Raw genomic sequence first — 288,358 nt, 5'->3', positions numbered from 1 at the left:
CAAGCAGATGACTTTCCCAAACTTCCCTCAGCTCAACTGGACAGACACAGGCAGGAGCCAGTTTCAGAATGCTCCATCTTCCTTCTGGTGGATCAGCCCTGTGGGGGTGCTTCCCTACATACTGCCCCATCCAACCAATGTGGCACAACAGCAGCCCACATTTGCTGACTGTCAGACAGAGGATAGATGGCACTTTCATGGTGCTTGGCCCTCCCTCAGCCCAACTGGTCAGGTGCGTGTGGGAGCCAGCCCCAAAACTCTTCAATTCCTTCAATGGTGGCTGTCTTGCCAGTGGGTATCATTCACAGACAAGTTCACTATGGATTCAATGAGACCGAAGAATGACAATGGAACATTCTTGGGGTGAAAGGGTTTATACCCCAATTTATTCCCACGGTGGCAGGTCAATCACTGGAATCCCATCCACTCAGACTGAGTCTTCATGCAGCAAACTGGTGTCTGCCTCTGGGCCTTTCTGCCCCCACAGCCTTCTCAGTCTCTGTTCTTGCCACTGCTACCACACCAGTCTCTGCTGCCTTGTAGCCCTTCAGCCATGCAACAGCCTAGAGCACTGGGCAGAGCTCTTTATATAGAGTCAATAACAACTTATTGCCCACACATGTGTAGTGAGCTAGCCAACCAGGGCCAGGTGGAATCCTGGCCATAAGAGCCTTCATTTTATCCACAGTGGCTCAGCCTCACAGAAGCACTCTCCCACACATCCACACATCCTGGCACACTCATTTCAGCAGTGGCCTGATTTTCCTTATTGGTGGGTTACATTTTCTCAGCTCTCCCAGACATTCCTCAGCTCATCTGGCCAGACTCTTGCAGGAGACAGCTCTAAACTCTCCACCTGCCCAACTGATTCAACACCAGTGCCCCAGAGTAAGCCCGCCCTGCCTGGCACACCTGACTCTGCAGCAGTCAGCCATTGATGACCAGAAGGCAGAGGACAGCCCTGCCCAGAACAAATCCTAGCAAAGATACCTCATGTCCCATAAAGAGCACATGGAAGCTAGCTGCGGGGATCAGACATTGCTGGAAGACAGGCAGAAAGGCATGCTGTGGGGAATACTGAAGTTCCTATGGCCAGGAACCTCACCTGTACCTAAACTACTTGATGATGTAACTGGCCTGGTCTACTGCTAGGCTACTGCTTCCACACCTGTAGGCAGTAAGCTATTATTGACTGAGACACCATATAAAGAGTTCTGCCTAGGGCTGTGGGCAGAGGCAGAGACAAAGGAGGATTACAGACCTGCAGGCTGTTGGATGCAGAATCAATTCTATTGCTTGACCTATCATTGGGAGAAAAAGCCGTGTAATAAACCCTTTTACCTCAAGAAGGTTCCACTGTCATCCCTTCGTCTCACTGAATACACAGTGAACTTGCCCGGGGAAGAAACCCATTGGCAAGATACAGGCTGCACTTACATCCAACAACAACTGTAGCCTAGCCACAAAAGAAAATTAGTCACTGTTGAGCAAAAAGTCTTGAGGCTTCTGGGCTCTACAGGATGCCCACTTCATAAAGCCAGGGTATTCAAGACCAGAAGGCATAGCTGATCTATCTAATACAAAGGAAGAAACATAGTAACCCAGACAAAATGAGGAGGGAGAGGAATGTGTTCCAAACAAAAGAATAAGATAAAAGACCAGAAAAAAGGGCTAAATGAAACAGATAATAGAAATCATGTTGATAAAGAATTCAAAGTAACAGTAATAAAGATGTTCACTGAACTGGGGAAAATTTGATTATCTCAGTAAGAAATTCAACAACAACAACAAAAAACAAAATATAAAAAAGCACTCAGAGATGAGTAATACAATCATTGAAATGAAAAATACAATTCAGGAGATGAATAGTCAACTTCTGGAAATTGAGAAAGAATCAGTGAGATGGAAGATAAAGAACAGAGACAAAGCTGAGGAACAGAGAGAAAACAGAATTTTTAAAAATGAGAAGATTCTAAGGGAGCTATGTGACAACTCCAAATGAACAACATCCTCATAAAAGGGATCCAAGCAGGAGAGACAAAGGAGAAGAAACTCTGTTTGAAAAAATAATAGCTGAAAAATTCCCCAGTCTGGGGAAGGAAATAGATATCCAGGACTTAGAAGCACAGACAGCCCCTAACAAGAGGAAATCCAGAAAGACAAAAAAAAAAAAAAAAAAAAAAGTAATTAAAATGAAAAAAAATTAAAGATAAAGAGAGAATCTTAAAATCAGCAAGAAGGAAGAAGAAAAGATGATGGCTTGAGAAATGAGCCATAAACCTCCCAAAACCTCATATAACATGAAAATACAGCAAATACAACTAATCCTGAAAGAGCTACTGGAAAAAAGACTATGACACACTGCCTACATCCAGGGAAAAGAAAAGACCTCAAAGAAAAGGGTAAAGTAGCAAATCTGTGATCTCGCAGGACACCAGCCCTCCCCCCATCCCAGCTCACCAGCAGAAGGAAGAGAAACAGAAATGGAGCAAGGACATGTAGACAAAATTTTCATGACACACTCAGGCAGCAGGCAGGGAAATTTCAGGAGCCTCACAGGAACCATTCCCCTGGCTGACAACAGCACAGAGGCCCCTGACTGCAATATGCAGCCTGCTGCTCCTCCCTCCTGGAAGGCATCAGTTCTCAAACCTGCTGGCTGAGCCATCGTATCAGGCCAGCTGGAGGATAGCCCTGCCAATGGCAGCTATAGGGGCATAATGCAGAGGCTCCTCCCTGCATGCTTGGCCCACTAACCCTCACAGTGGAGGCAAGCACTGCTGCCAGAAAGCAGGAAAGAGCTCTTGCCTCCCCGCAAGCACTGGCACCTCTTGCCTTTGACCTCTGCCATTGCTCCAGGTGCTGGGTAGCTCCAGAGAATAGATATTCTGAGCACTAGAGGGTGTCACCTACACAAAGTTTTGTTCCATAGTAAACATTAGAAATATGAAATGGCAAATGAATCTGTTACAAACCAAAATCCCTCAAACAGCAGAGAGAGGGCTAAGTGAAACAGAAATCACCAATCTTCTTTATAAAGATTTCAAAATAAAAATCACAAATTCAAGATCTCAGGGAGGACAAGAAAAAGATAGAAACTGAAAAATACAGTATCTGAAATGACACATACAATGGAGGGATTTAAAAGAAGATTAAATGAGGTAGAGGAGATGGTAAATTAAATAGAAATTAGAGAAGAGAAATATACAGAAGCTAGGCACAGAGAGTAAAAATCTTCTCTGGTAATGAAAGAATAATAAAAGAACTCTTCTACCAATCCAAATAAAACAATATTCACATAATAGGTGTACCAGGAGAAGAAAAAGAGAGAAAAAGGGATAGAAAGTATCTTTGAGGAAATAATTGCTGAAACCTTAACCAATCTGGGGAAGGAAGTAGTCTCTTAACATGGAAGTGCACAGATCTCTCAACACAAGGGACCAAAGAAAGATAACACCAAGACATATAAGAATTAAGAATTAAAATTACAAAGAACAAGTACAAGGAGAGAGAATTAAAAGCAGCCAGGGAGAGAAAAAAAATCACATACAAAGGGAAACCCATCAGGCTATCATCAGACTTCTCAACAGAAACATTACAGGACAGAGGGAATGGGATGATATATTTAATGCAATGAAATAAAAGGGCCTCCAACCAAGAATACTCTACCTGACAAGATTATCATTTAAATTTGAAGCAGGGATTAAACAATTTTCAGAAATGCAAAAGTTGAGGGAACTTACCTCCCACAAACTGTCTCTACAGTATATTTTGCAGTGACCTCTGTATGTGAAAGTACTTCTAAGGCTGAATAGCTGTCACCAGAAAAAAAAACACAGTAAAGGAAGTAGACCATTCAATTACTAGCAAATGCAAATTAAATCCACTATCCACAAAGTCAATAAAGGGATACACAAAGAGTACAGAATAACACATCTAATATATAAAGAGTGAAAGAGGAAGAAGAAAAAGAAGGGAAAAAGAGTATTTATGTTTGAAATAGCATACTAAGTGGGTTAAGTTAGACTGTTAGATAGTAAAGAGGCTACCTTTGAGCCTTGGTAACCATGAGTCTAAAGTGTGAAATGGCAGTAAGTACACATCTGTTGATAATCACCATAAATATAAATGTACTGAAAAGCACCAATCAAAAGACACAGAGATACAGAATGGATACAAAAAAAAAAAAACAAGACCTACCTATATGCTGCCTACAAGAGACTCACTTCAAACCCAAAGACATACACAGACTAAAAGTGAAAGGATGGAAAAAATAGGGAGAGAAAAGTAGGAGTTGTACTACTTGTATCAGACAAAATAGACTTCAAAAAAAAAAGAAAGTAGCAAGAGACAAAGAAGGACATTATATAATGATAAAGGGGCAGTCTAACAAGAAGATATAACTATTATAAATATTTATGCACCCAATATAGGAGCACCTAAATAAGTGAAACAAATACTAACAAAATCAAAAGGGGAAATAGAATGCAATGCATTCATTTTAGGAAATGTCAACACACCACACACTCCAAAGGACAAATCAACCAGTCAGAAAATAAGTAATGAGAAAGAGGCACAGAACAATACATTAGAACAGATGGACCTAACAGACATCTACAGAACACTCCACGCAAAAGCAGCAGGACACACATTCTTCTCAAGTGCACATGGAACATTGTGCAGAATAGATCACATACTACGACACAAAAAGAGCATCAGTAAATTAAAAAAGATTGAAATTGTAACAACCAGCTTCTCAGACCACAAAGGTATGAAACTAGAAATAAATTATGCAAAGAAAAAAAAACACAAACACATGAAGGCTTAACAACATGCTCCTAAATAACAGATCAATGACCAAATAAAAACAGAGAAGAAGCAATATATGGAGACAAATGAAAACAGTAGCTCAACATCACAAAATCTGTGGCAGCAAAGGCTGTGCAAAGAGGGAAGTATATTGCAATACAGGCCTACCTCAGGAAAGAACAATCCACATGAACATTCTAAACTCATAACTAATAAAACTAGAAAAAGAACAAATGAGGCCCAAAGTCAGTAGAAGTAGGGACGTGAAATATTCAGAGCAGAAAGAAACAAAATTGAGAAGAATAAAACAATAGAAAGAATCAATAAAACCAGCAGCTGGTTCTTGAAGAAAATAAACAAAATAGATAAACCCCTAGCAGACTTAAAAAGAAACAGAGTATGCACACATAAACAGAATCAGAAATGAGAAAGGAAAGATCACTACAAACACCACAGCAATACAAAGAATTAGTAGAGAATACTACAAAAAATTATATGCTAACAAATTGGATAATCTAGAAGAACTGGACATCTTTCTAGAAAAATACAACTTTTCAAGACTGACCCAGGAAGAAACAGAAAATTTGAACAGACTGATTGCCAGCAATGGAATTGAAATGATAATCAAAAAACTACCTAAGAACATAACTCCTGGACCAGATGGCTTCACTGCCAAAATTTATCAAACATTTAGGGATGACCTAATACCCATCCTCTTAAAGTTTTCCAAAAAGTAAAAGAAGAACTCATTTTGTGAGGCCAGCATGACTCTAATACCAAAACCAAGCAAAGACACCACAAAAAAAGAAAATTACAGACCAATATCCTTGATGACCATTGATGCATAAAAATTCAATGAAATATTAGCAAACTGAATTCAAAAATACATCAAGATGGGTGGGGAGGGAAGGATAAGGGGGAAAATGGGGAATGAAAATTAGCATACCTAATGTAGCAGGTGGGGGGACATGGGAAAGGCAGAATATACAGAGAAGACAAGTAATGATTTATAGCATCTTACTACGCTGATGGACAGTGACTGTAATAGGGTAAGTGGGGGTTATTCGATAATAGGGGCAGTCTAGTAACCATAATGTTGTTCAAGTAATTGTACATTAATGATACCAAAAATAAATAAATAAATAATTTAAAAAAATAATAATACACATCAATAAAGACCATCCATCATGATCAAGTAGGATGCAAGGATGGTACAATATTTGAAAATCCACCAACATCACATACCACATAAAAAAAGGACAAAAATCACATGATCATATCCATAGATGCTGAAAAAACATTTGACAAAATTCAACATGTATTTATGATAAAACTTTCAATAAAATGGGTATAGAGGGCAAGTACCTCAACACAATAAGGGCCATATATGACAAACCAACAGCCAATATCATTCTTAACAGTGAAAAGTTGAAAAATTTTTCCTTAAGATGGGGAACAATACAAGAATGCCCAGTATCCCCACTTTTATTCAATATAATACTGGATATCCTGGCCATGGCAATCAGATAACTCAAAGAAATAAAAGACATTCAGATTGTTAAGATAGAAGTTAAACTGTTGCTGTTTGTTATTATGTTTGACATGATAGTGTACTTAAAATATCCTAAGGAATCTCCCCCAAAACTGCTAGTGCCAATAACTGAATTTAGCAAAGTTGCAGTATACAAAACTAATACACAGAAATCTGTTGCATTCCTATATAGTAAAGATGAACTAGCAGAAAGAGAAATGTGGAAAACAACTGCACTCCACTTATAATAACATCAAAAAGAATAAAATACTTAGGAATACATCCAACCGAGGAAGTGAAAGACCTATACCCTGAAAACTACAAGACACTCATGAGAGAAATTAAAGAAGACAACAATAAATGGAAATACATCCTGTGCTCATGGAAAAGAAGAATTAATAATGTCAAATGGCCATCCTGCCTAAAGTAATCTACAGATTCAATGCAATTTGTATCAAAATACTAACAGCATTCTTTAAGGAACTAGAAAAAATAGTTCAAAAATTCATATGGAACCATGAAAGACATGAAACAGTCAAAGCAATCCTGAGAAGGAAGAATAAAGTTGGCAGGATTATGGTCCCCAACTTTAAGCTCTACTACAAAGCCATAGGAATCAAGAAAATTTGGTACAAGCACATGTACAGATCCATAGATCAATGGAACAGATAAGAGAGCCCAGAAATAAATCCACACATATATGGTCAATTAATAAATGTTAGAGGAGCCATGGATAAACAATGGGGAAATGACAGCCTCTTCAACAACTAGTGTTGACAAAACTGGACAGCTACATGCAAAAGAATGAAACTAGATTATTGTCTAACTCCATACACAAAAGTATACTCAAAATGGATAACTGAGCTCAAGTAAATTATAAAACCATAAAACTCCTAAAAGAAAACACAGGCACACAGGCAAAATCTCTTCAATATAAACATGAGCAACTTTCTTCTGAACACATCTCCTTGGGCAAGGGTAACAAAAGCAAAAATGAACAAATGGGACTACATTAAACTAAAAAGCTTCTGTACAGCAAGGAACATCATCAGAAGAACAGAAAAGCATCCTAGAGTATGGGAGAATATATTCATTAATGACATATCCAACAAGGGGTTAACATCTAAAATATATAGGAACTCACACGCCTCAACACCCAAAAAGCAGATAACCTGATTAAAACATGGGAGGAAGATCTGAACAGACACTTACCCAAAGAAGAAATTCAGATGGCCAACAGGCATGAAAAGATGCTCCACATTGCTAATCATTAGGTAAATGCAAATTTAAATCCCAATAAGATGTTACCTCACACCAGTTAGGATGGCCAACATCCAAAAGCAAGGAAAAACAAATGCTGGCGAGGATGTGGACAAAAGGGAACCCTCCTACACTGCTGGTGGGAAGGTGAATTAGTTCATCCATTGTGGAAAGCAATATGGAGGCTCCTCAAAAAACTAAAAGTTTGAATTCATTTGACCCAGGAATTCCACTCCTAGGAATTCAACCTAAGAAAACATGATCCCAGATTCAAAAAGACATATGCACCCCTCTGTTTATTGCAGCACTATTTACAATAGCCAAAATATGGAAGCAACCTAAATGTGCATCAGTAGATGAATGGACAAAGATCTCATACATATACACAATGGAATATTATTCAGCCATAAGAAAAAAAACAAATCCTACCCTTTACAACATGGATTGAGCTGAATGGAGGGCATTACATTCAGTGAAATAAGCCAGGCAGAGAAAGACAAGTACCAAATGATTTCACTCCTTTGTGGAGTATAACAAGCAAAACTGAAGGAACAAAACAGCAGCTGACTTGTGGACTCCAAGGGACTAGCAGTTACCAAAGACAAGGGGATGGGTAGGGTAGGTGAGGAGAGAAGGAGAAGGGGATTATGGAGCACTATGATTTGCACACATAATGTAGGGTGGTCACGGGGAAGGCAGTATAGCACAGAGAAGACAAGTAGTGACTGTATCACACCTTACTACACTGATGGACAGTGACTGCAATGGGGTGTGACAGGAGACCCAGTAAAAGGGGGGAATGTAGTAATCACAATGTTACTCATGTGAAACCTTCATAAGTTTATATATCAATGATATCTTAATAAAAATATCAGCACAAAAAAAAGGCAGAGTTACCTAAAAGGGAAACTCTTCCATAAAGCTATGAAGAGATTTCTTAGCAGAAACTTGACAAGCCAGAAGGGAGTGGCATATGTCTAAGGTATTAAAAGAGAAGGACCCAACTGATAATCCTCTACCCAGCAAGGTTATCATTCAGAATGGAAAGAGAGTTTAAAATTTTACCAGATAAATAAAAGTTAAAAGAATTCATTACCACTAAATTGTTCTTACAGGATATGTTAAAGGAACTTCTGTAGATGGAACTGTTATTAAGCCTAATATTTTTCATCAGTGAGAATAAACCCACATTAAGGTAATAGAACAATTACTTACTAAGCAAGTATGAAGTTAAAAAAAAGGTAGTAAAATCAACTATATACAAAATCAGTCAAAGGATACACAAACAATTCAGATTATGACATCTTAAACAAAATGTGGAGGAGGAAGAAGAATAAAAAAGTACTTTTAGACTGTGTTGTAAGAGAATGACTAAATATAGACAGTTACGTATTTAGGAAACTGTCTAGGAATCTTATGGTAATAACAAGCCTAAAGCCTACAATAGCTACTCAAAGATTTATAAAAAAGAAATCCAAGCATAAAAATAAAGAAAAACATCAAATAACAAGAGAAGAGCACAAGAGAGAAATAAAGGAACAAAAAAGAACCGCAGAAACTACCAGAAAACAATTAATAAAATGGCAATAAGTTTGTATATACCAATCAATAACTACTTTCAATGCAAATGGACTGAATGCACCAATCAAAAGACACAGAATTACAGAATGGACATAAAACAAGACCCATCTATATGCTGCCTACAAGAGACTCACTTCAAACCTGAAGACATACACAGACTAAAAGTAAAGGGATGGAAAATGATATTTCATGCATTTATAGGGAGAAAACGGCAGGAGTTTCAGTGCTTGTGTCAGACGAAACATTTCAAAACAAAGAAAGTAATAAGTAGCAAAGAAGGACATCATGTAATGATAAAGGGGTCAGTTCAACAAGAGGATATAGCATTATAAATATATATGCACCCAACACAGGAGCAGCTACATATGTTAAACAAATACTAACACAATTAAAGGGTGAAATTGAATACAATGCATTCATTTTAGGAGACTTCAACACACCACTCAACCAGACAGAAAATAAGTAAGGGGACAGAGGCACTGAACAACACATTAGAACAGATGGACCTAACAGACATCTACAGAAAATCCACCCAAAAGCAGCAGGATACACATTCTTCTCAAGTGCACAGGGAATGTTCTCCAGAATATATTACATATTAGGATACAAAAAGAGCCTTAGTAAATTAAAAAAGACTGAAAATGTATCACCATCTTTTGAGACCACATTGGTATGAAACTAAAATAAATCCCGTGAAGAAAACCAAAAACAAAAGGAACAACACAACTTCTTTTTACACAATTTAATCAGTTTTTGCTTACTTACCATTTTCCTTTCCCACACTGCCTCTAACTTCAATAGTTGTACATACTCATGATTAAGCTATTTGAAGTTCTATGCGTTTTAACAACAAGTATATGTTAAAAATACAAATGCCTTTTCTTTTAAAGACAGGAAAGATAAGGAAAAGGAGGAGTAGGGGTAGAGGCAGAGAAGTACCAGGTTATTGAGATCTACCCTATCCTCAGTGTTCTTCTAAGTACTCCATTAAATTTAACTGATTTATTTTTCAAAATAATTTACAACCAGATAGTATTATAATTTCCCATTTGAGGAAATAAAAAACTGTGACACAAAGTGGAATAGCTTGGCCATGATCACATAGAGAATAAAGTAATAAAATCATTCTATGGATCTATGGAGTCTATAACTATAGCCTATTTCCTTTAGTTATACCTAATTAAATCACATAAGGAGTTGTCTTATAAAAGACCTAGGCATTTTTATCTTGAGGTCATTTCTTAAAAAATCATACTTTATTTTATATCTAGAAAATCAATTATTCAATTAATCATATATGCCACTGTAGAACATTTTCCAATTTATCAATAATTTATATAATTTCTTTTTCACAACCACCTTGTAAAAGTGGCACATTGAACTTTATTTTTTGCAAAAGAGAAACTATAGCAATAAACTGAAATATATATGTCATACATAGCACTTTTAGACAGACACGAGCATTAGTATTCTAATTCTGGGTATTAAACTGGAAGTGTTTTTTATTTTGATCATTTGCCAAAGAATTTGAATTATGTGCAATATTGAAAAAAATCAAATGTAACACAAAAGCACAAAAAGAGGTAACTTTTTTTTTAAATGCTCCATTCTCCAGAGAATTTCAATAGTGGGAAGGCAGTAGAATAGATGTAGAAGTTTCTGTTCTTTTTAATCTACTGTCTTTCAGCATGGCCTTACTGACCCTACTGAAGAGAAAGCTGAATGTGGCAGGGAAATTCTGTTATTTAGTTCTTTCTGACCAGTTGTTCCACTAAAAATAAATACTCTCCCCTAACTTAATAAGCAGACCCTTTATTTTATTGTGTAATTCAGTTGCAAAATCATTAATCATTACAGATCCAGTGTGATCACATATGGAGCATTATTTACTATATCATCTTGGATGAAGTCCTCCCAAATACACAGTAAAAAATGAATAAAATTAAAACACCTACCACACCCTGTCCCATTATGCCATCATTATTCACCTTTGAAAATTCTCTTCATCCCTTATATCTTATCTTGTTGTCCTTCCCATATGAGCCTTATTTCTCTTACCCATAGGGATATTTTTTTTATTTTTGCACTCATATGATCCTACATGTACCTTTATTTTTGAAAACATTATTCTAGTTATATGTATATATCTGTCTACTAAACTTGACAGAAAAATAGTTTTTGGAGGCAGAAAAATGTCTAATACTTTTTACAAATAAATATTTATTGAATTCATTCATATCTATGCCCATCAAACAAATACATAATTAACAGATGCCCTCTTCATTACAAATAATATTCTCAAGATAATTTTCCACACACATTGAAAGGAAGAGAACACTGGTAGGACAAGAGAAAAAGCTGATACATAAAAGGAATATGTATTTGCACAGATACACACACACGCCTGCATACCAAGGAAAACACTTGGCGCACCTTGGCTCTTTTCCCGTTTCTGCTTGATTATACCGTAGTTCTTTGATTGAGACCTGTCTCCATTTCTTCTTCTGGGTTCTCACATTAACATATCTGGGTAGTGGTGGTAACTATGGCAGTGATTCTCCTTCTCCTCCTTCTTCCCCTTCTTTTTCTTGTTTTGTTTTGGTTGTTGCTCTTTTTCATGCTCATGATTGTCGCTCAATTGATTTTGTTACTTTGTGTATCGGTATCAAGTAATGTTTTACAATGACAAACACATTGCCTGCTCCAATCTTTTGCTACTTGACTCTGGAAATACTAGGTTAGTACCACAGCAACACTCTAAGAGGTAATTTTTAATCAAAATGGCAATGTGCCATTATGTTCCCAAACTGAATGAACACACGAACACACGAACACACGTAAGTAGCAGCTCAAGCAAATACTTGAGTTGCCATAGGATTTCAGACAGCTGCAGTAGACTGTGATTTACTGCAAATTGGTCCCAAGGCCCAGTAAAACTTTTTAGCTTTCTTTTATATCCGAGGCTTTTTCAGAAGGTTGGACATTATGTGAATTGACAAAAAGGTCATTTCTATAGCTTTAATACCCATATACATCAGCTCTCTAGTAATGTATTTTAAAATTAACTTCCTGAACAGATTAATAACTCATAGAATTCCCCTTCTTTGATATGTTTTATGCATCTCATGGATACCATGACATATTTTTAATATTGATGCATCAGAAAAGTAGAGGAAGAAACTGAACTATATTTAACACTTCTGATTCCAGTAGAAATATATTTTTACAAGTGGTAGCTCTCTGTCTTTTGATTTAGTTGGTTTCTCTTATTTCCATGTGACCATAAGATATTAAAAGAATCAATAATTTTAATATTTTTTCATTTTAACTTACATGCTCTGCAGCGCTACACACCTATGGTATATGAGAATGTAAGTAGAACTCATTTTCTAATAAATACAAACATTTTGAAAGGGCACAACTTAACCACTGTGGGTAAGATCTGGCATTCTTCAGACTCTACCTAATATCATAAAATAAATAATATATGGCATTCCAAATAACAGTAACAGTGCATGCCCAGCTTTGCACCAGCTTTCAGGGATTCTGTTCTAGACCAAACACCTAGGTATCCTCGGGCAAGCGAAACAAGTGTCCAGCATTTCCCTTTCTTTAAATCTATAGTAAGAAAATTTGTTCAGATAATATTTAGCATGACCTGTGGAGGCCCACCACTCCTGAATTTGAAATAACTCACTTTAAAACGTAATCTGTTAGGCTGAGTCTTTAACTAAATTAATACTTGGTATATCAAGTTTAAGAAATTGAGTTTGATGACAATAATTAAAAATAGTTTTTTTTCAGGTCATTTTGTCCCTACATGTATGCAGTTTAACCACTTTATAGAAACCTATGTAAGCTTTACTTTATCAGCCATTCAGCTTCTGAGTGAGTATATGACTTCAAACTGAAATCTTAGAACATGAAAAATATGTTGAAGTATATGACTTCAAGCTGAATTCTTGTCATAGTTCCAGGCACTCAAGCCCCTGAATGTTTTAGAGGTACAGAAGGAACTCTATCCCTCTATTTTGGAAGATAATTACAGAGCACCAACAAGAAAATGAGGTTACACAATAAATAAATTTCAGGAACACAGTAAATAAATGGATCATAATGATTCTGAAAAGTTAAGTGAAGCAAAGAAGAGGAAGTAACAAGGTGGCTTCAGGGGAGATCTGTGGCTCTCTGTACACACACATAGAAACACTGAATGCTAAAATATCAGTCAGACATCACAGGTGATCAGCTGGTGAATAAAAGTCATGTTAATCAACAGGAATGACCTAGTCAGTCTTTCCCTCTCCCTCTCCCACCCTCTCTCACTCTGTCACTTTCATTCTCTTGTTCTCTCTCTCTTATCTGCAGGCATGCCTACTTATACCCATACTAATAACTAGAAAATAAATAATTCAGACAAAAGAACATTAAAATCTGAAAACCCAAAGTTTGATGAATTACTCAAGTGGTTTCTCAGAAACCTATGAAATGTATAAAATCAGAAATACCCAGAATTTTTTTAAATGAACTTAATGATCTTATATGAGAAATATGATTTCTGTTTTTGTATTGTTTAATCTAAGATATGAGAAGAAAAAAATCAAGGAAGGAGCTAAAAATGGCTAAAGAAAATAAGCACAAGAGAGCAAGTACCTAAGGCATAGGTGTTCACTGGGATTTTAACATCTGCCTGCTAGAAGCACCAGAAAGAAGTTCAATAAGCAGAGCTCCATGTGGACTGAAAGGGCACACTAGTGCTAACCATGCAAAAATGACTCCCATTTGTGTTCTTCTTTAGTATATGATGTGTTAATGTATAAATTTATGACTTTAATAATATTAAATTTAACTAAATAAATAATTAAATACATCAGGCTACACTTCAAAAAGCAACATAAAGCAATCTCCCAAGTTATATATACCTCAATTAATTAGGTATATATTGTCAGATAGGTGTCAAGGATTTATCTGAAGTAGTAGAGAAATATAAAAACAAATCTTGTCCCCAACCTTCAGACTTCTGCTTTTTATTATGTAACTTTTAAAGTATTAATTTATCAGAAAAGAGGAAAAGGACAGGAGCCTGTACACAAGGAAGAATGAAGGATACATTTTAGAAAGCTAAACCACCCTTTGAAAAATTATGCAAAAATGTCATAATTTAATTATTCTAGTCATACCATAAAAAGATAATTCTGATACTATTTACATTGTTGAAAAGCCAGCAGTCAATTAAAAAGAAAAACTCTAGTATCTATAATTAATATTAACATGATCATTATAAACGAAGAAGAAAAGAAGATACAATTGTAACTTGGAAGAACCTTGTACCTTGACAAAACTGGTTTTGTTTCATAAAGGAAAGATGGTACTATAATTCATTATTTTAATAGGTCAGTGGGTAAAATTCATACAGTTGTCTTAATTGTTGAAGTTAAAAAAATCAAAAAGTACTATACCTTAAAACTACTCATAAAAATCCCAAAATTATTAGGAAAAATATGAATATACATTACTATATAAAAGTAAAAATAGGAAGACAAATGACTTCATAAATAAAAATGAAAGGTGAGTAATATCCAGGCAGAAAATATGTGCCATGTGTAAATACAGATATCATTAATATCCAGTGTTTTAAAAGATCCTATACATTAGTAAGAAAAAGAAAAAGATGTTAGAAAAATGGAGAATGAAATGAAAATGGAGATAAATAGTTCATTGCAGAGAAAATGCAACTGTTCCATAGATATATGAATATATTCTCTACAAAGAGTCAAAGAAAAAGGAAATTGAAGCAGGGAAGTAGTAAGAGCTGACTAGAGGATGTACTTATCAAGCTGGTCTCTGGGCAAAGCAATTAAGTACTAGATCCCTTGGAATGAATTCTTGTGACACTATATACACTGTATCTTTATAGGGAAAAATAAGGGAACTAATACTCCTAATCTAATACTCTTCATCTTCCACTGGTCAAAGGTTTACCACATGGGCAACTAACTCCCCTGCACTTCCAACTTGTGAATGCATGAGCACGTAGCAGAGCCCAAGATGTACCACACCTTTCTATGAACAGGGTCATCTTGGGACAGGAGGCAAGATTCACTTTTGATATATCTGTAGGCAACTCTGTTCCCAAGATGGGAGCAGCAGCTACTCTGGAAACCTTGGCCTGCAGCTGTGGAAGTTGTCATGATGTGACTTTGCAAAGACTTGACTTGATCAGGTCAAACTGCAAAAGCACAGATTAGAAAGGTAGGTCATTGGGGAATATTTAGGAGATCTAGCTCAAAAGAAAAAGAAAACAAACAAAAAAAGAAACTGAGATGAAACTTTTCCATCAATAATAATAGACAGAGTAGTAGTATTCAAATAATGCACATTTTTATACAGTAATTAATCTATGCTCTATGAGAATTTTGCATTTAATCTTCACAAAAGCCAATAAATAGGTAGAATCACTACCTCCACTTTAAAGATGAAGCTACTAAGGTATAAAGAAATTAAGCAATTCAAGTAGGGTCATATATCTAATAAAAAGTAGAACATGGATTATACTGCAAGCAGTCTGGCTTCAGATTCTACGCACTTATTCACTGTTATTCTGACTTCAAAATATACTTATCCATACACAAACACCAAAAACTTATATTTAGAAATACATAGAAAATTTCTGGAAGGGCACACAGAAAGTTTTTATATGTCACACCAAAGAGTATAACTGGGGTAGCAATGAGACTATTTTGTTTTTAAATATTTTTAAACATTTTAAGCACTTTCAAGACTGTAATGTAAATCCTATTATTTGGCTTTTCCCTTGTAGCATAAGTATCCAATTTAAACTCTGATTGCCCAGGCATCCACTTTAAGTGTGGCTATCTAGAATCAACACATTGCCAGCCACATGACAACATAAAGAGCCAGACCACCTGCCACTCCCCACTCTCCAGTCACCTTTGTTTGGGAGATATTAGTTGATTTCTATAACTGAGCAGTTCAGTCACTGTTCTGTTTTTTGTTTCTTCTCTTCCCTGCTGTGAATTTTCAGGAGTGAGCCCAAGGAACTCAAGGGACCCCACCCTCAATGGCAATAAAAACAGAACCCCAGGTCAGTATGTTCTCTCTCTACCCACAATCTGTCTACTATGCCATGCTGTGTAGCCTCAGGTGTGCTATGTAATTTCCAGGTCCTGTGCATAATTAATCTTTATTTTTTCAACTTCTTGATAGTTATTGCTGAAGGGCATCTTGCAACCATAATAGGGTCTGTCTAACCACAAGGTGCCATCCAACTACAAGGACTGGACAACCATAAAGTCAGATCACCACAACCTCCAACCACAACTGTCTGGAACTGGTACAAAGCAAAGGCACATACATTTTTCTTAGGATTTAAAACAATAAATGTAATTCCCTCAGCCAAATAAATCATTTCCTGTGTAATTGCATTCCTTAGGCAAAAAAGCTCCAGTCTCTTGACTTCATTCTTCACCAAGCACCTTATCTAGCTCCCATCCTACTTTCACTGCTACACGTGCTAAAATGAATAGTCTGTTCATTAGTTCCTCATTCACCCTTCCTGTGGGTAAAATTGCACTATTTCCAGAATCTCTAGCTGTTTCCAAGGGGTGGAGAGAAGTAGTCCACATCTGTATCAATAAGTGATTACAAGGGGAAGCGAGGGCGTATCTGGACTGGAGAGGTTGGTGGGGTCCCTTCTTCTGCAGCCCGGTTGTGAAAGACAAGGGCAAGCAGAAGTAGATGACTACTTATAATCAATAAACAGATTTCTCCCACTTTATTTCTCCCTTTGACTGATTTTTGGTTACAAAGTTAATTTGCCCCAGGCTGGGAACAAACTTCTACCCCTCTTACCTCCTGGAATTACACCACTTCTCTAACTTCTCAATTATCAGCCACCTTCTTTTTTGTTCCATTATTCAACTGAATCTTCTCTCTCAAATGTCACCAACCAAAATTTATGCCTCTATTAGACTATCTACATTAATGAATTCTTAAAGAATTAGTCTTCATGGATATAAAAGAAAAATATTTAAATTATATAGACTAAGACAATCCCTTGGGAAATTAAACTCTCAAATATTTTGCTAATATTGTCATCCTGAAAACAATCAAATCCAAGGTGATGAAAATGATGTAAGATGTTATCAGAGCATTTTGTTAGGAAATTCTGTTTAAACTTAATTTTCTTGGAGCAATCTACTCTGACTCTCTCAGATCAGATCTCCTTTACATTTACTCTCAACATATTAATATGGTTCATTTGTTAAATAAATAAACCAATATTTATATATTATTAGCAAAGTCCATAGCTTACTTCAATATTTTACCTTTTTCTGTTCCAAGATTTCACTGTGAATACCACATTACATTTCCATATTGTGTCTCCTTTGGTTGACTGTGACAGTTTCTGAGACTTACTTTGTGATGACCCTGCCAGTATTTATGAACTTAACTGGTCAAATATTTTGTAGAATGTTCCTGTAGGTAAAATTGCAATATTTCCAGAATCTCTCACATTGCTTTAGTCCATATGGCTCCATATCAATAGGTGTTTATAAGGTGTGGAGAGAAGTTGTTCTCTCCTAAGTCTGTCGCCATATTAATAGGTGTTTACAAGCAGCGGGGCAGGGGAAGGGGGAGGAAGGGAGGGAAGGGGAAAAGAAGGTCCATGGCCAGGACAGGTTTTTGGCCTCCACAGCTGACGTAAGAAAGAAATGCAGGGAGCAAGAGAAGTTCCAGAGGAATGGACGAGGTGGAGTAGACAAATGGAGCCAGGTTTCTTGTAAGCAATAAAACGCCTTCTCCCCATCTAGATTTTTCACTTTGACTGATTTCGGCTTCACAGGTTTTCCTAGTTTATTTGCCCCACGGAACACATTTTCACCCTGCAGTTACAGTCCCTCTATTAGAATTTGTCTGTTTCTGATGATAAGACTGAGGTTGAGAATTTTTCAAAGGAAAACCACGAAGTGTCATTCTCATCACATATCAAGGGTCTATACTATGAGTATGACATCAATATTGATATTGACCATGATCACCTAGCTGAAATAGTAGTGTTTATCAGGTTTCTCTACCATAAAGTTCTCTACTATAAAGGAATGGTGGGTGGAAAGATAGACATGAGCATCTGGAAAGTGGAAGATAAGGCTTAAAGAAGAAGCCGCCCAGGTAGGGGGTCCCATGTGAAGACAACAAAGTCTTTGCAGGGAGATAACTTCTTCCCCAACCAGATCCCAATGCATGCAACAAAGAACTGCCCAAATCACACCTCGGCATGGGGAAAGACAAGCTCACTGAGAGGGATGACTATATAGAAAGACCTGTAAGTCAGATAACCCGCACATTGTCAGTCAAAGAGTTGCCTTCTAACAAGAATGCAATACATAAGCCTCCCACCTAACAGACTGAGGCCTTTGTCTCCCTTTGTTAGGCAGGAAAATAGATAGGAGAGGGGTAGAGGAAGAATTAAGGCCAGTAAGGCTCACTCCAAGAGACTCAAAAAGTTAACCAGTTAAAACTCAAAACCCAGAGAGACTCAGAGTTAATGAGTTAATCAGTTAAAGCTCAAAAGACCAGGAGCAACTTGGTCTGGAATGTTTGAATATTCCCCAGATAAGGAAAAACATCTGAGCACAGCCCATGTCTTCATTGTGTCAATTAGATCATGCCATTGTAATATTTACTTGGCCTGCTAAAAGGCCCAGCTATAAACTGCATAATAAAGACAGGAAAAATTCCTTCTTAAAGCTAAAATTGCATTTTAAAATCCAAGAAGTTCTTAACTTCTCCTTAGCAAACAGACAATAACTTAGCTCACCTTGGGGATCAGGCAGGCGGTCTTGTTTGGTATGTTCCCAGACCAAGAAGCCACTATCTCAGGGAAAAATCAGAGCAGTAAATTTCTTGTGTTAAAGTTAATTTTAAATATTTGCGGACCACTTAACAAGTCTGCACCCCCAGCCCTTTATCACATTCCCGAAAAATCCTTAAAAGGGGGAACCCTCAACCTTTCAGGGCACTCCTCTCTCTGAGGTCGCCCACACTGTATAAGTGCATAACTTCAATTTTTCCCAATCTTTCAGCACACCTCTCTCTCGGGTTACCAGTACTTTTTAAGTGCATAGACTTTCTCCCAAACCTTTCAGGATGCCTCTCCTCCCTGAGGTTGCCTGTACTTTTTCTCTCCTTAAGTAACTTTAAATAAAACTTTTCCTTTGCCTCAGTGTGTCTCTGCCCTTCAATTCTTTGTTGATGTGGGGACAAGAACCGAGGAAAATACAATATACTCCTCTAACACCTTGGCCCTGGCCTGCTCCTCCCTTGCAGTGGATTCAAATAAAACTTTCCCTCTGCTTTTCTATTCTCTGCCTTTCAATTCTTTGTTGTGGTGGAGAGAAGGACCAACGAGAATGAACTCAATCCATAACAAAGTTAATCATTCCACAGTCCTCATTTATGAGAACTAATAATTCCCTTTTGGGATGGTGGAGTACTACATAAATTATTCAGAATTCTTCTGTAAGGGAGATTTAACTCTTGTTATGCCATCAGTCATTTATTCAACTATTAATGTAAGTCAGTATGGACTCATGGATTTTTCTTTTATATTTGGGTTACAATCTAATACTACTTCATTACTTTTGTTGCTAACATTGTTCCTGCTTTGGCCATTGGGAGGTCCTTAATTTGCCCTGTGTCCCTTTGGCATACTTCCTCAATGAAGATTTTGTTTGTTTTTTGACCACTTCCTTATTTTCTTGACTACAAAATGCCCCAGCTCATATTTATATTTTCTGCAGCAGCCCCAGAATCAATTTCTTAAAGGGACCCTCCTTCCTTTATTGGAAATTAATATTAGAAATGAAGGCTTAGGAGCTAATGTGTTCATTTCTGGTATTAGTAATGTGTGTCTTCTTTTATTCCTGGTTATCCTGGCTAGAGGTTTACCTAATTTTAGTAATCTGTTCAAAGAACCAGTTTTAGATTTACTGATTTTCTGTTTTTAATTTAATTGATTTAGTCTCGTTTGTGTTACATCCTTTCCATCTCTTTGCCTGAGTCTTAAATTGTACTTCTTTCTCTAGTTTCCTAAGGTGAATGGTTAGGTTGTTGAGTTTATATGTTTTTTCTTTTCTGATCTCTGAATTAATTTTATACATTTCCCTTTAAACATTCCTCCTATTGCATTATACACATTTTATGCTGTATTTTCAATGTTATTTAGTTCAAAATATTTTTTTTCTATTTCTCTTGAGCCCTCTTCTTTGACTATGTGTTACTTAGAAGCATGCAGTTCAACCTCCATATATTTGGAGATTTTCCAGATGCCATTCTGTTATTAACTCCCAGTTAAATTCAACTGTAGCTTGAGAACTTATTTTGCATAATTTATATTTGTTTTCAAATTTGTTAATGTGTATTTTATGGCTCATAATTTTGTTTATCTTTATGACTGTCTCAAGTGATCTTGAGAAATAAGTATATTTGCTGTTTTTGAATAGAGTATCTTAGAAATGTTGATTAAAATCAAGTTGATTGGTAACATTATTGAAGTAAACTATCTACAACTTTTCTGGCTTCACTTTTTAATAGAGTATTGAAGTTTGTACATATAATAATGGGTTTGAATATGTGAATCTCCTTTCTATTTTTTTTCATTTTTTGATGTACACATTTTGATGATCTATTGTTAGGGAGATATATGTTAAAGATTATTAACTGTTCTTGGATTCTCCATGAAGACCCATTATATGAAGATCCTCACAGAATGCCCATCTTTATCTCAAGTTCTCATTTTCTGAATCCTTTCTCTGAAATTAATACAGCTACTTCAGTTTTCTTTTTATTAGCATGGTATAATTTTCTCTGCCGTTTTACTATGAAACTTTGTGTCATTACACATAAAGTAGGTTTCTCAGAGTATTGCTGAGCTTTGTATATTTATCCACTATTACAAAGTCTGTTTTTTAATTAATGTACTTAGATCACTTATGGCAAGTGACTATTGATATAGTTGGATCAATGTCTACCATTTTTGCACTATTTTCTATTGACTGCACTTGTTATTTTTCTCTATTTCTTTCTCTTTTTTTTTTTGCTTCTCAGGGTCTAGTTGAACATTTTATATAATTCATTCATATCTCTTCTATTAGTATATCAGTTATACTTTAATTTTAGTGTTAGTAATATATATATTTACAGTTACTCTAAACTAAGTCTATTTTCAAATAATACTATCCCACTTCATGTGTAGTCCAAGTACCTTATAACAGGTTGTTTCCTATTCTCTCTTGGACCTTAAATATTACTCTCATTTATTTTAAATATCAATATGCTATGTTCGCACAATACATTCTTATCTATATTACCTATTTTGAACATTGCCTATTCAGGTAAATTCAGAATGAGAAAAAAATTATTTACCTGCATTCTTATGCAATATTTTTTTCATTTTTCCTTTAGGCCAGATTTTTCTGAATTTTATTACTTTTTCATCAGTGAAGAAAATTTTAATATTTCTTGCATGATATGTGATGAATGTGCTCAGTTTTTGATATACAATAATACAAAAGGATGATATCTTTGTAAAGACACATACATTGTAAATTATGTGTAAGAAGTTATTCAAAATGGTTGAACTCTGAAATTGAGGAATATCTTAGGCAGTCTATTTCACTTAATTTTTTGTTTGTGCAAAGAATGATATTTGTAAAAAATTTCATGTGTTAAGCCAACATGATTTGTATTTATAAATAAAATTTTAAATGAAAAAACAATGTACTTATATCTTGATTGACAGCATTTTTATGGTAATATGCAAAATAATGAGTTGCTAACAGTTGATGGAGTCATAAAGTGATAAAAATTGAGAAGATTAGGATGATTATTTTATTTTATATAGCTGAATTAATGAGTTTTATGTTGACTGATTCTATCGTTACTTACTTTTAAATTATCTGTAGTGACAAGTGGAGCTGTGTCTAGTTACACTTTGTGTAACATTTCTAATAGTTATAATTTCAGTAATAGCAAAGATCTAATTATAAAATGGTCCTCCACTGTAACCAGCCAGAATGTTGTTTTTTTCCAGGATCATGTCTCAGAGTCAACAAAGAATAAAGCCAGCAGACAAAAGTATGGAACAACCAGCAGAGCACTTTTAATGAGTGAAAAGAGAAAGCAAGAATTCCTGCTCGCCAGGAGGGGCTCCAAGAGAGGCTGCCAGCCAGGGATGTGGTGTCTGGGATTCATATTGCATCCTGAAAAGAGAAAGTCCCACCGCCCCATCAGATCTAATGGATAACTGAACTAATGACATCACAATTCACTCTTGGCTGAAGGTACAATGTTTCATTTGTATAGGGCATACCCATTCAGAGCAACTGAGGTCTACCTAACCAAGTGGCTAAGTTTGGATTGGGGCTTTTTGAAACATGCAGGGGTCCTGAACTTTATCTGCCTGTGTCCTACTATTACCTGTCTCACCATCTGCCTAACTTAAAAACAAAACAGCTATACATAATCCTTTAACCCATAACAAAGTGCACACTGAATGGCATTCATTATATAAACTTTGAAGATAAGAACACTAGAAAAAAAAAGAAATGAAATAATGTAGTAGTCACAAAGGTGGATATTAGTAAAATAACTTTAAAGAGCAAGAGTCAAAATATGTGCATTTACTAGCTAGGTGGTCTTCACTAAATCACCACAACATCATTAAACTATCTTATAAAAATAAATAAATATATATATAAAGGAGTAAAAAAATACCAATATTAGAAAGGGAGTGAAAAAGGAAGGAGGGAATATAAGCTGGTTCAAACAATGTGGAAAGCAATATGGAGGTTCCTCAGAAAACTAAAATTAGAAATACCATTTGACCCAGGAATCCCACTCCTTGAATTTACCCAAAGAATACAACTTCTCAGATTGAAAAAGACATATGCACCCCTTTGTTTATCGCAGCACTATTTACAATAGCCAAGATATGGAAGCAACCTAAGTGTCCATCAGTAGATGAATGGATAAAGAAGATGTGGTACATGTGGTACATATACACAATGGAATACTATTCAGCCATAAGAAAGAAACAAATCCTACCATTTGCAACAACATGGATGGTGCTGAAGGATACTATGCTTAGTGAAATAAGCCAGACGGAGAAAGACAAGTGCCAAATGATTTGCCTCATTTGTGGAGTGTAACAACAAAGCAAAACTGAAGGAACAAAATAGCAGCAGACTCACCAACTCCAAGAAAGGACTAACGGTTACCAAAGGGGAGGAGTGTGGGAGGGCAGGTGGGGAGGGAGGGAGATGGGAATTGAGGGGTATTATGTTTAGCATACATTTTATGAGGGATCATGGGGAAAACAGTGTAGCACAGAGAAGCCAAACTGAATCTGTGGCATCTTATTACACTGACTGACAGTGACTGCAATGGGGTATGGGTGGGGACTTGATAATATGGGTAAATGTAGTAATTACATTGTTTTTTTTTATGTGAAACCTTCATAAGAGTATATATCAATAATAATTTAATAAAAAATTAAAAAAAAAAGAAAACAAGACCAATACATAGCAATGATGTAATCTAACTGTAATTTAATTTAATTTAGTTTAGATTCCATTATAAATTCATCCTGGGTGATTACCTTTCTGACACAAGTGTTATGAGACATTCAAATAAAAGATTGGATGAGCCATTAAAACACATAAAAAGAAAAAAGAAAAAGGAAGGAATAGTGGGAGGAGGGAAGCAAGTAAGCAAAAAAGGAAGGAAAAAGAAAATAAAGGAAGAATATTCTATAACATTGTTATGGAATAAATGTATGTGTGAATCAAATTCACATGCTGAGGTTTAACCTCCAAGGTAGCTGTAATGGGAGTAAGGAAAATATTAAGGTTAAATGTTTGAGGTAAGGAAGATATTAAGGTTAAATGAACTCATAAGAGTGGGTCTCTGATCCAATAGGATTATAAGACGAGACACCAGAGAGCTTGCCCACTCTCTGCTATATGAAGACACAGCTAAAAAGCAGCTGTCTGCAAACAGAATAGAGTCCTCACCGTAAATCAAATGGTCTAGAACCTTTATCTTAGACTTTCCAGTCTGCAGAATCATGAGAAAATGCATTTCTGTTGTTTAAGACAAACAATATATGGTATTTTGTTCTGGCAGTCTGAACTGATTTAGAAATACACTGAAAACAATTAATTTAGAGGGTTTTTTGAAGGATTAAACAAGAGAAAAGAAAAAACAATAACAAAAAAATGCCTACACTATAATAGGCACATAGAATAGTAACTATTATTTAATCTACAGACATTTATAAAGTATAATGTCTATAAATATCAAAGCAGTAAAACACTATTGAAAATTTTAGTATTTATTTACATTCTCAGTAATCCTAACATAGGAGACTAAAAACACCCATACTCTCAGCTACATACATTAAAATCAACCATCTTTACTCACATCTACAGATAAAAATTTAATTTACAGCACCTACAATCAAGATAACTTGAGCCACATCTAATTGTACAGTCAGGATGCACTGACACTAAAGAATTGAAAATCACAGTGACTTAATGCAAGAAAAGTTGACTTCTCTCTCATACTATATGCTTTATCTGGATTAGCAAAGGAGCTCTATTCATCTTAATGACTAGGGGATTCAAAATGACAAAGGCAACTATTCATACTCTCCCACCATCACTGGAACAAGGGAAAGAGAACATAGAAAATCATAAATAAACTCTTAAATATTCTTCCAGAAAGCATAAGAATCCCTTCCAGTCATAATGCATGGCCCAAAGTTGCATGGCCATATCTAAGTTCAAGGAGGAAGGAAAGTTCAGTCCTATCACATGCCTTAAAGACAAACTATTTTGAATAGATATATGAGTACCACTGACATTGCATTTTCCCATACTCATGTTGCACCTGCATGAACATTCAACAAAACTGAACATATTGATATTTTTTTCTTTCTTAAATTACACTTGAGAAAATGTATTAAGACATTTCACTATGCATACAGATATTAACTGCTAAGAAAATACATGTACATTATTTTTAAAAACAGCTAGTTTTAATCTGTCACTTATAATAGCAAGTTGATGAAAGATGTAATATAGCAATTTCTCATCCTGTTTAAAATTCATGAAACCATATCCAGACAGACAAATGCTTATTAATTTCTAAATTGCTTTATTGACACTAATGACAAAAATGCAGCTTTGTAGGCTACAATAAAATTACAATTAAAGTGAATTTTCTATTGCCTATTAGGTGGACAGATAGTTTTAGATAGTTTTACATCTCATAGATTTTTTTAAAATATTACATTGATTATTGAAAATAGTAAGCATTTCTCAAATAAACATATTTCCCAAGAAAAGATGTTTTCAGTTTATTACAATACCACATTATATCAGATAGATGGGCCTCTATATATTGTACTAAGATAACTGGTATCTGAACAATTGGAGTAAAAGTGCTATCACTTTTCATACAGAATTGTACAAACTTCCCTACACACACACACACACACACACACACACACACACACACACACTCCTTTATGTATGTACATGCACAGATATGTATATCTGTATTTTTTATACATTATATATATATATGAATATATATCACACCCTTTGCTAAGTGACTTTGAGCCCCTCAAATCACATGATAGAGTCTGTTTCCTCTCTTCTTAAATCTGGTTTGGAAATACGACTTGGGTTACAAATGCAGCACAATTGAAACAGTGCTATATAGAACCTTAAAAGGCTAAGAAGCCTTTTATGCTTCAGCTCTTTCTCTTTCAGTATTCTGCCCTGATGTGCAAATAAACCTAGGCTGTTCTGCTAGTGGATGAGGGACCAAACAGAACAGAGATGAGTTAATCCAACTAAACTCCCTAAACCGGCCAGTCTATATTGCCAGGCTATAGCCAACCCACAAGCTGACCACAAGTACAAGGTCAAGCCAAGCTGAGATAAGCTGATACTTGTCTGCATTAGAAAAATCATCCATCTAATGCTTAAACTCCTAGGCTAAATGAATAAATTAATAAACACTCATTGTGAAATGCCACTGACGTTTTGTGATTGCTTGATATACAGCATTAATTGTGGCTATAAATAATTCGAACAACTTTACATGTTTGTGAGAATTTGGATTTTGGAAGTATTTAGTGTTAGCTAATGCATACACGCAGGGACATTTCAGTTTTATGCACTTCCCTTCCAGTGAATTATTTTGATTGAAATATTTGTTTAAATAGCTCAAACTTCATAGCTTGACAATATGTAAGGCTTTAAGAACAACACAGAAGTACTGATTTTATTTTATTTTGAGCATATATTTGTGTCTTTATTACCTGAATCTTTATTTTGCTTTCCAGCATAATTTTTTGCATTATTTAAAAATGAAACTCTTGATTTACATTAAACCATTTAACTTATTCAATTGGATAAAGCATGACTTAATTCTATGGTGTTTTTGTTAGCTCTTGCATGTTATTTAAATTTTTGTTTTTTACAGTTTATTTCTGTTTGTAAAGGACTGAATATAATTATAGAGAAACATAAATGGGAAGATGAGAGAAAGAAGTGTTTACTTTCCAGGCTCAATATATTTTAGGACCAGTACATATTTTTAACCCTAAAATTTATTGGAGTTCTTAGCTCCACTAATGGATCAAGAGGTACATGTGGAATGACTGACTTAATAGAGAATGAATGAATTTCAGGGATGTCCATATCTTACAATGGAGCAAATAAATCTTTGGAATGATTTCAACCCCCTTGTTATTTAGTTAGCTGCAATTACTACATGAGTAATTATATCTGACATTGATTAAATACTTAGTATATGACAGCACATTCAAAAGGCTTTACAGACATATATTAGGAGTTGCCTATTTAAAAAAAGGAGAGAAAATCAAACCCTGATAAAATAATATAGGAGATTTATTGATTCATGAAGTTGAAAAGTTCGAAGTTAAAAAGAGACCTTAATTAAAAGTGGATTCCAGGATAATTTGATAGTTCAAATTGAGTAAACTGCTCCCAACCCTGCACCATTACATAGAGGAGAGGAACTTCTAAAAGTAAAATATTGTAATAAGAAAAATAAATATATTTACTATAGTGAATTTCTTATTTAATCCTTTTTGTAACCTTATACATTAAACACTTTTTGATTTTTCAGTTTACAGATTAGAAGACTCAGTGAGAAAGGATTAGAACACTGGTCCATCTGTTTATAGAAATGGTCCTAAATATTACAGTCAATGAAGTTTTAAGCTGTTATGAACTAATTTTTTATTTTTATTGTTACTGTTATTTCATTGGAATAATATGGAAAGATTAGGAATCAATTTATTAACAGAATTGACATTTATTTTAATTAGATTTGATATAAAATATCTATATAAAGTATATTTGGGTATATGACTATTTTAAAATTTTCTTCATATTTATAAAATGAAGTATAAGCCTTTTTTGTTTGTTTACCTTTTTTCCCTTTGTTTTCTTTTGATCATTTATCTTCCTGTTTCCTACATTATCTCCTTCAGGTAATATAGAGTATCTCTGTTACTTTAAGAGGAGAAAAATGAAAAATCCTAATCAAGACCAGAATAAGCACTAACCACAAAGGAAAGCAAAATAAATAAATTAAAATAAGTAAAAATTTAGAATTTTCTTTCACCAGTGATATAAAGAAAATGACGTCAAAACACCTTTGCAGTACATAAGATTGACAACTGGCTTGTTCAAGCAGGAAAATCCACAAAGAACCACGAAGGAGATGTTCAAAACATGATCCTTTTTTTTCTCTCCAATACACTAGTCTGTGAAGATTATTTGAGGTGTCTTAAATCATCCAGTATTAAGGTAAGTACCTCCATATTGAAATGTTAAGAGTAAAGGAAAGCAGTTTCACTTATTAATTTCATATATATATATATATATGTTTTGTGCATATGTAAATACATATATATGCATATACTTATGTTTATAAATTTCTCTTATTCCACTGAGCTCACTCATTGTTCAAGAATATTAATAATATATAAGGGATGTCTACTTTTCATTTGCATGAAACAATACCTTTGGATAGCCTCTTGGGATCTCTGCTGAGCAATTTGGATCTTTCTCATAGAAGGCTCAGACATGTTTTGGAAGAGTCTCTTTTTTAATTTAAGTTTACACTATCTAAAATAAAAATAACCCTATTCTCCTATTAAATATTTAAAAGTAAATTATGCTATATATACATGTCATATATATTAGAGGATTTTCAATGAACTAAATTAATAACAGTTATTCTAGCAAATAAAGACAAGCAGGGAAGAAATCAGATCAGAAAAAAAGATATATCAGCAAAACACTAAATAATTTATTTAAGCCCAAAATATACAAAATGATGAACAGAATCATAATTTACTATGCAAGCAAAAATGTTCTGAATTTTAATGAATGTTAATTTGTAAATTAATATAATAAGCCATATTCAAAGTGTAAACTCAGCAATAGAAAAATGAGTGATCAATAAAATTTACAATAAAAATATAGAGCGATTAATAAAATGTAATTTAAAATATCATTCTGAATATTGGTATGGTCTTAAAAATTTTTGCTTACATCTACCTAATAAGAATTTATGAAAAATCATCTAACTTAAAATTTTAAATATTTTAAGTTACCATCTTGATATTTCCTACAAGTTAAGATAAATTTAACTCTTGTTAATGAGATATACAAATTATTACAAATTTTGTAGTCAGATAAGAGGATTTATATTTGTAACAAATATTTTATGATATAATATTAGTAGCTTTAAGCACTTTTTGAGATAAGTAGGAAGAATTAGAAGTGACTTGTGTAAACATTATTCATGGGCTTTATCCAGTGTGTTTGGAGAATCTGGTAATCCCACAGAATATTCCAAGTATATTTAAAAAAACTGTATCAGGTGGTTGATGTGTTTATCTAAATTCACAGCATCTCTGTGAGTACCACAGTACTCTGATGCTAATACTGCCTTACGCTTTAGATGAATACTTTTAAATCAGATAATCCAGAAAACTTTATGAATTCATAAATAATAAGTGTCTATAATAATAGCTATCATAATAACTGTATCCAAAACTTAACTCTAATTACATCTCAAGTTTTTGAACAAAGTGAACAAGGTAAACAATGTGATGTGTGTGAAGAGTGAGATAAAATCTGTATCTTTATTTTCATTCCCTCTTTATTCGCCTCTTCTTTCTTTCCCTACCTTCTTCCTTCTTTAACAAATGTTCAGTGTGGTTGAGCCATTGTGGTTATGTAATACAAGCAAGAGCCATCCTATCACATATCTTAGCATCTAATGTTGGATAAATATATTTAAAAGGCTAATACAAAACTGACAGAACATAGGAAGTGCAGATAATATTGGTAGAACAAATAACACTCAAAATATTCTTTGATAATATAGTGCTTATTTGTCATCTAAAATTGTAGAAAAAATTAACTCCAAGAAGCAGGGGATGAAGCTGTGTGAGGACAATACAGGGAAACAGCCCAGGCAGAAAGCACAAATAAAAGCCTGGAACAAGACACGCATGATGGTTATTTTTTTTAATTTTTTAATTTTGTTATAATTAATCTACAATTACATGAATATTATGTTTACTAGGCTCTCCCTTACCCCAAGTCCCCCCAACAAACCCCTTTACAGTCACTGTCCATCAGCATAGTAAGATGTTGAACAATAATTACTTGTCTTCTCTGTGTTGCACAGCCCTCCCCTTTCCCCACCCCCAACATTATACATGCTATTCATAATACCCACTTTCTTCTTCCCTTCCCTTATCCCTCCCTACCCTCCCATTCTCCCCAGTCTCTTTCCCTTTGGTAACTGTTACTCCATTCTTGGGTTCTGTGAGTCTGCTACTGTTCTGTTCCTTCAGTTTTTCTTTTGTTCTTATACTCCACAGATGAGTGAAATCATTTGGTATTTGTCTTTCTCCACTTGGCTTATTTCACTGAGCATAATACCCTCTAGCTCTAACCATGTTGTTGCAAATTGTAGGATTTGTTTTCTTCTTATAGCTGAATAATATTCCATTGTGTATATGTACCTCATCATCTTTATCCATTCATCTACTGATGGACACTAAGGCTGCTTCTATTTCTTGGCCATTGTAAAATAGTGCTGCGATAAACATAGGGGTGCATCTGTCTTTTTCAAACTGGGCTGCTGCATTCTTAGGGTAAATTCCTGGTATTGGAATTCCTGGGTCAAATGGTAAGTCTATTTGAGCATTTTGAGGAACCTCCATATTGCTTTCCACAATGGTTGAACTAATTTACATTCCCACCAGCAGTGTAGGAGGGTTCCCCTTTCCCCACAACCTTGCCAACATTTGTTGTCATTTGTCTTTTGGATAGTAGCCATCCTTACTGGTCTGAGGTGATATCTCATTGTGATTTTAATTTGCATTTCTCTGATAATTAGCCATGTGGAGCATCTTTTCATGTGTCTGTTGGCCATCTGAATTTCTTCTTTGGAGAACTGTCTGTTCAGCTCCTCTCCCCATTTTTTAATTGTATTATTTGCTTTCTGTTTGTTGAGGTGCATGAGCTCTTTATGTATTTTGGATGCCAAGCCTTTATCAGATCTGTCATTTATGAATATATTCTCCCATACTGTAGGGTACCTTTTTGTTCTATTGATGGTGTCCTTGGCTGTACAGAAGCTTTTCAGCTTGATATAGTCCCACTTGTTCATTTTTGCTTTTGTTTTCCTTGCCCAGGGAGATACGTTCATGAAGAAGTCGCTAATGTTTTTGTCCAAGAGATTTTTGCCTATGTTTTTTTCTAAGAGTTTTATGGTTTCATGACTTACATTCAAGTCTTTGATCCATTTTGAATTTACTTTTGTGTATGGGGTTAGACAGTGATCCAGTTTCATCCTCTTACATGTAGCTGTCCAGTTTTGCCAGCACCATCTGTTGAAGAGACTGTTATTTCCCTATTAAATGTCCAAATGTCCATTGCTCCTTTATGGTATATTAATTGACCATATATGTTTGGGTTAATGTCTGGAGTCTCTAATCTGTTCCACTGGTCTGTGGCTCTGTTCTTGTGCCAGTACCAAATTGTCTTGATTACTTTGGCTTTGTAGTAGAGCTTGAAGTTGAGGAGCGAGATCCCCCCACCACTTTATTCTTTCTCAGAATTGCTTTGGCTATTCGGGGTTTTGGTGTTTCCATATGAATTTTTGAACTATTCGTTCCAGTTCATCGAAGAATGTTGTTGGTAATTTGATAGGGATTGCATCAAATCTGAATATTGCTTTGGGCAAGATGGCCATTTTGACGATATTAATTCTTCCTAGCCAAGAGCATGGGATGAGGTTCCATTTGTTAGTGTCCTCTTTAATTTCTCTTAAGAGTGTCTTACAGTTTTCAGGGTATAGGTCTTTCACTTCTTTGGTTAGGTTTATTCCTAGGTATTTTATTCTTTTTGATGCAATTGTGAATGGAATGGTTTTCCTGATTTCTCTTTCTATTGGTTCATTGTTAGTGTATAGGAAAGCCACAGATTTCTGTGTGTTAACTTTGTATCCTGCAACTTTGCTGTATTCTGATATCAGTTCTAGTAGTTTCAGAGTGGAGTCTTTAGGGTTTTTTATGTACAATATCATGTCATCTGCAAATAGTGACAGTTTAACTTCTTCATTACCAATCTGGATTCCTTGTATTTCTTTGTTTTGTCTAGTTGCCATGGCTAGGACCTCCAGTACTATGTTAAATAGCAGTGGGGAGAGTGGGCATCCCTGTCTTGTTCCTGATCTCAGAGGAAAAGCTTTCAGCTTCTTGCTGTTCAGTATGATGTTAGCTGTGGGTTTATCATATATGGCCTTTATTATGTTGAGGTATTTGCTCTCTATACCCATTTTGCTGATAGCTTTTATCATGAATGTATGTTGAATTTTGTCAAATGCTTTTTCAGCATCTATGGAGATGATCACGTGGTTTTTGTCTTTCTTTTTGTTTATGTGGTAGATGATGTTGATGGATTTTCAAATGTTGTACCATCCTTGCATCCCTGGGATGAATCCCACTTGGTTGTGGTGTATGAACCTTTGGATATATTTTTGAATTCAGTTTGCTAATATTTTATTGAATATTTTTCCATCTACGTTCATCAGAGATATTGGTCCGTAATTTTCTTTTTTGGTGGGGTCTTTGCCTGGTTTTGGTATTAGTGTGATGTTGGCTTCAAAGAATAAGTTTGGGAGTATTCCTTACTCTTCTATTTTTTGGAAAACTTTAAGGAGAATGGGTTTTATATCTTCTCTGTATGTCTGATAAAATTCCGAGGTAAATCCATCTGGCCATGGGTTTTTTTTCTTGGGTGTTTTTTTATTACTGCTTCAATTTCTTTGCTGGTAATTGGTTTGTTCAGATTTTGTGTTTCTTCCTTGGTCAGTCTTGGAAGGTTGTATTTTTCCAGGAAGTTGTCCATTTCTTTAAGGTTTTCCAGCTTCTTAGCATATAGGTTTTCATAGTAGTCTCTAATAATTCTTTGTATTTCTGTGGGATGCGTCGTGATGTTTCCTTTGTCGTTTCTGATTCTGTTGATGTGTGTTGATTCTCTTTTTCTCTTAACAAGTTTGGCTAGAGGCTTATCTATTTTACTTATTTTGTCAAAGAACCAGCTCTTGGTTTCATTGATTTTTTTCTATTGTTTTATTCTTCTCAATTTTGTTTATTCTCTGATCTTAATTATGTCCCTCCCTTTGCTGACTTTAGTCCTCATTTGTTCTTTTTTCAAATTTTGATAATTGTGACATTAGACTATTCATTTCGGTTTGTTTTTCCTTCTTTTAATATGCCTGGATTGTTGTACACTTTCCTCTTAAGACTGCTTTCGCTGCGTTCCCCAGAAGTTGGGACTTTGTGTTGTTGTCATTTGTTTCCATATATTGCCTGATATCTATTTTACTTTGGTCGTTGACCCATTGATTATTTAGGAGCATGTTGTTAAGCCTCCATATGTTTGTGAGCCTTTTTGTTGCTTTCTTTGTACAATTTAGTTCTAGTTTTATAGCTCTGTGGGCTGAGAATTTGGTTGGTAGAATTTCAATCTTTTTGAATTTACTCAGGCTCTTTTTGTGACCTAGTATGTGGTCTATTCTGAAGAATGTTTCATGTGCACTTGAGAAGAATGTCTATCTTGTTGCTTTTGGGTGTAGAGTTCTATAGATGTCTATTAGGTCCATCTTTTCTAGTGTGTTGTTCAGTGCCTCTGTGTCCTTACTTATTTTCTGTGATGGTTAATTTTATATGTTGACTTGACTGGACTAAGGCATGCACAGTTTTGTGAAGTGGTGTATAGTTTTACTACATTTATATAGCTGTGAAAACTTTTTGCATGTGCATGTCAGTGAGGGTATTTCTGAAAGACGTTAGCATTTAATTCAGTAGACTAAGTAAGGAGATCTGGTGTCACCAACAAGGGCAGGCATCATCTAATCTATTGAGGGCTCCAAATGGGAAAAAAAGGTGAAGGAAGGGCAAATTAATGCTCTCTCGCTCTGGTTGAGCTGGGATGTCAATCTTTTCCTCCCTCAGACACTGGAGCTTGGTTCTTCAGCCTTTGGACTTGTATTGGAGTTAATGCTATTGGTGCCTCTAATTCATAGGAGTTTGGACTTGGAATGAATTACACCACCAGCTTTCCACATTCTCCAACTTGAGGATGGCAGACCAAGTGACGTTTTAGCATCTATAACCAGTTCCTTGAATTAATTCCCTCTATCTATCCATATCTATTTATCTATCTATCTATCTATCTATCTATCTATCTATCTATCTATCTATCTATCATATCTTTGGCAAATCCTGACTAATACAACTCTGGAATATCAAAGTGGGAAACTATGACTGAGAAGGGAAGGATGGCTAGTGTAAGTAGAGAAGGAACAGAGCTCTATTTATGACAAATTAGAAAATCAATGAGTGGCCACACTTATAGACTTTTAAAAATGCTCATTACTATTATCATCACTTTTAATACTTTATTTTAACAAGGGATGTAATTGAAAAATTCTATCCAAGGAAATAAAAGTCATATCTCAAATTATATATAAATAAGATATTGATTAGAGTGGGTAAGCAAAGACTAATAGGGGAACTGGGTATGTGGGTTTATGGGATCCTTCTTTACTATCTTTTTAGCTTTTCTGTAAACCTAAATCTGCTTTAAAATAAATAATTTAAAAATGTGCTGACTAAAAAAAAGTTAACACTGCCATTTACTGTAGCCCATAACACATTTAAACACATTACTTTGCCTCTATCTTTCCTCTTCTCACAATACTGTGAGAAGCCTTAATTTATGCACGCATTGCTCACATCTGTTGCTCTCCCAACTTTAGAATAATTCTCCAAACTGAATTAGTTTGGATCCCCACAGAAGAGGCCAAGTTGGGATGATGCATGTAAGAGATATATTAGTAAAATGCTATTAAGAAGCAGGGGTCAGAGCCGGAGGAGGTGAGGAAAACTTTTAGAACATGATGCTGGCTTCAACCTTATGAAAGATAAGAATGAAGAATTACTGGACAATAAGATTCTCAGACTACAAAAGATTTATGTAAAAATTGTAGCCAGGCCAATGAGAGCCCTCAAGTCATTCTTCAGAGGAATTAGGCAATTTTTAAGAATGATAATAATTGGTAATATACTTGGTTCAATTCACAGTAGTCCTTTGCATCCACTAAAATCCATATGATTATTGAAGGGTCAGACTAGTTGAATTATAAAGTACCATGATGGGAAAGATCACCTCTCAGTTATTTAAGTTTTTGAAAGTGGCCTTAATCTCTCTCATTTCACCTAAACTGTAATATTGCTTCTGATTTTCTACCTCAGGCAAAGGTGAGGAAGTTTCAGGAGTCTCCATTTGAAGTTTTCTGCTGTAGTGAGTCCTCATTATGACAGAGAACAAACTAAAGAGTTCAGCAAACTATTAAATATATCCATTCTGATTAAGGCCTCATGCCAATGAATGACCATAGTGTGAGGTCATGGACTAATCACTGAAAAATGAATTTGGGCCACTCCATTTTTCTCCTGACTTCAATGTGTCCCCATCCTTACTGGGCTGCTATAAAAGTATTTCTGTTCTTCTATTGTCTTCATCAGGTTTGTCCTCTATGCAGAAACCTTTGAAAATGCTGGGCCTTATTTTTCCCCAGTGAGTAGTTACTCTGCCTGACGGCTGTGGGTACATTTAGAGAATAATTGGGGAAATTGATATTTTGGTGATCTTCCTCACTGTGACTTAAGCTTCTGTTCAACTCATGTTCTCCAGTCCTGAGAATTGGAAATTGAATGAGAGCTCATAATTTTTGAAGGAGCTGAAAGTAGACTTGGGCTCATTACCTCTTGAATAGTTTTTGTTATATAGATTAAGCAATACCCTCACTGGTAGTTTATATATCTAATCCCCAGGAATTCCATGGTCTATTAGCCATCCCCTATAGATCTCTGTGAGTCATTCCAGCTTTCTTGTTGCAGTAACTGTATTCATCTTGTCTCTAACAGTTAAATATTGCCCCCAGGCTTCTGCTCTCTGGAATCTTATTGCTACTATTGACACTTGGGAAACCAGTTGCATAACAACCTAGTCTACAAAGGACAGAAAATACTAGTTTTCTAAAATGATGCCAGCACACTGCTTATTTCTTTTAGAGAGAGAAATGTCCTCTGGGTCCTCCAAAGGAACAGAGCTAACCACTAGGTCTTCTAGTTTTATGAAATAAATCTCCACTAGCATGGGACCAAATGAGATTTGACCTTATCCTCCTCAGTATTGTGCCAAGACATATTTTGCATTTCTACCTCATTTATTGTAGAACATCAGTTTTGTTTATGGAATTTCTTTTGTTTTGTTTTTTGCCCAAGATTTAAGAAACCATCCAACCAGCATAAGTAAGACCAGCTCAACGATGTGAAATCCTATGTTACAAGAAGGTGATGAGCATTAGTGTATTCCTTATATTTAGATAGATATTACCCCTGTACTCCAGTAACCCCAAATACATTTTCAGTCATACTTTCCCTGTCTTACCTGAATATACTCTGATCTTGCATCACTTTGATGGCTAATATACCTCTTCCTCAGACTGGTGGACCACGTGAAACATAACGATTACTGAGCAGGTGATGCTTTGATCCTAGCTACTGTCCTAGAATAGCTTGCTAAATATGAGGGCAAACTTTTAAGACAAGTATCATTGTTTGAGGTATCACATCAGTTAAATCTTCTTCATGTTGTCCAGACATGGGTAGGCATTAGAGTTTAGAGGTGGAGGTTTCCAAACACAGCGAAGCAGATGTCACCATACTTGCTGTCAGGGTCTAAACAGGACCTACTAAAGCTGTGGCTTTAGTAAAGGAGAATCTTCAGAGGCTTGAAGTCTTTACAGTTCTGCCCTCTGATGTCAGGTCCTGTGCCCTGCTTCAGTCAAGGATATGGGGTATCTTTAAATCCTCTCCCAGAGAACTTGTGGGTTTCATAGATCTTCTGATTTCCACATAATTTACTGATGTGATGGTTGGCTAGCTTGTCTCTATTCTTTTCATTTTTAAATACATCAGTGGCACTTAACAAAAACTAAGCAACCAGCACAAGCATCCTCAGAATTACCATTTCCATCATCTTCTCAAATGCAAGAAAAGTTGCATATGTCAGCACAACTTTTCACCTATACCCCATCCTAATTTCACACATGTAGTAGTCTTAATGATTGCAGTGCGATAGCATACCAGCATTTCTAAACAAATCACTTAGCACCAGAATTTTTTTTTTATCATCTTGTTGTCAAGTAATCCAATTCCATAATACCCCCATATGTATTTGTGTCCTTGGCCCCAAAGAAGTATGAAAACCCCTAGAAGCAGATTCTAAGTCAACTATGCAAGACTAGATTCTTTATTTGGGAGATGCAGAAAAAATTATCGGAAGAATAGAGAAGTAATATAGAGAAGGGAAGGCAGATGAAAACAGATGAATTATTAAATCACCTACCATAGTTGCTGATGCATTTAATCCTGGGGAAGGGAGAAGATGCTGATAATTATTTTTATTATAATCAAATAAAACAGAAAACATCATCAATGTATCTAGTAAGAAAGCTCTGAAAATTTTTAAATACTTTTACTAGTGTATTTGGAAATGAATAAGAGCCCTGATAATACTGATTGACTTATTATTGTTTTGTCTCATAAAGACTGTTATAATGCCCACTTGTCCTTTACAAAATGAAATACTGTCAGCTGAATAAAAATTTCATTCCAAGGCTTAATGAACCTGAAAGATAATAGCCTGTGTTAAAGAGTAACAATGCACCCTCCAGTCTAGCCCCTTTTAAAGCCAAAAGAAAGAACTTAACTTTGACTTTTAGGTCAAAAGAGGTTGGCATGTAGGAGATAATCATATTTGCTACTTTAATCAGATCCAGCTTTGTTTCAGGACCATTAAGATCATTCAGTTCATATGTGTGTATTTACATTCACTCGTAATATGTTAGCATAAATAATTTTAAACACTTTATTGTAAATACTTGTTTAACTTCTTAAAGAGGATAATATATAACAGTATACTTAGTATAATTGTTTTATTTTGATAAATATCTAGAATTCTCTAATGTTGAAATTCATTTTCTACTTGAACTAAGTGTGGCCTTCTGATCTCTGCTTTCTCTTTCTTTCTCACTTTTTCTCTATTGCTTTCTCTCCCTTCATTTTTCACTCTCTTCTAGTTTACTTGTTTTCCCACATAAATGCAAAAAGAAAAGGACATGTAGACTGGAACAAAAGTTCAAATAATTATTTATATGCATTTTTTATGTTGTGCATATTTTAAAAATAGTATAATTCCCTTCCTAAATGATCATTATTCACTTTTCTCATGTAGAATATCTGAAATTTTCCTTTTTAATTTCTCAAGTAATTTTAATATAGTGATAGAACTTAGAGTTGTTTTTTTACATATTGTTAAAGAATCACATCTACATCATATTTATTATTGTATTTCCATTAATCACATCTTAAAAGAAGAATATAAACTTAGCTATAAAAAGTTAAGAACAAGTAAGGTATATTTAGTCATAAGAAGTTACTTGTAAGTATCTTTTTTTGGCATATTTGCACAATGCATCTTTATTTTCTGTGTTAGAAAGAAATACAAATCTGATAAACCCACTCCATTGCTCTAAAACCTTTTTGTGACTCCCCAAGGCTCTAAGAACTTGTTCTAACATCCCTAACATCTCCTGTGCTACCCAGTAAAATGTGGCACTGGTTTACTGCAGCCCCACATCCCACCACTCACCATGATTCTGTCTCACTGGGTCCTGAGGGGTCTTTTAAAAAGCAAAATAAATTCAGTTTAGAAGCTTTTAAAGGGTTCCCAACACACATAGAAAAGAAAATCCCAATGCCTTGCCATGAAGTTAAATGCCTTATATGTCCTGGCTTCTATCTAATTCTTCCTTTATTTCTGCTCCACATTTTCTCCCATTCATTCTATAACAATCACACTCAATTTCTTCCAGTTTCTCAAACCAATTGAGCTTCTTTTTTCACAAGACCCTTGCATTTTTCTGTTCTAATCTCCCAAGCTCTTGGCATGGATACTTCTCAAAGGTCTCGTAGAGCTCAAAAGTCATTTTTTCAAAAGAAATCTTTACTGATCATTCTGTTTAACATAGAAACCCCTTAACCACTCTTATTTCCTTCATAGAAATACCATAAATAGTATTTATGTATTATGTGTGTACGTATAAGTGTGTGCATGTGCACACATGCATGAGTATATGTGTACACACACACACATACAGACAGATACACATACACATACACCTTATCTCCTCCCTTTAACATGTAAGGTGTGTGAGGCCATAAGGTAGTTATTGTGTCTGTATTTTTCAATGTCATATATCCCAGACCTAACAGAGAAAGACACTTAATATAATATCAGATGGATAAAAAATTGGAAGTTAAGCGTGTATTTAGATGTGTCTCTCCCCACATCTATTCTAATGCCATGTATAGAGAATTATTTCAGTTAAAGCATGAGTATAAAAAATAAAATGGTCACACACTGAGAGTTTATATTTTATATTTCTGATGAATTTTCAGCTAAATTATTATGATTTTAAATCAATGAGGAGCTTTATGAGGTCAAAAATTGATTTAAATTTTAAACTGTATAATCAGATTTAGTGCAACTGAGAGTTTATTCATTTGAATTAATTTAGCATTACTTAGTTGTTTATAGGAAGAGAAAAATGCATGCCAAGCATATGATTACTCATTAGTTTTAAAAGTTAGTGGAATGAATTTTATTAAAAGAAAAAAGTCTTTGTTAATAAGGGGTAGATGGCTCTTTTGACAATGAAGATCAAAATACCCGGTCAATAGAACAGATGTTTCAGTTACTCCCCAAAAAGTTTCCCTAATCAAAAATGCATCTTTAAACTATTAATGTGAATTTTGCCCCAATTCAGTGAAAGTTGTATCAATCCTCAGATTGTAATAAATTGGCAAGATATGCATTCAGAAGTCTTAGGCAGACTTCAGAAAGCCACATCTGTTGGTGCTCTCATGATCTTATTTAGAAAGATTATCTCACAACAGATGTTTATGAGTATTTTTGGAAACAAAATACTATGATAGCATAATGTGTACTTATACTAAAAATTTAGGCCAAAGAAACCTGTAGTAGATTGCTTATATGTCTGAAATGTCAACACAATGTGTTACTACCTCCAAATATTTTAGAATGTATCTCTTACAAATCAGGTTATTTTTCCTACATAACTACAGTGCAATTGTCAAAATCAAGAAGTTTATAACATATGACTACCATCTAATCCTCAGATACAACTCATCTTCTGTCAAATTTTCTAATAAGGTTTCATAGGAGAATATTCCAAACCAGAGTTTTGTGTTAGTTTTAATCATTTCTATTCAGCATTCTTCAACCTAAACAACTTTCTGTCTTTGACTTTTATGACCTTGACACTTTGAAGATTACAGGCCAATTAACTTTAGAAAGACCTTCTATTTGGTTTGCCTAATATTTCCTCATAATTGCTTTCAGGTTATGCATAGTTAGCAGGAAAATCAGAGAAGTGAGGATTTTTTTTCTCGTTGCATCCTACTTGGTGGGACACATTTGTATTAGTCACATTATTAGTGATGTAACTTTGACTAAGGAACATCTTCCAGTCTCCTCCATTGTGAAGTTAATATTTCCCCTTTGGCATTAATAAATAATTTTAAAATTGTGTAATATATTGGTTGTTACCAAAACTTTAATTCATTTATTTATAGACACAGAGTATCCTATTATTTGTAACAGACTATGATCTGTTACTATTATTTATTTTCCTGATGAACGTGTTCTGATTTTGCCAGTGGAAGTCCCTCAGAGCTGGCTTCCGTATCTTTACTGGACTACCCTCATCATTCTTTGAATACTGCCTTGATTTCTTGCACAAAGGCTATCAAGGGCAACATACTTTCTCTGTCACATCCTTCATATCATACAATTCACTTAAACGTCCTGATTACTGCAAGTGGAAAATGACATAAACCAAGATCTAAATCCTCTGTATGCTCATTTTTATTAGCTTGTCACCGTTGCCAGACCTCTCAGTGAACAAAGCTACAGAAAATAAATTTGAGTGCATGTGCACACAAACACTGTTTGTATCAGTAATGTCCAACAGAACTTTCTCTTGGTTATTGAGAATATGGATATATGTAAATACAGAAAATATAGCAATAAATAGAGATGGAATAAATCGGCACAAAAATAACTGTATGTGATTATGTATGTAGATATGTTCATGAGGTAGACAAATGTTCCAGTTACCATTAATCATCTCTTGCATCTAACTCAACCTTCATCGTAATGAAACACCCCCCTTTTGTCAGCTGGCACAGTGATAAGATCTGCTATTAGAGAATAGTGGAGATACACTGTAATACTATATGCTTCTCATATGGGTTCCTGTGTCTCCTTTTCTTGCTTTTGTAGTGCTGGATAGCCTGTGAGATTCATCCCCAGTAGTTTCAATGGCACCTCCAATGGTAGTTTCCTAAAGGTGAACTGAAAGACAACCTTATGGTAAGCTCCCAGTATGTGGTCATTCCACTTGGCTTCCTGGGAGTGAGTTTCAAGGTCTCCCTAGCTGTCTTCTAGAACAGTTTCAAGTATGAGCTTCTGGGTAAGTTCTGTCAGTGCCTAGCCAGCTTCTCAGAGTTCAACAGCATCCCTCGTGGGAAGCTTGCCAGTAGATTTGTGGCAAATCCAACCAGTGCTTCAGCTCGATTTCCAGAAAATACAACACTGTTGTGTTTTTCAATACTTGCATTCCCTTGCTCCCAATATCCTTATATATTTACTTATTTTACCAATCCCCTGCCCACGCCCAGATTTCCAGAAAAAGTCATCAGCAGTCCAGCAGATTCTCTGCCGATTAGCCTCAGACCAAAGCCTGTGTCAGCTTTTGCAAAAGGGCAACGGAACAGACTTATGCACCGTCAAGGGAAGGACAATCACCCTTTCTGACAAGATCTGAATTTCAGCCTTGGAGAGCCCCTATTCCCTTTCCAGGTTTATTTATCGGGTACTCTCCTCCATCCCAGAGCGTTATTTATAATTTTCTTTACTACTTTTACATTAAGTCTTCCTTGTTCAAGTTACCAGGTGGCTCATATATCCTGACTGAACCCTAACTGAAAAAATACAGAAATAAACATAGGTCAGATTCATTGTATTTATAGGTGTGTGTGTGTGTACATACATAAACACACTATATAGTATATATGTACATATATGTGTGTGTATGCATACATAAACACACTATATAATATATATGTACATATATGTGTGTGTATGTATTCTTTGCTATCCAGTATGCCACTAACCACATGAAACTATTGAATACTTGAAATATGGCTACCATGACAGAATTGGACATTTAATTTTATTTAACTTTAATTTATTTAAAATTAAATAATCATATGTTGCTAGTGTCTACTGTACCAATGGGTGCATATACATACATACACATACCCACAAGCATACCAATGTGAACCCATATTTATTTCTATATCTATCTCTCTATCTGTATCTATCCGTCAGGTCAGTGCAATAAGGTTTATTCTAAAGAACATGCTTTCCATACTTGCATTCCCTTGCTCCCAATATCCTTGCATATAAACTTATTTTACCAATCCCCTTGTATACATTCAGATTTCTATCCCCTCCTTACCTCAGCGGTGCTTGGGAATCCTGCACTGGTTGCCCTACTCCTGTTCCACAACCGATGATGCTACCTTTTTACGCAGGTGAGCTTCTGACTGCTCTGACCACCCATGCATGCTGGCATACCCTTCTCCCCCTTTGTAACCCAATGTACTGCATTTGGAAGCCTTCCTCTGCAGAGGTGCTCCTCCTCCTTCACAGGCTCTACTATTTCACTCCAGGTGGCCTTCCACATGGCACCCTCTTCACTTGGAATCCATCACCGTACCAGGCTAGATCTTCTCAGGGACATCATTGTTACATCACCCATATTCTGTGTGCCAGGCCATGGTCCTTTCCAGATGTCCTCCTCACTCTGGGCTTTGATACCTTATGCCAAACTGCTTGTCATGGGTACTTACTCACCCTGGTAAGGATTTGACACATTGTTCAGGGCTATAATGTCTCTTCCATAATTAATATGGATCCCCCCTTACTCCATCCCAAATAATGGCTTTGGACTTACTTTCTCAGAAGAAAATGACAGGGAATAAAAAAGAAGGGAGTTCTATTCTAGCTTTTGTGTGTGTGCGCAGAAGGGAGGTCTTTTGATCTATCACTAATTGATATATTAATATTGAAATTTCAAACCATGATGATGGGTTCATCAGTTCACTCTGTCCTTTTATTATTTGCATCTAGGTGAAAACATCACAATATATATTTTTAAAAACTAATTATTCTCATTATGTAGTGGTGGTCTCCATCTTGAATAATACTTTTTTTTGCAAAGTCTGTTTTTTTATTATATTATTTATCTGTTGTAATTTTATTATTGATAACTAAATATACACTCTCTCCTCCATGCATAGGAGGGTTATGCTTTCCTACACTATTGAGGCTGATCTTCGCTATATAATAATGCTTTGGCCACTGGTATTCTGTGGAAGTGACAGTGTGTCCCTTTAAGCAGTCTTTAAGAAGCCTAACAAGTTTTTACCTACCATCTTCTCTCTAGCATTAGAACATACCCTATATAGAAGCTGGTTCTTCAATTTACATGCCGTAAAGAGACGGTCTGTGGACAATCTGAACCCTGTGTAACACCTGTAGCAGAGCTTCACCTGTCAGCATACAGGCCAGTGAGATAATAATATTGTTATGGATATTTTTGGATTTTTTAAAATAATTACTAATGCACTAAAAACTTGCTAATATATTATTTGGTAGAGAGATAACAAAAGAGAATCCAAAAGAATGGAATTTGATTCTTGAATGATTCTTCTCAATGAAAACATCCAGAAATTCTGAGACTTGAAAGTTAAAGTCTCAGGAAAATACTGTCACAGATAGTATTAAGATTTGTTCTATAAAACACTCTCATTGGATTGATGCTGCTCCCAGTGAAATGTATTAATACAAAAAAATAAGAAAAAAGGCTTATATAAAAGGGATTGATTGAAGTCATGTATCACTGAAGTCTTCCATGTCCAAAGATTATATATTTAACTTAAGAAAGAAAGAAACATTTCTTAAAAAGAATTGTGGGTGTGGTGTGACTGGAATCAAGTAAAAAATTATAATAATTAGGAAAAAACTAATGACATTTTGTGAGAGATTGATAGCCAAAATTGCCATCTTGGATGAAGAGAAACTTTGACAACTTGAAATGGAAATTTATTCTAAATTTTTATGGACGGAAATCTTATTGAGAAAGCTACTCATCCACCAAGGAGGAAATGTTTTCTAATGCTTTTTTCAAATGTGTTTGAGTAATATAATGAAATAGAAACACTCAGACCCTGCAGACAAAACCCATAAAGAACAAAGCTACCCTCAGGCAGCAGCAGTACTGGGGCCAAATCAAGGGGGGTAAGAATTTCTGCAGATGTTTGCAGCGTGATTCAGTTCTTCCCCTTTTGGGTAGGACCCTGGTCTACAACCTTGTATAGAATCCTCTTCTCTCTTCTCTTCCCCCTGCCATCCTTACTCCCACCTTCCTTTTCTTCTTTCCTTCCTTTCTTTCTCCCTCCCTCTCTCTTTTTCCTTTCTTTTTTGTTCTTAAATTTCCAGTCCAAGAAGTACCTCATCTAGATGTGATATATAAATTATTGAAATATAAAGGACTTTAAACCACATGAACCACATTTTATTTGGTTGAAAATTTTTGGATATATTCTTTGAGTTTCAGTAATTTGTTTTAGAAAGGGTCATTCTCCCCTCCTGTAACCTCCACGAGTCATATATTTTCTTGCCTTACTGATGTGGATAGGGCACGTAAATGGCATTGAGAAGTAGAATATGGAAGAAGTCAACAATATGCCAGTTCTAAGACGGCTTATCGAGAGACATTATGTCAATCACCTTGTCTGCCCAGACAGGAGATGCTATCTTAAACTAGGACCAGAAATGAGTTACATATAGAGCAGACCCAAACCCACCAGTATCCTGAAATAGAGCCACTGCAGCCAATCTGCAAACTTTTGGGTGAAAAATAAAAGTTTAAATCACTGAGAATTTTTACACAAATTTATATATAATTTACATAAGATTTGTTTGCCGTTTTTAATTTTTCATCCATTTTATCATTTTTTAATTGATAACCTGTATCTCCTTAAAAAGAAAACTGCATTGATAGAATTAACTTGAATTCAACTGTTTTATAGCATTAGTTATATATATATTGATAAAGTTTGATAATGCAGCATATAATAATAATGTGAGGGTTAGGGGTGCTGATCCACTATGTAGTCAAAAATCCATGTATAACTTTTGATTCCCCAAAAACTTAACTACTAATATCCTGCTGTTAATAGGAAGCCTTGCCAATGACATAAACAGTTGATTAACACATATTTTGTGTATTATGTACTTCATTCTTACAATGAAGAGGCTAGAGAAAACAAAATGTCCAGAAAAATCAGAAGGCAGAGAAAATATGTCTACAGTATGTGCTGTTGATACCATAAGTTTGCATCATCTGTTTAAAAGATGAATCATCTATCAGTACCTACATCAACATTGTCTTTTATGATACAAAACAATGTAGATACAAGTATTACTAACATGAGACATCAAAAGTGAAAAGATAATGTGAGGAAGAGATTTATTTACAGGTATAATGATTCATGCATTGATAGTGAGGGAGCAGCAAAATTATTGTTTTGTGGTACCTAGTATAATCAATACAATTGCATCATATTAGCCTAGCCTACAGATTAATGAATGACTCACTTAAAAAAATTTATGGCACACAGTATTACAGTCATATTCATTATACACTATTGGAAATATTGCTACATTAAAAATATATATACTTACCTATAATGATAAGCTGATATGCAGTTTCTCCAAAAATAAGACAGAGAAACTTACTGTATGGCAATGTAATTCTCCAAAAACAGTTACAAAAGAGTAAGAAAACTAACACATTATTCATTTTATATTAAATATCACTCATCTTACACCTATGTGTGAGGTAAATGACAGAATTTATAGAATCTCCTGCCTAGCTTTAGTTCATTTACATATCAGTAGGTATTTACCACTGCAGAGCCTCCCATCAATCTGAGTCAAGTGGTAGAGAGAAAATGTCCATTCTCTCCTCCCCTCTGTTCCTGGTACATAACCTGTTTGGCATCTGCCAGTCACCAAAGACCCACCAATAGAGTTCCTCCCAGAAGGGGTGGATGGGAAGTAGAGACCATGCTGTGGCTGCAGAGCACGAGCCATGGCCAGAGGAGATGAATGGGGCCGAGCCTGGCCCGCAAATTCAAGCAAGCTCTGAGCAATAAAAACAGTTTCTCCCAACCTACCCTTTCCCTTGAAGTATTTTGGTTTCACCAGTTTCATAGGGGATTCACCCCGGGCCAGGACCACCCCTCTCCCAGGAGCTACTCTATATAAGGATAAGCTATCCACTTCCATACAAGTTTTTCACTTGATGTTCTATACAATGAATAATTAGACCAAGATGATGATGATGACACAAAAAAATCTCATATAATTCCTGCCATACAATTATTAGATTTTCACACAAAGACCTATATATACAACACATCAGTTATTAGCTTTGGCATGACAACTATATATTATTCATTACACGGAAGTGGATCTTCATAAAGGTCTTCACCACATAATCTTCACATTAAGTAGCCTGAGGAGGAGGAATAACAGGAGGGCTTGGTCTTGCTGTCTCAGGTTTTGCAGAGGCCAAAGAGGTGGCAGAGGAGGAAGGGAATGCAGTAGAAGCAGGCACTTTATGGTGTAATTATATGTATATACAATGTAATTTCTGTCTGACATTTTTGCGTTTTCAGTTCTCTAAAAATGTTTCTGTATGGTACCAATCCTTCAGTTTGCTTTAGTTTCAGTGCCCCTATCAGAGAAGGGTCCACGTCACAAAAGAAGTTAAAAGCAGTCTTGAATAATCAGAATCCTTCTGCCAGATTACTTACTGTCAGTTTGTTTTCTTACATTGCTCTTTTATGTCTTCTTCCTCATCATGCAGCACTGGTTCAGAAGTACTCATCTCCATCAAGTTGTCTTAATTCCTCTGGTGTGGTGTCTATTAGCTCTTGAATTTCTCCAAGATCCATATCTTGAAACCCCTCTGACCCTTTTTTTCCATCTCTACAATCTATTTCATGATTTCCTTGGTTTGCTCTGTTCTAAATCCTTTGAAGTCTTGCACAACGTCTGGATAGTTTTCTCTAGCTAGAATTTAGTGTTTTGGGTCTGATTGTTTTCAGAGCTTTTTCTGTAACAGCAATGCTCCTCAATGGTGTTTTCCTTTCAGACTTTCATGATGTTCTATAAGGCTTGTCTTCTGTAGCATTTACAATTCTTTCCGTAGAGTACAGTGAGTAACTAGACTTAAAGGTCCTTATGATTCCCTGATCTGGAGGCTGACTGAGAAACGATGTGTTTGGGGGCAAGTAGCTTTTGGTGTTGAGCTCATGGGGTCCTGGGTGGCCAAGGTTATGGTCCAATATCAAAAGCACTTTAAAAATCAGTCCTTTACTTCCTCATTTCAGGGACAAAGCACCAATGGAACCAATTCAAAAAAGGGTTCTCATTATCCGGGCCTTCCTTTACTACAACCAACAAACTGGCAGCTGGTGTTTATCTTTTCTTTTCAAGGCTCATATTAGCATCTTTATTGATAAGGGCAGTCATGATCATAAACCCCATTGCATTTGCACAAAATAGTAGAGTTAATCTATATCTTCCTGCCTTAAATCCTGGTGCTTGCTTCTCTTCCTTAGGTACAAATGTCCTTTGTGGCATTTTTTTTCCAGGATAGGGCACTTATGTTCAGACATATATCCTTTCTTCTCAATGATTTGCTTAATGGTGTCTGGGAATTCACTTGCTGACTAGGTGGGCAGAAGCTGCTTCTCCAACTATCTTAACATTTTTTAAGCCAAATTCTAAAATTGTCAAACCATCTTTGCTGGCATTAATTCTTAAACTTTAGATCCTTTACCTTCCTTTGCTTTTGTTTTTATATGACTTTGTTTTTTCCTGAAACAGAGGGGATAGGTTTGCCTTTCTTACAGCAATCGTGTACCCATTTAAAGCTGCATTGTCAATACCAGATAAAAAGATATCTTACAAAAAGTGCAAGGTTTTTGTCCTGCTGGCATAACTGCAGCAAAGTCTCATGAATATCTTTTTTTTTAACAGTGGTCCTTATGCTGGATTCATTTATCTTGAAATGGCAGACAACCACAGCTGCAGACCTCAATCTATGGTACATATCTGGCAATTCAACTTTTTCCTGGTAATGTCATGACTTTTCTCTGCTTCTTGGGAGCACTTACAGCATCACTAATGACACTTCATTTGGGTCCTGTAGTATTATTCAAGATTTATGTTGTTGCACTAAACACAATAAAAAATGTGCAGTAACTGCAAAAGATCCCTTTTCAATGTGACACTCAGCTTACCAGAGAGACTGCTCACATGGAGAAGATTACTGTCACTCTGTGCTTTAAGTAGATATATGCCAACTCTTGAGCTCACTGTAATGATACAGGAGGTGGCTTTGAAATTATTACAGTAGCACAGTATAAAGTACAGTTAATTTTAGGCCGTTATGATTAATATGGCATCTTTATGTTTGTCTACATTTCTCTCTACTGTGAATAATTCCACATATGATCTGTCAGTGTTTGTATGTGTTGTTTTGATAAATATTAACTTTTACAATAGATTGGTGTATATTTTATGGTAGTAAGTATAAAATAGAATTGTATCTACATATACCTTATACATTCATAATGTAACTTTTTGTTAATTTTTTTATTTCTAGGTTATGCAGTTTTTCTGCAAATTTTAAAAAATTGCTGTAAATCTCCAAAAAAGTTTCCAATACATTCATTGAAGAAAAAATCCACATGTAAGTGGACCCATGTGGTTCAAACACATGTTATTCAAAGGCCAACTGTATATGTTATTTTATATAATATAATTTACTTACTAATTAATAAAAATAAAATTAGAATAGTATAATGGAATGTGAAATGTTTGCATTCATAATTAATACTCATATTTCTAATAGGCTATGTTATCATTGCTTAAGTGATAGCTTACCCATTGTTTAACTATTGTCTAACTTTCATTTTGATATTATATATATGTCTCAGTGATTAACATGCTTAATTCTAGATTTGCTGCAAAACTGTCTAGAAATTATGTCACCTTTTGTAAGTAGTTAAAATATTTCCATAGCCATTCAGTAGTATTTTCAACCTGGAAACCCATCCTGAAAAATAAAAAAAAAGCTATTACAGATATGAAAACATTTCAATATTACCAATTACTTATTACTTACAATGTCATACAGGCTCTGATTTTGAACATCTATACTTTAGTATAATTAATTCCATTTATATCTTCCTTCCTTTCATTTAGAATAATACAAGAAGTTGATTCTCATTTTCTTAGTTTTCACACTTGGACATCTTTAGCCAAAGGGTAACACTTAATATTAATTTATCTATTTTATACTACAACTTCAAAAGGGACAATAATAATCTTTAGAACAATTAGTGCTTTCTGCAATATTATAATGAGTGAAACCAATAAATCTATCAAGTATATTTTGCTTATAGTCCATTTTAGTTCATGAATTTCAGAATCTACAATTATTGATTTTTCATCTGCTTAATACAGCTGGTTTCTTCTTTTTTTTTTTATTAAGGTATCATTGATACACACTCTTACGAAGGTTTCACAAGAAAAACAATGTGATTATTACATTCACCTTTATTATCGCCTCCCTCCCCATACCTCATTGCAGTCACTGTCCATCAGTGTAGTAAGATGCCACAGAGTCCCTATTTGTCTTCTCTGAGCTACATTGTCGTCCCTGTGATCCCACACACACCATGTGCACCAATTATGGTACCCCACAATCCCCTTCTCTCTCCCTCCCCACCTGCCCTTCCCACCCCTCCCCTTTGGTAACCACTAGTCCCTTCTTGGAGTCTGTGAGTCAGCTGCTGTTTTGTTTCTTTAGTTTTGCTTCATTGTTATACTCCACAAATGAGGGAAATAATTTGGTACTTGTCTTTCTCCCCCTGGCTTATTTCACTGATCATAAATACCCTTCAGCTCCATCCATGTTGTTACAAATGGCAGGATTTGTTTCTTTCTTATGGCTGAATAGTATTCCATTGTGTATATGTACCACCAGTTCTTTATCCATTCATCTAATGATGAACACTTGGCTTGCTTTCATATCTCAGCTATTGTAAACAGTGCTGCAATAAACATAGGGGTGCATATGCCTTTTTGAAACTGTGAAGTTGTTTTCTTTGGATAAATTCCTAGGAATGGAATTCCCAGGTCAATGGTATTTCTATTTTTAATTTATTGAGGAACCTCCATATTGCTTTCCACAATGGTTGAACTAGTTTATATTCCCACCAACAGTGTAGGAGGGTTCCCCTTTCTCCTCATCCCCGCCAGCATTTGTTGTTCCTAGTCTTTTCTATGTTAGCCGTCCTAACTGGTGTGAGGTGATATCTCATTGTGGATTTAATCTGCATTTCCCTTATAATTAGTGATGTGGAACATCTTTTCATGTGCCTGTTGGCCATCTAAATTTCTTCTTTGGAGAAGTATCTGTTCATATCCTTTGCCAATTTTTTAATCGGGTTATTTGCTTTTTGGATATAATCAATTATGCTTGTTTCCTTATCTTGTTGGATATTTTATTTACAAATATATTCTCCCATACTGTAGGAGCTTTTTTGCTCTGCTGGTGGTGTCCTTTGCTGTACAGAAGCTTTTTAGCATAGTGTAGTCCCATTTGTTCATTTTTTATTTTGTTCCCCTTACCCGAGGAGATGCGTTCAGAAAAATACAGCTAGTTTCTTTGAAAGAAATAAAGATACCATTACTGTAAAGAAAATCTGATAATATATTTTTATATTTTATTTGTTTTTTATTGTGGAATTTTAATCTATATACAGAGTTTTAAGAACTAAACGTGTTTAATTTCTAAACCAGAAATAATTCTTTTGACTACTGAGTCTACAGTCCCTATTCAGTCATCTTCATATTTATATTTATGAGGTAAATGGTTTATGAGAGTGGACTTTCTCTTGTGGAGGCTGTGATTCTGCCAAACTAATGTATAGGAACTGTATCTTCTTTTCTGTTCTGTGTAAAAAAAGCTGACAAAATTTCAAAAGTGTCAGTTAAGAGGCAATTGCAAAACACAAGGCAGTGGCATTCCTGACAAGCTGACAATACCTACAGATCATGATAGAAATCATTTTGTGTTTGGGTGACTACTACGGGTAGTCTGACAGCTGATTCATACAAGTTACTAAAGAAGTCAGAAAGAATGTGAACATATTAAAGAATTAAAGACCATAAGGAAAGGTGATGGATCTACTTTTCCTTGCAACTGCTATTATAACACCCACCTACACTTTCACTGAAACTTTTTTCTTGCATTATCTAAAACAAATAAGCCTGAGACAAAGGAAGAATAATATGATTTACTGTGTAATATTTTTTTGTTTATCACTTATGTCCTTCCAGTAGAATGTAATGGCCCAAAGTATTTTTGTTTGATTCATTGAGCCCCATAAACTCAGGCAGAATAGAATTTTGTACTTAGTAGACATTCAATAAACTTTTTTGATTGTATTAATGAGGTAAACCAAAGATGCAAGTGTGTTGAATTGTCAAATTTTTTAACAGAATCCATACCAGCGGTTTCATTTCAATTTTTAAGATGAAATGAAAAAGTGAATGAAAACTCAGTTTCTGTCGGAGTTATTGAAGATTTTATAATTAAGGTGTTAGGATAAACCACGTATCACTTTTCATTCTACAAATATGTCCTATTCAATCAGTTAATGATCTTTCTGCTACTGTATTTGTAATTATTATTATGGGAAGAACACTGAACATGAAATCTACCTTTTTAACAGATTTTTAGGTATATAATACAGTATTGTAAACTATAGGCATATGTTGTATAGCAAATATCTACAACTTATTCATCTTGTATAGTTTAAAATTTATACTCTGAACATCTCTTCATTTCTGTTTCCCCTCAGTCTCTAGCAACCAGTCTACTCTCTACTTCTAGGATTTTGACTATTTTGGGTATCTCACACAAATGGAATCATATAGTATTTTTCCTTATGTCACTGACTTATTTCACTTAGCAAAATGTGCCCCATGTTCATACACTTTGCATTTGTCAGGCTATCCTTCTTTTCTAAGGCTGAATAATATTCTGTTGTCTGCATATACCACATTTCATTAGTGATCAATCCATTGATCACATTTACGTTGCTTCCATATCTTGGCTGTTGTGAATAATGCTGCAATGAACTTGGAGGTGCAAATATCTCTGAATAAAAATTCAGATCCAGGAATGCTGAGTCACATGTTATCAGAGCTTACATACAGAGCAATGCAACAGAATAGAGGCCCATGAATAAACTCACACATATAGTCAACTAGATCTTCAACAAGAGTGCCAAGAATTCACATGGAGAAAGGATAGTCTCTTCAACAGACTGTGAGAAAACTAGATATTTACATACAAAAAAAATGAAAGTGATCTTTATCTTATACTATACCCCAAAACAAACTCAAAATGGATTAAAAACTTAAGTGTAATACTTTAATCTCTGTTTTTTCTAGATGAAATATAAGACAGATGATTCTTAATATTGATTTGCAATGTTTTCTTGGATATGATACCAAAAGCATAAGAAGCAGAAGCAAAAATAGATCAGTGGGACTACATCAAACTAAAAAGCTCTTGGACGGCAAGAGAAACAGTCTACATAAAGGAGAGGCAGCCTATGGAGTGGAAAAAATTAGCAAACCATGTATTTCTGATTGTGATTAATATCTAAAACGTTTAAAGAATTTCTATAACTCAATATAAACAAAAAAACACATAAATGAGTGAAGGACTTGAATAGACATTTCTTCAAAGAAGCCATACAAATAGTTAATAGGTATATGAAAAGGTGCTCAAAACTTTTAATCATCAAGGAAATGCAAATCAAAACCACATTAGATATATACCTGTTAGGAGTGTCTTTATTTAAAAGTAAAATAAAATGAATTAAACAAAATCAAGAAAACAAGGGTTGGTAAAATGTAGAAAAATCTGAACCCTTTTACACTGTTGGTGGGAATGCAAAATATTACAGTGGATATGGAAAACAGTATGGCGTTTCCTCAAAAAATTAAAAATAGACCTACCAAATTGTCATGGTATTTACTTGGAGGCATGGCACAAACTTTCATTCTTTTTTTTTTATTATTAAGGTATTTTTGATTTACACTCTTATGAAGGCTTCACATGAAAAAACAATGTGGTTACTACATTTACCCACATAATCAAGACCCCACCCATACCCCAACACAGTCACTGTCCAACAGTGTAGTTTAGATGCCACAGATTCACTGTTTGCCTTCTCTGTGCTACAAAGTTTTCCGTGTGACCCCCCACACCATGTATACTAAACATAATAACCCCAAAATCCCCATCTCCTTCCCTCACCACCCGCTGTCCCACACCCCTCCCCTTTGGTACCGCTAGTCCCTTCTTGGAGTCAGTGAGTCTGCTGCTGTTTTATCCCTTCAGTTTTGCTTTGTTGTTATACTCCACAAATGAAGGAAATAATTTGGTATTTGTCTTTCTCCACCTCACTAATTTCACTGAGCATAATATCCTCCAGCTCCATGCATGTTGTTGCAAATGGTAGGATTTGTTTCATTCTTATGGCTGAATAGTATTTCATTGTGCATAGGTACCACCACTTCTTTATCCATTTATCTACTGATGGACACTTAGGTTGCTTCCTTATCTTGACTATTGTAAATAGTGCTACAATAAACATAGGGGTGCATATGTCTTTTTGATCTGAGAACTCGTATTCTTTGGGTAAATTCCAAGGAGTGGGATTCCTGGATCAAATGGTAATCCTTTTTTTAGTGTTTTGAGGAACCTCCATATTGCCTTCCACAATGGTTGAACTAGCTTATATTACCACCAGCAGTGTAGGATTGTTCCCCTTTCTCCGCATCCTTGCCAGCATTTTTTGTTCCTAGTCTTTTCAATGCTGGCCATCCTTACTGGTATGAGGTGATATCTCATTGTGGTTTTCATTTGCATTTCCCGGATGATTAGGGATGTGGAGCATCTTTTCATGTGTCTGTTGGTGATCTGAATTTCTTCTTTGGAGAATTGTCTCTTCATATCCACTGCCCATTTTTTAATTGGGCTTTTGAATTTTGGGTGTGCAAGTGTGTGAGTTCTTTGTATATTTTGGATGTTAACCCCTTGTTGGAGATGTCATTTACAAATATACTCTCCCATACTATAGGATGCCTTTTTGTTCTGTTATGGTGTCCTTTGCCATACAGAAACATTTCAGTTTGATGTCGTCCTATGTGTTCATTTTTGCTTTTGTTTCCCTTGCTCGAGGAGTTGCATTCAGGAAGAAGTTGCTAATGCTTATATTCAGGAGATTTTTGCCTATGTTGTCTTCTAAGAGTTTTATGGTGTCATGACCTACATTCAGGTCTTTCATCCATTTCAAGTTTACTTTTGTAGATGGGGTTAAACAATAATCTAGTTTCTTTCTTTTGCATGTAGATGTTCAGTTTTGCCAACACCAGTTGTTGAAGAGGCTGTCATTTCCCCATTGTATGTCCATGGCTCCTTTATTGTATATTAATTGACCATAAATGGTTGGGTATATATCAGGGCTCTCCAGTCTGTTCCATTGCTCTATGGGTCTGTTCTTGTGCCAGTACCAAATTGTCTTGATTACTGTGACTTTGTAGTAGAGCTTGAAGTTGGAGAGCATAGTCCCCCCAGCTTTATTCTTCCTTCTCAGGATTGCTTTGGCTATTTTTGGTCTTTTGTGGTTCCATATGAATGTTAGAATAATTTGCTCTAGTTCATTGAAGAATGCTGTTGTTATTTTGATAGGAAATGCATTGAATCTGTACATTGCTTTAGGTAGGGCGGCCATTTTGACAATATTAATTCTTCCTATCCATGATCATGGGATATGTTCCCATTTATTGGTATCTTCTTTAATTTCTCTCATGAGTGTCTTGTAGTTTACAGAATGTAGGTCTTTCACTTCCTTGGTTAGGTTTATTCCTAGGTATTTTAATCTTTTTGATGCAACTATGAATGACATTGATTTCCCGATTTCTCTCTCTGGTAGTTCATTATTAATGTATAGGAATGAAACAGATTTCAGTGTATTAATTTTGCATCCCACAACATTGCTGAATTCAGATACTGATCTAGTAGTTTTGGAGTAGATTCTTTAGGGTTTTTTATGTACAATATCATGTCATCTGCAAAGAGGGAGAGTTTAACTTCTTCCTTGCCAATCTGGATGCCTTTTATTTCTTCATGTTGTCTGATTGCCATGGCTCGTTCCTCCAGAACTATGTTGAATACAAGTGAGAAGAGTTGGCATCATTGTCTTGTTCCCGATCTTCATGGAAAAGGATTCAGCAACTTGCTGTTAAGTATAATGTTGACTGTGGGTTTGTCATGCATGGTCTTTACTATCTTGAGTTACTTGCCCGCTACACCCATTTTCTTGACAGTTTTTAATATGAATGGATGTTGAATTTTGTCAAATACTTTTTCAACATCTATGGAGATGATGATCATGTGGTCTTTGTCCTTCTTTCTGTTGATGTGGTGGATGATGTTGATGGATTTTCGAATGTTGTGTCATCCTTTCATCCCTGGAATAAATCCTACTTAATCATGGTAGATGATGTTTTTGATTCATTTTTGAATTTGGTTTGCTAATATTTTGTTGAGTATTTTTGCATCCATGTTCATCAGGGATATTGGTCGGTAATTTTTTCTTTTTGTGGTGTCTTTGCCTGCTTTGGTATTAGAGTGATGTTGGCCTCATAGAATGAGTATTCCATCTTCATCCACTCTTTGGAAAACTTTAAGGAGGATGGGTATTAGGTCTTCACTCAATGTTTGATAAAATTCAGTGGTAAAGCCATCTGTTCCAGGGGTTTTGTTCTTAGGTAGTTTTTTTATTAGCAATTCAATTTCACTGCTGGTAATTGGTCTGTTCATATTTTCGGTTTCTTTCTGAATCAGCCTTGGAAGATTGTATTTTTCTAGAAAGTTGCCCATTTCTTCTAGGTTTTACAGTTGGTTGGCATATAATTTTTCAAAGTATTCTCTAATAATTCTTTGTATTTCTGTGGCATCTGTAGTGATTTTTCCTTTCTCATTTCTGATTCTGTTTATGTGTGTAGACTCTCTTTTTTTTCTTGATAAGTCTGACTAATGGTTTATCTATTTTGTTTATATTCTCAAAGATCCAGTTCTTTGTTTCATTGATTCTTTCTATTGTTTCATTCTTCTCAATTTTATTTATTTCTTCTCTAATCTTTATTATATTCCTCTTTCTATTGACTTTGGGCCTCACTTGTTGTTCTTTTTCTAATTTTGTTAATTGTGAGTTTAGAGTGTTCATATGTGATTGTTCTTCTTTCCTAATGTAGGCCTATATCGCAATATACTTTCCTCTTAGCATGGCCTTCACTGTGTCCCACAGATTTTGCAGTGTTGAATTATTATTGCCATTTGTCTCCATATATTGCTTGATCTCTGTTTTTATTTGGTCATTGATCCATTGCTTATTTAGGAGCATGTTGTGAAGCCTCCATGTGTTTGTGGGATTTTTCATTTTCTTTGCATAATTTATTTCTAGTTTCATACCTTTATGGTCTGAGAAACTGTATGGTACAATTTCAATCTTTTTTAATTTATTGAGGCTCTTTTTGTGGCCTAGTATATGATCTATTCTTGAAAATGTTCCATGTGCACTTGAGAAGAATGCATATTCGCTGCTTTTGGGTGTAGAGTTCTGTAGATGTGTGTTAGGTCCATCTGTTCTAATGTGTTTTCAGTGCCTCTGTCTCCTTACTTATTTTCTGTCTGGTTTATTGGTCCTTCAGAGTGAGTGGAGTGTTGAAGTCTCCTAGAATGAATGCATTGCATTCTATTTCCACTTTTAATTCAGTTATTATTTGTTTCACATATGTAGGTGCTCCTCTGTTGGGTGCATATTTATAACAGTTATATTTTCTTGTTGGATTGACCCCTTAATTGTTATATAATATCCTTCTTTGTCTCCTGTGACTTTCTTTTCTTTGAAGTCTATTTTGTCATATACAAGTACTGCAACTCCTGCTTTTTTCTCCCTATTAGTTGCATGAAATATCTTTTTCCATCCCTTCACCTTCAGTCTGTGTATGTCTTTGGGTTTACAGTGAGTCTATTGTAGGTAGCAAATAGATGGGCCTTGTCTTTTTATCCATTCAGTGACTCTATGTCCTTTGATTTGTGCATTCAGTCCATTTACATTTAGGATGATTATTGATAGGTATGTACTTATTGCCATTGCAGGCTTTAGATCTTGGTTACCAAAGGTTTAAGGTTAACTGTCTTACTATCTAAGAGTCTAACTTAACTCACTTAATATGCTATTACAAACACAATCTAAAGGTTTTTTTTTTTCTCCTCCTTTTTCTTCATCCTCCATTTTATATATTAGGTATCATATTCTGTACTCTTTGTCTATTCCTTGATTGACTTTGGGGATAGTCAATTTAATTTTGCATTTGCTTAGTAATTAACTGTTCTACTTTCTTTATTGTGGTTTTATTACCTCTGGTAATAACCAGTTTAAAACAGTTATTAAACCTTAGGAACACTTCCATCTATAGTAGTCCCTACAAAATACACTGTAGAGACAGTTTGTGGGAGGTAAATTCTCTCAGCTTTTGCTTATCTGGAAATTGCTTAATCACTCCTTCAAATTTAAATGATAACCTTGCCAGATAAAGAATTCTTGGTTTCAGGCCCTTCTACTTCATTGCATTAAATACATGATGTCACTTCCCTCTGGCCTGTAAAGTTTCTGCTGAGAAATCTGATAGCCTAATGGGTTTTCCTTTGTATGTGATCTTATTTCTCTCTCTGGCTGATTTTAACAGTCTGTCCTTATCCTTGATCTTTGCCATTATAATTACTATATGTCTTAGTGTTTTCTTCCTTGGGACCCTGTGTTGGGAGATCTGTGCACCTCCATAGCCTGAGAGACTATTTCTTTCCCCAGATTGGAGAAAGCAGATCAATTTCCTTCTCAAAGACACTTTATATCCCTTTTTCTCTCCCTTCTCCTTCTGGTATCCCTATAATGCAAATATTGTTCTGTTTGGATTGGTCACACAGTTCTCTCAATATTCTTTCATTCTTAGAGATCCTTTTAACTCTCTATGCCTCAGCTTCTTTGTATTACTCTTCTCTAGTTTCTATTTCATTTATTGTCCCCTCCACCGTATCTAATCTGCTTTTAATACCTTCCATCATGCTCTTCAATGATTGGATCTCCAACCAGGATTCATTCCTGAATTCTTGAATATTTTTCTGTACCTCCATGAGCATGTTAATGATTTTTATTTTGAAATACATTTCAGGAATATTCATGAGTTCTAATTAATTTAAATCTTTCTCATGTGTTGTATTCATAATTTTACTTTGAACCAGTTTTCTTTGGTGTGTCATATTTGTATATGGCGCCCTCTAGTGCCAGGAAGCTCTTCTCTCTGGAGCTGCTCAGCCCCTGAAGCAATGTCAGGGGTCACAGGGGAGTGGTATTGGTGCTTGGGTGGGAGGGGAAGAACTGCTTCCTGCTTTCCAGCTGCTATGACTGCCTGCACTGCCAGAACCAGTGCTCCGAGCACACTGGTATAAGCCTCTATGCTTTGCATTTGTAGTTGCTGTAGACAGGGCTTCTTTCTGGCTGGCCTAATGCCAGGGTAGGGTTTGCCGGTTTGAGAGTTAGGTGGGGCTGACCGGGAGAAAGGCACAGTAGGCTGCGTATCATGGAGGGGATCCTTCAAGCTGTGTAGCCAGCCAGGGAGCTGGAGCACCTGAAGATCAAGAAAGTTCCCAATGTATGGGGAAGAATGCACCAGAACAATTTTGTCTACCTGTCCTTTGTCTTGAGCAGTAAGCTCTGTGCAATCCTTGCCCCTTTAGCAGCCGTCCTGCTGTTAGAAAGTTTCTCAGACTTTCCACCTTTCTCTTGTCCCAGAGAAGCCATATATGGATCCCTGCTTTCCACAAGCAGCTGGAATCTCAGTCTCTCCAGGTATTCTTCCCTTTTTACCTTCCAACTGCCTTATCACAAGAATAACATGAAAGCACCATGAAATGTAGGTTTGTGCTTCCAGAGCAGATCTCTGGACTTAGGGATTCAGCAGTCCCAGGTATCCACTCCCTCCCAGTTCCATTTCTCTTCCTCCAGCTGGTGAGCTGTAGTAGGGGAAGGGCTTGGGTCCAGCTGGGCCATGGTGGTATGTTACCCTGTTACATGAGGTTTATTCTTTTCTCCAGGTGTATGCAATTTGGCACAGCCCTCTCTCCTGTTGCTCTTTCTGGATTAGTCATAGTAATTATATTTTCCTATTATATGCAGTTTTAGGAGGAAGCCTCTTTCTCACCTCTCACGCCTCCATCTTTAATCCTCTCCTTCCAAACTTTCATTCTTCATGGAGCTAAACTATTAATCATTTTCCTTAAATTAAAATCATCCTGTTGTAGCTTTCCATTAACTTTAATCACAGGGCATGGTAATATTAAAAGATGCCCTAAGTGGTCTTATGTATTCCAAACATATTCTTTCACCTTCATTCTGCAGTGGTAGTACAATTGTCCCTTGGAAACATGGACCAATGCCCCAGCCAGGACAACTGGAATTATCTTTTCCAATTTTACATTCCAGAACTGAGGAAATAATCACAGGATGTGTTCATGGATCCACAAACTGACGTGATCTAAATTAAAACTCAATTGATCACCTGATTTCCATAAATCCCTATTCTGACTGGTGGACCAGGACCACAGTGATGTTTTGTGACTCTTGGAATCATTGTCAATCAAAACCAGTGTCTGGTAATCCTGAAAAGTTTGTTCAATTTTTTCCATAATGCACACTCTGTGAAAGTCCATAGATCCCTTTGGGGAAGGCTAGCAGTAAGATTAAGAGTATATATTTTGGCAGAGGAGGAGAGTCCTTCCTATAAAGACTCACCTTTCCCTTCATTCAAGAACTTCTGGGTTTGTAAACTGGCTCAATACAGGGAACTGAATGAGGGCCTATGATTCTGTTTTTATGATTCAGGTTAGCCTTTTTCACTTGACTTAGGATTCCTCCACTTACACAAATAAAGTAAAAATTTGGTAGACTGGCCATCTATTTCACTTTAGGGGCACCATAATCTACTAGCCAACACTGGTTTGCAAGTCAACACATTTTGCAAATAAGAATATTCTGATTACTGATTTGACTCTGTCATCCATTCTGGTAGCCATACTCACCTTGCCTTTGAAAATTAAGTGCGGCTACTTGGCTCCTGAAACTCTGGGATCCAATTATCCCTATTACATTTAGGTTTCTAATTCAGGGTCAGTAGTAAGCCCTGTATGACCTATAGAAAAGAGTGAGTAACAATGAAAACTGTACAACTAAGAGCTCCTTTCAGTAAAAGATAATTTAAAACAATAATATCCATTATGTTGTATTTTTATATTTAATAAAACATCAAAACTGAAATTATATTTTATATGCTACTATTTTGTGATAATCAACAATTCCTATAATAACATAACATTTGGTATTTAAATATTTTGTGTTCTTTTTTTCTTGAAATTTTGAAATTAAAATTTGGTTACAAATCAAATACAGAAAATTGATGTCATTTACAATGGTTCTGCTATATTAATGCAAAAATTTTAAGGACATTAAATATGTAGAATTCATGTAAGCAGAAAACTATAATTAGGATTTATTTTATTAAATATCTCCCTGTGATTCTATACCAACACTGAAGAATTTACAAGTATCACCATCATTTAAAAAATAGCAAAATGTTTTAAAATAAAAAAAATTTAACTTTTTTTCTTAAGAATGCCTTTTTGGTTTTGAATCATTAATCCTGTGTCAAAATAATTAAATAACCAATAGACATCACTAATACCTATGCAAAATATTCATAAATGTGTCAAAATAATTAAATAACCAATAGACATCACTAATAACTATGCAAAATATTCATAAATGTGTATATATATGTATGTATGCATATGCAATTCATATTTACATACAGTAATATTATAGATATAATTGTGTAAAAATTATAGATTCTATGGATGAATCCTTTATAACCTGGTTTCTTTGGATTTGTGCCTGTGCTTCAGGAATTCTGTAAAAATCTTTAAACTTCTGTACAAATTTAAAATTTAAATACTTGCATCCATTTTTTTTCCTTAGGAAAGGTCATAAATTTCATGAACTTGCTATATGTCCATTACCAAATAAGGCTCTAAACTATTATATATTTCATAGAAATACTAATTTTTCATATTGCATACTGGAAAATTAGATTAATAAAATCAGTTTGCATTTATCTTTATTACCTAGTGCCATAAGGTACTTTTTTTAATTCTAAACAGTTTTCTTACCAAAGAGCCATAGACTTGTTTAGGGTGTCATATTTAGTGTATGTATTTATGTGCACAGTTTTAAGCCATGTAAAAAGACAACAGATCATGAGTGTTAAAGGGCAGATAAAGAAAGAGTTTCACACTGGAGCACATAAAATTCCTGTTGAAAAGTAGGATCCTATCTCCTCCAAGTCTACATTTTTATAACTCATAATTACTTCATATTGTCAGTAATAATGGTTTATAGTTTGCTAGAATACCATTATTTACAGCTGGGAAAAGTGTCTCAAACATTACATAATAACTTAAAGTAGCATATATTTAATGCATGTAAATAGTAGCATTGTTCATTAAAAGTAAACAAAATTTTTCTGCTTATAGTTGTTGTTTGAAACTACCCTAATTCTCATGCATACTGGCAGTGAGATATGTCTATCCTTACACAGGGCAGAGACCTTTTCAGTACTTATAAATCTAGGAGAGCTAATGCCAGAGTGATATTTCAAGAAAAGTGCCACCGCAGAGGAGTCCGACCATATTTCATTTTCAGTAGCAGCACTGAGTGTCCAAATTACCAGCACTCCCAAACCATTGTGAAGGTATCCTGTCATCCATTCACTAGCAATTTGCCTGCCCTATTCCTTGTCCTTCACATGTTCCTCCAATCTTTCTTTTTCTCTCTCTCCTCACAAACACTAGCAGATTTTAGCTTACTTACAAGTTTCATAAAAATCCACCTATAATATCCCTAATCCAAACACTTTCAGCTGAGATTGAGATCATTAATATTTAAGCAATTTATACCTTTGTAAATATAGTGATAACAACACAGTTATTTTTCTAAAATGGTTGTTTTTTCATATCTAACAATATGTTAATGTTTATCCTGCTTTGCCTGATAAAATAGTGAATTTTACAGTAAGGGAAATTAGATGTATTGAATGATGAATTGTTAAAACTGGCAAGTGCATTTGACAATGCTAAAGAGAATATTCCTTTAGGTATATATTTTTTGACATAGGTGATAATCATAAATATGATTTAGTTATAAATAACAATATATTAGTACTCTCTTCTGAGCTTGATGAAGTTTATATATATATCTCCTTTCTGTTTAATGTAAAAAAACCAATTCTCCTTTACTATTGAGAATTTCTCTTTCTTCTATAAATATTTTAGAGAAACTTTCCTTTAGGTGTTCCATTTGCTTGATATCATGAATTTGTATACATAAGACTATGATTTTTATTTAGTTTTGAATCTCTTGTAACTATTATTTAAAGTCTCCTTTGAATCTTTAGATATTTAGAATTTACATATTTAAAATGTTTTTTTTTAATTCAGCAAGACTTGCTTTATGAAACTTAGGTCAGTTTTCATAAACATTCCTTAGATGTTGAATTTAATCAGTACATCTTGCCGTTGTTAGGTGTAGTGATCTACAGGTATTAACTATGGCAAGTTTGCTTATTGTGTGATTGACATCCCCTATAATTTACCAATTTGTATGGGGGCTATATGGTATTTGCATTTTGTTTTTCAGTTCCCCTTAGTATATTTAATTTGTGACTTTAATAAAATATATTTCCATAAAAGAGTGAAAATAGAAACCAAGTTATATTGGATTGAGTAGGGAAATAAACAAAGAAACAGAAAATTTAGATTAAAGTTTAAGATATTTAAGAAGGAAAAAGAATAGATACATTTGTTTATTTTTCAGATAAAAAGTTTGTACTTTTTTGCTCATAATTTCCAAAGATATCATAAATATTCAACATACATTAGCTGTATTAAAAATTTTGTGACCTCCCAAATTCAAATTGATATGTACAAAATGAGAAATATGTATGTTTTGTATTGCTTCTCTGAATATACACCAATGACTATAGTTTGCTAATTAATGGACTGCAAGTAATATATGAAGAAATTTTACAAAAAGATGTAGCTCCTTCCTTAAGGAAGCAAAATCATGATTTAAAATAGGTCACACCCTCATTTTTGAATTTTGCATAATCACACATATAAATCTTTATATTGCATTCTCCATTGTAAGTGTAATCTTACAGAGCAAATATTGTACTTTATCAGAATATAAGACAGTAATTGAGTAAAGTTCATAAAGTTATTGAAAATAAAAGATCTATATACTTTTCATGAGCTACTTTCAGAGGTATCTGTTACAGTGATTCTGTTTTGAGACAGTGCATATTTTTTTAGTATTTATTACCAACATGGGTAATATTTGTAAGTTATTTTTAATTGAGTATGTTTTCCTGGGGTCAAATTTATATCTGAGCCATAAGAACATTTGATGGTCCTGGTCTAAATAATAAATTGCAAGGTTGAAAATAAATGTGAATAATACAAATTACAAATATTAACCAGAGTGGCTATATGAAATGTTAGATCTTCTGCTTTAAGGAATATTTTAAAAACCTAGGATTAACAAAAATAGAGTCTAATATACTTTGTTTTCTCCTTTTTTGGTAAGGTTACCACTCTACTATGAATGTACATATAATTATTGCTTCATAGAAATTATCTCTTTTTCTTAATCAAAATATTATTTCCTTCCTTAATGTTAAATTCTGACCTGTTGATATTTGCAGAATATTTCTATGTGTTGACTTTTTCCATCCCAGCAGTTCAGCTCGAATTTATCTGAAGATTTAAAAAGAAACAAGTAAACAAAACTCCGGCTTTTTTTCTTCAATTGAAAATTAATGGCTAAAGTATCTCTAAGGACTGGAAAAATACTGATTTGAAAGAAAGTGTTCTGTCAGCTAAACTGCATAAATGCTCTCCTTAAAGGAGTTCAATGGTCTCGATGACAAGTTTGAAAAAAATATGCTGCCATGTGGTCCATCTTTCTGAGGACACATATCTAGAAACTTAAGTCAATTTACTGAAAAATTAATTCTATGTTTCTTTAGCTATCATACATTTAAGTGTATATTTTAGTTTCTACATTTTGTGTTTAAGGTTAGAGCTCTTTTTAAAATATTAACTTATGAAATTATAATAAAAGCTTTTAGCATAATTGCCTCAATCCCTTACTGAAACTGTAGAACATCTTTACTAAGATCTGATTTGAAATAAAGTGTTCTACCTTTTTAGTTTAATGGGATGTTTCAAACTCTGGCTTAGGCACTTACTAGGTGTGTGACATTAAGGATATTATCATATTATCTTACTTCTCAGTGCCTGAATCTTTCAATCTGCAAAATAAGATTACTTATTTTACCTCAAAATGTAAATTTATAGGTTTAAGTTACAGAGATTTGTGAGGTAATCACTTGTAAATCACTAGAATAATCCCTAGCACTTTATAAACTACTAATAATCAGGAGCTATTTTACTATAATTCCAAGGGTTTGGTTCCTCCTTTACTGATATATGGACATTAATTATCCACTTCTGAAATAAAATAATGAAAATAAAAGAGATGAAATACAAAGTGTAATAGCACTTTTCTTTTATGTGAAATGATATTCAGGAATTTCTTTGCTTCTCTCTCTAAATTGCAATAGCTTAACATCAGCATGTAGATGTTAAATTGTTATGCATCTAACTTACCAAGATACCCAAATGTTTTAATCTTTTAATGCAATTTCATTGTAATTAATATATCATGAGAAAATATATTTCTAAACCACTTGAAAGAAAAAAAACAGTATCTAAAGTTTCATTAATTCATGAGTTTATTAACAAACACTTAATATGAGTTTGCTATTTTCTAGGTAGTATGTCAGGTACTAAAGATACCCACTTGACTAAAATATAATTACTCCCTTAAATAGCAATAGCACTCCATCCCAAAGTTCAAAAAATACTCTAACAATAATAAAGGGAAAATGAAAGTATGGCCAGGATCTTCACCTGACCCTAAACTACTTGATAATGTAATTGGCCTATTGCTAGGCTAATGCTTACACACTCACTAGCAATGAGTCATTATGTCAGTGTCACTATATAAAGAGCTTAGTCCAGTGCTGGCCCTGGAGGCAGAGACAGATTGCAAACACCCCAGAGGCAAACATGATTCTAGCACTTGACCTGCCACCATGAGAATAAAGCTTGCTATAAACACTTTTATCCTAACTTCTGTGTTGTTATTCAGTCTCACCAATCCAGAGTGAACTTGCCTTGGAGCAGTTCCCCTCAGGTGAGACAAAGAGGAAAAAAAGCAATAGTTCTTTACATAACTGCTGTTTTACTTATTTCTTTTCTCAAAATTGTGCTGAGTGATTTGGGATTTTGGATAGTGATGTTAGGCATGGTAGGACTAATGTTGCCAATAAAATCTTGTTCAATCTTCAGCATTTGATATCTGTCTTTGAACACTCCTGAACATACCTTTATATCCCAAGAAGAAAACCAGGATCTCTCTCTGTCTGCTTCACTAATATGTTTGTGTTTTTTACCTTTATCAGAATGTATCATATTCTATTACTTGTTTGTCACTTTTCATACATTAGGAGCAACTTGGCAGCAAGTACTTTGTATTTTTGTCTTGTTGATCCTAGTTTACAAAGGGTCCCTGGATCACTGTGGGTAATTTGATTCAAATATATATATATATATATATATATATATATATATATATACACATACATGAAAACAACATGACTATTCAATGGTGAAGCCAAAACGTATAGGAGGGTATGAAAGAAGTGACCAGAGTACCATAACATTTTAAATGCATTCATTTGGAAATGTGAAACAGTGTTTGAAATGAAATCATTTGCTACTAAAATCAGCAAACTGAGCTTGATAAGAAAAAAATCCTCTATATCAATCTTAAGGGAAAAATTTAGAGCGTTGTCTCAACCATTACACACTTTAAAACACAATGACTGGGTAAGATGACATGAGACCTGACCACTAACTGAAATTTTCTACACAAACTTACACACATGGTCAATAATATAAAAGCAGTGCAAGTCATCAAATAATACTGATGACTAAGAATGGTGTTACTCCTTTTGTAGAAACTTTAGGGATTTCTCTTTAATATACTGCATGTATGTGAAAAATTTAATGGTTTCATTGCTAACTTGTCACTGAGCTTCATACCTGTCTTCTGACTTAATACTGGCTATCCCAAGCCATAAGGGTTTGGGGAAATGTATATTGCACCACATAGGCTAAGATCAATGCTTATATTGTTTAACCTTAAAGATATGCAGGTGACAGTTTACCAAATATTTTACTACTGCTTAAAATGTGATTTTTTTCAATATCCAATATTGTTCATAACACCAGCTCTCTAGGACAACCCATATTTTCACAGTTTAGATGATTTATAACATCACTATCTCATTTCTGGAAATCATTTTTACATCAATCAGTTTAGACCACATCATAATGTGGTAGATCCCTAAAATATTAATGGTTTGTAAAAACATAGATTTATATATCTCACCTGTTTAATATTTGCTAAACACAACAAGCAAAAATACAAATAAAATTCATACCCAAAACCTTCCTCTAGAGATAGAGATTCAGTATGTTTGTGATAATAATGACATTCAGAGTCAATATATTTGTACCAATTATTTTTTGCCACTTTATCACATAGTTCTAGCTCTTGAGCTTTCAGTATCAGTTTTCTAGTTGCTAAAAATCCAACTGCTAAGCAAGTATCAAGTATTTTAGCATACTTTATACAGCATAAGACAAATTCTGGCACCAATTTTGGTTTTAGTTAAAATAATGATGGCTTCTACCAAAATATTTATTAACAGAGCAGATCAGAACTATATGGCTCTCACAGAAATGGTATGGTGGGCATCCTTCCACATTGATGAGGGACAAGACTATTTTCAACCTGTAGCTCTACTGTTTTTGACACATGGCTTCTAAGGATGCTATGGAAGTGAAAAGTACACCCATTTTTTCACTATGATACCTAATAAATGACACATTATGTTCACTGACATTACATTGCAGAAATCTACTGCTATGCCATACCAAATGCAAAGGTGAAAGACCAAATGTGGTTTTTGCTAACAATAAATTTACATTAAGGAACAAAAACTAGATATTTGTGAATTTTTGATGGACTGACAATATCAAATTCTGACACAGAAAATAAAAATATATGCCAGTTGATCTATTGATTATATTCATGTTTATTTTGTTGACTGATTAGATCCATTTCAAGGTACTATAAATTCATATAGCATATCCCATATCCAGAAATATATTTCTTCTTTCATGGAATATAAGGAGGATCACATTTTGATTTACTTGCCCTCCAATGGACCATATTTCCTTTTTTGCTTGGATTTGAGCATAATATTCCATTTATTTGATTATCTGAATCCTTCCATACCTAAAATTCTCTTATGCCTCCAATCATACCAACTACTCCTCTTCCAAGAACACAGACTGTTAACTCATTTGTCTTAGTTCTAATCTATTTTTGATAATCAGATTAGAATTTCATTTTTTTTCAGGATGCTTATCCTTAATACCAAAATTTCATTAGGGGGTCCTACCATACATAACTATAAATATATATAATATGTCCAATGTTAATAAATCATGCTCAATTATAATGGTTTGTTCTCTTGTTTCATTCTCCCACTAGAACATAAGTTACTTAAGGGGAAAGGCAGTGTAAGTTTATCTTTGTAGATTTCACAGAGCATAAGCTACATTAGTTAAAAATGCAAGTACAGAGGAAGGGGAAAATATGTAAGCATGAGAAGTGAGGCAGAAACCTCTTCCCAAAACCACATAAAACACGAAAATACAACAAATACAACTAATCTTGAAAGACTGACCAGAAGACTGCAGAACAGACTGCCTACATCTTGGAAAAAGAGAAGAATTCACAGAAAAGGGTAAATTAGCAAAGCCTCAGTCCAGCAGTATCCAAGCCCTCTTTCCACCCCAGCTCACAGGCTGGAGAAAGAGAAACAGAGCAGGGAGGAAGTAGAAACCCAGGCTGCTAAACAATAAGCCCTGGAGATCTGCTCCTGGACCATAAACCCACATTACATGGTGCTCTGGAGATTAGTGGGGTTGGAAAGCAAAGACAGGAAGAACTCACAGAGAGACTGAAATTCCAGATGCTTGTGGAGAACAAATACACACAACCAGCTGATCTAGGACAAAACAAAGGCAGGCATGTTGAAAGACTTCTCAATAGCATAAAAGGTGCTCAGGGGATAAAGATCACACAGAGCTTACTGCTGAAAGGAAAGGACAGGTAGACAAAATTGTCCTGGCACACTCAGCCCAGCAGGTTGGGAATTATTAGGAGGTTCAGGTGATCCATCCCCATGGCTGGCAACACAGCCTCAAGGTCCCCCACTAGATTGGCAGCCTCCTGCTCCTCCCTCCCGGCAGGCACTGGTCCGCACAACTGCTGTCCTATCCAACATGCAAGGCCAGCTGGCAAATGGTCACACCTATGGCAGCTATAGGAGCATAATGAGGATGCTTCTCCATGCCCATACAGTCCACTGGACCTGGCAGTGAAGGCAGGCACTGCAGCCAGTAAACAGGAAAGAGCTCTTTCCTACTGGCAGGTACTGGTACCTCTCAACTGCAGTCTTCACCATTGCTTCAAGTGCTTTGCAGCTCCAGAGAGTAGAGCTTCTGGGCACTAGAGGGTAACACTTGCACAAAGTTATTACTCTATAGGAATCATTGGAAATATGAAATGGCAAAAAAAAAAAATTATACAAACAAATATTCAGCAAACACCAGAAGAGGGCTAAGTGAAACCAAAATCACCAATCTTCTTGATAAAGATTTCAAAATAAAAATCATAAGTATGTTCACAGAGCTACAGAAAAATATTCAAGATCTCAGAGAGGATTTCAAGAAAGAGATAAAAACTTAAAAAATACAGTATCTGAAATCAAGCACACAATAGAGGGATTTAAAAGTAGATTAGATGATAAATGAAACAGAAATTCGAGAACAGGAAAACAAAGAAGCTGAGTCACAGAGAATAAAAGGATCTCTAGGAATGAAAGAATAATAAAAGAACTGTGTTACCAATCCAAATAGAACAGTATTCTCATTATAGGGGTAACAAAAGAAGAGAAAAAGGAACAGAAAGTATCTTTGAGGAAATAAAGGCCAAAAACATCCCCAGTCTGGGGAAGGAAATAGTCACTCAGGCCATGGAAGTGCACAGATCTCCCAACACAAGGAACCCAAGAAAAACATCAAGATATACAATAATTAAAATAACAAAGATCAAGGACAAGGAGAGAGTATTGCAAGCAGCCAGAGACAGATAAAAGGTCATGTATAAAGAAAAGCCCATCAGGCAATCAGCAGATTTCTCAGCAGAAACCTTACAATCTTACAAGAAGGGAGTGGCACAGTGTATTTAATGCAATGAAACAGAAGAGTCTCCAACCAAGAATAGTCTACTCAGAAAGGTTATCATTTAAATTTGAAGCCGGGATTAAACAAATTCCAGATAAGCAAAAGTTGATAGAATTTACAACCCACGAACTATCTCTACAGTGTATTTTAAAGGGACTGCTCTATATGGAAGTTTTCCTAAGGCTAAATAGCAGTCTCCAGAGAAAATAAAACCACAGTAAAGGAAGTAGATCAATTAATTGCTAAACAAATGCAAAATTAAATCCACTACCCACAAAGTCAGTCAAGGGATACACAAAGAGTACAGAATATGACACTTAATATATAACAAGTTGAGGAGGAAGAAGAAAAAGAAGAGAGAAAAAAAAGAGCCTTTAGATTGTGTTTGAAATAGTGTAAAAAGAGAATTAAGACAGACTGTTAGATAGAAAAAAACTGCCCTTGAAACTTTTATAAACACATACCTAAAGGCTCTAATGGCAATAAGTACAAATGTAAGTGGACTGAATGCAACACTCAAAAGACACAGAGTTACAGAATGAATAAAAAAATAAGACCCATCTCTATTTGGCCTACAAGAGACTCACTTCAAACCCAAGATATACATAGACTAAAAGTGAATGGATGAGAAAAGATATTTCATGCAAATAATAGGGAGAAAAAAGCAGGAGTTGCACTAGGTGTTTCAGACAAAATAGACTTCTAAACAAAGAAAATCACAAGAGACAAAGAAGGACATTATATAATGATAAAGGGGTCAGTCCAATAAGAGGATATAACCATTATAAATATCTATGCACCCAATATAGGAGCACCTAAATATGAGAAACAAACACTAACAGAATTAAAGAGGGAAACAGAATGCAATCTATTCATTTTAGGAGACTTCAACACACCACTCACTTCAAAAGACAGATCAATCAGGCAGAAAATAAGTAAGGAGACAGAGGCACTGAACAATGCATTAGAACAGATGGACCCAGGGACATCTACAGAACACTCCACTCCAAAGCAACAGAATACACATTCTTCTCAAGTGTACATGGAACATTTTCAAGAATGGATCATATACAAGGCCACAAAAAGAGCCTCAGTAAATTCAAAAAGATTGAAATTGTACCAACCAGCTTCTCAGACCACAAAGGTATAAAACAAGAAATAAATTATTCAAAGAAAACAAAAAATCCCACAAACACATGGAGGCTTAATTTGTTCATAAATAATTAATGGGTCAATAGACAAATAATAACAGAGATCAAGCAATATATGAAGAAGAATGAAAACAATAAATCAACACCACAAAATCTGTGGGATGCATTGAAGGGCATTCTAAGAGGGAAGTATATTGCAATACAGTCTAACTTCAAGAAGGCAGAGTAATCTCAAATGAACAGTCTACCGTCACAATTAATGAAACTAGAAATAGAAGAACAAATGAGGACAAAAGTCAGTAGATAGAGGGACATAATAAAGATTAGAGCATAAATACATAAAATTGAGAAGAATAAAATAATAGAAACAATCAATGAAAGCAGGAGCTGGTTCTTTGAGAAAATAATAAAATAGATAAACCTCTAGCCAGATTTATCAAGAAAAAAGAGAATCTACCACATGGACAGAATCAGAAATAAGAAAGGAAAAATCACTATGGACACAAAAGAAATACAAATAATTCTTAGAGAATACTATGAAAAATTATATGCTAACAAATTGGATGACCTAGAAGAAATGGACAACTTTCAGGAAAAGTACAACCTTGCAAGACTGGCCTAGGAAGAAACAGAAATTTTATCAGACCAATTATTAGCAATGAAATTGAACTGATAATCAAAAAAGTCACCTAAGAACAAAACATCTGGACCAGATTGCTTTACTGAAGTTTATCAAACATTTAGAGAAGACCTACTACCAATCCTCCTTAAAGTTTCCAAAAGTAGAATAGGAGTATATATGTCTAAACTCATTCTATGAAGCCAGCAACACTCTAATACCAAAACAAGGCAAAAACAGCAAACAAAAAAGAAAGAGACCAATAATCCCTGATGAACATAGATGTAAAAATCCTCAACAAAATACTAGCAAACCAAATTCAAAAATATCATCCATCATGATCAAGTGGGATTTATTCCAGGGATGCAAGGATGGTACAATATTTTTAAATCCATCAACATCATACCCCACAGCAACAAAAAGAAGGACCAAAATCACAAGATTATCACAATACATGCTGAAAAAACATTTGACAAAAGTTAACATTCATTCATGATAAAAACTCTCAAGATAATGGGTATAGAGCCCAAGATTCTCAATATAACAAATGCCATACACAACATTCCCACAGCCAACATCATACTTCACAGCACAAAGCTGAAAGCCTTTCATCTAAGATGGAGAACAATACAAGGACAACCACTCTCACCACTTTTATTCAACATAGTACTGGAGGTCCTAGTCAAGGCAATCAGACAAAACAAAGAAATAAAAGGCATCCAGATTGCTAAGGAAGAAGTTAAACTGTCCCTGTTTGCAGATGATATGATATTGAATATAAAATACATAAAGAATCCATCCCAAAACTACTAGAACTAATAACTGAATTCAGCAATGTTTCAGGATACAAAGTTAATACACAGAAATCTGTTGCATTCCTATATACTAATGATGATTTGGAAGAAACAGAAATCAGGAAAACAACTCCATTTACAATTGCATATAAAAAATAATATAATACCTACAAATAAACCTAACCAAGGAGGTGAAAGACCTATACTCTGAAAACTACAAGACACTCATGAGAGAATTCAAAGAAGTCACCAATAAATGGAAGTACACCCTGTGCTCATGGGTAGGAAGAATTGTTAAAATAGCCATTCTACATAATGCAATTACAGATTCAATGCAATCCCTATCAAAATACCAATAGCATTCGTCAAAAAACTAGAAAAAATAGTTCAAAACTTCATATGGAATGACAAAATGCCCCAGATAGCCAAAGCAATCCTGAGTATGAAGAACAAAGCTGGAGAGATTATGCTCCATAAAATCAAGCTCTACTACAAAGTCATAGTAATCAAGACAATTTGGTACTGGCAGAAGAACAGACTCATAGATCAATGGAATAGCATAGATAGCCCAGATATAAACCAACACATATATGATAAATTAACATATGATAAAGGACCCATGGATATACAATGGGGAAATAAAACCTCTTTAACAACCATTGTTGCAAAACTGAACAGCTACATGTAAAAGAATGAAACTGGATTATTGTCTAACTCCATACACAAAAATAAACTTGAAGTGGATCAAAGACCTGAATGTAAGTCATGAAACCATAAAACTTGTAGAAGAAAACATAGGCAAAAATCTCTTGAGCAACTTTTTCCTGAACACATCTCCTCGAGCAAGAGAAACAAAAGCAAAAATGAACAAATGGGACTACATCAAACTAAAACAAAGGACACCATCAGCAGAACTGAAAGGCATCCTACAGTATGGGAGAAATATTTTTAAATGATTTATCCAATAAGGGGTTAATATCCAAACTATGTAAAGAGCTCACATGCCTCAACACTCAAAAAACAAATAACCAATTAAAAAATGGGCAGAGGATCTGAACATATATCTCTTCAAAGAGAAAATTCAGATGGCCAACCTGTACATAAAAAGATGCTCCACATTGCTAATCATTAGGGAAATGTAAATTAAAACCACAATGAGACATCACCTCACAATAGTTAGGATGGTCAATATCCAAAAGACTAGGAACAACAAATGCTGGTGAGGATTTGGAGAAAGGGGAACCCTCCTATATTGTTGGTGTGGATGTGAATTAGTTTAACCATTGTGGGAAGCAATATGGATGATGTTCCTCAAAAAACTAAAAATAGAAATACCACTTGACTCAGGAATTTGACTCCTAGGAATTTACCCAAAGAAAACATGATCCCAGATTCAAAAAGACATTTGCACCCCTATGTTTATCACAGCACTATTTACAATAGCCAAGATATGAAAACAACCTAAGTGTGCATCAGTAGATGAATAGATAAAGAAGATGTTGTACATATACACAATGGAATATTATTCAGCCTCAAGGAAAAAAACCAAATCCTACCATTTACAACAATATGGATGGAGCTAGAGAATATTATGCTAAGTGAAATAAGATAGGTGGAGAAAGACAAGTGCCAAATGACTTCACTCATTTGTAGACTATAACAACAAAGCAAAACTGAAGGAAGAAAACAGCAGCAGATTCACAGACTCCAAGATGGGACTAGTGGTTATCAAAGGAAGGGGTTGGAGAGGAAGAAGGGGATTAAGTGGCATTATAATCATAGCACACAATATGGTAGGTCACTGCTGAAGGCAGTATAGCATGGACAAGACAAGTAACGACTCTATAGCATTTTACTACACTGATGGACAGTGATTACAATGGCATGAGGGGGAGTTGATAATATGGGTGTTATGTTGAAACCACAATGTTGCTCATGAGAAATCTTCTTATGATTGTATATCAATGATACCTTAATTTAAAAAAATCCTTGAACTTAAAGAAAAAGAGAGCAAGTACAATTTAAGGTGTACTTTAAAAACAGTGAAAATGCGGAGTTGAAAAGAATGCTTTAACATAATTGCTTACAGAGGTAGTACTGTATAAGTGTTTCAAAGAAATATGATAACACTATATTTGGTTGTATAGAAAGATACAATGACCATGGTCAAAAACCAGCACCTAGTTTTCCTACAAGGGGATTATATAATATGAATTTTGTTTTCTGTGTATCTGAATGGAGTTAACAAGAGGTTAGTTCTATGGAGGAGAAAATGAGGGATGACACCTCCTTTCCTAATTGTGCTTTATCAAATTTTTGTGAAAAAAATGTATGTAAATGACCCTGAGATGAAGACACCAATATTCCAACTCACAGTGCTCACATGTCTAATCACTATTATGTTTCTAATATGAATCTTACGAAGTTCTAAAACTTTTAAAAACCGTTGAACCTGTTAATTCCATCTTGAAAACTAAATTTAATTGCTTATAAAGAGAAATGATATAATCTCCCACATCCACAGAGATACAGATCCTGGCAGCACATAATTTCTGAAAATTTTCAAGGAGATATATCAGATTCAGTGGGAGTGGGTGTGAAAAATAAATTTTTATTGACATTCAGTGTTCATAAACTCCATTCATTTGCTATCCAAATAACTAGAAAGACCAATAAACAATTCTAGCCATATAATGCCATTTTAATTATTCCAATATAAATCAGAACAAAAATTTCACTGAGATCAAAACTTTTTAAAATGATATCAAAAAAGTTGAGGGGTAATGCATCTTCACCTTAGTCTCTATCAAAAATGCTGGACAATAATAATGTTTATCTTAGTCTCTATCAGAAATAAATTTTAGTAGTAAAATTAAAAATACTTTATAATTTTTACCCATTAGCTTAGTAAAGTTAACCTAAAAAATTATTAGAGCTTCCTTCTTTTATTGAACACTTTATGACCAATTACTTTTTATAATACTTGTTTTCTGTCGCTTATGGAAATAAAGAAATTTAGGCTGAGACAAAAGCAAATGCATAGGATAATTCAGCTAGTAAGTAGCAGAGCCTGAATTATTATAAAGATCTTCCTAACACTAATATATTATTTTTCTCACTATATCATGTATCAGTATAAAATACATTTAATTAAATTACAATTGCATAAGAAATTACAATTTGGAAGTATAATAAATGTCCTCAATAAATTTTATGATAGCATGACATTTATAATCATAAAATTTTTCAATAGATTTTTTCATATATTATTACAGTATACTTAGTATTCTCAGAAAAACTATAAATTGTTCAGATATCTGTCATATAAATTGGCAATTATCAGGTGCTTCACTTATCAAAAAAATTACAAAGAAATACTAAAATAGCTCAACATCTTCTAAACTTCAAGAGATTTATCATTTTTAATTTTCTCATTGGCAACATATTTAAAACATAATAAGAGCAGTAAGTCTCAATTAGCTTCGGGAAAGTAAAGAATCTTTATGTTCTATTCGGGTTCATTGTTGCACTACATATACTTAATGAAATAAGAGGCAGAGTTACTTTATTAAATATGAACAGAGCAAATGAAGTACATTAAGTACTGCACACAGAAACAAAAGGCTTGATTTGAGAAATTTAAATGTAGTTTTAACTCGACACATGAAATGCAAATATAAAGCTGCATGTGATTAAAAACTTCAACGAGAGGTCTTTCAAGTTTTATTCCTCCCTTGAATTAAGAATAGACTCTTGCTCTGAGGCTGCCTCAAAATTAAATCAAAATTGTTTGAATCAATCAATACCTCTGCTCTTCCAAAGGTTTTATAGCTTAGTCATGGACAAATATGCATTAGCCAGGAATCGTTAGTAAGTATCAGTAAGGGCTAATCTGCATACTCATTTTAAAAGTTCTGCCACACATTTGCTTCAGAACACTTATCTTTGAATCTACAAGGATATAACTACTGTTCATTCTTACATTTTGCATTCTCTCTCCCTTCTAAATTTTCCAAGTCTTATTATTATCTCTGTATCATAAATTTTATTCAGTCCTGCATGGATAAATTAACCTACACCCAACTTACATGATTTTATGCATATGAATTATATATTTCTTCAACCTAGAGCTTATTCATATATCTTCAAATCCATATATCTGACAGCCTATACTGCAATTTCTATTCTGATATTCTATAAGCTCCACAAGCTCATTGTTTTAAAAGTTGAACTCTTCATCCTCCTCCCTCAAATCCCCTTTCTTCAGGATCCCTATTGTCAGTTAATGAAATCATAATCCAGAGTCCTTCAAACCTAAAGTTGGTTTCATATTTCAATTTCTTTTTTAGAAGTTCTTTTATTCAGTTTGCAAACAAGTTTTATTGAATATTAGCAGTGATCCCTTGTTTTAGTCATTTTCTTCCTCTCTCTTTCCCTCCTTCCTTCCTCCTTTCTTTCTTTCTCAGGATCAAATAATACTTATCACAGATCCCTGAATACTCCTCAAATATGTACATTATCAAATTCTAAATCTCATTCAAAAGTTTGTTTCCTAGGACTATTCCGAGTACCAATTACTCAATTAGTTGGGGTACTGCAATGAAACTAATGGCATATTCTAGTTGGGTGATTTTAGGAGATTTTAATAATGAGACCATTCACAAAGGTGTAGGTAGTAGGTAGATGTAGGGAAACAAATAAACAAAAAGTGAATAGTGTAGTCACCCAAAAACCGGAAAGAGCAGGATGTCATTATTCCTCCTTGGCCTGAAAAGAAGAGTGGAGTAAGGAAGAATCAGAACTTGGGCAATAAGAGTTCTGTGTTAAAGCTTTGTGACAGGAGCTATGACTTTTGGTTGAGGGATGTAGCCAAGGCCACTGAGTCTTCCCAGGGAGGAAATCTAAGAAATAAATCTTTGCTTTTGCTTCCCATTGGCTAAAGCAGAAACTAGAAAATAAAGGAGACCATTAATCATAATCAGACTCGCAGGCCATACAAAATGATAAAGAAGGATGAGAAGTTATCCGAAGTGATACATAGAGGACAGACCATACAGTTTTCTATCCCCGTGGGAGGTAGAGTCTTCATCATGCTTCACTGGCAGGATTTCAAAGCTGTTACATCAGACTCCACTCCTTCCCTTTCTTACAAAAACGGGAACTTCATTGTGATTCTGTTGTTTTCGACTTTGCCGTTGTTTATTACGTGTTACTGGGGGTGAGGAAAAGTCTTTGGTTGCCAGAGTACCAAGATGTAGAGTAATGAAAAGACAGAATATCACTAAGCATTCTTGGATGCTAACTGAAACTGCTTATATGATATTGATTAATTAAACTATGAAATTAAGCAATGTAATTTGAGCTGAACAAAAATATTCAGGGTTGATTTAAAAAAATTGATTATGTTTTTCTTTTGAGATACTTTGCAAGAAGAAAAGGTTTCATAGTTCTCTTTTCTGTACTAGTCTCAATTCCAGCAATCCATGAAATTTAACAGGAACAGAACAATATGAAAACTGCACAAAAAAATAATGTTTTAGAGAAAAAGAAAAAAACTTTGAAGTTATGTGGATAAATGCACTATATTTCTCTAGTACTTTCCATCTTCTGTATATTTACTTATAATGTTCTATACACAGACTGTTTAGTAAATCTCACTTTCAAAACACAGCCATATTCTCCGTGTAATTATCAGCTCCTTGTAGAAAAAGGACCTGCCAACAATAAAGACTGCAGACTAACCAGAGGAGAAATAAATCAATTTTAGCTATATTTTCAAAAGCAGCAGGTACAATCTTTTATAAATTACTATGACCCAAAACAATAAACCATGTAATAAAAGGGACAGCTAGCAATTTTGGTCAGGGAATATCTTTTAAAATATTTCATCATTCATAGAAATTCACTGTGTGAATTTCATCAGTATTTTTATTTGATGGCCAATAAATTTCTATTTCTTTCACTTATGTTTTGTTTCTCCATTATTCATTGTCTATTTTAGAAGTGGCATGCCAGTTAATGTTCTATGTATTTGGGGATTATTCTTTCATGAATGCATTTTTATGAAACTGACATATGTTGTGACAAACATGTGCTACTTATTTCAACAAACATTTTCCTGAACTTTGGTGGACTTATGAATGAAAAAATACACTTTTTATGGCTTAATGGTTTTGGATAATACTAAAAATCTTCTTTACACATTTTATGAAAATGTAGACATTCCTGACATCTACAGGAGAATATTGGCTAGAATTTCTTTTTCCTACTCAACTTGAAAACCAGGCTTACCATTAATCCCATAATGCCACTATTAAAAGAGAGATTTTTTAATATTACTATTTTATTGCCCTTATATGTCAGGATGTTCAATACTCATCACAAAAGACAAATGTCAGATTCATTTAATTATTAAGCACAACTATATTATATGGTAGTTGCTGCCCATGTCCTTTGCATTTGATTCAACTCAGTTCTATGAGGCAGTCATGGAGAAAACCCGCATCAGCCTTACTGGAAAAATAATTAAAGTTTACTTCATTCTATCAGTTGGACAACTAATAGAATCCATATGTTTCCAGATATCTTTCAATGGAACTGATGCATTTTCAACACTCTTGTATTGAAGAGAAAGTTACTAATGTTAGGCCTTCACTTTATATACATACATCAAGTAGAAAACACATTAAGTTGTAATCCTGACCACCTTGCTATATATTCATTTTTGATTTCCTCTGAACAGCTAACTGGGTATAAAGTACTAAAATTTAGGAGTTATACTTCAAATTTAGGCAATAATTTACTATTTTCAAAGCATTGTAACAAATTGGTATCTTTAGAAAATTACATCACATGTTAAGCTCATCTTCCAATAAATACATTTCCCTTGCCTAATACAACACTTGATTACTAATGACAAGCTTAGTGATAGTTGTAATGCTACTCTCTAACTCTAAGATGGGTTATGTTCTGAGATACATGCAACCTACTAGAAATGCTGGTACAGAGGAAATTGTGAGATAACTTTTCTTAGAACCTTCAGCTTTAATAAAGCAACTATGATTAAAAGCAATATTTGCAATTTGCATCAGTAAGTAATAATGAGAGCACCAAGTGCCTGAGATTAAGTAAAGTAAGTACTTTCTTAGAGAACCTTTTATTGATTATCTTCAGGCCTAATTTCAAGAATGGACCACCCTTTTTCTTATTATTCTCATAACTCCCTATTTCTGCCTCATTGCAATTATCTTTCATAAAATTCTATATTTGCACTGATAGTTGGTCAAGGTTTTCCTAACCAAGAAGATTTCAAACTTGAGGACAAAGATAATCACTGTTTCATTGACCATTTTATTCCAGGCATATTTTTTTATGCATATTAGATAAATATCAAAACAAGTTGAATGAATGAATCAATAATAACCGAATACATACTATAAGGTTGCTAATAACCTTTTATTTTTATTTCTACCATAAAATATACTCTAATTTCAAAAACTACCAAAGAACCTAAACTTTTCTTAGAACACACAGTGTTACATCAACTGCAGAGTACAGCACACCAACATTACCTAAATGAATCTAAATTTAGAACTAACAATAACTCTGATTTTAGCCCCAAATTCTATTTTAAATTTTTAGATAACTGGAAACTTTTCCTCCTGTTTATCTATGTCTGCTTTCCATAATCTTACCTTCTCCTCAACTATCACTTCCAACTATCTGTACATTTTCAACTTAGTTAATTATTTACTTAAAGGATGGATATTAAATACCTTGATACAATGTTCTGTTTACCCTAATAAAAATTGTATGTTCAACAGTTTTTGTATATTGTGTCTCAGAGTGAACCCCTATCTGACAACTGTATTGTCTTTTAAATTTTTATTGCTCCTGTAACAAAGTACCACAAATTTAGTGAATTAAAACAATTAATGTTTTAATTTACGGTTCTTTAGATCGAAAGTCCTACATGACTGTCATTGAGCTAAAATCAAAGTTTCACCAGGACGTATTTTTTTTCTTTCCCTGGAGGCACTAGGGGATAAATCATGCCCTTGACTTTTCCAGCTTCTAGAAACCATCATCATTCTTTGACTCATGGTTCCTTTTCTCCATCTTCAAAACAGCAAAAGAAGGTGAAGTCGTTTTCAAGTTACATCTTGATGATCTACACTTCTACCATATTCTTCTCCTTTTAAGAATTTATGTGATTAGGTTAGGCCTATTCTAATAATCTATCATAATATTCCCATCTTAATGCCCTCAATTTAATAATAAGGACATAATCTCTTTTCTTATATAAGGCAAGGTCACATATTCACAGGTCTGGAATTAGGAAGGGGACAACTTTGAGGGGGAATAATTTTACTCCCCACACTGCATTAGTTTTCAAGGGTACTCTTCCAAGTATCGGGTGTCTGAGGTATTTTTTTTTTCCTTGCACAGCCAATCACATCTGGACCACATATCTTGATATTAGAATCAGCTGAGATTTTCCTCTTTTTTAAAAAAATTCCAACTACCTATACCCCAATTATTGCTTACTGAGTCATTTTCTGAAGATAGTGTCTTAAGTGATGGAAAATTTACCAATTTCATTAAGTCCAGTAATTAGACATTCTTGAAATTACTTCTGAGACTCGAATCCATTATTTCCCATGTGTTCACTGACACCCATGTTAAACTCTTGCCACAGGTAACCCTGTCATTCGTCACTTTCATCAAGCTCTTGCCTTTGGCCTTTATTCTTCTCACTGTTTACATTCTAACCTTTCTTTTCATGCTTTTATCTAATTTGCCTTGAATATCATAACCTTTGATTTTAAATTAGTTGTTTTACTTCCAAAATAGTTTTTAAGCAAAATCAGGAAGAAGTTAAGAGTACAGATTCTGGAGTAGATTTCTTGAGTTTTAGTCTAGGCTCAACTACTTGTACTGTCATTTTAAAAAAGCAAATTTACTGAATATTACCTCTATACAATTCTTCTTATTATTTGCTATTATTTTCATTATCTTGAATATTAACCCCTATAAACTTAGTAGTAGTTGTCCAACAAAATTTTTTAGAAGATTAAATTGATACATATAAAGAAGTATCTAAGAAGGGTACAGAGGGCATAGTTAGTATAAAATAATTATTAAACAAAGGTATAAGATTTCTCATTACTTGAAATTTTTTACCAGCTAGAAGATTATTTGATCAATGTGATTGAATTACTCATAAATTTTACAGGTTTTTTTAAGTTTATCATAACTACATTCATACATTTGCTTATATAAACCTAAAAGTCCCTCAAATTCTCCAAATTACTGAATTCAATATAATGTTTAGGGCAAATTGGATCTAATCTAATCTAAAATTATTTATATAGGGCAGGGATAGAAAGGTAGATGGGACTCCTAAGAAGATACATAACACCAATATATTATACATAATATATAAATATACATATAATACAACAATCCCCTTTATGTAAAGCAAAAACTGACAGAATTGAAGAAATAGTTCTACAATAAAGAGATGGAGAGTACAATACTTCACTTTAAATAATGATTGAACCAGACAGAAGATAGTGAGGAAATAGAAGACTTAACAACAATATAATCCAATTAGACCTAACAGACATACAGAACACTTAGTCCAATAACAGCAGAATAAACATTCCTCTCAATTTCATGTGGAAATTCTCCAGAATAGACCATATGTTGTCACAAAGTAAGTATTTTATAAATTTATAAGATTGAAATCATGCAATGTATTTTTTTTTATCACACTGGAATAGAAATAGAAATCAACAGAAGAATGAAAACTGGAAAATTCACAAATACGTGAAAATTTAGCAACACATTCTTAAAATACCAGTGGGTCAAAAAAAAAGCATGCCAAATCTGATGGCATGAAGTAAAAACAATGCATACAGGAAAAATTATAGCTATAAATGTCCACATTAAAAAGAAGAAGACATCAAATAAAAAACTTATCTGTACAACTTAAGAAACTAGGAAAAGAGCAAACTAAATCCAAAGCTAGCAGGATGGGAATAATACAGATTACAGAGTAGATAAATGAAATAGAGAATACAAAAACAATAATCAATGAAATCAGTTATTTCTTTGAAAATATCAACAAAATTGACAATTCACTAGCTAGATTTAGTAAGAAAAAAGGAATAAAGATTGAAATTCCTAAAATCAGAAATGAACTTGGTAGCATTATTAGGATTTTTTATAAATAAAAAGGACATAAGTGAAAGCTATGAAAAACTGTATAACAATAAATTGGATAAACTGAATGAAATGGACAAATTCCTAGGAACCATCAAACTACCAAAACAAGCTTAAGAAAAAGTAGAAAATATTAGTAGACCTATAACAATTAAGGGGATTGAAATAGTATTTAAAAAATTCCCCTCAAAATAAAAGTTCAGGACCAGATACTTTCAATATTCTACAAAACACTTCAAGGAGAATGAACACCAGTGCTTCTTAAATTCTTGCAAAAACTGAGTAGTTTAAAATTAACTCGTTTTATGAAGCTAGCATTATCCTGATACCAAAGTCAGACAATTACACTATAGAAAAAAAAAACTATGCCAATACAAATGCAAAAATCCTCAACAAAATACCAGAAAGCCAAATTAATCAGCGTATTAAAGGAATTATTGATTATAATGCATGACCATATGGCATAAATGCATGGAATGCATTAGTAGGTGTTTAACATGTGAAAATCAATGTAATATAGCATAGTAATAGAAAGAAGAAAAGGTTATGTCTATTGATGCAGAAAAACGTTTGAGTATAATTCCCTTTTATGATGAAATATCAATGAACTTAGAAAGGAACTTTCTCAACATGACAAGGAAGAATGATGAATAAACAGCTAACGTCATATTAAATGGTAAAAGACTGAAAGCATTTTTTTCCCAAAGATCAGCATACCCACAAGATAAGGATACCCACTATCACCATATACATTCAACATAGTAATAAATATTCTAGGTACAGCAATTAAGCAAGAAAAATAAGTAAAATACATCCAAGTAGAAAGGAAGAAGTAAAATAATGTCTGTTCACCGATGCCATGATCATAGATGTAGAGACCATAAATAATACACACATACACACAACTGCTGGAGTTAATAAACTCAGCAACCTTGTAGCATACAAAATCAACATGCAAAAAATCAGTTGTATTTTGCACAGTAGCAATGAATAATCCAAAAGGAAATTAAAAAATCAAGAAATCCACTCCATATGCAAAATCATGAAAAATAATGAAATACTAACAAAATTAATTTAACCAAGGAGGCAAAAAGCTTATTAAACTGAAAGCTTAAAAAACACTGCTCAAAGAAATCTAAATAATTAGACAGAAATTCCATGTTCATGAATGGGAAGGCAATATTGTTAGGATGACAATAGCACTCAAATGCAGTGTATAGATTCACAGATTCAATGTGTTCTTTAAAAATCCCATTGGCATTTTTATGCAGAAATATGAAAACCCAAAATAAAATTCATACATCATTTCAAAGGACTCTGAAAAACCAAAACAATCTTGAAAGGAAAGAATCAAGTTGATGAACTCATATACTTCCTGATTTCAAAACTTACTAGAAAGTAATATTAATCAAAAAGATGTGGAACTGGCATAAGGATATATGTATCTATACACACACACTAATGGAATAGAGTAGAGACGTCAGAAACAAACTCTTAAGTATATGACTAGTTGTTTTTCAACATGGCAGTGAAGAACATTCAGTGGGGAAAGAACAGTTTCTTCAACAAATGGTGTGGGGAACACTGGATATCTACATAAAGAAGAATGAAGTTAGATATCTATCTCACATCATATACAGAAATGAAATGAACAACAGTCAAAGGCAAATTTAAGAACTAAAATTATAACATTCTTAGAAGAAAACATACGGAGAATCTTCTTGACCTTGAATTTGGCAATGGTCTCTTATGTATTACCTCAAAGCAGCATTACTCATAATAGAAAAAGGGAGAAACAAATATTTTGGGATGTATAAACAGATAAAATGTGGTTCACACATACAATTAAATATTATTTAGCCATAAAAAGAATGAATTCTTTTTTTAATTGAAGTATCATTGATAAACAATCTTATATTGGTTTCAAATGTACAACATAGTGGTTCAACAGTTACCCATATTATTAAATCCTCACCCCCTTTAATGTGGTTACTATCTATCAACATAAAAAGATGTTACAGAATTACTGACATATTCTCCATGATGTGCTACCATCTCTATGACCAAGAAGTAAAATTCTTATACATCTTACTCCTTTCATTAACTTTGGAAACTGTTAATTTTTATGAGCAAGACACAAAAGGACAAATGTATGATTCCACCTATGTAAGATAACTAGACCAGGCAAAGTAATGGACAAAAATCAGGATAGAGGTTAACAAGGACTGGGGAAGGCAAAACAGAAGTTTACTGCTTACTGGGCATACATACCGTTTCTGTATATTTGTCCAAACCCCTAGAATGGACATCACTGAAAGTTAACTGCAATGTAAACTGCTGGAGTTAATAAACTCAGCAACCTTGTAGCATACAAAATCAACATGCAAAAAATCTGTTGTATTTTACACAGTAGCAATGAATAATCCAAAAGGAAATTAAAAAATCAAGAAATCCACTCCATATGCAAAACCATGGTGGCTTTGAATAAGTAATTGTGTCGATGTATCTTCATCAGCTCTAACAAAAGTACCATTCTGGTGGGGAATATCAATAATAGGGAAAGCTATGGAGGTGTAAGGGAAGAGAATAATACTTGAATTTCTTTGTATGTTGACAGATGGTAACTATAATTATTGTGGTATTTATTAATGTATGTAATTGTTGAATAACTATGTTGTACATTTTAAACAATAATGCATATTAACTATATTTCATAAAAAAAGAATAAAGTGAATAAAATATATGCATATACACATTTATATGTATACATATATATACATATATGGGAAATTTCTGTACCTTCAACTCAGCTTTGCTGTGAATCTAAAACTGGTTGAAAAGTCTTAAAGTATCTGAGCACATTAATGAAATAATTTTGCCCATGAAATGATATATAAATTATAGTTCTGAGAAATTAACTTTTAACATTTTAATTTTTCTTTCTAAATTAAAAATGCAGAAATTAATCACATTGCTTTTTATGATAATTTAGAAATTTTATAATGACATAAGTCCATACAAAAAATAAATGGTAATTTTTTAAAACAGTTTACTGAGCAGAATGTACATGTATTCCTTGTGCATAAATATCAATCTGTGAAAAGGGATTACAATAATGGTTAAATTTATATAATATAAAAATACATAAGGAGAATTGAATTCCCAGTGTGTGAATTTTGCGTACCATTTTAGTGATATATGGGACAAACTGAATAATACTGACATTTATAATGGGACTTTTTCCCTGCTGTTTAATATGAAATGGAAATGAAATGATTTTACTTCTCGACCAAAGGGAAAATAGGTACTTATTTTAAGCATTTGGTTTTAAAGCCTATAATTCATGTTGTAATTAAAATGAAAGTTGTGTAAGACTCATATTATTCATTAATAGAAATCATCTTTTAGAAAATATAATGTTTTATGGTATAAATATGAAGAAGTTCTTAAGATGCATGTCTTACATTTCATTATTTTGAACTATGGCTTTTTGTTGAGATCTCATTAAGTGCCTAATAGCTCCTAATGTAATACTCACTTAACAATGTGTCAGTCTCCATGGAAACCAAAGAGCAAGATATGGATGTAGTAACATAGGTTAATGTACTGTAATTTAATAGTGTAGGAGTTCCCCAAATCACCAAAGTACTCTTTTTTAGAAATGTGTGTGCTGATAAATCAATGTGATATTTAAATAAGAAAATCAAATAACTTCTTTTATAAGGGCTATTACTATTAAATATGAAATAATTCATGTCAGTCATTACACTGAGTACCTCCTATCTATCACTATAAGGAAGCTAATTTGGAGAAATAAAGCTACACAGTTATATTATCCATCTATAATAAAAAAAGTCAAGAATGAGAGAGCCACAAGCACAAATTCTCATGCAAACACAAATTGTGATGTAATGTAATGCTAATGCTGAGGATGGTGATGGCAATAATGTGCTATTTACCAGGAAATCTGCTGAGGATTTTTCATACTATAAATGTACGACATACTAGATATATACAAAGATATTCCTTTTTTACTAATGAGGAAATCAAGCTACAGAGGACTCAAGTTAAAAAGAAAAGTGAAGGACCTGGATAATTGGGTTCCTAACTATTTCAGGGTCCACTTAATAATTGCAGAGTAGAGGGGTGGAGCCAACATGGTGGTGTGAGTAGGACAGTGGGAATCTCCTCACAAAAACATATATATTTTTGAAAATACAACAAATACAACTATCCCTAAAAGAGAGACCAGAGACACAGGACAACAGCCAGACTACATCCACACCTGCGAGAACCCAGCACCTGGTGAAAGGGGTAAGATACAAGCCGCAGCCCAGCGGGACATGAGCACCCCTCACCCAAGCTCCCACCGGGAGGAGAGGACTCAGAGCGGGGAGGGAGAGAGAGCCAAAGACTGCTAAACACCCAGCCAAAGCCATCTGCACCAGAGTGCAGACACACAGTGCATGCATGGGGTGCTGGAAACTAGAGAAGCAAACAGCAAGACCTGTGAGTAGGTGCTGAAGCTGGTGCCCCTGGGACAAAGAAAAGCGAGTGCATTTTGAAAGTCTTAAAGGGACAGGGACCCCAAAGTTAGATGGAAGCATCCTGGGTCACAGTCCAGCAGCTGGAAATTCCAGGGAACTCCAGGTGCACTAACACCCTGGGCAACAACTCTGAGACCCCTCACAGAGGTAAAAAGCCAAACAGCCCCCTGTCCATTACCCCTCCAGGGCCCCACCATAGCAGAGAAGCAGCCTGAGGCTGGCCACGCCCAGAGAAAGGGAGCTTCCTCCATACCAGCTGGGCAAGATATAGAGAACCAGTCTACACGCAATTGCCCAAAACAAGCCACTAGGTTTCAAAGTTGTCCCAGTAAAGAAAGGCCAGGAGCCAAGACTCTTGACTCTGCCAGATGACAGATGAATCAATAGCACACCACTGTACGTATCAACATGAAAAGGCAAAAAAATTTGATCCAGACCAGACTAACCCAGACAGCTTCATCATCTACATCTTCCCCTGAAAAGGAAATGGGGATATAGACTTAACCAATCTTCCTGAAAAAGAATTCAAAACAAAAGTCATAACCATGCAGACGGACTTGCAGAGAAATATGCAAGAACTAAGGAGGGAGAATACAGAAATAAAACAACCTCTGGAAGGACTTCAAAGCAGAATGGATGAGATGCAAGAGACCATTAATGGACTAGAAAACAGAGAACAGGAATGCAGAGAAGATGATACAGGGAGAGATAAAAGGATCTCCAGGAATGAAAAAATTTTAAGACAACTGTGTGACCAACGAAATGGAACAATATCCACATTATAGGGGTAACAGAAGAAGAAGAGAGAGAAAAAGGGATAGAAAGTGTCTTTGAAGAAATAATTGCTGAAAACTTCCCCGAACTAGGGGAGGAAATGGCCTCACAGACCACAGAGGTACACAGAACTCCCATGACAAGGGATCCAAGGAGGGCAACACCAAGAAAAATAATAATTAAAATGGAAAAGATCAAAGACAAGGACAGAGTATTAAAGGAAGCCAGAGAGAAATAAAAGGTCACCTACAAAGGAAAACCCATCAGGCTATCATCAGACTTCTCAACAGAAACCCTACAGGCCAGAAGAGAATGGCATGATATACTTAATGCAATGAAACAGAAGGGCCTCAAACCAAGAATACTGTATCCAGAACGATTATCATTTAAATATGAAGGAGGGAGTAAACAATTCCCAGACAAGCAAAAGTTGAGGGAATTTGCTTCCCACAAACCACCTCTACAGGGCATCTTACAGGGACTGCTCTAGATGGGAGTCCTCCTAAAAAGAACACAGAAAAAAACACCCAACATATGAAGAAGGAAGGAGGAGGAATAAGAATGGAGAGAAATAAAGAATCATCAGACCATGTTTATAATAGCTCAATAAATGAGTTAAGTTAGACAGTAAGATAATAAAGAACCTAACCTTGAACCTTTGGTAACCACAAACTTAAAGCCTGCAATGGCAATAAGTAGATACCTTTCAATAATCACCCTAAATGTAAATGGACTGAATGCACCAATAAAAAGACACAGAGTAACAGAATGGATTAAAAAGGAGGACCCATCCATATGCTGCTTACAAGAGACTCACCTCAAACCCAAAGACATGCACAGACTTAAAGTCAAGGGATGGAAAAAGATATTTCATGCAAACAACAGAGAGAAAAAAGCAGGTGTTGCAATACTGGTATCAGACAAAAAAGACTTCAAAATAAAGAAAGTAACAAAAGATAAAGAAGGACATTACATGATTGTAAAGGGTTCAGTAAAAGAGGAGGATATAACCATTGTAAATATATATGCACCCAATACAGAAGCACCAACATAGGTGAAACAAATACTAACAGAACTAAAGGAGGAAATAGAATGCAATGCATTCATTTCGGGAGACTTCAACACACCACTCATTCCAAAGGACAGATCCACCAAACAGAAAATAAGTAAGGACACAGAGGCACTGAACAACACACTAGAACAGAGGGACCTAATAGACATCTACAGAACTCTACATCCAAAAGCAACAGGACACACATTCTTCTCAAGTGCACATGGAACATTCTCCAGAATAGACCACATACTAGGCCACAAAAGAGCCTCAGTAAATTCAAAAAGATTGAAATCCTACCAACCAACTTTTCAGACCACAAAGGCATAAAACTAGAAATGAACTGTACAAAGAAAGCAAAAAGGCTCACAAACACATGGAGGCTTAACAACATGCTCCTAAATAATCAATGGATCAATGACCAAATAAAAATGGAGATCCAGCAATATATGGAAACAAATGACAACAGCAGAAAGCCCCAACCACTGTGGGATACAGCAAAAGCAGTCTTAAGAGGAAAGTATATAGCAATCCAGGCATATTTAAAGAAGGAAGAACAATCCCAAATGAATGGTCTAATGTCACAATTACCAAAATTGGAAAAAGAAGAACAAATGAGGCCTAAGGTCAGCAGAAGGAGTGACATAATAAAGATCAGAGAAGAAATAAATAAAATTGAGAAGAATAAAACAATAGCAAAAATCAATGAAACCAAGAGCTGGTTCTTCAAGAAAATAAAGAAAATAGATAAGCTTCTAGCCAGACTTATTAAGAGGAAAAGAGAATCAACACACATCAACAGAATCAGAAATGAGATAGGAAAAATCACGATGGGCTCCACAGAAATACAAAGAATTATAAGAGAGTACTATGAAAACCTATATATTAACAAGCTGGGAAACCTAGGAGAAATGGACAACTTCCTAGAAAAATACAACCTTCCAAGACTGACCCAAAAGAAACAGAAAATCTAAACAGACCAATTACCAGCAACAAAATTGAAGCGGTAATCAAAAAACTACCAAAGAACAAAACCCCCGGGCCAGATGTATTCACCACGGAATTTTATCAGACACACAGGGAAGACATAACACCCATTCTCCTTAAAGTTTTCCAAAAAATAGAAGAGGAGTGATTACTCCCAAACTCATTCTATGAAGCCTACATCACCCTAGTACCAAAACCAGGCAAAGACCCCACGAAAAAAGAAAACTACAGACCAAATATCCCTGATGAACGTAGATACAAAAATACTCAACAAAATATTAGCAAACCTAATTAAAAAATATATCAAGAGGATGATACACCATGACCAAGTGGGTTTCATTCCAGGGATGCAAAAATGGTACAGCATTTGAAAACCCATCAACATCATCCACCACATCAACAAAAAGAAAGACAAAAACCACATGATCATCTCCATAGATGTTGAAAAAGCATTCGACAAAATTCAACATCCATTCATGATAAAAACTCTCAACAAAATGGGTATAGAGGCAAGTACCTCAACATAATGAAGGCCATATATGATAAACCCACAGCCAACATCATACTGAACAGCGAAAGGCTGAAAGTTGTTCCTCTGTGATTGGGAACAAGACAGGGATGCCCACACTCCCACTGTCATTCAACATAGTACTGGAGGTTCTAGCCACAGCAATTAGACAAAACAAAGAAATACAAGGAATCCAGATTGGTAAAGAAGAAGTTAAACTGTCACTATTTGCAGATGACATGATATTGTACATAAAAAAACCCTAAAGACTCCACTCTGAAACTACTAGAGCTAATATCGGCATTCAGCAAAGTTGCAGGATACAAAATTAACACAGAAATCTGTGGCTTTCCTATACACTAACATTAAACTAATAGAAAGAGAAATCAGGAAGACAATTCCGTTCACAATAGCATCAAAAAGAATAAAATACTTAGGAATAAACCTAACCAAGGAAGTGAAAGACCTATACCCTGAAAACTATAAGACACTCTTAAGAGAAATTAAAGAGGTCCCTAGCAAATGGAAACTCATCCCATGCTCCTGCCTAGGAAGAATTAATATCATCAAAATGGCCATCCTGCCCAAAGCAATGTATAGATTCGATGCAATCTCTATCAAACTACCAACAGCATTCTTCAATGAACTGGAACAAATAGTTCAAAAATTCATATGGAAACACCAAAGACCCCGAATAGCCAACACAATCCTGAGAAGGAAGAATAAAGTGGGGGGGGGGATCTCACTCCCCAACTTCAAGCTCTACTACAAAGCCACAGTAATCAAGACAATTTAGTACTGGCACAAGAACAGAGCCACAGACCAATGGAACGGAATAGATACTCCAAACATTAACCCAAACATATATGATCAACTAATATTCAATAAAGGGGCCATGGACATACAATTGGGAAATGACAGTCTCTTCAACAGATGGTGCTGGCAAAACTGGACAGCTACATGTAAGAGAATGAAAGTGGATCACTGTCTAACCCCATACACAAAAGTAAATTCGAAATGGATCAAAGACTGGAATATAAGTTATGAAACCATAAAACTCTTAGGAAAAAACATAGGCAAAAATCTCTTAGACATAAATATGAGTGATCTCTTCTTGAACATATCTCCCCGGGCAAGGGAAACAAAAGCAAAAATGAACAAATGGAACTGTATCAAGCTGAAAAGCTTCTGTTCAGCAAAGGACACCATCAATAGAACAAAAAGGTATCCTATAGTATGGGAGAATATATTCATAAATGACAGATCTGATAAAGGGTTGACATCCAAAATATATGAAGAGCTCACACACCTCAACAAAGAAAAAGCAAATAATCCAATTAAAAAATGGGCAGAGGAGCTGAATAGACAGTTCTCTAAGGAAGAAATTCAGATGGCCAACAGACACATGAAAAGATGCTCCACATTGCTTGTCATCAGAGAAATGCAAATTAAAACCACAATGAGATATCATCTCACATCAGTAAGGATGGCTACCATCCAAAAGACAAACAACAACAAATGTTGGTGAGGTTGTGGAGAAAGGGGAACCCTCCTACACTGCTGGTGGGAATAAATTAGTTCAACCATTGTGAAAGCAGTAAGGAGGTTCCTCAAAATGCTCAGAATAGAAATACTATTTGACCCAGGAATTCCACTTCTTGGAATATACCCCAAGATTGCAGCACTCCAGTTTGTAAAAGACAAATGTACCCCTATGTTTATTGCTGCACTATTTACAATAGCCAAGATATGGAAGCAACCTAAATGTCCACCAGTAGATGAATGGATAAAGAAGAGGTGGTAGATATACACAATGGAATATTATTCAGGTATAAGAAAAAAACATATCCTACCATTTGCAACAACATGGATGGAGCTAGAGGGTATTATTCTCAGTGAAATAAGCCAGGCAGAGAAAGATAAGTACCAAATGATTTCACTCATATGTGGAGTATAAGAACAAAAGAAAACTGAAGGAACAAAACAGCAGTAGAAGCACAGAACCCAAGAATGGACTAACAGTTACCAAAGGGAAAGGGACTGGGGAGGATGGTTGGGAAGCGAGGGATAAGGGCAGGAAAAAAGAAAGGGGGCATTACGATTAACATGTATAGTGTGGCGGGGTCATGTGGAGGGCTGTGCAACACAGAGAAGACAAGTAGTGATTTTACAGCATCATACTATGTTGATGGACAGTGACTGTGAACGGGTATGTGTGGGGGACTTGGTGAATGGGGCAGCCTAGTAAACATAATATCCTCCATGTAATTGTAGATTAATGATACCAAAATAAAACTAATAAAAAATAATAATAATTGTTGAGTTAATTGAATAGTGATATGGCAGGTACATTTTGTGAATATTAACCAGCACATATTTGATATATAGTATGAATGATTATGTGTTAATTTAGTATTACTCATCAACAGGGAAAAAAATTCTTAAATACTGAAAAACCAGGCATGATCTAATCAAGTGAGGATGATTGCTGTCTGAAATTCAATCACCTCCTGAAAGTAATTTCAGCAACACAATTAAAGATGGTCTTCTTGTCAATTAATGATGCTTGACTTACATTCCATTATGCTTTCACTCCAAGGGAAATACATTTACTATTATGTTCTCACTTATAAAAACTGAATTTTTTTCCTTTTGATTTTGCTTGCTTATCTAGCAAAGCTGTACCTCCACAACTGGCCTTGACTTCTGTTTCATGGTCTCTCAATGCTCTTCATATCCCATGTTTTTTTGGGTATTATTTCTGAATTAATTTATACAGCAATTATTTGTTTTTATTTTTAAAAGAGCAATGCTTATATTTCACTATATCATCTTATCTGAATTGGTATAACATAGTAATTGAGCTGAAGCCCAGATTTTTTCCAGAAGTGTAGGGAAAGTTTATATGTTTTATATGAAATATATAATAAACTTAAAAATACATACTTTATACATTTACATAGATATCATATATGTATTTCATACCTAATATATTTCACACCTAAACTGAGGCTAATAATTTTTATTTCACAGTTTTATTGTGTGTATATGTGTCAAGTAAGATAATACACATAAAATTATCAGGAAAACTTTAGACAACTGTTCTAAAAGTTGACTTTAAAAACAGTATATTGAGGATAACAATAAATCATGTCATTCAATTTTATGAATACTCCAACAGTTAGAATCCCTGTGAGTGAGACAAGTAGATTTCTGAGTAGTTAAAAATGAAATTAGAAAAGAAAGAAAATAGGAAATTTTTCAAAAAAAGTTAAGGTATGTACTGACTATAAGATCTTTAATATCCTCAAAAAATTAAGATGATGACATCTAGAAATCCTTAGAGAACTTTCTTATCTGTGATGAACAGTCCTCTTCACATCCTAAACCTTTTATTTGCAAATATTAGGAAAAGCCAAATAATTACACAATAAACAAACATATCTTCACCACTCAGATTCTCACAGTAATTGTGCTACAATTTCTTTATCACATATATATCAATCTTCCTATCAAACCCATAATGTGTTACATATATTGATGAATTTCAAAATTATAGATAGTTATACTTTATACCTGAAATTTTCAGATTAACTGGAGATAAATCATTAAGTAGACAAATATTGTTTTTAAGTAGAGTTCAGTGTTTTTTGAGGTAAAATTCACACTATTCTTAAATGTATCATTGAGTCTTACAAATACATACACCTGTGTAGCTCAGTCCCCTATTAAGCTACAGAATCACCATCACCCCACAAAGCTCCCTCATGCCTCTTTCTGGTCTATCTTTATCTCCACTCCCAAAGACAGCAATTCCTCAATATGTTTTTTGGCTCTTTATAGATTAGTTCTGTCTGCCTGTTCTAGATCTTTTATAAATGTGATTATAGAATATGCACTCCTTTGCATAGGCTCTTTTATTTAACATAATATTTTTGAAATTCATCCACCCATGAAATTCATCCATATGGTTATATATCCTCTTTATTTCTGAGCAATATTCTATTGATGAATATGCCATTAAGAAGTTCAATCTCTCATAAACAGAAATGTGAGCCATTTCCAAGCTTTGTCTATTATAAATAAAGCTGTTGTGAACATTCCTGTGTAGTCTTTTTGGATACATAATTTCATTTCACTTGATTAAATAAGTAATTGTGAAATGGAAAGATCATCTGGGATGTGTATTGTAAATTAAATTAGAAACTGCCACACTTCTCCCATGGTGATGGTACTATATTTTTCTTCTACAACAATGTACAAGAGTCTCTATTCTCTGTTTACCTTTTCACTGGAGGTGTATTTTAGCTTAGTCTGATTTTAATTTGCGTATCTTTAATGGATAATGATGTTCAACACTTTTGTTATGTGCTTATTGATCTTTTGTATACCACCCTTCTGTTGTATTCAGTGCCTTCCATCTTTTACAGAACTGTTTGTCTTCATGTTAAATTGTCAGAGTATTTTGCACATTCAGGACACAAGTCTTTTATATATTTAAGATTTATCTTTTGCAATTTGTTCCCACAGCTTGTAGTACCTTATTCATTTTCTTAACGAATGAGATAAAAATGTGGGACATATTATTTTACTATATTTTCATGAAAAAGTATTCATAATGAAGTCTAGCTTTTTATTTTTATAGTCATTTTATGCTTGGCTTGGTTGTAGAACTTAGGTCTACACTCAGTTGCAACTATGTTTTGCTATATCTTCTAGAAACTAGGATTTTAGCTTTTTACATTTAAGTTCATTTTAAATTAATTTTTGTGTATGGTGTCTGCTGTTTTTATGTTTTATAAACAGATCAACACAGAGGGCATCTTGGGTAAGTCACAAGTGAAGTAATGAGGAGAATCAAATAGTTTTTATGGGAAACAATTTCAATTATTAAGATCCCTTTTCTCTATGAGAGAAACCATAATGTAGATCCTAAAACAATGACCTCATTTGACTCACATTTCAACCCAGATAGCAGACTGAGGTTGAGAAAAATCAGGCAAATTGTCTTATGATACATACTTACTAAAGAAGACTAGATTCAAGATCTAATTTCACAATAGTGAACAACAGAATAATTTGTTAATAAACATATTATTTATAGTAATGGCTTATATGCCAGTACTTTATATGCATTGGCTTTGTGTTTTACAGTAAATAAAGCAAATTAAAACTTAAAAAAAGAAAGAATCATGCAACTGAATAAAAGAAAGCTCACTTAAAATAGAATTCGGAAGTCAGAAAGGGAGCTCTGACATCCTACTGAGGCAGGTGTTAGTCAGACACAGGCAGAGAGAACTCAAGGCCCCAGATACAGGCAGACAGAACTCAAGGTCCCAGTTAGGTGCAGGGAGAAGGAAACTAGGGTCAAGGCTTTGCAGTAAACAAGAAGCCTCATCCTGGACATCTGTGAAAATTCTACCTGAGAAAAAAGGAGTCTTCCTTTTCGTTTGATACTTGCTTGGCTATAGCAACAGGCCCTAGGAACAACTCCCAGCCACTTGTGTGGTTTACCTGTTTTTGTGCTTATAAACTCTAAACACTGCAGTTCTAACAGTGTCCTCCATTGGCCCCTTCCCGATAAACTTTTCTTTCTTTTTTCACTTTTGTGTAAACTTTGTTGTTTGCTCCATACTCTTGTCTGCTGGCTTCATTATTCATTGCCTCCAAGACACAATCTTGGGAAAAACAGCATCTCAGCTGGAAACATTTTTGGGAGTTCATCCGAGTTCTCCCCCTGTTCTCAGCCACTTGGAGAGCAACTGACATTCCCTTCTACTCTTGCTTTAATGAACTCCTTTCTTACCTATACTCGTCCGACCTGTTTGAGAATTATTTCTTGCCCAGAGTCAAGAACCCTCCCCCATCTATGTTGAGGTTTCTCCTAGTGCTTCACCTAGTGTGCAGGGAGAGATCTCCCAGATGAAGCTGCTCAGCAACACTACCAACTAGTGGTCAATTGAGAACCTAACAGGAATAAGTGTACCTTTCATTTTCCAACAGGAAGAAGTCTGCTTTACTATCCCAGCAGGAGAAAGGAAGATTTTTCTCCTAGCATGGTATAACTCTGGGGGGAAATCCTAGGGCAAAATACAGTCAAAGGGAGAAATAAAATGGGAGAAACCCATTAATTGCTTACAAGCAGTTATTCACTTCTGCTCACCCATGTCTCTCCTAACTCAGCTGCAGAAGAGACCCCAACCAACCTCTCTGGTCCAGATATGCCCCAGTGCACCCTTGTAATTACCTATTGATATGGAGATAGACTACTCTCCACCCCTTGGAAACACCTGTTCATATGAAGATACTCTAAGGCCAGGGGAAAGATTCTGGAAATGTTTCAACTTTACCCACACTTGGCAATAGCTGAGCTAAGGAGAAACTGTAGCATCCTGAACTCTCACTTTCCTCCAAAAGACTCTTGTTCAGAACAGCCTCTCCCAACTTTCTCCTCTTTCTCTATAAAGCTCCTCTTCTTTGTTCTCCAGAGTTGGCTATAGTTTTGTCACACCTTGCATGTCCCAAATTGCTATTCTGCTATTCCTGAATAAACCCATTTTGCTTGTAAAATAAATGACTGTTTTATTTTCATGGTTGACAGAATATTTTACGAAGTATAAGATGGGTTATACTTCTCTTTATTTAAACACCATAAATGTACTACTGCATAAACTTTAATATAAAAAGCGTCCTAGATATTTATTGATGTGTACCATACCACTCCATATTGAGGCAAATAAAAGCACTATTCCCTTATTTTTATCACCTATTAATAGTTCTCAGGATTGACTGGACTCAGCTACTCAGTCATTGGTCAGAATTTCTCATGCAGTCAGTGGCTGGGACTGGAGTCATCTAGAAAATACTTCCTTCATATGCCTGTGCCTGGGTTAGGAAGACTCAAACTGTTGAAAATAGCTGAGACTCTTAGGGAGTCTTACTCTACATGGTCTCCCTTAGACCAGCGGCCTCAGTGTAACTGAACTTCTTACATGGCATCTAAAGGATCCCAAAGATGTGTTACAAGAGAAACCAGCAGAAACTACAAGCCCTTTTCTAACTCAGAAATCATGCAGCAAAACTTTCACCACATTCTAATCATTGAGGTACTCATAAAAAAAAGTATAGGTTCAAAGAAGGGGCACACTTATGCCAACTCTTCATCAGAGGGATATCAAAATATCTACAGATTTGTTTAAACCCAAAGAATGCATGATATGGGCTATGCTTTTCTTCATTCAAAATAAAAATGTTTCTTACTTAAATCCTGGCCTCAAGAATTCACCATGAGGACTTTGTTCTCCTAAGTCTTAAGTATATTTGGGAATATTATTTAGAGGGTATTTTAAGTTTTCCATCCCTCAGATGTTAAAGTGGCATCAAGACTGCTCATTTGTATTCTGGTTTGTAATTATGGAATCTTAGTTTACAGAATTATTTCTACCATTTGTAAGCAACCATGTATAAATGCAAGTAAATAACAAGCTGAATCCATTTCTACCACTTTCATTCCTGCACTATATATTCACCAGGCAATAAAACTCACCATGATTTTACACAAAGTGAGAGAACTTCAGGAAATGTTATTGTGATACTACAATATTCCATGGTGTTTCATTTTTTTTCACATTTTGCATGATGGAAAATAATAATTATAAAGTCATTATCTCTTTCCAGAACAATAGTTCAGAGGAACAGGTGCATGTCATCTAGGTCTCAGTCTGGAGCTCATTTCAATAAGCTGAGACTGGTTGCATTTTTAAAGACAGCACTATTAGTTGTCTCATTTGTGACAAACATCCTTTGCAGTTCTCACATCTGTCAAAGTCCATACAGATGGCCCCCTAGAGGAAGCAGATGTTACAAAGTTATAATTTAGATGTTTGTTTTGACTTTTAGAGGAAATCTGGACAACAAACATCCTGCTCTGTTAAACAGCATTATCAAATGCAAATGGATTATGAATTTTTTTTATTAGTTTGACACTGCTTTTGAAATGCTTATCTTAACAATTAGTACTGAGGAAAACAATGCTGTCAGAATGTTTAGCTGTTAAATAGGTAGGTATGAAGGAAGGAATGGAAGGAAATAGATAGAAATAGGTGGGACAAATTTAGATAAATATTGATGTATCTGAAAGGCAAGTGTGATTTTGTAATGGTAATTATGATAAAAGCTAAACTATCTTAACAATATCCAGAAATACTTGATTTATCCAGAAAATATTACACCCTGCATAACATTTTACTCAAAATTAAACCTTTATTTAGTAAGTTAATGAGAACCAATTGATAGAGTTTCTACTTGGGATAAATAAGAAACATCTCCTTAAAGGTAATTACTATTTATTATTTATCTTTTTATTTTTGGTACCAAATATTGGCCTCTTGGAAAAATGCTATGACCCACACTGTTAAAAATATTAAACTTAATAAGCTTTAAAGTTACATTTTGCATTTCCATAAGAAAAGTCAATATAGAAATTTGAGGAATCATTTATATCTCTCTGCATACATCAATCCGATTAAAGGTATGCATAATGCATGTAGGAAGAGAAGTAACATTCTGCAGTGTCATCGATTTTTCTACTGAAATACTATGTATATTTGTACTTTCTGACAGCATTGTATCATGTAAGGTATTTAATATCAGTGAAAAAACAGAAGTAAAAAAAAATAACCCTTGCCTACTTTTTTTCCAAATATTAAAAAAAAATTGAACTTCTAAAACAAAAGAACAAAAGTCATCTCTTGTTCTTTGGCAAGTATCTTATAGCAAAGGAAAAATGCATTTTTGTTTTAGTGTAATTGTCCTGCATGTCAATGGGGAAGGCTTTTGTCCCTGAGCATGTATCCTACCAAAATGGCATAACAGTTAATAATAAAAATGCAAGGTGAATGGACATCATAAAAGTTGCAAAAACTTTGATTCCTCTGCCACTTATACTTTCTCTTACATAGTCTCTTCATGTACTTTATACATTGTTAATGCAGAAAACTTATTTCATTCATAAATATTTTAGGATACACAAAATGGATTATGGTAAGTTGAGAAAAGAAATGTTAAGTTGTATAGAGAACGAATACAACTGTTACTTTCACAATTTGTTGAATAGATTCCTTTGTAGATTTTGATGCTACTCCATGATTAAGCAAATTGACGAAAGCCCTGGCTTCCCTGCTTAGGAGGGTTTAAATTTTGTTTTTCTTCTCTGAGTTTTCCTGTCACATAAATTAACTTCTATGACAGAGTGAATAGCATGTAACTGTTTTAAGAATGGTTCTTAACAGTGGAGCACAGAGAAGGCAAAGAGTGACTCTATGGCATCTTACTACACTGATGGGCAGTGACTGCAATGGGGTATGGAGGGGACATCATAATACGGGTGAATATAATAAACACATTGTGTTTTCATGTGCAACCTTCATAAGAGTGTATATCAGTAATACCTCAATATATATATATATATATAAAAGGAATGGTTCTTAAGAACAAGGTTGATTTACATTCATAAATATCATAACAACTTAGAATATATTACTAAAGAGCTTTCTTAATTTTTCAATTGTTTTGTTAATGTGTGTTGCATAAAGATGATATATGTGAGAGATGTCTGTTGATACTCTCTAATTTATACCTAAGTCTTAGTGTATTTGGTCTAGGTTAAGTAGTTGGCTAATTTAATGTATGGTTCAAGACAAAGGTGGGTAAAACCATTAAAATGTCTTTCACATAAATAATAATGCTTTCCTTTTTTGTGACTCTTATAAAAAGGGGTATTATATGATTAAAAATATGTTTTTCTAATTTATTATTTAATCAGCTTTAATAAATTTTAATGAAATTTACTTATATTGATGTTATAAAAACATCCATGTTATGAAAATTAAATTGATTGTGTTAACAGCAGGCTAGTGCTTAAACTCAACCTCTCTGCTAAGGTCAGCAAAAATAAGAATAAAATAAAATAAAAGAATAATTATAATACTAACATCATAGTGTTAACAACATAGTAAGAAGTTAACGGACCAGATGCTAGGAAAAGGAAGGTAAGAAGCCATAGGCATATGTCTATTATGTGAAGCAGTTTTTGTATTGAAGATATTCTTCATTTCAGAAAATACCCATGTAGAAAATTGAGCTTCAGATTTTGTAGTAGTGAGAAATGGAAACAACATTAGAGGGCTTGCTAAAGAGGAAATCTAATATATTTGTGTTAAATTGGGATCACATTTGGATTTAGCTTCAGACTGAGAGAGGATGAAATAGGTAAAACTGGGACCTTCAATTTTGTTCTACCTCAAGCCTAGACCTTGGATTAAGATTGTCCTTGTCTCTTAATGTCCCTTGCTTTTTGGGTGTCTGACACAGAAGTAAAGAAAGTATATTTACAGGAATTAATGGTATCCTAAGTCTAAAACTGTTTCTACAAATAAAGTTTTAAATTTGATATCAAGTATAAACAATGAAAAGCAGGGACACAAGATTTTAAACACTATCACTAGGGAACACAGACACAAGACAATAGAAGCAGATTCAGGAAGGGATGAGATTTTGAGATGATTTGGTACTGACTAATTAGGTTAAAGAAAAAAAAGACAAACTTGAAAATATCTCTGGGAAAAAGATTATAAAGTCACATACTAGATATGAAAAGAACCAAAGAGAATTTCTAGTATTAAAAAAATAACAAAAATGAAATACTGTACTTAATTCTTGAGTTTGATGACAGATTTGAAGAAAGTGAGCAGAGACAGTTAATTAATTTGAGGTCAAAATAAATTTTCCAGAATTTTATGTTGTGCTATAAAAAAGGACAGCAAATACAGAGGAGGAAGTAAAATATATGTAGTAGGAACATCTAATAAATGTTTAATCCAAGTCCCAGCAGATGGAGAGAACAGAAGAAAAGCAGTGTTTGAAGAGTTAATGAATGAGATATTTTTTCCCAAAAGGATGAAAAATACCAAAGGAAAAATTCTACAATCCCAAAGAGTCCTAAGCAGATAAATGAAGAGAACTCACCACTAGGTAATTCATAGTGAAACTGCAGAAACCAAAAATACAGGAAATATTAAAGACTCTAAGATGAAATGCAAGATCCCCTTCAAATGATTGAAATACTATGACTAATTTCCTCCAAACAAAAATATCTGCCTAAATAATGGAATCAGCAATGCATGACAGAAATTGCATTCCGTTATTCTATAATTCATATGCAGAAAATAAAAGACACAGAGAGAAAATCATGGTCAATTCTGAGTCAATAAATCTGATAATTGTTATGACTACAGAAATTTCCAGGAAAAATATAAATTACTAAACCTAAACAAATAATAATTACCAATATATTTATCCTTTACTTTACCTTCCTTGTCTTCCCGTACTTCTATTATTTCATTTTGGATTACTTTTCATTTGAAGAATGTGTTATAATACTTTTTAGTAGCCTTTTGAGTGAAATAATTCTAAAGACAAATTCAAGTTTGGTATGAATGTGTTTATATTTAACCTACATTTTGAAGGACAACTTCATTGAATATAGGTACTACTGGTTGGCAATTGTTGGTGTTGTTTTGCTGTTGTTATTTTTAAAGATATAATGGTTAATATCTATTCGTTCATTTTTCTCTTGTTGAAAATGTCATTTTTATTTTAGCTTCTTTGGAATAAATGTATGTTTTAACAAAAGACCCTTTGTTATGTAATTATTCATTTTTAGGTAAATATTCACTGAAGTATAATATTTATTTTTTTATTTATCCAAATGCTTACCATCCTTTAAACTTAAAACGCTTAAAAAAGTTTTATTTCTAAGGGAATCACGGGAAGATTGTGGTGTGAGTAGTTCAGAGGAAATCTCCTCCCAAAAACATATATTTATGAAAATACAATAAATACAACTATTCCTAAAAGAGACACCAGTGGATGCAATACAACAGCCAGGATACAACTTCATCTGCAAGAACTCAGCATCACATGAAGAGGGTAAGATACAAGCCGAGGCCAGGAGGGACTCGAATGCCCCCCAACCCCAAAACCCGGTGGGAAGAAAGAAGTCAGAACCAGGAGGGAGTGAAAGCCCAGGACTGCTAGACAACAAGCTCTAGAAATCCGTACCCGGAACACAGACACAAAGTGCACAGGGTGCTGGATATTAGAGAAAAGGAAAAGAAAACCTGTTGGCAGGACCTGAAACTGGCGCCCCCGAGACAAAAGAAAAGCGAGTGCTTTCTGCAAGTCTTAAATAGACAGGGACCCCATAGCTGGATGAAGTTGTCCTGAAAGCTGGGAATACCAGGGAAACAGGTGCCCTAAACAGAGGCAGTGCAGCTCTGAAGCCCCTCACAGGACTAGGCAGCCTGCCAGTCATTCCTCCAACTGGCGCAGACCCTGAAACACGGACCCAGTAGCAGGAGAGTGGAAGCGCATGCCGGGGGTGGGTGGAAGTGCTAGAAGGAACCAAGAGCAGAACCATGTGCCACAGGGCTAGCCCACAGCGGTGCAACTGAATAGCCCAGGCACAGCTCGTGCAGACCGGTGGAAGTGAAGCCAGAGCCCAGTAGAAGCCTGCGCAGAAAAGTCCCATGCATACTGGCAGCAGAGCCAGAGGGTGCAGGCACACTCCCAGAAGCAGACCAGAATCCCAGCCCAACGCACAGCAGCCTGGGCCAGGCCCAAAGGCCACTGCTTCCACACAGATGCCTGGCAGGTTTGCCACTAGCATGGAGGAACACTCCTGGTGTGCCTGCCACACCCCACAGGGCTCTGCGCTGCTCTGATGGACACCCTGCCCACAGCAGCTTAGGAGATTAACCTGGTGGCTGCTCCAGGAGTGCAGGTAGCTGTCACAGGCAGTGGAAAAGGGAAAGGAATCCAGCAAGCAAGAAAGGACTTTCTTCTCCCAGCTGACACACCTGTAACATGCCTACAGCCACTACAATCACCATGAAAAGGCAAAAAAATCTGGTCCAGACCAAGATAGTGACACCTGAGAAAGTATCTGCAGAGGCAGACCTAAGAAGTCTCCCTGAAAAAGAATACAAAATAAAATCATAAACATGCTGACAGAGCTGCAGAGAAATATGCAAGAGCTAAGGGATGAAGTCTGAAGGGAGATTACAGATGTCCAGAGGGAGATCACAGATGTCCGGAGGGAGATTACAGAAGTGAAACAAACTCTGGAAGGATTTATAAGCAGAATGGATAAGATGCAAGAGGCCATTGATGGAATATAAATCAGAGAACAGGAATGCATAGAAGCTGATGCAGAGAGAGATAAAAGTATCTACAGGAATGAAACAATATTAAGAGAACTGTGTGACCAATCCAAAAGGAACAACATCCGCATAATAGGGGTACAAGAGGAAGAAGAGAGAGAAAAAGGGATAGAAAGTGTCTCTGAAGAAATAATTGCTGAGAACTTCCCCAAACTGGGAGAGAAAATAGTTGCTCAGACTATGGAGGCACACAGAAATCCCGAGAGATGAGACCCAAAGACATCAACACCAAGACACATAATAATTAAAATGGCAAAGATCAAGGAGAGGGACAGAGTATAAAAGGCAGCCAGAGAGAGTAAAAGGGTCACCTACAAAGGAAAACCCATCAGGCTATCATCAGACTTCTCAACAGAAACCTTAGAGGCCAGAAGAGAATGGCATGATATGTTTAATGCAATGAAAGAGAAGGGCCTCGAACCAAGACTACTGTATCCAGCACGATTATAATTCAAATATGAAAGAGGTATTACAGAATTCCCAGAAAAGCAAAAGTTGAGGGAATTTGCTCCCACAAACCTCCTCTACAGGGTATTGTAGAGGGACTGCTCTAGATGGGAGCACTCCTAAAAGGAGCACAGAACAAAGCACCCAACATATGAAGAATGGAGGATGAGGAAAAAGAAGGGAAAGAAATAATCATCAGACTGTGTTTACAACAGATCAATAAGAGAGTGAGGCCAGACAGTAAGGTAGTAAACAAGCTAACCTTGAACCTTTGGTAACCACAAACCTAAGGACTGCAATGACAATAAGTACATACCTTTAAAAAATCACCCTAAATGTAAAAGGACTGAAAACACCAATCAAAAGACACAGAGTAATAGAATGGATAAAAAAGCAAGACCCATCTATATGCTGCTTACAAAAGACTCACCTCTAACCCAAAGACATGAACAGATTAAAAGTCAAGGGTTGGAGAAAGATATTTCATGCAAATAACGGAGAGAAAAAAGCAGGTGTTGCAATACTAGTATCAGACAAAAGAGACCTCAAAATAAAGAAAGTAACAAGAGATAAAGGACATTACATAATGAAAAAGGGTTCAGTCCAACAAGGGGATATAACCATTATAAACATATATGCACCCAATACAGGAGCACCAATATATGTGAAACAAATACTAAAAGAATTAAAAGAGGAATGAAAAAAATGCAATGCATTCATTTTGGGAGACTTTAACACACCACTCACTCCAAAGGACAGATCCATCAGACAGAAAATAAGTAAGGACACAGAGGCACTGAACAACACACTAGAAGAGATGAACCTAATAGACATCTATAGAACTCTACATCCAAAAGCAACAGGATACACATTCTTCTCAAGTGCACATGGAACATTCTCCAGAATAGACCACATACTAGGCCACAAAAAGAACCTCAGTAAATTCCAAAAGAATAAAATCCTACCAAACAACTTTTCAGACCACAAAAGTATAAAACTAGAAATAAATTTTAAAAAGAAAGCAAAAAGGCTCACAAACACATGGAGGCTTAACAACATGATCCTAAATAATCAATGGATCAATGACAAAATTAAAATGGAGATCCAGCAATATATGGAAACAAATGACAAGAATAACACTAAGCCCCAACTTCTGTGGGAGGCAGAAAAAGCAGTCTTAAGAGGAAAGTATATAGCAATCCAGGCATATTTAAAGAAGGAAGAACCATCCCACATGAATAGTCTAATGTCACAGATATCGAAATTGGAAAAAGAAGAACAAAAGAGGCCCAAGGTCAGCAGAAGGGTGTACATAATAAAGATCAGAGAAGAAATAAATAAAATTGAGAAGAATAAATCAATAGCAAAAATCAATGAAACCAAGAGCTGGATCTTTGAGAAAATAAACAAAATAGATAAGCCTCTAGCCAGACTTATTAAGAAGAAAAGAGAGTCAACACACATCAACAGAATCAGAAATGAGAAAGGAAAAATCAGGATGAACCCCACAGAAATACAAAGAATTATTAGAGAGTACTATGAAAACCTATATGCTAACAAGCTGGAAAACCTAGGAGAAATGGACAACTTTTTAGAAAAATACAACCTTCCAAGACTGACCCAGAAAGAAACAGAAAACCTAAACAGACCAATTACCAGCAACAAAATTGAAGCGGTAATCAAAAAACTACCAAAGAACAAATCTCCAGGGCCAGATGGATTTACCTTGGAATTTTATCAGACACACAGAGGAGACATAACACCCGTTTCCTTAAAGTTTTCCAAAAAATAGAAGAGGAGGGATTACTCCCAAACTCATTCTATGAAGCCAACATCACCCTACTACCAAAACCAGGCAAAGACCCCAGCAAAAAAGAAAACTACAGACCAATATCCCTGATGAATGTAGATGCAAAAATACTCAACAAAATATTAGCAAACCTAATTGAAAAATATATCAAGAGGATGATACACCATGACCAAGTGGGATTCATCCCAGGGATGCAAGGATGGTACAACATTCGAAAATCCATCAACATCATCCACCACATCAACAAAAAGAAAGACAAAAACCACATGAGCATCTCCATAGATGCTGAAAAAGCATTCGACAAAATTCAACATCCATTCATGATACAAACTTTCAACAAAATGGGTATAGAGGGCAAGTACCTCAACATAATAAAGGCCATATATGATAAACCCACATCCAACATCATACTGAACAGCAAGAGGCTGAAAGACTTTCCTCTAAGATCGGAAACAAGACAGAGATGCCCACTCTCCCCACTGTTGTTCCATGTGATACTGGAGGTCCTAGCCACAGCAATCAGACAAAACAAAGAAATACAAGGAATCCAGATTGGTGAAAAAGAAGTTAAACTGTGACTATTTGGAGATGACATGATACTGTACCTAAAAAACCCTAAAGACTCCACTGCAAAACTACTAGAACCAATATTGTAATTCAGCAAAGTTGCAGGATACAAAATTAACACACAGAAATCTGTAGCTTTCCTATACACTAACAATGAACTAATAGAAAGAGAAATCAGGAAAACAATTCCATCCACAATAGCATCAAAAACAATAAACTACCTATGAATAAACCTAACGAAGGAAGTGAAAGTCCTATACCCTGAAAACTATAAGACACTCTTAAGAGAAATTAAAGAGGTAGCTAACAAATGGAAACTCATCCCATGATCCTGGCTATGAAGAATTAATATTGTCAAAATGGTCATCCTGCCCAAAGCAATATACAGATTCGATGCAATCCCTATCAAATTACCAACAGCATTCTTCAATGAACTGGAACAAATAGTTCAAAAAATCATATGGAAATACCAAAGACCCCGAATATCCAACGCAATCCTGAGAAAGAAGAATAACATGGGGGGGGATCTCACTCCTCAACTTCAAGATCTTCTACAAAGACACAGTAATCAAGACAATTTGGTACTGGCACAAGAACAGAACCACAGACAAGTGGATCATAATAGAGACTCCAGACATTAACCCAAACATATATGGCCAATTAATATTTGATAAAGGAGCCATGGACATACAATGGGGAAATGACAGTCTCTTCAATAGATGGTGCTGGCAAAATTGGACAGCTACATGTAAGAGAATAAAACTGGACCACTGTCTAAACCCATACACAAAAGTAAACTCCAAATGGATCAAAGACCTGAATGTAAGTCATGAAACCATAAAACTCTTAGAAAAAAAACATAGTAAAAAATCTCATGGACATAAACATGAGTGACTTCTTCATGAACATATATTCCCGGGCAAGGGAAACCAAGGCAAAAATGAAGAAGTGGGACTGTATCAAGCTAAAAAGTTTCTGTACAGCAAAGGACACCATCAATAGAACAAAAAGGTATCCTACAGTATGGGAGAACATATTCATAAATGACAGATCCGATAAAGGATTGACATCCAAAATATATAAAGAGCTCACATGCTTCAACCAACAAAAAGCAAATAATCCAATTAAAAAATGGGCAGAGGAGCTGAATAGACAGTTCTCTAAAGAAGACATACAGATGGCCAATAGGCACATGAAAAGATGCTCCACATCACTAATCGTCAGAGTAATGCAAATTAAACCACAATGAGATATCACCTCACACCAGTAAGGATAGCCATCATCGAAAAGACAAACAACAGCAAATATTGGTGAGGTTGTGGAGAAAGGTGAAACCTCCTACACTGCTGGTGGGAATGTAAACTATTTCAACCATTGTGGAAAGCAGTATGGAGTTTTCTCAGAATGCTCAAAATAGAAATACCATTTGACCCAGGAATTCCAATTCTAGGAATTTACCCTAAGAATACAGCACTCCAGTTTGAAAAAGACAGATGCACCCCTATCTTTATCACTGTACTGTTTACAATAGCCAAGATATGGAAGCAACCTAAATGTCCATCAGTAGATGAATGGATAAAGAAGAGGTGGTACATATATACAATGGAATATTACACAGCCATAAGAAAAAAACAGATCCTGTCATTCGAAACAACATGGATGGAGCTAGAGGGTATTATGCTCAGTGAAATAAGCCAAGAGGAGAAGGAAAAGTGCAAAATGATTTCACTCATATGTGGATTACAAGAACAAAATAAAACTGAAGGAACAAAACAGCAGCAGAATCACAGAACCCAAGAATGGACTAATAGTTACCAAAGGGAAAGGGACTGGGGAGGACGTTTGGGAAGCGAGGGATAAGGATGGGGAAAAGAAAAGAGGGCATTATGATTAGCATGTATTGTGCGTAGGGGGCACGGGGAGGGCTATGCAACACAGAGAAGACAAGTAGTGGTTTTACAGCATCTTACTACACAGATGGACAGTGACTGTGAAGGGGTATGTGGGGGGGACTTGGTGAAGGGGGGAACTTAGTAAACATAATGTTATTTCTGTAATTGTAGATTAATGATACCAAAATAAAAAAAATTTATTTCTTCCTCCAGACCTTCATTTTCATCTGATGCATTTTCCCTTCCTTCAGTTGAAAACGGAAAAACATGTAAAACATGTAAAACATGTACTTCCATTTTTCCTGTAAAACACATTTTAATTTATGTCTACTGATGAGTGACCTATAAAACTTAAAAAGCTTTTCTTTTTTTCTTCATTTTTGAAGAAAAAAAATTTCTGGATTCGAGTCATTGCAGTATATTTCAAGGTGTTTTTGTACATCATTCTAGTGGTTTCTGGTCTCATGATTTGTACTCAGAAGTCATTCATTAATCACACTGTTTTTTCTTATTAAGAAATGGATAAATGTTTTTTTCTTGTTTTTTGTTTTCGTTTTTTTTTCTTCCTCTTGCTCCTTTCAGAGCTTTCTCTATTTTTATATTTTCAAAAGTATCAGGGTGATCTGAGTATGTGTGGTTTTCTTTGTAATTATCCTGCTTAGTATTTAAAAATCACTCCTCTTAGATCTGTAAGTTAATCTTTTTCATCATATTTTGGAAGAAAAATTTGGCCAATATCACTTATTCATGCTCAGTGTTAACTCTTTTCTTTTGTGGAGACTTCAATTTCAAATGTTTTGGAACACATTTTTTCCCCACAAGTTTCTGAGCATTCTGAGTTTTCTTTATTTTTTCCCATTTGTTCTTTATAATTTCATTGATTTAACTGCATAGTGAACGGTTATTTAGTCTGCCATCTTCTGAAGATGGAATGACATTCCATGAATTTATCATTCAGGATTATAATATCTATTTGGATTTTATTTTTGATAGTAAGACAAGGAAAGACAGGGTGTACGGGGTAGCCTCTGTCTAGTTATAGAAGGATAGGACCTCAGGAAAGGGAAAAACAGCGCAGTGAAACATCCTTGATCTTTTGCTGTGGTAGAACGTCCTTAGTTTTTTTGCTAGCAGTTTGAGTCTCATGAGCATGCCAAATTTAGGAATAAAGACAATTTTGAATGAGATTAGTCGAAACAATGAACGGTATACCAGTGGAAACCAATAGAAATTAGACAACTCAGCTAAGCAACTCAGCTAAGTTTGATATACAGACCCCTGCTGGCACCCTGTACTTCCATTTTCTCTGAATAAAAAGTCCTTTTTCTCCTGCTTGCCTACCTTGAGCATTTGTAAGTTCATTCTTTGACTCTGTGAACACAAACCCAGTGTCAATAGCTTCCAAATTTATTGGAACAAGTTATCTGCTCATTAAGACCACTTTCTCTTTTAATCCATTGAACACATTTTCCTTCAATCTTTTGCACATATTTATAACCACTCCTCTGAAATGCTAAATTCAATATCTAGGGTCACATGGAATCAGTGTAGGTCAACTGTCTTTGTGTCTGATCTGAACCACACTTACTGATTCTTGAAAATAGATGAGTTAATTGTTGGTATTCCATGTTCAGTCTTTTAATGGAAGCAGACTGGGGAAAGCATGACATACATTTGAGTACAGTGTGGATCCTAGGGATCTGCACTTGGGGGTTCTGAAGGATGTCCCTGTTGAGATGCCATACTGTAGGGATTCCATGCTTATAGATCACCCCAACCTCTTTGTGTTTGTGGTGCAGACTAAGACTCTATGGGTAAGAAACACATATTTGTACCTAGAATTGGTATGGATTTTTGTGAGACTAATCTGCTGGTCTTTCCAGACTAATGGGGCAGAACACAGTATATTCGTCATCAAGTGATCAGGTAATTCAATTAAAATAATGCTATATCAGGTCCATAGTATTGGTCTCTATTTTTATACATGTTCAGATGTGAAGTTGGTCCTGGTTAAATAGGAGTCTATGTTGTTGGGAAAAATTCATCATCTGTGTTACCATGGCAACTGTATTCACTTAATCATTATGCCAGTGTGTACTCAAGTAAAGAAACTGAGTGAGCAAAGCTTTCTTACTCTTTATCTTTGGCTTCCACACCGCAATTCTTGCCTTTTTCTGGTAATATATTTTAAGCAATACTCATAATGGCTGCTTCTCTATTTTCCTCCTAGGGGTACAATGTTCCATTAACTATTGCCACAACTACTTTAAATCAAGTCCCCTTGATTACCTCACTGATTTTGTTGCTTCCTACAATAATTAAGAATTTGTGTTTTATGGTGGTTAAGCCTTGGAACCTGGCCATTCCTTTGATTATACATTATTTCATTATTTTATTAATAAGCTCAGCTCCATGACTGACTCTTTTATTATCTCTGGTCTGCAAAAGGAAGCCAACACTGAAATTCTTAGTGATGCTGGTTCTCTTCTTACTAGCATACTCCTGATAGGTTTGGTAAATTGTGTGCCTCTTGAGACTGCCTATAAACATATGTCAGGGAATCAGCTGAGGAAGGAAAGAGAGATTAGGGGCCAGGTATCATGGTAGCTGATTAAAGCAATATGGCAAAAAATGAGAGTTTTAGATTTAATCACTTACTGTGGTGGTCTAAGCAAGAGTCTAAAACCAGAGAAAGTACCTATTCACCTGTTCATTCCATTTTCCCCCTGAATGGTTCATCAGTCAAGGGTCAGGTAGATCAATACAGACTGGAAGACCTCTCATTTTATGGACTTTGACACTGGTGGGGAAGTTTAGGAGGGAGAGTGAGGAGTGTAAAACTACCAGGTACTGAGTCAGAGTGAGGGAAGGTACCTTCAAGTTTTCCTCATAAGGAGTCTTCCAAATGGAGGCACCTGGGATTGGAATACAGGTGTGCATACAAGCGTAACTGGCTAGAAGGGCTTGAGTCCTTTAACACAACTCTCTTCATAGACTGTAATACACTGAAGAACTGTAGCATCCATATGGCTGTACAGTGTCCATCCAGGTTTTCACCACCATTTTTCAGAATCCAGCTTTCCTAACAAGAGTCTTGACTCTGGCACAAATAGTACTTTGGCTAAGAATGTAAACATCACTGAAACACTGCAAATCCAACTATTAAATACTGAGTTGCTTACATGGCAGTTTTCACTTCTTGGTTGTTGACTTTTATGTCTACTAGATAAATTACTTAGACTCAGGCTCTAAACTCTGGCTTCCCTACAGTGTGCTTCAATTGATATACCTGTCCAGTTTTTTCAGCTTCTGGAGGTTGACATTTTGGCCTGGCCCCCTTGGCGGTCTTGTCAGTGCTTGTTTAGTAGTCATCCAAGGACTTGGGCTAAATTTGTTTCAATTTTTAGATCTCAATACTTCTTTAGTTATCTTGCTTCTGATGTCCATCTCTTCCCTAAATTTCCAGCTGACTTGTCATCCCAGAGCTCTGTACTCTAATACATTAAGCTAAAAAGTCTCAACTTCCTGCTGTGCAAAATGAGCCAGGTTGGGGAAACTTATAAAATTAGTAAATTCACAAATATCATGTGATGCACACTTTCAGATATAGACTTCTCACTTTCTGGTTGCTTGTTTGCAAAAAGTGCTTCTCTCTGCATTCATACTGTAGCAGTTAGCAGGGATTTCAGTTAGCCTCAGGATTGGGGTTTCCCCCATTCTACAGTTCTCTATCAAGATCACACTCTCCATTCCAACTTTCCCTAATTATCCTTTTTTTTTCCATAGCACTGAAAACTGTTTCCTGCAAATTTGAGCTAGTAAAAACGTGTTTTTGTGGCATTAGCGCTAATGGAGCAGGAAAGCATTATAAACAAAAGGGGAAAAGGGAAAAACAACAACAAAAAAAACCACCAACTCTCACTTGCTTATAATGCAGGTGTACCTTTGCAGGGGTAAGTTTTTCACCTGCTTGTGGTCTTCCCAATGCTTTTGAAATTTTTGTCTTTTAAAATTATTTTACAAGTTTTTATATTTATTACTTGTTGAGAAGTTTCAGTTAATTATATCCTCAACCACTATTGGTAGCTCAACTGGGAGAAAACACAGAGGTAACAAAATACAAATAGCTCAAATATATTAATAACAAAATGATAACCAAGCAAATAGAGAGTTAAGTATTATAGGTGAGCAAATAGTTATTAATAGAGTAGGAAAACTCAAAAAGCATTAGTCTATGAAAATTTTATTAATATCATCAATGATGAAAAAATGAAAATCAAAATAATTTTAATCTTTATCACACTGATTAGTTCAGGAAAGAGAGCTCTAAAATATCTGACAGTGCTAGGTTTTGCAATGATAAAGAGAAAAAATGCTGTCAGAGTCTAATGGGTAAGAATGGTACAATCCGTTTCAGGACAGTAGTTACTCTCTAATGAAAATTCAAGATAATAGAGCTGCAGAGATGTAAATAGATGTCCTCTACAACCCCTAAAATTTTCAGTATTTTGAAAAAATACATATAAAGAGCAAATGTGGAAAAATATTCAATTATGTTTAATCTCTGTTGTAGTTTTATTTATAAAACTGCATTTTTATTATAAAACAGGTATCATAGTTGATCTAAAACTTTATTATCATAATCCTAGAGAGTAGAGAGAACCAGGAAACAGATTTCAGTTGTGCTGTGTGGGGAAGTTTGGGTTATGATGGCCAGGATCCTCACCAAACTTAAACCACTTGATGATGTAACTGGCCTATTGCTGGGCTGCTGTTTCCACACCTGTAGGCAATAAGCTATTATTGCACTATATAGAGAGCTCAGCCCATTGCTCTGGGCAGAGGTAGAGATGCTAGTGCTCGATCTACCGCCAGAGAACAAGCCAGGTAATAAACCCTTTCACCCTAAAAAATGTTTTACAATGGGGGGAGCCAAGATGGTGACATGAGTAGGACAGTGGGAATCTCCTCCCAAAAACATATATTTTTGAAAATACAACAAATACAACTAACCCTAAAAGAGAGACCAGAAGACACAGGACAATAGCTAGACTACATCCACACACGCGAGAGCCCAGCACCAGGTGAAAGGGGTAAGATACAAGTCCCGGCCCGGCAGGACCTGAGTGCCCCTCACTCCACCTCCTGGCAGGAGGAGAGGAGTTGGAGTGGGGAGGGAGAGGGAGCCCAGGAATGCTAAACACCCAGAACTAGCCATCCACACCAGAGTGTGGACACAGTGCATGCATGCAGGGCTGGAAACTAGAGAAACAGGGCAGCAAGACCTCTGAGCAGGTCCCAAAGCTGATGCCCCTGTGACAAAGAAAAGCGAGTGCTTTTTGAAAGTCTTAAAGGGACAGGGACACAACAGCTGGACAGAAACAACCCAGGTCACAGTCCAGCAGCTGGAAATTCCAGGGAAACCTGGGCGCACTAACCCCCTGGGTAACAGCTCTGAGACCCCTCACTGAGGTAAACAGCCAAACAGTCCCCCCATCCATTATCCCTCAGGATGCAGCCATAGAAGAGAGGCAGCCTGTGGCTGGCCATGCCCTCAGCAAGGGAACTTCCTCCATACCAGCTGGGCAAGACACAAAGACCCAGTCTACACAGAATTGCCGAACACAAGCCACTAGGGGTCGCAGTTGTACCAGTAAAGAAAGGCCAGCAGGAAGTGGAAAATATGGTCGTCCCAGCTGAGAGTCAATAGCACCTATCAAAATAAAAAGGAAAAAATTTTAAGACAGACAGATTCAGCATCTGCTACATCTTCCCCCGAGAAGGAACCTGGGGAGATCGATTTAACCAGTCCTCCTGAAAAAGAATTCAAAACAAAAGTCATAACCATACTGATAGACTTTCAGAGAAATATGCAAGAACTAAGGAAGGAGAATACAGAAATAAAACAAGTACTGGAAGGACATCAAAACAGAATGGACGAGATGCAGGAGACCATTAATGGACTAGAAAACAGAGAACAGGAATGCAGAGAAGCTGATGCAGAGAGAGATAAAAGGAACTCCAGGAATGAAAGAATTCTAAGAGAGCTGAGTGACCAATCGAAATGGAACAATATCCACATTATAGGGGTAACAGAAGAAGAAGAGAGAGAAAAAGGATAGAAAGTATCTTTGAAGAAATAATTGCTGAAAACTTCCCCGAACTAGGGGAGGACATGGCCTCTCAGACAACAGAGGTACACAGGACTCCCATGACAAGGGATCCAAGGAGGGCAACACCAAGACATATAATAATTACAATGGCAAAGATCAAAGACAAGGATAAAGTATTAAAGGCAGTCAAAGAGAAAAAAAAAGGTCACCTACAAAGGAAAACCCATCAGGCTATCATCAGACTTCTCAACAGAAACCCTATAGGCCAGAAGAGAATGGCATGATATACTTAATGCAATTAAACAGAAGGGCCTTGATCCAAGACTACTGTATCCAGCACGATTATCATTTAAATATGAAGAAGGGATTAAACAATTCCCAGATAAGCAAAAGTTGAGGGAATTTGATTCCCACAAACCACCTATATAGGGCATCTTACAGGTACTGCTCTAGATGGCAGCACTCTTAAAAAGAGCACAGAAAAAAACACCCAACATATGAAGAAGGGAGGAGGAGGAATAAGAATGGAGAGAAATAAAGAATCATCAGACCGTGTTTACAATACCTCAACAAGTGAGATAAATTAGACAGTAAGATAGTAAAGAAGCTAACACAGAACCGTTGGTAACCACAAACTTAAAGCCTGCAATGGCAATAAGTACATACCTTTCAATAATCACCCTAAATGTAAATGGACAGAATGCACCAATCAAAAGACACAGAGTAATAGAACGGATAAAAAAGCAAGATCCATCCATATGCTGCTTACAAGAGACCCACCTCAAAACCAAAGACAAGCAAAGACTTAAAGTCAAAGGATGGAAAAAGATATTTCATGCAAACAACAGGGAGAAAAAAGCAGGGTTGCAATACCAGTATCAGACAAAACAGACTTCAAAATAAAAAAAAGTAACAAACGATAAAGAAGGACATTACATAATGATAAAGGGCTCAGCCCAACAAGAGGATATATCCATTCTAAATATATATACACCCAATACAGGAGCACCAACATACCTGAAACAAATACTAACAGAACTAAAACAGGAAATAGAATGCAATGCATTCATTCTGGGGGACTTCAACACACCACTCATTCCAAGGGACAGATTCATCAGACAGAAAATAAGTAAGGACACAGAGGCACTGAACAACACACTAGAACCGAAGGACCTAATAGACATCTACAGAACTCTACATCCAAAAGCAACAGGATAAACATTCTTCTCAAGTACACATGGAACATTCTCCAGAACAGACCACATACTAGGCCACAAAAAGCTTCAGTAAATTCCAAAAGACTGAAATCATACCAACCAACTTTTCAGACCGCAAAAGCATAAAACTAGAAATAAACTGTACAAAGAAAGCAAAAAGACTCACAAACACATGGAGGCTTAACAATATGCTCCTAAATAATCAACGGATTAATGACCAAATCAAAATGGAGATCCAGCAATATATGGAAACAAACGACAAAACACAAAGCCCCAACTACTGTGGGATACAGCAAAAGCTGTGTTAAGAGGAAAGTATATAGCAATCCAGGCATATTTAAGAAGGAAGAACAATACCAAATGAATGGTCGAATGTCACAATTACCGAAATTGGAAAAAGAAGAACAAATGAGGTCTAAGGTCAGCAGAAGGAGGGACATAATAAAGATCAGAGAAGAAATAAATAAAATTGAGAAGAATAAAACAATAGCAAAAATCAATGAAACCAAGAGCTGGTTCTTCTAGAAAATAAACAAAATAGATAAGCCTCTAGCCAGACTTATTAAGAGGAAAAGAGAATCAACACACATCAACAGAATCAGAAATGAGAAAGGAAAAATCATGACGGACCCCACAGAAATACAAAGAATTATTAGAGAGTTCTATGAAAACCTATATGCTAACAAGCTGGTAAACCTAGGAGAAATGGACAACTTAATAGAAAAATACAACCTACCAAGACTGACCCACATAGAAACAGAAAATCTAAACAGACCAATTACCAGCAACGAAATTGAATCGGTAATCAAAGAACTACCAAAGAACAAAATCCCCGGCCAGATGGATTTACCTCAGAATTTTATCAGACATACAGGGAAGACATAATACCCATTCTCCTTAAAGTTTTCCAAAAAATAGAAGAGGAAGGAATACTCCCAAATTCATTCTAAGAAGCCAACATCACCCTAATACTAAAACCAGGCAAAGACCCCACCAAAAAAGAAAACTACAGACCAATATCCCTGATGAACGTAGATGCAAAAGTACTCAACAAAATATTAGCAAACCTAATGAAAAAATACATCAAAAGGATCATACACCATGACCAAGTGGGATTCATCCCAGGGATTCAAGGATGGTACAACACTTGAAAATCCATCAACATCATCCACCACATCAACAAAAAGAAAGACAAAAACCACATGATCATCTCCATAGATGCTGAAAACGCATTCAATAAAATTCAACATCCATTCATGATAAAAACTCTCACCAAAATGGGAATAGAGGGCAAGTACCTCAACATAATAAAGGCCATATATCAAAAAACCACAGTCAACATTATACTGAACAGTGAGAAGCTGAAGGCTTTTCATCTGAGATCGGGAACTAGACAGAGATGCCCAAACTCCCCACAGTTATTTAACATAGTAGAGGAGGTCCAAGCCACGGCAATAAAAAAAAAATCCAGAAATACAAGGAATCCAGATTGGTAAAGAAGAAGTTAAGCTGTCACTAATTGCAGATGACATGATATTGTACATAAAAAGCCTAAAGACTGCACCCCAGAACTACTAGAACTGATATTGGAATACAGCAAAGTTGCAGGATACAAAATTAACACACAGAAATCTGTAGCTTTCCTATACACTAACAATGAAACAATAGAAAGAGAAACCAGGAAACAATTCCATTCACAATTGTATCAAAAAGAATAAAATACCTAGGAATGAACCTAACCAAGGAAGTGAAAGACCTATACCCTGAAAACTACAAGTCACTCTTAAGATATATTAAAGGGGACACTAAAAAATGGAAACTCATCCCATGCTCGTGGCAAGGAAGAATTAATATCATCAAAATGGCCATCCTGCCCAAAGCAATATACAGATTTGATGCAATCCCTATCAAATTACCAGCAACATTCTTCAATGAACTGCAACAAATATTTCAAAAATTCATATGGAAGCACCAAAGACCCCGAATAGCCAAAGCAATCCTGAGAAAGAAGAATAAAGTAGGGGGGATTTCACTCCCCAACTTCAAGGTCTACTATAAAGCCACAGTAATCAAGAAAATTTGGTACTGGCACAAGAACAGAGCCACAGACCAGTGGAACACACTAGAGACTCCAGACATTAACCCAAACATATATGGTCAATTAATATTTGATAAAGTAGCCATGGACATACAAAGGCGAAATGACAGTCTCTGGCAAAACTGGACAGCTACATGTAGGATTATGAAACTGGAACATTGTCTAACCCCATATACAAAAGCAAATTCATAATGGATCAAAGACCTGAATGTAAGTCATGAAACCATTAAACTTGTGGAAAAAAACATAGGCAAAAACCTCTTAGACATAAACATGAGTGACCTGTTCTGGAACATATCTCCCCGGGCAAGGAAAACAACAGCAAAAATGAACAAGTGAGACTATATCAAGCTGAAAAGCTTCTGTACATCAAAAGACACCATCAATAGAACAAAAAGGAACCCTAAAGTATGGGAGAATATATTTGTAAGTGACAGACCCGATAAAGGCTTTACGTCCAAAATATATAAAGAGCTCACATGCCTCAACAAACAAAAAACAAATAATCCAATTAAAAAATGGGCAGAGGAACTGAACAGACAGTTCTCCAAAAAAGAAATACAGATGGCCAACAGGCACAGGAAAAGATGCTCCACATCGCTAATTATCAGAGACATTCAAATTAAAACTACACGAGGTATCACCTCATACCAGTAAGGATGGCTGCCATCGAAAAGACAAACAACAACAAATGTTGGCAAGGCTGTGGAGAAAGGGGAACCCTCCTACACTGCTGGTGGGAATGTAAATTAGTTCAACCATTGTGGAAACCAGTATGGAGGTTCATCAAAAAGCTCAAAACAGACTTACCATTTGACCCAGGTATTTCACTCCTACTAATTTACCCTAAGAATGCAGCAATCAAGTTTGAGAAAGGCAGATGCACCCCTATGTTTATCGCAGCACTATTTGCAATAGCCAAGAATTGGAAGTAACCTAAATGTCCATCGGTAGATGAATGGATAAAGAATATGTGGTACAGATACACAATAGAATACTACTCAGCCATAAGAAGAGGGAAAATTCCACCATTTGAAGCAACAGGGATGGAGCTGGAGGGTATTATGCTCAGTGAAATAAGCCAAGCAGAGAAGGAGAAATACCAAATGATTTCACTCATCTGTGGAGTATAAGAACAAAGAAAAAACTGAAGGAACAAAACAGCAGCAGTATCACAGAACCCAAGAATGGACTAACAGGTACCAAAGGGAAAGGGACTGGGGAGGATGGGTGGGTAGGGAGGGATAAGGGCGGGGGAAGAAGAAGGGCGGCATGAAGATTAGCATGCATGGGGGTGGAGGGAGAAAGGGGGGGCTGTACAACACAGAGAAGACAAGTAGTGACTCTACAACATCTTGCTATGCTGATGGACAGTGACTGTAAAGTGGTTTATAGGTGGGACCTGGTATAGGGGAGAGCCTAGTAAACATAAAATTCTTCATGTAAGTGTAGATTAATGATAACAAAAAAATAAATAAAAGGGGGATTACTCCCTGATAGGATAAAACTAACTGTAAATCAATGATTATGCATGCTTTAAGTATCCTTAATTTTGATCAGTTAAAGGGTGTCAGATGATCGGCTATGGAGGTACATTTTTCTGATAATATTCCTTTCTCTTAAAAGAAAAAAAAAAAGCAGTTCCTTTGTGGTGACCTCCAATGAGTTCTACACAATGGTATAAAGGGCATATCAAAGTGTGGGCAAAGGATCTGTTTGTCTTTATACAGAGGATCAAAGCCTAATTTGGCTACCCAGAAAATGAATTAAGATATGATATGAAGAAGAACTTCCAACATCAGCACTCTATGGAAGAGTCATACCAGAAGATGATCATCAAAAAACCTCAGCAAAGATCCAGGCAATGCTGCAGTTGTAGCTGCATTCATCCCACCAGTTCCTGGACTTGCCATTGGAATGAAGAAGGAGACATCTAAGCTGGCCTGTGTATACAGTAAAACAACAAATTTGACTGGATCTATACTGTTGGTACTCAACCAAGAATTAGGAGAAGTGCAAGTTGTAGTGCTCCAAAATCTTATGACTACAGACTATCTACTGTTAAAAGAACATAAGGGATGTGAACTGTCCTGAGGAATGGGTTGTTTTAATTTGTCTGATTTCTCTCAGACTGTTCAAGTTCAGTTGGACAATATCCACCATATCATAGATAAGTTTTCACAAATGCCTAAGGTGCCTAACTGGTTTTCTTGGTTTCACTGGACATGGCTGGTAATTATAGGTCTGCTTTGGTTATATAACTGTATTCCTATTATGTTAATGTGTGCACGCAATTTAATTAGTAGTTTAAAACCTATACATGCTGAAGTTACTCTACAAGAAGATATGTCAAAGAAATAATCAATTTTCCCATGTTATCTTCCATCTGCTACTCCTATAGCTTTTCTTCTTCCTTCCTAATTACAACCCTTAAATAGAATTCGTGCCTCATATCGAATTTACCAAGTATCATAATTCTTCCAAGTGGTAAAGATACCTCAAGACAAATACCAGGCATAAAAGCCACAGGGCATAAATCTGCAAAGAAGTAAAAAGCTAACCTTTTCAAACAATACTGCCTCTCTCTCACTTACCAACTTTACATTTCTCTGTATGGCCCCGGAAGAGGACTGGTTAGCCAGAGATGTGTAAGATTCCTCAAGGGAGGAACAACCTAAGACAGGCACAGTCGCAGGGGGGCCATCAGGTGAGAAATTGGGGATCAACAGAGGTGAGGCTTAGAACCTCACCCACCCTGTTTTGAGAGAAATCTTCATCCATGGATGTTTTATTGCCCTTGTCTAGCTTGGATTAACACTTAGTCTACAGGCACACACCTGATCATCTACATTTGCTCTCTTACAGCACTAAACTATGTTTTCTAACTTTATCTTGCATCTACCTACCACTTCAGCATTTTATTGAAAATAATAATAATAATAATAATAATAATAATAATGAGGGAGAAATGTGGGGTTCACATATAAATCAAGTATAAAATTCAAACCATATTCATATTTCACCTGATTGTTTATAGTTCATAATGCGTGATCAAAACCGAAAGTTTTTGTGATGATTGCCATTGTACTGTTCACCATGTAAGAACTTATTCACTATGTAAGAATTTGTTCACCATGTAAGAACTTGTTCATTATGCTTCAGAAGATTGGAGACTGATGAGAATGAGGCTTGGGGTGGATTAATTATTGTGCATTGAGCACTGAGTTCCCTATACAGAATTTTATTGTTGTTAACAACCATTTGATCAATAAATATGAGAGATGCCCTCTCAAAAAACAAAAAGAAAAAGAAAAAAAAATGTTTTGCTATGAATTTCTTTGGTCACAGTGAATCCATAGTGAACTTGCCTGGGGCTGAAACCCATTGGCAAGACAATTGGCATAAGTTGGCAGGGTTCACTGTTGACCAAGGAAAAAGACACAGGCTGCCCTTATGGGAGGGGTACTTTGGCTGGCTGCCCCTGTGAATGGGGAGACAGTGGATCATCCCACAATGAGTATATGGTCTGAGGTGGCTTGCCTCTTAGAGGACTGGGCCCCACCCCAGGGCTGGGGGCAAGTGGAGGTGATACCTGAGGCAGTAGGGGTGGCTCTGTGTATAGTAAGCTGATCCTTTGAGAAGCAGATTGCTGATGAGGCAGCAGGGACTGTGGGTTGGCTACTTCTCACAGTCTTCAAAAGGTCTACAGAGGAGACCCAAGAAATGGTGGCACAAGAACACAAGCTGCCAACTTCAGTTGATTCCCTGAGGAGGGAAGTGGCATTGTTGCAAGAGGCAGCACAAGAGTGCCGTCAGCAAGGTGCCATTGGAGACGAGATGGCAGTGCTGCCAGGTGTTCTGAAGGAGGAAGAGGCCTTCAAAGAAAAAGACAAACTCCTGAGGGAAGTACAGGTGGAGGTGGCATGAGAACATCAGCTGCGAAGCATTGAACTGAAGGTAAGAGACCTTCTGAAGACAGAGGTAGCATTGCTGCAAGGCAGAGTATAAAAGGTAAATATTGAAGCAGAGGAAGCACTTGGGAGAGGGGAGAGAAAGGTGCCATCAGCCCCAGAAATGTAGGAGCTGGAGCAGGATGAAGGGGTGGTGCAGAGGCACTGGCGCCTCTTGTATTGAAAGCACGCACCCAGTGGTTGTAAAGAAAAAGACCCAGCAGCTGAAAGTTCCCCATGAAGAGGAGCAGCCACCTACCCAGGTTGTGGAGCACTCTATGGTCCTCCCCTATGAAGGGTTCCCACCCATAAGATGGTGAACTTCCTGCTTCTCTTCTGGGTCCTCGGTTCCCACCAGCACCACCTGAAGCCCAATCACCTCTCTCCCCCCTCCCAATCCCAGCACCTATCCAATAGCCACCAGCCCCGTAGAAGTAACACCACAATCACCTCATGCCCCTTCCTATATAACCCAGCACCTTTCCCTAATAAAGTAGAATTCTCTGGTGAATTGCTGCTGTGTGTCGCTCTTTCCTTTCATTGTTGCTAAAACCTGGGGGATGGGACACCCCAACTGGGCCCTGTCTTCCCCCCCGACACCAGCAGCAGCTTGCCCTCATCCTCTTTTTCTGGTGCTGGCTCCTCACACTCACCACTCCTCTTTGGCCTTTGGGTAAGTTTTCCCCTGGAGCGGGCAGCTCTTCCCCGAGCTATCGCAGCACTATTGACTGTGATCATCCGGCAAGGCCCTGACGCTCAGGGATGAGGAGGGAACTCTCCACGCCTTAGGCCTTCACGGCTGCGGAGGACCCTCAGGCCCCTCCTCCAACAGTCCTAAATGCACTCACCGCCCCTTCCTTTCATTAGTGCCAAAACTCTTCAGGTAAAGTTTCCCCAGGGTGAGCCATTCTTCCGTAAGCTATCACAGCGTCATTGACAGTGATCGTCCAGCAAGGCCCTGACACTCGGGGACAAGGAGGGAACTCTCCCCGCCTCAGGCCTTCACAGCTGCGGTGGACCCTCAGGACCCTACTCCAACAGCCATAAATGAGGTGACTCCTTTGCGGATGAGAATGCTCCCTATTCCCCCTCCTCCTTCCATTCCTTCCACCAAAAATTCCTAGTACTAGGTTCCTCGTGACTCTGGCACTCTGCCTTCTTAGAGAAGTCTGGGTGACGACCCACACTTCCTAAGAAATTCCGACTCATATACAAGTTTCCACAGACCACCAAGGATCATCGGGGATGCCCTTTGTCTCCTTGCGGTCTGCTCCCAGTCTGAGGATCTTCTTTCATCTTCCCCTGTTCATCTCTTTCTCTGTCCTTTAGCCATAGGAGCCTCCTCATCCCTCCCTGAAAGTTCACCACTTGAATGCCTGCTCAAACATCTAGTTACCCTCTCCCTGACACCTGATATAAAACCAAAACTTCTCTGTAAATACTGCTCCCAAGATTGGCCGACATACCCCCTAGACAATAACAACCAATGGCCCACAGGGGGAACTCTTGAGCCTATCATCACTAGCAATCTTTTTAACTACTGCCAGCGCATGAAAAAATGGAAGGAGATTCCCTATATCGAAGCTTTTCACCTCCTAGCTCAAAATCCCAGCCTCTGCACCGCCTGTTCCCTGCCCCAAGTTCTCCTAGACTGCAAGCCATCTCCCTCCCTTCCACACACTCCCAGTCCCTCTTTGATTACCTTTGACCCAGCAGAGGAGCCTCCACCATACAGGCTTCACCCTTCGGCCCCTCCCCCTCCTACAACCCCTCCACCCTCTTCGACCATCGCCGCCACCTCCACCTCCTCCACCCCCCCGCAGAAGCCTCCCGTTCTCTCCCTTCCCCCTCCTCTCCTACAACAGCCCCTCCCACTTCCTCCACCACCATCTCCTCCCCCACCTCACCCCCTCTGCCTTTGTCCCCCTCGCCTCCCCCCTGCAGATCGAGCCTGAGCCTTTCAGCCCCCCTCTAACTAAGTCCCAGGAGCCTCCCCCATCCTTGCCCCTATCACCTGTCTCTCCCCCACAGACTGAGCCAGAAACCTTCAGTCACCCTCAGACTTGCTCCCCCGGGCCTCCCAAAATTATTGCCCCCCTCCAGGAGGTGGCAGGACCTGAAGGCATCATGCACGTTCATGTCTCTTTCTCCCTAGGAGATTTAGCCCAACTTAAGAAATGCCTAGGTTCCATTTCCACTGATCCCACAACATATGTCAGGGAGTTTCAATGGACCCTCCAGTCTTACAGCCTCACACATCATGACATTTTCATGCTCCTGGCCAATACCCTCCTCCCTGAAGAGCACAGACAAGTTTGGGACTTCGCCCAAATGCACACTACCGAAACCCACAGGACTGACCCCACCTATCCCCCTGGCCCCACTGCTGTCCCTAAACAAGACCCACACTGAGATTATAACATCACCATGGGCCTCCGCTCTTGAGATATTTTCACCTCCTGCTTAATATCAGGTCTGAAAAAGGCAGCTCATAAAGTAGTCAATTTTCAAAAGCTCCAAGACATAATTCAAAGGAGGGAGGAAACTCCCTCTGAGTTCTTAGACAGACTCACTCAAGCCCTATTACAGTATACCAGCCTGGACCCAGAAACGGCCTGATGGAAGACATGTCCTTATGACATACTTCCTAGCTCAAAGCTACCCCGACATTAAAGCTAAACTCAAAAAGTTAGAACAGGGCCCCGCTACCCCACAGACTGAGATCCTAACAGTGGCCTTTAAAGTCTTCCATAATCGGGAGAAGGAGAAAGAACGCCGTAAACAAAAGGCTGATCAGGCCAATTTCCAGATGTTGGCCCAGCTGATAAAACCACAACCTGGGCACCCCTCTGCAAACAAGCCCCCCCCCCCCCCCGGAGCTTGTTTCAAGTGTGGAAAAGAAGGACATTGGTCAAGGGTGTGCCCCTCCCCCAGGTCTCCTACCACCCCATGCCCCAGATGCCACAAAAAAGGCCACTGGGGGTCTGATTGCCCAAGCACCCAAAGGGGAGACTGGATGAACAACCCCCATCCTAAGCCCGCCATAGTGGGGCTGGCAGAAGATTGACGGGGCCCAGGGGCTTCTCGCCTGACCATTTCCATCACCAAACAGGAGTCCAGGGTTACTTTAATAGTAGACGGTCGCCCCATCTCCTTCCTCCTGGATACAGGAGCCACCTTCTCAGTCTTGCGAGAATACCATGCCTGCCATTACTCCTATAGTTGGGGTAGGAGGTAAACAGATTTTCCCATTAAACCCCCCCCCTTTTATGTGCAATCCAATACAATCCCATACCTTTCTCCCACTCCTTCCTGGTTATGCCCCAGTGTCCCATCCCTTTACTAGGAAGGGACATCCTTTCTCTCCTCCATATTTCTATAACTATATCCGCTCCCACAGCCCCCAGTACTCCCTTTCAGATGGCCCTCATAGCCGATGACCCCCCTCTACCCAATGAAAGCTCCAGTTCTGCCCTCATACACCCTGTAAATCCCAAAGTTTGGGACATTACAAGCCTCTCCATGGCTCTATGTCCTCCTGCCTCTATCAAATTATGTGACCCCTCTCAGTATATCTGTCAGGCCCAATATCCCCTAACCACTTCGGCCCTCATAGGCCTCCAACCCATCATTCAGGACCTTTTAGACAAAAATTACCTCAGACCCACTCACTCTCCGGTTAATAGCCCCATATTAGCTGTTAAAAAAACCAACGGATCTTTCCACCTAGTCCAAGATCTCCACCTCATTAACATGGCCATCATCCCTATCCATCCCTTAGTTCCAAATCCATACACCCTTTTATCACGAATGCCTGCCTTGGCCTTCCACTTCTCAGTCCTAGATCTCAAGGATGCATTTTTTTCTATCCTTCTGGACCCCTCCTCCCAAGATTTTTTGCCTTCACCTGGACGGACCCATACACAAGACATTCTGAACAACTCACTTGGACAGTTTTGCCACAAGGCTTCCAAGATAGTCCCCATAGTTTTGGACAGGTCCTAGCTCAGGATCTCAAACAGTTTCATCATGATCACTCCAAGCCTACCTTATTACAATACGTGGACGATCTTCTACTCTGCAGTCCTTTGTGGGAACAGTCTCAACTTGACACTGCCTCCCTACTTAACCTTCTAGCTTCCAGAGGTTACCGGGTATCCCCCGTCAAAGCTCAAATCTCTTCCCCTTCTGTCACTTACCTCAGATTCCTTCTGCTCAGCAAAGAAAGTCCATTACCTTAGACAGAAAATGACTCCTCTCTGACCTGCCCATTCCCAAAACCAAGACAGAAATCCTTTATTTTAGAGTGTGGATCCCTAACTTCTCCCTGTTGGCAAGACCCCTATACAACCTCAGCAAGGGCCCCCCTGAAGAACCATTATCCTCCTCACCCCGACACTCCTTCATTGAGCTCTGTCAAGCCCTTGTGGAAGCCGCAGCTCTCCATCTTCCTAATTTCAAAGCCCTTCTCATTATATATCCATGAAAGGTCCAGTCAAGCACTAGGAGTCCTAGGACAATATTATGGCCCATCCTTTGCCCCAGTAGCTTATCTCTCCAAGCAATTGGACCCCACAGTTCAGGGATGGGCCCCCTGCCTATGGGCATTAGCCGCTGGGCAGCTCTTGCAGAAAGAAGCTCATAAACTAACATTCAGGGTGCCCCTTACCATTCTGTCCCCACATCACCTAAAGGACCTCTTCACCTACAAAAGTTTACAGAATCTCCCTCCCTCCAGACTCCTGACCTTACTATCCTCTTTCCTCCAAAATCTAGACATTTCTTTCCTCCCCTGCACCCCCCCCCCTGAATCCGGCTACTCTTCTTCCTCTACCCTACTCTCCTCATACTCCCTCGCATGATTGCCTGGAAGCGCTTCACAACTTCCTTCCATGCCACTCCACGATCTCTGAAGGAGCCCTCTCATACTCTGACCTCATCTGGTTTACTGATGGGTCCTCCTTTAAACATGAGGGCACCCACCGTGCAGGATACACGGTAGTCTCCCTCGAAGACGTCATCGAGGCACGAGCCCTACCCCCGGTACAACTAATCAACAGGCTGAACTCATTGCAGCCACCAGGGCTTGCACTCTGGCCCAGGACACGTCTCTCACTCTGTACACTGACTCCAAATACGTATTCCACATTCTCTTGTCTCATGCGGTAGTATGGAAAGAACGAGGCCTCCTCACCACAAATGGAAATTCCATCACTAATTCAGCCTTAATAACTAAACTCCTAGAGGCTTCACAACTCCCACACCAACTGGGCATAGTCCACTGCAAGTCACATCAAAAGGATGACTCCCTCATTGCAAGAGGTAACAACAAAGCCGACAGAGTAGCCTAGTCAGTTGCCCTATCAGAAGACACACCAGACAACAATCCGTCTGCCCTTGCGGTTTTAGTCTTATCACAAGACACCCTCTGTTCCTAGGACAAAGAGTCTCTCTTCCGTTTCTTACACGATCTGTTCCATCCTAGCCCCCACTCCTTGATCCATTTTTTACAATCCTTTTTTTCTCTCTCTCCTGAAGACAAAACCCTACGTGACCAAATCATCTGCAGGTGCACCATCTGCCAATGCACTAACCCTAATACCCCCTCAAGGCCTGACCCTTCCCGACTCATCAAGGGGTAATGTCCCCGCCGCAGATTGGCAAATAGACTTCACTAACATGTCCCCAGTATGGCGTACCAGATACCTACTTGTGTTAGTACATACATTTTCAGGATGGGTCGAAGCTTTCCCCACCACTAACAAATAAGCATCCGCGGTTGCCTCTATCCTCCTCACCCAGATCTTTCCTAGGTTCGGGATGCCCACTTCCCTCCAATCAGATAACGGCCCTGAGTTCACTGCCCAAATTATCCAGAACCTCTCCAAGTCACTCTCGCTCCCCTGGCATTTACATTGCCCTTATCGTCCACAGGCTTCAGGAAAAGTAGAAAGAACCAATAGGACTCTAAAGGACATCCTGACAAAACTATCTCTAGAACTACACCTTGACTGGGTTTGCTTACTTCCCTTAGCTCTACTCCGCATTTGGGCCCTCCCAAAGAAACCTTCCTTCTTGTCACCCTTTGAGATCATGTACGGCTGCCCAATTCTACCCCCGGGGCTCCCTTCCCACAAAGAACCAATTCCTCCCAATATGGCCCTTATGCTACTCTCTCTTCTCCGCACTGAATTGTGGAAATATCAGAATTGGCTCCTTCCTGATCCATCTGCCTCCCAAAATTCTCCTGTCTTACAGCCAGGCCAACTAGTGTTTTATAAGCCACCAGAGGATTGGCCCTCTCTCATCCCAAAATGGGAAGGTCCACACCCAGTTATTCTCTGCACCCCCTCGGCTGCCAAGCTCTCACTGCCTGATAACTATGTCACCCCTTGGATTCATATCTCCAGGTTGAAACCAAACACCCAGGACCCACCTTCTCTGGACACCCAAGACCCATCAGTCACAATCCAGAGTCCTTCAGATACAGCCCAAGACGCTGTCTATTCTACCATGCCTCATCCCTCTGATCCCTTGAAACTCCGCATCTCCCATTCACCCCCTTTGCCATCCATACTCGAGTCATGATTTTTTCCTCCTTTACTGCTCTCTCACTTTTTTTCCTCATTCCTATTGTCTTCCCTGCCACCCCAGCCTCCTTTGTATGGCGATTCAAAGTCAGACAGACTTACACACAACATCAAAGAAAAGTTACTGCCCTCATTGCCACATTAGACTGCCCTCTAAAAGGCTGCTCTGGGCCTTTATACCTCCACTTTCCTCCCTCCACCAAAGTGTTCACTAGCAGCTACCTTTATTCTCCTTATCTCTGCTTCCTCTATGACCAAAGACAAGCCTATTGCAGGTGATGGCAAGACACCTATGGGGGATGTCCCTACTGGTCTTGCACCATTCACTACATGGGTAACTCCCGGTACCCACAGTATTACTCCTCCAACCCTTTCATAAAATATCCCAATGGCTCATTCTCCTTATCAATCCCAGATCCCTGGGACTCTCGATGGGCCACCAGAGTCACAGCCTCAGTTTACTACTCGACCCCCCACAGTACCCTTCATATCTCTCAAGAGTATGTTCCCTCTCATTCCCAGATCTCTCAAGTTGCATCCGATATCGAACATTCCAAAAAAGTCATTATCCAAACTCTTGACGGCGCCTCGTCATCTTCTCACCCCGACCCCTCTTCCAATTCCTCCTACTCTTGGTTACAGCTCATTCAGGACACCACCATCTTTCTCAACCACACCCTTAACACCACCAATTGTTTCTTGTGCGCATCACTACAGCACCCACTGCTAGCTGCCGTGTCCCTTAACATTTCCAATTACTCCTTTCATGCAAAAGGACAACCCTTCCACCCCCTGGCAGACATACCCCTATGGGAACAAGAATATGCAAACAATCTCACCATCCACCACTGTGTAAGCCCAACCCCTCCCCCCTCCAGCACACTTCACTGTCTCTCTATCCACACCCCTACCTCCGGCTCTAAGACTTTTACGCAGCCGGGACACTCCTTTTGGTGTAATGGCAGTCTTTTTAACTCACTGCCTCCCAACTCCAGCACACCCTGCATTATCATCACCCTAATCCCACAGCTTACACTTTGCAGCATGGCAGAATTCCTTGAGCTTCAACCTCCTTTGCCCTTGCACACAAAAAGGGCTGCTTTCCTTCCCATTATGGTCTGTATTTCCCTAGCCACTTCAGCCATTGGGGCAGGATTTTCAGGGGGAGCCTTGGGTCACTATGGGCAACTAGAGATCTCAATGCCAAACTTGAGGGGGCCCTGACATCCACTGCCGATTCCCTAGCCTCTCTCCAAAGACAGGTCACTTCGCTAGCTAAGGTCACCCTTCAAAACCGGCGGGCCTTAGATCTGCTTACAGCTGAAAAGGGTGGCACCTGCATCTTCCTTTGAGAAGAGTGCTGCTATTACATCATTGTAGAATCCGGCATTGTAGAAACTGACATTACCAAACTCACCGACCTTGCCTCCAGCCTCCATTCTGCTTCCAATTCCAACACATTCTCTTCAATACTAACAAACCCTTTCCTCACCTGGCTGTGGCCCATTGCAGGCCCTATAATAATCATTCTTCTCGCCTGTCTCTTCTTGCCTTGTATAGTAAAGTTTATCAAATCCCAAGTCGGTAAAATCTCTAATCAAACTTTTTACTCAGGAACTACCAGCTTTTGGCCACAGAAGATCCCTCACCCTCATGTGACCTCCTCACCACATGCTGAGATGGACCCCTCTCCCCGCTGGAAACAGTTCCTGGAAACACTGGCCGCAGACGCCTGGCTTCTGGCACCCGTATCCTCTTGGCACCATTGGAATCAACAAGTCCTCGACCTATGGTTACAGGGAACCTTCATTGATTTCCAATCTGAAGAAGTACACATCTACTCATCCTTACTGTGGGGAGTCCTATAAACCCTTTCCTCACAATCCTCAAGCCCTCACTCCCTTCTCTGCCCCCATTCAGCAGGAAGCAGAGAGAAAACAACGTCCACAACCCCATAGAGGAGAAAGGGGGGGAATGAAGGGCCCCCACCCGTAAGATGGTGAACTTCCTGCTTCTCTTCTGGGTCCTCAGTTCCCGCTGGCACCACCTGAAGCCCAATCACCTCTCTCCCCCCTCCCAATCCCAGCACCTAGCCAATAGCCACCAGCCCCGTAGAAGTAACACCACAATCACCTCATGCCCCTTCCTATATAACCTAGCACCTTTCCCTAATAAAGCAGAATTCTCTAGTGAATTGCTGCTGTGTGTTGCTCCTTCCTTTCACCCTATACTCAGGCTGAGCCGGTGGCTGTGGGACTAAGGGGTGGATGGAATTGTTCTTTTGGGATCAGAGATGGGAAAGCTGTCTTCCCTGACAGTGCAGCCTGCCTTGAGGCAGTGATTACAAAAATTCACATCAGACCCCAGGTTGGGTTAGGGCTGCACTTTGTGCTGTGTGGCCCGATCCAGGTGATCTGCCATCCTCTCCTGTTAGATGGCAGACATATGCTGAGATCCAACAGGTGCTATGAGAGCTATGCATAAGAAATGCCATCTATAGTCCAGAGAATTATAAGCCAGATGAAGAGATTTTCATGACTGGGATGAGACATATGCATCTGCCTTTCCTACAGCAGAATGGAGAGTCAAGGCCATACAGGCCTTGAGTGTGATAGACCAATCAATGCCCTATGAGCTGGATGTTCATGTTGAACATGTTCATGTTGAGCTGGATGATGGTTATTTCTGGGGTCTCTGGGAGCAGCTTGAACAAACTCGCCAACCTGTTGGATTCTGGTCATAACTCTGGAAAGGGGCAGAGGTATGACACACTTTGATAGAAAAACAATTGGCTGCCATGTATCACGCCTTGCTGGCTACAGAACCCATCACTGGAATGGCCCCAATAAAGGTAATAACCACCTATATCATCTTGGGGTGGGTACGATACTGGACCACAAGCCAAGGAGTGGTGTGGCACAAATGCCCACACTGACCAAGTGGGGTGCTTACCTACAGCAGCATAGTGCTCTCTCTAGTAGCCCCTTGAGTGAAGAACTCCAATGCTTGTTGGGGCCGGTGATATATACTAGTGAAAAACAGGAAGAACTTGCTTTTGAACCATTAGAAGCAGAGAGTCCCTGTCAGGAAGGAAGACCCCTATACCCAAAGATGTATGGTACACAGACATGGGCAGCCCCCAAAATGGAGGGCCATAGCTTTCCATCCTAAGACTGAGACAATATGGATGGAAGATGGTGAGGGGAAGAGCAGCCAATGAGCAGAGGTGTGGGCTGTGTGGCTTGTAAACAGCCAGGAGCCCTCCCCTATAGTTGTCTGCACTGACAGCTGGGCTGTCTATCAAGGCTTGACCCTGTGGCTACCAACCTGGTACCATGCCAACTGTGGGGGCAAGAACTATGGCAAGATTATGGGCCTGTGGTCAGAATAAAATAATTACAGTATGCCATGTGACAGGTCATTTGCCACTGGCATACCAAGGAAATGATGAGGCAGATAAATTGGCCCAGATACGTTAGTTAGAAGGGAAGCCTGCCTCTGATGTAGCCCAATGACTGCATCAGCATTTGTTGCATGCAGGGCAAAACGCAATGTGGGGTGTCGCCCATTGGTGGAGCTTGCCTTTGACTTTCAATGAAGTTAGTAGAGCCCAGCAGGAGTGTGTCATGTGTTCTAAAAGGGACTTACACCAAGTTTTGCAGCAACATAGAACAATAGCTAAGGGGCCTATACCCCTTGTCAGGTGGCAGACTATATTGGGCCTCTATCTGTGTCAGAAGGATATCAGTACATGATGACTTGTGTGGACACAGCTACTGGACTTCTGGTTGCTTTTCCTACCTGTTGTGTAGACCAGCAGATGACCAAAAGAGGCCTGGAGCATCTCTTTGCTGCCTATGGTTGACCACAGGTAATTGAGAGTGATCAGGGCACCTATTTTACTGGACATACACTGCAAGAATGGGTACGACAGCTGGGAATCAAGTGGCAGTTTCATGTGCCACACAGTCCTACTGCAGCAGGCATGATAGAGAGGCACAATGATTTATTAAAATCCAAACTAAAGTCATATACCAATAGTCTGCAGGGATGGTCGGTCCACTTATGGATCATGCTACATTTGAATGAAAGAACCCAAAAGGGAGCTCTGAGCCCTGTAGACATGTCAACACATAAGGCTGCCTCCCCTATACAACTGCAAGTACAAACCAAGGAAGAATCACTGAAGCCGAGGTTTGGCCACCAGAATAACATCTTGCTGCCAGCACCAACCGCATTGAATCCTGGAGACTCCATTGAGTGGACATGACCTTGGACCTTTTGACACATGGATCAATAATGGCTGGCTCTCCTGGCACCTTGGCGACAAGGCCTGGAAGCTGGCCTCCTGGGTATTCCTGGAATAACAGCAGAGTGGCAACCAAAGTTTACAGTAGCATATCCTGAACGACCAGAAGGTAAGAGCATTTTACCAGGGAGTTTTGCTTTATCATTATTGCCAGTGCATGCACCTCGAGTAGCACTATATATAGACCCTTCAGTAATCCCCACGGGGAAAGGAGTAAAAGTATGGTATACTAGACCTGGAAGGGACCCCCTTCCTGCTACAGTACTATCACAGGATCACTCTCTTGCATGCATCCTACCTGATGGACAAGATTTACCTATGTTGGTGACTTTAAAACATGTTTCCTATCACCCCTAAAGTCTTTTTGGGTTGGGAACTTTCTCTGGCTTGAGGATTATTATAATTTTTGTATCAAAATCTTGCTGTATTTTAATTTTTATTATTTCTAAGTTGTTTGTTATCCTCTGTTGTTATTGTGGAATCTGGCTACAGTGCTCCAGCTTTCTTGCACAGGGACCATTGCGGAAGATTGAAAGTGTGTAGATTGTAAGGTGTGAATCCTGGAGGTGTGGAATGTGGGGAAGTTGGGGTTCTTATGGCCAGGATCCTCACTGGCCTGTTGCTGGGCTGCCATTTCCACACCTTTAGGCAATAAGCTATTATTGTGCTATATAGAGAGCTCGGTCCATTGCTCTGGGTGGAGGCAGAGATGCTAGTGCTTGACCTACTGCCAGAGAACAAGCCGGGTAATAAACCCTTTCACCCCAAGAACATTTTGCTGTCAATTTCTTTGGTCACACTGAATCCATAGCAAACTGCCTGGGGCTGAAACCCATTGGCATGCTGCCACAGGTTGGAGTTCAGTAAAATACTCAGACCAGACAGTACTCAGAGAATCTGAGAAAGATAAATTCATGTTTATGACAGAATATAGTAAATGGCCATTTTGATCATGTAGTTTTGAAATTTTTGGTACTCCTTGTTTAGAGGATATATTTTCTGTTATAAATAAGTGGATTCCATTCAGGAATTCTCCATTCTGATTATAGACTTTTATAGAAACAGTTATGTTAACAATGGCCTAATAAGACCATTTCTCACTCAGACATTCATGACAACTTAAACTTCAGGAACATTTTTGTTTAATTAATGGACAGATTTGTTTGCCTTGTAGTGTGCAAATTTAGCCATCAGTTAGCATATTACTTGATAGAGTTTTGGAATGGAATTTGAAAATCTAAATAAATGTAAGTCATCCTTTTTCCTAAGAATTATTCCTCATGTAATTCCTTTTAGACTCTAACATTAGGCCAGAGAAAATGATCTGTGTTCTAATGAAAGTTCCAGCACTCACAGCTTCAATGTAAATACCTCACTTTTAATTCTTATGGTTTCATTTAGTAATCCCATTTTATTTTCTCAACTTTTTTTTTTAACCTTGACAATTTTGGCAGGATTAACCCTAAATTTTCTTTTGTTTCTTATATTTCTCAGTGTTTCTCCCTTTTTCATTATGAAATCTCCTTCACTATGAAATGTTCATTATGAATCACAAATATCCAATTTGTGATTCTGTCCAAATGAACCTGCTTTTTTAGTAAATCCTAGAATTCATTTCAACTCAATAGGATGTTCTAGGCAAATGCCAATCAAGTAAATCTAAAAAGCAACAAAAAATATTGTGGTATATTACACTCTACTTCAGGGATCCAGAAGAAGTTCCCTCTTTTCTGAATCTGCTGCAGATACCTCACTCTAACAACAAGTTATTAGAAATTTCATTTTAGTTTTTAATATTTAAGCAAATGACTTGTCAAAATAACTAATTTAAAAATATCATATAAACCATTTCCACAATATGAAAATTACAAAACTGTTACTTTACGTCATGCTTTTGCCTTTACAGATTCTCAAATTAAGCTTTTCTCTTAATATTCCAATGATAAAATAGTAAGTTTTCCACACCACTGTTAATCTCTATAGGAGTGCTCCCAGTGCAATAGCATTTAAAACCAAAAATTGTACAGTGATTGACAGGAAAAAGGAGTCATGTGTAATGGATTCAGTAATTCCCAAGTCAAATTTAAACATTAAAAAAAAATAAGTTGATTATGGTAATTAGCAATATTAAGACAGGATAGAGTACTGTGGAATACTGTGAAGTGAATGAATGACCTGAAGGCAATTAATTTGAGATAAGGAAGCAGTGTGTTCCATAAAAATTAGTCATTATCTTACAAAAGGGAAGAGGATGTATATATGTAAAGAAACAAGAGTGTTAGTACATCTTCCTTTAGTTATGTACAATCTAATCTTTATGGAAAAAATACTTGTATGTGTTATATGATTTTCCATTTTTCTGGAAAATCTTCTGTAGCATTTCATTTTTATAAAATTCAAGCTTACAGAAATGTTAGAATATTATAAGAATCTCATGTATGTCCTTTAAATATATTTACCAATAAATTCCATTTACCAAACTACTTGTCTTATCAGTCATCTCTGTTTCTGTCTCTGTCTTTTGCATATTATAGGGTTGTAATTTGAATTTTCCTATTAATTAGTGATGTTTAGCATCTTTTTGGGTGCTTATCTGCAATACGTATTCTTTGTAAAGTGTTCAAATCTTTTACCCATTATTTATTGGGTTGCTTATTTTCTTATTATTGAATTTCAAGATCTCTTTATATATTCCAGATTAAAGTCATGTATCATATATGTGATTTGCCACTATTTTCTATCTGTGACATTGGGACACTCTTTAAAAAAAATTCTTGTAATATATTGTGTTTTGGGAGCAATATCTTAGAAATCTTTAGCTAACTAAAGGGCATAAAGATTTTTTTTCCTGTTTTCTTCTATAAGTTTTAAAAATAGTACTTGTGAATTTTCTTTAATCATCAATTTGCTGCATATTATCAAAGGATAAAGGCAAAATTTCTCCAATGTACAATTTGACTATGTTCTAAAGACTGATATTTATTTAAAAAGTTGCATAGTTGAATTTAAAAAGTTAATATATGTTGGTCTTTTGTGTTAAAGCCAGGTTCAAAACTGGCACAAACTAACATACTATGAAATTTAGTGTGTTAATATATCTAAGAAAAGTGTGATATGTATATGTATATAATAACATTAAGGAGACTGTAAAAACAAACCAACATATAATAACCATTATAACATATTATTTATGTTACTTTTTTTCACTTTGTAAATCTAGGCTCTCTTTGATGATATTAGCATTTATGAATCTTTTAACAAACAGCTTGTAGTAGAAAAATCATTGGTTGGTTTAATAATATACAAAAGCAGACAGTAAAGTCATTGATACTATAGCAAAATTAACTACTGGCAATAAATTTTACTTTTTAAAAACCTAGGTAAGGAGTGCTGTTTAATATTCTCAGTATTTATAAATTTAGCTGATTAAAATTAAAAAATTTTCCTTCCTTGCTTTTATTTAATCACTGATTATACTTTGTACAAAAATGCACTCAAAAGGGTTAATACCCTGAGAATTTGAAAAATGGACTAATTTTAAAATTAAAGTGTGCTAAAATGTCTTAAGCTAGAAAGAGACTTGATTATGGACTTTAAATTGTCAGTATTTTTATTATATATTCATTACTTTCACATCAGAAAAACAATATTAAAAATGAGAAATATACTTAGCTAAAATTTTTTAGATGATTTTCAAATTATTTTAATTAGGTCTTTAAAATTATATGGAAGCCTAGTGTAGCTTTTTCTGTTTAAGCTATAAGGCCAAATGAACAGTTTATTCATTCAGACCAACAATATTAATGAAAAAGTGTGTGTATGTGTGTGCTTTCATATTAGAAATACATAGATTTTTAAGTATTCTCTGACAGGTGTGGATGCAAAATCTACCATCACCGACACCAATATAGAATAAATATTTGTTCATTATATATTTGGTTTTCCATTATAGTTCATCTTATTTCTCTATTTTACCCTGATTTGATTATTTACTTCATAACACTCATGATGAATCACAAATACAAAAATATAGGAGTCACACAGTCAGTACTTAGAAGCAAATAATGCACAGTCATAATGCCTTTCTGTTTTACGTGCATATACATAAAAAACCCTGATGACTGATACCCCTATCTGTAGATCTATAGAAATCTGTCTTTTAGACCAAGGATTTTAACACGTCTTTTAAACAAAAATAAATGTGATATGTTTTTTGGATCTTTGATTAAAAAAATAATTAGTGAGACCTTTAGAAAAATGTGGACAGAGTCTACACATGAGATTACAGGAATATATGAATGTCAGTTTTGGATTCTGGAAATTTTTTTATGGTTTTGTCAGATTTTTCTAGTTTTAAAATGTATTTATTGTAGCATTCACAGTATAGTTTATATGTGTGTGTGTAAATATAAACACATGTATGTATTCAAATGCATATACATATGTAATATTTACATATGTAAATATTAATGAGAGAGACAGAAAGGGAGAGAGAGAGAGAGATAGGAGATGGGAGAGTTAATTATAAATTAAGTGATATACATCATGTGAGGAATCTGTGTAAAATAATTTTCCAGAAATTTTTGTAACTTAAAAATATGACTTTTTCACAATATTATGGAACTGAGATTAGTTCAGTTCTATAATTTTAAAATAATATAAATATTTCAGGGGTGGAGCCAAGATGGTGAAGTGAGTAGGACACAGGGAATCTCCTCCCAAAAACATATATATTTTTGAAAATACAACAAATACAACTAATCCTAAAAGAGAGATCAGAAGACACAGGACAATAGCCAGACTACATCCACACCTGTGAGAACCCAGCACCTGGTGAAAGGGGTATGATAGAAGCTGCAGCCCCACAGGACCCGAGGCCCCTTACCCCAGCTCCCGGAGGGAGGAGAGGAATCAGAGCGCAGAGGGAGAGGGAGCCCAGAACTGCTAAACACCCAGCCCTAGGTATCTGCACCAGAGCACAGACACAGTGCATGCATGGGGTGCTCGAAACTAGGGAAACAGGATAGTAAGGCCTTTGAGTGGGTCCCAAAGCCAGCGCCCCTGGGACAAAGAAAAGTGAGTGCTTTTTGAAAGTCTTAAAGGGACAGGGACCCCATAGCAGGATGGAAGCATCCTGGGTCACAGTCCAGCAGCTGGAAATTCCAGGGAAATCCTGGCACACTAACCCACTGGGCAACAGCTCTGAGAACCCTGACAGAGGTAAACAGCCAAACAGGCCGCTGTCCATCACCCCTATGGGGCCCCACCACAGCAGAGCAGCCGGAGGCTGGCCATCCCCACAGCAAGGGAGCTTCCTCCATACTAGTCACGCAAGATACAGAGATCCAGTCTACATACAATTGGCCAAAACAAGCCACTAGAGGTCGCAGTTGTCCCAATAAAGAAAGGCCATTAGCCAAGTGGAAAGAGTCTTGACTCTCCCAGCTGACAGACAAGACAAAGGCTCACTATTGTACCTATCAACATGAAAAGGCAAAAAAATTTGATCCAGACAAGACTAACCCAGACAACTTCGACATCTTCTACATCTTCCCCTGAGAAGGAACCTGGGGAGATAGATCTAACCAGTCTTCCTGAAAAAGAATTCAAAACAAAAGTTGTAACCATGCTTATGGACTTGCAGAGAAATATGCAAGAACTAAGGAGGGAGAATACAGAAATAAAACAATCTCTCAAAGGACTTCAAAACAGAATGGACGAGATGCAAGAGACCATTAATGGACTAGAAAACAGAGAGCAGAAATGCAGAGAAGCTGATGCAGAGAGAGATAAAAGGATCACCAGGAATGAAAGAATTTTAAGAGAACTGTGTAACCAATCGAAATCGAACAATATCCGCAATATAGGGGTACCAGAAGAAGAAGGGAGAGTAAAAGGGATAGAAAGTGTCTTTGAAGAAATAATTGCTGAAAACTTCCCCAAAGTAGGGGAGTAGATGGCCTCTCTGACACAGAGGTACAGAGAATTCCCATGACAAGGGATTAAAGGAGGGCAACATTAAGACACATAATAATTAAAATGGCAAAGATAAAAGACAAGGACAAAGTATTAAAGGCAGCCAGAGAGAAAAAAAAGGTCACCTACAAAGGAAAACCCATCAGTCTATCATCAGATTTCTCCACAGAAACCCTACAGGCCAGAAGAGAATGGCATGATATACTTAATGCAATGAAACAGAAGGGCCTCGAACCAAGAATACTGTATCCAGCACGAATATCATTTAAATATGAAGTAAGGATTAAACAATTGCCAGAGAAGCAAAAGTTGAGGGAATGTGGCTCCCACAAACCACCTCTACAGGGCAACTTACAGGGACAGCTCCAGATGGGAGCACACCTAAAAACAGCACAGAACAAAACACCCAACATATGAAGTAGGGAGGAGGATGAATAAGAATGGAGAGAATAAAGAATCATCAGACTGTGTTTATAATAGCTCAATAAGTGAGTTAAGTTAGACAGTAACATAGTAAACAAGCTAACCTTGAACTTTTGGTAACCACAAACTTAAAGCCTGCAATGGCAATAAGTACATACCTTTCAATAATCACCCTAAATGTAAATGGACTGAATGCACCAATAAAAAGACACAGAGTAATAGAATGGATTAAAAAGGAGGACCCATCCATATGCTGCTTACAAGAGACTCACCTCAAACCCAAAGACATGCACAGACTTAAAGTCAAGGGATGGAAAAAGATATTTCATGCAAACAACAGAGAGAAAAAAGCAGGTGTTGCAATACTGGTATCCGACAAAAAAGACTTCAAAATAAAGAAAGTAACAAAAGATAAAGAAGGACATTACATGATTGTAAAGGGTTCAGTAAAACAGGAGGATATAACCATTATAAATATATATGCACCCAATACAGAAGCACCAACATAGGTGAAACAAATACTAACAGAACTAAAGGAAGATATAGAATGCAATGCATTCATTTTGGGAGACTTCAACACACCACTCACTCCAAAGAACAGATCCACCAGACAGAAAAAAAGTAAGGACAGAGAGGAACTGAACAACATACTAGAACAGATGTGCCTAATAGACACGTAAAGACCTCTACATCCAAAAGAAAAAGGATACACATTCTCCTCAAGTGCACATGGAACATTCTCCAGAATAGACCACATACTAGGCCACAAAAAGAGCCTCAGTAAATTCCAAAATATTGAAATCCTACAAACCAACTTTTCAGACCACAAAGGCATAAAACTAGAAATAAATGGTACAAAGAAAGCAAAAAGACTCAGAAACACATGGAGGCTTAACAAAATGCTCCTAAATAATCAATGGATTAATGACCAAATCAAAATCGAGATCCAGCAATATATGGAAACAAATGACAACAACAACACAAAGCCCCAGCTACTGTGGGAGACAGCAAAAGCAGTCTTAAGAGGAAAGTATATAGCAATCCAGGCATATTTAAAGAAGGAAGCACCATCCCAAATGAGTGGTCTACTGTCACAATTACCGAAATTGGAAAAAGAACAAATAAGGCCTAAGGTCAGCAGAAGGAGGTACATACTAAAGATCAGAGAAGAAATAAATAAAATTGAGAAGAATAAAACAATAGCAAAAATCAAAGAAACCAAGAGCTAGTTCTTCGAGAAAAAAACCCAAATAGATAAACCTCTAGCCAGACATATAAAGAGGAAAAGAGAGTCAACACAAATCAACAGAATCAGAAACAAGAAAGGGAAACTCACAATGGACCCCACAGAAATACAAAGAATTATTAGAGAGTTCTATGAAAACCTATATGCTAACAAGCTGGGAAACATAGGAGAAATGGACAACTTCCTAGAAAAATACAACCTTCCAAGACTGACCCACAAAGAAACAGAAAATCTAAACAGACCAATTACCAGCTACAAAATTGAAGCGGTAATCAAAAAACTACCAAAGAACAAAACCCCCGGGCCAGATGGATTTACCTCGGAATTTTATCAGACATACAGGGAAGACATAATACCCATTCTCCTTAAAGTTTTCCAAAAAATAGAAGAGGAGGGGTTACTCCCAAACTCATTCTATGAAGCCAACATCACCCTAACACCAAAAACAGGCAAAGACTCCACCAAAAAGGAAAACTACAGACCAATATCCCTGATAAATGTAGATGCAAAAATACTCAACAAAATATTAGCAAACCGAATTCAAAAATACATCAAAAAGATCATACAACATGACTAAGTGGGATTCATCCCAGGGATGCAAGGATGGTACACCATTCGAAAATCCATCAACATCATCCACCACATCAACAAAAAGAAAGACAAAAACCACATGATCATCTCCATAGATGATGAAAATGCATTCGATAAAATTCAACATCCATTCATGATAAAAACTCTCTACAAAATGTATAGAGGGCAAGTACCTCAACATAATAAACGCCATATATGATAAACCCACAGCCAACATCATACTGAACAGTGAGAAGCTGAAAGCTTTTCCTCTGTGATCAGGAACAAGACAGGGATGTCCACTATCCCCACTGTTATTCAACATAGTACTGAAGGTCCTGGCCACAGCAATTAGACAAAACAAAGATATACAAGGAATCCAGATTGGTAAAGAAGTTAAACTGTCACTATTTGCAGATGACATGATACTATATATAAAAAACCCTAGAGACTCCACTCTGAAACTACTAGAGCTAGTATCGGAATTCAGCAAAGTTGTAGGATACAAAATTAACTCACAGAAATCTGTGGCTTTCCTATATACTATCAATAAACTAATAGAAAGTGAAATCAGGAAGACAATTCCATTCACAATAGCATCAAAAAGAATAAAATACCTAGGAAAAAACCTAACCAAGGAAGTGAAAGACCTATAACCTGAAAACTATAAGACACTCTTAAGAGAAATTAAAGAGGTCCCTAGCAAATGGAAACTCATCCCATGCTCCTGCCTAGGAAGAATTAATATCGTCAAAATGGCCATCCTGCCCAAAGCAATATACAGATTCGATGCAATCCCTATCAAATTACCAACAGTATTCTTTAATGAACTGGAACAAATAGTTCAAAAATTCATATGGAAACACCAAAGACCCCGAATAGCTAAAGCAATCCTGAGAAGGAAGAATAAAGTTGGGGGGATCTCACTCCTCAACTTCAAGCTCTACTACAAAGCCACAGTAATCTCGACAATTTGATATTGGCACAAGAACACAGCCACAGACCAATGGAACAGAATAGAGACTCCAAACATTAACCCAAACATACATGTTCTACTAATATTCGAAAAAGGGGCCATGGACATACAATGGGGAAATGACAGTCACCTCAACAGATGGTGCTGGCAAAACTGGACAGCTATATGTAAGAGAACGAAACTGGATCACTGTCTAACCCCATACACAAAAGTAAATTTGCAATGGATCAAAGACTGGAATGTAAGTTATGAAACCATAAAACTCTTAGAAAAAAATACAGACAAAAATCTCTTAGACATAAACATGAGTGACCTCTTCTTGAACATATCTCCCCAGGCAAGGGAAACAAAGGCAAAAATGAACAAATGGGACTATATCAAGCTGAAAAGCTTCTGTACAGCAAAGGACACCATCAATAGAACAAAAAGGTATCCTACAGTATGGGAGAATATATTCATAAATGAAAGATCTGATAAAGGGTTGACATCCAAAATATATGAAGAGCTCACACACCTCAACAAAGAAAAAGCAAATAATCCAATTAAAAAATGGGCAGAGGAGCTGAATAGACAGTTCTCTAAAGAAGAAATTCAGATGGCCAACAGACACATGAAAAGATGCTCCACATTGTCATCAGAAAATGCAAGTTAAAACCACAATGAGATATCATCTCACACCAGTAAGAATGGCTACCATCCAAAAGAAAAACAACAACAAATGTTGCCGAGGTTTTGGAGAAAGGGGAACCCTCCTACACTGCTGGTGGGAATATAAATTAGTTCAACCATTGTGGAAAGCAGTATGGAGGTTCCCCAAAATGCTCAAAATAGAAATACCATTTGACCCAGGAATTCCACTTCTAGGAATTTACCCCAAGAATGCTGCACTCCTGTTTGAAAATGATAGATGCACCCCTATGTTTATCGCTGCACCATTTACAATAGCCAAGATATGGAAGCAACCTAAATGTCCATCAGTAGATGAATGGATAAAGAAGAGGTGGTACATATACACAATGGAATATTACTCAGCTATAAGAAAAAAAGAAATCCTGCCATTCGCAACAACATGGATGGAGCAAGAGGGTATTATGCTCCGTGAAATAAGCCAGGTGGAGAAAGACAAGTACCAAATGATTTCACTCATATGTGGAGTGTAAGAACAAAAGAAAACTGAGGGAACTAAACAACAGCAGAAGCACAGAACCAAAGAATGGACTAATAGTTACCAAAGGGAAAGGGACTGGGGAGGACGGGTGGGAAGGGAGGGATAAGTGCGGGAAAAAAAGAAAGGGGGCATTACAATTAGCATGTATAGTGTGGGAGGCACGGGGAGGGCTGTGCAACACAGAGAAGGCAAGTAGTGATTTTACAGCATCTTACTATGTTGATGGACAATGACTGTGAACGGGTATGTGGGGGGACTTGGTGAAGAGGGAGCCTAGTAAACATAATGTCCTTCATGTAATTGTAGATTAATGATACCAAAAATAAAATTAAAAAAATAATAAAAATAAGTAAATAAAATATGAATATTTCATTAAATTCTTCATGTATTTATGAATTAAATAATAATGAACATATAAAACTTCCTCATAAAGTTTCACAGCAATGTAAGCAACCAATTCAAAATGCCCACAAATGCATTATGACATGTATTTCCTATATTCAGTGAAAATTTTAAGCAATTAAAATGCCTTTTATAACCTTCATATGCTCAACCACCTAACTAACCTTTCTGTCTGTAGTGTTAGCTGATTTTAGATTATGTATCTTTTGATGTACTTACCCTATACCAAATGTTCCCTGACAAATTATTTACAAATGTCCAATTTAAATCAAGTGATGTTTTAATTTAAGTCAGATTTCGTTTTCTTTTATTTTCCTTTGTGTCTCTATGTTCTTATTGCAGGGATCAGATTTAAGTTTTAAATTTTAAAAAAAAGAGCAAACTATGTGATACTGATTAAAGCAGCAAAGTAGTCAATGAAAGCACATTATCCATAATTAGCTACATAAACTTAATTAACTTTGTGTTTTCTTATGTATGTTTTTATCTGCTTGTTTACATAGGACACTTAAATTAAGTAAAAATAGTAGTATACTTTAAATAGCTGTGCATAAAAGAAACTTGGAATCCTGAGTTAACTGAGACTTGACACTTGATTTGCACCCCAACCCATGATAGTATTTGCTATATATAAGGACATGGAATGATTTTGTTATAAAAGTAGAGAGAATACTACTAAAATTTTTCCTGATTCATTTTGTAAGGAATGAGTCTAATTTTGCCACATTTTCCCTGGTTGATACAACTATGTTTTAAAATACTAACAGCAGATCAAATAGTATTTCAGGGGGAAATTAACCAATGACATCATTCCATTCATGTAGGACTTCTTTTTCTGCAATCTTATTTTATTGTTGTTTCAAAAGCTCTCAAATTTAATTAAAATTGTGAATTTTGTAACTTGCCTGATATTTCTGTGTGGTAATGTGATCGCTGCCTTGCTTCTGCCTACTATATCCTTTCTAGAGATTAAGTCCAAATATGTTTAATGTATATTAAATCTATCATTGTACTTTCTCCTACTTCACCCTCTTGTTTATATTTATCATTCCACTCTGCTCTTCTGTTGAGTTTTATCCAATTTTACCATTTGCTTGGTATTTATGTTTTTTTTACAATTATTTGTGCTTGAACTACAAATTGCTAGCTGTGTTTAATGAAAGGCAAATATACATTTACGAGAAAATGTAAAGATCTCGGAACACTTTAACACTTTGACTTCTACATTGTTTTTATGTGTATTTTAATCGCCTCTATATGTTAAATTCACCAAACATTATTGTTACTTCAATACAGCCAATATTCATTAACATTTACTTCAAACATGTGACTCACATTGCTCTGAAGTATTACCTGTATAGCTTCCTATTTACTTTCCTCCTATCTCATCACATCTTACTCCAAACTACCTTATGCTTATGGCAAATGATTTTGGACTCTTTAGCCAGATTGCTTGTATCCAAATTCCAACTATTTGCTAGCCATATGACCTTGTATAATATATTTAAGAGTTTCTATGCCATAATTTTCTAATTTGCTATAATGGTATGTGCTTCATAAATCATTGTAAGAAATAAAAATATATTTAATATGCTTAGAACAGCACCTGCACATATTATTACAGCTGTGTAATCTGTTTTTATCATCTCTAATGAAGCATTTTCTGCTAAAGGAAAATACTACTAAAGAAGACATCCAGTTATCAGTCTTTATCTCTTGGCAATATTGAACACTGTGGCTGATGCATCATTTTTGATACACATATTTTTAAACTTTTCTGACCCATTTTCTCCTATTTGATTACTGCTTCCATGTTTCCTTTACAAAAGCATCATTTTTTCCTCAATACTGACTGAATTCTTGAGATTTGTTTTTGTCTCTCAATATATTACTTAAGAAATAAATTTGTGTAATCATATATACGCTCACATATTTATTTACTGTCTGCATACAAATATTTCACTATTTTTTTTCATTTCTCAGATATCTCACCTCTATTCCAGATGTATATGTATACAAATGCCTATTTGACTTTTCTCCTTTTAGTTCTTACAAACACCTAAAACATCAAAGTGTCCTCTTTCCACACAAATAAACTTAGTTTTCTTCTAGATATGTCAGCAAAACCATGATTAAGAAGCAGGTTATGTGATACTAAATATTTGATGACATTGTTAATTTACCCTCACTCTCCATGTCTAACTTATCACCAAGTCCTCTGAATAGAAACTTCTCTGAATATGTCTCAAGTAATGCAGGTATCTCTGGGTCTCTCATCTCCTCTGTCCCATAGACATTTATATTCCGCATACCACTATACTGTGATAGCCTGTAGATATTACTTATTGTCCTTCTTGTAACCTGTCTATCTAATGTCCACACAGAGGCAGAAGTCATTAAATTAGATATCCACATAAGATGACTAAAATATAATTAATATTTTTAATTACTTCCTATTGCTGAATCAATAAAGAATAAAAAAACAACAACATGCCTTTATATTCTGGTATCTATCTCTATTCACCTTTAGCTTGCAACAAACATCTCTTCGATCTTACCACCCCAATGATACTGACCATTATTCCTGTACGGCACCATGTTCTATCCTATCACAGAATCCTTGAAAACGCTGCTCTGCCTTGTGTGGAAATCTCTTCTCCCTTTCCAACTTTGAGCCTACTAATCCTTACGATTCAAATATTTTATTTCATCAAGAAAGGCTTTCCATTCATACTGTAATAGGTCAAATTACCTCATTTTAATTAACTTACACCATTTATCTCTTCATAGCATTTGTAAGAATTTGAAGTGTGAATTTCTTTGCAAGGCTGTTTATTGTCATATCTTTCTGTGTGCTTAACAGATATGAAAGATATCTGTTTTGCCCATCTATGGGTGTTAACTGCCTAGTATTAAAAAAGGCTGATGATATTTACTAGACACTAAATATGTGTTTTTAGATGAATTTAGACATCTAGATTTGTATTCATCATGATAAATTAGAAGACAAAGCTGAGTAAAAAAACACAGAGCAGAAGACTAATAAAACGCTGATATTTAATAAAGTACTGGAAAAAGACTGACCAAAAAAGATAATTGATAAGGCATTAATGATAAAGAAAGATGTGAAAAGATAGTGATTACAACAATAAAGTAGAGGTTTTTAAAAATCAGTACAATATGCTGTAGTCCTGAAAATAAAGAGACATACAGAATACTTTTAATGGAATTAACAATGAAAATAATTGATTATCTTTATTACAGCATATGCCGTGCTATTATATCAATAATATTATATGAGTTTGATTGCAAATCAGAAGATAGTAAGAGACATGTGGGCTTCTATTTAAGAATATTATCTGTAAAAAGAAATCATTTAAGAGCTAAAATAAGAATTTTACTAGTTCTATTAAAAATATTCTATTTTCGTATAAAATAGAAAGGATAAGTAGAGATGAAGTTAAAGTGAATGGAAAGGAGTGATTCAGAAAGCCTAGATATTGAGAACAGAAAACACAAACTAAAAATAATTAAGGACCAAGTGTATGCATAGGAAAATAGGTACTTCATAAACAAAACAAAAGCAACAAAATTATATGATGGTAGAAGGTGGTAGTTGTAAATTAAAATAGATATATATGTCATAAAAAGGAATCGAGGAAGTTTTGATTAATGCTATTGATTTTGGTAATTAGCAAGAAAATTTCCATACTGATAATGAAAATAGAATGAAATGAGAATAAGCTCATAAGGTTGAGATTGTAGGATTAAGTAAAAATTTGGATTAGTAGAAGGGGAACTTTAGTAGAAGTTAAATGTGATACAAAATCTTAGTTAATATTGAGCACTCAAAAGAAGTAAGAAAACATCAACTTGTAGATCTATCTACCATTTATTTAATAAAAATTTCCCACCTGTTTAATTTGGATTTATTTTAGTTATATATTTGTTTATTATTAATTTCTATTTTTGTAGTTATACTGAGAATAGTATTTATATTCAGAACAGAAAAGACCTTATTTTAATTGATCCAGAGTTGAAGTGTTTATGTCAGAGAAAGTAAGTGAATAATGGTGAAATGGAGACAGGATAGTGGAAGATAGTAAATAAAAGTTAAGGAAAGTAGCTGTATAGTTAATTTGTTAAGTGTTCAGGTCTTGACCTCTCCCACCTCTATTCCAGATCAAATTCTTATTTTTCTCCAGGGTCCTCTTTTTTTTCCCCATCTTTTTTATTTCTTTTCCTTCTTCAATATACCACTGCTACTAAAAAAGAAAAAGGAAAGGGAGAGTGAGAGAGATGAATAACTATTTTGAGGAAATGTACAAGTATTAAAAAATCAGAAAATTTTACATGATGAAGGTCTAACATGTTAATTAAAAGCAAAGCCTCGAGTTCACGTGCACCTGTGATCATATAAGACAGTGTAAGAAAATATGGGTATAATAACCAGAGATGAACATATTGAGTAGATGTAGAGTTAGAAAACTAGCCATGGTTTTGTAAAACAGTTATAGTAAACTAATAGAAATTTTTTAAAATCACCCAAATATCATAAAATACTTTAAGCACCATATCATATTGTTGGGCTTACATCTGTGAAAAGACAAATAGTTATACACTTATGGATTTTTTTCCTCTTTGTTTAAAATGGTATATGATCTGCAAGAGGAGTTAGCCAAGAATATTCATATTGAAATATTTGGAAGCATTTTGATGATGTGGAAATTATCAAGAATGATAGTCTCTGAAAAACTTTTACTTAATACAGATTTTAGCTGGTATATAGGAAATAAAAAAATTAAAGGTAAATTAAGGAAATAAGTAATGGAAGAATAGAAAGAGGATTTCTGGCAAAAAAGATGGCAGAGTTGGAATGCAAAGGGGAAACCTCCCCCGCACATACACACCAAGGAAGCAACTATAGCAAATACAACTAACCTTAAAAATGATCCAAAGACTGCAGAACAGACCACCTACACCTGGTGGAAAAGACCACACAGAGAAAAGTGGCAGAGCCCAAATCTAGTGGGACCCAATCCCTTCCCCCATCCCAGACCACAAATGAGAGGCACAGGAACAGAGCAGAGAAGGGATAAGTACTCAGGAACTCTATATACTGGCCCTGGACATCTGCTCTGGGAACACAAGTCCACACTGTATTGGGCTTTGAAGATTAATGGGGCTGGATACCAGGGAGACTTGGAGCACTTTGGGAGGCTGACACTCCTGTCACTTGTGGAAAACAGGCACACTCCACTGATCCTACTGACACCCAATATAAAAGTGGCAGTATGAAAGACTTACCAACAGTCAGACAGTGACAGAAGGGTGGGGAGTGTACAGAGCTCTCTCCACAGGAAAAGGGCAGGTGTATGTTTCCAAGCCTTTCCTGAGCCCAACTGATGAAGACTCAGGAGCCAGCCCCAAATGCTCCATTCTCCTCTCTGGCAGATCAGCCATGAGGTGTTTGTTTGTGCACCTGCCCACCCACCCAGGTCTCTTGTACCAACAGTGTCAGACTTTGCTGCTTGGCACACAAAGGGAGACTTCACTATCTACCAGGTGGAGGGAAGCTTTCCAAGCTTCCTGGCCCTCTCTCAACCTTACTGGAGAGGCACCTCCAGGAACAGGTTCCAAACACCCCTTCCTCCTCACTGATGAACCAGCTCCATGCCACACTCACTTGCACACCTGTCCTGTCTGTCCCACTGGACAATTAGTGCCACCATAACTGTAGAGCATGGAAAAGTGGCTGTGCCCGCAATGATCACAGTAGAAGAATCACCACATGGCTCATAAAGAGCCTGTAGAGATGAGACAGCAATCAGTGGAATGAGATCAACCACCACTGGCAGAAGGGCAGAGAAGCAGCCCCATATACAGCAATCCTAACAGAGGCACCCCTGCATAGCTCACAAAGTGCTTCTGCAGACAGAGTCCAACCACTGCCAGCAGACAGGAAGAAAGGTGGTCCTGCTCACAGCCAGTTTCATGACAAAGGACAAACAAGCAAAGGTTAGCAAAAACTCTTGAGCTTCTGGGCACCACAGGACACTTTCTTCACAGAGCCATACTCTCTAGACCAGGAAGCACAGTGGATTGTATTAGGAAGAAACACAGAAAACCAGAAAAAAATAAGGAAGCAGAGGAATGTTCCAAACAAAGGAACAGTATAAGACACCAGAAAGAGTACTAAATGAAATGGAGCTCACCAATCTTCTTGATAAAGATTTAAAAATAACACTCTTAAACATGCTGATTGTAGAAAAGTGTTGACAATCTCATGAAGGATTTCAACAAAGAGATAGATTTGAAAAGAGCCACTCAGAGCTGAAGAATAGAGTAACTGATATGGAAAATACAATGGAGGGAATGAAGAATAGATTGCTACACATAGAGAAGACAACTAAAAGACATAAACTAGAGAACAGGAAAATAATGAAGCTGAGAAACAAAGAGAAGAAAGAATCTCTAGAATCAAGAAGATACTAAGAGAGCTGTGTGACAACTCCAAATGAAACAATAATCACATACTAGGGGTACCAGAAGGAGAAGTGAGAGACAAAAGAGAAGAAAGTATCATTGAAGAAATAATTGCTGAAAACTTCCCTAATATGGAGAAGGAGATAGACACCCAAGTACTAGAAGAGCAGAGAGCCCCTAACAAGAGGAACCACAGGGAGATAACACCAATACTTATAATTAAAATGACAAAGATTAAGGATAAAGAGAGGTTATCAAAAGCAGCTAGAAAGAGACAAAATACTACTTATAAGGGAAACGTCATGAGGCTATCAGCACATTTCTCAGCAGAAACTTTACAAGCCAAAAGGGAGTGGCATGAAATATTAAATGTATTAAAACACAAGGACTTTCCACCAAGAATCCTCTACCCAGTAAGGTTATCATTCAGAATGGAAGGAAAGATGAAAAGTTTCGCAGATAAACACAAGTTAAAAGATCTCAGGACCACTAAACCTGCCTTACAGGGTATGTTAAAGGGATTTCTGTAGATGGAATGTCTTTAACTTGAATATTTTTCATCAGTGAAAATAAACCCACAGTAAAGTAGTAAAGATAGCAGACCCAATTACTTACCAAACAAGCAAGGGTAAAAAAATAAAAAGAAGGTAGTAAAAACAACTATACATAAAATCAGTCAAGGGATACACAAAAACAATTCAGATTATGACATCTTATACATAAAGTGTGGAGGAGGAAGAAGAATAAAACACAACTACTTTTAGACTGTGTTTGAAATAGAGTGACTGAATATAGACTGTCACAGATTTAGAAAACTATCTAAGAAACTCATGGTAACCATAAACCTAAAGCCTAGAATCAACACCCAAAAATAAAAAAAACAAGCATATTAATAAAGAAAACCATCAAATAACAAGAGATGAGTGTAAGAGAGAAAGAAAGGATTAAAGAGGAGCTACAAAAACAACCAGAAAACACTTAATAAATTGGCAATAAATACACACTTATCAATAACTACATTAAATGTAAGTCGACTGAATGCACCAATTAAAATGTATACAGTGGCAGAGTGGATAAAGAAACAAGACCCATCAATATGCTGCCTACAAGAGACGCCTTTCAGATCTAAAGACATACACAGACTGAAAGTGAAGGTAAGAAAAAAGATTTTTCATTCAAATAATACAAAAAAGTAGGAGGAGCAGTACTTAGACAAAATAGAGTTCAAAACAAAGTCACAGAGGAAAAGGAAGACATTACATAATAAAGGGTCAGTCCAACAAGAGGATATAACTACTGAAATATCTATGGACCGAAAATATGAGCACCTAAATATGTAAAAAAAAGAATTAAAAGGAGAAATAGATTGTAACTCATTCATTTTAGAAGACTTTAATACACTAGTCACATCAACAAATAGACAGATAATTGATAAAGGCACTGATCAATACATTAGATCAGATGGATTTAACAGGTATCTAGAGACTATTCCACCTGAAAGCAGCAGGATACATATTTTTATCAAGTGTATATAGAAGGTTCTCTAAAAGAGATCATATACTAGGCTGCAAAAAGAGTCTCTATTGAAACTGTATCAAGCAACTTCTCAGACCACAACGGTTTGAAATGAGAAATAAAACAAAACAAGCCCACATACACATGGAGACTAAAGGATATGCTTCTAAAAATCAGTGAATCAATCAACAAATTAAGACATAAATCAAGCACTATATGGAGACAAATTAAAACAAAAGTAAAAGTCCAAAATTTGTTGGACACTGCAAAAGCGGATCTGAGAGGGAAGTAGGTAGCAATACAGGCCTATCTCAAGACACAAGAACAACCCAAAATAAAGTTTAAATTCACAATTTAAAAACTAGGAAAAGAAAAAATGAAACCCAAAGTTAGTAGAAGGATGGACATAATAAAGATCTGAGCAGAAATAAATAACAAAGAATAAAACAATATTAAAAAATCAATGAAATAAGAGCAGTTTCTTTGAGAATATAACAAAACAGACAAATCCTTAGCGACACTCATCAAGAAAAAAAGAGAGGACAAACTCAGCAATGAAAAAGGAAGAGTCACAAAGGATACCAGAGAAATACAAAAAATTATGAGATAATTCCATGAAAAATTATATGTCTATAAACGGGACAACCTAGAAGAAAAGGGCGAATTCCTAGAAAAATACAACCTTTCAAGATTGACCCAGGAAGAAATATAAAATCTAACAGACCAATTACAAGCAAAAAAACTGAATTCTTAATCAAAAACTCCCAACAAACAAAAGTCCAGAATGATATGACTTCAAAGATGAATTCTACCAAATATTTAAAGATGAGCTAACACCTATCCTTCTTAAAGTATTCCAAAAAGTAAGAGAAAATCCTTACAAACACATTCTGTGAGGCCAGCAGCACTCTAATACCAAAACCTTACAAATATGTTACAAAAAAGGAAAATTATAGACTAATATCCCTGATGAACATAGATGCAAAAATTCTTAACAAAATATTAACAAACCAAGTTAAAAAATGCAACAAAAGATCATCCATCACAACCAAGTGGGATTTATTGAAATGACACAAGTATGGTATAATAGTTATAAATCAATGTCATATACCACATTAACAAAAAGAAGGATAAAAGAACACATGATCATCTCAAAAGATGCTGAAAAGATATTTGACAAAATTCAACATCCATTCATGATAAAAACTCCTGAAATGGGTATAGAGAGTATATACCTCAACATAATAAAGGTCATATCTGACAAATCCACAGCTAACATCATCTTCAATGGTGAAAAGCCAAAGCTTTTCTCTAAAATCAGGAAGAAGACAAGGATACCTACTCTCACCACTTTTAATTAAAATACTACTGAAAGTTCTAGCCATGACAATCAGACAAGACCAAGAGATAAAAAGCATCCAAATTGGCAAGGAAGAAGCTAAACTGTCATTATTTGCAGATGACATGACACTATAAAGAACCCAAGAGACTCCACCAAAAGCCTATTAGAACTAATACCTGGATTCACCAAAGTTTAAGGACACAAAATTAATATACAGAAATCTCTTTACTAACAATGAACTAGAGAGAAATTAGGAAAACAATTGGATTTACAATCACATCAAATAATAAAATACCTAAAAATAAACCTAACCAAAGAGGTGGAAGATGTGTACTCTGAAAACTATAAGACACTGATGACATAAATTAAAGAAGACACACATAAAAGGAAATCTATCCCATGCTCATGGATAGGAATAATTAATATTGTCAAAATGGCCATCCTGCCCAAAGCAATTTACAGATTCAATGAATTCTTATCAAAACACCAATGGCATTTTTCATAAACGAGACTAAATAAAGCTAAAATTTATATGAAAGCATAAGAAAACACTGAATAGCCAAAGCAATCCTATGAAGGAAGAAAAAAGCTGGACATATTATGTACCCTGACTTCAAGCTATATTATAAAGCTACAGTAATCAAAACAGTATGGTACTGGCACAAGAAAAAAAATATATATATATATCAATGGAACAGAATAGAGAGCCCAGGAATAAACCCACCCATACATGGTCAATCAATAAATTACAAAGGAGCCATGAATATACAATGGGGAAAAGACAGTTTCTTCAATAAATGGTGTTGGGAAAACTGGACAACTACATGCAAAAGAATGAAACTGGATTACTGTCTAATACCATAAACAAAAGTAAACTTGAAATGTAATAAGGACTTAAGTATAAGACAGGAAGTGATAAACTGTTAGAAGACAATGTAAGCAAAAATCTCATGAACTTAACCATTATCAATTTTTTTCTGGACACATTTCTCTGAGCAAGAGAAACAAAAGCAAAAAAAAAGACAAGTGGGACTACTATCAAATAAAAAGCTTCTGTACAGCAAAGGACATCAACAGAACAAAAAGGCAGTCTACATTATGGGAGAATATATTCATTAATGACATATCTGATAAAGGTTAATATCCAAAACATGTAAAGAACTCATATGCCTCAACACCAAAAAGATAATTACCCCAGTTAAAAATTAGGCATAGGGCCTGAGTAGGCATTTTTCCAAAGAAGACATACATATGGCCAACAGGCAGATGAAAAGATCCTCCACATTGCTAATCATCAGGGAAATGCAAATCAAAAGCACAAGGAGATGTAACCTCACACCAGTCAGAATGGCCACTATCCAAAAGATAAGAAATAACAAGTGTTGGCAAGGATGTGGAGAAAAAGGAAACCTCCTACACTATTGGTGGGAATGTAAATTGTTGCAGCCACTGTGGAAACCAGTATGGAAGTTTCTCAAAAGGCTAAAAATAGAAACACCATTCCATACAGTAATTCCACTCCTAGGAATTTGCCCAAAGAAACAAAATTTCCTATTCTAAAAGGTATATGCATCCATATGTTTATCACCACACTGTTTGAATAGACAAGATACGGAAGCAATCATAGTGTCCATCAGTAGATGAATGAATAAAGAAGAGGTGGTATGTATACACAATGGAATATTATTCAGCCATTTAAAAAAGGAATCCTGCCATATTTAATAACATGGATGGATCTAGAGGGTATTATGCTAAGTGAAATAAGCCAAGTGGACAAAGACAAATAGCATATGATTTCACTGATTTCTGGAATCTAAAACAAAGCAATACAAAATGAACAAAATAGTAGTTGATGCATAGACACTGAGAAGTGATTGATCGTTACCACTGGGGAGGGATTAGGGTGAGGTGGTGGAGAGGGGGAGAGGGATAAAAAGGCACAAAAATTCTCAATTATAATATAGTTGATCACAGGGAACAGCATGGAGAATACAGCCAATAATTCCATAACATCTTTCTATATTGACAGATGATAACTGCACTAGTTGGGAAGAGGATTTAGTAATTTAGTGATTGGTAAACCACTGTGTTGTATACTTAAAGCTAATATAAGACCATATGTAAACTATAATTCAATTAAAAGGCATAGAGAAAGTGGTGAATCTACAATTTCAAAACACTAGAAAAATAGAGGAGACAAATAATTACAATTGAAATATGTAAAATATATTTTACATTGTTACTTATAAATGAGACAAAGTGATGCATATATAGCATATGTTCCCACGTGTTAACAAATATTTAGTATTCATTCTGAGATAGCTTGGGATTTCCAGTGGAGGTATCTGGGTAAAGTGAAGAGTAACAATGCAGATAGCAAGATAGTCATTGGAAGAAAGAGATTAAGAGTAAAACACACATTTCTCCTGTCATTTACAACTCTATGTTTAACTCATCATCTCAGTTTAAAAATTCATTCTAAACTATTCAACTGACTAGCCCATTTGAAACTTAGGATTTGGATTCAGGTATATTACAGAATATGCTGGTCTCCTCCACATCCACTTATAAGTCTTAGAACTGTTCTTCCACAGGTAATTATTGGGTCAGATGTGATCATTGGAGATAATTAATAATCATAAGTTTTCCCTTTCTCCTAATGATAAAGGGCAACTCAGCATTGTTTTTTAAAAATAAATTATATTGTTGATTATTGAACTAACCTTCTTTCTTTTGAAATATCAACTGTTTGGTTGTTTTTTTGTTTTGTTTTGTTTTTTATTTGAGAGGGCATCTCTCATATTTATTGATCAAATGATTGTTAACAACAATAAAATTCTGTATAGTGGACTCAATGCACAATCATTAATCAACCCAAAGCCCAACTCTCAACAGTCTCCAATCTTCTGAAGCATAAGGAACAAGTTCTTACATGGGGAACAAATACTTACATAGTGAGTAAGTTCTTACATGGTGAACAGTGCAAGGGCAGTCATCAGAGAAACTCTTGGTTTTGATCACACATCATGAAATATAAACAATCAGGTCAAATATGAATATTCATTTGACTTTATACTTGATTTATATGTGAATCCCACATTTCTCCCTTATTATTATTATTATTTTTTTAATAAAATGCTGAAGTGGTAGGTAGATGCAAGATATAGGTAGAAAACATAGTTTAGTGCTGTAAGAGGGCAAATGTAGATGATCAGGTCTGTGCCTATAGACTAAGTATTAATCCAAGCTAGACAAGAGCAACAAAACATCCACAGATGCAGAAGATTTCTCTCAAAACAGGGGGGGTGACGTTCTGAGCCTCACCTCTGTTGATCCCCAATTTCTCACCTGATGGCCTCCCTGCGACTGTGCCTGTCTTAGGTTGTTCCTCCCTTGAGGAATCTTACCTGTCTCTGGCTAACCAGTCACCTTCTGGGGCCATACAGGGAAATGTAAAGTTGGTAAGTGAGAGAGAAGCAATATTGTTTGAAAAGGTTAGCTTTTTACTTCTTTGCAGATTTATGCCCTGTGGCTTCTATGCCCAGCATTTGTCTTGAGGTATTTTTACCACTTGGAAGAATTATGATACTCAGTAATTTCGATATGAGGCACCAATTCTACTTAAGGGTTGTAATTAAGAAGGAAGAAGAAAAGCTATAGAAGTAGCAGATGGAAGAAAACATGGGAAGATTGATTATTGCTTTGACATATCTTCTTGTAGAGTAACATAAGCATGTACAGGTTTTTAACTACTAATTAAATTGCGTACACACATTAACATAATAGCAATACAGCTACATAACCAAAGCAGACCTACAATTACCAGCAATCTCCAGTGAAACCAAGAAAACCAGTTACAGACCCTAGGCATTTGTGAAAACTTATCAATGATATGATGAATATTGTCTAAATGAATTTGAATAGTTTGAGAAAAATCAGACAAATTAAAACAACACATTCCTGGAAACTGTTCACATCCCATATGTTCTTTCAACAGTAGATAGTCTATAGTCGCAAGAATTTGGAGCACTGCAACTTGAACTTCTCCTAATTCTTGGTTGAGTTCCGACAGTATAGAGCCAGTCAAATTTGTTATTTTATTGTATGCACAGGCCAGCTTAGATATCTCCTTCTTCATTCCAATGGCAACTCCAGGAACCCGTGGGATGAATGCAGCTACAACAGCAACAGCGCCAGGATTTTGTTGAAGTTTTTTGATGATCATCTTCTTGAATGACTCTTCCAGAGAATGTTGATGTTGGAAGTTCTTCATATCTTATCTTAATTCGTTTTCTGGGTAGCCAAATTAGGCTTTGATCCTCTGTATAAACACAAACAAACCCTTTGCCCACCCTTTGATTTGCCCTTTATACCATTGTGAAGAACTTATTGGAGATCACCACACAGGAACTGCTTTTATTTATTTTTTATCATTAATCTACAATTACATGAAGAATATTATGTTTACTAGGCTCTCCCCTACACCAGGTCCCCCCCACAAACCCCTTTACAGTCACTGTCCATCAGCATAGCAAAATGCTGTAGAATCACTACTTCTCTTCTATGTGTTGTACAGCCCTCCCCTTTCTCCCATCCCCCCCATTATGCATGCTAATCATAATACTCCCTTTCTTCTTCCCCCACCTTATCCCTCCCTACCCACCCATCCTCCCCAGTTCCTTTCCCTTTTGTACCTGCTAGTCCAATCTTGGGTTCTGCGATTCTGCTGCTGTTTTGTTCCTTCAGTTTTTCCTTTGTTCTTCTACTCGACAGATGAGTGAAATCATTTGGAATTTATCTTTCTCCGCTTGGCTTATTTCACTGAACATAATACCCTCTTGCTCCACCCATGTTGTTGCAAATGGTAGTATTTGTTTTCTTCTTAGGGCTGAGTAATATTCCATTGTGTATATGTACCACAACTTCTTTATCCATTCATCTACTGATGGACACTTAAATTGCTTCCAATTCTTGGTTATTGTAAGTAGTGCTAAGATAAACATAGGGGTGCATCTGTCTTTTTCAAACTTGAGTGCTGCGTTCTTAGGGTAATGTCCTAGGAGTCAAATTCCTGGGTCAAATGGTAAGTCTATTTTGAGAATTCTGAGAAACCTCCACAGCGCTTTCCACAATGGTTGAACTAATTTACATTCCCACCAACAGTGTATGAGAGTTCCCCTTTCTCCACAACCTCGCCAACATTTGTTGTTTCTCTTTTGGATGGTAGCCATCCCTGCTGGTGTGAGGTGATACCTCATTGTGGTTTTAATTTGCATTTCTCTGATAATTAGCAATGTGGAGCATCGTTTCATGTGCCTGTTGGCCATCTGTATTTCCTTTTTGGAGAACTGTCTGTTCAGTTCCTCTGCACATTTTTTTAATTTATTTGGTTTTTGTTTCTTGAGGTGGGTGCGCTCTTTATATATATTTTGGACGTCAAGCTTTTATCGGATCTGTCATTTACAAATATATTCTCCCACACTGTAGGGTACCTTTTTGTTCTATTGATTGTGTCTTTTGCTGTACAGACGCTTTTCAGCTTAATATAGTGCCACTCGTTCATATTTGCTGTTGTTTTCCTACCCGGGGAGATATGTTCAAGAATAGGTCACTCATGTTTATGTCTAAGAGATTTTTGCCTATGTTTTTTTCTAAGAGTTTTATGGTTTCATGACTTACATTCAGGTCTTTGATCCATTTTGAATTTACTTTTGTGAATGGGTTTAGGCAATGGTCCAGTTTCATTCTCCTACACGTAGCTGTCCAGTTTTGCCAGCCCCATCTGTTGAAGAGACTGTCATTTTGCCATTGTATGTCCATGGCTCCTTTATCAAATATTAATTGACCATATATATTTGGGTTAATGTCTGGAGTCTCTAATCTCTTCGACTGGTCTGTGGCTCTGTTCTTGTGCCAGTACCAAATTGTCTTGATTACTATGGCTTTGTAGTAGAGCTTGAAGTTGGGGAGTAAAATCCCCACTACTTTATTCTTCTTTCTCAGAATTGCTTTGGCTATTCGGGGTCTTTGGTGTTTCCATATGAATTTTTGAATTATTTGTTTCAGTTTGTTGAAGAATGTTGCTGGTAATTTGACAGGGATTGCATCAAATCTGTATATTGCTTTGGGCAGGATGGCCATTTTGATGATATTAATTCTTCCTAGCCACGAGCATGGGATGAGTTTCTATTTGTTAGTGTCCCCTTTAATTTCTCTTAAGAGTGACTTGTAGTTTTCAGGGTATAGGTCTTTTGCTTCTTTGATTAGGTTTATTCCTTGGCATTTTAATCTTTTTGAAGCAATTATGAATGGAGTTGTTTTCCTGATTTCTCTTTCTATTGGTTCATTGTTAGTATATAGGAAAGTCAAAGATTTCTGTGTATTAATTTTGTATCCTGCAACTTTGCTGTATTCTGAAATCAGTTCTAGTAGCTTTGGAGTGTAGTCTTTAGGGCGTTTTATGTAGAATATCATGTCATCTGAAAATAGTGACAGTTGGACTTCTTCTTTACCAATCTGGATTCCTTGTATTTCTTTGTTTTGTCTGATTGCCGTGGCTAGGACCTCCAGTACTAAGTTAAATAACAGTGGGGAGAGTGGGCATCCCTGTCTGTTCCCAATCTCAGACTAAAAGCTTTCGGCTTCTCGCTGTTCAGTATAATGTTATCTGTGAGTTTATCATATATGGCCTTTATTATGTTGAGGTACATGCCCTCTATACCCATTTTGCTGAGAGGTTTTATCGTGAATGGATGTTGAATTTTGTCAAATGCTTTCTCAGCATCTGTGGAGATGATCATGTTGTTTTTGTCTTTCTTTTTGTTGATGTGGTGGATGATATTGATGGATTTTCAAATGTTGTGCCATCCTTGCATCCCTAGGATGAATCCCACTTGGTCGTGGTGTATGATCCTTTTGATGTATTTTTGAATTCGGTTTGCTAATATTTTATTGAGTATTTTTGCATCTACATTCATCAGGGATATTGGTCTGTAGTTTTCTTTTTTGGTGGGGTCTTTGCCTGGTTTTGGTATTAGAGTGATGTTGGCTTCATAGAATGAGTTTGGGAGTATTCCCTCCTCTTCTATTTTTTGGAAAACTTTAAGGAGAATGGGTATTATGTCTTCTCTGTGTGTCTGATAAAATTGCGAGGTAAATCCGTCAGGCCTAGGGGTTTTGTTCTTGGGTAGTTTTTTGATTACTGTTTCAATTTCTCTGCTCGTAATTGCTTTGTTTAGCTTTTGTGTTTCTTCATTGGTCATTCTTGGAAGGTTGTATTTTTCTAGGAAGTTGTCCATTTCTTCTAGGTTTTCTGGCTTGTTGGCATATAGGTTCTCATAGTAGTCTTTAATAATTCTTTGTATTTCTTTGGAGTCTGTCGTGATTTTTCCATTCTCATTTCTGATTGTGTTGATTTGTGTTGATTCTCTTTTTCTCTTAATAAGTTTGGCTAGAGGCTTATCTATTTTGTTTATTTTCTCAAGAAACCAGTTCTTGGTTTCATTGATTTTTGCTATTGTTTCATTCTTCTCAATTTTGTTTATTTCTTGTCTGATCTTTATTATGTCCCCCCTTCTGCTAACTTTAGGCCTCATTTGTTCTTCTTTTTCCAGTTTCGATAATTGTGATGTTAGACTATTCATTTGGGATTGTTCTTCCTTCTTGAAGTGTGCATGGATCACTATATACTTCCCTCTTAAGACTGGTTTCGCTGTGTCCCACAGAAGTTGGGGCTTTGTGTTGTTGTTGTCATTTGTTTCCATATATTCCTTGATCTCCATTTTCATTTGTTTATTGACCCACTGATTATTTAGGAGCATGCTGTTAAGCCTCCATGTTTTTGTGAGCCTATTTGTTTTCTTTGTAGAATTTATTTCTAGTTTTATACCTTTGTGGTCTGAAAAGTTGGCTGGTAGAATTTCAATATTTTGGAATTTACTGAGGTTCTTTTTGTGGCCTAGTATGTGGTCTATTCTGGAGAATGTTCCATGTGCACTTGAGAAGAATGTATATCCTGTTGCTTTTGGATGTAGAGTTCTATAGATGTCTATTAGGTTCATCTGTTCTACTGTGTTGTTCAGTGTCTCCGTGTCCTTACTTATTTCTGCCCGGTGGATCTATCCTTTGGGGTGAGTAGAGTGTTGAAGTCTCCCAAAATAAATGCTTTGCAGTCTATTTCCCCCTTTAGTTCTGTTAGTATTTGTTTCACATATGCTGGCACTCCTGTGTTGGGTGCATATATATTTAGAATGGTTATATCCTCTTGTTGGACTGAGCCCTTTATCATTATGCAGTGTCCTTCTTTATCTCTTGTTTCTTTGTTTTGAAGTCTATTTTGTCTGGTATTAGTACTGCAACCCCTGCTTTCTTCTCGCTGTTGTTTGCCTGAAATATGTTTTTCTATCCCTTGACTTTTAGTCTGTGCATGTCTTTCGGTTTGAGGTGTGTTTCTTGTAAGCAGCATATGGATGGGTCTTGCTTTTTTATCCATTCTATTACTCTGTGTCTTTTGATTGGTGCATTCAGTCCATTTACATTTAGGATGACTACTGAAAAATATGTACTTATTGCCATTGCTGGCTTTAGATTCGTGGTTACCAAAGGTTCAAGGTTAGCCTCTTTAGTATCTTACTGCCTAACTTAACTCGCTTATTGAGCTGTTATATACACTGTCTGTAGATTCTTTTCTTCTCTTCCTTCTTATTCCTCCTTCTCCCTTCTTCATATGTTGTGTGTTTTGTTCTGTGCTCTTTTTAGGAGTGCTCCCATCTAGAGCTGTCCCTGTAAGATGCCCTGTAGAGGTGGTTTGTGGGATTCACATTCCCTCAACTTTTGTTTGTCTGGGAATTGTTTCATCCCTCCATCATATTTAAGTGTTAATCGTGCTGGATACAGTATCCTTGGTTCAAGGCCCTTCTGTTTCATTGCATTAAATATATCATGCCATTCTCTTCTGGCCTGTAAGGTTTTTGTCGAGAAGTCTGATGATAGCCTGATGGGTTTTCCTTTATAGGTGACCTTTTTCTCTCTAGGTGCCTTTAAAACTCTTTCCTTGTCCTTGATCTTTGCCATTTTAATTATTATGTGTCTTGGTGTTGTCCTCCTTGGGTCCTTTCTGTTGGGAGTTCTGTGTATTTCTGTGTTGTGTTCGATTATTTCCTCCCCCAGTTTTGGGAAGTTTTCCGCAATTATTTCTTCAAAGACACTTTCTACCCCTTTTTTTCTCTCTTCTTCTGGTAACTATAATATGGATATTATTCCTTTTGGATTGGTCACGCAGCTCTCTTAATGTTGTTTCATTCCTGGAGATCCTTTTATCTCTCTCTATGTCAGCTTCTATGCATTCCTGTTCTCTGATTTCTATTCCATCAATGGCCTCTTGCATCTTATGCATTCTGCTTATAAATCCTTCCAGAGTTTGTTTCACTTCTGTAATCTCTTTCCTGGCATCTGTGATCTCTGTCCAGATTTTATCCCTTAGCTCTTGCATATTTCTCTGCATCTCCGTGAGCATGTTTGTGATTTTTATTTTGAATTCTTTCTCAGGAAGCCTGGTTAGGTCTGTCTCCTTCTCTGGTGTTGTCTCTGTGATCTTGGTTTGCCTGTAATTTTGCCTTTTCATGGTGATAGAAATAGTTTGCAGAGCTGGGATGAGTGACAGCTGGAAGAACTTCCCTTCTTGTTGGGTTTGGTCTTCCTCTCCTGGTAGAACAGCAACCTCTAGTGGCTTGTGCTGGGCAGCTGTGCGCAGACAGGGCTTCTGATTCCTGCCCAGCTTCTATGGAGTTTATCTCTGCTGTTGCTATGGGCGTTGCCTGGCTCCAGCTGCTGCTCCAAAATGGTGGAGCCACATTGGAGGGGGAGCAGCCGGGAGGCTATTTATCTCTGTGAGGGGCCTCCATGCTTCCTGCTGCCCAGGGGGTTAGAGTGCCCAGAGATCCCCAGATTCCCTGCCTCTGGACTAAGTGACCTGGGATGCTTCCATCCGGTTTTGGGGTCCCTGTCCTTTTAAGACTTCCAAAAAGCACTTGCCAAAAAAAAAAAAAAAAAAAATTAAATAATTAATTAAAGAGGAAAAGAAAAAAAAAAAGCTGCTCGTTTTTCTTTGTCTTCATGCGCTGGCCTCAAGGACCCACTCACAGGTCTTGCTGTCCTGCTTACCTAGTATCCAGGACCCCAGGCATGCACTGTGTCTGCACTCTGGTGTGGATGGCTGGGTCTGGTTGTTCAGCAGTCCTGGGCTCCCTCTCCCTCCCCGCTCCGACTCCTCTCCTCCCGCCGGGATCTGAGGGGAGGGGTGCTTGGGTCCCACTGGACCACAGCTTGTATCTTACCCCCTTTGCAAGGTGCTGGGTTCTCGCAGGTGTGGATGTGGTCTGGATCTTGTCCTGTGTCCTCTGGTCTCTATTCTAGGAAGAGTTGTTTTTGTTATATTTTCATATATATATGTGGTTTTGGGAGGAGTTTTCCGCTGCTCTACTCACACCACCATCTTGGCTCCGCTCCTTTGTTTGGTTGTTTTTTTTTTCCTGTAGATTTACTTTTTTGTCATTAGTTATGGCACTGGAGGTTTGTAGTTGTTCAGTTTTACCTATATAGATCAAACTTAAACAGAAATTAAAATAAAATAATTTAAAACTTAGGCATTTGAAAAATATAAAAATTAGTGTTAATGAAGTGGAATCTTCTAAGTTGTTCAAAAGGAAAGCTTCAGAAGTAAATATTGTTTATTTCATTAAAAGAATTTGTCACACAAATTTGATAATATAATTACTACAGAACATTTGTTACTGTAATAAAAATCAAGAAATATAGGAATTAGAAAAGAACTATGAAGTAGAGAATGAATAAAAATTATTTCCCAAAGCTGACAAAAACAGACAGGAGGATTATGATAAAACTAAGATAAAAAGTTGATGCAGCTCATTAATTGCAGGGTATCCTGTTTACCACAGACAATGTATGTGTATCCATTTGGAAAGAGACAGTAAGTCATATTTCAGTATGTTCAATAAATAGTATATATAGGTACATTTTCCTGTTTAGATACAAAAGAAGTGATGTACATCACCATTTAATTGTAATGGTTTTTATAGCACTTGAGCATCAAGTAATGCTATGCCTAGTTAAATTAATGTAAAATAATTGGCTAGTTCAGTGGCATTTCCAGCATTATATTGTATTCACATTATAGTTTCTTAATGAATATAGTACTGATAACCAGGAAAACCATACGTCCCTTCATTCAAACTGATTGGCAATAATTTGAGAGGAAACAGCAAGAATGAAATTATAAGTCACATTTTATAGTGATTAAAATAATTATATGACAGGAGAGGAAATTACTATAGTAGTCATATATGCTTTATACACACCCATTTTTTTCTGTAATTGATAAGAATTTTTTTCTATAACTAATAAGTAACAAATGTATGTAGAATATTTTATCTGAACTAGAGAAATCAATAGACATAAACCAATTATGCCCTCAAGGGCATTACCATCTAATTTTTTAGGCAAGATATAAGACAATATTATTTTTAATTAAAAGGAACATATGACTCTAGGAAATGGCAAAAGAAATATCACAGGACAGTATGCAAATATCACAGGACAGTATGCATATCAATGATGAATTATAATGATCTTTTTTTGTGCTACATTTAAATAACAGGAGGTGTAACCACTGGCAGAGATATATTGGGAAGGATTAATGGAACAAATGGGATTTGTTTGCAAGTTCTTAAAGTATGAGTTGCCTTTTGAGTAGGTGGGTGGTTAGATATTATACAAAACCTAACAGAAAAAGCTCAAAGATAGAAAAGTTCACACTGCATTCCAATTTATTAAATAAATCAACTGCTTAGTGTTTAAGGAAGTAGTGGACAATGAAACTGGATATTTAGTTCATGTCTTTTCCTTTATATAGCATGTTGATCATTTTCTGTAGAAAATGGGTATATTTTCCCCTGTTACTTGAAGGAAATTTTGTTGGGTTTAGAGTTCTATGTTGGCAATATTTTTTTTCAGCATTTTGGTAACAATTTGATATGTTATTTTTTCTGGCTACTATTGTTTTTACTGACAAGTCAACTACCATTCCTACATTTCTCTTTGCTTTCTACGTACTTTAAAATTTTGCATATTCTGCTTAATAGTTTTCATGTAATATGCCAGATGTATTTCCTTTAAGCTTGTCTCACTCAAAAATCTTCCAGAATCTGGATAAAATTCTTTTGTCAGTTTTGGAAAATTCTTACTACCGTTTCTTTAACTATCATTTCTACTTATTCTGTTGCCTCCTTTACTAACTCTAATTACATTTAAAAGAACGTTTTACCAAATTATATACTGTTTGCTGTGAACTGAATTGTATCCCTTTAAAATTCTTATGTTGAAAACCTGACTCAATGTGATATAATTTTGAGATTGGGCCTTTGGGAGATAAATGAATTGAGATGAGGCCATGAGCTTGGGGCCTTCATCATAGGATTACTGTCCTTTTAATAAGAGAGATGAGAGATCTTGCTTCTCTCTCTCAGTTACTCTCTCTTTCTCTCTCCTCCTTGTAAAGGCAAGTCTGCAAGTCAGGAAAAGAATCTCACTGAGAAACCCAATGTTTCTGGATTTTAATCTTGAACACCCCAGCCTCCAGAACTGAGGAATAAATTTCTGTGTGTAAGTTACCCAGTTCATATTTTATTGTGGCAGCTCCAACTGACAAACAGACTATTTAAAAAATTTTTACCAAATTTATTCCTCTGTGCTTTTGTATGTACATTTTCTCCTGGATTATTTTCTGTTATGAATGATTTGTTATAACTTTACATAAGGTCTGTTAAACTTATTTACTGACTTTTAATATTATTTATTTATTTTTCTTTCCTACAATGATTTTTCATTCTTTTTTACAGTTGAAAGTTATCTCATGAGCCCTTCTACTACTATTTAAATTATTGAATATCGTAATCACTTATTTTAAAGCACAAATCATATTCATCAATATCTTCTGTATTTCATTCCACTGTTGTATTCTCCTGAATTGTTACTACTCTTTTATCTTTCTGAAAACCTCATTATTTTTTATTGATTGCTGGATATTTTATTCTCTAAGAAAAATATTAAGTATAATTTATGGCTCTTCTGAGGGTATCTTTCTCCAGAGAAAAGTTGATATTGTTTTAGGAAGGTAATTAAATTATGGCTAGGTCATCTTAAACCAGTTTGAACTCTCACTGGAATTTGGTTTTGCTGTAGATGAGGAATTGTCTCTTTCTGATTCATGATTACTGCTATGATACAGGCTTTAAAAGGGTCCCAAATAAGAGGTAGACAGATCCTTAACCCGGCCCCTCCTAATTGATGGTTCTAAATTCCAATTTCACTGCTGCCACATGTAACTCAAGACAGCTTAACTTAACTACCAAGATTCTAAGAATGGCTTTCTTCTCAGATACCTACAATTTCAGTTGAAGATTTTTGGATTGGCCATTGCTCTAAATGGAAAACCAATGTAAAAAATGGTCTCTCTTTAGGTTTGTATCTCTCTGGGATCTTGATCAACAGTCCACTAATTTGGCAACTTTGAGGAAGATTTTGTTTTGTAGAATCTAGTCCACCATAACTGGAAGTGGAACTCTTCTTTATAATGATAAAGGAAAAAATAGTACTTTCTGAAATTGTCATAATATAGCAGAAATATAATATATAATATGTATATAATAAATAATAAAATTATTAAATGTAGCAGAGATACACATAAAATACACATTCCATGCTGACTTTTTTCCTACTTACAGATCTAATAATAGATTCATGCACATGATGTAGGAAAAACAACACAGGAGCAATAATAACAATAAAACATGCAATATAATATCAACTGCCATTCTTCAGGGTCTCTACACTTTTTTTTATTACCTAAATCTGTAATGTGTGTCCCTTTCAACTTTTTGTACAATGGACTTCTACGTATTTCAGAGGTTATCATAAATGCCATCGCATTTTATGTTTCCTGCCATATACCCTTCTGGAAAGTTAACCCTTCTCTCTGTGTTGCCAAAGTATTTCTTAGCATAATCTTCTACTATTGCATTTTTCACACTGGATCAGAGCTATCTCATTGCAGTGCTGTTTTTGCTGCCAAATGATGAATTACCCTGGAATTGGAATCGAATCTTACCCATCAGAATAGCACAGACATCTATTAGAGTGAAAAATCAGGCACTCAATATACTTGCTAGTTGTTAATGCAGGATCCACAGACAAGTCAAAAAGTCCATAGGTAAGGAACAGTGAACCCATAATCTCAGATGGAAAAAGTTATTACACCATATGTTTACAAATGCCAAAGTGGAATTTACTATTTTCTTTAGTTTTAAATATAGGCAACAAACCATATTAGCATTGGCAACATTTGTGACTTTACTACCATTGAAAATCCAAAATAATTTCATAGCAAATTGCAGGTTTCCTTGAAATCTCAAAATATGATTTAATATCCCTGAATTGCAGTAGTGGTAATTATTAATAAATCACTGTTTTTTTAATTTACATTGCTAATAGAGATGTGATAGACAATAGATTGATTGATCAATAGGTCGATAGATCAATAGAGAGAGATGGATGAGTATTCAATATAATTTGTAATTTTATCTAACTCATTTTAAGTATTTAAAATACAATTTTGAGAAGACGATCCATGGATTTCCCAGGAATGACAAAAGAGTCCATAGCAAAAAAATGTTTAAGCACTCCTGGGAAACATGGGTGCTTCAAAGAAGAATATCAGAAATACTTTATTAATGTTAGAAATTATGTACTTTCTTTTATCTGATAATTAAATTTTATCATCAGCTTTTAAAATTCTGTTTTAGTATAGCTAGATTACTTTAGGAAAATAAAAATTAGCTTTAGAGTCCAAGTGTTTGGTGCTTCGAAAACAGAAAATTTAGGTAACAGCATTAATTTTCTTAAACACATTTTATGATTATATGTTCAAAATGACAAGTGTAAGCAGATAAAGTCCAAGAAAATTCCATATGTTCACTTATTTGTTTTTCTTTGCCTAATTTCCAAGAAAGACTAATTCAATAGTGAAAACCTGTCTTTCTTAAACTACAACTATTTTTTAAAAGAGAATAGTAGAAGTCACATACTTGACAGCCTTCTCTCTTTCACTCTCTCCCTCTTCCTGTAAAGAAATATAAACATTCCTCAGATCTTAAGGTTCTTAATTCAAGAAAATATTTAACAGCACTAACACTTAATAATAATAAATTATATTCAATCAAATTGTGAACTGGAAAAAATGATTTAATAATAACATGGTGATATATCCATTTCCTTAATAGATTTATGTTTTCCAATTAGATCATGACCATACAAATCAAAAACTTTCAAAAAATAACATTATTTATATGTGAAGTTAAAATATTTCTTATTCACTAATAAAAGTATAAATGCATCCCATTTCAATCTGATAATTACAGAAATTCAAAGATTTCACATCAAATATGGATATAACTGTGACTTGAAAATAATGCACTGAATCAAACATATTTTCATCAGACCATTCAGTATAGTCAAATTAAATCACAGAGTATAGTATGAAAATGATTAAGAAAACTTTTTTCTGAAAGCAATTTTCTTTCAACTTTAATATACCAAATTAAAGGGAAAGGGAGACAGAAAAGACAGGAAAGAAAAAGGAAAGGAAGAAGGGAAGGAAGACAAAAGCAAAAGCAAAAATCAGGACTGCTCCTGATTATTGGAAAAAATATAAGAATATATTTTTGGGAAAATGGAAAAATATATAAGTACTTTCTTAATTATTGATAGTATATTGCAACTTTACCATCTTGAATTTCATTGTTCAGTAGTCTGTGTTTGTTGAAGTCTTTTACTGTAAGACATACTTTACTGCAGAATAGTCTTTCTCTAGAATCAATTTTCAGTTATTAGTGGGCTAATTAAAGCATTTTATTAGCATTTTCTGTTCCTTGGAGGTATTCTTAAGAACTAAGACATAATATAATAGTCTTGACATTAAAATAATGATGAAAAACTTTAATAAATCAAAAAAGACAAGAAATCAGATTCATGTATAGAAAATATTAGAATTCCAGTGCACACTATGCTTATACATAGAGTCGAAGTCTGAACTATTGCTTGTGAAGAAGTCCCTTTTTTCTATTATAATATCTCATCTACAAATTGGATAGGGTCATGTGTCATATAAATTTTGAATAAGAAGATAGAATGTCAATTTTATCAATGTTCCATCTGATTATAATGCAGAATACCTTTAAGCAGAGGCCTTTGGGGGCCCCTGTTTCCACTAATAAGATATGGATAAATTATAAGCTTGCTTGCTGCAGAACCCATAAGTTATACAGTAGTCACTTCTGTAATAAAAGAATTGGAATAGAAATGAGATTTCACAACTTGAGCATATATTTCACAACTTTGAGCATATATCAAGGTTATTACAGTGTGCTGAAACTCATGAAAAATTAACAATCAAATCAATTTGTTAATTAATTGTTGAAAGTTAAATTCCCAACCTCCTCACAGACAAGGTTGTCCATGCAACATATTCATAACTAATCCCTTACACACATGGCAAATCTATTGTTATCTCGTCCCCATAAGTGGAAATCCTTGGGGCTGAGCTGGGATAGTTTATCTTCCCAAAAAGTAAAAAGAAAAGACTGAGAATAAAAACAATTTGAGTCTCTCTGACCTATTCTGGCTAGAAATGTAAACGTAAGGTCTAGAGATATAGAACATTCCAACATATGAGAATAAAGTCATATGCTAATGACTGAAGGACTTAGTTCCTCCACAGCAATGTTGAGCATCAAACTCTCTTATCCCTTAACATCTTGCCATGTAATATCAATAAACCCATTATCTGCTTTTGGTTGTCCTTCGTGGATTAGGTTTCTAGCATATGCCTTAAAGATTCACTTATTCTTCTGTCAGGTAATAGATCTTCTATCAATCTTCATGGAAATCTGAATTCCATAATGTTGCATATTATAATAAAAATTGAATAATGATATTTATTATAATCATGCTATACTTAAGTCCAAATTATATAAATATATGAAATATATATATTTTCCAATATAAGGCCAATTTAAGTCCAATTATATAAAATAACAATGCTAGTAATACTTTAAATAAAAGTCCATACATTTACTTAACATAACACTTCTTGCATTTTAAGTGTCAGCAGTATCCATTAATATAATGGCAACTTCTACAAATAAAAATATTTCCAGTTTGTATGTATTGCCATGTGTTCCTTTGAATTATGTTTATATCCTCATTACCATTAAACACTTTATTTTGTAACAGATGAACACTATACATTTTGGAAATTTGAGCACTCAGGAAAACATTATTTTTAAGTATCTGTTTAAGAAAAAAATTATCCATCTCTCTTTATATTTATATATAGAGATAGATAGATAGATAGATATATAAGTAGGTAGATAGATAGATATACAGATAAATTATAAGTTTGCTTGCCCCAGAACCCATAAGTTAAACTAGTCACTTCTGTAGCAGAAATACTGGAACAGGAGTGAGATTTTCCAATCTGAGCATGTATTTTTTAGTATATCATTTGATGAAACTCATAAAAAATTAATCAAATCAAATTTGTTAATTAAATGCAATATATTAGTAAAGTGTTAACAAATTAAATGTTGTCTTTAGCATTTTTATACCAAAACATACACAATTATCTATTTGAGGGAAAATCAATGATATGAGATTACATTCAAAAATTGGAAAATAAAAAATTAAATGTAACTCAGGAAGCACAGTAGAACAGTTTATTGAGTAAAATGTGGCATTCTGACATATGCCTTAAAATTATATATATGTAATCATTTGTTAGCATTCCCAAAATATTAAAAAATATTCAATTAAATGCATGGTATTTCATGAAATCTTCAATTTAAAAACTGACCAGTAGTTACAAATGAATACTATTCTTCAGGTTGCTCCTAGACATTAATCAATCTGCATGCATGTTGGGATCAATCAATTGCAGCAGTTGTGTTCATTTATCTTTGTCCTGCCATTCATGCCATGGCAGAAAGGAGCATACTGTGTAATTGAACTGGGTTGAAATCTAATATAAGGGCAAACTGTGACACTGTAGCTATAATCAGTTTGATTCAAAAATTTGAGTGCTGCTTTCAGTGAGAGGAATAGTAGTACCACAAAAGAGAGCTCTGGGGAAAAGGTTCACAGCATGCTGTAGGTCATACCAAATGTTCATAAATTCTCAGTTGAAAAATTACAGATGATTACAGGAAAGGAGAGTATAACACAATTTCTATAGAAAATAAGGGATTAAGGTTCAAGGTTTAGAACCCTTTTCAGATTATGTAAGGACCATGATGTCTTAAAAAGTTTCTATTAAGTATTGTATGTATTTAGGCAAAGTTGTGTGATGCAAAAATGTTCCCTGCTTTAGAGATTTGGATAATCTGAAAATTGTATCTGTACGTATATATCTATTCATCTATAGTCATATCTATAGTTATATATAATTGTGTTTGCAGAAGAGTTTTGTCTCTGGTTGTGTTTTTTAAGTGTGACCAATGTTAGTTTATGTGAATGAGAACAGTCATCTGGAATTATTTGTTTTTATATATGAGGAAAGTCACAAGTTTTCTCTATTCCATTTACAGTCCAGACTTAAAGTAAATCCTTGAAGAGCTTCTGAGTCTGTAATTCACATTTTACTCAATAAACTGCTCGATTGTACTTAATGGATTATATATTTTTTGTTGTTGTTAGGAGAGTAATTTATTTTATTTTAATTTAATTTAATTTTTTTATTTTGATATCATTAATGTACAATTACTTGAACAACATTATGGTTACTAGACTCCACCCATTATCAAGTCCCCCCACATACCCCATTACAGTCACTGTCCATTAGTGTAGTAAGATGCTACAGAATCATTACTTGTCTTTTCTGTATATACTGCCTTTCCCATGTCCCACCCCCTACATTCTGTGCTAATCGTAATGCCCCATTTTCCCCCTTATCCCTCCCTTCCCACCCACCCTCACCAGTCCCTTTCCCCTTGGTAACTGTTAGTCCATTCTTGGGTTCTGTGAGTCTGCTGCTGTTTTGTTCCTTCAGTTTTTTCTTTGTTCTTATACAGTATGGAGGTTCCTCAAAAAGCTAAAAATACATTTCGCTTTTTATTTTCAATTTTTGAATGTCATTTCTTATGTCACTGTGATTTTCTCTTAAATAGGTAATTGCATATGTTTTAATCTCAAAATGATAAAGACTACATTCAGAGATAAAATTACTCAGACAATACTTTTTTCTTATGGGCTAGTTTCAGTGGAAAATGGTCATTTTTTAATTGGGTTCTTCTTCACCCACCACTACCTTTATACAATAAAATAAACAAATTTGAATACTTTTTTTGAAAAGTAGCCAATGGAATTTTCATCTTTATGTCTATATCATGAAAAATATTCAAGTTTGCTTATAAAAGATAAAAAAATATATATACAGCTCTTTTTCCGGCTGGAGCCATGGAGGCTGCAAAAGAGAAGAAAAAAAAGGTTCCTGCTGTGCCAGAAACCCTGAAGAAAAAGGAAGGAATTTCGCAGAGTTGAAGATCAAGCGCCTGAGAAAGAAGTTTACACAAAAGATGCTTCAAAAGGCAAGAAGGAAGCTTATCTATGAAAAAGCTAAGCACTATCACAAGGAATATAGGCAGATGTATAGAACTGAGATTTGAATGGCTAGGATGGCAAGAAAAGCTGGCAACTTCTTTGTACCTGCAGAACCCAAATTGGCATTTGTCATCAGAATCAGAGGTATCAATGGCGTGAGCCCAAAGGTTCGAAAGGTGTTGCAACTTCTTCACCTTCGCCAGATCTTCAGTGGCACCTTTGTTAAGCTTAACAAGGCTTCCATTAACATGCTGAGGATTGTGGAACCATACATTGCATGGGGGTACCCAAACCTAAAGTCAGTAAATGAACTCATCTATAAGCATGGTTATGGCAAAATCAACAAGAAACGAATTGTTCTGACAGATAACACATTGATTGCTCAATCTCTTGGTAAATATGGCATTATCTGCATGCAGGATCTGATTCATGAGATCTATACTGTTGAAAAACGTTTCAAAGAAGCAAACAACTTCCTGTGGCCCTTCAAGTTATCTTCTCCATTAGGTGGAATGAAGAAAAAGACCACCCATTTTGTAGAGGGTGGAGATGCTGGCAACAGGGAAGACCAGATCAACAGGCTTATTAGAAGGATGAATTAAGGTATCTACCATATTTTTGTAATCTGGTCAGTTAATAAACAGTGAGTGCTTTCAAATTGAATATATATATATATATATATACACACACACACACACACACACACACATACATATATATCTAATTAACAATCAAAATTGAGTGCATAGTAAATACGTTAATCTCTGAAATAACAATTTCAAAAGTCTCTCCCAATTCTATCATTTTATGACTCTGCGAATATATAACAATGGAAATTAACTCATTGTTCAGTGCTTTTCCATACCCAACATTTTATCTGTGATTTTTTAAATAAATTCATGATAAACTGACTAAATCATCTTTAAACATATTAAATAGCATTTGTATTCCAGTCATTCCATTTTCTGTGGAGTACAAATGAAAAGTAAAACAAGAATATAAGTATATTCTTCTTTCTTCCATGAAGCTCTATGAAATAAGAGTTGTGTCTTTTATTCCCTTACTCCTGTGGGATAAGTGAAGGGCAGTTTGATTGGGAGTAAAAATATGGAAGGAAAAATACATGTAGACCTTTGCACTAGCTCTTCACTCTTTAAAAGACTACATTGAAACAACTTCTTAGATTAGGAAGTTTTATTTTTTATTTTTTATTTTTTTTATTGTTTTACTTTCCATTTTGATCTATGAGATACCCCTTTTACAAAACAAACAAACAAACAAAAATAGATTCTTCAGAATCACTTCATGAGAACTGAGCATTTTCAATAGGAAATATGTATCAACCTTGATGAGATTTCAAGACTAGTGTGCAAAGTGTTTTTCTTGGACAAAACCTATTAAATTAGAAAATATGAACTGCCATTGTTCCCAGAAAATAAGTGTAATGATAACTTTCCATTCACAATGAGTTTATTTGTAGTATAATTTGTTAAATTATGCCATTGGTTGTGGAAATGCTTCAGTACTAATTGACTGGTTTCTCTAACTTTGGTTAATTTTGGTCAAGTTATCAGGGACTTAGAAATAATTGTATGGGTAAACTTCAGAATTTAGATCTATGTACAGCAGGTGAGTACACATCAAAAGTATCTTATGGAAAAACTTAACAAAACCTTTAATTTTGATATTTTGATAAATTCTCATTTATACAACTTTTTACTGGTAAAAATAAACTGATTAAAATATATTTTAAAGAAATATATCTGAGGAAAAACAGTAATGTAATATGAAGCTAGTAAGATTAGTTATGATTGATAAAAGGCAAAGAATTTTGTGAAAGGAACAAATGACTTTATTCTCATTTGCAGTTTTAAAATCTAAAACAAGTAGAATGATATAAATTTCAAGATGTTATAAATTCAGGAGTTTGGAACTATAGTAATCTTGGATTAAAATATAAAAGATTAATTAAACTTTATTTGTAGCAAATACAACATGGTGCTTCATAATGAGTAGAAGGGAAAAAACTTCATGTATTTATTTACTCATTAGGAATTGGTAGATTGGTAAAAACAAAGTGTAGTAGATAACAGCTATAAATCCTAAAGCACTTTTTGAGGATAAAAGTAGGAATGGTATTGAAGCTTTTTTGAAATGTATTTACCCTGAGAAGATTCAGAAAATGTTTTGCTATTCTTTAAAAAATGTATATATATTGTTATCTGCAATTTATATTGTAAATAAACAGCTGAATGAACTGGAAATGTCAGCCAATTTAAATTCAAATGATTCTAAGGCTTCAGAAAATTAAACCTAGGAATGAGTGTAGATTAGTTTCTTCCAAATGATCCATTTTCTGTCTCTTTGCATAGAAACAGGCAGTATCAATAAAGTACTTTTCAGTGTCTTGCATGCAGAATCTTCCAAAGATTTAGTTGGTATTAGATTGTTCATATGGCATTCTGTACACATAAAAGTGTTTGCCAAACTAATCAAATGGAAGCAAGTTGAGGAGGCTGGGAGTCTTTATGTTTGAAAAAGTTCACCAAGACAATGCATTAGAAATATTTATTTTTACTCTTTCCTTTTTCTTCAAGGTTTACAAATTGATATTTACCATTTACATTTGATATTTACTCTTCATTAGTTCATAGCATACATATCTTACAATAACATTTTTTAAGATTTTGGAAAATTTATAGCACAAGTTTAATTCAGGATCAAGAAAGTAGATGTTTGTTTTTGGTCTGTTCACATTAATTGTTATTTTGTCACTACTTTCTATCTTTTGCCACATGTAGTATAGTCCTGTGCAACCCAAATTACATTTTACCTGACCTATATCTTCACCAACAAATTGTGTTGCTCTTGTGTCTGAAGTAACAGAGGAACCTGCATTGTTAAACAGGTACTAAGATAAAACTTGTTTTGGTCACTAGTATAGTGGTAGAGATGAACACTGCACAATTGGCCTTATTCTATGTTTCTCCATTAGCATGAGAATAACATGTCAGGTAGCCTACTGATCCCAGAAAAACAAGACTCATGGAGCAGAACCAGTCCAACCAATCAGCAGACACACAACATAAGAGCATTCCCAATTGATATGTGAGCACAGTAATGAATGTTTGTTGTTGGAAGTTTAAAATAAATAAAATAAGCTCATCAGTTTATCTATAGACCCTATCCTAGTCGTGGTAACAGTCAACCTGTCAAAAATTTAAATAAAAAAATGGAAATTTCTGGAGGGTAGTTTATTTTTGTTATTTTCCACTTGATTTCCTATTAAATTCTTTTGAGAATATGAGGTATTTGAAAAAAGAATTATGTATTTACAGCATTACTATACTTGGCAAAAACATGTGAGAGCCCAGTTAAACATAATACTAAATATAAAAGGAGAGACTATGATTTTTTTCTGATTTAAAAGTAAATTCATTGTTGCTGTAAATTACCAGTCAACTTGAAAAGTGCCACTGTAACTGACCCAATAAATACCAAACATTCACTTTAAAGTAAATTCTGAGAACTCATGAATTGTTAACACCCTACTATGCAGTATATTCTTTGTGTCTGTTTTTTTTCACCAAGGAAGAAAACAGAAATAATCAATTTAATTATGTGTGCTTAAAGTTCCTCCTCTGTTATCCAGAGGAAGAACATTGTTTTTTGTGACTTATTCAACCTACTACAAAATATGCAAGTGAATTTGTAATGTGAAGTAAGGAAGCTTTAAGCTGTCATAGCACATGACAGATACTTAAAACTTCTGTTGCTAGTTCAAAAGCTATAAACATATTCACAAGGCTGACATTTCTGAACAGACTATTTCTTGATCCTGACTGACAAAAATACTTACTGGAATAATTTATTGAAATGGCTAAGAAAAGTAACCTCTGCAATTTATGTAGTATACTTTCAATTATACACCCCCCCCCATAAATGCTGTATACTGAACATAATTAGTCCAAACCTACCTTTCAGGTTAATAACCTATAATAATCAACCAGCCCTTTCCCATACCTCCAAGGAACTGATCTACTATTGGACCTACCATAATATCATTACACACACACACACACACAAAAACAGCATCTTCTATTTTTGTTTCACCAACATGCAAAGAAAAAATTCATAACAAGTTTGCATATACTGTCACTTGCCCAGTAATTGACTTAAGCTACATGTTGATTAGGAAACTGAATTCCTATAAGAAATGTTTTGTTAAAATACTTGGAGAAGTGTTGTCGTACTAAAATTCTCAAAGTGAAACTCTTAGAAGTAAAATAGAAAATCCAATGATATTAACTTAATTAGTATTTATGACATAATTTATTTAAAAGTCTTTAAAATCTTGGACTAATTATTTACCCCAGGTATTTTATTACCTTCCAGATGAGTTGCATAAAAGGAATAATATATGTTTCCATGTAATTATATGATACATACAATGATATAATTAATATGTAATATAACATAAAATAATGAAAGAGATAAAATGCTATCATAAAAACTTAGCTCTTTAAAAATTATATTAAAATCTTTTATCCAAACTTACTTTTTTATTTATCTATAAAATATAAATGTACTTTAATGTTTGTATTTATTGTATATCTTACACAATACTGCTCTAATTCAGTATATTTGAATAGCAACAATGATTCAATACCCTTCCATATATTTGCCAAGTCAAAATTGGCATTTCTAATTCTGAAGGTATAAAAAATTAGTCTTATACTTAAAAGAAAGTATAAGAATCTATATCCCAAAAGAATATATAGTGACATGTTCTTTTATGGAAATGTATCAGATAATTAAAATATGAAAAGAACATACAGAATAACAAAGACATATGCAGAAAAAATATTGGGAAAATAAACTATACTAAAAATAGCAAGCATAACAGGCAACTAAAATTTGAGGGACTTATGAAAGCAACAATTATTATTAAATAAGATATTAACCAATAGACCAGAGCCCAGGGAAGAAGCCTATGGAAAAGAGAACACAAACATTCTCTAAGACAGGATTTTGAGAGACAGCTCCAAAATACATTGAAATCAAATCAGTCTTCCTCCAGAATGACAGCTACATGAAAGCAAATATTTTTCTCTGTTGCTCCCAATCATATTCCCAGAATCCTGCTTGGCATATGGTTAATACTCAGTAAATATTAAATGAATGGAATGAATGTACTAATTGAATAGAGACCATTTATAAGTTAGACAAAGAGGTGAAAATAAAAATTTCAAAAGTGTCCTACACTTGTATAAAGGAAAAAAGTATTTTAAAATGGTATTAGAAATCACAATGGTATTTTTAAAAGTATGCAAATTTCAAAGAAATCTCAGTTTCTTTGGATAAATAATTGATACTGGGTTTGGCAGAAAACATACAAGATATGTCTGGATATTGTGCATTTATCAATGCAAGTGAAGTGATAAGAAGCCATTTTGATGATGTCAGAAATATCAGGGACCAAATTAAAGAGACTCCCACTGGCCAATACTAAGATTTGTTGTTGAAATCTTATGATATCTAAAATTGGCTTCAAATAATCCATTGGGTGGGAGGTGTTAGATAGGATCTATAGATGAAACAATCAATTCTGAGTTGATAAACAGAATCCAGGTAATGAGTCCCTGATGGTTCCTTATACTAGACTGTACATTTTTTGCATGTGTCAAATTTTCCCTTAAAAATTTGACTGGAGTACTTGAAATGTAATGTACACTGGTATACAGTTAGTACCTTACAAAAATGTAATATACTGTTTTTTAAAAATGACACTTCTCATTTCATCAGGGTTTCTATTCTGCATTCTTAAGCAAATGCTTAAAAATTAAAGAAATAGAAAAAGAAACATGTACTAAACACACATATTTGTCTTTCTGGAACCCCAAACATCTTTTTCTTATAAAATGATTTCCCTTTCTTAAGATATAAGTAGGCATGAATCTCAAGCTAGGTCAGACAACTCTAGAAGATGTGCCACAACTTTTGGATAAGATTAAACCTAAAAAACTGGTAGGATGTAATTGTAGTTACTAGTGGCTATAATGTCTAGCAATTAGCAAGAATCTAACAGATGAAGAGTTGTACTGGGATCACAAGTCTCTTGATAATTAGAAAATAACCAAACTTAAATGCCTGTGTGCAAATAATATCCCTTATTTTTTTTAAGTTATCTTAAGTTAAAATTCTCTCATTTTCAATCTGACACATATTAACCTATATAAGCCCCAAATACTTAATGACAGAATTAGTTGATAATTAAATTACTTGAGATAGTATTGTAGATCAACTGCTATGGATACATAGGTATATAGGGCTATATAAATGATCCCTGTTGAATCAGATACAGGACAGTGAAAAAAAATCAAAGGTAAACAGAGAATCAGGCCCATAGTGATTGGCTTAATGGACTGATAAGAATAATGCCAGTGAATCCTATAGTATGGGACAATACATTCATAAATGATTTATTTGATAAGGGGTTAACATCCAAAATATATAAAGAACTCACATCTTCAACATCCAAAAATCAAATAACCCAATTAAAAAATAAGTGGAGGATCTGAGCACACTTCTCCAAAGACATACAGATGGTCAACAGGCCCATGAAAAGATGCTCCACATCGCTAATCATTAAGGAAATACAAATCAAAACCACAATGAGATAAATCACACAAGGGCCTGAAACTAAAATAAATACTCCATCTCATACTAGTTAGGATGGCCAACATCCAAAAGACAAGGAACAACAAATGCTAGCAAGGATGCAGAGAAAGGGTAACCCTTCTACACTGTTGGTGGGAATGTAAATTCGTTCAACCATTGTGGAAAGCAATATAGAGGTTCCTCAAAAACCTAATAGAAATACCATTTGACCCAGTAATTCCACTCCTAGGAATTTACATAAAGAAAACAAGATCTGTGATTCAAAAAGACATATGCAGCCTTAACGTTTATTGCTGCACTATTTACAATGGCCAAGATATGGAAGCATCCTAAGTGTCCTAAGTAGATAAATGGATAAAGATGTGGTATGTATACACAATGGAATATTATTCAACCATAAAAAGAAAAGAAATCCTACCATTTGCAACAACATGGATGGAGCTAGAGTGTATAAGCCTGAGTGAAATAAGCCAGGTGGAGAAAAACAAGTACCAAACGACTTCACTCATTTACGGAGTATCACAACGAAGCAAAACTGAAGGAACAAAACAGCAGACTCATAGACACAGAGAGGGGACTAGTGGATACCAAAGGGGAGGGGTTGGGGAGGGTGGGTTGGGAGTGAGAAGGGGATTAAGGAGCACTATAATTGGCAATCACAATATAGGTAGGTCATGCGGAAGGCAGTACAGCTTGGAGAAGACAAGTAATGACTCCATAGCATCTTACTTAGCTGATAGACAGTGACCACAATAGAGGGGGTAAGGCCTTTATAATACGGGTGAATGTTCAAACCACCGGGTTGTTTATGTGAAAACATCATAAGATTATATATCAATGATACTTTAAAAGAAAAGAATATTGCCAGTGAGATCACTAACTGCCTTAGGATACAAGATCAAGAATGACGGTTAGGAATATATTTAGTGTAATTTATGTACAAATACATTAGATATATTAAACTTGGAATTACTGAGCAAATAAATGCTAAAAAGAAGTGCCCTGAAATGCATGGGAGAACTAAAGCAGAAAAAGTAGACAAAGACAAGTACAAAATAATCTCTAGCTAAGTTTATACATCACAGTTTATGCATTTGAGGCTTTATTCAATAATTAAAGTCAGAATTTTGGTGTCCATATGAGTTAAATCCTTGCAAATATTACACACTAAGGAAAAGCACAATTATGCTATGAAATATAGTAAATATAGAGTCCACTTCCAATTATAATAGAAGGTGAGGAATGGTTTGCTTGAATAAGTAAAGTAACTATTCAAAGGGTAGATGATTTTATTCAGGTTGCTCTGTGAATATTTGTCTTATTCTAATGGTATTCAATATTTGCTCAAAAAAAAAAAAAGAAATGCTCCTAAAAGAAATTGTTTTCAAGCTTAAAGTTGTCAATGAAATGCATTTTTACTCCAAATAAAAATGTATTTGTATTTTACTTAGTTTATATTCATGGAAATTCTCATTTCCATTTGTACAGATAAGCAAACCTAAGCTTCATTCAATTTTCTGCACTTGCCACCTATTTCAATCAAAAGTAAGTTAAAGAAAGTATTTTTATTGTTTTTCAAAGTTGTTCAAAGTTAATAGCAAGCTTTTAAACTTACCTTTCTAATAGTCCCATTTTAATGGATTATTGTATATGGATACTTCATTTAATATTTATATAGTATCTCTGTTAAAAAACCTTGACATTAGATTAGTATTTAAATTCTTTTGAAAGTCTATTTTAAATGGCCTAAATATCTCTATGCAAAAATTCAAAAAGAGATATTTCTTATTTACTATTGTATAATTTTCAAAAAAGACTAAAATTGAACCTATAGCATTCCTTCAAAAATTTTTAAATTACTTCTTAGGTTGTAATAAAATAACATAATTAATTAGTTAACATACAGAGATAAATGTACTTAGGAGACAGTGTTTTAATCATCGTTTTATTCCCTTGACAAATATTTATAAAAGTCAATTATGTGGCTAGCTATTGTTGTGTATTCCATGTACATGATAGTGAATGCAAATGATATAATCTCTCCTTCTAATATGGCTTGCAAAAGGAGGCAAGGGCCTGAAACTAAATAAATGACAAATGTATAAAAAAACACAAAATGTTAAAGACCAGTGGAAGAGTTCCTGAAAGCTCTTACAGTAATGGGAAGGGGGCAATCAGATCATCACAGAAGGCCTAATTGAGGAGATGATCTTTAAGATGAAACCTCCAGGATCACTCAGAACCACAGATGTGCACTCCGTCATTGAGTAACCGTGCTGTCCAATGGCCTAAAGCCTGGAAAAGGCTTGGTGTGTTTGTTAAGCTATAAACCAGGATGACGTTAGCAATTAGGGAAAACGTGGTAGAGTATCGTGGGATTTGGCTGAAACGGTAGGCCGCCCCAGACCAGGCAGAGCCCTCTGTCAGGGTAGAAACCATTGACTTTATCCTGAGTGGTATAAAATCTCCTAGAACATAAAGCAGGTGGTTAGATAGAGTCGGGGAGTATTTGTTGATGGTGCTGTTCCACAAATGTGATTTACACTGTAAAAGATCACTTGGCCATTTAGGAAGAACATACTGGATTTCAGAATTTAAGTGATCATTCCTTATGTATTTTACCTATAAAAAACAAATATTGGAAGGTCTTAAAAAATTACGTGACACTCTCTGTATAAATACAATTACATATACTTTTTAAAAGTGGCACTAGATTAATATTCTGCTGTTCAAGTATGCCATTTCCCTGACAAATGCACACTAAAATACATATAAAAACACATTTAAAAAATACTCTTTTCAAATCGCTACTATTATTTTCACATTTTTAGCATAGTGAATATTATAAACACGAATTTCTGAATTCTTTAAAATTGTCACAATGAGAGGGAGGGTGTTAGGGAATCAAGTGGTTGGCAAACATCACATCATGCACATGGCAAAAACATTCTAGCGGCGAAGATCAGTGGTGGGGAATGCAAGATCCCGGTCTACAAAAAACACGCAAGTAACTTAAAATGAATTGCGGTCAGAACATACGACTTTTCCCCCCTAAACATACTAATAAAATCATCAAATATATATTCACAACTGTAAATAGCAACTGAGGTAACTTGGGCAAGATGGCGGAATAAGAGGTGCCCTGCTCTGGCCGTTCCCGTAGAAACGCCAATTAAGCAACTATCCACGAAAGAGAAAACCTTTGTGAGAATTCTGGAAAACAAAGGGAAGGAGCAAAACCAAACAAAACAAAACCTGGGGAAAACTGCATTAAGCCGGTAAGAATAGTTCACTTTATCCCTTCGCCAAGTTGCCTCAGCGCCGAGCGGGACTGAGAACCACCCAGCCCCGATTTCTCACGTGCCGGCGCGACCGCGGGGGACCGGCGGCATCTGTGTCTCAGGCCTCAACAGGGAGGCCGCCTCCTCTCATTCACACAGGCAGAGCTGGGTGAAGCCGGCACGGTTAGAGCCCCCGGGGAACGCTCAGAATGAAGCCCGGGGGCCGGGGTTGCGCGCCAGCGCCCGGGAATCCCGGGCGGAGCTGTTCCGCACGCGCTTCGCTTGTTCTGGCGGCGGCGGGAGCCGGGCCCGCCACAGAGGAGGAGCCTGGAGCCCACCTCACCGGCCTCGGCCACCGGCTTCCGCGGCAGAACCCAGCCCAGCACGCAGCCGACCTCCACCGCGGAGCCCAGCCGGGGCCCGCCAGCCTCAGAGCCGCACCTACCGGTCCCAGCTGTGCAGCACCGTCAGGAGCCCCGGCTCACAGCGAGCCCAGTGGGAGCGGCCCGGTCCGACCCCGCTGCGCCCTGCCGCCCACCGGCGTGGCGACCACAGAGCCCACCGGCCGCCGTGCCCCGCCGCCCTGCCTGCTGACCACGCCCACCCTGGAAGCCCGTGGGGAACCGCCAACCCCGGACCCCACCAACCCCGGGCCCCACCAGCGGTGCGGCCTGAGAGCAGAGACCAGCCATCCGCTCACCGACCCTTCAGGATTCACCTGTGGTCTCGCTGGAACGCAGAGCCCTATCAAACTGCTCTGACCAGCTGCAGGGCCCGGTGGTGGACTGACCCAACGGTGAGCCTTGCAGCCCCGACAGTAGTCCCTGTTCAACTGCAGATCCTGCCACACGTCCCCCACAGTCGAAGCCATGTGCCAGCTGGCTCTGCCCAACCTCAGAGCCCCACCAGGCAGCCCCTTCAAAGAGGAGCCCAACAGAAAGCATGGACACCACCCGCTGATCTGACCAGAATTACAGTTTTGCACCCTCAGCAGCTTCCCTGGTGAAATCTGAAACTGGACCCTGCATGTGGAAGGCAGCAAGAGGCGGAAGAAAGTGGCAGACCACCCCACACTGGTAGGTGGCAATTTTAATAAGCAAGGGAGTTTGCACGTGAGGCTAGTCTTTGGCGGCTCTAAGACTAGTAGATATCCACTGCTGCCTGCCTGAGTCTCAAGTTTACATAGAGCCTTAATTGGGTTTAGGCAAGTGGAATGACATTCCAAGAACAGGGGAGGAGGTGAAGTACCCCCAGTAACCTGGGTCCAGCTCATGGAGCAACTGGCAATCGTTTGCTCCTGATGATCCCCAACAACACTCGGTCCTTCATGACTGGCTCTTCAATCTTACAAGTCCTCCCTTTCTGCAGGGTGCCCTGAGTGGTCAGCAAGGGGCTTCACTCAATGCAAGTGGCTCGTTTGGCCGCTGTGTGGCAGCATTGGAAGCAGATGCCACAGCAGTAGCATAGGCACAGGCTAGAGAAAACACAGCTTAATGATTCCCAAAATAAATAACTTTTTTTTTCTCCCCAAGAGCCCCTTAGCACTGTGCCTCCATCCTTTATACCATCTGGTAAAGAAAGGACATGTGTGGAACTGGGGATTAGAGCCAAACCAAACCCAAATGACTAATAGGGTCGACCCCCTAGGCTGGTGTTCAAATCATTTATGGCATTCACTTGTATCCTTATGTGATTTAATAAAAATGGCACATTAGCAGACTCATCAGGTGTAAACACACAACATTCTGTTTGAATAATGTCACAGTTACTTCCTTGTAAGGCAGTGATAATGTCTAAAGCTGTCCTCTTTCGGAGGAAAGCTTTTCTTACTAGAGACATTTCAGTGCTCAGTAAAGATAGGCTTTGTCCACTATCATGTCATATAAGGTTTGCTGGGTGAATGTAGTAAGTCTTCTATGTGTACTATACTGTCCTCCAGACCAACAGAGGGAGCAAAGATAGCTGTTAATGACCATACCAGTGGAAAACGAATGTGCCTATCTGGCCTTGAGAGGAAGGTTGGCAACTGTTGTTACCAGGAACAGATGCTCCCCTATGCCCAGGGTGCAGTGGCCCAACCACCCAGGTGGAAGCCAAGGCAAAGATTCGTGCCACACAACCATTGATCCCATGAGGGCCTACCCAGTGAGTACCTGGGTGGTAGGACTAGTCAGTGCCAAGCCAGTCCCTATCCTTTAATATGATAGAATGACTACACAGTTCACCAGCCAAACCACTCTGAGTTCAGCGCATTGGCTGCTGTGATTCATTCTTGTTTCCGAGACCATGTAAGTGTTAGGCTGAATAGCAACTACAGGAAGGGTAGAAGGATTGCCTAGAATAGATTCTCTGTATGCAGGCATCAGCAGGAAGGTCCCATACTCTCTTCTCTATAGGCCACAGCAGCTCCCACAGCAGTAGGGGTGGGCGCATTTGGAGGGTCTACATACCGCACAGGGCCTAGTCGCACGCACATTTCTAGAGACTAGGCTGCTGGACAGAGTGCTCCTCTGCTGCAAATAGGCATGCCACTTAATCAAAGTAGGCATTTGAGCAATAGCAGGGGTGGGTTGGCAGAGCATATTCTCAGTCCATCCGTTGATAGGAAGGGAAGGTCATACCATAATATGCTACTCCTTACTGAGAGGCTGTACCCAGAGGAGCACTGAGTACACTGCTAGAGCTGCTGCTGTATTGGATGTATATCGGTTTTCTGCCCATTTTCAGAGTTGGGATCAAAATCCTAGAGTTACTCTCTGCTTTAGTTGTCTCTGCCACAGTGCCCAACCCATGCCTTCTGGAGTAAAGGACTCATCTAACTCAAATGACAGTCCTGCTTGGAAGAAGCCCAGAGCTTTAATCTGCTTCACGAGTATTTTTGCCTTCTCAAAGGCAGCTTGCTTTTCCAATCCCCAGCTCCACCACATGTCCTTTCTTTACCTGGTAGTATAGGAGATGGAGGCACAAGGCCAGGTAGGGAATTAAAGTTCCCCCACCTCTCCCCAAACCCTACAAAGACTTGCACCTCTTTCACATTCTCAGGGGTTGGATAGGTTTATACCTTACCACTCACACTTCTGAGACAACACACATCTTAACTGACCAAGCTACTCCCAGAAACTTTATAGCAGTGCCTGTACCTTGATTATTCTGTAGATTCACTGCCCATCTTCTCCCTCACAGATGTTCCAGCAAATTCTGAAGTGTCCTGCAATAGAGAAAATTCTTCATATCTTGACATTGTATCTTCATTATAATGGGCACATTTTACTGATGTGGGGAAGGAGAACAGGGACAGGTTTCAGGCTACCATCCCATGACATACTGTGGGATTGTGCAGATAACCTTGGGAAGCACTTGAAAGGCCATTATTTTGCCCCCCTACATTAAGGCAAATTTATCTTGTGACTCAGCAGCCAGAAGTATAATGAAAAAAGCATTTGCTAAATCTAGTACAGTATGGTACAAGCTGAGTTATCTAAGATGGATGCAGTGCTGGACACAGCCTCATTAATGGGGGAACACTACCTTGTTCAATTATCAGTAGTCCTCATGAGCCATCTGGCTTTTTTACCAGCTATACTGTGCTGTTGAAACACTGTAGGTAGGGCATACAATACCCACTTGGTACTGTTCTTGGATAGTTTCTCCCATTTCCTTCTGAGAAAACTTCTGAGGGTTACCACATACTGGAGTATATTCAACTTCAGTATTAACCAGAACCATCACCTTTTGTTTATTTCTGGGACACTGGCGCATAGTGAGTTCAGTCTGAGATCTCTGATCACCTCCAATGTCCCTAACCTGGAAGCAATCTTGCCTTACATCCTATACCCAGAGCTTGGTAGACAACACCGTGAAGAAGACTGTACTCGTGAGGGAGCAGGCGGGACATCCGTGATAGTATGTGCAGGTGGGGCAAGTTTGAACTATTGTTCAGGTTTTAAGGTGCTCCACAGGACAATCAAGACAGCTTTGGATTCCTAGTCTATCTTTTCACTTGGGTTCCTGGCAACATTGAGGTCAAACCACACTTGCTTCTAGCCTACTTTTACCACACCCTTTACAGATGATTGGGATAGTCTTTTCGCTTCTTGAATTCCCTTTCTGTCTTTTGACAGCTTGTACTTATATCTAAGATGGATTACCCACCATCACAAATGTCTTGTCTCATAATTGAGCTCAGCATGGATATCAGTGCCCCTTAATAGGTCCTAGGTGTGAACTGGAGTATCTTAGCTTCATTCCTGCAGTGACTGTGGCTCAATCACCATCTTCAAACACAGAGACATAGATAGCCTGTCTCATTCCCAAATCCCTAAGAATTTGTGGTACCTCATTTTGTGGATTTCCAGGGTCGCAGATATCCAAGAAGATCCCACCTAATCTGCTTGCCCCAAAGCTAGGAGTGTAGTGGATAAGCACATAGCCTTCTCCACTATCAAATCTTTTTTCAACTTTCTAATTAAAAGTTCAGCATCCAGTTGGGCATTGGTGGCCACCAGAGCTCAACACAGTAGAGGCCAGCCCACAGTGGCAGCCATTCACTTCCCTTCTTTTCAGTGTACCAGTTGGTGTTTATAGGTCATCCCCATACTCATATGGTTGTCCACATACATCTAACACATGGGCCACCTGTTCCCATAAAGAGGTCAATGACCAACTTGGAATATTCCCCATGGATGTCTTTTTCCCGAGACCACCAAATGTTGGTCCATACCCTTGGGAGCTTCCCAGGAGAAATCTGAAACTGGCCCATAAACAGAGAGGGCAGGGAGAGACAGAGGAAAGAGGCAGGACACTCCAATTGGTTGGTGGCAATTTTAAGAAGCAAGGAAAATTATATATATGACTTATATATACTTATATATGTAAGACATATTTTGGGTGGCTACAAGATGAGTAGATCTCCATACCCACCTGCCAAAATCTTAAAAGTTTATATAGAGGCCTTAACTGGGTTCCTTTATGTATATCATCTAGATGGCCTCAACAACACATTACTGTCTTAACGATATGTCCTTGAGGCAGCTTCTAGTGCCAGGAAGACAAGGGCAATGAACATTCCAAGGACAGTGATTAGGGTGAGGAGTCTCTTGAATGCTTGGGTGAACCAATGGTCATGTCCTCTCAATGACCTAATGCAACAGCTGATGAAAAACCTTCCCCTGCATGTAAATACTGGAAAGAGGTGTCCACATCTTCAAATGTGCAGCTATCAAGACAATGATACAAGGATCAGTAAGAATCAGGGAAACATGACATCTCCAAAGGATGCTAATAAAGCTCCAGAAATGGACCTTAAAGAAATGGATATTTATGAACCTCCAGAGAAAGAACTCAGAATAATTGTCTTAAGAAGCTCAGTGAATGCACATTACATGGAATGTCTTATACAAGCTTGGCGAATTATATGATACATGGAATGAAACTAGATATTAATGATGTAAGGGTAAAAATGGAAATGAAATACTTCTCTAGAAACTTTTTGGTCCAAGAAGAAATCAAAAGAAAGATTAGTAAATATCATGAGACAGATGAAATAAAAAATATAACATACCCAAACTTATTGGATCCAGCAAAAACTACTAAGAAGAACATCTGTAGGGATAAACATTTATGTCAGAAAAGAGAGAAGGATTTCAAACAATCTAACTTTATACCTCAAAGAACTGAAAAAAATAACAAAATGAGACCAAAATTATCAGAAGAAAAGGAAGAAAAAAGATTAGAGCAGAAATAAATTAAAAATTAAAAATAGAAAAAAATTGACAAAACTAAGATTTGGTATTGGGAATGATAAAATCAAAGAACACTTAGACTTACTAGGAAAAAAAGAAAAGATTCAAAGAAATAAAATCAGAAATGAAAGAGGATGTATTATAACTGATGCCACAGAAATTTTAAAAATATCATAAGGGATTATTATACACCAACAAATTGGACAATCTAGATAAAGTGGAGAAATTCCTAGACATACACAAACCACCAAGACTGAACCAAGAAGAAAGCCTGAACATCCCAGTTATAATCAAGGAGTTAGAATCAGCAATAGTACACATCCCAAAAAAGAAAAGTAAAGGTATTTCTACCAAACATTTAAGTAAGGATTAATAATGATTCTTTATAAGCCCTTCCAAAAAATAGAAGGAGCACTTCCAAACTCATTTTATGAGGCTGATATCACTCTCACCAAAACCAGACAAAGATTTGAAACTGTAAAACTTCTAGAAGAAAACACCAGGGAAAAGTTTCTTGATACTGGCATTGGCAATGATTTATTAGATATAACACCAAAATGACAAGCAACAAAAGCAAAGCTAGACAAATGGGACTGCATCAAGCTGAAAGGTGTCTTCACAGCAAAGGAAATGAAAACTACTGCATAGAAAACTATTTGCAAACCATATATCTGATTTGAAGTTAGTATCTAAAATACATACAACTCAATATCAAAAAATAAATAACCTTCAGTTTTTTCTTTGTTGTTATACTCCACAGATGAGTGAAATCAATTGATACTTGTCTTTCTCTGCCTGGCTTATTTCACTGAGCATAATACCCTCTAGCTCAATCCATGTTGTTGCAAATGATAGGATTTGTTTTCTTCATATGGCTGAATAATATTCCATTGTGTATATGTACCACATCTTCTTTATTCATTCATCTACTGATGGACACTTAGGTTGCTTCCATCTCTTGGCTATTGTAAATAGTGCTGTGATAAACATAGAAGTGCATATGTCTTTTTCAAACTGGGCTGCTGCATTCTTAGGGTAAATTCCTAAGAGTGGAATTCCTGGGTCAAAAGGTATTTCTATTTTGAGTTTTTTGAGGAACCTCCATACTTCTTTCCACAATGGTTGAACTAGTTTACATTCCCAGTAGCAGTGTAGGAGGGTTCCCCTTTCTCCACATCCTCACTAACATTTGTTGTTGTTTGTCTTTTGGATGTTGGAACAAAACAGCAGCAGAGTCACAGAACCCAAGAATGGACTAACAGTTACCAAAGGGAAAGGGATTGGGGAGGATGGGTGGGAAGGGAGGGATAAGGGGGAAAACAGGGCATTACGATTAGCACACAAAATGTAGGGGGGTGGTGACATGGGAAAGGCAGTATATACAGAGAAGACAAGTAATGATTCTATAGCATCTTACTACGCCGATGGACAGTGACTGTAATGGGGTTTGTGGGGGGAACTTGGTGATGGGGGGAGTCTAGTAACCATAATGTTGTTCAAGTAATTATACATTAACTATATCAAAAAATAAATAAATAAATAAATAAATAAATAAATAAATAAATAAATAACCTATTTAAAAAATGAGCAAAGGGCTTTTATAGCTATTTTTCCAAAAAAGACATACAAGTGTCCAATAGGTATATGAAAAGTTGCTCAGCATTACTAATAATCTGGGAAATGCAAGTCAAAATGACAAGAAGATATCACCTCACAGTGTTATCAAAAAGACAAGATGTAATATATTAGAATGTGGAGAAAAGAGAGCCCTTGTACATTGTTGGTGGGAGTATAAAATGTCACTATGAAAAATAGTATGGAGGTTCCTCAAAAAAATATATATATACCACCATATGATCCAGCAAATACAATTCTGGATATTTATCCAAAAGAATATAAATCATGATCTTCTAGAGATATTTGTATTTTCATGTTTATTGCAGCATTAATCACAATATCCAAGATGTGGAAACATACTTAATGTCCACTGATGGATGAACAGATAAAGAAAATGTTGTATATACATACAATAGATTATTATTCATCCTTGCAAAAGAAGGAAATTCTGCCATTGGCTACAACTTGGGGGAATTTGGAAGGCATTATGTTAAGTGAAATAAATCAGACATAAAAAAACAAATACTATATTATTCCACCTATATCAGAAATCTAAAATAGACTCACGGAAGTACAGTAGTATGGTGGTTGCCAAGGTTTTGGGGGCACTGGGAATCAGAGATGTTGATGAAAAAGAACATAGTTTATCTCCTTAAAGATGAATAACTTCTAGAGATCTACTGCACAGCATAGTGCATATAATTAACAAGACTGTATTGTATACTTAAAAAATTTACTAAGATGATAGATCTTATATTAAATGTTCTTTTAAAAAAGAGAAGAAACTTCTAGAGTTTATGGTTTAAATTTAAGCATTGCATATGGTGACCGTTTCACAGATGTGTACTTATTTTTAAGCACATACAGATGTATACATTAGATACGTACAGCTTTCTTGTATGTAATAACTATTTAAAATTTTTATATAAATGAAAAGATAGAAAAGAAATCATGAGATGATAAATGTATCGAAGAGAAAAAGAAAAAGAAATAGCAATTGACAATGTTTATGGCCTCTAAGAGTCAAAGGGAAAGGTATTAACTCAGGTAACTGATTATGCTTGCTTAGGGGATATGGGCTCTTCACATTTTGTCCATTGCTTTTAGGCACACCTTGGCCTTGCTAGATTGTCAGAATTTTAGAGATAACCAAAATTTAATTGTGAAGTCTTAATTTTTAAGTTTTGCCAACAAAACATTTTTTTAACGTGATGTATGCTGGCTAAGTATGATACAAATAAATTGTATGTGGGCTTAATTCAGCAAAATTTAGTAATCTGGAGGTCTTTTATGACTACCAGGAACTGTTTCAATGTTGTATTGGGACTAAAACCTAAGTACTTGAAGTTGTTTAAAGAAATTTACAGAGGTGAGGATACAGATTAATTTACTATTACTATAGATAATGTTTTTCATAAAATTTGCTTTGAAGAGGAAATGAATAATGAATTGATAGTTAAAAAGCATATGGATTCAAGTTTGGAATAAATAAATAAACAAATAAACAAAATAAATAGAAGTGGAGGGGCAGGTGAGAATTTTAGATCCTATTTGTATGCTAATAGGAATGATTTAGTAGCAAGGTAGAAATAGAAACTGGCCATGCATGAGAGAAAAGCAATAATTGCAATAATGAGGTCTTGAAAAAAGAAATACAGAGTCAATCCAGAGTGAAATGGAAGCCTTGACTTTATAAAGAGGTATTTAAATTCACACTAACAATTAAGAAAATAGAGAATATGATAGCAGGTAAAGGAAGGAGCCTACATTTGGAGGTGAGAAGAAAAAATTCCTGATTCTTTTCATGTCAGAGCAGCACATGTTGGCTAAATATTACTTATATATATATATATATGTATGTATGTATGTATGTGTGTATAAAATATCAACCATCTGGGTAGTCTGATAATCACACTATGTGCTCAAGAAGTAAACATTCTATGTGCATTGAATTACTCTATATTATGTGGACATTGCTAATGCTATCAGTGTGATGGCTAGAATGTGTTTTCCTTAATCTTTAAAAATATATAGTAGTTTTTGTATGCTTATCAATATTTATTGTTTGCTGTATCATACACAAAAAATCCAGTTACTATTAATTTTACATGTATAGCTATGCCTTGTTATGAATCACCCCAAAATTGTTCAATGTAGAAAAGTCTCCTTATGGATGAAAGTAGATAATATATTTTACATGTATATTATTTTTATAAATGATATTATGAGATATATTTACATATTTCTTTACTTACATGTAAATGTAAATGAAAAGGAAAAATTAATTTTGAAAGGAATAAAGAATATTGTGTTAGGTGTATAGAATTAATTGCTGAGTTAATATTGTAGACAACAGCATACAATTTCATTTTTGAATCATTAGCAAAAATATCACTTGAATTTCTTTTCTTTAGCAATTGATTTTGCACAGATGCATGCCATTAGTGCTTTAATTTTCTAATCAACCAAAATGATACTTGCTCCAGAAAAACTTGCTTCAATTTATTGGCAGTAATAGAATTGTTATTGATTCCAATATATGATAATTTCATAGCCACAACTATTTCTAAGAATTATAAAACTATTTAACTTCCAATGAAAGAATTTTCCAACTGTATATATCAAAATGTTAATGATTCTTTTTCAAAATATTTCCACTGTCTAATACAATTGAATAATTGATATTTTTACCATTCTAGACACTGTTCAAATTAACATATTAAGCATATGATAAATTCTACAATAAATAAATCTTACCTTTTTACCATGTGGTTTTAAAATATAATGGTGACAGCAGCCTTATTTATTCTTAAAAGTAACCTACCAACATGCCCTGAAAAGTAAGATATACTGTTCTAGGAATCAAGAAGGAAAAAGTTTTTAGAGGTATTCACTATGACTTCATGCTTAAAGTTAAGGAAACAGATTTTATAAATATACCTGTTAATGGCAAGTTTGTGTGTGTGTGTGTGTGTGTATTCGTGTGTGATTTTACTAATGTTTTCCTATTCCCTGGTAAGCCAACATCATAGGAAATAAAATAAATCTGATTTAAACCCTAAATGTGAGGTGTCTTTTTTTTTCCCTAAAGTAATTTCAACACTCCACCATGAATTCCTCTCTTCCTAGGCTTCCAGGATCAGCTTTCCTTCCTCCCTATTCTGCAGTTATATTTGGTAAAGAACATGTAATTTGGACAAACTCCCAATAGCCAAGATATATAGGAGTCACAGAAATCATGTGTAAAAGAAAGTTTTAGAAGGATTTTGTTTTCTGGACACTGCATTTAGCTTTGAGAAAAAGTAAAGTCAGTGGCAAAAACCACTTAAAAAGATATTTTTGGGTCACCTAGTTTCTTGTACAGTTGTTTGTATGCATTCATAATTCAGTCAAGTATTTTATAACATGAAGGTCTCATCCAGTAGCATTCAGGAGCTGGCTCATCTAACACACATCATATGAATCTCTTCCCAACTTTATGTTTAGTGACATCACTTGGGTAGCCTGAAATCATCAAGAGATGTCAGCAAATGCTGCAAATCAGAACCTTTTATTCTGTAAATCCAGTTAGCAAGCACACTACTGGTTTCATTGGTAATAGTGGAATATTTTAATTGCTCTTCAACAATGGTTCTGAAAGTGAGGTCCTCAGACCAGCAGCGTAAGTTTCCCTGGGAAGTTGTTAAATATGTGTATTCTTGGGTTCCATTCCAGATGTACTGGATCAGACATTTGGGAAGGGTCCAGCAATCTGTTTTTAACAAGCCTTTTGGGTAATTGTGTTGCACACTAAAGTTTGTAAGCCACACTTCTAAGGAGACAAATAATGAATGTATGTGTGAGTGAAAAGGAGAGGGAGAAAATGACTGTATTCAGTGACAGATGATGGCAAGATATTTTCTAGTGACAGGAAAGAATTATCATTGTACAAAATTTCCCAGAAACTTTTTAACACCACTTAAGGGTGTTTTAAGGTTTGAAAATATTATAAGGCACATATATAGTTATGTGGCCTTTATTACTATCACAGGCATATCTCAACTGAACATGGGGCAGTTCTTGATTTTAGCTCTCATACACACTAACTATTGCTACAGGTACTACAGCAAATTGTATGTGAGTTACAAAAAATTATTTTCCTAAATTATGCTTCTTCTTAATGGTTAAATTCCCAAGTAGAGGAAAGATGAACTAGAGAAAAAACTGGGATTGGAGTTACAACAGATTTTATAAATATACCTGTTAATGGCATACTTCTTATTTATGTTACAGTGGATAAACTCCTTAACCTCCACTGCCTTCTCACCTGTAAAATATAGTTTAAGAATCAAAATAAAATGAAATTATGAACACTTTGGGTATTTCTTCTTGTTTGTATCTTTGTTCATATATATCAATCTGATCACATATGTAGAAAATCCAATGAGATTTCATCAAAAGGTACTAGTGGAATTAATGATTCGAATATGAATTAATACAAATCCTCCTCAAATTCTTCCAAAAAAAAAAGAAGAGAAGTGACCACCTTCAGCCTCATTTTATGAGGCCAGCATTACCCTGATACTGAAAACCAGAAAAGGATATCACAGACACACACACAAAGAAAAAATTACAGGCTAATATCTGTGATGAATATAGGTGCAAAATTCCTCAACAAAAAGCAAATCAAATCAACTATACATTAAAAGGACCATACAGCATGATCAAGTGGGATTTGTTCCAGGGATACAAGGATGGTTCAATAGCCACAAATCAATGTGATATACCATATTAACAAAATGCAGGATAAAAATTGTATGATTATCTCAATTGATACAGAAAAAGCATTTGACAAAATTCAGCATCCATTTGTGATAAAAGCTCTCAACAAAGTGTGTATAGAAGGAACATACCTAATATAATAAAGGCAATGTATGACAAAACCACAGCTAATATTATACTCAATGGTGAAAAACTAAAAGCCTTTCCTGGAAGATCAGTAACAAGACAAGTATTCCCATTCTCACCATTTTTATTCAACATAGTACTGGAAGTCCTAGACATAGCAACCAGGCAAGAAAAATAAAAAGCATACAATTTAAGAAAGAAGTATAATTGTCACTATTTGCAGGTTAAGAAATAAATTCAGTAAAGTCACAAGTTACAAAATTAATATGTACCAAACAGTTGTGTTTCTATATACAAAAAACAAACTAGTAGGAAGAGAAATTAAGAAAACAGTCTTGTTGAGAATTGCATCAAAAAGAATAAAATGTCTAGGAATACACTTAATGAAGGAGGTAAAATATCTATAAATTGAAAATTCTAAGACTGATAAACAAATATAAGTAGCAACATATAAATGGAAGGCTATTCCTGGCTCATGGATTGAAAGAATTAATATTGTTAAAATATTATAGTAAGCAAAGCAATCTACAGATGTGGTGCTATCTCCAACAAAATTCAAATGGCATTTTTCACAGAAATAGAACTAACAATACTAAAATTTGTATGAAACCACAAAGGACCCTGAATAGTCAAAGCAATCTTGGGAAAGAATAAAGCTGGAGGCATCAAACTCCCTGATTTCATCTATATTACACATCTCTATTAGTAATCAAACTACATTACAAACCATATTACAAAGTTGTACTAATCAAAACAGCATGATATTAGCATAAATATATATACACAGACACACACATAGAACAATGGAAGAGAATAGAGAGCCCAAAATAAACCTACATATATATGTCAATTAATTTATGACAAAGGAGCCAAGAGTATATAATTGGAAATGAACATTCTCTTCAATAAATGGTGTTAGCAAAACTGGACCCCTGTGCTACACCACACAAAAACAAATGAACAAACAAAACTCAAAATGGATTAAAGATTTGAATGTAAGGACTGAAAACATAAGACTCCTAGAACAAACATCAGGACTACCTCCTTGACATCTCTTTGGGCACTTAAGCCATGTTTTTAGCCTTTCCACTGACTATGGACCAAATCTGGCTCTGAAAACTATACAAACTTCTTCAGGTGATGCCCAAAAATCAACTGCAGTTTTGGGAGCTGCAATTGTTTCACTATTAAACTGTGATAAATTTCCAAATGAAAACAATTAGCTACAATCATAAAGGAGCTATTCCTGGATGGGTTAACATTTTTATCTAAAGTAAATGGACTTCAGTAACTCAGAGGTAGGACTGTAGTTAATGCTGTGGTGAGGTACCTAGACATACCTTCGAGGATACAGAAACACTCATTTCCCCTCTTCCTGGGATTGTAGAATGGTGAATGTTTACATATTAATCTCTCTTCCGGAATTGCCTTAGCCAAAGGAAATTTAGAAACATCACCCTCCCCAGGAATAGCCCAAATCTAATGACTGGTGGATATGTGGGTATAACATCCAAATTTCCTTGTCTTCATTTGTACAACTGTGTAGGGTCTTCCAGCTCCAGAACTTCCAGTGGTATCAATTGGAACCTTTATTGCCAATTGTATCATAGTTGAATTTTTCTTTCTAATTTGCTTTTCTTGCTTTGTCATCAGCGTAGTTACAAGAGCAATTCCCAGTAAAATTTTTGGTATATAAACTCCACCTCAAGGTCTGTTTCTCAGGAAAACCTACCTTAGAATTGTGGCTCACAACAATTATCTTAAAATAATAAACAAATTTGATTATACTTAAAATGAAATTTATATAGAAATTTGAATTCTCAAATATACAATAGCAGAATATTCCATAATATAAAAATATTTGTTAGCTTTATATTGTTGGTTAGCAAATTATGAAAAACTTAGGGGTTTAAAACAATGTACACTTATTGTCTTATAGGTTCCATAGGTCAGAAGTACAGATACAGGTTATTAGGTTCTTTGCTCAGGATGTCACCTGGCTTAAATCAAGTTGTTAGCCAGGGCTACAATCTGATCTGAGGCTTGAGATGATCTTTCAAGCTCACTGATTTTTGGCAGATTTCAGTTCTTTGAGGTTGTAAGAATCTCTTTTTCTTGCTGAATATTGGCCAATGAGAGCTCTCAGTTCTTAGGGGTAGATCATTAGATCATTGGCACATGATTCTCTCAATAAGAATACACCCATTATAACATGGCAGCTTATTTCTCCAAAACCAGAAGGTCAAGAGAATGCATCTGATTCACCTTATTTAAGGACTCATATGATTAGGTCATGACTACCCAGAACGATCTCCCTTTTTTTTTGCTCAAGACAACTGATTAGTAACCACTCAGGGGAGTAATAGCTCATCATATTCATATGTATTTCCTACATTCAAGGGGATTGTTTTGTACAAAGGAGGGTGACAAAGGTGTGAATCATTTTATATCAGTTTAAAATTCTGCCTAACATGATATTCATCTAACTTGTTTCCTCCATGTGATTATGTAACTTTAAAAAAATTGTCCATAATATTGTATGTCAATTATATTTCAGTATTTCTTTGATTTTGAAAAATTTGTCCAATATACTTTAGAAGATACTGATTTTTTAAAAAATGAACCATGGAATGCAAATGAGAGTGCTCAGTCATTTTTACACTTTACAGGCATGATTGATCTGGGCTGGTGAGTTTCTCTAAGAAAAGAATTAATGTAGAGATGAAGTGAAGGAAAAAGGGAGGGAAGGAGACAAAAAAAATAAACATTACTCTGATTTATCATTTCTAATGTTTTCTCAAGGCCTACTATGAATAGGAGATTGCTTAAAATAGAAATACAAAAAGATAGAAATGGCAAAATTTAAATTTTAAGAAATTTATAATATAGTATAATTTGTTATCTGTTCCTTTTAATAGTTAATCTTTCAAAGTAGGACCCAGATGAAGTAAACTTGAAAATTCCTCTTCATTTTCTATTACTGTTATTCATTCCTTACTGTAGGAGAAAGATTAATTTGCCAAATGAATGAGTTTTGCATAAGAAATTGTTCATGCTCCACCATCTTTTTTGGACACTTCTTTCTGGATTTATTACTAGAGAAGACATCACCCTGCTCTGATTTCCAGCCCATGGTTGTGTACTTCTCACTGATTTTGAATTTGGTCAAGTGAGACAAAAGTACTAATAAGTGGGTCCCTAAAAAAATCAACAATCATTAAAAGCATTTAATGCACATGCATATAGAATGATGAAGAGCAAGTAGAAATTACCTAGGAGATCATGTTCACATACTTTACAGTTTTGAAAAACGTTAATAGCTTTCATATGCTATGCCCTTCTATATTTGAATTCTATACTGTGGTTAGAGATATGCATTTTAATCTTTTAATAGATTTTCTTCAACTTTGTAAGTTATGCATGTTTTACACCTGTTTCCACAGCTGTTAACCACTGTGTCCTCCAAATTTCTGTTTGGACTACATTTTTAAAAATTTTATTTTTGTATGCTTCCCAGTGGTAGTCTAATTTGGTGTCATGGAGTGGATTTCCACTTCTGAACTGATGATATGCTAATTTTTCTGGAACATAATTTCTGAAATCCTGAAGATTTTTGCTCAATGCCATATTTACTGTACAGCATCAGACTTTGAACATCAGGTAATTGGTTACCTCTTAATAACAGATAAGCCTGATTGCTTTCAGAAGGCTTTTGGCATAGCTTCCACCTCTACACCAAGGTTCTAACACATTTATAGAGAATAACATATTGACACCCACTGCTGTAACCAAGTTATTAATTATAGATTTCCAGTATTTCCACATCAAGTACAATGGCAAAGGTGACATACATGTGTAAGTATACATGTGTAAGCCATACATTTCACTATAACAAATTCACATTTTAAATCTATTTCGTATTATATTTGAATGCTTCTAAAGTCATATTCATTGCATGGGTTTTAGCAACATTCTGAATCACACAGTCGCACTTTTTCAGAGATTTAAATTTCAAAGAAAAATCCCAACTTTCCTCTAGGCTTAAGAAATAAACCTACATAGCATCATGCAGTTCTACATGTGGTTTCATTTGCCTAAACTGACTTTTTGATCAACATGCTTGATAGTCTTTGATCTTGTACAATCTCACTTTGTGCTATTTGGGGTAAATACCCTTACTCACCAAAGGATTTGATATAGTTTTGCTATACTTGTATATAATTTCAAATGAAAATATAATGTGATATTTATCAATAATTTAAGCAATAATAATAGTATTGAGAAAACTAAAGTTCATAGTGTGTGGGTTTTTAATTGATGTACTTGGCAAGATTTTCCTATGAAAGAGAGTTCTGAAAGGAATCAATCAATTTGTAAGTAGATATAAAGGGGAAATAAGTAATTCATATATTCATGTTATTTACAAGTGTGGAAATGTTGACTGAGTGTAGATTCAGCAAAGAAGAATTAACGTTTAAGGTTTGGTGCAATAAAATCCAAAGAAAACATTTCTGTTAAATAATGTTACTCAAAGTAAACATACCAACTTCAAATGATTTCTCTACATTAGGTGACTTCAACGTAGCAGTCATTATGTTGTGAAAAAGAAACATGGGGCTGAAGTTCTGCTGAACAAAAACCAGAGATGCAATTTCTTATACATGGAACAGATTTGAAACAAGTAAATAAGACATCTGTTAAGGTTTTGAAGGATGTGTGAAGCCAAATAAATAAGCCCATAGAAAAGAAAAGCCTTTACTGATCTCAATCATTAAAGAATTTTTAGTTCTCCAACTTTCCAAAATTTTTTTAAATGGCTGGGAAATATATACAGGCAAAGGTATGATCCTCAAACATGGGAAATAGTAGATGAACCACTCAGAGAGTTCAGCGAAGAGCCATGGGGAAGAGGGGGGAGGAAATTTCTGTAAGAAAGCAAATTCAGGAACTTCCCTCACATTGAGAGTTAGCTGCCCAGGATAGCCCAGGAATTATTCAGTTTAATAGTCTGTTCTTTGCCAACGAATCTTCCTTTTCCCCAGTGAATATATGTCTTATGATTATCTTAACCCTTCTCACCCACTGTATTTAATTTGGTGGGGAGGCATGTAATTGCCAGTTTTAGTTCCTAGTTACCTGACTGCAGTGTGTCATATCTGGTCATGATGATGACAATCATATATCAGAAATCCTAGCTTTGAGTAGCATAGTAGCATATGATGACTGAATTGGACATTGTTTTGCCATTAGGTTGGGGATGATGTATCACTTGTGGGTGAAAAAGTAAAACAGTTTTCTTAGTATAATCAGTAAAGATTTAACTACAAAAGGTATGGTACTCATGGTTTTGATTGATTGAGATGTTCCTTTTCCACTATCTGATTACCAAGGAAACAAGCATGTGAAAGAGTTGGATTCCTATTATCTAAGTACTACTTGATTATCTTATATTTGTTTTCTACTTTGTAGTGCAGTTGGCTGTTACTAGTTTGCTCCAACATTCATATCAGAAATGGCTTAATTTTGTGATGTTTGTATGCTCTGGCTATTCCTAAGTATCTTATAGGTAACATGTATTTGCTCCTTTTTATACAGCAGTACTGCCTATTGATTTGCATCAAAGTAGGGTTTATTATGCACGTGTATAGTTTATGATGTTGCTGATGCGTCATATTTAAAGAGCTATGAAAAGTAATTGCAGTGCATGCTCAGCAGCTAATTTTCAAACTCAGAGCTTTAGGGATATGCTGGTCACCCATATATTAAAAGGTAAGAAGATTTAGCCAGTTTATTGCTGACCTTTAATGCTATTTTGTGAATGTTTTTATGATGCCATTAAACTAGTTTGTAAATAGTAGATTAATACCGAAACTGTTAGCTGTTCCTTTAGGGCAGAAAAAATGCATTACTGAGTAGGGAACTGAGACTAACAAAATCCTATACACAAGTGGTCAACTTTCACACATCCACAGAATGAAGTGAAAGTATAGGTAACTTAAATATACATGACTATTTAGAGGTACATACACACTTTGATTTGATTTTACATGTGTCTGAAATTTAAAATCATGTAATATTTCAAGAAGAATATGTAAATCTCTAAAATCTAAGTTTTCCTGTCCTTGCAATCTTTTTCAGTATATTTATTATACCTATTTTTAAAATAAGGTTGATTAATTAACTACCAAGAGGTAACAGAGGACCAGTCTAATGCAAAGACCAACTGCATGTCTGACCTGCTGACTTTTATAATTCATGTAACAAGTTAGTTATTTCTATATTATGGTAAGATTTACTTATGCAAATGAATCTACACAAAAGTGCTGGCTGACAATGAATAACGAAATTCCCTGAAAAATGTAGAAACTATTAATTGTTTGAATACTCCTGGTGTATAAGTTATCATGACCTTCATTTTCCTTAGTGGCTGTACCAATTTACATTCCAATCAAGAGTGTACAAGCGCTCCCTTTTTACCACATCTTCACCAGCATTTGTTATCTCTTATCTTTTTGATAATAGACATCCTAACAGGTGTGATGTGATATCTCATTGCTGTGGTTTTGATTTGCATTCCCGTGGTGATTTAGTGATGTTGAACACCTTTTCCTGTAACTACTGACCATATGTATGTCTTCTCTGGAAAAATGTCTGTTCAGATCCTTTGCCCGTTTTTTAATTGGGTTATTTGGTTTTCTTGCTAGTGTGATGTATAAATACTTCGTATATTTTTATATTGAGTCTTTACATATAGATGGTTTACAAGTATTTCCTTCCATTCCATAGGTTACCTTTTCATCTTTTTAATGGCTTCCTTTGCTGTCCAGTTTTTAAATTTGATGTCGCACTTATTTATTTTCACTTCTGTTGCCTTTGCTTTTAGTATCAAATCCAAAAAATCATTGCCAAGACTGGTGTCTAGGAGCTTACTCCTATATTTTAAACTAGGAGATTGATGTTTTCAGGTCTTAAATTCAAATCTAATCAATTTTGAGTTGATTTTGTATATGGTGTAAGATCGGGGTCCAATATCATTATTTTACTTATGGCTATCCAGTTTCTCAGCACCATTTATTGAAAAGACTATCTTTCTCTCATTGTCTATTTTTGGCTCCTTTGTTGTAAATTAATTGACCATATATACGTGGGATTATTTATGGGGTCACTATTCAGTTCCATTGATCTGTGTGTGTGTGTGTGTGTGTGTGTGTGTATGTGTGTGTGTGTTTATGCCAAGAACAAACTGTTTTTATTACTATGCTTTTTAATATAGTTTGAAATCAGGAAGTGATGTGCTTTGGCTTTGTTTTTCTTTCTCGAGATTTCTTTACTTATTCAGTCTCTATGTTTCCATACAAATTTTAGGATGGTTTTCTTTTTCTTTTTCTGTCAAAAATGTCATTGAAATTTTGATATGGAATGCATTGAATCTGTAAATCATTCGGGTAATATGGATATTCTAACAATATTCTTCCAATCAATAAATCTTTCCACTTATTTGTGTCTTCTTCAATTTCTTTCATCATTGTTTTATAATTTTCAGTGTACATACTTTTCACTTCTTGGGTTAAATTTATTCATAAGTATTTTATTCTTTTTGATACTGTTATAAATAGGATATCTTTCTTAATTTATAACAGCTTGTTGTTGTCTAAAAATGCAACAGATTTGTGTATATTAATTTTGTATCCTAGGACCTAACTGAATTCATTGATTAGCCTGACAATTTTTGAAGTAGTCATTAGAATTTTCTATATATAAGATCATATCATCTCCTAAAAGAACGTTTTTTTCTTAAAAAAAAAAACATAGTTGATACAGAGTATTATATTGGTTTCAAGTATATAACATGGTGGTTCAACAGTTACACCATTATTAAATCCTCACCCCAACTAGTGCAGTTACTGTATCTGTCACTATAAAGAGATGTTATAGAAACATTGGCTATGTTCTCCATGCTGCACTTCCATACCTGTGACCAACTTATATTATGATTGAGATTTTGTTCCTCTTTATGCCTTCTGTCTATTTTACCCACCCTCCCTAACCCCTCCTCCACAGTAACCACCAGACACTTCTCAGTGTCTATGGATCTTTTGCTGTTTTGTTTTTAGATTCCACATGTAAGTGAAATCGTGTGGCATCTATCTTTCTCCACCTGGCTCATTTCACTTAGCATAATACCCTCAAGGTCCATCCATGTTGTCACAAATGGCAATATTTCTTTTTTGGCTGAATAATAATATTACATTGTATGTATGTACCACATCTTCTTTACCATTCATCTGTTGACAGACACTTTGGTTGCTTCCATAAGTTGCCTATTGTAAATAATGCAGCAATAAACATAGTGGTGCATATATCTTTTCAAATCAGACTTTGTTTTCCTCTGGTAAATTCCTAGAGGTAGAATTACTTTGTCATATGGTATTTCTAATTTTAGTTTTTTGAGGAATGTCTGTACTGCTTTCCACATTGGCTGCACCAATTTACATTCCCAGCAAGAGTGTAGGAGGGTTCCCTTTTCTCGATATCTTTGCCAACACTTGTTATTGCCTTTTGAATAGTGGCCATTCTGACTGGTGTGAGGTGATATCTCACTGTGGTTTTGATTTGTATTTCCCCGATGATTAGCAATATGGAGCATCTTTTCATGTATCTGTTGGCCATCTGTACATCTTTGGAAAAATGTCTGTTCAGGTCCTCCACCTTATTTTTTAATTGGGCTTTTTTTTTTTGGTGTTGAGTTATATGAATTCTTTATATATTTTGGGTGTTAATCCCTTATCAGATAAATCATTTTATGAATATATTCTCTTATACAGTAGGTTGCCCTTTTGTTTTGTTATTGGTGTTCTTTTCTGTAAAGAAGCTTTAATTTTATATAGTCCCTTTTGATTTTGTTTCCTTGGCCTGGGGAGATATGCCCAAGAAAAAGGTCCTCATGCTTATGTTTATGAAATTTATTTTTGCACATTTTCTTATAAGATTTTATGGTTTTATGTCTTATATTTATGTTTTTAATCCATTTTTAGTTTACTTTTGTGTATGGTGTTAGGGAGTAATCCAGTCCATTCTCTTTCATGTAGCTGTTCTGTTTTCCCAACACCATTTATTGAAGAGACTGTCTTTTCTCCATTATATATTGATGGTTCCTCTTTCATAGAGTAATTGATCATATATGTTTGGGTTTATTTCTGGGCTCTCTATTTTATTCCGTTAGTCTGTATGTCTTGTGCCAGTAGCACACGACTTTGATTACTGCAGCTTTGTAGTAGAGCTTGAAATCAGGGAACATGATACCGCAAGCTTTGCTCTTTCTCAAGATTGCTTTGGCTATTCAGGGTCTTTTGTGTTTACATATGAATTTCAAGATTATTTATTCTAGTTCATTGAAAATGCCAGTGTTGTTATGGTAGGAATTGCATCAAATCTGTAAATTTCTTTGGGTAGGATGGCCATTTTGTCAATATTAATTTTTCCTATCCATGAGTCTGGGATATCTTTCCTTTTATTTGTGTCTTCTTTAATTTCTCTCATGATTGTCTTACGGTTTTCACAACACAGGTATTTTACTTCCTTGGTTTGTTCCTAGGAATTTTATTGTTTTTGATGCAATTGTAAGTAGATTCGTGATTTGTCTTTCTGCTAATACACTATTACTATATAGAAATGCAACAGATTTCTGTATATAGAATTTGTGTCCTGTGACTTTGCTGAATCCAGTTATTAGTTCTAATAGTGTTCTGGTAGAGTCCTTAGGGTTTTTATATAAAGCATCATGTCATCTGCATATAATGGCAGTTTTACTTATACCTAACCAATTTGGGTGACTTTTATCTCTTTATCTTGTCTGATTGCTGTGATTAGGACTTCCAATACTATGTTGGACAAGAGTGGACATCCTTGTCTTCTTCCTGATCTTAGAGGAAAAGCTTTCAGCTTTCACTATTAAGTATGATGTTCAGTATGATGTGGGTTTGTCATATATGGCCTTTGCTATGTTGAGGTATTGGCCCTATATACCCACTTTGTAGAGAGTTTTTATTATGAATAGATAATAAATTTTGTCAAATGCTTTTTCAGCATCTATTGAGATTATCATATGGATTTTATCCTTCCTTTTGTTAATGTGATGTATCATGTTTGCTTAATGAATATTGTACCATCTTTGCATCCATTGCTGGAATAAATTCCCCTTGGTTGCAATGGATGATCTTTTTAATGATTTTTTATATTCAGTTTGCTAATATTTTGTTGAAGAGTTTTGCATCTATGTTCATCAGGGATATTTGTCTGTACATTTTTCTTTTTTGTACTGTCTTAGTCTGGTTTTGGTATTAGATCAATACTGGCCTCATAGAATGAGTTTGGAAATATTCCCTCCTCTTTTTGGAATATTTTAAGAAGGATGGCCATTAGCTCTTCTTTAATTGCTCAATAGATTCATCTGTGAAGCCATCTGTCCCTAGAAAAAGGGCCTGGGAAAACCTGAGCCATCGTCAATGCCCTGGTATCTGAGATAGGAAACTTTACAACCAATCAAATAGCCATCTAGGCCTTCCTAAGTAAGGGTATAACTTGTGATATAATCAACAATTAATTGCTTTGATTTGCTTTTGGGTCTGCCTTACAAACATCTTGACCTGTATCTTATTGGTGAAACACGCCTGACCACTTCTGGTTTGATGCTGCCTGATTTCAATTAATATTTTTGCTCAAATAAATCTTTGAAATTATAATATTACTCAGTTTGCCTTTTGACTTAATTATTAGAAATGTAAATTTAGATTGTTATGATACTTCTAGAATAGCCAAATAAAAAAGCACTAAGTGTAGAATCAGTCCCTTTGTGATTTTGCCTGTAAGTGATATCAGTATTATTTAATATTGAGAAACCTTTTCAATGTGACTATAATTTGAGATGATGTTGCCTGTGCCGCAGGTATGCAGCAAATCCTTCAACCAAGAATTGAATTATTTATAAGGTGAAACAATCTTTATATTTAAGTCTGTATTTGTCTCAGATTCTTTTTATTGCTTCATTCTTTTATCACCAACTAACTGGAAGTGTCTTTGGAAATGAACCTATTTATAAGTTAGGAAGAGATTAGCCTTAAATTCTCTGCCATTTATAATATTCTGGGGTTCCTTAGGCTCTTTTGATATCTTAGCCCTTCTTCCCTTCATACACAGAATCCAACATTTTAGAATAAAATATTAAACCTTGACACAGATTTAGATATTTTAAGTTGACTAACTTAATATAAAACTATCACTCTTATGACCTATCCTATCAGATCTTAAAATTCTTGATAATGCATGCATTTTTAGTGCTGGAACAAAATTCTCTTGTAGTTCAAAGAAACTAAATGATAAATTAAAGTACATATCTTTTTGGGTTTTTTTTCCCTTCAGTATAACTACTCTCATCTGAGTAGCTGCTTCTAATTCAGCATTCAACCTTCCAGTATTGATTTATTTAAAGAAATCATCCAAAACAATAACTACAATAAATTCACCCCTCACTATCCAGGAGATGTGTCTATCAGGGATTCTTCATAAGAAGAATTTCACTGTGTAATTACACTTCATTTCACTATGTAAATATATTTAAAATTAATGTTTTAAAAACATAAAACCTCTATTTTTTATTAATTTTTACACTGAAGTAATTTCCTTGTACAGAATCAGACTGAAACGAGTTATTGTATTACTTAGGGAAATGAGTTAGGGAAAAGAATGTAACTAAGAATGTAACTAAGAATGTAACAGGAGGGACTGGTACAAAAATATGAACCATGAAGTTTCTTAAAATTTTCTCAGCATTCCACAATGGCCTTAACCCTAGTTAGATTATAGTGCTTTAGGAATATTTATAATATTTTATATGCATAGCTTCTTTCATTGGTTATAATCTTTGTTTCAATATATCATATGTAGATTATATCTAAGGGGGAAACTTTGAGACTATATCCCACTTTCAAATTGACCTGGAGATAATTTTCAAATAGTCATATCACAGGAGACTTATAGGCATGTATCAGACATGCTAAATTCTCTTAAACAGTAAAACACAATCCCTTAGGCAGTATATATTCCCATTTGAGCTGAAAATAATCTTGATTTAAACAGAAGACATGATCTCTGCTCAGTTTAATAGTTTAGAATGAAAATAGTTTGGGTTCTTTACCTGGCTGTTTCTATTCAGTGTTTTAAGAACCTAGAAATAAAATATTGAACAACAATTTCACAGCTAATAAATTTCCATTACTTAAAAATCTATTGTTATTTTAGCAATATTTTTTAGGGGTTTCTGTGATTAAGATGACTCTATGACAGATTCTTACAAAGGACAAAAGTCAAGGCAAGAATCCTCGGGGAATTTCCCAAGAGGAAGTTGCCCAAAAGTGAATTTTGTCTCAGGGCTTACAAATACCAAAAGAGGAAAACAGTTACTAGAGTGAAAGAGATGTTACTAAATATTACTAAGTATTGCTTTTTCATAAAAGGATATATATATATATATACATACATATATATATATATATCCACATACACACATATATAATATGCACACAAGGGTGTACAAATAGCCATCTCTAATATCATAATTAAAATCCTTCCAAAATGAGTATCACTTTATTATTTGGTAACTAAGAAAGAAAATAACTCAGTAGTCACTCCTACAAATTCCACTTATAGCCTGGCTCATTATATTTTCTTTTTATTATAAAATAGACATATTCCTATGAAAATCTAAATAAAATTTCACTTTTTACACCTACACTATGGAGTTGTATATTTAAAATGATCATCTCATTACTGAAAATTTATACTTACGAAGTATGCACAATCTTATGTGTATTTTTATATCATACGTACCACATAGAATGCATATATATTGAAAACATGAAAAGTCAGTTTTCATTCACTTTTTATAGAAAATGTAATTCCAGCTCCATCTTGTGGTTTATAATTTGGTTCCCAAAATGGTGCACTCTTGGGATTATACTTTATTAGTTATGGTTTTAGCTTTTCATTCATTAAATGAATGTTTGATGGGTACATGCAATTCTGTATTCTAAAGAAGATTCTATACTATTTTTCTGTAAGAGATGTATTAAGTATATCTTTGTTATAAAAGCCTCATAAGATATTTACTATTTTTACATTTATACATACATACAAAAGAAAAAAGTGCTATACTAAACACTAAGCAAGTGCTTATTCTAATCAATAAAATAAGCCTCCTGAAGTATGATCCAAAAGGCCTAATTAAAATTTCACTTAAATTTATTAAGAAATGTAAAGAGTACAAAGTCAGAGTGATATTATTTCCTTCTTCCTAAATTTCAATATCTATATCACATATCTTTCATATTCTTGTCTAGGTAAATTAAAGAGTACTACACTTCAAAAAGTGCACTGTATTTTTTTGTATGGTGTAATGAAATGAGTTTAATTTTGGCCTACTTAATTGATGATAAGTTTAATTATTTCCTATTAGATTAATCTTCCAAGAATTTTTAAAACAACCAGTATTCATAAAGTGCTGTTTTTAGTACAAAATACAAATGTGAAAATATAAATTAAGCTGTTTTCTGTACTAATCTAATTAACATTTAAACTGAACCCAGTAAAAGCATCTGCAAAATAAAATATACATATATATATGTAATGGAGAATTTAAGTACTTAAACACAAAATTGATTCAAAAATAAGTTTACACATGATCATGTATTTATAAGTTATATGCATATGAATATATAAGATGCATATTTGGTCTATGTCTATGTAAAAAATGTAACTACCTTTATTTATTGATTTTTTTCAATTTTAGATATTCTTTAATTATTTTCTGAATCAATATCTAAAGTTTTATACATATATATGAAAATATGTGCCTAAAATAATGTTTTCTTTGAATATATATTATATTCTGTCAATTAGGAAAAGAGTATTATAAGATTCAACACTGAACAGTGTATAAGTAAATGTTCCCAAATTTTTGAAATATATTTTTATTACTAAATGTAGAATAAAATTATTATAGCATTTGCTTTCATGACAATTTAATTCATATTTAAATATAAAAATGTGTAGAACTAAAGTTAAAGAGAGAACATTTTAATAATCTTGGTTGGAGTTTAATTAATGGGAAAATACATATTAAAATATTTCAGAAACAATTTCATAAGTGACTTTCAAACAATGGCATAATAAAGACTTATAAATTAACAATTTCAAGGTTTTAGATATCATAATACAGAAATATAATTTGAGGAATAAAGTTATAATAAGGCAATTAAAGTATATATTTATTAAATATGGTCATTGGTTATGACAAGAGTTTTATATTGTTTGGCTCAAAATTCCAAGTTAGGAAACACTGTAGAGACATAAACTGTCATGACTGGCTGATGGATGGTCTTAATGAGACAAATTATGGTAGGTATAATGAAAATATTTTGATCCTCCTTTAGGGATAGCTAACCTTTCAATTTGATTTTCATATATTCATAGTGACCAATTACAAGCAAATGTCTGTGGACCCTGTTAAAATAAGCTATTACATTGCATGTAAAGAATATCTCTGTGTTTTACAATGAGCCTCAGAGGGGTGCTTGACAGCCCATAGAAACCAATTTATGAGGATTGCAGAAATATTAATTTTGGATATGACAGAAGGTAGAGCATTTCAACAGGGTAGCTTTTCTCAGTACTGGTATCCTAGTATTTAGGTAATTAAATGTGTCGAATTTGATTAGTGGAATTTGATTGGAATTCTGCTTTTAACCTGAAAATATTGAAACCAAATTCTAGAGAAAGAATATAAACAACTGGACAAATATGAGCTAATCCTATAAATGAATTTTATTTGTCTAGAAACAATTTAAAAATTAGTGATATAATACATAGGATTGCAAGGTAATCTAGATATGTTTATTAGTAAAAATAAACTCTTTTACTATCATGTGCAGGTTTCTTTCTGAGTTGTAAACTACATTTAGTTTACGACAAATAGAATTTGCCTCATGACTTTTAAAATGCATTTGTAAAAACTGTAGTGAAGAAAAACTATGCAGATACATCAATTTATAAGTTATTTTAGAATGGTGTGTATAAAACATATTCTAAAACATACTATAAATGGCAACTGTTGCAACATTCTTAGAAATGTATTCAAAGAAGCACATTATATAATAGAATAATTCTTACAGGTTCTCATGGTCTTTCTGAGTATTTGTTTTGTAGGATATTTCATGATATTGACATCCTTTTCTAAGCTCTCTTAAAATTCTTTAAAGTATAAAATAACCAATAGCAAAAATATGTTATATAAGTAGCTGCATGTCCACTACTAGCAACCTTGTATTCTTCTCACACTGAACTTGTACGTTTATACCTTAAGTAAGCCTCCATTAATCCCTCAAAATAAATTGTCAGTATATTTCTTTTAATTACCTATTAAAAGTATTTATCAAGAAAAATGCATGAAGGATTAAAAATTCTTATATAGAAAAGCAAACAACAGCAAAGTCCTCTATTTCATCCTTCTCCAGACTTTCTCTTATTCTTCACAAAGACAATTCCTATTGGCCAGATAGCCATTCCATTATTTGAAAGGAGCTTTATCTATTAAGAAAACATGTAACTAGCTTTATTTACTGATTTTTTCAATTTTAGTTATTCTTTAGTTATTTTCTGAAACAATGTGTAAAAATGTAACTTACTGGTAACATTGCCTCCATCCACTTCCTCTCTTCCCCTATTGTCAGTTGACACTGCAGTGTCAACAAACGTTCTAAACTTGCTCTTTTATTTAAGCATACATAGATCTCTTGCCTTAGTACTTCATGAAATGTGGATATTTGGACTCCCTAAATCTAACCATCTGTCTCTAATGACTGTTTTGATAGGCTTCGTTATCTGAACCTCTCTACTCTTACACTAAAGATAAAAACATGTAAGTTTTGTTCTATAACCAGTTATACTCTATATGATTGGGTACAAAAGTTTAATCTGAATTTAGAAAATAGTACCTAAAATTTCCTCTACTTATCACATTATAAATATTGTTTACCACAGACCCGAGTAGTATTTAAAAATTTAAAATATTTGAACTGTCAGGTATTTATGTGGGCAAATCTGACTGACTATTTTTTAACAAGTGCCACAGATTCTATGGGTCATCCTCCTCTGCCCTGGTGCCACAACTAGGAACTTATATGCCTGAAGGCATAACCAGAATGCCTGGAGGCTGGAACTATCTGGCATTTTTTCATTTATTATGTGTGGTGCCTGAATTTTGATCAATCAAAGGCTGAGCTCTCCTGGAACTGTTCATCAGAGTCGTTCTACCTGGATTCTTCATGTATCCACATGACTTGGGCTTCCTCATACTATGGAAGCATCACAGTAGTTGAACTTCATACATTAATGGCCCAAGGATCAAACAGAACATAATAGAACAAAGACATAATAGAACATAATAGAACAAAAGGTACAAGATGTTTTATGACTCAGTCTCAGAAATCACAAAATACTACTTTTGCACTATTCATGAAATCACTATTCCCAAAAGTAAAGGGAGAGGACATATACCCCACTTATTTGTAGATGAAGTGTCAAAGAATTTCTGGCTACATATTTTAAATAACCTATGGCCACATAGTTTAACTATTATCTGAACACATTATATATAAGAAAAAGGGGAAATGTTAGCATGCTAACTGTACACCATATTTCGGTGTACAAACCAATGAAGCTCTTCACTCTGGCTTTAGAAAACTGCAGTGTCACATGATCCTAAATGTGGGGGAAAAATCGTAAGAGTATCCATGAATTAATGGACCTAATAACTTAACCCTGTAGTTAACTGATATTGTATGTCATGTTCAACCACTTTGCCTATGTCTTCTCTTAATATTGGCAAAATTGGCAAGGGCCATAATGAAGCAATAATCACAGAGCTTTTGAATGAGTTTACTGCCAATGCAGTAGCTAAACATATTAATAACAGTCTAAGTATAGAAACTAAGCCAGTCTTACTAGGTTAAACTATAGTAATTACTATAAATTGATTTCTATTTATATATAATGTTTCTCCAATTTATATCAAAAGGATGCCTAAATTCCAATTTGTTAAATGAGAGATATTAACAAATATCAAACAGAGAATGCTGAAATAATTCACTAAATTCAGAAATATCAATTTTTTTATTGTGTGTATGAAAATGATGGGTTATACCATTATAATAATGAGCATACATTGGATTATGAAGAAATATGACAAGCCAACAGCATATTTTCCTGTGTGAGCCAATATATTACCTTAGAATGTTTCAATAATAAAATAAAAAGTTATGAAATAGCATTATTGTTTTCATTTTGTTGATTGCAAAGCTCCTCTTCCTGTAAGGGATACTGGAAAAATTTATGGTTTCAACCTTTAGTTTAGAATTAATGTTATTGCTGAGCTTTGGGATTACAAATAGCTATCTATTCCCAATATAACAACAGACAACCTTTACAAAAGCCATTTAATAAATACTGTCTTTGCTAGAGAAAAAAAAAGTTTATTGTGTGAGAGCTATTGACAAAGGGCAGGTAATAATCTAATGGAGAGACGTTATAAAATTAACAGAGAGACAAAAACTTTTCTTCTACTGATATCTATCTACTTGTCAAAATAACACTGTCAAAATTTTCCAGCACAGATCAATTTTTTAAAATACTCTTGAAAAGAATATAGGTCTCTATATATTTTCTTCTATGAAATTATGAAACACATATATATTTACTGGCAAGAAAGGCCAGTTCCTATGTTAATTCAGGATTTTTAAAAATAAACTTCAATATTAGTTTTATATATTTTATTTGCATATGAAAACATTGTAATAATGCCAAAGAAATTTGTGAAATTTTGAAATTATGCATGGAATTAGGATCTGGGATAAAACTATTCAATTGTTCATCCTGATATGCAATTCTTTTATTAGTGTATTGTCTTTATTCACAGAGACATCTATAATCCTAGCCTAAAATATTTTTTCTTTATTTTTTGTTTTAGAAGTCTTATGATATCTGGTAAACTAACTATTCTCTGTATATATGTAAAGACTTTTCCTTGTATTTGATACAAATTTTGTAACATTATTTAAATTAATATGGAGTGCATTGTATATTAATTTATTTAGGCAGTCTCTTGAATACACAGATACTAATGCCTGAGTTCAAGGATTAAGTACATATTTTTTTAGAATAGAAACAATTAGCTTGCTGATTATGTGATCACTCACTATACAGTTTATGGAAAGTGACACCAGTGCTCTAAATGTGGACCAGGAGGCAGAGTGAATGTCCTTTACTCTGGCTGAGGTGATTTGTTTTAAGAATGGAGTAATTGTGTGCCCTTTATGAGTCATATGCATAAATTTAATTATTTTTAATGAAAGGAGACTTGCAAATAAGTACGAAATGTATTATGCACACCAAAGTGAAGGAAGGAGCATAAAGCAAAATGTCTTAGTGCTGTGTGTTTGTTAATGTTATTTTGTCACATCCCATTTGATAGAAAATGTTATTACTATGAAAAGTAGCTCAGTTAGCAACAATATTTCAAAATGTGATTTAAGACTCTGATATAGGGTAAATATAAGAAAAAATGTTTTTGTTTATGTGATCATTTGCTATACAGTTTTTGATGGTTTTTCTCCAGTGTCATTCAATCTGAAGAGGCTAAGTAAATCTAAGTACAGAAATGTGATGTGGCTTACATTATATATTTCATAAAACAAATATATAATATAATATATATTTATTATGTAGTTTATATATGTATATGCATATAGACAAACATATAGGTCCTATATTGTATTTATATTTTAAACGAGGTTACACAAGGTATAATTGAATTGTAATTGTCATTCAAAGTAAACATTGTAAATGACACAATTTACAAATTTATTTTCAAAAATATTATTACCTATTTTGGTTGTAAGTATTAATTGTGGAAAATACATATAAACATTTTTGAAAGTCTAAATTGACTCAAGTAACAATAAATGACATTTTTTTTACTTTGATTGATTCAACTCATGTTTCTGCCCAATCTTGAGAAAATAGAACAGTCCAGGGAAACATATTTTTTCTGTTTTATTTATTATAATTGGATTTTTTTCTAATTTTGTAAATATTACAATAATGCAATAAGGAAAGGTAAGCAGAATAAACATTTAGAAATATAATACAAAGTTAAATTTATATTAAAATTTATATGTGAATAAAACCTGAAGTTCTTATGATTTTTAGTTTGCAAATATTTCTATATAAAGCAAGCAGATAACAATTGAGAAGAAGAAATGACAGAAATAATCCTAGAATAATTTACTTTACAAGGATAGTTTTATAGTTTCACAATTATCAATTAATTATAAATATACTGATAACTAAAATCAAGTTTACTTTTAATTGTAATCCTTTTAGTATGAACATGACCAGCTACTCTCTTCTATGTATGATAAATTCTTTCAACTTTTAATTTTACTCGGAAAGAATATAACCAAGAAAGAACATCCAATTTCTGTCCCTGATACATTTCTACTAATTCAACTCTAACAAATACTTGCATAAGTAGTTTGCTTGATTCTAAATATCTTTTAAAGAAATGTAAGCTTCAAAGTTTCTGGTGTTTAGAGAAAATGAATTAAAATAGAAATATAAGTGCCAAAATGAAGAATGGTTGGCACAATATATTTTATTACTTTATAATTGTCAGTTACAATCAATGATTGCTAAGTATTCCGACTAAAGGGTGAGCAATATATACAGTTTTTTTATGTAAAAACTTTCAAGATGGTAAGACTTTAAATACTTCTTAGGTAGAATAATGGCTATGTTAGAAATGGTGCTGGGGAAACACAAGGCCTAGGCAGAAGACAGAAGTAAAAATAGTATAAAGGAACAGAGTTCTAAAATAAGAGTAAGTGTGAATAAATCATACATATGCAATCCAACAAACAATCCTTTAAGGGAAGGAGGAAAATGAAAATGAATATGGAACTCAGTTTAAGGGAGATTAAATGATTTTCCAAAGAATACCACTAATAGGCAAAGTAACAAGGCTAGACCATATTTGAGATTAATAGATATATTAGGTGATCTAGAAAAGTTAACATAACCAGATTTATGGTGCTAATTCAGACTTAAAGAAAAAGGACAAGAATTTGGCTTATTATGAGGCATGTCAAAGGAAAAATTCTTAGGGAATAGTGCCAATTTTTAGCAAAAAAGGTAAGCCAGGATTAAAATTAATGCAAATTATGAATATGAGACTTGAGGAGAAAGAATTTATAGCAAACTGAAAATAAAACTTAGATTTGAACCAGTTGTCATCAGGTGGCAATAGGAAGAACTCTTGGAGCCCTTTGTTTAATTTGTTTTGTTTTGGGGAGTGTGTGCACATGTGTGTTGATACATTAAATTAGAGATGTTTCAGAGAACTCCAGGGACAGAATAAGCATTGCAACTGTGGTGTTTGAGAGAGTTCCTATCCGGATGTGATACTGATACAACAAGGCCAAGTAATGTTTAGTGGACTTCATTTTTATGGAGAGATGAACAGGGTAGAGGCATAGGCAAGGCCAGACAAGGGGAGGAAGAAAGAAAAGAAAATTCAAGTTAGGGGGACCAAAGTAAGGGAAAGGAAGAAAAAAAGGAAAGGTGAAGGAAAAAGAAAGGTGAGGGAAAAAAATTATAGTGCTTAGTTTTCAAAATGTTCAGACTATTACATTCATTTTTAAAAATGAAATTTTGTTAAGAACCCATGGATCAACTAGTGAAATACTCATATGATCAAAAGGCTGTAAAATTATAGATCTGAAGACTGTTTTCAAATTTGCTGATATTGGCATAATATTTCTAAAAGATGGGTATGAGTATATGAATTTTGTGATTAGAAACAGATCAAAACTATGAATGCAGTTATCATTATTAGATCTAAAACAATGAATGTGGTTTAATTATTAATATAAAGTTACACAATAATATAGCTTGTCAATTTTATTAACAACTGCTATTGTAAATATATGGTATTTTTTATAGTTTTGAATTAAATACCTTCAACAAAATCACGTGACTTACAAATATTTTTCTGTAAACTGTTAGTAAATATTTTAGTTTTTTCAGCCAAAAGGCAAAACTGAGGTTATGATAGTATACTTGTATAACTATAGGTACTTGTATAACTAGAGATATGCAAGTATAGGTACTTGTATAACTAGAGATAAAACATACTCCCACAATTTTTTGTCATATTTCAAACAGTATTATATCATATTTTTATAATACAAGAACACTAATAAAAATAATATATTTTTTGGCAGGACAATAGTTCACTTAATTAGGGATCATAGTGAATATTCCCTCATCAAGATTGCTTGCAAATATTCATCTGTTAAAGCTGATTTTAATATGTATATATTCATCTTTGAAATCCCTTTTTCATAGAGAGGCACTTCAAAATACCCTTGTCAATCCATGAGCATAAGATTTGTTGTAAGACACTTACAGAATGTTATTAAATTTCTTGTCTTGAAATCTCTGACTTAGCATGTCTTAACACTGAAGATTAATCATCTACAAATGAAAGTTTTGTTAAAGCTCCTCAACTGCACCTTAAGATGGATTTTGAAATCTGAACATTTTCTTTGGGCTTACACTGAGGTCTAAAAAATGCTGTTAGAACAGTAGTGAATTCATAAAATGTTTCTGCTACAAATTTGTTGGGAAATGGATATCTTGCTTTTTATTCTAACTTTGACAGCATGGAAAGTATGTAAAGCAACTTGACATTATCTCTGATTCTGGAAATGTAGGTTGTTTAGCTGACTGTACCACAGTATAAGTTTCACATTTGTGATGCTTTCCTTTATAAGTTTAGTATGGACTCATTGACAAATATTACTAGGTTGGCAGCAAAAAGCTAATTTCCAAAGTCATTTAGTAAAAAGAATTAGTGGTTGAGGGTGGTTCTCTTCCAAAGAAACTCTTCCAGGTTAAGTTAAAAATTAACCTCTACCCTCAACTCATATAATCACAAGAAAACCTCATGATTTCAAAGCCAAAGAGTCCTATATAGTAGATCAAGTAAGGATATACACCTTCTATTTCTGCAAAAATTCACAGAATTAACAATGTTTAAGATTATGAGAGAAAAATGAAGTTCATTACTGACACTGTTGGCTTAATAATACATGATAGATTCAAATATTCTTCTCAAAGTGTCTACTCAAGAATAGCACAATGAGTAACCATAGACTGTCACCCCTTACATTTTCAAAAATTTTGAGAATTTGTTGTCACATATGCTTTTTACTGCTGCGTACATATTTTTCCCACAATGAGCTGTAACACATCTTGGCAGATTCCACTTGAAGTTGTACTGAATTTGCGTTTTCTCTTTATCTTTGAAAATATTCTCACCTGTAGTTGTTCCACACAGAATATTTTGTAGAAGCTAATTTTTCTCTGTCAATTCAGACTTGACATTGACTGTTCAAATAAATAGTTTAGCAATACCAGTGTCATATGTTGACACAAGAGACAAAGCAAAATGCTGTAGTCACTGGCTTTGTTTTTTAAGTAAATACTGGTATTGTTCCTAATGTCTTCAGCTTCTGAGGCATCAAAGCCTAGCTGTTTCTCTTGAAGCAGCAAAAGGCTAATAGTCTTAAAACAAGTTTTTCTTTCTCAGCACATTTCTCTGGCTATTGCAATCAAATACCATTTAGAGAACTCATCATCAGCAAACATCTGCCCTTGCTTAGCAAAAAATAACCCAGTCAGAAATTTGCTTTGTTTAGTCTCATTTTCAATTTTTAAAAATTTTCTAAGAAATTCTGATAAGATGAAAGATCCCATTTAAAATTTTCTAATTTCATGATTATTTCTTTCCAGTGATCTGGGAACAATGTGATTAGTGTTATAATGCCCAGTTTCATTATTATAATAAACAGAATAATTTGCCATCCAATTCTGTAACAAAATAATCCACATTTCCCTGCTCTTAAAAATGTGACAATCAAAATTCACTTTATTTTCTTTTCTTATTTTTATATGATGGACATGCTGTGGTAATAAAAAATAAAATGGATATTCTGTTGAGTTATAAAAGCATCATTGCAATATGTTTCTATAACAAGTACCTCTGCCACTGTAGAGCCAAGACAATATGAAATATGAAAATGGATAAATGTGTGTATGTAAAATTTCATGGAAATTGAAAATTGAAATTTCTATATGATCATTTCCAAGGTAAACTACTCATGTTTTATTATTCTTTTTAAATCATTTAAAATAAAAAAAAAACCTTAGGTAATTTGCCATATAAAAACAGGTGGTCAACTAGTTTTGTTCCATTGACCACAGTAATTAAAAGAATGAAAACCAAGCATCTTAAAAATATCTATATAATTAAAAAATCATAAGGACAGAAAGACAAAGTTATGAAGTTTTTCAAAATTAAATAATAAGAAGAAAACCTTGAAATAAAGCTCAGCAATCTTGAATTTATGTAAGTAAAAGTAGAATGAGCAAATAAAAATGAACTGATTTTGGATGTACAAATACTATTTCAAATTATAAGATGTCTCCTAGGAAACAGTGATGAGTAATATTTGATCTGCTGTCACCTAAGGTAATTATTGTTTATATTAACACATAATTTTCATTCATGTTACAATCAATATTTTTGCTTCCTTGAAATTAACCTATTCTTTACTTTTGTATCTCAATTTATTACTTCTTATAGGCAGCAAATCTTACAATATATCATTAAGGTTCTACAACATCATTAATTGTTAATAAAAAGGCTCTTCAGTGAAAAGCCTTGACATGTTTCCAAAGCTCACTAATTTTGACTTTAGTCAATCACTTAGACTCCCTGTGCTTAGTTTCCTTGGGTCTGGTTCTCCAGGATCAGTTCCTCAGATGAGAAGTTGAATGTAGATTATTTATTCAGGAAGTGCATCCAGGAGAATATCATAAGGAACTTAGGGAACCAAAATAGGGAAGAAGTCATATAAGGCTGTGTTTTGAGGCAAGGACTCCACCTCAGGGTGATCATATGGGGAGATCTGGAGTGTACACTGGACCTCAGAGGTAGTTTCACTCAAAAGAGAGGTAGACTTTCCTATTCTATCAGTCAATAATTGGCTGTATTACCAGGAGGATGAAAGCTCCCAGTACTTGGCCAGAGGAGCTTCATTAGCCCAAGGGCAGTCCTGTAGAAGGTCTCAGATACAGGCCATTAGAAGAAAAGCACTAGGGTAGAAGATAGAAACATAAAATGGAACTGAGGCAGTGTGGGTGAAGCATTGACTATTTGCTACATCTGGGTAACAGGGTATATAAAATTACCTAAATATTATTGAATGCTTACTTTATTCCAAATACCACTTTATTTTTCTTTAAGATAATATTATGTATAATTACTCAATAAATGGTACCTAATTAACTAGATTAATTTTATTACTCATACAAATTCAGGTTTATTGTATCTACATATAAATTATGAGACTAAATTGTCCATCCTTTATTTAAACATTAAAATGTCTTCAGTTATTACCAATTTATTATTATTAACTTATGTCTTGTCCTGAATGAAATACTACTACAATTTTTAGTATAATTGAACTTGGAGGATCCCCATAATAGCAGTAAAGTTCCTAGGACTTTAAATTGGAGAAAACTACACAGGTAAACTGCAAATAAATACTGTATATGCTACAGAATAGTCTAGGTTTTTTTCTGGGTGTACTATTTGCCATATAAGGGGTATTTTTTTGCTCTAGGGGAAGAAACAAAAGTGAAAATTATAGATGTTAGAAATTCCTGGCATCTGGCATCCTGATACCTTAACTTATATGTTGTAACTCTTCTTTTGACGGTATACACCTTTCCCTTTGGTTATATACCTCTGGGTGTAGTACATTAAATTAGTTATTGAAAATATGTATGTATAATGTGTTTGTGTGTGTGTATGTAAAAGATTTTTTCTTATTCTTAACATGATTACATCAAATAATGAGTCTCCAACTCCTACATATTTATCCAAGATAAATGTTATAGTGCAAAAGTTTTTCTCCTTTAGATTCATCTCATTATTTATAAGTGTAATTAAAAATGTTATAATGCAAAAGTTTTTCTCCTTTAGATTCATCTCATTATTTATAAGTGCAATTGTCTCTAATATGGAACATTTAGGGATAGTGTCTATTTTGTTGCAAATTCAAAGTTTATGTATACTTACATAACTTATTAATATTTACACATATTTGAAATAATATTTTAGTCATAAAATTATTAATTTTAGGCATCAGTAATAGGTAGTACCCATATTTCTTTTATTGGTGATTGGAGTGGATTTTAAAATCTATCCTACAAATTGAAAGATTATACCATCTCATGCTACCTGCACTTATTATGAATGTTTCAACGTGAGGCAAAGTTTGAATGGAAGGAATTCAAAATAGTGTGAGAATTAACTACATAAATATCTAGAATGATGTAGGCATATAAATTGCATAGCCTTGTATTTTGAAAAGCTACTCTTATTTAATTACTTGTATTTTACAGCAGATGTGATGACAGTCTATGATGAAAAGTTTTACGGCAAGAGAAAGTAAGACTAGAAAAGCCCAGAGAGAATTTTAAATATAGTATACTTCAGATGACCCATAAAAGCAACCTGACTGGCCCTTATGAACATAAGTACACAGAAGGCAGAAGTCAAAGGCTCCATATAAGTATTCAGATCCCAGACACTGACAGTATACATCAGTGAAGTTGATGCAATACCTATCATGGATACAAGGACCTCTGAAGACTTTATGATATTGGCAGTACAAATGAGTTGTATATTACAAGTGACTTACAAGTAAATTTAGAATCCCATCTTCCTGCTAAAACTGTACTTTCTCAGCATAATTTTGGTATATATTTGAAAGGCTCAGTCATTCTGCTTAAACTTTCTGAGTCCCACATTCCTGTATATTAAAGTGAAAATGAGACAGGAAATACCTTTTTTCATGGTGTGTTAAAGATAAATATTTTTTTAAATGTTCAGTGATTGATCAGCATATAGTTGTATTTAAAAATGTTAATTACCTTCTTTAATCATACATGAATTACTTTAAAATTTAACAAAATTTTAACAATCCCTTTATGAGGATGACAATGTGAAAACTAAAAACAAACAAACAGATATGTATCTGTTTATTGGAGTCTCATGATCTTTGAAAAATCTAATGGCTGAATCTTAGTCTTTTAACTACATATAAGGGCAGGAGTTTTTGAAGTGGTTAATTTTCTCCACAGACAGCAATGCTGTCGTTCTTGCATACTTATCTTGTAAAGAAGTTCTCTTAATGACCTTGGCTTCAATGAGAATGATATCCTACCATGAAGTGGAAAATAGCATAAAGAAGCAAAGAAGGAGCAGTATTGGCTGTTGTTCTTTTTTAGTTTACCAGTAAGTAAGACCCCTCGTTGGGTAACATACAAAAGGAAAAAGGTGGCCTAAAATATACAAACCACTTAGAGATTTTCTTAAACTGGGAAATTACCAAGCTAATTTTCATAATATATTGTATATTCTGAGGCAATAACCCTGGGAGTTTAGATTAAACTTCAAAGTAAAATATTTATTCCACAGATAATATGGCCCTTGTCCTATATGCACTTAAAAATATGAATCACTTCAGAGATAGATGAGGATAGGTTTCTCTCTTCTCTTCTCTTTTTGCATTACCTGTTGGAATAATAAAGACAATCCACATAATTAGACCCCAAATTCCACTTGCCTGAATTTAGTCTGTAGTGTCATATGTGACATATTATTTCTGTTTCAAAAGACCACACTTCCAAAAAAGGATTCACTAGTGATTTAATAGCTTAGATACTTAACAGGCTCCATGTCTGGAGTACATAATTTGTTTTGCCTTCTGACTGGTACTCTCCCTGGATGTGTCTTCACAGCATACCTTCTCCCTTTTTCTAGTTCCCTGCTCAAGTCTTAACTTCTCAACAATATATCCTACACTACTCTGTGTAAAACAGGAGCCTCAGTTTCTTGTGAAACTGTTATCTTGAATTATTTTTATTATCCTTACCTAGCACTTATCCCTTCTCAAAACCATATTATGTATTTATTTGTTGGTTTTATTGCTATCTTTCCCTTATAATATAAGCATGATAATGCAATGCCTAGGCTTCCTTTTTGTTCACCAATTATCAGCAACACCTAGAAGAGCAGCTTTCGTGTATCAGCTGATTTATATTAACTGATTTATGTCATTCTCAGCTTTGCCCATGGAGACTCAATATTCCTTTAATGATACTTACACCATTGGAATTCATGTTCTATGGTACCAAAGACTGGATATTTCCAAATTCACTTGGTCATAAGAATAGTCTGTCTTGCTGTTTGCTCTATAGAGTGGTAGCTTTATCTTATACTGTACCATTCAGATGAATTTAATTGGCTGGAGTTACTTCGGGAAGCTTGGTGGGAATTGAAGTACAAGTGAAATTAGGTTGAATTCAGGATTTTAGTCAATAAAGATTCTAACGCAATGACAATGTCAGTGATTAAAATAGGGTTTCAAACTTTTCGTATCTCCATGATGGTAGCAACCGGCAGCGCCTTTGTTTTCTTTTTAAATACTGTTTGAAACATAAAAGTTTCCCTTGTGATATGAGGTTATTTGATTAATCATAACATTTGGAAAATACCCACTTTCCCTCTAAACTGACATACTTCATGTAGTTTGCTCCAATTTTTCAGTCTTGTTTCCCTCTATTTTCTTGTTTCTCTCATGTGTCCATTGAATACAAAACTTGTTTAGTGCTCTGGGGCTCTTTTTTTGTTGGCACTGAATATTTCATATTTGGACAAATCTGGAAGAGTTAAAATCACTAGGTTAGTTACTCTGATTTCTGTTTTTCATTTCTTCTCCACTATTTTTTTAAAACATTTTTTTCCTTCTTAACCATCATTTGCATTGTTAATCTCCAAAAAAGAAATTTGGTAATTCTAATGTATTCCCTAATGAATGACATGTTTTTTATAGTTAACTTTATATTTATATGTATTTCTTTATAATACATTACCTAGACCATGTATTTATTACAATAAAAATACAAAGAAGAAACCCAGGAATTCCACTTCTAGGAATTTACCCTATGAATGCAACAGCCCAGTTTGAAAAAGACAGATGCACCCCTATGTTTATCGCAGCATTATTTACAATAGCCAAGAAATGGCAGCAACCTAGGTGCCCATCAATAGATGAATGGATAAAGAAGATGTGGTACATATACACAATGGAATACTATTAAGATATAAGAAGAAAACAAATCCTACCATTTGCAACAACATGGATGGAGCCAGAGGATATTAATGCTCAGTGAAATAAGCCAGGCAGAGAAAGACAAGTACCAAATGACTTCACTCATTTGTGGAACATAACAACAAAGCAAAACTGAAGGAAAAAAGCAGCCTCACAGATTCCAAGAAGGGACTAGCGGTTACCAAAGGGGAAGGGTGGGAGGGGCATTATGATTGGCACGTATGGTGTGGGGGGGGTTGTCACGGGGAAGGCAGTGTAGCACAGAGACAGTAGTGACTCTGTGGCATCTTACTACACTGATGGACAATGACTGCAGTGGCGTGGGGTGGGGACTTGCTAATATGGGTGAATGTAGTAACCACAATGTTTTTCATGTGAAACCTTCACAAGGGTGTATATCAATGATACCTTAATAAAAAAAAAAAAGAAAAAAAAATACAAAGAAGTATATTTATATATATATTTTATTTCTAAATTGTTTTAAAAAATAGACACCCTTTTTATAAACTCTCAAAGTAGCAAGTGATGTCTTTTTTTTAAATTTAAGCATCATTGATATATATACAATCTTATATTGGTTTCAAGTATACAACACAGTGGTTCAACAGTTACCCATATTATTAAATCCTCACCCCCACTAGTGCACTTATTATGTTAATACAGATGTTACAGAATCCTTGGCTATATTCTCCATGCTGTACTACCATCCCTGTGACCAACTGATATTATGATTGAGGATTTTTGTGCCCCTTTATCCCCCTCAGCCTCCCTACTCACCTCCCTCTCCCCCTCCCCCATGGTAACCACCATTTGCAAGTGTTATGTCTTAAAATTACTTGGCAGCAAAACATAATTATTGATTGATTAAATAATAATCTCTTAAAAACTGAATTAGTTGAATGACTCCATTGAACTTGGGCTGTTGTACAGTAACCTTCAGCAATTGATAGTATTGTAAGTGCTGATATCTACATGAAAATTTGGATTTTAATTATTTTAATATCTTCATTCAACTAAAATATCAGTCGACTAAAATAAATGTTGAGCAGATGTTTTTCATTGTTTTTTGTGGTTTGTTGACAATATTAGTAAACTGGAAAGTTATTAAGACTGATGTCTGTTACAGGATTTGCTAGACAGTATCTTCTTTATCAAGAGCTTCCAATAAGAAACTGAATTGGGGAAAATACTACCATTATTTGATGTTATGTTTATATATTAAAAAGCAATGTAAATAATATGTATTTAAAATAGACATTTTCATCAAAATATTTGAAGGTCTTAACCAAATATGTAGCTCATTCAAAACTTGGAAAAGGCTTTTGGTATTTAGTTGAGAACCCAAATATTTACATAAACTTGGAATATGTTGTTGGTGCTAAAACAAGTTGTTAAAAATAAGAAAGAGCTGATTTTTTACATTTTTCAATTATTCAGATTTTTCTACCACTTTTTATTAACAAATAATAATTTATTTAGAAATAAAAACATATTTCCAAATTCCAGACTTTATTTATATTACTTAGGCTTAACTTCAACTAATAATATTATTTAACTTCAATTAGTAAATTTTGAACAAGCTCTAGACTTTTGTAGCTGAGAGCTCATTATCATGCCTCTTGGCAGCACAAAAAATCATTTATATTCTATTCAAAATCAGATGTTTACATACATATTTTTGAATGGTAATGTGTGATTATGTTTTATTGAACCAAAATCAGATTCAAAATTTCATTTGTAGAATTACTTTAGTAATGTCAATCATTTTTTTTTCACCTAATAAGCCAAAACATAGTGTTACTGCCTAATATGTGCAGTTTTACAGGGAAACACACTCACTTGAACATAAATGCCCTTAATTAGGGCTGATACTTCTAGAATCAGAAAGCAAAGGCTGAGCATTGACAAATATGATGTCTAATATCTTGTCCTACAATAGTCCTGAGATCACTGGTCAGTCCTGTGGTCACTGAGTAGCTTTTTGTCATAAATATTTGGTTCTTTCCTTTCTATATTTGTGGCTACAAATGTTGTTATTGGTCATCTCAAATTGATCCAAATAAAATGGGACTATATTACAGTGTGCTTGACATTGCATTAGTTGTATTAGTGATTATTGGTAAATTTTTAAGAACTTCACATATATTAATTCGATTCACCTTTACAATTATCTTCTACTGAATATTTCCTTACTTTCACCACTGCTCTACACTGTCAAAGGTTTTTTTGGAGTCACGGCTTCAAGCTATAAGACATAGAATAAGGTAGACATAAACTAACCACTAAGGCAGACATAAACTAATCACACCCTTCCCATCATATTATTGTGCTTTTCATTAGAGTATATTTCATGTGGAATTCAAATTCATTATTTTGAGCAAAATGACTTGGTCTCTCAACACTAGCTACCTGTCAGAAAACCTTTGACTTTTCTCTCTCCATGAGAAAGTTATAGGTGCTTATGTTTAAACATTAGTATGAATATTTTAAAGCACTCCTATTACATTTTATATTACTAATTAACTGTTGAATTAAACCACTCCAAATATTCTACAGAGAAAGGATAGAATAAGAAAATGAAAACTACAGTTCTGTGTTTTTCTAACAGTGTCATCTGAATATTTTCAAAATAACTCAAATCACTGTTAAATCTTTCACCTGTGTTTTATAATTGTTACTAATTGGCTTGCTCAGTAGAACTATACTACTTACATCAACAAAATGCTTTTATCATTACACATTGCCAGCACAAGTATTAATGTTTAAAATATTGACAATTTAATAAGTGAAATACTACTGTTATAATTAATACAGAATATCTACTCAGTATTTGGGTACATTTTCCATACTCTTTTAAGATCCTGCAGATGACTGTAATGTACAAGTAGGGCAGACAGCCGTTGTTGATATGGAAGGCTAATATCTGATACAATTTTGCTGGATTCAGGTTTAGTCTTCTTCATGGGCTGTAACTGTTGGGAAAATATGGAATTGCACTATCCTCAGTGTTCATTGCCTACAGGGTTCTCCATGTCTTTATGCTATTGATTTTTGTCTCCTTAATTTTTGTCAATGTTTAGAATACACAATATAACCCCCAAGCCTACTTGCCCTCCGTTTTTGCACTTTTTTTTCTTTTTCTGAATGTTGAAGTCAAAAAGAAATTTTAATAACAGAGTGAAAAATCTAGATATACATTGAGGAAATATAGTTTTAGCCAATTGCAAAACAACAACAGTAGCCACCTAGAATAAACATTCAGAAAAACATTTTTTTCTATCTGTATATGCTGTACTTTCTCTAAATGAAATTCTTGATAGCAGGAGACAAAGAATTTTCTTAACTACTCAAAACCTCCTGCATCTCTGATGAAACATCTCAATCTAAGAATGGATGTATTTTTCCACGTTTCACTGGACACAATATTTTGATGGACAACATAAATCAACATATGCAAAACATTTCCTTTTGTATGTTGAAATTCATAGGTTAACCTCTTTTTATTGAGATTTTATATGCTGTATATGTGGTTATACTAAAACATAATATTTTCCGTATTCCATTTTTTGCAGCTGGCTACAGTCAGGAAGGACTGTTTACTACATAGACAGGTAAGAAGGGGAGCTAGACATTAGTGAGATTTATTTTTTAAGTATTTACATTACTTCAAAGGGGATTAAATTTAAGAAACATATTAACATGTCATTAAATTAGCATTTAAAGTTTATTTGTTGCTTTTTTTTTCAGAGATGAATGATTGAATAGCCTCTAAATCAACAACTCCAAATGCACTTTGGTGAGTTCTAATTAAATTTTATTTTAATGATCATAGTATAAATATAAGGGCTATGACTGGTGTTAAATCCAGTGATTTAAGCCAAAACAAATAGTAGGAAATATAAATACATATTGAATAAATTATAAAATACTTTATTCAAATTGATGGTGCCAAGCAAGATAAAATAAACATATGTCCATAATGTGTTAATGATTTATTTTCTATGTTAATTACTCATTGTGCAGTTAAGCTTCCAGGGGCACTCAGTATTCTAATATAAGGGGTTATCTCTGTAGACGTACTGTGCTTGGAGCAGTAAGTTCACATTTTGTAAATTTTTCAGAGAGCATGAACAATATAAGAATTTGTTATTGACTGGGATTAATTTGAGTTCTGCTTGCCATTTTGCTGTTCTTAGTCTTCTCAATAACACTCATTTATCAGTTAACTCAGTCAAAAACTAAAGAAATAACACTGCTTCCTTTTCTGAAATATCTGCAAAGGAACTCAATAAAAACATTCCAAATCAATACAAAGAAGCAAACTAAACCATTCAAAGTCTCTTGAGATCATCTCTCATGACACCTTTTGATATAATATGTTCCTAAGAGCTAGTCTATGCTGTTTGTTTCATAGCAAGTGACGTTTACTTATTAAAACAAAAGGAAAGTCAAATAAAGAATAGTGCTAACATGTAAAATTAATCCTAAACCTCAGGCAGTGCTGTAATGTTGTACATATATTGAGCAGTAGTTAAAGTTAGCATATCATTGGGCCAGATATTTTGTACACAACCTGAAGATCAATTGTAATAATATACATATATAACCTTAATATGCTTAAATCTAAAATTTGGGGGAAAATATTTTTATATTGCCCTAAAATGTGATTTTAAAATGTTGGGCTTTACTGAAAGTTTAGTTATTGACAAAATAAGTAAATAATAACATCATGTTACAGGTATCCTTGGTTGATTATGTCATAGGACTGAAACACTTTAATTGTAGGATCCTCCAGACCTACTTCTTGAATGTGTGCATTTTGAGTACCTACTCAATAGGGTTATTGATTATTGTAATCTTAACATTTTATTCTACCATGATCTAGCATTCTAGATATTCCTCCGATTTTGTGTTTTTCCAAATCTGCTCTGTTCATCATTATATATAACATAATGTAAAATAGTTAAATTCATGATTATTTTATACACACACACATATCTACACACCAGTTCATATTCAGTACTTTCTAGTTAATTCTTTGCAAGTTTAAATACTAATACTTTTGCGTTCCTCATAACCAATTAATTTAAGTTTAATATTATATATCTCACTTAGGTTTATGTTCAGACTGAATAAGATTATCACAAGAAAACCAGTATAATACATATATGAACCTTAGGTCTGGAAATTGAAAGACCTGAGTGTGGGATTCATCCCTGCTGTGTCCTCACTTTGTGCCCTTGAGAAAGGTGTCAAATCTTCCTTATCAATATATAAAAATGGGAAGAGTCATTACCTTACAGGATCTTTTTTGAATAAAAAAGAATATAATTAGGAAGAACATTGGCATGAGGTTAGTGCTGAACAAATGTTATTGCTTTTTCCTAAAGTATTTAGCAACTGAGAATAGTTGACAAAAGGTAATGATTTATCACATATATTAAATAAAATATTCTAACTATACATGCAACAACCTTTTCTTTTTTCTTGTTACAATGAAAGTAGTGTCTCTTTTACTCTCAAGGTCAGCCTCTCTATTTGTATCCCTGTTTGCATACCTCTGGCTTCACAAGAACATCACTATTTGGTGACCAGCTCTTCTTCATTTTCCATCTTGCCCATTTTCCTAGAGCATTAAATATAGCATATAAATATATTTTATTAATTTTCATAATAAAATATGCCCTTTCTTTACTGTATATCTCTTTCCAGCATCCCCATCACTCCAATTCAAAACCAAAAATCACAGCGAAAACTTCAAGCTCAAACTGTCTCATCCTATTCATTTCCATCAATTCCTTACTCTATGAGAATATCTTTTTAACATCCTTCCACTAAAGCTGTCTTCTTCCTTTCCAAACATGACATTCCTGCTCTTTGTCCTGTCTCACTGGCTATTCTTTCATTACTGTTTTCTCTTTCCTTTCTTCTTCACAAACAATAAATGGTAGTGGTGTACATGCCCAGTATTGGATCTTCTTTTCAATTTTTTAATACTCCACCCTTAGGTGAGTTTAAATTCCTTGATTTTAAATGTGTCTTATGCTAATGTCTCTAAGTACCATTAGCATCACTATCCTAGAGCTCATCTTTTATGATTTAGATTCACAAGAACATTGAATATGTTACTTTCTCTAGATGTCAACAACGTTTTCAAATTAACCAGGTCAAATTTAATGGAAATTTACCAGGCCAAATTTAATGGAAATTTAAGCAATCCATATAACTTAACATATTCCATCTTTGCAAATGACTTCCCAAATCACTATGTAATTAAAGTCAGATGTCTGTTTTCTTTGCTCCCATTTGCTTAACCTCCATGCATCAAAATCATGGGACAATGTCTTACTCCTCAAAAACATAACTTAGATTTACTCTCTGTTCTTTGTCCTCATTGACAAATTTTAATTCTGCAACCTTTTATGTTCAAGCTATTTGTATCTTTGAATCTAAAGTATGTCACCTACAGATTACACACAGTAGATCACAGGTTTTATCAAATCTGACAATCTCTGTATATTGATTATGTCATTTAATTCTTCCATATTTAAAAGGAGAAGAACCCTTAACAATATTTTAAAGTGTACATTCCAAAGTTGCTTAAATTTTGCAAAAGATAAGTCTTTTCTTTATCTTTAAAATTATAGATATATGGTTAAGTAGGAAATTTAACTAATACTTGAATTTCACAAAGTGGAATTAACAGGAAAATAAATTATTCTAATTATAAAACATCTTTTTTTGGATCAGGGTTTGTAATATATTGTCTTATTTTTAAAATGATTTCTAATACTATCAATACTTCCTTTGAATATTATGTAACATTCCATCTATTTGTCTATTCCATCTTTTTAACTATCCTATTTATTCATTGGTTTATTAGTGAAACATTTTATCTTTTGGCAGATAATTATTTTCTAAATAAAAGTTAGAGTTATAACGTTTAATAACTTGCCAATTATGCCTTACTAAAACATTGAATAATAATTTGTTTCTTAATTTTGGAAACTTAGCACATGTGTTTTATCTTCCCAAATATCATGTGGCAATTAATCCTAGAATTTCAAAGAACAATATATACTTTACTGAGAAAAGATTGACTACAAGGGCAAGACTTGGAGACACATTTTAAGAGGAAGTATGATATCGTAAGACCTCTTTAACATTCTTAAGGAAATTAGGAAGTCAATTTTTATTATTTGATACTTAGAAAGATTATCCTTTTTATAGTAAGTGAATAGAGTTATGAGAAATTGGAATGCAAATGAAATGACCTTAAAAAGATGTATATTCTCTGATCTTATGTATATATTTATGTATTTATGTATGTATGTATGTATACATATATGTATATTTATGTATATATATATATATATTGATGAGTGGATGAATGGATTGACGGGTGGATAGATGAATGAATGGATAGACAGAGAAACAGGCAGGCAGGTAGACATATTTGACTTCTGAAATTTCTTTTATTAAAATAATCTTCTTTTTAAAATACTAAAAAAAAATATTTTTTGAAGCAAAACTCTTCAGATAAGCCATTGTTATTATTTTTCCGGGATTTTAGCTTATTTTGCTTTTGTTGTTTTGTGAAAATTTATGTATAAAGAACTCTTTCCAAAGATATAAAACATAATTCACGCTGAAGTTTCCAGATGTGATCAGTGTGTTGGTTATTAAATCAACTATGTATAATTGAATGCTTGTAACTTATGTTGTCATGACTAGTTGCCCTAGATTTATGCTAAATGACTTGTTTTTATTATTCCTTATATGAATACATATTTTCCCAACACAGGAGTATGCAATGAAGAAATTTCTAATGTAGCATATAATGTTTGTTTTGCAAATATGAAAAAAAGTAGATTTAGCTATTGTAAATGCATACTTTTAAAACCCTAAAACATCTTTTTTTAAATTTTTTCATGTGAAAATTGGATTTTTACTTTGTCCTTGTTTGCTAAAACCTTACTTATATTTTCAATATGCAAATATGGATTTTTTTGCTTATCTAAATTTTGCTAGATGCATAAATGAAATACTAAATACACATATTATCTATAATATCTAAAACCATTTTTTAAAAAGAAGGAATAAATGTGACTAGTTTAGGCTAATTTTACTTTTAGCAAAAAATTATTTCAAAAATGTTTATGGTTATGTGTATTTAGTATTTATTTTAGACGAACATGTGCTATTTTTAAATCAATTATTTTATTGAAATACTATTGTAATCTTTGAAATTTTTTATCATGACATTTATTTTATAAAAATGTAAATAGAAACTCATAGACTTAAGGAACTTAACCTGTGTCATGAAACTTTTTTGATGGGGAAGCGTGAAATTTGATGTTAGGCAACTGGACACCAGAAACCCCACAGGTTTAACATGTTATAGGGAAGAACAGACTAGCTTCAGGGAATAACTTCATTTTCAACCGTTCCAACCATCTTAAAATAAAATGTTTATGTCACCTGAAATTATATGCAGCAGACCGGAAGAAAATACTTTATCTAATTCCCTAAGCTTTCTTTTTTTATTACTTGGATGCCTTGAATAAGTATTTTGCTAGCTGTATTATACTGTGAATCTGGAACCTCTGATGATACATAAAATTATTTTCAAGTCTAAAAGTTTTAATTCACATAGCTGATTTAGGTTTTTCATAAAACATTGCAACTTAAAAATTTCACTTTAATCAAAATTTTATCTGCTTGTAGCATAGATATGTCAAATTCTAAATTTATGTTTTGCTTTCTTCTACTTTGTATCATAATTTGTATGTTAGATTTTAAAATCATGTTTTTCTTCCATGATTAAAAATTTGACAAAAAGAGGAAGGTAGGACTGTTTTAAAAAGGATATTTGAGGTCACATGCTTTACCCATACAAAAATAAAGGAATGAATCAAGAGTCAAAACCAGGTTTGACGATACATCTGCACACACAAATACATTCACAAACCTATTTACACACTGTAACACACATATATGAACATTTGCACTAAGCAGATTTTCCTCAGCTGAGAATACAAATGGTTTTGTATTTATTAGAAATTGCCAGCATTTGATTTAAGATGTAAGCAGATTTCACAAATGATTTTTGAATCTTTTGTGAGAAGATTCCAAATTTTTACCTCTTATCTTTTGACCAGGAAAACTGGTCAAAGATCTACTTTGTAATTTTAAGGATGGGGACTTCATAATTGCATCCCTTCATTTCAATACAAGATATTGTACTTTTAACTCTAATTAATTATATATAGAGAGAAAAATATAGAAGAAATATTTTTTCTTATATATATGTAAATATATTTTTTCTTATATGTATAAGAAAAAATAACTATGGTTAAACAAGTAAGAGAATTTGGTTGGGGTGGATAACCTCAAGTGAGTATGAGAATAGAAACTATAATGAAGTTACCCTTGAGTAATAAGTCTGATTATAACTATTTAGTAGGAATAGAATTTGGGGGAGCATATCTCCCAAATCGTGTGCCCTGTTCATTTGCACAGAATAAATTGAACACCCAACAATAATGACTTCGTCTTTTTACAAATCTGCAGTAGGCGGGTCATTATACACACAGCATGGGGTATTCACCTTGGGCTACATATTCATCACATGTTTATACCATTCAGTGTAGGAGAGGCTGTTTGTTTTTGTTTTTCCAGAAGAAATACCTTTAGATGACACCAAAAGTTCTGCTCCTGTATAAGCATCTTGTTGGAATGAGATGTAAGCCATGTTTGATATGGTTGGGATAACAATCAAGTTCAACAATTGGGCTTATATCCTATAATGCCAGTTGCTTGTAGCAAGTGGAGAAAGAGTATCCTTCTACCTGCCTTGAAAGAACCCAGAATTTAAGTTTTTGTAATTTAGTCTGGATTATGTTTCGATAAGGTTTTATCTAGATTTGTGTCTGGTTTAATTAATGTTGATGTATACTTATATTTACTTTCAATATACATGTTTTTCCTCATAAGAGGAACTATTCAAAATTATGAATACCTTGCTTTATTAGATATCTCCTTAATATGGTCTTGAATAAACTCCTCAGTTGGGAAATGGTTAGGTAGGATGAAGTGTTTTCATACTGCATAAGGGAACTTGGGCTGTTTTCTGTCAGAGGAATGCCCCCTTTTCTGAAAGTGTCTGTGAGAACTAAGGGTGGGTTATTAAAAATCCCGGGGTAGAGGGTGAGGGTATGGGTGAAGATGGTCAAAAGGTACAAACTTCCAGGTAGTAAGTCCTGGGGATGCAATGTAAAGTATGATAATTATAGTTAACAATACTGCATTACATATTTGAAAGTTGCTCAGAGAGTAGATTTTAAAAGTTCTCACCAACACCAAAAAAAAATAATAATGTAACTGTGAGGTGATGGATGCTTTAACTAAACTAATGTAACTAAACTTACATTTTTCAATGTATACATGTTTTTAATACCTTAACCCTACATAATGTTATATTTCAGTTATATCTCAGTAAATCTGGGAAAAAATATCTGATGTGATCTTAACCAGAAAGGATTCATTAAATTTGTTAGCAAGCTATCAGAAGGTTGGGGCTATTGTTTATAGTACATTACCTAACAAGGGTGCCTTGATCTTTATGAATGATACAACTAAAAATAATGTTTAAAAATAGTAAAAAATAACATTAATTTTATTTTTGTCTAAATGTTGTAGGGGTACAAACCAGGAACACTATGAGCCTATGCTTTTTACTGTGGTCTGAATGCAGTTTTCTTGTTTGGGGTAGACCTCATACTTGTTACAGTCATATGTAAAATACTATGCTATTAATAACTTGTGTTGTCACAGCTGTTATTTGATTTAAACTTAAAAATCTCAAATCTTACTAGTGCTTCAACATTTGATCATGATGAATCTTTGTCTAAGTAAACATACTGGTTTGTTTTCCATATGTCATGAAATGACAATGAAAGTAACAATGCTTATAGAATAAAACTGTATAAATATTTTGAACTTTAGCAGCAGCTCTTCTTTAAAGATTAGCTTCTGCATCAAACAGACATTGAATCCACACCTAGTAGTTTAAGCAGTAAACAAGATATTGAGCAATACTAGAAAGCTTATGGAATCTTTTAATGGTCAAGGGGAACAAACTTTCACTTGAGTATAAGGAACAACTACCGGACTCAAACACAAAACTGAGAGAGATGGGGTTTTCTGCCAACTCTATTCTATGCTGTCTATGCAGTAATAAGAAAACTACTACAACCACTGTAACATCTAGATATATACCATCTGTGTTTTTACCTAGGTTAATAAAACAGTTTATCCATGTCTCACTGTTTTTTATTTGGAATCAAAATCTAACATGTTTGCATTTGATGGACAGTCCCTAAATTATATGCCCTGTATGTCAGTACTCTAGTAGAAAAGTTGAGAAATAAATTGTTTTAGTTTGTTTTTGTTTTTACTGTATACACCATGATTGGAGTTACAATGCAAGAAACCATTAAAATTTGGAAATGATGGTGTTCAAAATATTTTAGACTGCTATAAATGAAAGGCATCCTAGCAAAAGTTAACATATATTTTAACATATGTTCCATTCTTAAGTATTTCTAAACAACAAAAACAAAAATATCACAGTCTTTTTAAACTGAATGATATCAGAACTGGGGCTATAGTGAGGCCTAATAGAGGTGCAGGAATTTTCAGATGTAGGAATGAGTCCAACTCTTACCAGTTATTTTAAGTTGCAAATATACTATTTCTGGATTCTTTCTTTTTCTTTTTTTTTTTTTTTTTTTTTGGTTATACAAAGCTGTGCTACAATACTCTGTTTCCTATGAAATAAGTTGCAGGAACACCACAACTAAGACAATTTAAATTGTACAGGAAAGGCATACAATTAAAAAGAAAATAAGTTCAAATGTAAATATAATCAAGATAAAGCCAGAGTAGAAGAAAATGCATGTACCTATTATCATTTTCATCTCTGGATTTTATCATAAGAAAACATTTGAGTATATAAATTATTTCCTGTCCTTCCCATTCCATGCTTCTTTGAGCTCAGCTCGCACTTTAGTCATGGAGGACAAAGAAAATAAATACATTTCCAGAATAAACATCCATTCCAATGAGGACAGATTGCTGTCTCCTCAGTTATGATAGGTGTTGGGTACATTATTAGGAGGCTAGAATACATTATAATTTGGGGGAAGCTTTTCCCTCTACAATATTATGTTTCAGGTCAACTTCAGTGAAAGAATGCTTAGGTAACCAAGCATTGGCATAAACTTGGTATTTGGCACTAAGGTAACAACTTTTATGAGCCTGTTAGGCAAGCCACAAAAGCTATGGTAAATCTGACATGTGTTCTGCAATTAGTCTTTTATTTTAAATTTTTTTTTTCTTGGTGACACAGATGTCCTAGGATCTTTTGTAAGCTGGTCCTTGGAATGCAGTATGCACCCAACTTCTGCCAGAGAGCTTTGAGGGTAAATTGACTCTGCTTACTTTGCCTGACCTGTTGAACAGTCTGATAAGCATGCCGTGTTACATCTGGCTACTTCTATCTGCTTTTCTCCATATTTGAGGGCCTGTTTCAGTGGCAGAATCTTCCATTTACATGCTTAGCTTACTGAGGAAAGTCAGTATAGAGCTTTTCCAGGTTATTACTGTTTGATTCATAAATACGTTTTCCTTGATTTGGTGAAGGGAATGTTCTCTGGCACCTCTCCAGAGATATAATTAAGGAATAGTGAATGGTTCAGATATGATTTTTTTCCCTATATATCTATTGGTATTTGAATTAATTATATCATTCAACGTAATTTATGGCATCTCCATTTATTTTAGAATAAGCCAATATTGAGTGCCAGTTTCAGTCTACCAATTTAGCAAACCATTGCTACTATTCCCAGCTGTTCCAGCAATTATGATTAATTCAGATTATCTAGATACGTGCCTATATCTAGCATATGTTTCTCTATCATACATTCATCATAATTCAGTATTTCATAGAACTTGAATCTTGTTTTCTCCTGTATCTATTGATAGCTACAAAAGAAATGTGATTCTTTCAGGCAGTCCTAGAAGTTGTATGTTCTTTTGAATTTCCTTTGACACAAGAATCAAAAATTGTAGGTTGAAGTTTTCTGTATTAAAGCTTTCTGTAACAGTTATAAGTAATCAGTTAGCTCATCCATTCTTATAAACTTCAATTCATAATAATTTATAACAGCAAATATTCATTCTACTAAATAAATTCCCTTATTTTCAATAGACACATTGGTGTTGATGCTTTATCTGTGAAGATTAAAACAAGAATAGAAGACAAAGTAGAAGAAAATACATGCAACTGTTATTGTAAAACAGATAAAAATTTAAGAAATACCCTAGCTGCCATGTGTTAAGGGCTGTAAGAATTCCTTCCTCTGATGCTAACCTTTACATAGTGCTTCCACAATTAACCAGATTCCTACTTTTCTCAAATATTTGTTGTCTGAAGCCAGTCTAAGCTAACTTGTTTATTTACCAACATAATGTTTCTGTTTCTGATACTAAAATTCAATCTAGCTATTTTATACAGGGAGAAATATTCTAAAAGGAGACAGACAAACTCGCAGAATTTTCAGAAGTGCTACAAAGAGCAGATCCTGGATGAATTTCTAGTAGGAAGGTCCAGAACTCCACTGAGATGAACCTGTTAGTTAACACTGACCTTGTTGTACTAGAATCCTTCTCTCCAAACCATGATTAGAAGACTGCTGCCTCTTCTCATCAATAACTGTGATTGTCTAATGCTGCTCATATGGTTACTCTTACTTATTTCACATTGTCTCCTTCTGACACAGAATCTTGGGCTGATGCCTGTAAGTATCAGAGAGTTGTTTAAAAGACCTTTAGCAATGTATGAAAATGCTCATTCAAACATCCACCCACACAATACATAATCAATACTTATATAATTGTATACTTCCATAAGTAAGAATTGCACAACAGTTTCCATTTACTTTGGCAAGTTAAATGAACATAACCTATATCCAAGAAAGGAAACAAAAAAGGCTGATTTACCTTAGTGCCAAAATAATTTAAAAATTATTTTGGTTAACTGAATCAGTATGACTTCTTCCTTATGACTAAAATGACTGTCTGATCACTTGAAACACTTTACAGTCGACTCTTTTAAAGCTGAGCAATTTATTATACAGGACTCAAATGAGTTCAGCCTGCCTACCATAAACTACCACAGTGCCTCATTAATCCAAATGGATGCCACTGCTAGGCAATTCTTTCAAAGCAGTTAGAACCAACCAGATATTAAAAAAACAAAACAAAACAAAAAAAGTTTCCTTCAACAGCTGAACTGTATCATAGAGGTTCATGTCCCTAGGTATAGAAGAGACTGTCTAAGATACAAGTAGTAGAAGTCACAGAAAGCAATTCTGTGCTCAATTTAATGAATATGTTATTTTTGAATAAATTTAGAACTGTCAAGGGATGTGATTATTTTGTCTGATGGTACCAAGTTATCAACAACACAGGAAACTTACACATTTTACCCAAATAACAAACATTTCAGAAAAGAGATTATTTTCACTATATGCCCTTTACGAATAAAAATTTTATATAAACATCTTCAGATAGAATTGCAAAGGTTATGACTTTCACTTTTAATATGAATGAAATTATCTCTCTCTAAGTTACATGGAAACAGACACAGTTTTTAATATAAATATAAAAACATACTACAAAAGATCTTATCCATTCATTTTTGGAAGGACTGAAAAGCAATACAATAGACTTCTCTGTTCATACTGTGTATAAGATAAATATATATATATATATATATATATATATATATATATATATATATATATATACATTCACAAACACATACATATGTCTAGTGCTATACCTTGATTATTTTCCTACATGATTTGACACACTTGATAATAGCCAAATAGGACAAAAATATAGATAGTATTTCATAAACATAATTTTTTAAAATTAAGGTATGATTGATATACACGCTTAGGAAGGTTTCACATGAAAAAACAATGTGATTACAACATTTACCCATATTATCAAGTATCCACCCATACCCCAGTGCAGTCACTGTCCGTCAGTATAGTAAGATGCCACAGATCCACTATGTGCCTTCTCTGTGCTACACTGTTCTCTCTGTGATCCCCCACACCATGTATACTAACATAATACCGCTCAATCCGCTTCTCCCTCCTTTCCCACCGGCCCTCCCACACACCTCCCCTTCAGTAACCACTAGTCCCTTCTAGGAGTCTCTGAGTCTGATGCTATTTTTTTTCCTTCAGTTTTGCTTCATTGTTATACTCCACAAATGAGGGAAATCATTTGGCATTTGTTTTTCTCGACCGGGCTTATTTCACTGATCATAATTTCTTCCAGCTCCATCCATGTTGTTGCAAATGGTAGTATTTGTTTCTTTCTTATGGCTGAATAGTATTCCATTGTACATATGTACCACATCTTCTTTATCCATTCATCTGCTGATAGACTCTTAGGTTGCTTCCATATCTTGGCTATTGTAAAAAGTGCTGTAATAAACATAGGGGTATATATGTCTTTTTGAATCTGAGAAGTTGTATTCTTTGGGTAAATTCAAAGGAGTGGGATTCCCAAGTCAAATGGTATTTCTATTTTTAGTTTTTTGAAGAACCTCCATATTGCTTTCCACAATGGGTGAACTAGCTTACATTCCCACCAGCAGTGTAGGAGGGTTCCCCATTCTCCACATGCTTGCCAGCATTTGTTGTTCTTAGTATTTTCGATACTTGCCATCCTTACTGCTGTGAGGTGATATCTCATTGTGGTTTTCATTTGCATTTCCCTGATGATTAGAGATGAGGAGAATCTTTTCATGTGTCTGTTGGCCATCTGAATTTCTTCTTTGAAGAACTGTCTCTTCATATCCTCTGCCCATTTGTTAATCGGGTTATTTGCTTTTTGGGTGTTGAGGCATGTAAGTTCTTTATATATTTTGGATGTTAACCCCTTGTAGGATATGTCATTTACAAATATATTCTCCCATATTATAGGACACCTTTTTTTTCTGTTGATGGTGTCCTTTGCCGTACAGAAATTTTTAGTTTGATGTAGTCCCATGAGTTCATTTTTGCTTTTGTTTCCCTTGCTAGAAGACATGCATTCAGGAGGAACTTGCTTATGCTTATATTCAGAAGATGTTTACCTATGTTGTCTTCTAAGAGTTTTATGTTTTCATGACTTATATTCAAGTCTTTAATCCATTTTGAGTTTACATCTGTGTATGGGGTTAAACAATAATCCAGTTTCGTTCTCTTGCATGTAGCTGTCCAGTTTTGCCAACACCTGCTGTTAAAGAGGCTGTCATTTCCCCATTGTATGTCCATGGCTCCTTTATTGTACACTAATTGACCAAATATGGTTGGGTTTATGTCAAGGCTCTCTCATATACTCCATTGTTCTATGGGTCTGTTCTTGTGCCAGTACCAAATTGTCTTGATTATTGTGGCTTTGTAGTAGAGCTTGAAGTTGGGGAGCATAATCCCCAGCTTTATTTTTTCTTCTCAGGATTGCTTTGGCTATTCAGGGTCTTTTGTGGTTCAATACGAATTTTAAAATTATTTGCTCTAGTTCATTGAAGAATGCTGTTGGTATTTTGATAGGGATTGCATAGAATGTGTAGATTGCTTTAGGCAGGATGGACATTTTGAGAATATTAATACTTCCTATCCATGAGCATGGGATGAGTTTCCATTTATTGGTATCTTCTTTAATTTCTCTTAAGAGTGTCTGGTAGTTTTCAGGGTATAGGTCTTTCACTTCCTTGGTCAGGTTTATTCCTAGGTATTTTATTCTTTTTGATGCAATTGTGAATGGAATTGTTTTCCTGATTTCTCTCTCTGCTAGTTCATTCTTAGTGTATAGGAATGCCACAGATTTCTGTGCATTAATTTTGTATCCTGCAACTCTGCTGAATTCAGATATTAGATCTAGTAGTTTTGGAGTGGATTCTTTAGGGCGTTTTATGTACAATATCATGTCATGTGCAAACAGGGACAGTTTATATTCTTCCTTGCCAATCTGAATGCCATTTATTTCTTTGTGTTGCCTGATTGCCGTGGGTAGGACCTCCAGTGCTTTGTTGAATAAAAGTGGTGAGAGTGGGCACCCTTGTCTTGTTCCCAATCTTAAAGGAAAAACTTTTAGCTTCTTGCTGTTCAGTATGATGATGGCTGGGGGTTTGTCATATATGGCCTTTATTATGTTGAGGTACTTGCCCTCTATACCCATTTTGTTGAGAGCTTTTATGATGAATGGATGTGGAATTATGTCAAATGCTTTTTCAGCATCTGTGGAGATGATCATGTGGTTTTTGTCCTTCTTTTTGTTGATGTGGGAGATGATGTTGATGGATTTTCGAATGTTGTACCAACCTTGTATCCATGGAATAAATCCTACTTAATCATGATTGATGATCTTTTTGATGTAGTTTTGAATTCATTTTGCTAATATTTTGTTGAGTATTTTTGCATCCATGTACATCAGGTATATTGGTCGGTAATTTTCTTTTTTTGTGGTGTCTTTGCTTGGTTTTGGTATTAGAGTGATGCTGGTCTCATAGAATCAGTTTGGAAGTATTCCCACCTCTACTATTTTTTGGAAAACTTTAAGAAGAATAGGTATTAGGTCTTCAGTAAATGTTTGATAAAATTCAGTGGTGAAGCCATCTGGTCCAGGAGTTTTGTTCTTAGGTAGTTTTTTTATTACCAGTTCAATTTAATTGCTGGTAATTGGTGTGTTAAGATTTTCTCTTTCTTCCTTGGTCAGCCTTGAAAGGTTGTATTTTTCTAGAAAGTTGTCCATTTTTTCTAGGTTATCTAGTTTGTTAGCATATAATTTTTCATAGTATTATCTAATAAATCTTTGTACTACTGTGATTTTTCCTTTCTCATTTCTCATTCTGTTTATGTGTGTAGACTCTCTTTTATTCTTGATAAGTCTGTCTAGGTGTTTGTCTATTTTGCTTATTTTCTCAAAGATCCAGCTCTTGCTTTCATTGATTCTATCTATTGTTTTATTCTTCTCAGTTTTATTTATGCTCTAATCTTTATTATGTCCCACCTTCTATTGACTTTGGGCCTCATTTGTTGTTATTTTGCTAGTTTCATTAATCGTGAGTTTAGACTGCTTATATGGGAGAGTTCTTCTTTCCTGAGGTAGGCCTGTATTTCAATATACTTTCCTCTTAGTACAGCCTTGGCTGCATCCCACAGATTTTTGTGGTGTTGAATTGTTGTTGTCATTTGTCTCTATATATTGCTTGATCTCTGTTTTTATTTGATCATTGATTCATTGGTTATTTAGGAGCATGTTGTGAAGCTTACTTGTGTTTGTGAGATTTTTCATTTTCTTTGCATAATTTAGTTCTAGTTTCATACCTTTGTGGTCTGAGAAACTGTTTGGTACAATTTCAATCATTTTGAATTTACTGAGGCTATATTTGTGGCCTAGTATATGATGTATTCTTGAAAATGTTCCATGTGCACTTGAGAAGAATGTATTCTGCTGTTGCTCTTCAGCAACAAGAAGGTGGGGGGACAAGCAGGACCAGCCTGTTATCCCTGAGGATGAGCTAGAGGGCAAGTGTCAGTGGCTTGGACACCCTCCCCTGAGATCTGGGGAAAAACAAAACCACACCAAGCTGGGAGATGTGTCAGCCTCAAGGGTGCAGCAAAACTCAGCTTTATTCCATCAGAGGCTTAGTTATATAGGGGAATATAAGGAAGTAAAAGAAACCAATGGGAATTGATTATCTCATCTGTCACTAGGGTCTTTAGGCAGATTTCGGGTTAGGTGGGGAGGCGGAGTTAGGGCCAAGAGCACGCGCGTGGGAAACTAGTTAGGCCACGAACACGGAAGTAACGAGGGAGGATGGAAACCTCCAGTCTGCAGCCATCACAGGCCTAAAAGAGGCAAAAGGTCCCAACAATTCCCCCTTTTTGTTTTATAAATGCTCTGGGATGTCCCAGCAGGCAAGGCCTCTGTCTTAGGTTGTCCAACTCTGGGGATCTTACCCGTCACTGGGTACCTTGCAGCTCTTCAGTTGTCCCAAGCTTACTCATCCTCCATGGCCTGTCTTAGGTTGTCTCCACCTTGGAGATCTTACCCATCATGGGCGCACAGGGAGATAGTTGGGGGAATTAATGGACACGACCTCATCATAAGGTTCACTGTGATCGTAGGGGTCACTGGCTTCTGTGGCAACTCTCTGATAATGTACCTGCACTTACATCAACTGAATTGATTCAATTCTTTTTTGGACAAACTGGATAATCTTGTTAATAATTCAGGGACTAAAAGTGAAAAGTAGGAGCAAAATAAGGATAGGACCAAGGAAAGGCAGAATATAGGGCAACCACCCATTTAACTCAGTCCAAAGAAAATTGGCTTGTAATTCTTTTTGGCATCTCTCGAGGTCTTCTTGAAGTTGCTTGACCTTATTTTGGACTATGCCGGAGCGGTTCTCATAAAAGCAGCACTCTTCCTGTAAAAAGAGACATAAGCCTCCCTTTTCAGCTGTGAGGAGATCAAGCCCCCTACAGTTCTGTAGGACTAATGTCCCAAGAGAATCCAATTGTGCTTGGAGGTCAAGAATTGTGTTGGCTACAGCTTGTATATGATCGATCATCTATTGAGAATGGGCTTTATAATAATGCAGAGAGGTCCCCAATCCTGCTGCCCCACTGGCAGCTCGAGTGGTCACCTCAAGGCCTATAAGCAGGGGGATAAGCTGAATGCCCCTTTTTGATCTACCTCCAATGTGGTCTAAAGCAGGAATAGGGAGGCTCTGATTATTAAGGACCACTCCAATGTCAGGGAAAATTACAGCTGGAGCACAAAGCCCCCCATCCAGTGTGTTGGGAGAAAGCCAAACGCGTCTTCCCCACAAATGAAGACTGTTTCATTAGGGGGACAGAGAAAAGTATTGTTCACAGTAATATTTTGTTGGCAAAAAGAATAATGGCTCGATCTACATCTATCCTACTAGTATTATCAGTACAGGGGTCAGCTTGAAGCATGGGCCTTTAGAGGAAAGAGGGTCTAGATAGACTCTAGAACTTGGTAATAGCTGGCACCAAGGCTCGGTCTGTGACAGGTGAACAAGAAGAGCATTGGCTTGTAATGGTCCCGGCCTCAAGCACAGCCAGCAATCCTTAGCTAAATTGGGATTGGTTCTATTGAGTAAGGTAAAGGCAGCCTGTATGATTGATTGTGTCTCAGGATCAAGAAGCAATTCTCCTCTGATCTCCGGGAGGCTAAGAGGGTGGTGAATTGGGGGATTTTGGTCTTCAATCAGCCTGTCTACCAGTTTTTTAAATTTTGGTACTGCCGTGCCTGATCTTGGACTCCACCCCCATCAGAGGCACCTATAGGGTCAAAGTTATTCCAGCAGACGTTCTCTCCCCTATTCTTTTGACAGTCAGCATATTCATCCTTGCCTTTTATCAGAGTTGCATACCAGTATGTTTTGTTCCGGTGAGTGCAGGGGTTAACATCTTGATAGCACTGAGCATGAATGGAAGCAAGAAAAGTGGTGTAAGGACACTCAGAAGGGGATTTTCCTTGGGCAGGTGAAGATATTTTGGGGCCTGGCCAACAATGGTGAGAGAGAACTCTCCCAGGGCATCCATTTTCTATCCCTTGCATAAGTGTAACTGCCCATTGCCCATTAGGGCAGGTTTTGGTAGAAGTATAACAGTGTGCAGGGGGAGGGGCCTTGGAGTGAGTGCAGGCTGTTCAGGGGTCTCCAATGATTTTTTCATAGTATGGCTCTTGCTTGACCGGGATCTCCAAATCCTGTCCTAGCTAATGGGAGATTTATTGCCATTAACAGGAAGACCAGCATCATTGGGTTCATTGCAGACCCTGAAAGAGAGAAAGAAGAGAGATATCCTCAGGAGGCGGGGGGCCATCTGGGTCATCATTTACATCAGTGAACTCCCACTCCTTAGGGGGGTAATACTTGAGATCCCTTGTGGGGACCCAGATTGGCCTTTTTTCATTGGTCGGGAAGACACAGCCAAATCCCCTTCCAGCTATGATGAGGGGTTCTGGGCCCCTCCATTCTCCAGTAAGGGGTCCTTCCATCTGGCTCTAATCATGCGATAAGTAATGGTTGTTGTCCAGTGCCTTTGAAAGGGTGAGAAGTGTTCGCCTTTGGCAAAATTTAAAATATTTAGAGTAAATAATGCCATCTTTAGTTTATTGTGGGGGGGGAGTGTACCCCTTTTTATTATTTGACATTTGAGGGTATGATTGTGTTTTTCCACGATTGCTTGTCCTTTAGGGTTATGAGGAATTCCAGTGGTATGGGAAATTTGCCATTTACTCAAGAATTCAGTGAAATATTTACTTATAAAGCAGGGACCATGATCGGTTTTGATTTGATCTGGCAGACCAAGATCGGCGAAGCACTGGAGAAAATGGCTTATGGCATGTTTAGATTTTTCTCCCATATAGGCTGTAGCCCAACAAGCATGGGAAAAGGTATCAACTGTTAGAAATATGTATTTAAGCTTCCCAAAAGGGGCAAAATGTGTGACATCAGTCTGTCAAAGGTTATTGGGCCTCAGGCCTCGAGGGTTCACTCCACCCTTTTGAAGCTGACGCACTTGTAGAAAAGGCTGGCATGACTTACATGTCCTAATGATCTTTTTTAAGTCTCTGACAGGGACCTGAGGGAACCGATGGTGTAGTCCCCTCCAATCAGCATGTGTAAGTTGATGAAAAGAGGTGGCCTCCTGTACTGTGTAGGCTGAAGCTAGTCAGTCGGCAAGAGCATTGCCTCTCGACAAAAAGCTTGGCAAATCTTGATGTCCCCTTAGATGTTTTACAAAAAGGGGAACTAGTCTCTGTTTTAACAAATTGCAGGCTTGAATCTTCAAAGGAGTGATGGGATTATCATGAAGTCTGATGTGTGTGCCCACAAGGTTGGGCAGTAGATTGACAATGTAAAGGCTATTTGAAAACATATTAAGAGGGCCTTGGATCTCAGATAGAGTTAAAACAACAGCATAAAGCTCTTTAAACTGGGCAGAGCCCTGTACCTCATGAAAGAGGGTTATGGCCGGAGGGCACTCACTTGTGCTGGGGGGAACATTAACATAGAGGCTCCCCGTTTACCCCCGTTGGTAAAAACAAAGGGGAAAGAATGGTCTGCCTCAGTGAGGAACATTTTTGGTGGCTGCCATGCCAACTGGCTAAAAGAACTCATCCACTTATAGGGACCATAGTGACAGTCCACTATCCCCGGAAAGCTTTCCATGGCCATTGCCAATCTGGAATTATTTTTCTGTAGCCACGAGAAATCACTGACCCGAAAAGGGACAATCAAAGAGTGGGGTTCACACCCAAAAAGACAGACAGAAAGATCTCGTCCCTTGACAATGCAGTCGACCATTTGATCCACTATAGAGTACACTCGGGGTGCCTCTCCCACATATAGATGTATCCAATGTATGGGATCCCCCTTCTGAGCAAAAAGGGCAGTGAGGAGGGTCTCTCCTTCCATAATATAGAGGACCAACAGCAAGTTTGGATCATATCTTTTTAAAGCAGCGTTATCAATGGCATGTTGAACTTTTGTCAATGTCTCTCTATGTAGAGGGGTTAAAGTCACTGTTGAAGCTAGTTTAAGGCCTTTTAATAGGTCAAAAAGAGGGATAAGATCAGCTGTGGTTATAGGAATCCAGGGCCTCATCCAATTGATTTCTCCCAGCAATTTCTGGAGCTGTGGTAGTGTATATGCATCCTGAATACATAACTGGGGCTTAACAGGGGAGACAACATCTAATGTCAAAGTACTCCCCAAAATTTTTAAAGGAACTACCTGTTGAACTTTATCTGGGGCAATTTGAAAGTTGTAGTTTTTGAGCAGGGAAAGGCACCTTTTAATTTGTGGGAACAAGTGGCCCCCAAGATAATATCATCCATATATATGTAAAAGAGTATGTCAGATTCCTCTCAGCTTGTTTCTGGCATTCCTCTTTATACAAAGCATACCACTTAATATAAAGGGGGCCAGGGAGACCTGCCTGGGCAAGAGCCCTTCAATCTGCAGTGGTGCATGGATGGTGAGCAAGTCCCTGGAGGATGGTCTCAGTCCAAGGAGTATTGGGGCCATCCTCAATAATGGCCTTCTTTAATCCCTTAAGGTCACCTGGCTCCCAAGGGTACCAGTGGGCAGGGCGGTTACCTCCAGGATTAACATTGACCAGAAATAGCTAACTTGGCCCTGGGTTAGGTTGTGGGTGGAACAATGAATTCTCTCGGGGTTGGCAGCCAATGGGAGTGGATGAGTCCTTATATGGGAAAGGAGCTGGAACCTCTGACCATTGGCAGCCAATAGGAGAGCATGAATCCTTATATGGGAGAGGAGCCGAAACCCCTGCTCGTTGGTATGGAGGAGGGGGAGCTGATGATGATTTGAAAGTGTTAGAAGAGGAACTAGTACCAGGAAGTGGTGTGTACAAAGGAGCCATGGATTTCGGAGGCCAGGGGTGGCATCAAAAGGGTCGAGGGCACCATTGCCATGATTCTCATCCAGCTCTTTGTGGCTTTCTTGTCCTGCCGGCGTGGACTCAGCCTGAGGAAGGGGATCAGAATCTCCCTGGGAAGGGGCTCCCAACCCAGTGGTTTCCCTGTCTATTAAGTTCTTGGCAGCTGGCTTCGATGGCCAAGGAGGGAAGCAACTCTTAAGGGCTGCTAAAGTGGGGAAGGTCCCCAGAGGGGGGATATCACCCCGATTAACTTGGGCTTTGTGTACAAGTTGCTCCACCCTGTCCCAAGTTTCCCAGTCAAACAAATTACTTGCAGGCAGCCACAGGGTGACCTTAACTAAGGTCTGCCAGGTTTTGATAGGTTGGCCATCAGAGAACTCTAGGCCTCTACTTTGGAGGAGGACCCTAAGGGATTCAAGAGAGGGATCAGGCTTAGAAGAAGAATGTCCCATATTTTGTGGGATTACACTTACCCGTAGTCCGATTAGCTCATCAGTGAAGTTCCTCGTTTCTCACACAGGGCACCAGTTGTTGCTCTTCAGCAACTAGAAGGCAGGGGACAAGCAGGACCAGCCTGTTATCCCCAGGGCTGAGTGAGAGGGCAAGTGTCAGTGGCTTGGACACCCTCCCCTGATATCCGGGGAAAAAGAAAACCACACCAAGCCAGGAGATGTGTCAGCCTCAAGGGCACAGCAAAACTCAGCTTTATTCCATCAGAGGCTTAGTTATATTGGGGAAGATAAGGAAGTAACAGAAACCAATGGGAATTGATTATCTCATCTGTCACTAGGGTTGTTAGGCAGATTTCGGGTTAGGTGGGGAGGCAGAGTTAGGGCCAAGAGCATGCGTGAGCAGGAAGCTAGTTAGGCCACGAACGCAGAAGTAATGAGGGAGGATGGAAACCTCCAGTCTGCAGCCATCACAGGCCTAAAAGAGGCAAAAGGTGGCAACATTCTGCTGCTTTTGGGTGTAGAGTTCTGTAGATGTCTGTTAGGTCCATCTGTTCTAATGTGTTGTTCAGTGCCTCTGTGTCCTTACTTATTTTCTGTCTGGTGGATCTGTCCTTCAGTGTGAGTGAAGTGTTGAATTCTCCTAGATTGAATGCTTTGCATATTATTTCCCCTTTTAATTCAATTAGTATTTGTTTCACATATGTACGAGCTCCTGTGTTGGGTGTATAGAGTTTTATAATGGTTATATCTTCTCATTGGATTGACCCCTTTGTCATTATGTAATGTCCTTCTTTGTCTCTTGTGACTTTCTTTGTTTTGAAGTCTATTTTGTTTGATACAAGTACTGCAACTCCTGCTTTTTTCTTGTATAGTTGCATGAAATATCTTTTTCCACCTCCTTCACTTTAGTCTATGTATGTGTTTGGATTTAAAGAGAGTCGCTTGTAGGCAGCATATAGATGAGTCTTTTTTTTTTCGATTCAGTGACTCTATGTCTTTTGATTGGTGCATTCAGTCCATTTACATTTATGGTGATTATAAATAGATATGTACTTATTGCCATTGCATACTTTTAGGTTCATGGTTACCAAAAGTTCAAGTTTAACTTCCTTATTATCTGAGAGTCTAACTTAAATCACTTAATATGCTATTACAAACACAATCTAAGGGTTCTTTTCTTTTTCTCTTCCTTTTCCTTCCTCCTCCATTCTTTATATATTAGGTATCATGTTCTGTACTCTTTGTCGCTCCCTTGGTTGACTTTGGGGATAGTTAATTTTTTTTTGCATTTGCTTAGTAATTAGGTGTTCTTTTTTTATTGTGGTTCTATTGCCTCTGGTGAAAGCTATTAAACCTTAGGAACAGTTCCATCTATTACAGTCCCCCCAAAATAGACTGTAGAGATGGTTTGTGGTAGATAAATTCTCTCAGCTTTTGCTTATCTGTAAATTCTTTAATCCCTCCTTCAAATTTAAATGATAATCTTGCCAATAAAGTAATCTTGGTTCCTGGCCATTCTACTTCATGGCATTAAATACATCATGCCACTCTTTTCTGCCCTGTAAAGTTTCTGCTGAGAAGTCTGATGTTAGCCTGATGGGCTTTCCTTTGTATGTGATCTTATTTCTCTCTCTGGCTACTTTTAACTGTCTGTCCTTATCTTTGATCTTTGACATTTTAATTACTATCCATCCTGGTGTCTTCCTTGGGTCCCTTGTGTTGGGAGATCTGTGGATCTCCATGTTCTGAGAGACTGTCTCCTTCCCCAGATTAGAGAAATTTTCAGCTATTACCTCCTCAAATACATTTCCTATCCCTTTCTCTCTCTTCTTCTGGTCTCTCTATAATGTGAATATTGCTCCATTTGGATTGGTCACACTGTTCTGTCAATATTCTTTAATTCTTAGAGATCCCTTTTTCTCTCTGTGCCTCAGTTTGTTTGTATTCCTCTTCTCTGGTTTCTATTTCATTTATCATCTCTTCCACCATATCCAGTCTACTTTTAATACCCTCCATTGTGCTCTTCAACCATTGGATCTTTGATTGGAATTCATTCCTGAGTTATTGAATATCTTTCCATACCTCCATTAGCATGTTAGTGATTTTTATTTTGAACTCCCTCTCAGGAAGAGTCATGAGGTCCATGTCATCTTTCTCAGGGGTTATATTAATTTTACTGTGGACCAGGCTCATTTGGTGTTTCATATTTGTGTATGGTGTCCTCTAGTGTCCAGAAGCTCTACTCTGGAGCTTCTTAGCCCCTGAAGCAATGTCAGGAGTCACAGGGGAGCAGTATTGGTGCCTTGGGGAAGGGAAGAGCTGTTTGCTGCTTCCCAGCTGCTATGCCTGTCTCCACTGACTGAACCAGTCGGCCGAGCACACAGGTATATGCTTTTATCCCAGAGCAGCTGGGTATGGATCCCTGCTTTCCACAGGGGGCTGGAATCTCAGGCTCTCCAGATGTTTTTCCTGTCTTAGTTTTCCAACCACATAATCACAAGAGTATCATGAAAACACCATGAAATGTAGGTTTGTGCTCCCAGAGTAGATCTCCAGCATTAGGTTTTCAGCAGTCCCAGGCCTCCACTTCCTCCCTGCTCCATTTGTCTTCCTCCTGCCAGTGAGCTGGGGTGGGGGAAGGGCTTGGGTCCTGCCATGCCACAGCTTTGGTACGTTACCCTGTTCCGTGAGGTCTGCTCTTTTCTCCAGCTGTGTGCAGTCTGGCGCAGTCCTCTTACCTGTTAATCTCTCAGGATTAATTGTATTAATTATATTTTCATATTATATATGGTTTTAGGAGGAAGCCACTGTCCCACCTCTCACGTTGCCATCTTTAATCCCTCAAAGGTCATAAGTATAATTTTTTAGCATTTTATAATTATAATTGATAAGTATTTGGTAAGTCTAATTTATACATGCCATATAAACTTTTCCCTCATAAAAATATAAAAATTTAAAATTAGTCTCACAGTTCTAACACTACTGCCATCATCTGTGCACAAGAAGAGCCTCAGTGATGTAACCCAATGAAAGAATATGTAAGAATAGCCCAGGAGAGAGCATATTCAGATTTTCCTTAGGAACTCAAACACTGGTTCTTCATTAAATTTAGACATAAGGTCTCTAATTAATTTTCACTTATTGTATACCCTCTTAAAAAGGTCAGCAGGATTCAAGATCATGTTCCACCAATGAAATAAATTAACATTAACTTTGGAGAGGAAATTAAAATAAATTCCATTCTTGCCTATTAGACATAGCAGGCATGTGCATGGCACATGACAGAAATAGGTATTGCTAGTGACTTATGGATATCTTCTATCAAAATTCTCCCATTGATGTTGTAGGGATCTGAAAAAATTGATGACTACTTCCTATGATAGCAAAACATTTCTAATCTCCACAAAGCTACTGGCAGATTTCATTGACTTGCTTTCATTGCCTTTCCAGTGGTTTTGTAAGATTTCTCTTTCTAAGTTATTTTGTTAAATTTGTTACTACTTGATGTCTCTCATTTTGATCCAAGCAACACTCATAAAGAAAAGCCATTAAATTAAAATTAAATATCTACAATAATAGCATTTTTTAAATAGCAAAGTTTCCAAAAAATGCTATATTTAAGTTTCACATCTTAAATACATTTAACTGACCTACAGTATGTATGCTTGTGATTACTATCTGGAAGAAAATTAAAATCATTAGTTCAAGGACATGAGCCAATTTGGTTAAATTACTGTCACTTCTAAGAATTTAATACTTAGTGAATTATTTTAGTGTGTTTTTCTAATAATTGTATTTTTTTAATTCACAAGGGCTCTTACTTAAAAATGTTCTTTTATTTTGTGTTTGTTTCAGTATGCCAAATAAAGAAAATTTTGTCATAAATTCTGTATTTTCAGTGCACAATGCACAGTTTCCGTAGTCAGCTAATGCCAAATGCTGACAATATTTGCAAAAACAATTTTGTTCTAATGTTATTTATTAAATTATAGCTTTTGAAAGAAGTGCTACCATCATATTTTCTACTCTAAACCCAAGGAATGATAAGTAAAATAAACAGCTAAATGTTAAAGTAGGTGGTTTTGTATTTGCAGTTGTTCATCATCACCATCATCATTCTAAATCTGTTCTAATTTTTAAAAATTATTCCTCAATATCAGTCAATTTTACAGTTGAGAGGATAAAATTTTTACATTATTCATTTTGGGTCTCAAGGAGATTTAAATATTACTTAGAAATGTGAAGTTCATGAAGAATAAATGTAGGTTCAGAGAAGTTAAATAATTTGGAAAAGAGGATTATTTACTTATTCTGGTCTCTTAAATGGTAGCTCAATATGTTTTTCCATATAATGCTATGTCACTTTGTAACACATGAATTGTGTGAGTTAACCTGAAAAGTAAAATGTATTGAAGTCAATTATTTTTCTTTTGATGTATGCATAAGAATTCAAGCTAGTAAACAAATTTTGGTTGTTTGAGCAACTTAAATATATTCTCACTAATTTCAAAATAGTATTTCATATGGTTCTCAATGTGAGCAAGATTTAGGTTTAAACTGAACATTAAATGTTGAATCTCTAACTCAATTATGTAATTAAGTTTTATGATCTGATATTAAAGTATTACTGAAGTTAAATATTAAAATATTAATGAAACAGTTTTCTTTATGAAGTGTGAAAAAAAAGTATAACAAACTCTTGTTGCCTGTAGGTGTGAACCCCAATGAAAATCAGCCAAGCAAAGAATAAATCAAGTTTGAAGTGTAAATACTTTAATTATCTTATTCCTAGAGAAAATCAAAACAGTTGTCACTTGCACAGTTTTATCACTAAAGAAAGTTCTGCAATTCACTTGAAAATTTGTACATTAAACAAGAAAATGGTAAAATGAATTCTTATTAAGGAAAGAGCAATATGTAATATATTTAAAGATGCTCTGTTCTATATTTTAGGAACTAAAGCAGATTTTAACAATAAGTTAATTTTAGTTATTATCTGAAACTTTAGTTATTATCCAACAGTTAGAATTGTGGGCTACTGAAATGAACTTTGATATTAAACAAAGATAGAAGCTTTGCTGTGCTACTGACATTACAGTACTTGGGAAGGATATTTGGATGGCAAATGTATATGTTAAATAGGGTTTTGTTTTTACAGTTGGTTGGAAATCTCCCTCTCATTTATTCAATTATTTATTGAGCACTAATTATGGTCAGATTTTAGGCAATGGTGATAAATGAACAAAACATAATGAAATCTCTTTTTGGCTTGTATTCAAGAAAGATGGAAAATAAGCAAAATACTTATGTCAGTTATACAACATGTCAGAATATGTTAAAGACTGTAGAAGAAAATGAAATAAGGTAAAGGAATGAGGATTGCCACAATAAATAAGTTAGAGAAGACTTCAGAACAATGACATTTGTATATTTGTCAGGGAAGAAACCATGATAAGATCTAGTTTAAGTATTACACAGAAAGTCCTGCAAAAGCTAAAGCCCTGTGATAGGACTGTGCCTAATATGTTCAAGGAAGAGCAAAAAGGTCACTTTGTATAGAGCTGTTGAAGAGAGAGAGGCATAGGGAATGTCAAGGATGTTATTGCAGGCAGTGTCTGTTTGATTTCTAGAGTATCATAAGGCTTCTAATTTATTATTTTCATTTTCTAAGTGGTTTCATCCAGTAAACTGCCCTCAAATACCATGTATGTGCCAACAAATCTAAAATGTAAAAAACCTAAGATATTCTCTGACAATAAGTAAAAGAACATACAACACGAGAAGTCATTTAGTTTCATTATTTCTACTGAAATCAACCTAGAAACAATGAGTAGTAATAAGAACCCCTTGCATCCTGCTTTGGTTCCTAAATACCATTCCACAAAATACAATTAGGTACCTTGGAGAAACAGACATTTCTAAGGCTAGGGCAAGAAATACAAAATAATGCAATTGCAATATTTTTTTGCCATAATATAAGGAAATGCTCAAAAATGATGGGAACATTTTTTTTAAAAGGAACCAGCTTGAAGTAACTAGCAAATATAGTACACTTCGAACAGCAACAGAATAATAGTAGTGAAGTTTTACCATTATATTCCAGTGAACTATCAGTCTGCATCTACTGAAAATAGAAAGGAAAGAAATGAGGAGAAGGAAGGAAGAAGGAGAGAGGAGTTAGAATTTTTTCTGTAGCAGAATACTAACTAATAAATGTTGATAATACTAAATTTAGAAAATTGATAAAATTAATGAAATATGACTCAAGCAAGAACCATCAGTTAATGGTAAAATAGTAGGTAAAAGAGTGAAGAAGAGACTACAAGATTTCAAATTATCTTCTCAACAAGATACTTTAATTAATTACAAAAGGAAAAAGTGTAACTTTTCAGAAAAAATTTTGATATTCTTAGCCAAATAATCAAAATTAACTTGATCAATAATGAGACAGACATTATGTGTTCCCTGATGCAATTCATTAAGAAAGAATTGTTATTGTAATATTTCTGTCACATATGAATGACTTCAGTTTAATCATGACAAAACAGTAGGCAACTAGATGGAAGATCATACTACAACATATTACCTGTTATTCTCGAAAATATTAAAAAGACAAAGAAATGCTGAGGGATTTATCCAGATAAAAGGAGATAGAAATAACAAGATAATTTAATGTAAAGGGTGATCCTGGATTTAAAGACATATTGGACATTTATGGAAGTATAATATAGATTGTATCAAAATATAGATAATAGTAAATAGTATTACAATAGATAATAATGTATCAATATATTTCTTAAATTTTAACTTTGTTTTGGGCTTGAGAATGACATTGTCTTTGTCCTTTAGAAACACAGGCTGTGAAATATTTAGGGGTAAAGGGCCATTATGTATGTACCTTACTCTTTAATGATTCAGAAAAGTGTGTGTGTGTGTGTGTGTGTGTGTGTGTGTATGTTTGTGTGGGTTAAGGGAAAGGAATGTATTCAAAGTTTATAAAATGTTAATAATAGCTCATTCTGAGTAAAGAGTACTCTATCTGAGAGTTATTTAACTGGTAACTCTAGGTGAAAATATATTGGAAATTTTGTACCATTTTTATCCCTTCTGTAGTTCTGACATCTCAGTTTTTACATGAAAATGAGGATTCAAGACATAAAGCAACTGAATATTTCCTCCCACCTTAAGCAACAAATAGAACTACAAATATGTGTTTGGATATTTTTGTTTTTCAGATCTTAGCTCAAAATTCACGTTCTTAGTGACATTTCCCTTGAAGCTTGCCTCATGATTATATTATGACTTTACATATTGCTCATAGTCTGAAGTTATCTTGTTGATTTTTTGTTTAATGTTCATTGTATGTATCCACGTAAAGGGTTTTAATACTTATGAAAGCATGAACATTTATGAGGCAACATATCTGATAACTTAAGGATTTTCTAATGCCTAGAAAATTCCCTGGCATAAAAGGAATACGTATTAGCTATATGTTTAATGGAAGTACAATTAATCAACACAAGTGGTAAAAAGTCACTAATTTGAAGGTAAAGATGTTAAGAATAAGCAAAATGCTATATTAGCTGCTCCAAGTAATTAATATTTACAATCTCTTTTAATCCTTACAACAGCCCAGTGAGTTAAGGAATATTAATATTCTCATTTTACATATAAAGAAACTGAGAAATAACTGGTTTAAATATGTTGGTTAATGTCACACTGTTATTAAGTGGCAAAGCCAGTCTGGCTTGAATTCTTATTTGAATCTCAAGTTCTTAACTATTACATAGTACTATTTATGTACTATGCGGTATTAACATATTACAGTTTAAGTTTACCAAGTGAAATTTGAAAGTACAAGGAAGTATAGTGATGTACAATATTATGGAAAGATTTCATCAAATACAGGGCCTGTATCTGAAATTGATAAAACAGAAATGCTTTCATAATGATAAAAATATAACCACAAAGATTAAACAGACAACTGTACATCAAATATCACACAATAAAAATGTATCATTTATAAAAACAAACATAATGTGGTTACAGTAGAAACAAGATGAAATATGAGATGTTTTCATTTCAAATTAAAACATAAAAAATTGCTGAGTGGTTACAAATGCAAAATACTGTTTTGAAGAGTAAAGTACAAAGAAAAGTAAAGTACTATTTGTTACTTTTAAACACAGAGAGATTAACTTCTCTACTTTCCAATATATATTGCATGAATCTTAGATATTTTTTTCTTTTTTTGATCTTAATCATTACATCCTTTATTTCCAGCTTTCTCCTTATTTTTATCTTATCAACTCATTTTTCTTTCTGAGAGGGCATCTCTCATATTTATTGACCAAATGGTTGTTAACAACAATAAAATTCTGTATAGGGCACTCAATGCACAATAATTAATCAACCCCAAGCCTAACTCTCAACAGTCTCCAATCTTCTGAAGCATAACGAACACGTTCTTACATGGTGAACAAGTTCTTACATGGTGAATAAGTTCTTACATGGTGAACAGTGCAACTGAGAGAGTATCATGCTTCTATCCTTGGCTGACTAGATAATATTGTGAAGAGTTGGAAAGGTCTAATTTGTAATGATGGTTTTTATAGCTGCACACTACTCACACTCTTGAGGGGAAAGAGTAAATATTGTTATAGCTGCCTGGTCATATGGTTGTGCAATCCATGTAAGAAGGTATACTTGTATGTGTGTATAGATGACGTCACTTTGTGAAGATGAAATTTAAAATGGAGAACTATTGAGGTAGCTTTGAAATCATTGCCAATATCAACACTATTTAAACTGAGCTGTTTGTCACTAAATTACAAGTCAATTTTTATTTATTTGTCTTTGGCAATTATAGTAGCTTCTTCTTTAAAAAATCTGATGAGATTTTGAGGAACTCCTTCCAAAAATATTTAGTAACAGAATATTCTTTTGGAAGAATTCAAAATATCAAAAGTCAGAGGAAATACTTTGAATGCCTCAGGAGTTATGGTCAAGACTAAACTGTTAAAGGATGATTTATGTACAGAATTGCACAAAGGTGGGGGCCATAGTGGGACCATAATGATCTTTCCCCTGAAAAAATATGTTAGCAACAATCCCTCATTTCTCTCTAGGGAAGGAACACACCTCTCTGGTCTCTCTAAGAGGGATATTCTTTTATAACCTTCTCCAGTGAGAAATCTTACCACATGAAACAGCCCTGCAGGAGAAGAAAAACAGCAGTAATTTTATTAACTTTCCACTTCCTCTTCCTAAAAAACTTCAAAATTTTAAAACCAAGGGGTGTTTTACATTATAAGTGTGGCAATAAAGAACAGCAAGGAAATTCTTGGGGCATTATTCTAGCAATTATTTGGAACTCTTGGAAAGCTTATTGCTTTATAATTAGATTGACCTGTCCTGTGTGACTTTTAGTACTAGTGTGGATGAAAATGAATCTCTTTAGTTGATAATAGTTTTTCAGACCAGGTTGCATTACAAAAGCAGAACAGGGCACATGTTTAGGATGCAGGAATATTTTGTGTATTTCTAAACAGAAGGAGGGAGTTTCATTTTTACAACTCTTTTGGAACAATTGCATATTCTGGTACCTTTTTATAATCTTCAATTTCTACTTTCAAAACAAAGGTGAAATATAGGGCTCCATTTGTAAAAAAAAAGAAAACTATCCCAAAGCATCTCATAGGGACTTTTCTACATGATATCCAATAAAGTACTTTCAGAAGCATCCCATAAGAAAGTTTATATTATTATCAGAATTTTCGAACAAGAAGAGAGAGGTTCACATAGGATAAGCAGATTGCTTCATGGCTTTAGTTCCAGAGTTGATATTTGATTTCAAGCTTTTCTGACAACAGGTCCATGCAGTTTATTTTAAACATTATTATGCTTCCTACAGTGCATGCAGATGTAAAAATTGATTTTCTGAAGAACTCCATAAAGTGAAACTTTTACAATATTAAAATAAATAATTTCCAAGTATAAGAAACATTATAGGAATTTAGATATCACCACCTACTGCAACTCAGACAACTCAAAGAGTCAAAGATTAGTCTAGGCAAGGGAATGCATTACAGTAATTGCTATTTAAATACTATGATTTTAACCACAGTAGGTATGTCACCTTGCTTATGCCCAGTGATTTCCTTGTAATTAATAATTTCACAAGAGAAAGTTTCTGGAGCAGCTATCACAGATTGTTTTATTTTAAACCAAGCCTGACTTTGATACCTTGTCTTTAAGCTTTCAACCAATGCTGTTGTTTGGATTTGACTCCAGAACCATCAGGGAAATTCTTAACAGTGGAAGTTTTTCAAGAGCCAAATAGTTAATTCTTTGTTACTTCTATGTTGTTATAAATATGTGGAATAAAGCAATATTGAAATGAATAACTTTCTTAAGCCAGAAATATTATCAGTTTAATGCACCTATCAATATTTTAAAGAACATACAAGGAAGATCATGAGGAAAATTTTTGAGTAAGCATGATGTTATTTAAACTAAACTCATTTAAGTAAATATAAAAATAAATTCTTTATTGAGTACTCCCATTAAGTCCAGCAGATACTAGGCATCAAATGAGTTATTTATTAACTATACTCTCCATCGATGAAGTACTCTGCCAATTATCTATTATAAATTGAAGAGCTTAAATTTGAGTTTTGGTGTTTCTCATCTTAAATATCACCTTCTTCATATAAAATATGTAAAAATCATTGATAATAAAGATAATAATATATACAAATGGTTTTATGGGGATAACTGTAATATCAAAATTAGGGTAGATCTAGATTTTCACAAAAATTCATATTCAAGTGTCCAATCAAACAGGCTTATTATTGCAGATCAAAGTAGGCTCATTGGATTTAATGTCTAAAAATAGGAGAAATCAAAATAAAGATTCAAAGAACAAAGAATGACTTTTAGTCCTGTAATTAAGAAATGTACGTCACTAACTAACTAAGTCCCATGTAAAATTCCTGACTGCTAAATCAAACACTTTTACCTACAATGTCACAGTTCCACATAATATGTAAAGTGCCTGGATATAGGATTTCTATGCAGATATCTTGGCTTAAAATAAGATAATATTGTAACAGAAATTCTAGAATCTTTCCCCTACAAATTGTTAGCTACAAGGAAAAGACTGGGCATGAGCAAGACAACATGCATACAAAGGTTAAAACATAGTCTTTAAATAGCAATTACAAGAATACATTCACTTGTCTATCCTAATTGTTAACTCTATGAGTTGACTGCATGTCACTTTCAAATGTAATAAAGTCTTAATTTGTATTTATACATTAGAAGATAATTTTATGAAGAAAAACCTTTATGAACACTTAACAATAAAGTGTTTTATTCTTAGATTTGATATCAATTCTTAAAAATACATGGATATTTTATATATTTTACATTATTTCTATTGCCTTCTTCTAGATTCACATGTATTCAAATCTTTTCACTGAATGATAACACTGCTTAGCTACCATCTCTATTAATTTATGCAAAGGTTTGAAATGTGCTTGTTGGAGTGGGCAACCCGGGCTCCTTACCTCCCTAGTGAGAAGGCCTCAGGTAACAGCTGCTTTACAAGGATGAAGAAAGTATTGGATAACCTAGACCCAAACAACAACTGAAAGTCTACCCTAGATTAACCTAGATAACCCAAATGGCAGAGACTTGCAAGGTAATGAGAAAAAAAAGAAAAGCAATGCCATTCTGATTTTGTAATTGTGAAAAAGCAAACTCCCAACTAATAGATAATTCTATACCAACAAGTATAAAATAACAATAATCTAAAATATGAGATGCTGGCTTTCAAAATGGGTAATAAGTGGGGAGGACACTCTCCTTGGAGGCTGGAAAATGACCATCCATATTTGTTCAGAAGCATTTGGCAAACTGTCACCTGACATGACTTAAAAGACAAGTTACTCAGACAATATATTTAATGAACTTGTGGCATTGGGAGAGAAGGTTTTTGGTTCAAATATTAAAATCATAAGCTGTTACTAACATTTATTGATGCTAACAAGATTTTTAAAAGCACTATAAAAGATGAGCTCAGAAAAGTAGTGACTATTTTGCCATATTTTAGAGAAAAAAGCCGAGCAATTTCAGGTTTAGAAAGTGAAACTTTATTTCTGCAAAGGTGTGGCCATTAAAATATAGTCTCTGAATCCTGTGCCCTGCCATTAAAAGACCACTTCATGGTAAAGACCAATTCAAAGCCTAGTCATCAGGCCCTTTAGTAAGATCTGTGAAAGAAGTAAGATGACTTCTAGCTCCTTACATTTGGGCAGAAGGGCTCCTAAAAGATTAAGGATTTAGCCAAGTGAAGTCTGCACAGCCCAAAATGTAGTTTAACTAGAGGAAGGGAGAGCCCTTTAATTGAAATGTTTAATGTCTGACTTTCAGTACATAGAATTGACTGAAACAAATTCACACAGAAAATCCATGAATATATAAGACAATATTGGAAAAATGCCACCAACTTGCTCTAAATGACATAGAGATAGCTTGACATATAGAAATATCTCTGGGCACACAACTTTCTATAAACAAAAGTCAGGCTACTAGTTATGCTCATCTGTACACCCCAATAGATAATTCTATACCAATAAAGGCATATGCTCAAAGCTCACTTAAGAAATTGCCAGTGAGGAAAATGGAAAAAGGATGTCTACCACAGGGGAGAGCAATGGACTGGAGAGCCACACAAGTAAGCAGATCTAGTGCCAGTGTCTGCTATTATCTTTCACTGTTCCACAAGTATTTACTGTGATTATTCCATCCCTGTTATATTCCTGGTTAGGTGGATGTGTATGTGAGTGGAGTAGGGGTGGGTTAGGAGTAAAGCCAGAATACTTGTCTTTTTATTTTATAGGTCTCTAAATAATGTGGAATGACATCTGGACATAATATAGATTATAAGATCCTGATATTTGAGTTTGAGGTAGTGATTACTCTTGAGATGTGTTCCTGAGATGAGAAGTAAATATATCTTTATGTGAGAAAGAAGAGAATATTATTAATAAGAGAGCAGACTATGGTTGAGTAGATAGCTTTTCAACAAATTTACTCCCTCCTCCAATACTTTCTTGGGAAGCAGATATTCCCCTGCCCCTTTGATGTTGGATTTCTCTGGGTGATATTAGTGGGCATGAGATGAGTAAGTTTTTGTGAGGCTAAGTTGACTCTACTTCATGCATATCTGCCTTTAAGAATGGAAAACACATACATGCTAGTCCCATGATGATGAAAAACACATGAACATACTTAGATCTTTATTTAGACCCTATATAGAGATCATAATCTAAATCAATTTACTCCCAGCAAACTTAATTATATTTGAGGGAAAATATAATTATTACAAGAAATGATATACAAGAGAGGAGAAAAGATGGTGGAATGAGAGGAGAGACAGAGGCTTCTCCTAAAACTGGATACAATTAGAAAGTTTAATTGGCACAACTAATCCTGAGAGAGCAACAGGAAAGAGGAGGCGTCAGACTGCACATACCTGGAGAAAAGAGCAAGCTCAGCAAATAGGGTAAGGTACCAGAGCTGGGGCTCCACAGGACCCGAGCCCCTCCCCCACCCCAGCTCACTGGTGGGAGGAAGACAAACGGAGCAGGGAGGGAGTGGAAGGCTTGGAACTGCTGAGTAGCCAGCTCTGGAGATCTGCACTGGGAGCACAAACCTACATTTCATGCTGCTTTCATGAGACTCGCATGACTACCAGGTTGGAAAGTTAATACAGGCAGAGTTCCTGGGGAGACTGGGATTCTGGCTGCTCGTGGAAAGCAGGGATCCATATCTGGCTGCTCTGGGACAAAAACTTATACCTGTGTGACCGGCCCACTGGCTCAGGCAGTGGAGACAGGCACAGGAGCCAGGAGTCTGGGAACAGCTCTTTCATACCCCTAGTACCACTCCCCTGTGACCCCTGACATTGCTTCAGGGGCTCAGCAGCTCCAGAATAGAGCTTCTGGACACTAGAGGGTGCCATATACAAACATGAAATGCCAAAGGAAACTTGTCCAGAGTAAAATTGTTAATACAACTCCCGAGAAAGATTTAAATGATATGGACCTTGTGACACTTTCTAAAAGGGAGTTCAAAATAAAAATAACCAACATCCTAATGGAGGTATGGAAAGACATCCAAGAACTCAGGAATGAATTCAGGTCAAAGATCCAATCATTAAAGAACACGATAGAGGGTACTAAAAGCAGGTTGGATAAGGTGGATGAGACAATAAATGAAATAGAAACTAGAGAAGAGTAATACAAAGAAACTGAGGCACAGAGAGAAAAAAAGGATCTCTAAAAATGAAAGAATATTGAGAGAACTGTGTGACCAATCCAAGTGGAACAATATTTGCATTATAGGGATACCAGAAGAAGAAGAAAGAAAGAAAGGCATAGAAAGTGTCTTTGAGGAGGTAGCTGCTGAAAACTTCCCCAATCTGGGGAAGGAGATAGTCTCTCAGGCAATGGAGATCCACAGAACCCCCAACATAAGGGACCCAAGGAAGACAACAGCAAGACACATAGTAATTAAAATGGGAAAGATCAAGGATAAGGACAGACTGTTAAAAGCAACCAGAGGCAGAAATAAGATCACATACAAAGGAAAGCCCATCAGACTAACAACAGACATCACAGCAGAAACCTTACAGGCCAGAAGGGAGTGGCATGATGTATTTAATGCCATGAAGCAGAAGGGCCTGGAACCACGGTTACTTTATCTGGGGAGATTATCATATAAATTTGAAAGAAGGATTAAACAATTTCGAGATAAGCAAAAGCTGAGAGAGTTTACCTCACACAAACCATCTCTACAGTCTATTTTTTAGGGACTGCTATAGATGGAAGTTTTCCTAGGGTAGGATAGCTGTCACCAGAGGTAGTAAAATCATGGTAGGGAGGGTGGAGCAGCTGATTGTGAGGCAAATGCAAAATTAAATTGAGTATACCCAAAGCCAATCAACAGATAGAGAAAAAGTATAGAATCTGATACCTAATATATAAAGAATGAAGGAGGAAGAAAAAGGAGGAGAAATAGAAAAGAACGTTTAGATTGTGTTTGTAACAGCATACTAAGTGAGTTGTTAGACTCTTAGATAGTAAGGAAAGTAACCTGGAACCTTTGGTAACCATGAATCTAAAGCCTGAAATGGCAATAAGTACATGCCTATTGACAATCACCCTAATTGGAAATGGACTGAATGCACCAATCAAAAGACACAGAGTCACTGAAAGGATAAAAAAACAAGGCCCATCTATATGCTGCTTAAAAGAGACTCACCTCAAACCCAAAGACAAGCACAGACTAAAAGTCAAGGGATGGAAAAGGATATTTCATGCAAACAGCAAGGAGAAAAAAGCAGGTGTCGCAATACTAGTATCAGACAAAATAGACTTCAAAATAAAGAAAGTAACAAGAGATAAAGGACATTAAATAATGAAAAAGGGCTCAGTCCAACAAGAGGATATAACTATTATAAATATATATGCACCCAACACAGGAGCACCAGCATATGTGAAACAAATACTAACAGAACTAAAGGAGGAAATAGAATGCAATGCCTTCATTTTAGGAGACTTCAACACACCATTCACTCCAAAGGACAGATCCACCAGACAGAAAATAAGTAAGGACACAGAGGCACTGAAAAACACACTAGAACAGATGGGCCTAATAGACACCTATAGAACTCTACACCCAAAAGCAACAGGATACACATTCTTCTCAAGTGCACATGGAACATTCGCCAGAATAGACCACATACTAGGCCACAAAAAGAGCCTCAGTAAATTCCAAAAGATTGAAATCCTACCAACCAACTTTTCAGACCACAAAGGTATAAAACTAGAAATAAATTGTACCAAGAAAGCAAAAAGGCTCACAAACACATGGAGGCTTAACAACACGCTTCTAAATAAACCCAAAGTCAATGGATCAATGACCAAATTAAAATAGAGATCCAGCAATATATGGAAACAAATGACAACAACAACACAAAGCCCCAACTTCTGTGGGACGCAGCAAAAGCCGTCTTAAGAGGAAAGTATATAGCAATCCAGGCATATTTAAAGAAGGAAGAGCAAACCCAAATGAATAGTCTAATGTCACAGTTATCAAAATTGGAAAAAGAAGAACAAATGAGGCCTAAAGTCAGCAGAAGGAGGGACATAATGAAGATCAGAGAAGAAATAAACAAAATTGAGAATAATAAAACAATAGAAAAAATCAATGAAACTAAGATCTGGTTCTTTGAGAAAAGAAACAAAATAGATAAGCCTCTATCCAGAATTATTAAGAGAAAAAGAGAATCAACACACATCAACAGAGTCAGAAATGAGAAAGGAAACATCATGACCAACCCAACAGAAATACAAAGAATTATTAGAGACTACTATGAAAAACTATATCCTAAGAAGCTGGAAAACCTAGGAGAAATAGACAACTTCCTAGAAAAATACAACCTTCCAAGACTGACCAAGGAAGACACACAAAATCTAAACAGACCAATTAGCAGCAAAGAAATTGAAGCGGTAATCAAATACTACCCAAGAAACAAAACACTGGGCCAGATGGATTTACCTCGGAATTTCATCAGACATACAGAGAAGATATAATACCCATTCTCCTTAAAGTTTTCCAAAAAATAGAAGAGGAGGGAATACTCCCAAATGCATCCTATGAAGCCAACATCACCCTAATACCAAAACGAGGCAAAGACCCCACCAGTAAAGAAAACTGCAGACCAATATCCCTGATGAATGTAGATGCAAAATTACTCAACAAAATATTAGCAAACCGAATTCAAAAATACATCAAAAGGATCACACACCATGACCAAGTGGGATTCATATCAGGGATGCAAGGATGGTACAACATTCGAAAATCCATCAACATCATCCACCACATCAACAAAAAGAAGGAGAAAAACCACATGATCATCTCCATAGATGCTGAAAAAGCATTCGACAAAATTCAACATCCATTCATGATAAAAACTCTCAACAAAATGGATATAGAGGGCAAGTACCTCAACATAATAAAGGCCATATATGATAAACCCACAGCCAACATCATATTGAACAGTGAGAAGCTGAAGGCTTTTCCTCTGAGATCGGGAACAAGACAGGGATGCCCACTCTCCCCACTGTTATTCAACATAGTACTGGAGGTCCTAGCTATGGCAACTAGACAAAACAAAGAAATACAAGGAATCCAGATTGGTAAAGAAGAACTTAAACTGTCACTATTTGCAGATGACATGATATTGTACATAAAAAACCCTAAAGACTCCACTCCAGATTTACTAGAACTGATATGGAATACAGAAAAGTTGCAGGATACAAAATTAACACACAGAAATCTGTGGCTTTCCTATACACTAACAATTAGCCAATAGAAAGACAAATCAGGAAAACAACTCCATGCGCAATTGCATCAAAAAGAATAAAATACCTAGGAATAAACCTAACCAAAGAAGTGAAAGACCCATATCCTTAAAACTACAAGAAACTCTAAAGAGAAATTAAAGAGGTCACTAACAAATGCAAACATCCCATGCTCTTGGCTAGGACGAATTAATATTGTCAAAATGATCATCCTGCCCAAAGCAATATACAGATTTAGTGCAATCCCTATCAAATTACCAGCAACATTCTTCAACGAACTGGAACAAATAGTTCAAAAATTCATATGGAAACACCAAAGACCCCAAAGAGCCAAAGAAATCCTGAGAAAGAAGAATAAAGTGGGGGGGATCTCACTCCCCAACTTCAAGCTCTACTATAAAGCCACAGTAATCAAGACAGTTTGTTACTGGCACAAGAACAGAGCCACAGACCAGTGGAACAGATTGAGACTCCAGACATTAACCCAAACATATATGGTCAATTAATATTTGATAAAGGAATGATATACATACAATAGGGAAATGACAGTCTCTTCAACTGCCAACAGATGGTGCTGGCAGAACTGGACAGCTACATATAAGAGAATGAAACTGGATCACTGTCTAACCCCATACACAAAAGTAAATTCCAAATGGATGAAAGACAGGAATGTAAGTCATTAAGCCATCATAAAACTCTTAGAAAAAAACATAGGCAAAAATGTCTTGGATGTGAACATTAGTAACTTCTTCATGAATATATCTCCCTGGGCAAAGAAAAAAAAAATGAACAAGTGGGACTATATCAAGGTGATAAGCTTCTGTACAGCAAAGGACACCATCAATAGAACAAAAAGGTACCCTACAGTATGGGAGAATATTTTCATAAATGACAGATCCAATAAAGGCTTGACATCCAAAATATATAAAGATCTCACACTCCTCAACAAACAAACAGCAAATAATCCAATTGAAAAATGGGCAGAGGAGCTGAACAGACAATTCTCTAAAGAAGAAATTCAGATGGCCAACAGACACATGAAAAGATGCTCCACATTGCTAGTTATCAGAGAAGTGCAAATTAAAACCACAGTGAGATATCACCTCACACCATTAAGGAAGGCCACCATCCAAAAGACAAACAACAACAAATGTTGGCGAGGTTGTGGAGAAAGGGGAACCCTCCTACATTGCTGGTGGGAATGTAAATTAGTTCAACCATTGTGGAAAGTAATATGGAGGTTCCTCAAAATGCTCAAATAGACTTACCATTTGACCCAGGAATTCCACTCCTAGGAATTTACCCTAAAGATGCAGCACTCCAGATTGAAAAAGACAGATGCACCCCTTGTTTATTGCAGCACTATTTACAATAGCCAAGAAACAGAAGCAACCTAAGTGTCCATCAGTAGATGAATGAATAAAGAAGATGTGGTACATATACACAGTGGAATATTATTCAGCCATAAGAAGAAAGAAATCCTACCTTTTGCAACAACATGGATGGAGCTAAAGGGTATTATGCTCAGTGAAATAAACCAAGCGGAGAAAAACAAATACCAAATGATTTCACTCATCTGTGGAGTATAAGAACAAAAGAAAAACTGAAGGAACAAAACAGCAGCAGAATCACAGAAACCAAGAATGGACTAACAGTTACCAAAGGGAAAGAGACTGGGGAGAATGGGAGGGTAGGGAGGGATAAGAGCGGGGAAGAAGAAAGGGGGTATTATGATTAGCATGTATCATATAGGGGATGGGTGAAAGTCGAGGGCTTTACAACACAGAGAAGATAAGTAGTGATTCTATGACATCTTACTATGCTGATGGACAGTGACTGTAATGGGGTTTGTCGGGGGGACTTGGGGTAGGGGAGAGCCTAGTAAACATAATGTTCTTAAAAAATATGAATTAATTAATTAATAATAAAACAAAGAAATGATATACAACAAATAATTGTTGTATGCCCCTAAAATGTTGTGGTTGTTATACAAGCTAGTTGATGTACCGTATATCATTCATACCCAATCCAGCCTGAGGCTACAGATGGAGGTACATTAATGTTAGACACATATATTCTGTAGCTCCATTATGCTCACCCAAAATCTCAGTTCTCTATCAAATGACCCTCATGAATGAATGGTTTCCCACATGTTGCCAAACATGCTCCCAACAACCTGTGGCTCAATCAAATACTGAAACTACTCCTTCAAGCAAGACAATTTCCTACTGGGTAAGGTTGCTGTGCTGTTGTGTATCTCAAGTCTTCTGAAGGTTATGTCCATGTCTGTGAGTAATCACAATTTTCTAACTAATAAATAATGTGAGTCCTAAAGGTGCTAAAACTGCATGGGATTCTTTTTCAAAAAAAACATGGCAGGGTCGAGAGAAAAAGCAGCTCTATTGGCTTCTTTTGTACACAAAGCAAGGAAGATTGAAATGGAGTTATGCCCCTAGGAAAGTCTTTCATATTTAGTAAACATGAATCTAATCTTTGTTTTGTTTTGCTTTCATTTTATTTTGTTTTTCACACCTTCCGATCCTTTTCACAAATGCCCATGGATTCACGGATATTTGGCTGGTAGGAAAAATGTTGCTTTCCAAAACAATCCTAAAACAGTCTTCACTGTAAGGCCAGATTCACTGCTGTGTTCTATCTTCCCTTAAAATAATTTATTTGAGTAGTCAGAAAAAATCCTAAGTTTAAGGATGTGATTGTGTGAAGTCTGAAGAACCGAAAAGTCTTTCATTCCAAAAAATCTTCATTAAATAGATATAATTACATTAGTCAACAAGCAGCTTAAAGTCAAGTGATAAAAATACTATATTCTCACATTTGCGTTCCTTCCACTAAATATTATTTGTAACATTTCTATATATAATTATTTATGTTTATGTTTTAATAACATCTACATATTACTCTTAAATCAAGCTATGTACACTCCCTTAAGATTGACTGTTGTTTTTATTTCTTCATTCATATTTTACTTCTTCTATCTGCAATCTTTCTAAGGTAAATAATAAATGTCCCTTGGCATATTTATTAGTGTTCCATATGTTTATGAACTTCTGCATGCCTATGGTAGGTATATCTGGGCAATATTTATAAGAATAGGGAAATGTAAACTGAAAATGCCAAAGAAATATTAACATATTAAACAGGATAATTATTCACGGTTTGAATTGTTCTGGGTTTCTTTTGTAAAGAGTGAACTATGTGTATCCTATAATTTCTATTTAAGTACTGCTTACTTTATTTAAATAGTATGTGATATTAAAGTATTTTATTCACTCTCCATGTTAATAATTCCCAATATTTCACTTAACTTTATCTTCATAAATCATTGAATGAAAACCTAGACTTCAATTTCTGTACAAATTTTTATATGTTTAAAATACATACTTTAAAAAAGTGTATAATACAGTGCTAACCAATATAATAATTAATATTTAAGGAAGAATTACTGATCTATCATCATCATCAATATTTACTTTTTCTTTTTTTCTTAAATTAAGGTATCATTGATATACAATCTTACAAAGATTTGCATGAACAACATGGTGGTTTCAATATTTGCCCATATTATCAAGTCCCCCACCCCCACCCCATTGCACTCACTGTCCATCAGTGTACTAGGATGCTATAGAGTCATTATTTGTCTTCTCTGTGCTATACAACCTTCCTCATGACCTACCTGTATTGTAAGTGCCAATTATAATGCCCCTTAATCCTCCTCTCCCTCCCTCCTAATCTGCCCTCTACAACTTCTCTTTGGTAACTACTAGTCCCTTCTTGGAGTCTGTGAGTCTGCTGCTGTTTTGTTTCTTCAGTTTTGCTTTGTTGTTATATTCCACAAATGAGTGAAATCATTTCATACTTGTCTTTCTCTGCCTATCTTATTTCCATTAACCAGATAACCTCTAGCTCCATACATGTTGTTACAAATAGTAGGATTTGTTTTCTTCTTATGGCTGAATAGTATTCCATTGTGCATATGTCCACATCTTCTTTACCCATTCATCTAATGATGGACACTTAGGTTTCTTCCATATCTTGGCTGTTGTAAATAGTGCTGTGAGAAACATAGGGGTGCATATGTCTTTTTGAATCAGGGCTCTTGTTTTCTTGGGGTAAATTCCTAGGAGTGGAATTACTGTGTCAAATGATAGTTCTATTTTTAGTTTTTGGAGGAATCTCCATAGTGTTTTCTACAATGGCTGAACTAATTTACATTGCACCAACAGGATAGGATGGTTCCCCTTTCTCCACATCCTTTCCGGCATTTCTTGTTTCTTACTTTTTGAGTGTTGGTCATCCTAAGTGGTGTGAGGTGATATCTCATTGTGGTTTTAATTTTCGTTTACCTGATGATTACCAATGTGGAGCATCTTTCCATGGGCTTATTGGCCATATGAATTTCTTCTTTGGAGAAGTGTATGTTCCTCTGTCCATTTTTTAATCAGGTTATTTATTCTTTGGATGTTGAGGCATGTTAGATTATTGTATATTTTGGATGTTAACACGTTATTGGATAAGTCGTTTGCAAATATGTTCTCCATTACTGTAGGATGCCTTTTTGTTCTGCTGATGGTGCCTTTTTGTTCTGCTGATGGTATCCTTTGCTGTACAGAACCTTTTTAGTTTGATGTAATCCCATTTGTTAATTTTTGGTTTTGTTTCCCTGGCTCAAGGAGACATACTTGGGAAAAACTTACGCTTAAATTCAAGAGATTTTTGCCCAAGTTTTCTTCTATGAGTTTATGGTTTCATGAATTACATTCAGGACTTTGATCCATTTCAAGTTTACTTTCTATATGGAGTTAGACAATACACAGTTTCATAGTTCTACGTTTTGTGGTTCCATATGAATTTTAGAACTATTTGTTCTAGTTAGTTGATGAAAGCTATTGGTATTTTGATAGGGATTGCATTGAATCTATAGATTGCTTAAGGCAGGATGGCCACTTTAACAATATTAATTCTTCCTATCCATGAGCATAGGATATATTTCCATTTATTGGTGTCTTCTTTAATTTCTCTCATGAGTGTCTTATAGTTTTCAAGGTATAGGTATTTCACCACCTTGGTTAGGTTTATTCCTAGGTATTTTATTGTTTTTGATACAATTGTTAATGGAGTTGTTACCCTGGTTCTCTTTCTGCTAGATCATAGTTAGTATATAGGAATGCAACAGATTTCTGTGTATTGATTTTTTATCCTGAAACTTTGCTGAATTCAGTTATTAGTACTAGTAGTTTTGGGATGGATTCTTTCAGATTTTTTATTTACAATGTCATGACATCTACAAACAGGGACAGTTTAACTTCTTCCTTACAAATCTGGATGCCTTTTATTTCTTTGTGTTGTCTGATTGCCATAAGTAGGACCACCAGGACTAAGTTGAATAAAAGTGGTGAGAGTGGGCATCCTTGTCTTCTTCCCAATCTTAGAGGAAAAGCTTTTAGCTTTTCACTGTTAAGTATGATATTGGCTGTAGAATTTTCATATCTGACCTTTGTTATGTTGAGGTACTTTCCCTCTATACCTATTTTGTTGAGAGTTTTTATCATGAATGGATGTTGAATTTCGTCAAATGCTTTTTCAGCATCTATGGAGACGATCATATGGTTTTTGTCCTTTTTGTTGTTGTGGTGTATGATGTTAATCATTTTGTGATGTATGACATGATCATGATGGATAATCGTTTTCTATGTATTTTTGAATTTGGTTTGCTAATATTTTGTTGTGTATTTTTGCATCTATGTTCATCAGGATATTGGTCTGTAATTCTCTTTTTTTGTGTTGTCTGTGCCTGGTTTTGGTATTAGCTGGGCTCATAAAATCCATTTGGAAGTATTTCCTCCTCTTCTTCTTTTAGGAAAACTTTAAGGAGGATGCATATGTGGTCTTCTCTAAATGTCTGATAAAATTTTTCAGGGAAGTCACTGGTCCAGGGCATTTCTCTTAGGTAGGTTTTATTTTTTTATATCTTTTTTTAATTTATTTTATTTTGGTATCATTAATCTACAATTACATTAAGGAAATTATGTTCACTAGGCTCCCCCCCTCACCAAGTCCCTCCCACATACCCGTTCACAGTCACTGTCCATCAACATAGTAAGATGCTGTAAAATCACTACTTGTCTTCTCTGTGTTGCACAGCCCTCCCTATGCCCCCCCCCCTCACATACTATACATACTAATCGTAATGCCCCCTTTCTCTTTTCCAGCACTTATCCCTCCCTTCCCACCCATCCTCCCCAGTCCCTTTCCCTTTGGTAACTGTTAGGCCATTCTTGGGTTCTGTGCTTCTGCTGATATTTTGTTCCTTCAGTTTTCTTTTGTTCTTATACTCCTCATATGAGTGAAATAATTTGGTACTTGTCTTTCGCCACCTGGCTTATTTCACTGAGCATAATACACAAAAGCTCCATCCATGTTTTTGCAAATGGTAGGATCTGTTTTTTTCTTATAGCTGAGTAATATTCCATTGTGTATATGTACCATATCTTCTTTATCCATTCATCTACTGATGAACACTTAGGTTGCTACCATATCTTGGCTATTGTAAATAGTGCAGCAATAAAAATAGGGGTGCATCTGTCTTTTTCAAACTGGATGGGGTAAATTCCTAGAAGTAGAATTCCTGGGTCAAATAGTATTTCTATTTTGAGCATTTTGAGGAACCTCCACACTGCTTTCCACAATGGTTGAACTAATTTACATTCCCACCAGCAGTGTAGGACAGTTCCCCTTTCTCCACAACCTTGCCAACATTTGTTGTTGTTTGTCTTTTGAATGGTAGCCATCCTTACTGGTGTGAGATGATATCTCATTGTGGTTTTAATTTGCATTTCTCTGATGACAAGCGATGTGTGGAACATCTTTTCATGTGTCTGTTGGCCATCTGAATTTCTTCTTTAGAGAACTGTCTATTAAGCTCCTCTGCCCATTTTTAAATTGGACTATTTGCTTTTTTTTGTTGAGGTGTGTGAGCTCTTTATATATTTTGGATGTCAACCCTTTGTCGGATCTGTCATTTATGAATATATTCTCCCATACTGTAGGATACAGTTTGTTCTATTGATGGTTTCCTTTGCTGTACAGAAGGTTTTCAGCTTGATATAGTCCCATTTGTTCATTTTTGCTTTTGTTTCCCTTGCCCGGGGAGACATGTTCAAGAAGAGGTCATACATGTTTATGTCTAAGAGATTTTTGCCTATGTTTCTTTCTAAGAGTTTTATGGTTTCATGACTCATATTCAAGTCTTTGATTCATTTCTTATTTACTTTTGTGTTTTGGGTTAGACACTGATCCAGTTTCATTCTTTTACATGTAGCTGTCCAGTTTTGCTAGCAACATCTGTTGAAGAGACTCTCATTTCCCCATTGTATGTCCATGGCCCCTTTATCGTATATTAGTTGACTATATATATTTGGGTTAATGTTTGGAGTCTCTATTCTGTTCCATTGGTCTGTGGCTCTGTTCTTGTGCCAGTACCAAATTGTCTTCATTACTGTGGCTTTGTAGTAGAGCTTGAAGTTGGGGAGTGAGATCCCCACCACTTTATTCTTCCTTCTCAGGATTGCTTCAGCTATTCGGGGTCTTTGGTGTTTCCATATGAATTTTTGAACTGTTTGTTCCAGTTCATTGAAGAACACTATTAGTAATTTGATATGGATTGCATTGAATCTGTATATTCCTTTGGGCAGGATGGCCATTTTGATGATATTAATTCTTCCGAGTCAGGAGCATGTAAAGAGTTTCCATTTGTTAGTGACCTCTTTAATTTCTCTTAAGAGTGTCTTATAGTTTTAAGACTATATGTCCTTCACTTCCTTGGTTAGGTTAATTTCTAGGTGTTTTATTCTTTATGATGCTATTGTGAATGGAATTGTCTTACTGATTTCTCTTTGTAGTAGTTTATTGTTAGTATATAGGATAGCTACAGATTTCTGTGTGTTAATTTTGTATCTTGCAGGTTTGCTGAATTCCGATAATAGCTCTAGTAGTTTCAGTAGAGTCTTTAGGGTTTTTTATGTACAATATCATGTCATCTGCAAATAGTGACAGTTTAAGTTCTTCTTTACCAATCTGGATTCCTTGTATGTCTTTGTTTTGTCTAGTTGCCATAGCTAGGACCTCCAGTACTATGTTGAATAACAGTGGGGAGAGTGGGCATCCCTGTCTTGTTCCCGATCTCAGAGGAAAAGTTTTCAGCTTCTCGCTGTTAAGTATAATGTTGGCTGTGCGTTTATCATATATGGCCTTCATTATGTTGAGGTACTTGCCCTCTATATCCATTTTGTTGAGAGTTTTTATCATGAATGGATGTTGAATTTTGTCAAATGCTTTTTCAGCATCTATGGAGATGATCATGTGGTTTTTGTCCTTCTTTTTGTTGATGCGGTGGATGATGTTGATGAATTTTTGAATGTTGTACCATCCTTGCATCCCTGATATGAATCCCACTTGGTCATGGTGTGTGATCCTTTTGATGTATTTTTGAATTCGGTTTGCTAATATTTTGTTGAGTAATTTTGCATCTACATTCGTCAGGGATATTGGTCTGCAGTTTTCTTTTCTGGTGGGGTCTTTGCCTGGTTTTGGTATTAGGGTGATGTTGGCTTCATAGAATGCATTTGGGAGTATTCCCTCCTCTTCTATTTTTTGGAAAACTTTAAGGAGAATGGGTATTATATCTTCTCTGTATGTCTGATGAAATTCCGAGGTAAATCCATCTGGCCCAGTGTTTTGTTTCTTGGGTAGTATTTGATTACCGCTTCAATTTCTTTGCTGCTAATTGGTCTGTTTAGATTTTGTGTGTCTTCCTTGGTCAGTCTTGGAAGGTTGTATTTTTCTAGGAAGTTGTCTATTTCTCCTAGGTTTTCCAGCTTCTTAGGATATAGTTTTTCATAGTAGTCTCTAATAATTCTTTGTATTTCTGTTGGGTCGGTCATGATGTTTCCTTTCTCATTTCTGACTCTGTTGATGTGTGTTGATTCTCTTTTTCTCTTAATAATTCTGGATAGAGGCTTATCTATTTTGTTTCTTTTCTCAAAGAACCAGATCTTAGTTTCATTGATTTTTTCTATTGTTTTATTCTTCTCAATTTTGTTTATTTCTTCTCTGATCTTCATTATGTCCCTCCTTCTGCTGACTTTAGGCCTCATTTGTTCTTCTTTTTCCAATTTTGATAACTGTGACATTAGACTATTCATTTGGGTTTGCTCTTCCTTCTTTAAATATGCCTGTATTGCTATATACTTTCCTCTTAAGACTGCTTTTGCTGCGTCCCACAGAAGTTGGGGCTTTGTGTTGTTGTTGTCATTTGTTTCCATATATTGCTGGATCTCTATTTTAATTTGGTCATTGATCCATTGACTATTTAGAAGCGTGTTGTTAAGCCTCCATGTGTTTGTGAGCCTTTTTGCTTTCTTGGTACAATTTATTTCTAGTTTTATACCTTTGTGGTCTGAAAAGTTGGTTGGTAGGATTTCAATCTTTTGGAATTTACTGAGGCTCTTTTTGTGGCCTAGTATGTGGTCTATTCTGGCGAATGTTCCATGTGCACTTGAGAAGAATGTGTATCCTGCTGCTTTTGGGTGTAGAGTTCTATAGGTGTCTATTAGGCCCATCTGTTCTAGTGTGTTTTTCAGTGCCTCTGTGTCCTTACTTGTTTTCTGTCTGGTGGATCTGTCCTTTGGAGTGAATGGTGTGTTGAAGTCTCCTAAAATGAAGGCATTGCATTCTATTTCCTCCTTTAGTTCTGTTAGTATTTGTTTCACATATGCTGGTGCTCCTGTGTTGGGTGCATATATATTTATAATAGTTATATCCTCTTGTTGGACTGAGCCCTTTTTCATTATTTAATGTCCTTTATCTCTTGTTACTTTCTTTATTTTGAAGTCTATTTTGTCTGATACTAGTATTGCGACACCTGCTTTTTTCTCCTTGCTGTTTGCATGAAATATCCTTTTCCATCCCTTGACTTTAAGTCTGTGCATGTCTTTGGGTTTGAGGTGAGTCTCTTCTAAGCAGCATATGGATGTGTCTTGCTTTGTTATCCATTCTATTACTCTTTGTCTTTTGATTGCTGCATTCAGTCGATTTATATTTAGTGTGATTATTGAAAGGTATGTACTTATTGCCATTGCAGGCTTTAAGTTTGTGGTTACCAAATGTTCAAGGTTAGCTTCTTTACTATCTTACTGTCTAACTTAACTCACTTATTGAGCCATTATAAACACGGTCTGATGATTCTTTATTTCTCTCCATTCTTATTCCTCCTCCTCCATTCTTCATATGTTGGGTGTTTTGTTCTGTGCTCTTTTTAGGAGTACTCCCATCTATAGCAGTCCCTGTAAGATGCCCTGTAGAGGTGGTTTGTGGGAGGCAAATTCCCTCAACTTTTGCTTGTCTGGGAATTGTTTAATCCCTCCTTCATACTTAAATGATAATCGTGCTGGATAGAGTAGTCTTAGTTCGAGGCCCTTCTGTTTCATTGCGTTAAGTATATCATGCCTTTCTCTTCTGACCTGTAGGGATTCTGTTGAGAAGTCTGATGATAGCCTGATGGGTTTTCCTTTGTAGGTGACATTTTTTTTTTCTCTTTGGCTGCCTTTAATACTCTGTCCTTATTTTTGATCTTTGCCGTTTTAATTATTATGTGTCTTGGTGTTGCCCTCCTTGGATTCCTTGTCATGGGTGTTCTGTGTACCTCTGTGTTCTGAGAGGCCATTTCTTCCCCTAGTTTGGGGAAGTTTACAGCAATTATTTCTTCAAAGACACTTTCTATCCCTTTTTCTCTCTCTTCTTCTTCTGGTACCCCTATAATGCAGATATTGTACCATTTCGATTGGTCACACTGTTCCCTTAAAATTTTTTCATTCCAGGAAGTCCTTTTATCTCTCCCTGCATCAGCTTCTCTGCATTCCTGTTCTCTGTTTTCTAGTCCATTAATGGTCTCTTGCATCTCGTCCATTCTTCTTTGATGTCCTTCCAGAGATTGTTTTATTTCTGTATTCTCCCTCCTTAGTTCTTGCATATTTCTCTGCAAGTCAATCAGCATGGTTATGACTTTTGTTTTGAATTATTTTTCAGGAAGATTGGTTAAATCTATCTCCACAGGTTTCTTCTTAGGGGAAGATATAGAAGATGTCTAAGCTGTCTGGGTTAGTCTTGTCTGGATCAAATTATTTTGCCTTTTCATGTTGATAGGTGCAATGGTGAGCTATTGACTCATCTGTCAGCTGTGAGAGCCAAGTGTTTCCACTTGCTCCTGGCATTTCTTTACTGGGACATTTGCGACCCCTTGTGGCTTGTGTTTGGCAATTGCATGTAGACTGGGTGTCTTGCCCGGCCGGTATGGAGGAAGCTCCCTTGCTGTGGGTGTGGCCAGCCTCAGGCTGCTGCTCAGCTATGGTGGGGCCCCGGAGTGGGGTAATGGATGGGGGGCTGTTTGTCTGTTTACCTCCATGAGGGGTCTCAGTGCTGTTGCTCAGGGGGTTAGTGCACCCGGAGTTCCCTGGAATTTCCAGCTTCTTGACTGTGAGCTGGGATGCTTCTGTCCATCTGTGGGGTCCCTGTCCCTTTAAGACTTTCAAAAGCACTCGCTTTTCTTTGTCACAGGGGTGCCGGCTTTGGGACCCACTCACAGGTCTTACTGTCCTGCTTCCCTAGTTTCCAGCACCCTACACATGCACTGTGTCTGTGCTCTTGTGCGGATGGCTGGGGCTGGGTGTTTAGCAGTTCTGGGCTCCCTCTCCCTCCCTGCTCTGACTCCTTTCCTCCCACTGGGAGCTGGGGTGAGGGGCCTCGGGTCCCACCAGGCTGGGGGTTGTATCTTACCCCTTTCACCAGGCACTGGGTTCTCACAAATGTGGATGTAGTCTGGCTGTTCTGTGTCTTCTGGTCTCTCTTTTAGGGATATTTGTATTTGTTGTATTTTCAAAAATATGTATGTTTTTGGGAGGAAATTCCCACTGTCCTACTTACACTGCCATCTTGGCTCCACCCATTTCTTAGGTAGTTTTTTGATTTCCAATTCAATTTCATTGCTGGTAATTGGTCTGTTCAGATTTTCTGTTTATTCCTGGGTCAGTATTGGAAGATTATACTTTTCTATAGAGTTTTCCATTTCTTCTAGGTTATCCAGTTTGTTAGCAAGTAATTTTTCATAGTATTCTCTAATAATTATTATTTCCTTAGTGTCCATAGTGATATTTCCTGTCTCATTTATGATTATGTTTATGTGTGTACACTATCACTTTTTCTTGATTAGTCTGGCTAGGGATTTGTCTATTTGGCTTATTTTTTTTTGAAGAACAAGCTCCTGTTTTCATTGGTTCTTGCTATTGTTTTATTCTTCTCAATTTTATTTATGTTCATTCTGGTCTTTATTATGTCCCTCCTTTGACTTATTTTGGTCCTCACTTGTTCTTCTTTTTCTAGTTTCATCAATTGTGAGTTTAGTCTCACAATTTATCAGTGAGATTATTTGGTATTGTTCTTTCTTGAGGTAAGCCTGTATTGCAATAAATTTTACTCCTAGAACTGCCTCTCCTATATCCCTAAGGTTTTGGAGTGAGTTGTTTTCATTTGTCTCCATGTATCACCTGATCTCTGTTTTTTATTTGGTCTTTTATCCACTCATTATTCAGGAGCATGTTGTTAATCCTTCATGTGTTTGGGGGCTTCTTGTGTTTTTATTGAATAATTTATTTCTAGTTTTATACATTTGTGGTCTGAGAAGCTGGTTGGTACAATTTCAGTTCTTCTGAGTTTACTGAGGCTCTTTATATGGCCTAGTATATGACCTATTCTGGAAAATGTTCCATGTACCCTTGAGAAGAATGTGTATCCATCAGTTTTTGGTTGGAATGTTCAGTAGATGTCTATTAGGTCCATCTGTTCTAATGTGTTGTACAGTGCCTCTGTCTCCTTACTATACTTTTGTTTGATCTGTCCTTTGGCATGAGTGGTTTGTTGAAGTTTCCTAAAGTGAATGCATTGCATTCTATTTCCCTCCTTTATTCTGTTAGTATTTGTTTCACATAATTAGGTGCTCCTGTGTTGTGTGCATAGATATTTATAATGGTTATATCCTCGTATTGGACTAACACCTTTATCATTATGTAATGTCCTTTGTCTCTTGCGACTTTCTTTATTTTGAAGTTTATTTTGTCTGATACAAGTACTGAAACTCCTGCTTTCTTCTTCCTATTATTTGCATGAAATATCTTTTTCTATCCCTTCACTTTTAGTCTATGTATGTCTTCAGGTTTGAAGTGAGTCTCTTGTAGGCAGCATATAAATGGGTCTTCTTTTTAATCCATTCAGTGACTCTATGTCTTTTGATTGGTACATTCAGTCCATTTATATTTAGGGTGATTATCAATAGGTATGTACTTATTGCCATTGCAGACTTTGGATTGGTTGTTACCAAAAGTTCAAGGGAAGCTTTTTATTATCTAACAGTCTAACTTAATTCACTTACTACTCTATTTCAAATACAATAATCTAAAGGTTCTTTTTTTCTCTCTCTTCTTTTCCTTCCTCCTCCACTCTATATTAGGTGTCATATTCTGTACTCTTTGTGTGTCCCTTGACTAACTTTGTGGGTAGTTAGTTTAATTTTGCATTTGCTTAGTAATTAATTGGTCTACTTCCTTTACTGTGTTTTTGTTTTCTCTGGTGACATCTATTTACCTTAGGAGTACTTCCATCTATAGCCGTCACTCCAATATACATCATGGAGAATGTTTGTGGGAGGTTCCCTCAACTTTTGCTTATCTGGAAATTGTTTAATCCCTCCTTCAAATTTAAATGATAATCTTGCCAGATAGAGCATTCTTGGTTGGAGGCTCTTCTGTTTCATTGCATTAAATATATCATGCCACTCCCTTCTGGCCTATAAGGTTTCTGCTGTGAAGACTGATAATAGGCTGATGGACTTTCTTTCTTTCTCTGGCTGCTTTCAGTACTTTCTCCCTGTCCTTGATCTTTGACATTTTAATTATTATATGTCCTGGTGTTGTCATCCTTGGGTCCCTTGCGTTGGGAGATTTATGTACTTCCATGGCCTGAGAGACTACTTCCTTCCCCAGATTGGGGAAGTATTCAGCAATTATTTCCACAAAGAGACTTTCTATCCCCTTTTTCCTCTCTTATTCTTCTGGTATCCCTATAATGTGAATATTGTTCCATTGGGATTGGTCACACAGTTCTCTCATTCTTTCATTCATAGAGATCTTTTCTTGTCTCTGTTCCTCAGCTTCTTTGTTTCCCTGTTCTCTAATTTCTGTTTCATTTGCCAATTTCTCTACCTCATCTAATCTACTTTTAAATCCCTCCATTGTATGTTTCATTTCAGATACTGTATTTTTCAAAGTTTCTATCTCTTTCTTCAATTCCTTCTTTAGATCTTAGTTTTCAGTAACTCCATTGAAGATGTTTATGATTTTTATTTTGAAACCTTTATCAAGAAGATTGTTTATTTCTTTTTCACTCTGCCCTCTTACTGGCATCCTCTCCTATATCTTTGTTTATACAAATTTTTTTGCCATTTCAGTTTTTAGTGATTCCTATGGACTAATAACTCTGTGTAGGCAACATCCTCTGGTGCCCAGATGCTCTTCTCTCTGGAGCTGCCAAGCACCTGGAGCAATGCAGGGGTCAAGGTGAGTGGCACCAATGCCTGCCTGGAGTAAAGAGCTCTTTCCTGCTTCCTAGCTGTAGTGCCTGTCTCCATTCTCAGGTCCAATGGACCAAGCACACAGGGAGGAGCCTCTGTGGTACTCCTCTGTAGCTTCCATAGGCAGGGCCACCCTCCAGCTGGCTTGGCATGATGGTAGGTGGCAGCAGGTTTGTGGCACCAGTGCCTACCAAGAGGATGAAGTGGCAGGCTCCTTATTGCTGTAGGGGGCTTTGGAGCTGTGTTTCCAACCAGGGGGATGGAGTTTCAAGCTTCTGAGAGTTCCCAACCTGTTGCACTGAGTGTGCCAGGATTATTTTGTCTACCTTCCCTTTCTTGTGAAGAGTGATATTTCTATAATCTTTGCCCTTTTATCACCCCTCTCACTGTTGGGAAGTCTTTCAAAGTGTGCACCTTTATTGTGTCCTGGGATCTGGTTGTGGATACCTGTTCTCCACAAGCAGCTGGAGTCTCCATCTCTCCAAGTATTTGCCTGTCTTTTCTTTACAAAACTCACTAATCTTCAGAGCACCATGTAATGTGTGTTCGTCATCCTGGAACAGATCTCCAGGGCTGGGTGTTCTGAAGCCCTATGCTTCTACTCCCTCCCCTGTCTGTTTCTCTTCCACCTGTGAGCTGGGGTGGAGGGAGGGCTTGGGTCCCTCCAGATTCATGGCTTTGCTACTTTACCCTTTTCTGTGAGATCTTCACTTTTCCCCAGATGTACGCAGTCTGTTCTGCTGTCTTCAGATCATTCTTTCAGGAATAGTTGTATTTGTTGTATTTTTGTGTTATATGTACTTTGGGGAGGAGGTTTCTGCCTCACTTTTCATCACACCCTCTTTTACCCATCTCCCTAATTTTTCTTGTCCTAATCATCAAAGCTGTGAGTTTTCTGATATGCCCATGAATAGGCAAATCTATTGTTAAGTAAACATAATATAATTTTTTCTTGCTTTTAATTTGCTAATTAATTAACACAGAACACTTGTCATTGAACTGAAGGGCAAAGTTATATTTTTAAACCATCTGTGGTATATTATGAATGTTTTAACAAATAATATACATTCTTTGATTTAATTTCATATCCCCTGATACTTATTTTGAAAAGGGGAAGATGAGTTTTCTTCATAATTTATTATTTCAGATTGTATCACTAGTTTTTTGGTAGCAAAAATAATTCTGCATTTCCTGCTGCAGTGTTAGGAAATAAATGCTCTTCATTATTTAGATTTATTTTATTAACCAGCTTTTTAGCTTGTCTTCTCACTTTAATCATTTTAAATGGTATTATTCTTTTCTGACTTATTTGGCTATAATTAATATATGCATTGAATGTGCATTCCATTCATCTTAAGAAAAAAGAACACTACTTGCATTATCCTTTCATGTAGACATCCTATGAGATTCAGAGAATTTTTCCCGATTTCTAGCTTAAATTTTTATTGCAATATATTTTGATTAGGAAATGATGATAGTAAAATAGTAGAGGCATTTACATTTGCTTATTATTTTTACAGTTAAGCAGTAATTGTATTAAAAGAATAAAGTATAAGTTCCCATTATATTTCATAGGAACATTTAGTACAATGTCTACTTAAAACATTTTATCATTTTGCTAAGTAATTGTTCGTTATGCTTCAGAAGATTGGAGACTGATGAGAATTAGGCTTGAGATGGATTAATGATTATGCATTGAGCATTGACTCCCCTATACAGAATTTTATTGTTGTTCACAACCATTTGATCAATAAATATGAGAGATGCCCTCTCAAAAAATATATATATGTAGTGTTCATGTAATTTTTAAAATAGCATCATGGGGGACTTCTTGTTTCTCCTTGAAATTTTGAAGAGCTTGGAATATTAAAGTAATTAAACAAAGAGGCCATTAGACTGAAGTGGTTCTAATGCCCTGACAGTCTAAATGAGCAATACAAAACCTAAGCCTGCATCAGTGCTTTTGTATCCAATGGACTTGAATCTGAGAAAATGAGCATATTTATCTTATAAATGATAGTTTATACCCTTTAACTTATATCTCCCCATCTCCCCCACCTTCCAGTCTCTGGTAACCAGCATTCTATACTCCGTTCCTAGGAACTTGGCTTTGTTAGATTACATATGTAAATGAGATTGTCTTGCCAATGGGTTTTAGCCATAGACAAATCCATAGTTCACTATGGATTCAATGAGACCAAAGAAATGGCAATGGAATGTTCTTGGGCTGAAAGGGTTTATACCCAACTTTATTCCCATGGTGGCAGGTTAATCACTAGAATCCCATTAACTCAGAGTGAGTCTGCATACAGCAAGCTGGTCTCTGCCTCTTGACCTCTCTACCCACAGCCATCTCACTGTCTGTCCTCAGCACTTCCACCACTCTGCTCTTGTCTCTGCTCTCCTGCAGTCTTGCAGCCATGCCACCGTGTCTCCCAGAGCACTGGATGGTACTCTTTCTATAGCATCAATAGCAACGTATTGCCCACATGTGTGTAGTGAGCTAGCCAACCAGGGCCAGGTGAGAATCCTGGCTACAGAAACCTTCACTTTATCCACATTCCACCACTCCAGGATTCTTGCCTGTCAATCTATGTGCCCTCAATCTTCTACAATGGTCCCTGTGCACAGAAGCGTGCACAAAAGAACCATGGGTTGGCTTTACAATACCCACTTTCTCCAGCCTCTCCAGCTTCTCCAGCAGAAAATATTGCAGACACACAGGCAAAACTTGTTGCTTCATCTCTGCCTTCTGTTGCTCCATCGACCAGAACTGTTGCTCTGATCTCAGTCATTGCCACAACTCCAGTCATCCAATTTCTTTCTGTCTGCTCCTGCATTTTCAAACCAACCCACATCTGGGTCCTTATGACCTTCACGGGGCCCTTTAAATTCTCCTTTCAAGAAGCACACCATGTTTCCTTTTGTGCTTGAGCCTGAGGAAAGAAGCAGAGCATGGGGTGTTCCACAACCTGGGGACAAGGCTGCACCTCTCTTGGAAAATGTGGTTGCCGAGTGCTTCAGGCTTTCCACCAGCCTTCCACCAGGTTGGGTTTCAACTGAGGAGGGGTTAATGTCTCCATCACCAGCAGGGCCTCCAGCCCCACCTGTTCATCAAACCTCCACTCATCCATTTCTGGGGCTGATATCTCCACTACATTGTTCATCTGCCCGATGGCATCTGGAAGCCTGCACTCTCAGGCTGCTGCTCCTTCTCATGCTGCTTCTCTCAGGCTACCAGACATCCTTTACTATTTCCACAGCACTTCATAGTGATGCCATTTCAGTCAACAAATTTTCTTTCTCTTGGGGTGGACCCCAGTTCTCCACCCCTTCCCAGTACCACTTGTCCACAGGGGGACACTTAAATGTCTCCCCATTCACAGGTGCAGCCCACTGAAACACTCCTCCCATGAGGGCAGCCTTTTCTTTTTCTTGGTCAACAATGAACTCTGCCAACTATGCCAATTGTCTTGCCAATGGGTTTCAGCCCTGGACAAGTTCACTATGGATTCAGTGAGACCAAAGAAATGACAATGGAATGTTCTTGGGGTGAAAGGGTTTATACCCAACTTATTCCCATGGTGGCAAGTCAATCACTAGAATCCCATCCACTGAGAGCAAGTCTGCATGCAGCAAGCTGGTCTCTGCCTCTGGGCCTCTCTACCCCCACAGCTATCTCTGAGTCTGTCCTCGGTGCTGCAACCACTCCAGTCTTGTCTCTGCTCTCCTGCAGCCTTGCAGCTGTGCCACCGTGTCTCCCAGAGCACTGTGAAGAGCTCTTTACATAGAATCAATAGCTACGTATTGCACACAGGTGTGTAGTGAGCTAGCCAACCATGGCCAGGTGGGAATGCTGGCCACAGGAACCTTCACTTTATCTATAGAGATCATACTGTATTTGTTTTTCTCTGTCCTGCTTATTAAACTTAGCATAATGCCCTCAAGGTCCATTCATGTTTTCAGAAATGGATTTCCTTCCATATTATGGATGAATAATATTCCACATATACGTATTTTTCCTTTCTCTATCAGTGAACACCTAGGTTGTTTCTGCATCTTGGTTTCTATAAGTAATGCTGTGATGATCATGGGAGTGCATATGTATCTTTGAGATCATTATTTCATTTCCTGAGGAAAAATACACTGAACTAGGAATGCTGGATCATGTAATTGTTCTATTTTTAATTTGGGGGGGAACCTCTATACTGTTTTCCATGGTTGCTGTACCAATGTACATTCCCACTAACAGTTCAAAGTGGGTTCCCTTTCCTCCACATCCTCACTTCTTGTTAGCTTTAGTTTTTGTTTTTGTGGTTTTTTTTTTTTTTTTATTTGGTAATACTTATGTCAGTAGGATTGAGGTGATATTTCATTGTGGTTTTCATTTGTAATTCCCTGATTAATGATGTTGAGTATCTCTTCCTATACCTGTTGCTCATTTGTATATCTTCTTTGAAGAAATAGCTATTCAGGTCCTCTGGCTATTTTTTAATCAGGTTAGTTGAGTTTTGCTATATAAGGAACTCATAAAAGTCAGCTGCAAAAAAATATATAATTCATCATTTACTTTTACTCTCTATTTATATATTTAAAGTGGGTTTTTTATAGACAATATATATATATATATATATATATATATATATATATATATATAGTTGGGTGGTGTTTTTGATCCATTCTGACAATTTCTCTTTTAATTGGAGTATTTAGATCATTATAATTCCAAGTGATTATTTGTATATTCAGATCACTATCTACTGTATCCATTACTGTTTTCTATTTTTTGCCCTTGTTTTTTATTTCCATTTTTGTCTTATACTTTTTTCTGCTGTCTGTGGTTTTAACTGAGTATTTTATGATTTAATTTTCTTCCCTTTCTTAGCAAATCACTTATGTTTTCCTATTGTTTTAGCAGTTTTCCAACAGTTTGCAATTATACATTTACAGCTAACCCAAGTCTATTTGTAAATAACACTTTATGAGTAGTATATCATATAAAAACCAATTAGTCTTTATTCTTCCTCATCCCTTGCACCGTCATTTTCATTCATTTCACTTGTTATATAACCATACATATATGCATAAGCATACATAATCAAATACATCATTTTATTACCATTTTGAACAAACTTGTCTGTTAGATCAATTAAGAATAAGAAAAATGAAAGTTTTTATTTTACTTTCACTTTGTCTTTCTTTGATGCTCTTCCTTTCTTTATGCAGGCTTGAATTTCTGACCTAAATTGTTTTTCCTCTCTCTAAAGAACTTCTTTTAACATTTCTTGCAATTTGGCTATAAATTCTCTCAATTTTTGTTTGAAGGAGTCTCTATTTTTCTTTCACTTTTGAAGGATAATTTCAGAATTCTGGGTTGGTGCTTTTTTCCTATCAATATTTTCAATATTTCACTTCAATCTCTCTTGTGTGAATGTTTTCTGAGGAAAAATTGGATATAATTCACATCTTGTTCCTCTATTAGTAACATGTCTTTCCCCTCTGTGACTTCTTTCAGGATTTTTCATCTTTAATTTTCCGTAGTTTGAAAATGATATGTTTAGGTGTATTTTGTTTTTATTTATTTATCCTGCTTGATAATTCTGAGTTTCCTATATTTGTGGTTTGGTATCTGACATTAATTTGGGGAAAATCTCAGCCATTATTCTTTCAAATATTTCTTCTCTGCCTTTCTTATTTCTCCTTGTTATTTCCCTATGGGCATGTGCTCACTTGATGGGGATTGCCCCTAGGCAAGTACACTCTGGAGTCAGTGAGATCAAATAAGAACAACAGGTCATTAGGGGTAAAAGGGTTTATACCAAGCTTTATTCTCATGGTGGTAGATAAAGTGCTAGAATCAGTTCTGCATCTAAGTCTGCAATCAGCAATTAGCCTCATCCTTTACCTCTGGGGCAGAGCACTAGAAGGACCTCTTTATACAGCAACGCAGACAATAATGGCTCATTGCCAGCAGGTTTATAAGCATTGGCCTATGTAGTAGGCCAATTACATTGTCAAGTAGATTGGGGCCAGGTGAGCATCCTGGTTATGGTAACTTCCATTTTCCCTACAGTATGTTACACCTTTTTTGGTTTCCCATAGGCTTTAGATAGTCTATTTTGGTTTTTTCATTCTTTGGTCTCTGTATTTCAATTTTTGAAGATTATATTGATATATGCTATAGCTCAGAGATTCTTTCCTCAGCTGAGTCCAATTTACTAGTAAGCCCATCAAAGCCATTCTTTATTTTCATAATGGAATTTTTTATCTTTAGTATTTGTTTATGTTTTTTTTTTCTTGGGATTTCTACCTCATGGCTTACATTGCCTTTCTGTTCTTGTATGCTATTTTATCCATTAGATCATTTAGTATATTAATTGCTTTAAATTTAGTTGTTTTAAATTTCCAGTCTGATAATTCCAATGTCCCAGACATGTCTGGTTCTGGTGCTTGCTCTGTCTATTCAAATTGTGGGGGCTTTTGCCTTTTATCATGGCTTGTAATTTTTTTCTTGATAGCTAATATGATGTATTGTGTAAAAAATTGCTGCAAATATGTCTTTACTAATGCAATGGTGATGTGTGTTGAGAGAGGGAAGCATTTATAGTCCTATGATTAGGTCTCAGTCGTTTAGTGAGCTTATGCTTCTGGAGTGAACTTCATAAGTGTTTCTCATCCCCCATCCCCACCCACCTTATGAGAACCAGATGGCTAGAACCAGTTGGAGCTTATTTCCCTTCTCCAGATTAATTAGACTTTTATAATAAACCCTCAGGTGAGGCTCTGGTTATTAGTTTCCCCTCAGGCCAGGCAGACCTTGTTAAGAAGATCAGACTGCTCCAGTATAATTCAAAATGGTTATGTTTTCCTTTCCACCAGTTGGAGGGCTGAGGAATTTTTCTCATATGTTTACTGTGGGAAATTGGTCAAGCTGCTAGAAATAAGTTTTCAATACTGTGATGCCTCCTCTATGCTGAGTCTTCCTGGAACCTTTAACTCTCAGAATTGTCTTCACTAAGCCTCCAGCAATTTATCCATTATAGTTCAGATTTTTCCATGTGGATGCTGGTTCCTGTGGTGATCTCAGTTCAGGTAAGCCAGGATTCCCTGTGTTTGTCTGTCTGTCTCTCCAGTCTTGGAGATAGGAGTTTGCCCTATGTCTTCTCCTCTCTTTTGAATTTAAGAAGTGTTGTTGATTTTTCAGTATTTTTAGATTTTTACTTATTATAACAGAGTGGTGATTTCCAAGGTCCTTACGTGTGGAACCAGTAACCATAAGTCCTTTACCTTTTGGTTCTGTTCTCTGTGGGTTTACCTCAACTGACTCCTCACTTCTATTTTTAAAAACTTGTAATGTTTTAAATCCCTGTGGTGTATTTTTGATATTGCTTTTGTTTCATTCTTTTTCCTTTTTTGTTACATTCATACTCCATGAATAGAATGTTTTCTCTGATCTCTTTCTGATATTATTAATTATTTAAAATTTTACTTATTTTCCCTGAATTATTGCTTATACCTTGAGTTTTAGGTTTGTTTGTTTTTGTAATTTTTAAGTTTTCAATCAAAAGCTTATCTCAGATGTGTGGTTGTCTTCATCTTAATTTCTTTGAGTTAGTGAAAAAGTGATTTCCAACTGTATGTTCATGGGATATAGTTGTCGTGGTGTTGAGCTTCACTATAAGGATGATTTGGCTGGCCAGTTATTGGAATTTGAATGCCTTTTCTCTTGTGCTGCTGTAGCTCTGGGCCAGGGGTTTTTCCAAACTCTGGGAAGTTCACTATGGATTCGGCGAGACCGAAAAATGATAATAGAACATTGGGGATAAAAAGAGGCTTACACTGAGCTTTATTCTCATGATGGCAGTTCAAGTGCAGTTTTATTTAATGACATTATGCTGAGGTGTGGTTGGGTGGCTCTTAGCTTTGTTCAATTGCGTCTGCATTGGGACCTGGTTGGGACCAGTTTGCCCTGGTCCCATGAGGCAAAAAGGTATCTCCCTGCAAAGCCTTTGTGGTCTTCACATGAGAGCCCTACCTGGGCGGTTTTTTTCCTTGAATTTTATCTTACTGTAACCCAGCTGCTCCTGTCTGTCTTTCTAACAATACTATTTTGTCATCTTTAACCTGTGGATATGTCTTTTAATACTCCCTTTTATGATATTTTGCTGGGGTTCAAATAGGAACAAAGTGGTAAATGCATATGTTTAATATATTGAGTTAAACAGAAGCACCATATTCTTTTTGTAAATAAAACAAATGCTTTCTTAAACAGAATACACTATATTCTATAATTTGTCAGATGAATTTGACATACTTCTCTGATGTTCACTTTTTTCCTTTTGAGATTAACTTGCAATTTAATGTTCTTCAATTATTCTAGTGTTGTCTCCTCACCAGCTTCATTTGCTTCTACCCTTTAACAATTCTCTGAAGTGTGAAATACATATATTTAATCTAATGTGAAGAATAATAGAATTCCATCTCATTTGCTTATCACTATATAACACTTGTTAAAATCTATGAGAGTTAGATTTGTGTGGCTTGAATTCATGCCTGAAAACCTACCTATTAACTGTGTAATTATAGTTATTTTACCTCACTTTGACAACTAAGCATTTTTTTCTTTTAATGTAAGGAAACTATTTGCCTACAGTATAGTGACAAAGTATTGTTAAAGGTATTTAGTAAAGAGTCTGACTCCATTTTGTAATAAGCATTCTGAAAATTTTCAAGTCCCTCTCTCCCTTCTTCAAGCTAGTAAACTAACAAGAATTCACTAAGCTCTCAACTTTGGCACTGGTGGTAAATTCAGACCTTAGAAACACCCAGCCTGTGCATGGGAACTTTTCTC

At 35.6% G+C, this 288,358-nt stretch overlaps 1 long non-coding RNA gene and 1 pseudogene across 1 annotated transcript; one reads left to right on the top strand and one right to left on the bottom strand.

The window, feature by feature from the left end:
- Nucleotides 1–49,250: 49,250 nt before the first annotated feature.
- LOC140849391 (uncharacterized) lies at nt 49,251–183,270 on the bottom strand. The gene is made up of 5 exons (XR_012131139.1): nt 183,138–183,270; nt 168,164–168,198; nt 64,209–64,276; nt 60,491–60,600; nt 49,251–49,315 (listed from the first exon to the last, which is right to left on the bottom strand). It is a non-coding gene; the product is annotated as an uncharacterized lncRNA (long non-coding RNA).
- On the top strand, nt 172,573–173,393 carry LOC108409515 (large ribosomal subunit protein uL30 pseudogene; annotated as a pseudogene).
- Nucleotides 183,271–288,358: the final 105,088 nt, after the last annotated feature.

The sequence above is a fragment of the Manis javanica genome, chromosome 5 (genome assembly GCF_040802235.1).
Source record: "Manis javanica isolate MJ-LG chromosome 5, MJ_LKY, whole genome shotgun sequence".
In the NCBI taxonomy this organism is placed as follows: domain Eukaryota; kingdom Metazoa; phylum Chordata; class Mammalia; order Pholidota; family Manidae; genus Manis; species Manis javanica.
The sequence above is the reverse complement of the archived record's forward strand: the minus strand, read 5'-3'. Positions and strand labels throughout refer to the sequence as shown.